This window comes from Pteronotus mesoamericanus, unplaced genomic scaffold (genome assembly GCF_021234165.1).
Source record: "Pteronotus mesoamericanus isolate MK-2021 breed Mesoamerican mustached bat unplaced genomic scaffold, CSHL_Meso_final contig_169, whole genome shotgun sequence".
Taxonomy (NCBI): domain Eukaryota; kingdom Metazoa; phylum Chordata; class Mammalia; order Chiroptera; family Mormoopidae; genus Pteronotus; species Pteronotus mesoamericanus.
Window position 1 is genome coordinate 29,072,167 of NW_026555068.1, and position 249,073 is coordinate 29,321,239.

At 60.5% G+C, this 249,073-nt stretch overlaps 2 protein-coding genes across 3 annotated transcripts; one reads left to right on the forward strand and one right to left on the reverse strand.

Moving 5' to 3' along the window:
• Positions 1-9,653: 9,653 nt before the first annotated feature.
• Positions 9,654-200,377, reverse strand: DLGAP2 (DLG associated protein 2). The gene is made up of 20 exons (XM_054565854.1): positions 200,186-200,377; positions 199,093-199,164; positions 194,811-195,010; positions 192,649-192,744; positions 184,238-184,329; positions 183,185-183,297; positions 174,159-174,213; positions 104,396-104,428; positions 60,784-60,849; positions 53,007-54,061; positions 48,257-48,450; positions 42,553-42,700; positions 41,135-41,354; positions 30,814-31,115; positions 29,965-30,006; positions 24,466-24,551; positions 22,655-23,070; positions 15,828-15,919; positions 12,086-12,238; positions 9,654-9,872 (listed from the first exon to the last, which is right to left on the reverse strand). Exons 1-20 carry the CDS (start codon positions 200,375-200,377, stop codon positions 9,654-9,656), a joined length of 3,846 nt encoding a protein of 1,281 aa, XP_054421829.1.
• A 26,782-nt stretch (positions 200,378-227,159) lies between these two features.
• ERICH1 (glutamate rich 1) lies at positions 227,160-244,684 on the forward strand. 2 transcript variants are annotated; one of them, XM_054566210.1, is made up of 6 exons: positions 227,160-227,254; positions 232,875-233,006; positions 237,911-238,054; positions 242,390-242,836; positions 243,558-243,749; positions 244,306-244,684. In XM_054566210.1, exons 1-6 carry the CDS (start codon positions 227,233-227,235, stop codon positions 244,533-244,535), a joined length of 1,167 nt encoding a protein of 388 aa, XP_054422185.1. In that variant the 5' UTR covers positions 227,160-227,232; the 3' UTR covers positions 244,536-244,684. The 2 variants fall into 2 exon arrangements, with proteins under 2 accessions (XP_054422185.1, XP_054422184.1); XM_054566209.1 differs by lacking the exon at positions 227,160-227,254 and adding an exon at positions 228,121-228,239.
• Positions 244,685-249,073: the final 4,389 nt, after the last annotated feature.

Sequence of the window (249,073 nt, forward strand, 5' to 3'; positions counted from 1 at the left end):
AGCCGGACAGCGGCGGTCTCGACGGACTCCGCTGCTTCAACACTGAGGAGAGACACGCAGGCGCGCCCCCTCCCGAGGGCGGTCCCCACGGCCGCTGCGGCCGAGGCCCCGGGCCCAGAGGACCAGAGACAGCAGAGGACGGGTCTGCGGCAGGTGTCCCCGCGAGGCTGCCGTCGTCGATCGCCAAGCACGCGACGTCCCCGCGCAGTGCGCGCCGCCCGGCGCGTGGCCCTGGCCTCGGGCCTTCTGGTCGCCCGTGGCTGTCGAGGGGCCCGGGCGCGCGGCGCCGGCGGGGACGGCCCCTGGGCCCCGGGCCCCCACGCTCCTCGTCCGCCGTCCAGGCCCGGCCGGCGGATATTTGGCGCACGGGAGACAGCCGGTTAGAGGCACGTTTACTGGCTGCTTTTGCCTGAGGCTCAGAAAGAACAGGCTGTTGCTTCCGAGGCCAGGCCTCCGGCTCCTTCCTGAGTCATTTCCTGCTGGTTCAGAGCAGGATCTCTCATTACACAACCCGTTTTTCATGTTCAGGAGGCAGCTGTAACTCTGTGAGGACTTGCACTGAACTGCTCATTTGTATTTTGAAACATGGTGTCGTTTCTTCCCTCCCTCCCTCCCTGTTGAATCAACCCCTGAGAGCGCAAGGTGCGAGAGACTCCCAGGCTTCCTGGGCGCGGGCGCTGGCGGGCTGCCCCCTGGTGGGAGGCCCGTGCACTGCGGCGCCCTGCGCGTCGCCGCCAGGGGGATCCCATTGCTTTTGCCTGAAGCCTTGTCTCCCCAGGCGACTAGAAGATCTGTTTCCTTTAGACGCAGGCAGGTCCTGCCGCCCCTCGCCCCTGGCAGCCCCTTGTTAATGCAAAAATCCACCAACCGGGTGGGCGCCCGTGGCTTCCTTCACATGAGGGCCCCCTGCCCGCCCCCACGGCGCCCTGGCTCAGCCCGGCCCCTGCGGGCGGTTCACGGAGGCGCCCGCGCCGTGTGAGGCTCCTTGGGAGGCTCATAAAACCGCCTCCTCTGAAGGCGGAGGAACCGCCTCTGGTTAGAGACCCTTCGTGAATTTTGAAAACTGCAGGTCAAACGCCCTGCGTGTGGGCAGATTCCCCACCGAGGCAACAGCAGAGGCTCTGGGGGAGGCAAAGGCTCCCTCGCCTTCGGTCCCCGTGTTCACGAGAAAGCCGCTCGCCGGAGGCAGCCGCTCCGTGCGGGAGCCCCGCTTGTCCTGCAGCGGCGGCCGGCCCTGGGCCAGGGCCCCGAGCAGGCCCTCGAGGGTCCAGCCTCCCTCTGGCAGCCCAGGTCCCTGTGGCCGCAGACTGGACATGGCCGTGCCCCCCGGGGGAACGTGGCTCAGGAATGTGGGGGGCGGGGGGGCGGGGACAGAGAAGCAGAAAGTGACACCAAGTCTGGGGAAAGCTGCCAGAAGGTTCCCACGCAGCAAGGGCACCTGGTCTGCGTTCTGGGCAGAGCGGCCTGCCTGGCGCGTGAGTGTGGGCACCGCGGGCCACCTCCTCCGGCTGGGAGACCTCGGCTGCGTGGTCGGCGGCGGGAAGACCCTCGGCTGGAGGTGGTCGCGGGCTCGGGTCCCGAGGCGTCTCGTGAGTGCTGTGGGCGGCCAGGTCGGGTCGATGCTGTGCGAGCGCAAGGACAGAGGGTCCTGACTTTGCGCCTGTGACCAGGGAGGTGAGAAGCGGAGAGAGGGAAGCGGACACCAGCTGTCCGCGAGGCCGAGCGGTGCCTCAGGGGCCGCCTCGAGGCGGGGAGCCCCGGGAGCCGGCGCTGCAGGCGGGCTCTGTGGTGGGGAGGCCGGCGGGGTGGGTTTCCGGGAGCCCCGAGAAAGGGCAGGGAGGGACTGAGGAGGAGACCCCGAGGGAGGAGACCCGCTAGCAGCCACGCGCCCCCAGGGCTTCTGGGCGCAGGGCTGCGGGTGGGACCGAGGGGACCCTGCCAGGCCGGGGACACGTGCAGAGGGGTGTGCGTGGTCTGAATCGCTGCTTCGCTGTATGAGATCAGGCGTTTCACACTCTGAACTGGGGACGGCCGCGGCCGGGCTGTGGGATCGTCTGGGAGTGGGTTTCCGTCGGCAGCGCCTCCGCTCGCTGGGGGAGATCCGTCTGGTCCAGTGAAACCACGGCAAACGTGCCTGCCGCCTCCCGCGGCCGGGGCCGCCGTTCGGACGGACGGACGGACAGACACCCGAGCTCAAAGCTGGTCTTCTCCACTTTGCTCCTGAGGCCACACTGTGACTCGCTCTTCTCCTTCCTGAAGAAGCAGGTGACCATTCTGTACATACATGACGCTGACTTACACTCACCCATAGAAACCGGAGCGAGCAGAACCTTCCGGCACTAATTCTTAAAAGGGAACTCGTCTAACGTGTCCGTACGTGGAGAGCAAGCGCCCAGCGCCCAAGTTGTTGCTTCTGGCTTTTAAGAAGCGTTGCTTCTTGCTTGGATGCTCTCACTGATTTTAATCCGCCACCTATTTTGGGGGACATTTCGGTTTTCAGGTGGATGGAGAGGTTGGGACGGAGTTCTCACGTCACGTGTTTGTCACCTCTAACAACAGGGGAAACGGGCGCCATCTAACTGTGGACTTGCGCTGACGCCTGCATAAAAGTCCAAAGTTTTCAAGGACATGCCAAGGAATTGAAACCTTTGATTACAGGGCCAAAAAAAGAAAAACATACGTAGCTTTCTTTTTGCTAGTGTTGAGTGCGTTATAGAAAGCAGCGGGGTCTGTGGAAGATTAAAATATTGGCCATGTGTTCCCGACTACTTAGAAGCAGCTTCTCTTACCCGAGCGCCTTGCGAATCCCGCCGTTACCGCGAGTCCGATGGGGAGGGGTCGTAAGTGGGTCCGGCCCCCCCGAGCCGCCCTTACACGGGCGTCCGTGGATCCGGCAGGAATTCTCAGCTGGCTGTGTGCGCCCTGGGGGACCTTAGGCTGGTTGCCTCTTGCACGCTCCCAGCCAGGGACCTCGCCCACAACCCAGGCCTGTGCCCTGACTGGGGTTCGAACTTGCAACCCCTCGGTCCACAGGCCGGCGCTCAATCCACTGAGCCACACCAGCCGGGGCGATTTCACTGGGGACAACTTAGAAAGCAGACCCTCACTAGAGACTTCTTTGCCTCGCGCTCCACCCACGCCCCTCACGGCCTCTCCGGCCAGGGCAGGCGGAGGCAAGCGCAGGGAGCTCGCGCTGCTGGCCGCGGGCAGAGCCGTGACTCCACAGTGTGCTTCTGGGGGACCCCTGTTCCTGCTGCCCCGGGGCTGGAGGGAGGGCTGAGAAGGGAGCCACATACGGTGACAGCGAGGGGACAGGCGGGGAGAAGGCAGTGGAGGATGCGGGAACGCGGGCGTCCCTGCGGAGGCAACGTGGCAACGGGCCGGAGCAGGCCACGCAGACGGGGAGGGGACACAGGCCCGGCCAGGGCCGCGAGCGGCGGCTGGGCCCGCCCCCAGGAGCGACGGCCCGACAGGTGTCTCTTCTCAGGGCGACGCGAGCGAGCCTGGGACAGCCACGAACTAGATACCGGAGTATTTATTAAACTCAGTTTTACCTGACGCTGTTTTCGCACACAGAGGACACTGCAGCCTCAGTAAACGGCCCCTTCCTCTTAGTAGACAGAGGAATCGAGGGTCTCTCCGCAGTGAGGGACACACCCAAGGGAGGGGCAGGGCGCCGCTGTTTTCCGAAAAACACTCTTCGGTCTGTATGGTTTTTATCAGCTCAAAATAACACAAGGATGCACTCCAATAAAAAGTGAACATTAACCTTCTCAAAAAAACTAAACCGCGGGGCTGTGGACAGCAGGTGAGCGCGGCCGCGAGGAATTCGCGGGAGAGGCATCATGGCGGGGGTCATGCCGCCGGCTGGCGGGGAAACAGCCTCGCGCGGCGAGGGGCGAGGGGCGAGGGGCGAAGGGCGAGGGGCTCAGGCGGGCGTCCGGAAGCGGCTCCGCGTCACACGGAGCAGCAGCCGGGTGACGCCGCGGCCCGCAGCGCGTTCAGAGCGCACGCCCCGCTCGCTGTGACAGAATCGTCACAGGAACCATGGACGCGTGAGGAGGAGGACACAGCATAGCTTGACTTTGCGCGGACGGGGAGGATTGGGCACTTTGTTTGCCCGCTTTGTTAATTTTATGTGTGTATTTATTTATTATTTATGCAGCTTTTTACAATGTTAACTCAACAGCCAGTTGCCTGGTTCTAACGTTCCTCGAAGTCCAGAGGAAGCACCTCTCAGTGCTCGGGCCGCGCCCGGGTGCTGTGGCAGCGGACGGGGGCGGGGTCTGAGCTGGTCCCCCTGGGAAGGCTGGGCCGGGGGCAGTGGCTCCGCCTCGGGCAGCCTGAGGTCAGCGGCCGGGACTGCGCGCCCGGGCTTGTGAGGGGCGGGCTTTCCGAGCGCAGCAAACCAGTGGCCGATGCGGCCTGCCCGTGAGCCCTTTGCGAAACGGCCCGAAAACCGAACTGAAGGGGGCTGGGTCGTGGCGTCGGGCGGGGTGAAGGATGGCTGGTGGCCTCGTCAGGCACAGAGCTGCGGCCTCGCGGGTCCCTCCGGGGCGCCGTCCCGTCCGCGGGCTGCGGGCTGCTGGGGGCCCGGCCTTTTCCGCCCCAGGACGGCCCTGCAGCGCAGACGGGAAGCCTGCGCCTGCCTTGGAATCGGCACCCATGAGGAAGGCACAGGAAAGCTCAGAGAGCAGGGAGGCGGAGCCCTGTCGCCTCAGGGCGTGCGGGTACGGAGTCGTTTTCAAAAGCTGAGCGTGGGTCCCAGACGTCCTTTCGTCTGCAAAGAAGTCGTCTGTCGAGTGTTGGGACTAGAGCGTGAAATAATGTCCTTAATCGCTGGATAAAAACGCCAGGGCTGGGACAGCAGTCCACACAGTTGTTGGCGTTTGTCGGGGTCGTCTCCACGGACCCTGCGGTGTGACGTGGGGCGACCGAGGGGCTGGGAGACAGGGCGGACCTCGCGGCCCGAAGCACCTTGGGCCAGCACGTCGCGTTCTGGCCCTCGCGAGGGCTCAGCTTTCTGCTCCAAGTTAACTTTCCTTCATCACTTTGACGGTCAGCTAATAGCCTTCATTTCGCCTCCGATGCAGCTGAGCTCAAGTAGGGGGAAAACATCACCTGATTCCGGTTGGCACCAACTTCTTGTGATGGAAGCATCTAGAAACCCTTGAAATCTAAGCCCAAAGGAACGGAGAAATGGCCCGAGGTTGCCTCTCGGCCCCCATGCCTCCAAGCCCCTCGCCTGCTGCCGGCTGCGGCCGAGACCCCGCTCGGATGAGGGCCCTGCGTCTGCTGGGCCCCGGATTCCGAGGGGCTACGACTGAACTAGACCTTGCACCCCACACCCACGGGAGGGCGGCGTGGGAGAAGGGGGCCACGTCCCCTTGAAGAGCCACCTGCTTCCCAGGCGCTCAAAGGATTTGAGAGCCAGGCGTTACTCATCTGCAGGTTACGCGACCAAAACAAGGGACAGGAGACCTGAGGCACGGAGCTCACTGGCTGGCGGCCGTGTGACTGGGAGCCAGGCCGTGTGGCCGGCCGGGGGCTCCTGGGCGGCCCTGTGCGGCCGGGAGTCTGGCCTGCCGTGGGGAAGGCCACCTTGTCCCTGGGCTTCCGTTCACGGCCTGCAATGCACTGTGACTGCCGGCGGAGCGAGCACGACCAGGCGGGCCCCTGGTGGCGAAGGCGCAGGCAGGCGTGACCCCGGGTGGGAGTCGGAGGGCGGGCGCCGCGTGCTTGTCTCCGGCTCCACCCGCGCGGTGACACGGCCCGCGGGCCAGCAGCGGCCCCTGCGCCTGCGGCCTGCGGCCCCCTTTTCCTGTTCTGGACCCTGCTCTCCGCCACAGCTTTCAAACGCATGCAAACACATGCGCAAAGACGACAGAGGAGCCCTCGGCAAGTGCCACGGGCAGTGTGCGCGGCGTGGGCGCTCGGGAGAGAGGGAGCGAGGGAGGGTCAAGCCTGAAGAGGAGGGAGGGGGGATGAGCATGCGTGGAAAGCACAGGATGGACCCGTGTGGGCCCGTTCCCGGGGCCGAGGCTGCGCGCCTTGGCCGGGGCGCCCGCGTTTCAGGGTCCTTGTGACGTGCGCGCATTCAGGGGCACAGGCCCTGCGGCCCCTGTGAGCCCCCCTGAGGCCTGGGGACCCGCCGGTGCCCGATGGACCGCAGAGCTGGTGCTCGGAGGGTCCGGGTCCTGCCAGAGCTGTGAACGAGGCTGCTGGCCCTTCCGGCCAAGGCCGGCGTCTCCCTGAGGGTGTCCCCGGTCCTCCCCGTCCTGGCCACGGGGCCGGCCGGAGTCACGGCTGCTAGGAATGGACATTCTCCCTCTGCCCCCGCCCCGCTCACCCCCCAAGGGCTGCCCCGGGGTCGCTCTGACCGGAAGTCCCCGCCACAGGCCGTCCCGGAACAGGAGGGGGGCGGGGCCAGGAGCAGACTCCCAGGGACAGCGGCGACCGGGACAGAGGCGGCTCTGCACGGCCCAGAAAGGCTGCCGCTGCGCCGTCGGTGCTGCACGCTGGGGCCGCGGCCGCGGGACCCGGCCCGGAGGCTCCCTCCGCTCTCTGGGTCCCTGGACTTGGGGCTATTTTTTTTCTAAAAGAGGGACGTTGAAGGTGCTGTGTGAATTTTTTCCTAGTAACGGTGGTTCTGTTTAACAGTGCAGGTTTTTAGGATCAATCTTGAGATGCAAGCATTGACCACACTTCCTCTGAAACAAAAACGTGATTTTTTTTTGGTATTTTGTCAACTTTGATTCCTGATCGCCATTCTGGGACCGGTACATAAACCTGGTGAGGAAGAGAAGGGGACGATGTCCGAGGCAGAGACCCTCTCGCGTCAGACACAGGGGAGCAAACGCAGGGGCAGGAGATGAGCTGAGCCGTTCACAAGCCACAGCCTCGGGCGACGGGCCGGCTCGCCTTCCGGATCTTGTTCACCGAACTTGTGTTTTGATGTCGGAGGTTCAGGAAGCCCTCGTGGCCGCGAGGGAAGGGTTTCCGAGGGACACTTGCGTTCCAGCCTCTACTGGCCGTCTCTTCTGGGACCCGGAGCCTTCCTCACGACGTGCACACAGGCACGGTGCGTCCTGGCCGCCGACGCGTTCTCAGGCTTGTACGCGATCTCTAATTAAAACTGTATTTGCGATGTGCTGACGTGACCGCCCCGTGGGCCGGCACTGTGTCTCTGTGAGAAAGAAATGAGCTCGACTGACACGCGTATTCTAAACAGTTTTATTTTTCTTTACATATAAATATGTAAACATGGCTTATCTTTGCATCGGGGATGGGATGCCGCCGCACAGGAGCTGAAGGTAGTGCACCGCGCGCTGGCCCCGGGTCAGGGAGCGCTCTATCGGCCGGCGTCCGCTCCGCCGGTCCGCGACCTTCTTTGGGACTGGTGGGCCAGACGGGTCCCTCCCCGTCCCCCACTTCGCATCAGTGGCTGCTGTCACATTGAGCGGTAGGGCTGGGTTAGGCCAAGACTTTTGGGGATTTTAGGATAAAAATGACTATGCAAAACAAACAAAATCAATCCCAATCCAGTGAATACTTTCATTCAAGTCAGGATGAATCTGGGATCCAAAATAAATAATTATCGTCTAATTTTATAATTTGCTGTCGTATTTTTGCACAGGCAGAAGGATGGGAGAGGAGACCCATCGGCCGTGGGGGGCACACGTGTGGGCCAGTGGGCACCTCGCCCCTCCGCCGGGGATTCACATTGCTGCACACTCCGGGGGTCTTTCTAGAGAGCAGCTCATCTCAAAGGGTCTGTTTTTAAAGTCTTAAATGCCAATACTTGCAAATACACTTGTTTGTACCATAGTATAGCGAGTATAGGAAGAAGCATCATATTGTACACTACCCAGGATTTAGGTATTTATTTAGGTAGAAAAAAATGCTTTCGACACTCTGGGGAAATAGGATTCATTATAGAAGAATATTTCAGGGATACTTTTTTTTTTTTGCATTTTTCAAGGATATACATTCGTACTGATTTTTGCTTCCAAATATATTTTAAGGCTGTTTGGTAAAATATATACTGGATATGAGGTTCAATGTACAGGGTTTTGTTCTTACAGGGAATTCCTAACTACTCAGCTTTAGAAAAGTAAAACTTTGAAGCTAGACATGCTTTAGAGTCCACTGCGCCCGGACGAGCCCCATGCGTGGTGGGATGGAGGGGAGGAGGGACCTGCGGGCCTGCCGAGGGCAGCCGCCCGCCTCGCTGCGCCCGCCAGGTGGCCGGGTGCGGAGAGGGCTGGGCACGGCTTAAAGTGCAAGTCGGGGGGGGGGGCAGGGAACGGGACAAAGTGCTACCGTGGGGGGACCGGGACGGGGCCCTGTGTGACCAAGCCCCGCCCAAAGCAGCGGGGCGGAAGACGTGGCATTGGGCGCAAACATCTGTCTTCAGTGAGGTCCTGCTTTTACCTTGCGTGACAGGGAGGCCTCTGAGTTTGGGATCAAACAGATAAATCGGAGAGGCTCCGCCTCAGAAAGGACGTGGCCACGTCTAGATTTACTGACGCCAACGGAAGCCTTTGCTCTGTCCCTCCTACCGCTCTCAGGTGCCAGTCCGAGTCCCGGAAACCACAGTCTCCGAGCCCAGGGCTGGATGTCACAGTGCGTGACCTTCTCCCCGTCCTTGTCCACAACGGGCCAGACACAGACTCTGGACTCGGCGACACTGCGTAGCGCGAAGGGGTCGGGAGAAGGGCCCATGGGAGCCGCACTTCCTCACCGTTTAAACTGAGAGACGTACCACTCACGTTCAGGTTTCTTCCACTTTTTACATCACAACTGTCGTTTTAAACAAGCAAACTTTTTGTTGTTTTGTGTTTTGAAGGATACCCTGAAAAGTCAACTGACAGAGCCATTTGAGTATATATACATCTACAAAAAAAAAAAATCACACGCAGCGTCTGGGTGGTGAGGCTGGGACGGACGGCGGGGGAGTTACGGCCGGAACGGGCGGCGGCCCCTCCCGGGAGCCCGGACGGCAGCGGCGGGCGCACACCGGCACCCAGGGGCCGGCGTCCCCCGAGACCCCGTCTCGCTCCGTTGGCCCCCGCGCACTCACGGGGAGGAACAGTCACCTACGTTTGGACAGCGCTGGCCGTTCCCCAGGGCTCAGGTCTGGGCCCCCGGGTTATAGAGAAGCAGGTGGTGGGGAACTCGGGGGCCGGACGGATGACTTCTCCTCACCACGAACTTGGCACAAGGAACCTCGTGATGGGTCAGCTGGGATCGGGGAGCCGGCCGGGGCCGGGGCGGGAGTGGGGGGTCGCCCCGCCCTTCGAGCTGCAGCGCCTGCCGCGCGGGGGTCTAACGCTCTAGGGAGTGGGAGATGCACCCGTTTGTACTTGTTATTCTTGCCTCTAATTATCTCACAGGTTATAAAAAATAGAAATAACAAAAGGTGAGCTGGGTCCCATCTCCAGAGGCTGGCCGCTCCCCTGAGCACGGGGCACCTCCGGGGTCGCTGGCCGGCCCCTCGCGGCTGGAGCCCAGTCACACCGTCCGTAAGTAAAAAAGACCAGTCCTTGCGGCGGCGGCGGCACCCGGAACACACGGCGAGGGCGGGGGACGGGCAGACGGCCGCCTGCAGGAGTGGGCGGGAGGCTGGAGAGGGGGCGGGGCCGCGGCGGGGCCTAGAGCCTCGTCTGGGCCTCGGGGATGTAGATCTCGATGCTGTCTGCGTGCTCGCCGGCCGAGTTCTGGCGGAAGGACGCAGCCCGCTTGGCGGCCAGCAGGCGTCTGCGGGCCTCTTGCCGCTGCCTGTCAGGCAGGTCCAAGGACTTCTCTCTTGTGATCGGGAATTTCCCTTTGGGGGGCTTCTTTGGTATCGGCGGGGGGACCTTCCGTTCCTCCTGAAAAACACAAGGAGCACAGGGTTAGGGGTGTCAGGCGGCCCCCCGGGCGGGGAGCTGCGCTGCGTGCCCGTCACCGCCCACTCCAGCCGCTGGCCCCGGCCAAGGCGGCCTCTGCTCTGCTTCCCTCCCGTGGGGGCGGGGGTGCCTCTTGTCACTTCCCTCAAGTGCCCCGAGCACAGAGTTTGCAGACAAAGAAATTCTGCACGTCCTGGGTTCACAGCCGCTCGCGCTCACGTCTGCTCCTTCGGGGGACACTGCCCTTGGCATCCGCCTGCCCTCTCAAGGTCTCCCACACTCGGTGTTTTGGAAGGTGCCACTGGACACCTGTGCCACGTGCCACCACCTTTGGACCGGACTCTGGTTCTAAGGAGCCTCGGAAGTTGTCCTTCTTGGGGGTCTGGGGAAGCCACCGGCCACTGTCTCTGTCACGTGCCTATAACCCCCAACATTAACCATATGTATAATGATTTCTCGTAAAAGATCTCCGACCCCGAGCCCGTTTCCCAGCACGTGCCAGGGAGCTCCACCCTGGGCCCTGCCCGGCGCGGGGAGGGCCCAGGCCCCGCCCAGCTGCTGTGACCCGCCCCGCCCCCTTTCCTGGGGGGGAGGGGACCCTCCTGGCCCCTGCGTCCTCCCCAGGAAACGGTGCCTGGAGGGTATCGGGCTGTGGCGGGTGCGGCCTAGTCCTGTGTTTTTTCCCTTCAGCCTCTTTAGAAACCCAAAGGGGCCAGAGGTGCTTGGGTGCGGGGGACCAGAAGGGGCAGCGCAGCCACCCCGGGTGGGCACCCGCGGAGGGATCCAGGGCTGTGTGGGGCTGCTCTGGGTGCCAGACTTGGCCCCCAGCGCTTGTCTGGATGTGAGCTGGCCCGGAGTGCGACCCCCCCACCCCCGACTCTCTGGCTGCATCACAGCCATGGGGTGACCGGGTCAGCTGTTTCCAGATCTAACCTCTGCGCTAAGCTCTGGCTGCCAGCCCCTCCTCTTTGTGGCCTCCGGAACATGGGACTGGAGAACACAGAGTGGGCAGTCCTGGGGGTCTCCCTGCGGAGGGCTCACGGCCCCGCGGAGCAGGGTCTCGAGAACACGGCTCGGAGCCTCTGCGGTGGCCACCTGCTCACGTCTGGGCAGGGCCGTGTCCTTGGCAAGTAACCGCCCTTGGATGGGCACCGCCCTCCAGGCAAAGCTGAGAGGGGCGGGGTTATATTTGCCATCAGTGACCGAGGACTGGGGACGAGTCTGCGTGTCTTCAGGCTCGTTCCGTGGGCTCTGCTCTTAGCGTCTGACAGACGAGCATTCAGCTCACTACTCAGGTCCCCGGCACATCAGGGTAAACCCTGGGCCACCGGGGCGCCTGACGGCCATTCCTGGCTCCCCGCCGCCCCGGTGCCGCCCCCTGGGGCGGAAGGCAGGCCGGTCGGCGCTGTGGCTCCTGGGTGCCTGGCCTGGCACCACCGAGGCCGGCAGGGCCGCCTTCTGGGGACAGGAGCTGGTGACGACCGAGACGCACGTCCTCAGTTGCGTGTTACCCTGCACTGGCCCAGCGTCTGCCCGGCTGAGTTTCCTTATCCTTTTATTCTAATCACGTCTGGTTAGAAACGTCAGAGCGGGGTAACTCAGAACGTCTCTGAAACGTGGTAGAACGCCGGCGTACTGACGGCTAACCCACCCTTCCCTGGGAGCCCTAGCGAAGAAAGCAGCTTAAGGGAAGAAATAAAATCATGAGGTTCACACTTGATGGGAAACAGCCTGTCTGAAGGGCCGGCGCTGACAGATGAAAGTTCACGGAGTCAGACTGTGCAGCAAGGTTCAAAGTGTCTTCCACAGCGGCCGCCGCGCTAGGCAGCCTGTCTGAAGGGAGACAGGAGGCTGGCGCTGCGACTCCGCAGGGACCTCAGAATGACCCGCAGAGCCTCAGCTCCGAGGACGGACCCTGCCAGGACACAAGACTGGGTGCCGCGCGGCCTTCGTTGGCGTCCTCCCTGTTGGCCATTCCCTAGAGGCTCCTCAGGAAAGAGCGTTGCTGCGCAGGGCCCACACCTCCAACTGCACCCCTGCGTATTCGGATTTGTGCCCAAACACGCGCGCACACACTCGCACCCACGCACCCACGGGCACGCGCTCAGGCCGCCGGGCCCTGGCTCACACGGGAGGCTGGCGGAGCAGCGTCCGGGGACACGGCCGCGGGGGCGGCCGTGGGTTCGGTCCATTACCTTCCTGTCCGGGGACTCTGCCACCTTCCAGTCGTTGAGCTTCAGCTGGTGCAGCTCGTCAAACTTCATGCTGACGTCCTCCACCGAGAGCTGCAGCATGTCCCAGTAGCCGGCCAGGTCCTGGGACGTGGGTCTGGGCATGGCGCTGGGGTCCTGCGGACACACAGCAGCGGGGCTCAGAGCCCACGCGGCGGGGGCGTGGCCGAATTCCGATTCTGACACCCCCCCCCCCCCCGCCAGGGCCCACAGGACCCACAGCAGCTCACACAGCGCTCGCTGACAGTTTAGAACCTGAAGGGGCCGCAGGCTGCGTGAGCCCAACCCTGTGACTCCCTGGCAAAGGTGAAGCCACGGGGATGGTGACCGGTCGGGGGCTGCGGAGGGGGGGGGGGCCCAGAGGACTTGACGGTGATGGTGGGAATCTGCCCGGGGAGATGCTGTGAGGAGGGACACACGCCGTCGGTCATTTGTCCAAACCCACAGAACGTCCAGCACCCAGAGCGACCCTGTTGTCGCCTGCGGACTCAGGTGACGCTGATGTGCCGGGGCAGGGACATCATGTCCTGTCGGGTGGGCGCGCGGATGGTGGGCGGCTGTGGGTTGGGGGGGGCAGGGATGTGGGAAACCTCAGCTCTTTCCTCAGCTCAGCTGCGAACCCGCAACTCCTCTAAAAAATAACGTCTATTAAAGTTACATGCTCGCTCTGTGCGCGTCACTGTTTCATTCTGGCAGCGCCTTCTCAGGACCGGGCGCGGCGGCAGGTGGGAAAGTTTCCCAGGCGCACACCCGCCGGAAGCCGCCGGGCCGCGGTGCGCGCACAGAACGGCGGGGCCTGGCGACCCTGCCTCAAAGCTCGGCGCTGCCGGCAGCCGCGCCCGTGCAGAGCGCGCGCGAGATCCGTAGGCGCAGGACGCTCCCGGGTCGCCGCCCCGCGGGGACCGGCGACGCCTGCCGCAGGTCTGGTCGCCTGGTCGCGCCTCGCCCTCCACTCGCCGCCTGGCGGCATGTTTCGGTCGCGTACCCGGGCCGCCCCGCCCGTCCCGCCGCGCGCAGCGATGCCCAACGGCCCCTGCCTGCGGGCGGTTGCGCTGGTTGGCAGCCCCGCGTCAGGGGTTCGCGCGAGCGGCCCCGCAGTGCGGCGAGGGCCTCTCCCCTCAAACGGAGAACTTTTTCTGGCGGGCGAATATTGATCTGAATCAGCTCAAAGTGCGCGCTTTGCACCTTCCTTGTACCTCGCTCCCATCAAGCGCAACAGGAACTCGGGTCCTTTCAGGTGTCCGCGTCGCCTCCTCCAACCCCCGCGCTCACCTGCGGTCCCGGGTCCTCCTCCTGGCGCACGGAGGCGTTTCCCACGAGCTGTCCCATGGGCGGGAGCGGGAGGGAGCCCTGTGCGGGGCTCCACTCTCGTGACCTGATGACCCCCAGGCCCCCCCTCCTGACTCCACCTCCGGATTCCAACACTTGAATTTGGGGACAGGGACGTTCGGTCAGTAGCAACCTGGCTTTGCGTCCATGCCCAAAGGGTCGCTATTGGACCCCGATGCCTTTCTGTGGAGGCAGCCGGAGGGACGCAGGCAGCCTCGGGGGCGTGGGGGTCGCTGACGGCGAGGCTGCGGGTGCGCGCCGCCCGGGCGACTCTCCGGAACCCGCCCCGCCCCCAGCAGATGCGTGTCCTGAGCGAGGGAGGCTGTTGCAGGGCGCGGCCACGAGGGGGCCCCCGCGGCCCATCACAGCGGAGACGCGGGCCTGCGGAACTCGCGCGCCTCCTTCCCCGGCCCGCCGGCCGCGCGCCTGCTCAGCCTTTGCCTCCAGGGACACGCAGCAGCCCATGCCGACTGGTCCCCACGGCCCCATGTCACCGCCGAGGGCGAGCGGCACCCCAGTCTGACCCCCGGGGCAACGGGCCGCGCGCCCCTCTGAAGCCCCCCAGACGCGAGGACGGCCCACTCTTTGCCGGTTTGGCTGTGGCCGCGCTGCCGGCTGCGTGGCTGCACTCCGGCGCCTGGTCCCGGAGCACGTCCCCCGCGGGCAGACATCAGTCTTCACGGTCACTCCGTGGGGCCGACGAGGCCGTTGTCCCCGATGCTCCCTGTAGCAGAGTTCGAGCTGCGTCGCGTACCCTGCACAGCCAGGACCTGGGAGGTGGCACGGCTGGCCCCCCTGGGCATCCTGGTACCCCGGGTGTCAGGCGCCAGCCACGGCCAGGCCTCCGCACAGCCAAGACGCCCCGGACGTCCTCGTTCGACTGCGGTCACCTTGGCTTCCAATGCAGAGCGAGGCCCAGTGGGTCCGGATGCAGTTCGAGTTCCAACCACAAAGGCGGGGACCCTGAGCCGCGGTCCGAGCAGCCTGCGCTCCAGGGAGAGCGCTTCGCACAGCATACTCCAGCAGGCGACGCTTACCCTACGCGGGTGACAGGGCACAGCTCGACCCCTTCAAAGGTGACAACTAAGCAGAGATGCCCGGGGGCCAGGGCGCCCCGGGGGGAAGTGACAGCGCAAAGTTTCGCCAGCGGCTGGTTTCTCTCCAGGACCCCGCGCTCCGCTTCCCGCTTTGAAACACTGGTCGTGACTTCACGTCAAAGCAAGACTCCGGAAACGCCTCAAGTTGCACGATGAACTTCAACAGGGTTAATTGGGAAATATTAGAGAAAGCGCACCTTTAAACGATCCTAATGAAAAGGGATGGACTGTCAACCCCGAGGCGCTAGGCTCCCTTTGATGCATAAGACCACCCCGTCAATTCACTGTCTCCTTGCAAATTAAAGAGCCGAACCAAACCAAACCTCGACCAAATCACAAATTGTGGAGCAGGCTGCGTCAAGAGGCCTAGCAGAGGCCCATTTGCATTTTAATGGAAATGTTCGGTCTGAAAGAGATCAATGTATGGATTATAAAATGGCCTATGAAGTAATGTGAATGCTGTCATTTCTCCAAATGGTATTTTCTTTAGTCAGATGAGGAAATCTGTACACATACATGTCCTTATACACAGCTATACACCACAAGCACACACATAAACATATATATGGCTAGGCCTCTGAAATGATATGGTTTTTCTTTCCCTGATTTCCAGGAAAATCAGACCGGGTTTGACACTGCCTGTGGTGAATGACCTCGCTCAATGGCACCCTCACGTCACTGCTGACTGCGAACCGGGACGCCCCGATGATTCCCGAAATCTCTTCTTAGTCTCTTTAAATGCGTTTGGTTGTGTTTTTCATTCAAGCCGCCTCATACCGCTGTCTTCGCGTGTGACGGCTGCCGTGACAGCAGTTTCCTTCGTCTCCTTTCCTCGGTCCCCGGTAGCCAGTGCACGGCAGTAGCTCCCACAGAAGCCCGTCTCCCGCAGGCCCCGCCCCCTCCTCCACCAACACCCGGTCCCCTCGCCTCTGAGCCCGGTCGCCTGTTCGAGGCCAGGCGTATCCTATTTCTGTGCTGTCTGCAAACTTACAGGTGTCTTTTTCTTTTTCCTTTTAATATTTTTATTTTATTTATTTTTAGAGAGCTGGGAAGGGAAGGAGAGGGAGAGAAACATCCCTGTGTGGTTGCCTCTCGCGTGCCCTCTGCTGGGGACCTGGCCCGCAACCCGGGCCTGTACCCTGCCTGGGAGTCGTCCTAGGACCCTTGGGTTCGCAGGCGGCGCTCTGAGCTGCACCAGTCGGGCCGCAAAGGCATCTTTAAGGAACGAGGCAGAAGAGGGCACGTGAGGGGGAGGGCAGCGGCTGCCAGGGCTCACTCACCATGTTCTGTTGGCACAACCAGTAAAACTGCTGGAACTTCTGTGACATCAAAAGCTGGGCGCTCCCCACCGCGCTCCGGATTTTACCAAGAACTGTTCAGAAGAAACAAAGAAGCGGGATTAAAGTGTGTTGATGAACAAACAAAAGCTAAAGCCCTGAGCAGGGGAGTCACTGGAGACACACACACTGTCCACCGAACAAGCGCTTTTCAGTCCCCGGTTCAGGGGGACATCCCAGGACGCGCGTGCCACCCTCAGGACGCGGCCCTCCAGTGGCAGAGAGCCAGTCCCTACGGCAGGGGTTCTCCCTCTCGGGGGCCCCAAGACGGTGTTGGAGTCGGTGGTCGGATGAGCGGGAAGGCCAGGGTGGGCACGGAGGGGGCACGGAGGGGGCACGGGGGTCTCTCACTTTCCGGCCCGCCCCCCGTGAGTCTGCTCTCTGCGGCAGCTGATGCTTAGAGAGCCGCTTTCCTGTTATTCCAAGCGACGCGAAGCAGCGACGCCCAGTGCACTGTGGGCAGGACGTCCGAGCAAAGCGGCGCGAGGCCTCGCCCGTGGGGGCCACGCTGGCTCTCACGTTCCCCCGCCCTGCCCCCCACCCGCGGACACCCTCCTGGGGGTCCGCCACATCACCCGCTACCACCACACGCCCCCCCCCCCACCAGGGCTCCCGGGGGGTTCACCAGGCGCTGGGCCCGCGCTGTGTGGCTCAGCAAACCTGCAGGTCACATCTGAGTGGCACGACTTCAGTGAATCAAATGGTAGTTTTTGTAAAAGTGGAACTGAACAGATTAGAGGATCGATGTGGCCACTTTGGGATTTCACTGGCAAATCAAATGCTTTCCGCATGAAAGGGAGGGGACGGCCCCCCGGCCCCCAAGCGCCCCGCCATTCCCTTGCGTCCCCCTTCCCTCGCTCACGCACTGGGTCCTTGGCCTGCTGTGAGCACTCCCAAGATTTTAGAAGCGGCAGCTCCAGTCGACCCTAAGCCGCAGGATTCCCAAAAGCACTCAGGGACTGGCAGAGCCCGGACCCCGCCTCTACAGCGGGTTTCATCCGTCCCCGCCTCCGGAAATTACTCCGCAGCATCTGCCTCCCTGGCAGCCCACCCCACCCACCCGATTTCTCCTTCCCCTCTGCGCGCTCAGGACAGAGCGGCCTGCTGACCGCGCCGGGCCCTGTAAGACTCGGTGGGTCTCTCAGGCGGTCACGGGTGGGGGCTGGGCAGAGGTGGGAGGGGACGGGACGTCCGCCACCAGAGCAGAGCGCCCACCACCACCGATGCGCCAGTCACGTACTTACGGGTCCACATGCTTTGAGACGGGACATCTGTGGACTCGAGGTTTCATCTAGAAAGGACAGCGATGAGAGCTCAGACACCAGAGCCAGAGCCCGAGTGGGCGGGGTCTTGGTCGGAGGCAGCCGGTGACTCCCTGAGGGTCTGGGGTCCTGAGGCTGGGCCTTCGTTACCAGCACCCAGGGGTTCCCATGGGCCCGTGGGGCCACCGACCACCCGGGTCTGAGAGACTGTCTGACGGGGTGGAAATGGGGTCCAGAGAATAAACCTCAATTCCGCTCCTCTCCATTTTCCCAAACATTGGTGATTTGAACAGGGAGTCTCCAAACCAACTACCCGTGAGGCTCCTTCAGCATGGGACTGGCTGTCTCTTGTCCTGGCCTCAGGCGGGGGAGAGGGGATCGTGCAGAGTGGAGGGATCTTCACACGCACACAGCGAGGTCCTGAAGGCCCCGACATAAGCCCACTGACTGGAGGGGCCTGGCCTGTGGGTGTGAGGACCAAGCTCTCAGCTGCGGGTGCCACTGTTTAACAAGCGAGGCTCTGGCCAGTCACGCAGCCTGCTCTTAAAAGCAACTTCCTCCTGGGCACGGGGAACCACAGGCAGTTTGTCTGTATTTCCTTTTTAAAAAAAGATTTTATTTATTTTTAGAGAGAGGAAAAGGGAGGGAGACAGAGAGGGATCGAAACCCGTGTGGTTGCCTCTTGCGCGCCCCCTCCTGGGGACCTGGCCCACCACCCAGGCCTGTGCCCTGCCTGGGAATCAAAACCGCGACCCTTTGGTTTGCAGGCCTGCGCCCAGTCCGCTGAGCCGCCCCAGCAGGGGCTGAACTTCCTTCTATGTCTGTCTTGAACCTAGACTGTTGCTTTCCTGGGTGTTAATATGAAAATTACCCACGTGCAGAAAAAGGAACATGTGAGAGACGCCTTGATGGCCGCCACTCAGAATCCGCCACGTGAGTGCATTTATTTCTGGAGCCTGTCCCCTGTCACCGTGGCACGGCCACCCGTCATTACCATCCCTGAGACCAAGTTCGTCCCCTGACGTCCTCTAAGGCTAGATTGCTTCCGAGATACCAAGAGTTTAAAAAGTGTTACTTTCAGCCCTGGTCCAGTGGCCCGGTTAGTTGGAGCGCCATCCCGTGTGCCAAAAGGCTGCAGGTTCGATTCCCAGTTGGGGCGCATACGGTAAGCAACTGATGGATGTGTCTCCCTTCTCCCTCTTCTAAAACCAATAAATGCGTCCTCGGGTGAGGATTAGAAGAATGTAACTTACAAGAAGCGTGAATGAATCGCATAAGGCTTTTGTCAACAGGAGGGCTGGGCTGCCGCGGGGCTGCTCCGTGTTCAGTTCGCCCCCTCACCCCCTGCTGGATGGCTGGCTGAGGCGCCAGCCTCCCCGCTGCCGTGTGCGGGGACTGGCTTTGGTTTCTAACACGGAATCTCCACGCGTAACCCTCGTGACCCACGTGGTGGACAAAAACATCGAGAGAGACTGGTCTCGACCAACGCGCCGCTGCAGGAATACATGGCAGCAACGAAGAAACGTCCTTCTTCCCGAGCGCAGTCCTCTGCGAATGGAACCCCAACACTTAGCTTGCTGTCACCGAGCATTTTAACCCCCTCTGCTCACGTTCCACCCCAAGTCGAATTCAACAGCAGTAATGACATAAAGCGCTTCAGGTTATTGTCTTCAGCACCGTACGGGCAGACGGGCAATGTCCTGGCACTGATCTGCCGTGGGGCAGCTGCTCACGCAGGGCGTTGCCGGCTGTTGCTGGGGAGAGCATGGCCCTAAAGAGGGCGGCTGAGGGCAGACGGCCTGCTATTGGACGAGTGGGGGCGGTTCTCCAGAACCTACCACGCAAACAGCTTTCTGTAGCTGTTGCGCTTCTGCTGTGAGAATGCAACTCATTCTTTTCCACCGGGCTCCCCAAGTTTTGTCCTCGTTGAGCCACGTCGTCCTTCAAGAGCCACAGGTACAAAGGCTCATCGGCAGGCAGGCAGACCCTGGGGCAGCCCTCGCTGTGGGTGTTCGGGGCCACGCATGAACTTCCTTTGCCCCTTCACTCTGTTCCCACACGTCTCCCACTGCCCTCAGTTCTGAGTGGGCCGTGAAGTTCCAGGACAACATTCACACTGTTCTTTCAGATTTTGATGCGGATTTTTGTCGAATTTGCAGATGGTTTGAAACGGGCTCCTGAGTCCCAACGACCAGATCTCCCTCCATGTCTCACACTTCAGCCTCCTCACGGCCTCGGGCGGCAAGATGCGTGTTCTGGCCGGGAGGCCGGGGGCAGTGGCTGTCCACCCGGCTCAGCTCGGTCCTGAGCAGGGCGGCCAGGGTGGTGCACGAGGCACTGGGCCTGCTCGCAGCCAGCGCCAGCGCTCCTGACTCTTCTCCGGGAGCTGCTCCGCTGCACTGCGACGTGGGGCAAACTGCGGACGCGGGCCCGAGTCCCGCTGGCCCCCGGCCGCCCCAGACTGAGGACGGGCTCTGTGCGTCGCTCAGAGCCCACGTCCTTGTCCTCCCCTGGGGCGACAGCATGGCCTGTGAGCGGGCCCTGCCCCAACCCCAAACTCACGGCCCCTCCACGCCGACTCCGTGTGAACAGGACCGTGAGCCCGGGGCCCCTCACTCACTTCCCTAGAGGAGCCTGTCACAGCGTCTGACCAGGCAGCCTTCCGATCACTGCTATTTGGGGCAGAGTTTTCCGGGGGCGAGAGAACTTCCCGAACTTTCGGAAAGACCCCACTGGTGTGAGTTCCTCGTATAGTTGTGTGCCTCCATGGACCATAAATTTGACCGCTGCTGGTGTGGAGTGGTTTTTTCTAGTTCAGAAAACATCCTGTTTGGGGAGCTTTGCTTTCTGTCATTTGCCCGTTTGGTTTGACATAATAAATGTGAAAATTCCAAAACACAGGGGCAGGGAGGGCTCCCAGCCCCTCTGGGAGTGCCTGCCGCTGCGCTGCGCTGCGCTGGGCGCCTGCGGCCCGGTGGCTCTGCTCCAGCCAGCACTCATCTGGGCTCGCAAACAAGTTTATTAACCATGCGGGACCGAACGAAGCTAAATTCATTCCATCAGTTCAGTGAACTGTGATTATAAAATTACAGTTTGGGAAAAAATTACTCTCTGTAATGCAAATTTCCGTATTCAGAGCTGAGAGTTTTGGTTTAACAAGCCATTTAATTTAATCTTTCCTTTCTGAAACTGCCATGATCTGCAACCCTGTATCTGTTCTTAAAATTACAACGGTGGTCAAAGGTCGTCTTACCTTTGAAAAATTGCTAGGGAACCATCTGAGCGTGATTACTGTGGTGCTAGTTTTATGTGGAAAGTGTACAGACGGGACACATCACGTGTGTGCTTTGTTCATGAGAAGATGGAGGCAGCTGGGCCACTGAAGAAACTGAGAAAGTCTCCACGGGTACCGAGTGGACGTTGCCTCTGTCCTTTGCGCCCGAAGCCCATAGCAACATAGCCTCATGTGCTCTTCAGCCGCAGGGGACGGAGGCACCCGGAAACCGGAATCGCCCAGCGGGTGCCCGCTTCCCCGAGCGCCCGGCTGCGCCCACGCCTGGCTGGGGCCGTGCTCCCAGGTCGGCTGCGTCTATGCGTCTCCCTCCCGCCGCCCCACTCCTGACTCTCAGTGGTGGTGGGACTTCGCACCACACACTGTGCAGGCACTGCTGGCAGACGATGGATCTCTCAGATGTGGTGGCAGCGTCCAGCAGACTAGGGTCTCAAGCAACAGCAGAGGGCTGGGCTTGGGGGACACACAGACCCCCCCCCATCCTTTGAGAAACGCGTGTCCCCAGGGGTGGGCCCATGTCGGTATGGCGTCTTCCCAGAGAGCAGGGGGCTGGGCTCGCCCCGCCTGCCTGTCCTGGCCCAGCCCAGCCCCTCCCCTTTTTGGGCCTAGCACTGAGCCGCCTCCGCCACGGGGCCTTGTTGGAATCTCCGTACTGCTGGCCCTCTTGTGTGTCTGCGATGTTCCAGCACTTTCTGCGGCCATCTTGTTCAGAGTTTCCCCCGCTCGCTGTGAACAGCTTGGCCCTGGGAAGCTATGCGAGGGTAAGTGTGGGCTTGCGTTGCTAGACAAACACAGCGATGAGCAGCGTGCCCACTTCGTCCACTCCTGGGGGGGGCGACTACAGCTTTTGGGGTGAAGCAGCCGTAGAACCGCATCTCATAGGCAGGCCTGGGGCGGGCACCCGCCAATGGCACCTCCCACCGAGCGCCCTTCCGCCTCGGCGGCCTCACAGGTGCCTCGCAGGGGAGCCACAGGGCGTGGCAGGCCTGCCTGAGGGGCGGGGGCGTCCGCGGTCCCATTAGGGGACTCCAGCCTGGAGAGGACTGTTTTATTCCAATTTCCTGTCAGCTTAGGCGACTGTTTTTCCTCTTTCATCTTTGTGACGAAGATCTTCAATTCTGTTTTCCTTGAATGAGCTCGCCGGTTGACGTGCACACATACAGCCGTGCCAAAACGCCCCAGGGGATGAGTGACTTACACCTGCTCTCAGGCGACCAGCTGCGAGGCGATGCCCAATGAACGGCTGGGAAATGTCAGGAAGGAGGCCCCTGACAGGTGATCGGGGACCGCAGGGGCAGGGCACACCGGCACAGCCGCCTGGGAGGGGCAGTGCTTCCCTGGGGTCCTGGCGAGGGTCCCTGAGGCCAACGTGTGTGAGACCGCTCATGGGGGGCAGAGCCTGCGGACACCGCCGCAGCCCTTCTGCCTGGCTGACGCCGTGGCCGCTAAACTCGGATGCACCGGCGAGCTTTCCCGGGCCTCAGGGTTGGGGCCTGTGGGGTCAGTCACGGCGTTTGTCACTGCCTTGTGGGGACGCTTCCCTGTCGGGGCTACCGACACGCTCCATGACGGCAGCCACCGAGAGGCGCAAGGCCGGGGCTGGGTCCCCAGAGACGTCAGCTATGCTCCTGCGCTGCGGCCCTGTGGAGCGATCGAGCGTGGACGAAGGAATCTGTGCAGAGGGACAAGGGACACAGGCAGCAGGTGTGTGCAGACTGCACCCGGCGGCTTGCGGAGGGGCCGCTTTGGGCACCGCAGGCAGGCGGGCGGCAGGCGGAGCGGGGCCTATCCCATCTGCACAGAGGCCGAGGCCACCAGCTGGCAGGGTGAGGAGTGGGTGGAGGTGCCCACCCCGGGGCCGGACCCTGACACTTTGCCGACTGACTGTGGAGTCGTCTTCCCACCTCCCACTTTTGTGTGACATAAAGCCAAACGCGGGACAGAAGCGGCGCTAGGAAACGGTGGAAACGCTCCATGCCGAGCTGCTGCTGTGATCAAGAGCTGGGTCAAGGCCTTTGAGGCCAAGGACGGGACCAGGGATGCTGCCGGCCCCGCCGCCGTGCCGCCAACCGCATGGGACCGCAGGCTCTGCACCTTCCAGCCGCCCCTGCCTGGCCGTCCGCCGGCAGCGCTGCGGGGGCGCCAGCGAGCGACTCCCGCTCCATCTGCCCCGTGCCCGGGGCCCCCGCGGCTCTGCGCACCTGGCCCGCTCTTACTTTCCTCGGCGAGGTCGTTGTCCTCGGCCTCCCGCTCCATCTCCTTGCACCAGCCCTCCATCCTCTGCGTCTCCGTGTGCAGGAGCTTCAGGAACCAGGAGCCGTCCCTGCGGCAGGGAGACACCCTCCCGCCGTCCCCCACGTCCACGGCCGGCTCCAACCAGGGCTCGGGCGCGGGCAGGGTGGCTGTGTCCGCGGGCGCCCGGTAGTCCTCCCGGTAGCTGAAGAGGCCCTGGGTGCGCACTGTCCGCACCGCGCCGTACTGCGTGGGGGTGCTGGGCTCTGAGTGTCGCTGGAAGGACGACCCGAACTGCAGGCCCTTGTCCTCCGTGGGGACGTGTCCCGGGAAGCCCTCCAGCTCCAGGTCCGCCTGCACAGCCGCCGTCACGCTGTTGGAGCGTTTGAACCGCCCGCGCCTGCACGGGAGGGAAGGAGACAAGGAGGCCTTGCTCAGACTCATGCCCCGTTGGACGTGCGCCTGCGCAAGGGCCGGCTCAGCGCGCTCCCGGCCACTAGCACCTGGTGCTTCCCCTGCGAAGAGCGCGGGCCTTCGCAGATGTGCACCGTGCGCATGCGCCCGAGTCTCCGCGTGGAGACAGGCCCAGAGGACGGGTGTTTCCGCGGCGACCAGGGGCTCCGCTGCTCTCCCGTGATCGCGCCCGCAGCCCGCTGAGCCGTGGCCCCTTCACTCCCCGTTCGGGGCCACGGGGGTCCTCTCCTTGCCCCCCCGAACCGCGCAGTGCTCTCCCACTGAGTCCGTTCCTGCAGACTTGGACTTCACGGGGGCGCGTTGGGGTCACAGACCCCGCTAGCGGGTGGCCGGCACGGAGCCCAGGTGCGGCTGGGTGAGGGCTCCATGCATCAGCCTTTCGACGGCGCCCTGGGTGTGTGCCCTGGCTCCCTGCCACCTGCGCGCAGCCGTGCCTGCGGGGGAGGAAGGGAGATGCGCGCCTGGGGCCGAGGGCCCGGGCACCAGCGGCTGCAGGGATGGGAGGCTCAGGCGGGCGGTCCCGGGGGCAAGGGACAATGGCCCTAAGATGCCCGCGGGGGCCTGGGAGGCGTCCGCGTGTGGCTGGGTGTCCTGCAGTCCGAGTCCTCCTAGGCTGGACCCTGAAGCCCCGCACCGCGGGCTCCCTGGACGTGACCCGGGCAGGCCCGGGTGACCCACACGGGGAGTCTGTGAAATTTACAAGATGCACTATTTTAGATATGAAACAGAGCGACACCCCTGCTCTTGCCATAAAACCACCACCAGTGTAGCGGCGGTTTCTGTCTTGCGCGGCTGGAGGCACTGCTCGGCCCCGCCCCCGCCCTCTGCATTCCGCGGCTGCGCTGTTTCTCTTTTTCCTTTGCCCTGGGCGAGAAAACAGGCGTCTGCTGCCCCTCAGCGTATTTTCCCCTTTGGCCAAAGGGCGGAGACACCCAGCTGCCAGCCTCTCTGGTTTCAGAGGCTGCGTCTTCCCTCCCTCTTGCAAGAACAAGACACGGACAGATGTTAATTCACTTCTGAATGGCGCAACTTGAGAGGTTTAAATACGGGGTCCAGCAGAAGCAAGGCCTGGTTGAGTGGGGTTGGCAGGGTAATCGTACGGGTGTAACAATTTATAGTTTTAATTTGCGCGTGTCACGGGAAATGTCACAGGGTGTGCTTGTGTGACACTGTTCTATATGACAGAACCACTTACGATTTTGCAATAAAAAGAGGCGTTACTTGTGCCAGACCCCGTATATGAGCTTCCCTGAGGGCCCGCCCGAGCTGGAGCAGCGGCCAATGCCGCGGGGCGCGTGGGGCCGGGGCGGGGGTGCGTTACCGCTTCTCGTCCTCCACCTGCACGCCGACGGAGTGGTACTCCCGCAGGCCGCGGCTCTCCGTGTCGGAATCCGTCGCGGTTTCCACCTGATTCAACACAGAACATCTTATTTTAGCACTGAGACATGGGACCCGGGCAAGGGACTGTCTTTTCGTGTGTGTTCATGTGCGTAGTTAATGGGGCGTTTGTTTAATTAATGCAGGGATGTGCCTGACCCTGGAAAGTCATGCGGATGGGGAGATGCACCCCTCCTGGCACTTAGGCTGAGCGACCCCGTTCCATCACGTTTTACGTAACTGCTTGAACTTCGCTGTTTTGAACGTTATGCAAGTAAAATTGCTTAGTTCAGCTCGGGCAGAAAATAGGCTTTGTTGGGTGGCATTATCATAGGACTTAGCTCTTCTCACGCCCGACGACGAAGAAAGTGAGTGCAGCATGAACTAGGTAGAGCAAACAACAGGTAAAGCGACTGAACAGGGTCACGCTGCGTCTGCGTCCACACACACACGGAGGATGTCGGGCGGCGGCGAGAACTGCGGAGACAAGTGCGTCTGTCTGTCCTGCATGCGGCTGCGTCCCCATCACCGCAGGACCGTGCCCGGCAGGTGGACGTCAGGACTAGGCAGAATCTGCGTCCGCGCAGCATCCTCGCTGGGGCTGCGTGTGCTGGAGCGTCGCCCCAGACCCACTAAGCGCGTGCACGGCCGCCAGCAGGGGGACCCCGCAGGGGGAGCTGCAGCCCAGCACGTTTCGTCACAACAAGAGGCGCCCTCAGGACTCTCTGCACGAGGGGCCCGCGAGCACGGGCTGGTCTGCCGTGACTGTCGGCCCAGTCCCCCCGCTGCCCGCCGCTGCCCCTGCGGAGGACTCGGGCCCACCCGAAGCCTCGCGGCTAACTTGTAAAACACATCTTTCCTCAAAACTGACGACGACCCTGCCAGCGTAGGGCACAAGCCACTAAGGACTCAGCTGTGACTCTGTCGTCTGTGAGCTATGAGAGAAAAGGGGCACTTATCAGCCGCTGCCAAAACCCCTGATGGCCCAAGGCCACCGAGGGCAGACCCCCCTCTTGGCCCACATGGGTGGGACACCGACGGCTGCTATTTATTTCATGCCAACCACACACCAAGCACCGCACAAAGAGCACGGCAAACACGCAGTCCCCAGGACACCCTGCCGCCACTTCTGCCGTGCTGACCAGCTGAGGGATCGGCGAAGGCGAGGAGCTTGCCCGGGGCGCACAGCTTGTCAGGGGCGCACAGCTTGTCCGGGGCGCCAGGACACAGGCCCGCGCCTTGCTGGCCGTGCAGCCGTGCTCTGTGCTGAGCTGTGGAGGACAGCGGCGTGCCCCTCCTTTCGTGTCGGCACAATTCTGAAAACGTGCGCGGACGTCGCGCCCCGGCGGCGGCGTGTTCCAGCAGCCGGGAGGGGAAGGGAGGACGTCCGGAGGGGAAGCTCTTGTCTGGCCGTTGGTCCCGTTCCTCTTTTTAGTTTAGGGCAGACTGTGGCTTCAGTGGATTTTATTTCTCACCCGTGAGGGATGTGACCCACACATCACCCACAGCATTTTACACAGGCGGACAGCACTGAAACCCCAGTGGTCAGGCTGCTGTCCCAGGCCAGTGTGAACGCAGCTGCCGCAGTGCGTGTGGTTCCCACTCATGGAAAGGACCCGGCGAGGCCCCAGCTGCTGCCGCCGGCTTCCCGCCGCCACACAGCTGCTGCGGCAGGCACACATGTACGAGTGCATGTGCGTGTGTGTATGCAGAGCCTCTGTGAGCACACTCGCAGCTTCAAAGGCTTCCCGTGTTACACTTTGGGTTGATGGTGTCCCATGGAACGGACACACAGCACAGGGGGACTCGGTCCACGCTCCGGCCCTTAAGGAGACGCTGGCAATGGAAGGGATGCTGATTTTCACCAGGAGGGTTCGGAAGATCTGCCTCGCTCGCTCCGCGTTTGGGATCCCAGGCTGAAGAGGTTGCCGCAAATTCTGACCGACGTGCGCAGAAATTCACCGCAGGGTTACTTTCAAGGTGCAGCCTGGGGGTGTCAGGGTCGCAGAGCAGCGCGGAGGAGTGCGCGGTGGGGCCGCGCCAGCTGGGCCGGCAGACAGGACGCGAGGGGCTCCTGGCGCCACGCAGGGCGAATGCCAAAGTCACACAGGACAGACATGCGCACAGGACACCCACACATGCCGTACAAACGTGACCAAAACACAACGGAGGGGCTTCCTCCCTTCGCCCGTCTCTGCGGTTTCTCTCCTGCGACTCCATGGTTTTCACAGCGATGAGGATCGTGCAGCTTCTGGAGCCAGGCAAATGCCGCGACTGCTGGCCGTGCCAATCAGGTAGGGTTTCACTGAGGCTGTTCGCCCTGGTCTCCAAACAAGGGGACGTCGAACTCCACGCTGGAGGGACGTGAAGCCCTGCATAGGAAGCCAGGCTCAAGAGTGCCCACTGCGAGCACCAGCGCCCCATCCTCTGGGCCCCGTGTTTAACATCATCAGCTGTAGCCCCGGCTGGTGCGGCTCAGTGGACGGAGCACTGGCCTGCGAACCAAAGGGTCCTGGTTCAATTCTCAGCCAGGGCACAGGCCTGGGCTGCGGGCCAGGTCCCCAGTTCGGGGCATGCGAAAGGCAGCCGCACATGGATGTTTCTCTCCCTCTCTCTAAATAAATAAAGTAAATAAAATCTAAAAGAAAAAGATCGTCAGCTCTAACAACATGGGCATTAAATTCAGGACACACAGCTTTCCAAGAAAAATAAAGGTGTGTGAAAGGTATGTGGTAAATTGACATGTGGCTAGGATGCGCCAAATATTTACCCATTTCAGAAATCCTGGGAGTAGACAGCTTTACACAGATAGGAAAAAAAGCGAATTTAGGGCAATGGAAAGGAATTACTATTTTGCATGGTGGGGAGGAAATCAAGCAAACTTTTCCAAGAGAAAATTCGGGATGCGAGTGCATGTGAATTTAAGTTTTGAGAAGTACAAGTTATCTTTATTTTTGCAAGCCCCACTGCGCTCCAGACACAGGGAAGGAAGAGGGATCAGCACCCCCTCTGCCTGCTGAGCTGCTGCCCCCGGGCTGTGTGTGTGAGCTCCCTGGTGGGGGGCGGTCTCCAGGGAGTGGGGGCGCCTTTGCGGAGAGTATTCAGGCCCCTGGAGACCCAGGGCTGCCACGCCCGTCTCCCACCCTTGTCACGGGGGCTCCGGAGTGCATGCGGGTGACGGGGAGGAAGGGCTTTCCTGAACGTGAGCTGCTTAGGGAACGGGGGTGCAGTGTGGCGCCGCGTGGCTGCACGGCGCATGTGTGTGCGTGTGCGCGCGCCAGGGGCAGGCCCTCTGCGCCCTGGCCTGGGGCGGCGGGGCGGACAGGCTGCCCCCCCAAGCTCCAGGGACCCCGGTTTCCTAGGGACCTGAGACGGAGCCTGGTGGGACCGGCACCAGCCAGCCTCGCCCGTACCTGGGCGGGTATTGCAGGGACACAGAGGCGCTGTTCGCCCCTCAGGGACCTGCTCCACGTCCCAGCCCCGAGGCCGGGAAGTGCCTGGCCTGCGCACGAGCACTAAGATGACGGTGGCAGTGGACGGGTTGGTTCCAGATTCTTGGGTAAACTGACCTCCTGACACCGAGAAACGACACAGCTCTCCCAGGCCACTGCCCCGCACCCTGTGGGTGTCGCAGCGTGAAGATGGAGACTGAGGCACGTGGCCCCGAAGGGCTCCTGGATGTCAGACCTAGCGTCTCCTAAACACTCACACGTTAAAACTGCAACCACACACAAACCACATATGAAAACGCAAGTGGACACAGAGAAAACCGTTCGCATCACAACTGCCGGTCGGAAGGCGGAGGCCGGGCGGGTGGGGCAGGCGGGCGGCTGCCTCTGGCCGGCTGCGCATCAGGAAGGGCCCCGCAGCCAGGACAGGGCTGGGACCAGCCCTGTGGCCCAAGCGGGAAGCCTGCGATGCCCGGGCCCCAAGCCCGTCCAGGGCCGGGCGCCGCAGGACGGCTCTGCGGGAGGAGGGTCGCCGACCGACGGGAAGGCTCTGCCCCGCGTGTGCGTGGGCACCCCCAGCTCCCGCTCAGCTGCGCCTCAGAAGGCGCGTCTGCGGTCGGGGCTCACGGGCCCGGCGCGGGCCACGCGTGTCACACGCCGGCTGAACGTGTCTTCCAGCAGCGGACAGAGCGATGCTGGCTCGGAGCGCCTGCCCCGGCGCACGGGCGCAGGGCCCCGCACGGCCCTCCTCCCTCATCTCGCCTCTGGGCTGTGGGAGTCCACCCCCCTGGCTCCCAGTGCGGTCTGGACGCCTGTGGCCACGCGCCCAGAGAGGAGCACGTAGCCTGAGCCTCAGCTTCCCCGCGATGAGGCCCGGCTCGCGGGTTACGGAGAGGAGCGGGCCTGCGGTCGGGGCGCAGTGGTGGGTCGTCGCCTGCTGTCTGCACATCAGGGTCACTGCGCGGCCGGCTCGGGCCCTGACAGCGCCGACGACCCTCCTGCGCCTTCTAAGCCCCTCATGCGCCTGCGCTGCCTTTCCCTCCGTTTCCCTGCTCTGTGCCCCCGAGTGGGTCCTACGCCCGCCTGCTTCTCGTCTTGGGCCCCTCCTTTGTCCTAACGGGACCGTGGTTTTCGTCTTGGCTTTGTGACGCGCTTGCGTTTGACCGCAGCTGGGTGACGGGCTCGCCCGGGACGGAGCGCGTTTTCCCCGCCGTGGAGGACAGTCGAGTCGGCCACACGCGTGCGGTCTCGTCGCCCGCCATCGCCGCTGACCCCGCGCCCGCCCACTCACACAGCCGACATTGACCGAGCACTTGCCGCGCGCCAGGCACTGCGCTAGGGCTGGGCTGTCGAGAGGCCATCGCGACCCCGCGGTCGGGGGGACGACGCCCAGAAAGGCTGCTGGGGGAGCGGGCGTGGGAGCGGCGCGGGGGCGGGGGCGGGGGGCTGGGCTGAGGGCGAGGACAAGCGCGGGGCCCCGGGGTGACGGGGGCGGGGGGCGGCCGGACAACCCAACGCCGCGGGTTCCCGAAGTGCGCGTCCGCCTCCTTCCGACCGAGGTGGAGCCGGGGGGCAACGCCCTGCGCGCCTTGGTGGGCGGGGGGCGGGGGGCGGGGCAGGGGCGGGGAGGGTGGCCCGTGAGGAGAGCCAGGGTGCAGGCGCGCCCAGGGATGGGGAGCTGCCTGGTTAACTTGGAGACCTCACGAGCCTCCTCTCAGGATGTGACCTGGAATCAGCGGGACCCCGGACCACCCCGCAGGCTGCGCTGCGGCCGCAGAAAGTTACCGGACTGGGTGAGCCCGCCCGTCCTGCCCTCGTAAATGGGGCCAATGACACACATCGGGGCCGGGTCCCCGGCCCGAGTCGGGCTCCCAGCGCAGTGCCTGGCATCTAGCGTCCGGACAGAGGGGGACAAGAGCGGCGGCGTGGGGGTCCAGGAAAGGAGGTGAAGAAATAAAAGTCATGCGAACTGGGCCGTGAGCGCTTGTACTTACATCTGACCTTGGGTAGGGCGGACGCTCTGGGAACTCAGAGTCCTAAACAAAACAACGAACCACAGTGTGGGGGCCCAGCTCGCAGGACCAGGCCGCGGGGCCTCCCCGGCTGCTCCCCGGGCCCGGCCGCCGAGCTGGGCCCAGCCGCCTGGGGCCACAGCTCCGTGCCCTCCTCCCCAGCGGCAGCGAAGCCCCGGCTGCGAAAACCTCCGCTGGACACTGGCTGATTGGGGAGTGAGGGGGACCCCACCTGCAAAGGGCTCGACGCCACCGCGGGTCCCCACAGCTCGGGGTGCGATAGGGGACAGTCCCCAAGACCGATCAGGGTGGGGCGAGCCTGCCGCCCCCGCCACGGGGCACCTGGCAGATGGGAGGAGGGGGCCGCCAAGGCCCGTGCCTCGGGCAGGCGCTAGGCCCTCGGTGGTTGGAAGCCAAGGACGCGGTGCCGCGACCACGGCCGAAGCTCCAGAGCACCCTGGGTCCGCGTAGAGGCGCCCTGGGCGCGTCGCACGTGGGCGTGGCTGTGAGTGCCGGCCCGGGTGGGGACCGGAGGCCCCGCTTTCTCTCTGCCTGCATGTTCCCAGAGACCCCCCCATGCCGCACGACTGGAAAGCTTTAAAAATCGTATTCACAACGAAGTCCTCCTTCAGCATCAAAATGACTGAATTCCTTGCTCTCTGAGCAGCCTGCGGCCCCTAGGCAACACCCTGGGGTGGGGGGGGGCAGGGAGGGGCCTCTGGGGAGCAGGTCGGGCGCCGCGCAGGGTGGAGGCTCTGCTGTGAGCCGGGCGCCGGCCCAGCAGGGGCGGCTGCGTCTGCCTGCCCGCGTCCCGCGGCCGAGAGAGGCTACCTGGATCCCGACGGAGGAGCACCGGCCCCGGAGGAAGTCCTCGGCCTTGTCGCCGGCGAGGCGCTGGGCGGCGGCCGCCTCCAGGGCCAGGCTCATGGCCTTGGTGCTGTCCAGGCTGTCCGTGGAGTTGTACAGGCCCCGGCCGTCCTGGGCCCACGGGGACGCCCTCTGGGCGCGGCTGTCCTGGTAGGCGTCCTGCGTGGACTCCGTGCTGCTCTGGGCCGTCACCGAGATCAGGGGCTTGGAGGTGGTCCGAGGGGGCACAGGCGGCGGTGTTTTCTTGTAGTTTGTGTACGAGACAGCTGCAGGAGACAGGCAAGTCCCAGGTCAGCACAGGCACGTCCCCCGCCTCCCCACCCCCGCGTGCAAGCTGGTGGACGGCATCTGTGACCCACCGCCGGCCCGGGAAGACGGCGGCAGCGGGGGCGAGGCCGTGCGCTCAGGGACGGTCCTCACGGCTGCGTGTCAACAGCAAAACGTAGTGAACACACCAAGAAACCCTGCAATGGCCACAGCATGAGGTGGCTCCTGAGGCAGAAGGTGGCCACGGGCCCCCTCACACAGGTCACGGCACCACGGGGAAACAGTTGTTTCGCAACGCCACTACAAAGCAGGACACACGGAGTCACTTCTGGACTGAGACGTCGTCGGTGGAGAGCCGGGGCCCCCGGACCCACCCGCCACGGCCATCGCCACGTGGCCGTGTGTGGGGCTGCTTCCTCTTCTCTGTGTGGCCCGAAAATGCTTAGTAAGTAGGTGTTTTTGTGATGGAGAAAATGTGTCATGTCAGAGCCTGTCTGTCCCCACAGGGTACCACGTGGAGGCCACTGGTAAGGACCATGGGGCTCCCCGCCCACCCCACCCGTGAGTCCACGCCTTCCCACCCGCGGGCAGCCTTGCACCTCCAACCCTGCGCCACATGCGTCCACGCACTCTGGCTGTGCGGTGAAGCCACTGGAGGAACAGATACATTTGGAGATGAGAGCTCATTAAAAATCTCGTAGAAGCTCCCCCATTCACTGGAAATAACTGCTGGGCTCGGGCCGTTCTCTGTCTTTACCGCAAGAATGAACTATCCCTAGAACTCTGTTTTGGCACGAGTGGGTGCCCGACTGCGGTTGGTTGTTTTCTTTTCCTGGAAAGGGCGAAGGCACGAAAGCGCCTGGAGGGACCCGGGGGCCTCGTCACAGTGCAGAGCAGGCCGTGCGGTCGGACCTGCATGCGAGCCTGTCCCGAGAGGGACCCACGGAGCAGGCTCCCCCGGAACCTCGGAGGCCGAGAGTCTGCCCCGCCACCGCCCAGCTCCTCTGTTGCCCCACTTCCTGCCTGTGGGGACTGGACCTGCCCCCGGGCCTTCGATTTTTCTCTGATCTGTATGAATAGACGTTCCTGATAAAATCTCAAATAAACTTTGAGAAACAAAACAAAGCAAGTTTGCCACGTCGGGATCATCTGAGCTTCAGGCACAAAAATGAGGCAGGACCGTGGACACGGTGGCACATCTTTAAACGGATGTGGAGGCTCCGTGGGCAGCCACAGGGGCAGGACGGGCCAGGAGAGCAAGTGTTCACTCCGCCCCAGAAAAGCAGCTGAAACCGCCTGTTTTTTAAAAACTTTCTCCTCCGGTGTGATTCAGCCTTGCCAGGGGAACGGCTGGACTGGGGCTGAACGCGAGGCGTTGACCGGGAGTCAGGGAAGCTGGGGGGGCGGGCGTGCCATCTTGGCTGAAGAGCGGTGGCGGGTTGTTGCCACCCTGCTCAGCGGGCCAGCAGGCCGGCCGGCCACCCCACCAAACCAGGACGGGAGGTGGCTGCTGAGCTGCAGCGGCGGGGGCAGCAGGGAAGGCCCGGCTGGGAGAGGACCCGCAAGGTCTCTGGTGCACGGCGTGAGGGGTCCTGATTCACCACGGACAAGGAAAGCACTTCTATTCCTACAGAGCGACCTGGGAAACGGCAGACGTGCACCCGAGCGCCCAGCACGTGCCTTGGCGTTGCTTCTCACGTGGCTCCCGCATCCACCCGCCCAGCCGGCATGGAGGCTGGGCCCTGTCCCGTGACAACGCCGGGCGCGCATCTCTCCGCTCCCCACGCAGGCACCCTCCTGGAGCCTGAGCTCTCTCCCGAAGGCGTGTGGGACGTGAGGCGGGGTGCCCCGGGGCCTGGGTGTCTCCCACCACAGCGTCTGTGCCGCCTCTTGCTGCAGGAAGTGGGGCCTGGAGGGACCTCTGCGAGTCCGAGAACATTCATCCTTGTCCCCGTGACCCTGCCTGTGGTGTAGATTTAATACAGATAAGGGAGGCCCAACACTGGAGCACGATGCGTCTCACAGCAGTTAAAGAAACAGCTCAGGCGCTCACAGCGCCCCCGGGCCCAGGCCCCGGGCCCCGCCGCACCCTGCGACCGCAGCCGACAGGCTCCTCTGGGAAGGCGCGAGCTGGGCGTGCAGCACACGTTCTGCCCGTTGCCACGGTGGCCCTCAGGGGCCTGGCGTGCATGGGAGGCGGTTCCTCACGGGCTCCTGAGTGGGCCTGTTCACAGCGCAGCCATACAGAGCTTATATTCCTGGTTAACTTAGTGTTTTCGAATTTTATAATTAAAAAGTCAGGTCTCAGGTGTCAGTCCTGAGGAAGCAGCAATGGCAGCACATAAAATACCTTAGGAAAAAGAGTAACGTGGAGACAGGGTCTTTTAAAAAGCTGAGGTGTGTCGGTGCCTCATTTGCTCATTCGCAGGCAAACATTTGCTGGCACGCACGATGCGGGCGGAGAGAGCAAAGCGTGTTCCTAAATGGCTGATTATGGTGAGGGTTAGAAGCTGGGAAACACGGTAAAGAAAGAATTTAAAATTTTGATTGTGTTAATATGCTGCCATGGATTAAATAAGCAACTTAAAAAAACCATTTTACACACTGAAGAAAAACATTCGATCATGCGGTTGAACAATTTGGGCAAAAATAATTGCCTGTCTTCTGTGTCTGGGAGTTTGCAGTTTGAAAACACACCTCCAGACTGAACTCACCGATAACCAGCTATGACCCAGCGTTTTCTTCACATGCATGAGCGTGTGTTAAATACAACAGGAAAATCTAAGTGTAACGTAGCAATAGAATTCTACTGATGTGTGCACATCTTGCAAAAGCGGACAAATCAATGGGGAGACATTTCTAAACATGGCGTTAAATGATTACTTCATATCTTCAGGGAGCTGAAGTCCTGACTAGCTTTTTATATTTTTCTTTTTGTTTTTACTTCTGAGCCCAGGTGCGAACACCTCCCTGCCGTGGGTTTCTTCCTGCGGTGGCTTCCCAGGGGCGAGAGGAAAATCCGCCTGTGTTTGCCGATCCAGTGGCTGAGCCAGTTCGGGTTTGGCGTTCATCTCAGACCAGACCATCGGAGGGGGCTGCCCTGGAACGAGGGGCCGAGGGGCGGGGGCGCTCAGAAAGCGCCTCTGCTCCTGGGCACACGGCACTGGCTTGGGCTCCCGAGCCAGCGCGCTGCGTTCCCCGCCCGACACGGGAGGGGCCGTGCGGCGAGCACATTTCAGGGAGGTTTCTGTAGAAACTGTGTTAAACTAAAAATTGAGATGCTGAAAGCACATCTGCTCAGTTGGGTGAGTTCCTCCCTGTGGGATCTGCACAGAGAGGCCTGGATGAGGCGGACCTTTCCTGTGCGTCCGGGACATGCCCGTGCGTTTGGGGCCTCCCAGTGCGTCCGGGATTGAGTTAAAATCACTGGGACCCTTTTGGAGGAAGCTGCTCAAAGCCCTGAGTTGAAAGCGCTGCCAACCAGGAAGGTGGGAGGCGGCGGCGGCTCTACTGGGAGGTGGGGGAGGGCACTGCGCCCACACTCACGGATTTGTCCCCACCACAGGCGCGAAGCCTCGTGCCGGACCACGCTGTCCAACAGCGCAGCAGCCACCAGCCAAATGCCAACGATGCCGACTTCTGAAATAGTCAAGTCCCTGAACCGCCATGAAAAGCCCACCTCCCTGCTCAGTCGCTACGGCTGTGACTGCAGGGGCAGGCGGCTCGTCAGCCCTGCGGTCGCGGCGGAGCCTTCCTACCACGGGACGTCTGCCCGCCCTGCCCGCCTGCGAGACCAGCGGTGACCAGACAAGCCCCAGAGCTGACCCTCAGATGTCCCTTCAGGTCTGCGAGGGGCTGGGCCAACCAGTCTCCTGAGGCGGAATCTGGAGAAACATTCCTTCCTTCCCTGAGATCCGCTACCTTGACTGGGATGGAATAAACCGCTGCCCAGAGGTCACACGTCGACAGGGCTTTGAGCAATTTTGGCTGTGGATGCATCGTTGTTTTAAACACACGCCTAATTACCCACCTACACCTGGACAGCGTTTCTGAATTCAGTCCTTGGAAGTCATTTGCAAGCCAGAAAGGAAATTTAAAAATTAGCCTTCCACCGTATAAAGCACAAATATGTAATCAAGACAAAATGTATTTTGAACGGCAGGCATCGAGTTCTATTTGAATGTATCAGCTACACTTAAACCCAGTGAGCTCTCTTAATTAGGACTTCAAAGATAATGGCATAAAAGGAATTACAGTAATCGGCCCATGGAAGTCTAAACGAGAGACTGGATATTGGAGAAACCTGACTTGGAAGGCAAAAGATTCAGTGTAAAAGATTAAGACTATTTTGACACTTCAATTAACGTTAGTCTCCAAACATAACCGTCAATAAAATGGGACCCAGAAATCGGATCCCATGGCGAGGGTGCAGCAATGCCCCTCAAGTCACAAAGAACGACGTGCGCTGTCCAGGTTCAGCGTCAACGCTGATGGGTGAGCAGCAGCGACATCTGTTTCAAACATGTTCATTAGCAAGAAACGGCGGCGCAGCGAGCATCAGGCACCCTGCCGGCGGACCAGAGCGCTGGCAGCTCCGGTCCTCACGTCACGCAATAAAGCAAGCCCATCACACAACCAGAGCTCGGACGTTCTGCAGAAAAGCCGAGGACGGGCCACCTCCCGGCGACGTGAGGAGGCCTGAGAGCTGCTAAGAGCAGAACGCCCCACGGCCCAGGTGGCAGCTGGGGGCGACCCGCAGAGGGAAGCAGGCCCGCAGCCCCAGCCGGACCACGTCCACAAGGTGACGGGCCGCCGGGAACGCGTGGCTTCACCCCTCCCCGCTCTGCTGCTCACGGGACACAGTGAGGTCCCCGGTCTCTGCATATGGGATGTTTGAAACTTAGACGAACCACACTTTTGGAAAGAATAATTTTTCTCTGGTGGAAACATGGGCAGACCAGTGGCAGTGGCGCATCTGGGTGGCAACTAGGTGACACGGGTTCGTCTGCTCTTGGAGAAGCTGCGAACCACACAGGACACGGCGCTTGCCCTGCGACTCCCACCGAGGTGGGCGTTTCGTTTCCTCTGAGCCGCTTAATGGTGCACGAAGCCTATGTGCAAGTTGTACCGGAATTATGTGTTTAGGTTCACAGAGTAGGGAGGGGCCCCCTGGCCTCTGATGGGGACGGCCCAGCCGCACCCTCGGGTGACCGTGACAGGAAGGAGGACGACGCTGCCCTCGGCCCCCTGAGATGGGGACCGGCGCTCAGACCTCCCCCTCGCGTGCGTCACAGCCAGGGAGCCCTCAGGGCTGCCTTCCGCCGCACCCGGGCAGCCCCGCTGGCTGGGCAGAGCACAGACGGCACCTCGCTGCCTGCAGACAGGGAGCCAGGGAGCCAGAGGCCGCGCGGTGGCGGGGCAGGCGGGGGCGGTCCTGCCTGGGTGCGGGGTGACCCCTGTGGCCACGCCCCTAGGAGGTGGGGGCCTCGGCGCCTGCAACCTCTGCAGAAGGGGTCCGCCCGCTGCCTCCCAGCGAAGCTCAGACCCAGCACGAGGAACCCATGGCCTGCAAACCTGGGCCGTGGGGCGTTCTGCTCTTAGCAACTGCTCTTGGGACCCCTGCTCTGTCCTTGTCACTCAGCAGCGTCGGCCCCAAACCCTTACAGGGAATGGCACCACCCCATGCCCGCGGCCCTCGGCGCCTCTGGGCCACTGCGCCCAGGCGGAGGGAGGCTGGCGCGCCCCGCAGCACAGCCTGGGGCGGAAACGTGGCGAGGACCGAAGTGGCAATTACTGTCCTTTTCAGAGACACTGGGGTTGGCCAGCTGACACCCACTCTTTGCTAACAATGCCCTGAGCCTGGGCTGGCTGGAGAGAGCAGCACAGGAATCCTGCAGGCTGCCCCGGGGGGCGGGTTCAGGGGCTCACGCGCCCCCAAGGGCTCCCCGTGCCCTGCAGCGCGTGGGGAGGGGGGCTGCTGATGTGACTCGACACGCTTTGTCCCCTCCTCTCCACACAGAAAACTTGTCCCAGAAGGACAACAAGCACATCTTCGGGCCGTTGGGAGGGAGAATCCTTTTGATTCAATTGTTCATCTGTTATTGTCGCCATTTACATGCTCAGCAAGGGCTTCTGGAGCGTCTACCACCTGCCAAGCCCCATCCTAGGCGCCGAGGACGCGGCAGGTCCTGGAGCTCCCATTCTCGGGGGTGGGAGTGGGGGGCCACGAGCCACACCTGCTGCTAAGTGTCCATTAGGCCCCAAGAGGACAGACACGCCGGACTCCGGACGGACCCCACACGCGGCTGCGGCCCAACGCTGCGAAGAGAACCGCGGTGCAGACGGCACCCGGCCCGCCCTTCGGCCTGCGCTGCGGGTCCAGCGCGGCAGGCAGGCAGCCCCCAGTCACTTTATAAAACCCCCATGGCCTCTAAATTCCACACCTGCCGGTTAGTGCAGGGAGAGCCAGGGGGAGAGCCAAGCTGGTTCTCAGGAGGGAGGAGGGGGCGTGATCAGGCAAATGAGCTCGCGGCTGCGGCCTCCTCATGGTGGCCCTTCTCAAAACGCTTCTGACGCGAAGTGTAGAGGCTGCGACACCGGCCGAGGGGCCGAGGGGCCGAGGGGCCGGGAGCGTCGGGTGGGTGATCATGTACGTAAGACAGGGCCCCTTCCCCTTCTTTCTAAGCTTTCAGATTTGCGCCTCACGCCCCGACGGAGAGGAGCGCAGAGGGTCTGTGCGCCCCTCGCGCCCAGCAGCCCCCTCGGGGACGCGTCGGCAGGCGGCACTGCCCCGGTCCAGACAGCGAGCGACGGGAGAAGAGGACTAAGCCTTGCCTGCCGTCAAGGCTCCTGGCCGGTGTCTCCAGGGCCCTGGCAAGGGGGCGGGGGGCTCAGAGTCAGGGCCTGGGACACAGGACCAGGTGAGGGTCCTGCCCCGGGGGCCTCGGGTGAGGACCCTCAGGCGACCCTGGAACCTGCAAATGACCACGTGCCCTGCCCGACGGTCACCCAGACCCGGAGCAGCGAGAGGCAGAGGGCCGCCCGGCCGCCCCCCGGCAGGCCTCGCAGCGGCTCCTCTTGGTTTTAAGGGTTTCTCCAGTTGGTGGTGACTTATGCTCAGAAAGTTTCTGGCCCTGAGAAAAATCATTATAATCTAATTTTCTAGCATTTTCCCTCCGTGATATCAATAACACTCCCTCCCTTGAGAAATTGGGTGGCGTGTGTCCTCAGACAAGTAAATCTACCTGACAAGCCGCTCCCCTGGGGAGAGAGAGCCCATGTGTGAAATGAGGATTAGGTGTTTTCAAAACCACTTTGTCTAAAGAGAGGACACTAGTCAATACTAGCGCTTTTCATAATGAAGGGCACAGTGGGGGTGGGTCCCACTGCCGAGCAGTGACCCAGGCCTGGCTGAGTCCCCGCAGACACCGTGAGAAGAGGCTGTTTTGGCTGAGTCACCGCGGCCTTTGGGGGCTGAGCGGCGTCCACCAGAAGCGTCCGTCAGCTGGGGGTGTTCGAAATCCGTGCTTAATGCACATTTCCAAATTCTTAACAAACCGCCCACGCACGTGTTCTAATATCCAACGATCACCGGGTGAATATTAAAATTACATACTTGCATTTTATACAAGGTGAGGCGGCCCAGCAACGCTAACTTATTTCTCCAGCATGAAGAAAGAAATATTTAAATAAATCCCATTTTGAAAATAATCACGAGGAATGCGTTTTGACAACTTCTTGGAGTTATTTTCAAGAGACAGTTTTAGAACCACAAACAAAAGCAATCTGTCAAAATAACCTCTCTCTATGTGGACACAGCGACAAACGATGGCTAGTGAACGGTAGCTGAGCAGCCGACTGCCCGAGTATTTTAACGCGGACTCACGGGAGGTCCGCGCCGGACCGGGAGCTCAGCGGCGGCGCGCCCCTCCACGCCGGGCGTCTCCGCTTTTCCAGGCGGGGGTTTGCTGCTTCTCGGGTGCTTTTCACACTCGTGCTCCCAGACTCTGGCTGTCGCCTGCCACCTCGATTCCACTTAGGGCAGCAGGGTCGCACACGCCTGACAGACGGGGCGGGACAGGGGTTCACGGTGCCCCTGCTGCTGCTAGGTCCTCCCCCCCGCCCCCGGCGGTTCCCCTTCTTCTCTCTACAGACTCTTAGGCCTCTCTTCCTCGAACTCAAACTCAATAGTTTGGAGGGAATTTGGACTCGATAACGAGCCCAACCACCCCCAGCGACGCGGAAGGGAGAGGACTCCTGTCCCGTCTCGGGCGCCACAGTGGGGATGGCACTGGGGGCAAAACGGCCTGTTCACGAATTAGGGTTTCGGTCTCAGTTCTACGCTGCTTCTTGCGGTCTCTCCACGAAATCTGCCCTATTTTTAGTGTCCCTATCATGGCAGCTCCAAAACAAGCAAGTTGTGCCCCACTAGGAGACTGGTGCATCGCGGCATTTCTGACAACCACGACAGGGCTCAGCTGTCCCTTGCTCGCAACTGACACCCAGCAAATGACGGCGAACACACTGGTAACCGCCTCTCGGTGTTTTTTCCTTAACTCAACAATGGGAAAGCTCATCACCTCCCTAAGTTTCTACCTGCTCATTTCTTACCTCTCTTTCCCACAAAGGGCACAGGTGGGAGGAAGCCAGAGGAACGGGGCAGCTTGGGGCAGCAGAGGCTGGGCCCCCCCCCCCCCCCCCCCCCACCCCATGGCCCGGGGTGACCGTCACAGCCCTGCAGACGCCACCGGGCACGGCCCCCCGCACCCCGCTGCGCTGCACTTCGGAGCAGAGCTCCCACCACCAGCGCCTTGCGGCTCCGTGTCAGGGTCTCAGGTCTCCCCTCAGAGCCGAGAACAGAGGACAATCGCCGAGCTCCACGACCTCTTTGGAAACCAGCTGTTAGTCCTCCCTGATGAGTCAGTCACAGCTCCCCCTTCTATTGGACGCCCCAGAAATGCTCACAGGCCAAGACCTCGGAGGCACGCGGTGCCGGGTGGGGTGTGCGCCCCGGCCACTCCACCGCCGGTGGGCGGCCCCCGGGAGCGTCCTCTCAAAGCGCCGGTCGGCGCGGGCTTTCCCGGTGGCACTAGTCCTGCAGTTTGTAATTCCGGGCAACCTCCCCCAGATCTTGCTAACGCCTTTAGTGGGCAAACGAGAAGCCCCATTCCTGCTGCGGGTCTGGCCCTCCTGGGACCTCACCGGGCCCCTTTCCCCACTCCGGCTCCCAGTGCCAGACGCCGCAAACACCGCTCTTCCCTGGGCTCCCCAGCACAGCCCTCAACTCCTTGACCTGCCAGCACAACCCTCGGCACAGCCCACTCCCGGGGGTGCGGCGCAGCTTCGCTGAGTTCTACCGCCCGCTCCACACTCCCTCTCCACGCGCCCAGCAGCGTGCGTCCACTGTGCTACGTAAAAATAAAAGCTGTGCAGAGGGTTCCAGGCCACGCTATTTCACGGGGTGACTTTTCGGTGGGGTGGATGTGGCTTCCACAAACGCCGAAGGAAACGGTGATGCTGAATCTGCAGCCCAAATACGCGCAGAGGACTTACAACCACGATCGACCTGCTCGCAGCGATGCACCACGGTCAGAGCTGCGCCTCCCGAGCGCGCGGGACTCGGCTGGACGCAGCCTGGGAGGCGCTGGGGGGGCTCTGCAAGTGGGCCCTTCCCTGCAGCCGGCTCCCTTGGACGCTCAGAAAGCAGTCGCTTTCCAAACGCCGGCCCCCGCTTTCCCCCACACACCACCAGACAGACAAAAGTCCGACGGGACCGCTTTCCAAAACCTCGCCCGTTACAGATTTCATTTGAAAAGAAGGAAGGTCCTCTGTGAGTGAAGTGTTTCAAAACGCCATTGGCCAACAGGACAACGTGACACGTGCCATTTGGGGAAGTCGCCCAGCACCCAGGGTGCCTGTCGCTTGCCTGCGGTGAAGGCGCGCCACCCGTGCGGGGGGCGGGGAGGGTGCACGCGCACGCGCGTGGTTTCCGCCAGGAGCCGGGGGAAGGGCGCCTCACCTGCAGGGGGTCGGACGGTGGAGGGGACGGCGCAGGGCCTCAGCGCGGGGACGCACTCGTCGTCCTGGGCGTAGCCGGCCTGAATGGCCCGGAGGTAGCTGTGGCTCCGTGTCCGGAAGCACCCGGGTAGGTCCAGGGCGTCCATGGCCTGCGATTCGACTTCTCCGAAGACGGACTCGCACACCGACTCGAACTGCCCGTTGACCTCCGCCTCGCTCATCTGCAACGGGCAACAGCGACGCCAGCGCGGGGTCAGCCCGGCCCTCCAGCCGCGTCAGGGCCCAGCCCACGGGAGCCGGACCCACCCCCGTCTTCCCGTGGCCTTGCGTTTTCGGCTGTTTGACATCACATGGTGACCTGCTGAGCCCGGGAAACAGCTTACTGGGTTATTTCTCACAAGAGAGCCCCAGCCAGTTCTGAGAGGCCACTGGCCTCACGGGGGCCCACAAGGCCCAGCCCAAGGCGGGGCTGATGGCCGCGACGATGACCAACAGAGAGCGTGTTTAAAGGTCTAGCGCAGCACCTGGTGCAGAGGACGCGTGCAGGGCAGGGACGCCTTCGCTCTGCCTCTCCCCGCTGCTGCGCACACTCACCTCCCACTCGGCAACAAGCTCATCCTGGTCCCCAGGAAGGGCAGAGGGTCAGCAGGCCTGCTGCTCTAAGCGTGCGGTGGGGATGTGGAGAACGCGGGCGTTCGTCCAGCTTATGGAGACCCAGCCGCAGCTGTGGCCTTGCGGACGCTGAGCTGTGGGTGCGGCGGGCAGAGCGCACTCAAGGAAAACCCACTGTGCGCTGGGACCCTCTAGGGCTCGTCATTCTGAGATGACGATGACGTTCTGGGTGCTGTTTGACCACCTGAGTGCCCTGAGAAAGGCGGCCGATGGAGAAGGGGCCCTGAGCGCGCCAGACAGAGGACCAGCCGTGTCCAGGACACGAAGCAGCCTCTGATGCGCCTGCCGGTGGTTCCAGGACAGCGGCGGCTGCGGCCTCACTGCACCTGCGGCTGAAGCCCGAGGGGACGAGGGGCCCAGGCGGTTTGGGATCGTCGCAGGCTGACGTGCTTGGGGCGCGGGGACCTCGGCGGGTCTCTGCCCGGAGCCTGCTCCACGGCGCCTCCCCAGTGAGGGGAGACAGCCTGAGAAACTCATGATTTCAAGTGCTATTTTTTTAAAAGACAGTTAAAGTGGGGTAAGACTATGTTTAATTAAAACTTTGGGAATTCAGTGATCATGGAATGTCACAAAGTTCCCAGGCTGGTCATCAGTGAAAGGCAACTGCACGTCTGTCCTGGCCCCACCCCGGACCTGGAGCTTCCATCCCTGTGACTCGCCCCCCCGCCCCCACTGCAGGACAACATCTGGGATAACACAGCTTTGCAGATGAAACCCAGGGGCCAAGGGGCAGAAAGGAGTCCCCACCTGGCTCACACAGCTGGCCTGGCTCAGCGTGCTGACCGCCCTCATGTAGCTCTGGTTCCGGGAGCGGAACTTCGGGGAGCTGTAGTTGGCAGCGAGGTCTAGGCTGTGGCCGGCAGGCCCATCACTGGCAGCGGGCAGGTAGCTCTGGCTGCAAGGACAGAGGTGAGGGGAGAGACGTTCCGTGAGCGGTGCCGGAGGGGGCAGGGGGCCCAGGGATCGTGTGAACGAATGCTGGGAAGCTGCTTCCCATTTCTAGCCTGCGCTCATTTGCGGGCAGACACCTTTGCCTCCCGGAGATGATCCCAAAGGTGACGTTTATGGATGTGAACTTTGTTGGAAACAACAGGGGAGGCTATTAATAAAATCCCTTTGAATCCTGACATTTGATGGAAAGGCAGGAAATTAGGATCCCGCCCACATTTTCAAGAAAGTACCAAAAAAAGAACCGGGCTCTTGAGCTGAAGCCAGAAACCATGGAAATCTTGTAAGAGCAGGTCAGCCTCTGGCAGCTTCACCCTCTCAGAGAAACAGAAGGGCAAGCGGGCGGCCTGCTCCCCCCGCCGTTGCAACTCGGGCGCCGCTGTCCCGGTGAAGCCGTCCGGCCGACGGGCAGGCTGCGAAACCCAACCCACCGCATCACCATTGCCCCGCTCCCTCCCGAACTCCCTTAAAAATTGATTCGCTCTGGCTTCCCGTCGGGCGATTTAGAAAAATGACGAACGTATGGGGAAGCCAGGCAGCTGGAGGGTCAGCTTAGCTTAAACCTTGGGCACGTGGGACCCGTCACGATCCGCACACAATCTTCCTGCAACGGACGCGCTAGGTCAGGTCGCCGTGCAGGCCTGGGAGCAAACAGGCGCGCAGGCCCCACGCTGCAGGGTCGCAGCCCTCAGCTGGCCGCTGGCGTGTCCCGCGCTGCCTCAGCAAACCCTTGATGGAGCTTGTTCCTTCTGTGACTTCTTCAAAAACGGGGCAGCAGAGGAAAACCTGGACTCAATTGCGCGTCCTGAGTAAGTCGAGCCCGGTTGTTACAGATTCGGAGTCACTTATTCCGTGAAAGCTTTCAGTAATGTGTTTTATATATTAACAGAGCGCAGTGTGTAGCATCGCGACAACTTGTGTTAAAGCCGGGCCTCTCACAGAGTCTAGCCACCCACCTTCCCTCCGCGCGGAGAAAAGGGAACGGGGAGGCGGCGGCTTTCAGCCAGCGCCGCCCTGAGAGGCGGGACCGCTCTCTGTGCGCCGTCCTCTGGCTTCAGGTTGGGTCCTGCACCCACACCAGCAGGGGTGGCCGGCCCTCTGCACCTCTGTGGGCCCCGGGGCGGCGGCTGGGGGATGGGGAGCACACGCCCCCGCGTGGCCGCCTGGTTGTCCCACACGGACCGTCCACGGGAGCAGCGCAAAGCCAGGGGTACCCAGGACTCCGCCGCGTGCAGGGCTCTCGGGGACCCTGCGTGTGGCCAGGGCCCCCATCCGCACGTGCCTGTGTGTGCGCCCAATGCGGCGCCGCGTGCAGGGCCCTCCGGCAGCTGTGCAGACTCTGTGACACTCGGCTTGCCTTTGTCTTTGAAAAATGTCACTTTCTGCTTCTCTCCTGTGCTTCTCCTTGGCCTTGAAACCGCTGGTTTCATCCCAAGTGTTTCTGCAAACCAGTTCTGATACCTTGTTTTCCGCCACCCCCCCCCCCCCGTCACGTCCTCGGGTTACCCAAGCCGGGTCCCCCTGCTGGGGTCCCGTGTGCAGCCCGGGCCGGGCCCCGGCGGGGAAAGGGCGGCCTCAGACACAGAGCACAGGACCTCCGGCGGCATTCCCGGGAGACGGAGCACATTTGGGTCCTACGTGTGAGACGCTTATTCGAACTCCCACTCATCCTCTTTATTCCAAAGCCACGCTTGCCACTCACAGGAAAGCTGCTGTTGCAGAGAGGTAATAACATACGCGCTTCTTTTACACACAGACCTCAGTGGGCACTGGGCACACACCACGTCCTGGACGACCTGAGAGAATTCCGCACTGTGCTGACCCATTTGATCTTCATGAGAATCCCACTGGGTGGGGCCATTCACACCCTCGTCGCGCCCACGGGGAGACTGAGGCACGGTTGGCACGACCGTGGCCCAGGCTCACACAGCGCAGTGGCCGTGCGGGGCTGGGGGCCAGGCCAGCTGCCGCTGCCTCAGCCCCAGCCCCAGCCCCTTCGCCCGAGTCCTGAGAACTTAGCTGCTGGGTCCCAGGAGCAGAGCCAAGAGGCCTGGTCCTCTAGTTTCACGCTTGTTACATTTAATAGAATTGTTTTCACTACAGCGGTTTAGCGTTTTATAATGCAGTGACCAAGAAGGCTGGATATCCTGAAAACTCACAGACCTGGGGACAGAGAACCAGACACTGAGACTGGTTGGGGCCACCCCCCCGCCCCCACGCAGCACCTGGCGGGACCCCGTCCAGGGTCCTCCCTGCTGTTCGCTAGAAACCTGCCCGAGGAACCCCTATCATCCTGAAATCCCCTCTAAGCCTCTCGGTCTTCCCCTCGGTTGTCAGGATGAAAATGTATTTTCAGGTACAGACTTGGTGGCAGCTCAGGGAATTTTAAAAGGTGACCCTAACAAGTTCCCTAGAATGACACGAGAACTTTTTTTTTTTTTTTTTAGCATTTTTCCCTTTCACGTGACGCTGCCTTAGAGTCACCGCCTCGATGACGCCAGGCCCTGCCTCGGAAGCGACAGGAGTGGAAAGCGACTGCAGAGAGGAGACAGCCCCCGGGGCCCTGCCTGCACCCCCGTCGGCCGACGGGGCAGAGCTCCGGGCTGGGCCACGGGCTCACAGACCCCCGGCGGCCTCTGCTCCCTGGGAGATCAGACCCACAGAACAGAACACGGGCTACTTCCCAGGAAACACCCGGACACCCAGGCAAACCCGCCGCCCCCTCCGGAGGCGCCACGCGGGCCACACGGGGGAGGACAGGGGACGTTCTCTCTGCACTGACTGTGCGACCACACGCACGGCGTCTGTCTGTCCTCATCAGGCGGACCCGGCGTGACCGGGGGCTGAGTGTCGCTGGGTCCCACGGGGGTGGAATATTCTACACAGAGTGAGGACACACGTGGGGGCACACGCGTGCTGTGTTCCTCTGAGCACACGGGCATCACCCCGATGTCTTCAGCGCATGTTTTACATAAACTCAGATTAATCGCCCGGTTTCAGTGTTTTAGACCAAAGTGTCCTCCCAGCCCTGAGTTCGGGAGACGGAGGCCTGCTTGTCCCGTCTCGTGCTCCAGTGGAAACCCGGTCAACCTCGGACCGCACGGGGGGCACTGTCCGGGGCCCCCATCCCTTCTCGGCCTGTCCCTGAGGCCACGACAGGCTCACGGAGCCTCCTCGCGGCTGCGCCACCTCCCGATGCTCAAGGTGTCCCTGGGACTCCTGCAGCCACTGTGTCCTCAGGGAACCTGCCGGCACTGCCGGCTCTGCCCCAGAGCCTGTGAGCAGCGGGGTGGGGCCGGGGGCCGGCCTTCTAACCGGCCTTCCTTCCAGCACTCACACCGGGAACCGCTGCGTGCAACCGGGAAAAAGGAGGTTGATTTAAACCCTGACATTCAGCATTTCGGATGTTTATTTTTTCCAGGCCATTTGCTAACGTCTTTCCTTATAATTTGTTCTTCCAACGAAGCCAAACGACAGAGGCCACAATAAGGGACTGTACTTAGGGAGAGAGAGGCAGGCAGACCGGCCCCCGCCTGGGCCACAGGGCACACGTGCCCTGGAAGCGCTGCTTTTGGTGCTCGGCGGCCCCCCAAGGGCGCTGACCCAGCAAGGTGGGCTGTTTGTGTTGCAAGTGCCCCCGGGCGCCCAGGACAGGGACAGAGACCGCCCTCGTCCTGACCGGTCACGCTGCGAGGGATGTTAAGTGTTACCAGAACTCGATGTTCTGAAGGATGTAGCGAAAGAGCCAGCGTCTTTCTAAAAATCTTTCTTCTGCCATTCGACTTGCTTCAGAGTTCAGCTTCTGACTGAGTTTTAAGGGAAAGGAGGCGACGTCGTGCAGAACAGCATGAGTTAGAATCCACGTGGAGGAAAGCAAAGTCCGTGGGTGTTGGGGGTGTTTTCGTGCTCTTGGCAGGGATGGGTTTCTGAGCATCAATCTGAACCCCGTCGCCCTGGGCTTGGGGGCGGGAGCCTGGGCCGTCCTGGAGACGAGGCCCAGGCCGGCCTCTCACTGCGAGGAAGGAGGGGACCTCGGTGCTGCGGGCAAGGAGCCCGTGGCGGGCGCGGGGCACGCGCGCTCGCGTCTGGGGGTTGCCAGGCGAGGCAGGAGGACGAGGACCTCGCCAGCGCCGGCCCCTCCCGCACGCCGCCCTCCGCCGGCGTCCTCTGTCTCCTCTGCGGCCGCGGGGGGTCACACACTTCCCGAACGAGAAGGAGGTTCACGCCGACCTGACCACCCGGCCGGAGGCACGGACCCCAGGCCGGCTCGGCCCCACGCGCATCGTGCTGCCGCCCCGTGTCTCAGGTCCCCAAACAGCAGGCGGGCTGATGTCGGGTCCCTCCCCTGACTGCGGGGTGGCGGGGTGGCGGGGTGCCCCACACGCCGTACAGACCCTGATGCAGCCCTGCAGTCGCTGCTCCCAGCGGTCTCCTTGCCCACAGGCTGTGTCCCCACGTCCCCTACATGCGCGCGCGTGTGGGGCGGGGCCTCGGCTCTGTGCCCGTTGCTCCCTGCCCAGCGTCTGGCCCCCGAGCCCGGCACACGCTGCGGAGGGAGACGGGGTGTTGGCCGCACCCCTCCGGTCAGCTGCACAGTCGCTGGGCGGTTGAACGGAGCTCGGTAATAAAGACGCGGTTCACGCCAGTTAAACTCCCAATTTTGACTCTGGTTTCAATTCAAAGTTATTTTTCCTCCCGGAAGCGAATGTCAAATGAGGACTGTGGAAGTCCCACCAACGTTTGGCTCGTTACTCGGTGCCCTGGGCGCGGGGGGGGCGTGTCTCCAAAACAAGGCCTGGACGACCTCCTCCAAGTGTCAGGACGCACAGCTCGGGGGCAGCGTTGGCAAACCCCGGCAGGCTAGCTCGCCCCACCGCTGGCCTTCACTCAGGACGGCTGACCGCCCCGACCGGGCCTGCGCGGTTCTCCCCACGTACCCAAACCACGCTGCCGGGACCGGGCGCACCCCCAGCGTGGCTGCCGAGAGCAAGGGCAGACGCGTCGCTGAACGGTTTTCTCCACTGCGGACACTTATCAATAATGTAATAGCATGTGCAGCAAAACGCCTCCATTTCCTGCCCTCACCCAGTATGAAAGTGGTTGCCTACAAATTCACTTATGAAGTTAGAGTGAAAAAGAAGTCCCCCTGTGATTCTCACACACCCCTTACACCCACGCGTGTGCACACCCACACGTGTGCACACCCACACACTCCCAGGTGAGCTCCTGAGAAAACTACGGGGTCCATCTGAGAAGACCTCGGGGGACCTCGCTGGCTGTGGCAGTTGCTTTCGAGTTAACGTCCGACGCAGACCCCACCCGCGTTAGCTCCTTCGTGAGCGCCCAGCGAACAACCCGAGGCCTGGCTTTTTCTGAAAGGACTTGCACACGGAGGGCCACAGAGCCTAGTGCCTCCACCTCAGAGACCACCTTCAGTGGGGACCGCAGGCCCGGGGGGGCTGAGGCGCGAGGCGCGGGCGGGGCTCGGCGCGGGGGGCCTTACGTGCGCAGGCCTGCCAGCGACGTGAGCAGGGGCTCCGGCCGCAGGGCCGCCGTCGGGGACGTTTTGGGGCTGGAGTCGGACTCCCCGCTGTCCTCGTCGCCCATGGCTTTGATGTAGCTGCCGCTCCGCATCCTCCGGCAGGGGATCTCGTCCTTGCCCCCGACCGGGCACCCTGCCCACGCGTCCTGCGGCACCTGGGAGAGAACGGACACACCGGGTCAGCCTGTCCCCGAGGGCCCTGTCGCGGCTGTTCTGGGGACAAGTCCTCCTTGATCCCGTCGCCACAGCCGGCCCCTGTCCAAGCCCCAAAGCCCAGATGGGGGCCGCGGGCTGCGCTGCCGCGGAGACCCTGCAAGGGCCGGGGTGTGGGGGAAGGGAGAGCAGGTCAGGACTGCGGAACGAGGGGCCCCGTCACCCCAGCCTGACAAGGACATTCACAGCGGTGTCCCTCCGGCGCCATGGGACCGAGACCACGAGAGCGCGGGAGGACAAAAGCGTCGCCCTGTGGAGGGGGAGGAGGAGGGACCAACGCCAGGGGGAGGAAGCGTCCATGTTGCGAGGGTGCCCGGCAGGGAGGAGGTATAAACCCCGACACTTGGTGGTCCCCTGGTGGTCCCCGCGCCAGGTCCCTAAGCCTGAAGGAGGAGGGAGCAGTGTCCCATCCCCTCGCAAGCGGCTCGGTGAACCGAGCCACCGACTGCCGACTGTGCGGGGCCGCGGCCAGGCCACGTCACCCTGCAGGTGTCCCCGGACCCCAGGGTCCGACCGCTGAACGCCGCCTCAGGGCCAGAGGAGGGGGCACTGGCAATGCTCCGCGGGGGGCGGTTTCCAACGTGAACCCCGGCTGCACAGTGGATGCCGTTCCGCCCGGACAGCCATGGTGCCGGAGACACATGTGCAGGGTGGGGGAGCTCACAAGCAGGGGGTGATTTCAGGCCGACAGCACTGGCATTTCTAACACTCAAAAGCAGATCCGGCTGCCCTGTGCACGCGGTGCAGCGGGGAGGCCGTGGGTCAGCAGGAGAGACAGCACCATGGGCCCCGATTATTTCTCTTCCTACGTAACATTTCCTAAATTTTCTACATGGACCATGAATTTGTGATATAAAATAAACACTTCCAATTTAAGAAAGCCCGCCTGCAAGGGCAATCGTTTCAGGAGAGGAGACAGACGTAACACCCAGGGAATTACGGTTTCATCAGCAGAAGCAGGCGGAGCAGGGGGAGGTCCCCGGAAGCTGCAGACAGAAGCCAGTAGCCTGGTGGGGGCTCCTCACAAGTGGGGGCCTGGGGTCCGGACTCATCTGAGTCTGAGCAGCAGGGAGGTGCGGCCGAAGCGGCAACGGCCCCGGCTCTGTCCCTGCGCTGGGAGGAGGCGGCTGGGCATCCCAGGGAGGAAGCGGGGCGGAGGGGCAGGGGGCTGAAGGCCGCCTGCCAGGAGAGAGACGTCCCGCCGGCCACTTGCACAATTTCTGTGAATTAAAAATGTGTTTCCATAAGAAACAAAGTGAGAATGGTTGACCAGCAGCCTGTGTTTTTCTGTGTCTGATTTCAGAAGCCAGTATCGCATCTTCGACAGCAGCAGCGTCGGTACAGAAGGAGTGTCAACCAGAGTTGGGGACAGACTATGGACGCGATTCCAGAGCGCATGCAGGGACTGTCACAGGGCCTGCAGAGGGCCCTGGTGACGCCGAGCGGCCAGCCGGCGATGAGTGGGCAAATCCCCCCAGCGCCCGGTGCAGAGAACACGCTGCGTCCCACGCTAGGGAACGGCCTCGTGACCCCCGGCTGAGTGACAGGGCAGCCACCATTTCTGAGCTGCCGTCTTCCTGAGGCTCACAACGTGCACAGCCGGCGTCTTCTGCTTCTGGCCCCCGGGGCGCCTCGGCTCCGCCCCGTGCGAGATACCTTGCTTTCAAGCAGGTGCACGGGCACCGGGGGGAAGGGCCAGGTCTCCTGGTGACCGAGGGAGACCACCGCCGCCACGCGCTGCGCTTCCCCGAGGAACGGCCCTCCTCACTGGCTCCACGCACTGTTTCACGCGCGCAGCCCGCCACCATCGCCAGGGGACCCCCAGAGCAAGGCGCTGGCCTCTGAGCTGCCCGACCTTACAGGAAACCCCCACGTGCCAGCGGGGACGCCGGGGGGCAGGCCTGGAGCCCCTCTGGGCCAGTCATGGCTGCCACAGGCTGTGCGGACGCAGTGTCCGGCGCCCACGGGACCGGTCTGGGGGAGTCCGAGAAGTTGCGGCACCTGCTCCGTGTGGCGTGGGATTCTGCGTGTTTTCTGTCTGTGCCTGCCTGAGCCTCAGGCCCAACTCTCCTCTATACGTACACCAAGCTGTTGTTCCCCCCTTGGTTTTAATGAACACCGACGTTTCCAGGGAGGCGGCTAACCACGCGGCTCAAGGGCGGGGGGGCTCTGTCTGAGGTAGCGCTTGACTGAGAACAGGTACCGTCTCTGGAGAGCCCACCGCTGAGAACCGGCCACCCCGACGCCTCACCTGCCGAGGGGGCGCCTCACCTGGGGCCAGGCGGCGGACTCCCCGCTCCACGCGCGCCTGCCGCGGTGCCCGGCACCTGTGTGTGAAAGGTCGCGCTCTTAGTCAAAAGCTACGTTCCTCTTGTTTGTCGCACTCAGGCCTGGACACGTCGCGTAAGGAAACGGACATGGCGTGCGGCTCTCCTGCCCGTGCGTTTCGTTTCGACATGATTGAGGAGATGTTTCATGCCTTCGTCACAAGCAGGACGCTCTGGTATGTCTACACGCCAGCCGCCGTATGGGCAGGAACGCTTCATAAGCAACTACACAGACGTGTCAGGAATCCATGGAGCCTGGAGGGCTCCCTGCAAATTCCGTAGGACCTGAGGGGCCTTCTCAGTAGACGATGTTCTCGCCCAGCTCAGCGCACCTGGGCACCGGGCTGTGGGCGGTGGGGGCATAGCACCGGAGAGACGTGAGCACGCTCGGGGGCTCGCGGGCCAGCGGTCATCACGAGGACAGATGTTAGGGCAGAAGCTGCCGAGCCGCACCCAGGGGCAGGCGGCCTCACGCTGACACCGAGGGAGGGAGGGACGTTTTCTGCACACTACTATGGGCGGGCCGAGCATTCTGACGCCTGGGGACGTGTTGGGCAGGGCTGCAGCCCAGCCGGCCCTCTTGCCCGCACCTTGGAGCCCCACCCACCCCTGGCACCTACTGGGGCGGAGGAGGGTGTCCACAAGGCAACACATTTCGTGACCTCACAGCGACCACTGAGAAACCCCGGGCATGGGAGCTGCAGGGCGGGTGATGCTGCGGGGCGGCCAGCGTGGGCGGCACGAGACGCAAGACGCATCGGCGGACTGGCCGGCTCCCAAACGTGGCCTGCGGGTCCGCGGCCCTCAGAGCTGGTGTCCCCTTCAGTGTGTGGTGACGGCGTTACAGGCACGACGCCAGAGGAAGAGCCCTGACCGCCGGGTGGCTCCCGACCGGCAGGCACGGAACAGTCACTGGACTCCATGGGACCTGCCTCAGAGGCCCGGCACAGGCAGGTGTGAGTGTCCCGGAGACGCGGGTGTGGCCACGTGCTGGCAGGTTCTGAAGCTGTGTGCCCAGCACAGGCGGCCCGTGACCTGACAATCTTACCGTTTTTCAGGGTCAGTGTTTTCTCTAATTAAAACGTCAGGAAGGGCGGCTGGAGGGCCAAGGAGAGGGAGTTCCACAGGGAGAGTGGGGAGCAGGCAGAGGGGCTTTTGGTGGGAGGCGGCAGAGCCGCTGCGGCCGGTGGGGATGCCCAGGGCTGCAGCGCCACCTTCACACCTCCAGGGGTCGCTGGAGACTCCCGGTGACAGGCAGAGGAGCCAGAGGTCCGCGCCTCTGACAGGGACCATGAGAAGCCTGGTGTCCTCCCCTGTGGCACGTTCAGGGGGTCCTTTCATGTCTGCACAGGGTCACAGCTTGTCAGCCGCACGCAAAACTCGCCTCTTTTACTCTGCTGTAAAAACGTCACCCCCCACCCGTTTGCCTCTGGAAAACCCTGCCTGCGAACGCAACGCGGCTCTAGCGCCGCCTTTCACACAGGACCAGGGGTCTGGCGGATGGGCCCGGACGGCAGTGGCAGTCGCCGCAGTGCTGGCCCCCGACCCCTGAGGGGCCCGCTCACCAGAGGCCCGGCTGCCGGGACTGCACTCAGGCGGGCGCGCGAGCGCGAGCCACGGAGCGCGAGGAACTCGCGTGTCAGAGACGAACGCCTGGCCCCCCACCCCCGCCCTGCTCCCGGCGCGGCCGCTGGGCCGGGCGCTCCCGGAAGCACCCAGGGGCGCCTCCAGAGGCCACCACGGCCCCTCACGCCCCGGGCTGGCGGGGCTGGAGGCGGGTGAGAGGGCGTCACGGGAAGCAGAGGGCGTCACGGGAAGCAGAGGGCGCCACGGTCCGCCGCCTCTTGCCACTGCGGCCCCCCACCCGCGCTGGCCTCCAGCAGACACACTCAATGTGGGCCCAGAGGGACGGGAGGGGCCCTTCCCGGAATCGCACCCACAACGCTGCCGTCGCGGGGATCCGGGAACTTCCCTGCGCCGCAGGCCCCTTCCCCAGGCTGCGCCGGCCGCCTCTGGACCAGGAAGCGTTGCTGCGGGCGGACCTGACCCGCTGCCGGCTCTGCAGCCCAAGGGCCCTCCAGGGACGGGTCCCCCGTGTGTGTTCGAGGGCGGCCCCCCGAGGGTGCCGCGAAGACCGCCGGGCACGTGGCCCCCGCCCCCGGGCTCCTTACCTGGAGGTAGTGGCACGGCCGCAGGGGCGGCCTGATCTCCGGGGGCGCCGGGGGCTTGTCCAGGTTCAGGGAGCTCTTGCGGTAGGCCTCCTTGGCCTGGCTCACAGTCAGCGTGGACCAGGAGCTGCGCTTCATGTACTTGGCGTCTGGCGTCATGGCCAGGCCCTCGCAGGCGGAGCACTTGACGTCGTTGTTGCTTTTGGACGTCTTCAGGGACAGGTCCCCGAAGGGCCCCGGCAGCGGCTCCGGGTAGCAGTGGGGGGCGTGGTCCGCCAGGTGCCTGTTGACCACGCTGGAGGCCCGGCAGGTGCTGTCGCTGTCCAGGTTGTCGTCGGAGCTCCACCAGCTGCTCAGGCCCGACCTGTGCTTGCTCTCAGGCTTCCGGTCCTTGCTTTTACTCCGCTTGCTGTGCTTGGGGTGGTGGCCGTGGTGGTCCTCGCCCCGGCCGTCGCCCCTCGCCCCGTTGATGTTGCCCTTGGAGGAGCCCTCCAGGGAGTGGGACTTGGTGAAGAGCTTCTGCACTGAGTGCACGAGGTGCCGGATGCGCCCGGGGCTCTCGCCGCGCGGCTCGTTGGCGGAGGAAGTCCTCTGGTACTGCAGCGTGTGGAAGCCGTCCCTGTGCAGCGGCAGCTGCTTCTCAAACTGGTCCAGGAGGTTGGCGGGGATGCGGTTGGCCTTTGCGCTGGCGTGGGCCACAGCGCAGTCGTCCCTGGCGTCGTAGTGGGAGCTGCAGTGCATCCTGGGGAAGGTGCTGCTGGACACGTGGTCGGCCAGCACCAGAGGCAGCACCGCGCACTCGGAGTGCACGGAGCTGCGGGGCGAGCAGCGGCGGCGGTCCAGCGGGCAGCCGTCCGCGGGGCTGAGCAGGTAGGGCTGCCGCACACCCGGCCCGCGGTGCAGGTGCTCGCAGTCCTCGGGGGGCGCCAGGCCGCAGGTGTGGCCCGAGCACAGGGGGGGCGGGTTCCGGCTCCCGGACAGCCCTTTCATGTTCCTGGGGGCAGGGGAGTATCTTTCCTCATTGAAGTGCGGAGCGGGCGGCCACGAATACTGCTGGTCTGCAGAGAGAGCACAGAAATGCCTCATGAGCCCGGGGTGGGGGAGGTTGACGTGTCGGCAAACGGAACCCACGTCAGACACCCACGGCTGAACTGTTCTATCTGGGGGTCAGTGGTCACTTGGTCTGGGCACTTGCGTGGGCAGTGCTTTTTTATACCACGTCGAGTGCTTCAAAGTACAAGAATCTCAAGGAGAATAAACTTCCACGATCCCAATGCTGTTTTACAATAAGTATTTTCTGTACCCTACATTCATCAGGTCCCCTGAGAGCAAGATTTTGTGGTATTAAGCAAATAAACCATTTGAAGGAAAAAAAATACATTTGATTTGAGTATTATATGCATATATAATGGGGTAAGGCATATAATATATAGGAAATATAAGGCTCTATTACAGTACATAACGTGCATATATACTTTGTCTATATTACGCACACATCCATGTATAATATGCATCTAGAGTCTGAACATACGAGGTCTGCCCAGGAGCCCAGCCAGTGTTAATGTGACCTTTGCATGCCATTGATGTGACCTGGCAGCCAAGGAGAGGGGCCTGGAACGCGCACGTGCGGACAGTGACGACGTAACTGTACCGGCCAGTGGGGGCGGTAGGTGCCGCACGCCCGCTGTGTAGCCGCTGCAGTCAAAGGGCCTGAGTGAGCGGAGACACAAATCTGCACCAGATTTCAGGTTACGCTCGAACGCTCCTCCGAGGAGACTACTGGGGTGCTGCAGGAGACTTTCGGGGACGACGCAATGAGCGCAACACAAGTAAAACTGTGGCACATACGCTTCAGAGATGGCTGACAGGCTGCTGAAAGTGACCCCTGTTCCGGGTCCGCCCGCGTAGGGGGTGCTGTCGACAAGCACTCCCGGCCTCCCCAAAGTGAAATCCCCCTGGACAGGAGAGAGACGTCAGACCCTCGGTGAGATTCAGGAAAGTACGACGGGGCAGCTGGGGGCGACGGGGAGACCGGCGCGAGGCCCCGGGGGCCTCCTTTGAAGGGGCCTGAGGCGCAATTGTCCTGTGTACAATGTGTCTTTTGTATCTCGTATCTTTTTCTGTAAATGTCTCTGTTTGACACAGTACATGGCTGCGTACTTTCTGGATAGACCTCCTATAACGTATAGATGCATCTATAATGTGTGTGTATAGCATACAACAGGCCTACCACACAACGTCCACAGGAAGCAGACTAGCACAGCACTTCCCGTGTGCACGCAGTCTGTCCGTGTGGTGCACGTTCGTAATGTGCACCTGTGCCGTGCGAGCATCTCATGTGCCGGTGCCTCTGCACGGGGCACAGGCAGTGGGTACGACGCAGGCAGACCCGCGGGCTAGAGAAGCCAGTTCTGACGAAGAGGCGGAAAGAGTCTGCACGGCCAGGGGCCCAGTGGTGGTCTCGGGGGGAGCCTGCAGGGGGCCCCGCTGCCCAGCTCTGCCGTCCCTCCCAGGGCTGCTCGGCACGGTGGTCTCCGTGGGGAAGGGGAGACCAGCCAGCTCCTGTGGCCCGGGCTAGCTCCTCTCCACAGCCCCCAACGCCCCCCACGAGGACTCGGGGGCGGGGGTGTGGCGCCCCCCTCTCCGGGCCCCGCCCCCGTGCCCTGTCCTGGTCTGCGGGAGCCCGGAGGCTGTGCCCGTGACGCCGCAGGGCCTGTCTCCTGGCACCGGAGTCACGGTGGCCGGGCGCCGTCCTCTGTGCGTCTGTCCCAGGAAGGTGGCCGGGCGCCCAGCCCACGTGGGAGAAGGGGGCCTGTGGCTCTCCCTCTCTGCCCCATCCCCTGCCTTCCTGGGCCCTGCCCTGGCTGAGACCCTCGGTTCTTGCCACGGGGGCCACAGTGACCTCGACGGCCCTTCCTTTGTGCCCCTTCTGCCCTCATCCACCCAAATGTCAGTGGCTGGAGTGTCCCCACTTTCCAGCTTACCCACCCTGTAAGCCCTGGCTCCGCCCCCGCTCCCCAGGCCACCCCCAGGGCCGGCCCAGGATGCCCCAGCCTCACCTGTCCGTGCAGGGAGGCGCGCGGCGCGTTCCTCCCGCCCGAGAGCACTGTTCCTGACTGTTCCTGTTATTCCACGCGCCCCGCACGGCCTGTCCCCGAGGCCGTGCTCAGCACGAGACGTGTGAGCCCCGGGGGCTGGTGGGCAGGGGTGGGGGGCGGTGGACTCTGCTCGGAGGTCCCGTCGGGCCATTTGGCAACACTCACGTCCCCAGCCTGACGCTAAGGCTGGCGTCGCTCCGAGCAGTGAGAGGTTCTGCGGCCGAGCCCGCCAAGCCCCAGAGCCCGTCTGAAGAGCAGGCCCTGCTGGGGTCCCGGCCGCGTCTGCACGGCGAGCGTAGAGCTGAGGGCAGTGCCCAGGGCCCTGCTGTGCTTTCAGTCACTCCGTCTGCCTTTCCCTTTCAGTGACTTAAGTTCCGTCACAAGAGCACGGTCTTGGAGCCGCGCGGTCCCAGCCACGGTCAGCGGCACCGCTGCGCTGTCTGCCGCGGAGTCTGATGTCCTGTCTGAGGCTCACACAGGTCGCCGGAGGGCGGTCACGCACACAGAGCCGCACGCAGACAGCGGTGACAGCTCCCGGTGGGGTGTTGGAACAGCGGCTGACGGCCCACCCGCCAAACCGCGAGGTCAGCCGTTCAAACAGGACGCGTGACGGCCAGGTGGGAGGCCTGCCCAGCAGGTGAGCATGGTGCCAACGGGCAGGTGTGGCCAGGCTCTCCGGGCAAGGGGGGCTCCGGTCGGGGAAGGGGCTCCTTTGGCTGAGCTGTGGCCGCTGCCGCCAGGAGCCTGCCGTGTGGGGAGCAGCTCGTGCAGCAGCAGGTCCACTGGTGACAGAACAAATCCCATCCTCTTTCCTGGGGCGTTGACACCCACACATTCCGAGGAAGGCTTCGTGCAGCAGCAGCAAAGCAGGGACAGCTCAGCGGCTACACGGGACGCCGGTCTGGGGGTGGCAGTCACAGCCGTGGGCCCCCCGCTGCCCGTTGTCCGGAGGCCACCACTCACCTCGGCAAAGGCTCTGGCCCCATAAGCAGCGGCTGGCAGGGCCCTGTCCCCGAGGCCCTGACGTGCCCCCACGGGTCCTACTGGAGGGACACAGGCACCTGCTTTTGCGACCAGAGCAGCTGAATCCAGTGAACCCCTGGGGGACAAACCCGCATGCACAGGCACAGGACTCACACCCTCAGGCTGGAGACGGGACGGACCGCGCGGATGAAGCAGGGCTGCCCCCGAGCCCAGCACAGCCGGGGCGGCCTGCGGGGGCCTGGCTGACTCCGAGGCTGGAAGGGACTGCGCAAGGCCGTCCGAGCGCACGCAGGTGGCGGGGGGGTCACTTCCTGGGCCAGCGATGTCCCCGACAGAGGCCGGGGTCCCCGCCTGGCCTGGGCCTGTCCGGGACACCCCTTTGGGACGTCACGGTGGCCCTCCTTTCCAGACCCCTCGGGGCACAGGCTCCCCCAGAGCAGAGACCGCAAGGCCCCCACGCTGTCTTGTCGCGATGTCTCCCTCCGGCCGTCAGTGCTGTCCGTGAACGGCCCTGTCCCCGCCGATGCGAAGGGCGCGCGTGCCATCCGTCACGCTGATCCAGTCCTGGAGGTTCCCCACTCGGCCTCCTCCTGCCTCCCTGGCCCGCGGCCACGGGCTTCAGGGAGCCTTACGCCGTCTGCGACTCCAACGTACAAAACAGGCTGTGAGGCCATCACTCTGGGGAGCGTCTCCTCCGTCCACGGGGACTTTGCTTCCCCGCGATGGTCGTCCGCTTGGCTCAACAAAATGTGTAGAAATTCTGTGCAGGTCTGGACGTTTCTTACCTTCACAGCCAAAAGGAAGATTCCATCCATTCAAACCACAGTCTTGGCTAACGTTTAGGAATTTATGAACATTTATAGTTTGTTTCATGCTGGATCACGCACACTGCTAATTACACACACACACTCACATCAATAAATGTTTATTGATTTTACAGAGGAAGGAAAAGAGAGAAACCTTGATGTGAGTGAGGAACACGGATCGGCTGCCTCCTGTACAAGCCCGACCAAGAATCAAAACCACAGGCTTCTGGCGCCTGGAAGACGATCCAGCCACCGGAGCCGCCCGGCCAGGGCAGTGGGGATCAGTCCCGTCACCCACCCACTTTCTGTGAATAAACGAGGCATAAAGGCCTCGTGGAAATCAAGCAGCTCACCGGCTGCCCAGGCAGGCGGCGTCCGCGCTAGCGCCTGCCTGGTCGGGGGCACACAGGGCCTCGCCCGAGTCCCACCCCCCGCCTGCGGCTCCCGCGTCTGTCGGGCCCAGAGCACAGTGTGCTTCTCAACACGCACATGCACATGTAGGCAACACTTACTCTTACGTGGGATGTACTTTGATGTTTTCTATTCTATAAATTCTGTACATTCCCGTCCTTTTTCTATTAAAAAAAATTTCTGCTAGTGACTCAGGAACTTGAATTCACAGCTCATTGAGTTGCAATCTGCAGTTTAAAAATCTAGGTCATGTAAATATCAACAATTGGTCTGTTTCTTGCCTGATTGGCAAAAACTACATTTTTGGGCGCGCCACAGAATTTCAGTAACTAGTACAAGTGTGCCACGAGGTGAAAAAGGTCGGCTATCACCGACGCGCGGAGGCAGACTGGGACGAGATCTGTCAGGACGATCGCTTAGTAGGTTGACGCCTCGCCCCTGGGGTGCACCCCTGAAACTACTGCAATAACATATGTCCACTGCCACTGAAAAACAAAAATGATTCACACGTGGAAAAGTGAGTATGTGAAAAACACTTAAACCATCCAGCAATGAGGGAAAACAAAGCCCCCCACGGGAGAGGGGGGTTCGACGAGCTGCACCCCCCGGACCGACCCCGTCCGTCGCCCTCTCCTTCCGCCCTTCCCGAGCCTCCCCGCCCGAGACCACTCCCGTGCGAGAGCCACCATTTCCTTATCTGGGGTGTCGCCAGCCTCCCTCAACTGCTGTCATTAAAGTGTCATTTCAAGAGACCGGCTTTGAAAGGAGAAACAGACTTCACAGGCGGTTGTTCAAGTCTGTGTGTGCGCGTGTGTGTCCACACACACACCTGGAAGCACCTGCTTCCTTCCCACCGAGCCCTCCCCGCCCCTGTGGGGACGCAGCCAGAGGACAGGAAGGGGCAGCTCGGAACCTGACCCTGACCTTGGCCATGTTTCCAGCTTCCAGGCTGTGAGGAATCGACTGCTGCTGTTGATGCGCCGCCCGGACAGAGGAGGGCGGAGCGTGTGCGCGTGGAGGCACCATGGGGCCCGTGAAACTTCATGTCTGAGGCAGCAGCCTGGCCAGGCAGCAGGCCCTGGCGTGCGCCGGGCGGCCGTCCAGCTCAGCGGCTGCAAGCCACTCCGAGGCTGACATTTCGGAGAAAAGGGAGGGAATGCGTTCCAGCCACTTAAACGAAATGCCCCAGTACCCTCACTCAGTAACGGGGGAACCAGCCTTAATGTGTCTGTGTAGAACCAAGGTTTTAACCTGACATGGTTGAAATGAAGTCCACCGTTCAGAACGGTCCCTGGAGTAACAGGCATCTCCCCTCCCCTGCGGCCAGGCCCTCCCCCTCCCCCCCCTCCCCAGCAGCTGCTGCAGGACTTGGAGGTGAAGGGGGAGGGGGAGGTGTTGCGGGTGGGGTGGGGGGGTCGGGGGGTGGCAGGGACAGCAGGGACAGCTCCACTAAGGATTTAGTAAACGAACACATTTTGTTAGTCTCTTGCACCAGGCCACTATTTTTGGAAACTTCTAGAAACTTATGAGTATTAGGAAAATACTCGTAAATTCCTAATCTAGTTACAGTAGACGATACATTGTCCTTTCAGAACCATTCCTGGTGTCCTCATTTTAAATCAAAAAGCAAATTTTTTTGGTTTCTCATTTTCTCTAAAAGAAATTACAGCTTTGTACAAATGGACTCCTTCAATTTCCAACACTTTTAAGTCAATCCAACGGGCAACAGGTTGATTGGAGAAAAATCTGAAGTAAATTTTAAAAAATTCAAATTTAAACATAAACTGACTTGCACGGTGCAGCCCTGAGCCTGGTGGGGCCCCAGAGCCCAGTGCCACCCACAGCAACCTTCGCGCTTGCTCTCTGATGTGTTCACCCAGCACTTGACATTTCTAACAGATTTTCGCCTTTTTATGCAAACACACTTCCATGTCAGACAACAGCCAACTCCAGCCCCAGCTTCCCGGTGTGGCACAGCACCACAATTTCCACGTGACCTTCTCTGGCTCAGGCAACACCCACGGCGACAGGGGCAGTGCCGGTCAGCCTCTGCCCACAGCGCCCCGAGTCTGCCCAGAGAAATCGGCCCTTTGACGGTCAAGGCACAGAGCTGCTTGGAAAAAAACGCAAAGAACTTTCATGTCCTGCGGTTCACTCGGGAGCAAGAGTTCACCTCGAAGCATACGAGGAGAGAGGTGGTGTTCACATGTGCAGACCTGCATTAGTAATGTTAGTAATCTGCCTAAATAACTAGTAACAATAATCTGCTTTAGTGATTAATACATGCCGTGTTCCTGCCTAAAATTCCAGAATGTCTGTAAACTACCATTTCGTAAAACCTCCCATTTCACTCAGGTCTCTGAAGTCAGACACATGCTCAAACACGTTAGTAGAAAGGTTCACGTGTACAGAGGGGCAGGCGGTCCTGCCCGAGAGTCTGCGATGGCCGCCGCGCGCCCAGGGCTGGTCCCGGAGCCCTACCTAGGTCCTCTTCCACCGGCCCCGGGAAGCTGATGCCCGGCTGGACCAGGTCCCCGCCTTCTTCCTCTGCAAAGAAAGAAACAGAGCCACAGTTCAGTGTCTGGCGCGACCTGAGTCACACAGCACATCTGCAACGCGCCTCCCCTCGGACGCCCCAACCCGGAGACGCGGCCATGTCTGTCCCGGTGCCCCGCTCGGAGCCGCATCTTGTGCCGAAGCCTGGGAAGGGCCGCCTCCCTTGGGAGCGCAGTGCCGCGGTCACCTCACCTCCGCTCTGCGTGGCGCCAGGCTCCGCACACTTCGAGGGCGTGGGGGCGGAGCTCGCCGTGGGGGCGGAGCTCGCTGTGGCCAGGTGGCCACTTGGCAGGGACCCTTGTGCTGGGGGGCTCCTCCCCAACAACAGTGCCTGCCTGCCTGGTGTTATCACTTCACATCAGATCAGGCAGGTCAGTTCTGTCCAAAACACAAGCCTCCTTTCCTCCAGCAGGGAGAGCGGGCTGGGCCACCAGAGACATCGAACCACCACGGTCTGGCACTCTGGGCCTCGCATGGGCTCGATGCGAGACACACAGGCCGCCCGCCCCCCACGTGGAGGTGGGGTCTCACGCCCCGTGTGCCACGCATCCCCAATGTGCCACGAACGCCGTCGACGAAATTCTGACGCCACCTTCTGACGGGCGCTCGTACTGCGCCCCACCCCCGAGCGCAGACTTGGAGGCCACCGCTCCAGGCTGACCCCCACCAGTGACACCCGGACAGTGGGCTGTGGCACTGAGAGCCCGCCAGCGCCCACTGCCGTCACCCGCCACTCCCCGCGAGTTTACAAAAAGCGAGGATGCCACCGGCGGTCACGCCTGGGGCCGGGTTGTGGCTGAATTCCACCTTGGGGGCTCTCTCAGTCGCTGCCTAAAATGAAGCACAAATGCTATGTGTTTTAAATACATACACGTTACGCGCTCATATACATGTAACCAGTGTCTGAACTGGGTCAAGCGCGTCGCTGGGTGAAGAAAGGTCTGGGGGACCGGGGGTGTGCGGGTCGGTGACAGGCTCACCCCGCACAATGCGAAACCGGAGCGGCTGGGCTGCTGTCTGCTGCAGATGCAAGGAAACGCTACGGTAGCCCTAAAAAATGTGGTTGCCATGGAGCCTGTGGGCCCTCCCCGGGGACTCGCCGGAAGTGCCCTCCCTCGAGGGCTGGGACAGAGTCAGGAGCAGGCGACGCGGAGCCCGCACGGCCCGGCCCGCGTGCACAGAGCGCGGGGAGAGCAGGGCACAGGACCGCAGGCCACGCGGGCATGGGTGCGGCTGCCGGACACGCAGCCAGGGCTGCAGAGGCGGCGGGGGCTGGGTCTGTGTGCCAGGCGCGTCCGAAGACACGGCGCTGGGCCCTCGTCGCCGGGCCCTCGTCGCCCCCTGCCTGGCCTTGGTGTGGCGACGGCGTCCGCCTCCACCGCGGCCGAGGGCTCCCCCACAGGAGGTGGCGATGTGCCCTCCGGGGTGCGGCCCCCGCATTGGGGGCGCTGCCCCTGCCCCCTCCTGTCCCCACGTGGCTCACGGGACTGGCTGGGGCCACGGCTGCCCCTCCACCCTGGAGAGCCCTGCTGGCCGGAAGACGCGTGATGTGGACGGCAGGTGGGGCCCCTCTTCCGACGTCTGTGCACCCGCGCCCCCTTGTGGCCACGCTCTCCGCGGCTCCGGCAGGCGGCCATCGCCGGCATGCGGGGCAGAAGAGGGGCCTGGACGGTGGGCGGTGGTCCAGTTCCTTTCACCCGTCTGTTTGGAGGTATCACCAGTGAATGACCCTTTGTCTCCTGGTGACCTGGCTGCTGGACGCCCCTCAGGGTCCGCAAAGAAGCAGCGGCCGCGCCGGCGGCCGAGCTCCCGGCTTTCAGACGTGCTTACACACCAGCACCGAGCCGAAGCGCGTGTATCCAGGCCATGGGGACGGGAAGCGGAAGGGGTGCAGCGACGCGGCGGATGGAAGGAAAAACAACGTCTGTATGTGAAAAGGGAGCCGCTTGTGAGAAGGTGCCGGACCTCTGGGTACGAAGGACACGGTACTGTCACGGTCTCCTGACCAGCAGGAAGCCGAAGACAGGCCCTGTCCCCTGCGCCGGGACCTACGGCCTCACTGCTCGACACGTGTTGTCGCCAGTGGGAGCAGCTGGGTGTCCCCACCTCCCCGTGGGCAGCCGGGGGCCACTGCCCACCTGGGCAGAGACGGCGAGGGGCTGCCGCCCTCCCGTCCGGGGCCCTGCTCCCGCGCCCTGTTCCCGCAGCACCAGCCTCCCTCTCAAACGAGATCCGCGCGGATGCCACGCGGTCGAAAGGCTGGCTCTGAGGGCCCCTGTGCAAGCCCTGGGACAGCAGGCGGGTCGTGGGTCCCCGTCCCTCCCGCCCGGGCCCCTGGGTGCTTCTCGGCAGAGCCCAGAGCCTGCAGAGCGCTGGTCGGGGGAGAAGCAGGAGTGACCAGAGGCTCCCGCCTCCGGGTTGTGAGCGGGATGTCCCCTTGTTTTATTGGCGGGACCACGCGCTCGGTCACGGGAGCAGGGCGTGAAGCCTCTGCTACAGTCAGGCTTTCAGACGTGGCCGACGCGACACAGGGGACCCATCTTCACTCTCCGTTGAGTCCAGGTGCACCCTGGGCTCCCTGGGCCCCATCCCACCAGCCACCGCCCAGTCCTCCCCACTCGGGCCCCGGGGCTCACCCCGGCCTGCAGAGCGGACCCCAGGCTGCTGGGCATCCCCGCTTCACCCCGCCATCGGGTCTACCCGCGCCCCGGCCGGTCACGCACGCACACCTGCGCTCCCCGAGATCGGCCTCAACCGCCCCTCACGGTCCAGCCCCTGCGGCCGGGTCCCTGCGGAGCCGCCGCCCTTCCACCCGGCGCCGTCTCCTGTCGGGGGAGGACGGTCCGTTCCCACCCGTGACCTGCCTGAGGGTGGAGACGGCCGTGGAGGAGGGGCCAGGTGGCACATGTTACATATGAAAATGTGTCCCCACCGTGTGATGGTGGCCGGAGACTGCTCCTTGTGGACACGAAGGGCACGGGCCACGGAGCTGCTGGGATTCCGGGGGCGGGGGGAGCGGGGGCGGCCGGAGCGGGGGGCGGGGGGCACTGACGGCAGCCCCTTCAGGGACACGCGCAAGGGACGCTCAGCAAATTCAGCACCCGAGCGCCGAGTGCACCGGGGGGCGATGCAACAGTGCCCAGCTTCCCGAGTCTCCTCGCCCGCTCGGCGCACTGCTGACGAGCGCACCTGACGGCCGCGCCCGAGTGGCTCCAGTTAGGGGCCCGCTGCGCGCGGTGGGACAAAGGCTCTGACTAGCGCGCGGGCTGGCTTCCCTGCCTCCCCGGCGCCGGCGCCTCCTGGCTCCCCTCGGACGGCCCTGGCCGTGTGCCCAGTGTCACTTGGGAGCAACAGTCACGTCTCAGCAGACACTGCCCCTCGACCCGCAGAATTTTCACTGCCGTGTAAATGCCACGTCAGTCAGTCAAAGGGAAAAACTCGGAGTCCCTGACGAGGTGACTCTGCTCCAACAGGAAAGACAAAGGGCCCTCGCAACAGGTGGCAGCCCCGTTGCAGACGGCGGGCGTGACGCTCGCTCACCCGGGACAGGGGCCGGTGACCCCGCATCTCCCATATCCAAGCTTGGGGGCCTGGTCTCCCTAACGGCTGACGAACGCGCATTCAAGTGAGTCACAAAATCACCTTCCCAAGGAACCCAGTTCTAGGAGCAACAGGCGCTTCATTTCAAACTTCTCTGGACTCCAAAACAACAAAACTGCTGAAGTAAAACGCGGCCCGATTCTCACCTAAGTATCTGAAAGCTTCCCGGTGAAACTGTGTCTGTCTGCTGTCAGACCTGACAGGCTGCACCTCAAAAGTGACATTAATTATATTTTACATAAGATGTTTTGAATCTAGATTCCAAACGAGGGCAGCGTTCAATCTGTGCCAATGCCGTCTGCACTTAATAAGGTTCTGCACCACTTTCGTCGAAGGTGCAGCCATCATGTTTCAGCTGGAAGTGCTATTTTTAAGGCAGAGGGAAGGGCTCTTTGCAGAGCTCAGAACCACCAGACCTTCGCGTCTGGCGTTGCGGCTGCCACGCCTGTGCCACACACCTACGAGTGCGTCCAGAGCGCACAGCACAGAAACCAGCGTGTCCGTGTGCCTGACTCCCGTGCTCCCTGCCCCCAGAGTCCCGCCCGACCACAGGCTGTCCCCTCTTACACCTGACGTTCAGCTAAGCGAAGGGTGATTTTTCATGTGCCCCACGCAATATCCACAGTTTATCTGAGCTTCGGTTAGAAGAACAGTCCCCACGCACAGGAACCCTGACTCTGTAGGGGACCCGCCGTGTCGCTAGGGCCTCGGCCTCCACCTCCCCCGCTTACTCCACCTGCTTCCCGGACAGGAGCGCTCCAGGCATGTCGCCACAGACGCACACGCTCAACGCTGGCCGTAAACGCTCTGAAATCCCTTCCTTGACACGTGGCCTCAATTTCCCACACTTGGTGGGTTTTTGGCGTCTGGCGCTGCCCCCTCGTTCCCCCCAGGACGGCCCCCTCCCGCGTGATTTGTGGCTGGCCGTTTCAGACCTCGAATCTCTGTAAACACCCACTTTCAGTCCTGTTCAGCCATAAAACTGAATTTTGATCTATGTCCCTAGGCCTCGCTGTGACTTACGTTCACCACCCTGGATATTGATAAGAGTGAACAACGTTTGTTAAAAATGACAGAGGAACCTGGCGGGCTATTATTCACCAATGAGCCCCGCCTGAGGCATCCGTCTTCTTGTACAAACACTGCGCCCCAAGTGTGCTCACAGGCATGGCTCCGGGCAGCACCGGCCCGGTCTGGTTTCAGGCCCTGGGATTCCGGTCGCTTTCCTGGGACGGCTGCAAGGTCCTGGACCTGAAGCCAGGCCCGGGGAGGACTGGGGCGCTGGGTCAGCCCAGTGGCGCTGGTGTTGTCTCGACCCACCCAAATGGCTGGTGTGGGCCACCTCGCAACGCTGGGGCACGGGGCCTGACACATAAGCTGGGATGTCCCAGTTTTCCCTCCTTAGAGCATCATGGGGTCAGTGGCTGCACCAATGCCGGTTGGACCACACGTCGGTGGCACAAGAAAAACAACAGAAAACAGAAAGGAACCACAGAAAACATTTTTCTTTTTATTGAAGAAAAGGCACTGCTGAGATTTCCTAGAGATTAAAAAAAAGGAGCCTGAAAACTGGATCCTCCCACTTGGTCGGCAGGAGGAAAAGCCCATAAACCGAACTCTAGAAATGCTGTCCCACTGTCCCCGAGCGCCTCCCTGACTTGCTGTCCTGGCCCAGGGGCCTGCGGGGCGCTGGGGGAAGCCAGCGCTGGGAGGGCCCGGGCGGTGCCGCAGCGCAGTGCGTGTGCGCGGGGGGGGCGCTTAGTCCCGCCCCCACCCCTCTGCCTAACACCCAGCCATGAGTGGATGGCTCCTCCAAACCGCAACGCTGGGCCCCCGGGGCCACTGCGACCGTCGCTGCGTGTACTCGGGACACAGATGGGACAGGCAAGCATTAGGTTGCTTCGTGTCACCTCTCCACAGAGGCCGTGGGGACGGCAGCGGAAACCTGCTTCCTTCGTCAAAGGCCCCGCCCCCTGGAAAGCATCGTGTATGGAAACCAAGTGAGGGTGAGGGGCGAGGGGGCCGGTGAGTGACCTGGCCAGGCTGGCACCCCAGGAGCAGAGACCAAACCGAGCGATAAGTCACAGCTGTGAGAATGGAAATGCTACCGAGAAAGGAACGGTGGCAGGTCCCCAAGGGAAAAGGGCTGACTGGCTTCACACACCGGCACAAGTTTTGACAAAACTCAGCGAATGAATGAGGCTCTTTGGACTTGTGTGGATACAGGCGTGAGCTCATTTGCGTAACAGTGGTTCAAACGCTGCACCAAGGACTCCCCGCCATGGGCTCGGCCGCCCGCCTGGCCCCCCAAGGGCCGTCCATGTCCGTTTCCCAGCTGTACCCAGGGACCCGTCGATGCCTTGTCCGGTTCTGCGGTCGGCGCCCGGAGCTATCTTTGAAGGAACGGCGCAGAGCAGGACAGGACAGGACAGGACAGGACGTCCAGGATGGGAGAGGACAGACGAGGACAGACAAGGTCAGAACGTATCTCACACGCTGAAGTTGACTGTTTTGGGGGACACGGTCCCTGTGTGCGCACCGGTGTTGGGGTCCCAGGTCAAATGCCTTTCTTACGATGGGCTGCAGCCAGAGTGTTTTAAAGCTGTTGGTCCTGGTGGCCAACTGGACTCAACTGAAAACAAAACAGAACCCAAGCAGAGCCCAGCAGCCTCCCCTGCCCCGGGGCCTCTCACACTGGCCGCCCTCCCGGGAGCCCCCGCCCTAGGCGCCCACCCGCTGACCCAGCCCTTGGGGGGCAGCTCCCGGGATCCTGTTTCAACCAGTAGGACTGAGGTTTTCCCCATCCAATCAGAGCGGTGCAGCTTTGACCAATCAGAGTGGCCCCATCCCGCCCAAGCAGGACAGTGGCCTTCTGGACCAATCAAACTGCAAGGATTTAATCCTTATTTGCATGAGGGTGAACCAATCAGGGGCCGGGACGGGGACTTCTGTCCCTATAAGCCGGCTCCCCTTGGCTCTCAGGGCCACTGTGTCCCCACTGAGGACGGGGGTCCCTGGCTGAGACGGACACCGACACTGTCCTGCAGGACAGGCCCGGCCGCAGGGCCCGACAGCCGAGCTGCAGGAGTCCTGCTGGTGAATTGTCACCGAGGACCATCCCTTGGCATGTGAGAGAAGATAAAAAAGTCCTAGCAAATGTCTGGATAAATATTTTTTGAAGCATTTAATTTAAAAATTTAGAACTGCGTTAATATTTGTTTAAAAGATCAGAACTGAGGGTCTGGTTTCTTTACGGCGAAATAAAAACAGTCATGAGACACAGTTCCATAAGAAGCCACTTGGAGACGGGGGAATAGGTAACAGCGTGTCTGATTAACTGGCCTCAATTATAAAGCAACTTAAGATTGACCCCGAATTCTCAAGCTTATGTTATTCCATGTTTCAAAGGAAAAAGATGGGGGAGGACAGACCCCGGGAACTGAGGAACTATTCTAGGGAACGTATCCCTGTGGTGCATGTTCCTGCTATTGGGGAGTTGCCACCAGAGTCACCCCATCAACCCCAGGAAACGAAAGTGCTTGTTAATGTCCTTCTAGCCAACGCACACGAGTCTCAGCGCCCGCGGCTCCCACAGAGGCACCGCAGAGCCTGACACGCCCGGAGGGGCGCCCAGTGGAAGTGACGGACGCTCGCAGTTAACGCGCCCCCACAATTAATCAACTTTACAAATACATGCGGCGCTGCGGCTAATTGGAAGAAGAAATGAGTCCAAGCTCATTCGAAGTTTCTCTGGCAGTGATAAACGGGCGTACTTGAGCAGACATCTTTCTAGGATTCCTCCGCTGCAGCATTAATTATGGATGATGAAGATCATGGCTTCAGACAGGAACAAGACGCATGTGACAAGCAACCACCCCTCCCCGCGGCACTTTGGACGTCGGGTGCTGGGAGGGACCCCAGGCCCGCCTGCGCGTACCGTCTGCACCACGGCCGCTTCCCTGCCCAGCACCGGGGTCGCCGGGCCCCGACGGCACAGCACGGGGGGGGGAGCGCTCAGTGACGGGGCAGGCCCCCGCCCCTCCTTGGGCACCAGGCCCTTGGCACCCTCCCCATTGCTCTGTGTGCCTCTGGGTGCTGGACACCCTCTGTGTCCCCTTGGGCCACAGCGCCGCTGCCTCCGCAGGGCACCCGCTGTGATCTGAGCCCCGAGCCACCGGACCACCTGCTCAGGTGCACCCGGTCTGCTTTCAGGCTGGCAAAAAGCCACGGGCCCATCACATGCCGCCTGGAAGAAATTTTTAGGGTTTCGTGAACCACAAGGCCAGCGAACACCCTCATCTCAATACATTAGAGGGAACCGCAGGGAACGGACATTTCTGAAGGTCAAAGACACCGAAACACCAGTCAGCTCGTCAGGCTGAACATGTAAGAAGGAAGATGTGGTAGAATAACTTCACAAAAATCGTAATAACAGAGGAAAAGCTTTTATCCTGACTGTGGGGACGTGCCCCGTCAGTCAGGACGCTCGCCTGACCTGCACGACAAAGTGACTAAAAGCTCAGAAGCAGTGCGTCTCCGTGACGCTGCGGGAGCGAACGCGGGGCTCGCGAGGGCAGAGCCGGTTCCGGTTCCGTTCACAGCGGCGGCCCGTCAGCACCGCCCTGCATCACAGGTCACAGCGGTTCCGCGGACCACGGAATTTCACGCGCCCCTGGCGGAGGGTTAACGGAGGCCAAACACCGAGGAGGCGGCCGCAGTCCTGTCGACTCGGGAGAAGAGAAGGTCGCTTGGGATGAAGCGGTGGGTGAGGGGCACGGGTGGCCACGCTGGGCTTTTCCCTCAGGAAGCTACCTACACTGTGTGTCTGGGGGGAGGAGAAGTACAACAAGTAACCGAAAACGAAGCGTGAGCACCGGGAAGGAAGATGCCACTTCCAGTAAAAACCAGCTACAGTTTATTCCAAAAGGAAGCCGGCTGCAGCCATGTTTGCGAGGACCCTTCCATCTCACCAAATCTGCAGCTTGGATCTGGCGCCGCGGACCGGTCCCATGGGCATGCAAGATGAAGCTCCACGCTGCCGATCAGGGGAGCAGCCTGTGCTTCCAGTGACGGGGCACAGACGGGCAGGCCGGCACACTCCCTGCCCACGTTTCTGCTTCCCTGTGGTCTTCAGGCCCCCTGAGAAGCCCCAGTTCCTCTTTGGAACAAGAGCAACGGAGACATCCAACCCTGGCGTCTCCCCAAGACTATTGCTGTGTTTGCCCAACGAGGACCATTTTTATGGATTGAGACTATAACTTCGCTACTTAAAAAAACTGTAACTAAGCAAAACAATGTGGAGTGATGAAAAATACGAATGCCCCACCTAACGTATGTAACCTGCTTCAACAGGCTTACGAAAGCCGTGCCTGAGGCGCGGAGGGGAAAGACCCCTGTTGACATGAAGTCTGAGGGCCGGCCTCAGAGCAGAGCCGCGCTCAGGGCGCGCGGCGGGGCGGGCACCGCCGCATGCTGGTCACCGGCCGCGTGCTCCCGGGCTTCTCGGGTCCGCCTGTGGGACGCCGGGCCCGCCGGCTCCCCGCAGAGATCCTTCTGAAAACGGTTCTCGAACGTGCAGACTGCTCAGTTCAATTACAGAGACACTATTTGGCAATTATTAAATGCATAAGCGTTGGGTACAGTCATCAACAATCTGTTTCATATTTTTTCCTTTAATGAATGTGGTTTGTGTTTCTTTGATAATCCTTTTTTTAATTAAAAAGCTGAGTCTGCTGTGCAAGGTGATGCTTCTGGTGGTAATTTTCACAAACCAGCTTTTACCCTTCAGCGGGCCGTTGGCGGGCCTGCACGGCAGCCGCCCCAGGAGCCCCCGGGGGTGAGCGGCAGGGCGGCACAGAGTCCCAGGGGAACGGCGGGTGGCTGCCTCGCCAACACCATGCTGGGGCTGCCGCCTGCTAAGGCTGATGGACTTGGCATCTTATTTAAAGGGCAAAGTTGACGGGAGCGGCGCTGGTCGCTGGAAGAAGCCGCGTCACCGTCTACGATCAGGAGACACATCCTCTGGGCTGAGTGGGCGCCTTGCCTTGCACGTGCGTTTCCTCCAGGAGATGGGGACGCGTCCCACGTGCAGGGCCCGGCCCAGGGACGGCTCTGTCAGGCAAGTGGTCCTTCTCAACGCTGTCCAGCTCGCTGCCGCACAAAATGCAGGCGGCAGAGGGAAGGAAAACAGCCTGCTGGCCGGCAGCGGGCTCCGCAGGGCGGAATCGCAGTGGACGTGGGGGTGACCGTCCACCAACGAGGTCCTCCAGTGGGCTGGCCAGTGACGGAGGGGCATGACGTCCCTCCCAACTCCTCAGCCCCTGCGCTGATCTCGGGCCACGTCAGTGCTGGAGGGGGAACGAGACAGGCCCACTACCTGCCTGCTGGACGGTGGCCTCCCTGGGGTGCCTGTGCGGAAGACGACCGAGCGCCGACCCGCCAGGTCTCCCTGAAGGACAGCATAGTGCATTTTGGACACTGCTTCAGCCGGCTGTCAGCTTAGGCTCAGGGTCAAGACGTGTTTCCCTGAGGTGATATTTAACCCAGAAGGAACAGTTTCTGTGCTGCAGGGGGATTGGGTAGCCCACAAGAGGCCCTGGGGACCAGGCGTGGGGTCAACAGAGTGGCCCGGGGGGAAGGAGAAGGCCCTGAACAGCAGAGTCCCAGCACCGCACGCCTCTGTCCCAGGCCCAGGCGAGAGCAGCATCCACACACTCGCTGGTCCCTCGTTCCAGCCCTGCCTCCACACCTGGTCCTGTAGATGAGGCCGGGTGGGGCCGTGGAGACACCACTGGGTCTTCATGTCCACGGCTCCTCCGTCGCCTGCGGGGCTGGGCCCAGCACAGGCAGCTGAAGCCGGCCCTGCGCTCTCCCGGCTCCAGGCGCTTCTTGCCCAGCAGGACACGAAACAGTCATCTGCTCAGACCAGACACCAGGCAGATCGTGGGCGCGGCGACGGAGCACTCGCAGCCGGGCCCAGACCGTGTTCAGGCCGCCCCTCTGTGGGCTCCGGACCAGGGGGGACACACTCACACACATGCGCACACACAGACACACACACACTGACCCTACCCCCTCCCGGACAGTATGTGGCAGGACTGTCTGTTTTTATGAGGTGTCTGAGGCTTTTTCATTCCTCAGTTTCACCTGTGAGCCTTCCCTTCCGCAGTGGCCACTCAGGCACTGAGGTTTGGACGGGTGTCACTGCCCAGCGAGGGACCCCTCTCTGCCTGTCTTGCAGGCAGGGCACTGCGTCTGGCTTTCTGTCTGTGTGCACATCCAGATTCCAAGGCACGCAGAACTCCAAAGGCAGGAATATCTTAACCATCTGAGCATCCAGTTTCCATGGAGACTGAAATCAGAGGGAACTAATGAGAGAGTTGCTTTTTTCCCATAATTGCCGCCTGATGCTTTATAGATTTGGGGTGCGGTGAATTGCCCGTGAACGGTCTTTATCCCAGACACGTGTCGCTAAGACGGGAGTTGTGGCCAGAAGCTCCTGGTCACGGCCTGGCCGCTGGCCCTCTCAGCCGGGCTGGCCACGCAGCGAGGCTGGGGCTCTGGGCTGCGGGCTCTGGGGGCACTTTGCTCCCTCTCGGGTCCGGCTCTGGTGTTAACCCAGCTGGACGTGGGACCCACAGCACAGGTTCAATGATTCTTGCTGCTTTCAAGAGACCCCGAGAGGTGTGTCTCACGACATCACCCAATTCCAAATTCAGTTTACAAATGATCACATTCCAGAACAAGCCAGTGAATTTCTGGGTCTTTCCTCAGAACACACAATGATTTTCACAACAATCTCTCTCTCTCTCTTTCACACACACACACACAGAGGCATCTGCTCAGTTGGACCACTCAGGTTACGGGGATGGGGGATCAGACCGGCCCCGCCAACGACCCGGTCGGAAGCCCACAGGGGGTGGCCTTTCCCACGCAGGTAACGGGGACGGAGCGGGAAGGCCTCCTGCGCGGCTGGTCCCCCACCTGCCTCTCAGCTTCCCGGCCTCCCTGACCGGAGCCTGTTGCACACGATGTCGCTTCTCTCTTGGACCTGTGGCATCGAACCCAGCTTGTCCTGTGACCCGTCCCAGCAACTCCATCGCCACACACTGACAGTCTGCTAGGGAAGCTAAACACGATGCCCTTCAGGTGGTTTGGAGGAGCTCCCCCGTTCACACGGAGAGGACCTCCCGAGGGGAACGCGGCCGACCCGCCGATCGGTGTGACGCACCCTCTAGCGGCAAAGATGAGCCCGAGCCTCTGCTCAGAGCAGCGGGTCCCTGCGAAACAGACCCCTCCTCAGGAGTGCTGGTTCTGGGTCTGTCCGAAAAACGTTGACTTGCGGGGATGGGTGGGCTCAGTAGCACCCCGTTTCCTTCTCTCCCTCCAGTAATGTTTACAGAAGGACCCTTGGCTGGCGCTTCCCAGGGCCGTGCTCTTCCCCCCGCCTGGGAGAGTGCGGTGGCAGTGCCGGGGAGGTGGGGAACGCGTGCCATACTGGACCCCACGTGCAAGTGGGGATGTGACAACAAACGCACAGATGCTGGCAGACGTTGATGAGATCCCGCCCCCGCCCGGCTCTCTGCCATCCGAAGATGCGCAGCCCAGCGCAAAGCCGGCGGGATGGTCCGTTCTTACCTTTGGTATCCAGCCCAGTTCTCGGCACCTACGGGCAACTCAGTGGTTTGCTGAACCTACGTTTGTGGTCCCTGACAGTGGACCCGTTGCCATGGTTCTTGCGACTGAGCTTCCTGGGCTTACAGACCTCCCTGGGCCAGCTCAGGAAACAGGGGTGCAACTCGTCCACCCAGCAACCCAGCCGCGTGGCCCGGACGACCCCCCAGGCCCGCCCTGAGCTTCGGCAGACACGCTTCCACCACGCGGCTTCAGGCTGGGCCTCGGCGTCAGCGGTGCCCCCCTGGAGGGCCCTGCGCGCCGAGACCCCCTTCCTGCTTCTGCAGGGGCCTGCGGGCCGGGTGGGCAAGAAGCGACTCCGACACACAGCGAGGCCTCGGGCAGGCTCCGTGCCTTCGACGGCCCGCTCTCAGGGCGAGCTCCATGCAGGGTTTCCGGTGAGCAGGCCCGGCAAAGGCCCCAGGGAGACGCGAGCCTGTGCCTTTGCTCCCCCCATGCCGGCCTCCACCCGCAGTGTCACCATGGAGCCCCGGACCCCACGGCACCCTCCGGGGCGCTATGAGGCCCCTTTCACTAAGGCTTGCCCGAACTGATCAAGAAGGGACGACGGCTCTGGGGTCACCGACACGGAGGGTCCGGGAGGTGCAGCTGCCTGCGGTCACGCGAGGCTGGGACGGGGCCCTCGCCCCCGGGAAGCCGCGGCGAGTTTCTGCCCGTGCTCGTGTCCCCACGCCGGAAACCTCTCCCCTTGCGTTGGGTCTCCCCTACGCACCACCTCCCAGCATCTGCGGAATTCATGCTTCAGGACCCTGAGGCCCAGGGTCTCCACCCTGCACGGGACCTGGCAACCACGCTGAACGCAGGCCCCCAAGAGGGGAATTCACCGTGTTCTCCAGGCCACCAGGCCGTGGACGAGCCACTGCCGCCCGGCATTTTACCTCCAAAAGCCCACACCCGCCAAACAGCAGGTGCAGAGAAAGTAGCCTGGAGGAAGGGCTTGGAATGTGAACACTTCAAATGTGCTTTTACTAGTAACAAAGAACAGCCCCGGCTTCCTAGAAGCAAAAATGAAAGGAGATAAAGTTCCATAAACTCAGCGCCCGGCGCCCTGCCTCCCAACACTGTCTTAGTCCCCTCCCCGTAGCTGACACCTTCAGTGGCCGTTTAAGGAGAGCAGGACCCGGGACTCTTTGTGGGACAATTAAAACAGACGATCGGACCGCACTGCGGTTTCCCTGATTGGACGGGTCTCTGGACTCTCCCTCCTTCCAGTTAAGTCAACGCTTTACCATCCCCCCCCCCTCCTCCAAGGCACGCGGCCTGTGCTCAGCGGGGAGGCAGTGTCTCAGACTGGATTCGGCAGCTGCTTTTGTAGAGCAGCGAAGCATGCCAGTGAAAAGTCTGTAAAAGCTGTGTTCCTGGTCTTGGCCACCAGCCTTGACACGCTGCCTCTGCCGGTGGGACCTGGTGGGAAAGCCGTGGCAAGAGAAACCGCCATCCCCCTAACGGGCGCCGGGTGAAGACAGTGCCCGACAGCGCCCATCCAGGTGGCCAGCCAACCTGCCCCCTGTCCCGGGTGTCGTGACGCCTTGGAGCAGTGACGGCGGTATGTCCGTGACCCCGTTTCATAGGTGGAAACAGTGTGTGAAAAGGGCAGGCGCAGTAGTTGACCAGGGCGCCCAGCCCCAAGGGAGTGAGCCGGGAGTCAAGACTCGCTTGGGCTTCCAGGCTCAAGTCTGCACCCTGGGCTCTCGGCTCCGTTTCACCCACATTGACTTGCGCAGCTGGACCACGAGGCCCCTGACCCGCCCTCACCTCTGCTGTCGGGGGCCAGGGTTCCAACAGCAAGAGGCCGCAGCCTCGGCTTCTCCTCCTGCTGCTCCCGCTTTCCAGGGGCCCCTGGCAGGTCCACCTCTCACCCACGCAGCCGACAGAGAAATATGTACGGCTCTCGCTCTGCTGACGGCTAAAAGTTACAGTCAGTGATTTTCAGCCTTTGAAAAATCCAAATGCACTGAATGGGGCTCAGGCACAATGATCCTGATCCCACGTTGGGTTGACACGAGATGCCGTTTTCAGGAACAGCCAGAACGTGCACAAATCCATCTGGGGGCAGCAATCTGTGCTCCAGCAGCAAGTGCTTGTCCCCAGGCACCGTGAGGTGAACTCCAGTAGCTGTGACCACGCCTGCTCCAGGGCCCGGGTCGGTGAGCCCGCGGGCGGCCAGCAGGCTGGGACTGGCAGCCAGCTCAGCGCACACGCATCCACTGCTTCTTCAGACCGATGTTTAACAGCAACCGTTCCATTCTTGGTTGAATATGTCGACTTTTTTTTTTTTTTTTTAATAAAACCAATAAACAGCCTTTTAATAACCATTAAGTTCTTTCTTTTTTTGATGTTGCCATTTAAAGCTATTTCTGCATGGAACACTGTGACAGAGAACACAGACCACAGTTGCCTCATGTTCTGATTCACGAACCTCGGATCAGATGCCTTTTCTGATACTCAACCATCTTTTCATTCCTAAGATGCACCTTCCTTGGCCAAGAGCAGTCGCTGTGTTAAAATTAAGGCTGTGAGCCCATTTACTGTATTTACATATTTATTACATAACCCTTGATGTTCTCACGTTTGATTTGCTGTTTTCCATCTGGGGACGCAGATAAAACCATCTTTTAAGTTCTCCTTCCCTGCCCAGTCCCTGACCTGTTTGGGGACCAAGGAAGCACTGTTCACAATACAGGATGTGTGTTTCTTCCTTTCCTGTGATCTCGGTGACATCCCTTCAGCCTTGCCTCCTGTTCTGTTTACAACATTCCCTCCCTCCCCCTTGTAGGGGAAGCGCTGGGCACCTCTGGGGTGCTCTGGGATCAAGTGGGAAATGGATTGGACCTGACCCTCCGTATCTGGCCTGTAGCTGATGTCCTGCAATTGTCCGCTGTTACGACTGCTAACATGTTTACAAGCCACTTGGTACTTGGACTAACATACATGCTTGATTCTTGATTGTCCATAATCTCTGTTCTGGCTTTTTGCAGCCTTTGGTTTCTTCAATATATGGAAATACACTTTGCATCCTCTTCCAAGCTTGAATAAAGGAGCTAAGCTCTTCCCTCCCCCGTGGAGTGTCCCGGTGTCAGGCAGCGGAAGACGAGGCATGAACGGCTCCCGTGTCCTCAGGCTCAGGAGGACTGCGCTCTGTGGGGGGTTCAGGTGTCCGCGCTCTAGGAGCCGCGGGACATGGTGTTGATTGATGGGCTGCAGTCAAAACCTTATGCAAAGCACAGCTGGCGGCGCCTGATGCATTCACAACACGTACATGGATTTTTTTGGTTTAAAAAGTGCTGGATACAGCATTCAGAGAAGAGTAAGGTCGTCCTCGCTCCTGCCACAGAGAGGGGGACAGCTCGACGCTAAAGCCACCCCAGGCCTCCTGCGCACACACTGCGAATTGCGAATGCCTGAAATGCACACTTCAGACAATTTATTTTCTCTTCATCACTTTCTGCAGTGGCTTGAATTTCCTCCTGTATACAATCCCATGTTGCAAAGGTGATCAGACAGCTCCTGCCCTCCCCGGGGGATTGGAACCCCTAGGAGCAGGCCTCCCTGCGGAAGCTTACACTTGGGGCCATAATGCTGCCGCTGGACGGACAGGGCCTGAGAGGAGTGAACACTGGAGGTCACAGGCGGTCAGTCTTGGTGGACGGATGTGGCTGGGCATTCGGCAGGGAAGGAATGTTGTCAGAAGGACAGGCTGGGCCCAGGTTGTGTGGGGCCCTGACTTGCAGACTAAATCCTTTTATGTATTCAGGTCATGCTCTGGGTATGTCAAGCATTTCTGAGTAGGGAAGAGGCATGTATGAAGCTGCACGTCAGGAATTTTACATGGAAATTCAACACAGCAAGAGGAACTGGGACCCAACACAGTGCTGGTGAGGAGAGAAGACTTAAAATGCTGCTAGAAACGTATTTTTCAGGTTCCCGTGCCCAGGGCCCAGTGGGAGTAGACTTGACTCATTGGGCTTGGAGCTTAAGACAGAGGAGAGAGTGAACGTGAAGATGGCAGGGTGACCCCATTCGCTGGATTTTCTCACACGACCTGAGGACTTACTGCCGAGTTCAACAGTTTCTCGGCTCAGACCACTTAAAGCGAGGCCACGTGCTTTAACAGATGACTGAGTCGCAAGACACGACACCGCTGCAGAGACACTGAGCCCTCGGGGCGGAAGGATGGACGACGTGGAGATGAAGAGGCACCGCCCTGGTTTCTCTGTCGCCCCAGAGGCAGCCTGGCAAGGGGCCTGCGCTGGGCGGGCTCCGGGCGCTCAGTGAGGGCAGGGCGCTCCCGCCTTCCTGTCTGGCAGGTGCCGGGTGCCTGCCCACTTCCCTCTTCTGCTGAGTGCGCTGGCGAGGGGTCAGTTCTGCCGCACGAAAGGAAGGTCGCACCCTTCCCCCACCACATGCTGACCCAGCAGCCCCTGGAGCCCGGTGACTTGGGGCTCTCGGGCCAAGAGAACCCATTACTGGAACAAAAGCGCGTTCTTTATACTGTTAGTGAGCACTTACACGACCAGGCTTTATGCAGGGAATGGATTTACGTTCACGCTTTGGAGCCAACGCCTGAAGTGAGACTGGATGAGCAGAGAGGCAGGTGCCCAGGTTTTCGGAACAAACCCAACTCTGTCCCCCGTACGGACACCCAGCTAGGTCCTTCCTCACGTGTGAGCCGCTGGCCCAGGCCCCCCAGGTCTCTGCTCCCGGTGCCCAGACCCTGGGCAGGTCGCTCGGTGACGCTGGAACTCCTGCTCCTCCCCCGCCTGCGGAAGGAACACAGTCTGATTCCACTGCTCGCATTTATGAAACGGTGAAATGGGCCATAGAGCGCGTGCTGAGTCCTGCGCTGAAGATCTTCGAAACCTCACCAATGCAGAAAGCCCGTGCTAACTTAGAACTTCCAATAATCCACTCATCACAGGGTACCATGGAGGTCGCGGGAGTGTCCATGGAGGTCACAGAAGAACGCGGGGAATGTCACACTGGGTCAGGGGAATGTGCACTGGGCATTCACCGTCAGAGACCCTTGGGCACAACCTGGTCGACCCTCAAACAGAGTACAGTCACAACGTCTTGGAAAACAGTGAGAGCCTCTCCCGCTTGCCTTATGAAATGGCCATCAGAGCTCGGTCAGCCAACAGCGTCTCCGGCTCGAAGTCAGTTTTGGTTCTGCCCTTCATTGCCTTTGCGGGGGGAATGGGTTCGATCACCCGTCGCTCTTCCCCCAAATTTATTTTAAAAACTATGTGCTCGGTCACACACTCCCCCTAGGAAACTACAAAGGAAGAGCAGAGAGCCAGGGGGAGGGGACCGGAAGTGAAACCTCAGTATGACGGAGCCGTCGCATGGCTGCCTGGACGGCAGCCAGGCCCGCAGCCTGAGGACGGGGTACAGCCGGGGTCAGGGGGGCCCAGGGGAGCTGGGGGGGAGGGGGGTGGGGGGGTGTGTACACACAAAGGCAAAGGTCGGACACGTGGAATACGGAGATGGAGGCCCTTCACACGGACTTCAAACCTGCTTCCTCCTGCCTCTTACTCCTGACACGCTGAGGGCAAAAGCCACTTGGACTCGGTCAGACACTGAAACCCTGAGAAAGCAGCCAACCTGCAGGACAAGCCCATGCAGCGCCGCCCACCCTCTGGCCACGCCCACCCTCCACCGCGGCCACGCCCCCTGGGGCCCACCCCCGGCTCGGCAGCCCGTCTCCCAGCGCACACCTTGCACCCCAGCGCTCCTCGTTGCCCCGGCTCCCGAGCTCCGGGGCCCTGACCTTCAACTCCAGCTGCTCACGGGCCCCGGGGGACCGTCTGTGCCTGGCCCCTGCTGCGCGGGTCCCCGAGCCCCTGCAATGCTGAGCGTTGAGAGCGGACCCGCCTGCACCGGCCCAGGACACGGCTCCGCACACGGCCCGCGCTGCTGCCGCACTGTTCTCCCCGCTTCCCCTCATTTCCTGGGACCCGGGTTCCCCAGGCGGGCCGGCTTCCTCAGCTGCCTCTCCACAGACCCCGAACACTCTCCAGCCCTCCACGGCCCGCGTGCCGGCTCTGAAGGTCCCATCTTTCCCAGCCCGGACGGGGGCAATGGTTTCAGACGTGTCGCCAAGGCCTTCCCACAGGCCCTATGGACCCCACTAACCGCCCCAAGGCTCAGTGTCCCTCTGATTGGTGTCAACTGTGTGTGAGTGTGAGGTCCCCCTGGACACAATGACAAAAAGGAGCTCGGAGCTGAGTAAGTTCACAGCCGACACACCTGAAGCGCATTTCCGTGGGGAGGCCCACGCCCGCGGCCTCGCGAGGCTCCAGCACAGGGCCCCCGTCCCCCCGTCCCCCCGTCCCCGCTCCGTCCCAGCGCCTGCGGACCGGAGGCTGCGCCGAGGGCCCTTCTCACGCGAGCGCACACAAGGTGACCAGGGAACCCGTGGGTGGGCCGCCGATGACCGTGGGTTCCGTTCCTTTCCTAAACCCTCCCCGCCCAGACGGCGGCCTTCCCACGCCGGGGCTGTCTTCTGAGACGACGCCTGTGTCGTTCCCCCACCGGAGCCGGCCCCGCTGTCCCCGGCTGCTCCCCCTGCCCGGCCCCTGCCCCCTCAATCACTGTTGCTGTTCTGACTCTAGACAATATTTTTCTGTGATAAACATTTTTTTCCATTTCCATGTTACTGTTTTTAACAGATTTAGTGCAAAAGAGTCAAAAGCTTTTTGAAAATCTGCATAAAAAATGCACACTGATTTTTTTGCCTGTTCCTAAGTTTACGTGACTCATTTTTTAAAAAAAAACCTTTTTAAGCTATTCCAGCAGCAAATCTTTATTTCCCCTCCTGAAACAGGGTGAGCACACGTGCAGTCCAGTGACTGTCACGCCTGTCATCTGCCCCCGCCCACCCGCCCATCCCTCTTCACATTCCGTCCGACGCTGGGAGTGGGGAGCCGCGGCGGTGCCGTGCCCAGCAAGGGGCTCTGGGGGAGGAGGGGCCGCGCGGTCCCACGGAGAGGCAGACCGGCCGTGGCGCCCACGCTGTGGGCGCTCAGAGGTGTGCGGGAGGCAGCAGGAGCCAAGGGGACGGCACGTGGTAGGAACGCGGGAGCTTGAGGTGACATCAGCTGCGGCTGCCACGCCGCCTCCAGGAGACAGCGCTCCCGGCCCGCACCCCGCGTTTCACTCGCATGGGGCGACAGAGCGTCTCCTGCCGGTGTGGTGCCCTGTCACCTGCTGCTCCCTGCCCAGCCATCCCCTGTCCCCAGCAGAAGGTGCCCCGCGACCCCTGCGGGTTCGCTGCCTCCAGGGCAGGCCCCTCCCGGCGAAGGCCCATGGACACGCTGTCACCAGGGGTAGCAGCGCCCAGTCTGAGTGTCGGTGGCTGGGGGCGCACCGCTGAGGTTGCCACACTCGCAGCGACCGCTGTGACGTGTCCGTTCTCACAAAGATGGGCTTGGAGCGCTCACTCGGTGCCCTCTGACCCGGCACCTCGGCCGCTGAGACGTACACTGCAGCGTCTTCGCCACCTGAAAAGGCTGCTGAAAAATACCACCCCCTGCAGGCAGATTCCCGCGCTGCATCACTTGCTGGGGCCACTGAGTTCCCAGGGTGAGCGTCCCTGCATGGACACACCGCGTCCGCCGAGACCGGGGGGGGGGGGGGGGCGCGGGCGCCCTTCCGCCTGCCGGACCCACTGCCCACCAGAGGCCCCGGGCTCTGCTGCCGGTCAGGGAGAGTGGACGCGTTCACCTCCTGATTCAGCAGGGCCCTGCCGTGGCCACCTGACCGGGGTGAAGCCCGACTCCTGTCCCCCTGCCGCTCCCGTGGGCCCTGAGGTGGCCACGCAGAGGCTGAGCCTCTGTCCCCACCCTCGATGAGGGAGACACAAGAGGACGGGGCTCCAGGGAGGCCCGTGGCCGTTCCTACTTAGTGGCTTACACTTATTCATGATCCATTTTGAACAAAAATTATTAAAAATGCCACTCGCCTGAAGTACTTAGGACCAACACCGAGTGAGCTGTTTCAGGTGAAACAATATGACTGGCCTGCAGAAATGGGGGGCCAGGGGACACAGCTTGCTGGCTGCAGCACCAGGCCCCCAGCCCCTGGCCCGTGCCGGCCACGTGGCCTGGGCCGTCCCCTCCCCAGCGGGCGTCAACAGCGGGTGCTGCCCCACGCTTCCTTGCGGCACCAACATGCCATCTGCTGGGGGACATTCTTCCCTCTTCGCCCTGCGCCTGTTTCGGAGCTAAGGGGTCTGTTCAGAAGAGCACCCGCTCTCCCCCGCGTCTCTGTGGTGCCCCCATCAGAACTGGGGGGCCATGTAAAGCCCCCCTTCCGGGGTTCATGTGACAGTTTTACGATCCAAAATAAACCACTGAAAGTGCAAACATGTGCGAATCTCCACTCCTCCTTCCTCACCTGGCCAGGACAGGTGAGCTGAACTCTCCCAGTCACAGGGCTGTTCTTCCCACGTGCGGCCTCAAGGCACCCTGCTCCCAGTGATCTATTCACCTCAAATTCCAGCGTCCAGTTTCATGACCATCAATCATAAGGAAACACAAAAGTTCCTTGAATTCCCCCTTTTCCAATCAAGCCATGGTAAGCAAGAAAGTAAAGAATACAGCTATACGGACTTTCAGTGATGGAAGCCACCAGCCACGGCTGAATGTTAATCCCAAGGCAGCCTGGCCACGGAAATTCTGGGCAGAACCCCAGCCCAAACCACTTTCCCCGTGACGGTCATTGTTCTTGTCCCAAGTCCAGAAATCACGCTTGACTTTTGAGAAGCTGACATATCAAGACACAAACTGGACAGCCAGGCCCCAGCCAGCACTGAACGTCCATGGCTGGAAGCCGACAGGTGGCCACCAACATCGGCTCCCTGACAGGTTGAGCACCCGACAAAGAAGAACATTTCATCATCGCCGCACATGGAAGCAGCCCAAGCGCCCCCCAGTGGACGAGTGGATGAAACAGCCGTGGCGCATCCGCACGATGGAACACGACTCGGCCATGAAAAGGAAGGAAATCTCACCCTTTGCGACAGCGTGGACGGACCGGGAGGGTGTTGTGCTGAGTGAAGTAAGTCAGGCAGGGAAGACAAACACCGTACGATTTTGTGGGATCTGACATGTGAAATCTAAAAAGTGCAATAAACTAACAAACAAAATAGAAAGAGACTCACAGAGAGAGCAGACTGATGGGTGCCCGAGGGGCGGGGGCGTGGGGGACTGGGTGAAGGGGGTGAAGGGACCGAGGACGGCGGATCAGCAGTCACGGAACAGCCACAGGGATGTAAATACCGCACAGAGAACACAGTTGGCAACACTGTGGTCACTACGGGGCACAACAGTTATCCAGGCGGGTGCTGGAAATATTGGGGGTCACACTATAAAGTGGATGTTGTCCGACCACTAGGTTGTACACCCCAAATCAATACAAAATAATCCTGAAGGCCAACTGGAATTGAAAACAAATTTTAAAGGCAGTGTTCAATGGAGCCCACATTGAATCATCCTAGTTGCCAGACACGGTGGTAGCACCATGAAGCACAAGCAACCAAAACCGCCCTCCAAGATGGCTCCTGGTAGCTGTGTGAGCTCTGCCTCCGCAGCCCGTAGGAGCGCGAGGGCGAGGGCGAGGGAAAGGGCAGCCCTCAGGGGAGGCCTGGGGGCCCCCCGCCCCGGCTCCGTGGGTGGGTCCTCAGCCTTGCCCTCTCTCCAGGGGGCTCCGGAGGCGTGACCCGACTTGGTGAGCTCCCCAGCCTGGGATTCCCCCAGGGAGGCAACCCAGTCGCCCCGATTCCTACAGAGGGCTGGGATCCAAGGAAGAGTCTTAGCCTTCAGCGCTGGGGGGGGGGGCGTTCCAAGTTCACGTCTGCCTGTGAGTCTTGCGGACGGTAACGGAGAGTTCAATGAGAGCCCCATGTTTTGGGTCAATGACCACCCCTCACCGCTTCAAGAAACGGCTGCTGAAAATGTGATTTGCAGCCAATGTCCCATCGGTAAGTGGCTCCCATGTCAGGTACATGTGCGCTCATGCGTTCGGGGGCAGGGGGATTAAATTATTCACTACGGGGAACATCCTATTTCTCAACAAATCCCTCAACGCAGGCTCGTTGTCCTCATTATTCTGAGAAAATACGCCGTGGGAACACAGTAGAGCGCGGGCCTCACAGGGGGAACGTCTGCCCCCGGCCCCCAGGGGCTGGGCCGCTCCCCGCCCCATTTCCCCGCACCCCCTGCACTCGGTCCAGCCTGCTGCTCGGCGCCCTGGCTCTGCACCGGACTCGGCCTGGAGCCTCTCTGCCCCCCACTTCTGCCCTTTCCACTGGCCCACCCTTTCTTCCCGAGGCCGCCACCAGGCACCCCCTCCTCCAGGAAGCGCTTCCTGACTGCCGCTCCTCAGGCCCAACACCCGACCCCGCTCCCTGCAGCGGGCCAAGGACGCTGCCACCCCAGTGCATCTCTGTAAGTTGACGACCAGGCGCCGGGCACGTGGCCCGTCGCGCTGAGCTTCTTGAGGGTGGGATGTACAGCTTATTTCTCTGAATCCTCAGCCCTCGCCATGGGACCTGGCACGTGTTAGGTGGCAGCTGTCGATGTTATGAAGAAATAAGCACACCGCCACCGATGACTTAGAAATGACTCACTGGACCCCCCGTGCACAGCGGGGCAGAAGGAGGGAAGAGGAGATGGGCAGCACCCCCGCCCCGTAGCCACGTGCGTTCCCAGCGTGGGCCCTGGCGGTCTGGGCGCACCGTCACATGAGGAGACGCACCCAGGGCCGGTGCAGATTCATGCAGCTGGCGGCTCGGCAGGCGGCAAGGGCAGGCTCCTCACAAGGACAGATGCTGCTGAGCCTCAGTGCCCGGCACACCGGCAGCTCCGGCTCGGGCTCCCGGGGGAACAGCTATCCTGGGCACTCCAGTTGCACTGGTGCTCCTGCCCTGCAGCTGGGGAAACCGAGTCACGCAGGGTCAGCGGCTGTGTCTGTGGGGACCTGAGGGGGACTCTGTCCATCTCACACGCGGCTCCTCTGGCTAGAAGGCCGGTCGCTGCCGTTCATCGCTGGAGGTCGTGTAGGCAGCAGTTTTTAGCTCAGCGAGTTACGCTATCGGGTGAACAAGCTCCCCAGAGGCCCTGCCTGGGCTCCCCCCGTGTCTGCTCTGCGGCCTGTCCTTCCCCGTTCCCACCAGAGAAGCCTGAGCATCCGGGCGGAGCGCGCCTCGGCCCTGCAGAGACGGGGAGCCACGCGCCCGTCACACCCCCGGGTGAGCCGTCTGCTGCGTCTCGCATCCCCAGACCCCCGCACGGGCGCGTGGTTCAGCCACACCTGTGTCCCCGGCAGGGCCAGCCCCTCAGCACCTGCACCACAGGAGCCGGCCTGGCTGTGGCCCGAGGGCTTCAGACATGGAGACCGGGGACCCCCTGACCAAGCAGCGCTCACACTCCCCCCCGCCCACCTGACAGACGGGCCTCCCTCTGGCTCGGGCCCACTGCCCTGCTCTCGGGCGCGTCCTCTGGGAACCTGTCACGCCTGCCCTTTCCCTGCTGAGACCCGCGGAGCCCAGGTAAACACGGGGAGCAGGTGCCCGTCTGTGAGGACAGGGCACGGCGGGAGACCTCAAACACTGCGATTACGTTTAGCCACAGAAACAAAGAAAACCCCGCACATGTGGATGAAAGAACCCCACGAGCTCAGAAATGCCGCTTGCATCTGTGAGGCTGAGGAACGTGCGCCTCGGACGGGGGTCAAAGGGCACCGACGGCACGGCCCGGGTGCAACCCCGGGACTCGGCGGGCGTCCGTCACCCACGAGCCGGGGAGGGTCCCGGCACGGCACGCCGGCAGGCCCACGTGGCCCCCCCCAGGCTGCCGGCGGCCGCCCCTGTCGCTGTGCACGGCTGCCGGTGGTCGCTGTGCACGGGCAGGCGCAGGCGGATTTTAACCACTCACGTCCCAGGCACCTCCCTCCCGCGCGTCCCCCGATCCTCCGCCAACTCCCAGGCTGGGAAACCGGTCCACTCGAGCACCGAGACGACAGGCAGGACCGCAGCTGAGCACCAGGTCAACCAGGACAGTAAGACGCCTCCTCAGAGGGGCGGCTGCAGTCACCTGCTCCGCCTCACGTGTCCCCAAGGAAAGGGCGCCTTGAGATAACATGCTCTTTTCACTTAAGAATCCCATCAAAGGAAGCAAATCCTGGAGAACATTCGGCCTCACAGTAGATACCTTGTACAAACTCAGTCACCAGCTAATTCATCCGCACAAGCCTGGCCCAGAAGAGATGCATCGACAGGGACTGAGCGTCTAACGTCAGACACAGGTGGGCTCCACGTGGACTGCTGGTTCTATTTAAGCTGTGCATCGAGTCGGGAACATCAAACCAAGTAACTAATTCATTTAATATCATTTACCTAAAACACCACTGACAAAACCACCACCACCACCTGAGTGGTGTTCACACACACACAGCTGCCTGGAACTGTGCATTAAGTTAACCCTGAAAATAACCACATGAGAAAAGAAAGCAATAGGGATACAATTAGTTTTTAAAGGCAACAGTAGACTTCCCTTTGTCTCCATTTTCTGTAAGTTCCGAAGAAAGATAAATCCATGTCCTCTAAGCATTATCGGTGGTGAGAGCTATGGATTAAGGCCATGTCCACGGCACAGCCGGTGCTGGGGAGACCTGGGTCTGGGACAGGCTGTCAGAGGGTGGGCCACCGCATCCGGGACGGTCCTCGCAGCATTTCTGCCTCCCAACAGCCGGGAACGCTGCTGAGGCTATTTCTTCCTGCGTTTTAATGACCAGCTGACTTCACATATAAAGAAATTATTGCCCCTCATAAAGGAGCCTGTTCCGTCTGAAAGCCGTATTTTTCCTCTATTTGATTTAAGGTTATATTTGTTACGGTTGCGAGAGAAAAATAGAATGTCTATAAATATAGCAGGTTCCTAAGAATGTGTCCAGAAACATAAGCAAATGTTCTTCTTGACTATTTGACAAATGGGCGCAGAACATTCCATTTAACTGGTGTACAGACTTTGTGACAGAGCCGCACGGAACCCCGTCTTCCAGGCAAGCGTCCTTCCACGCGTCGGGGGGGGCGCAGTGCCTCCCTCGGGGCACGGAGGCGGCTGGGCTTGCGGTCACCGCTGCGCTCGCCCACTTCAACACTGAGGTTTAATATTCCGTGCCACGGGGACGGCAGCACGCTGTGTCCGCGGGGCGAGCTGGGGCGCCCCGCGCTGACCTCGCAGGAGCCACGCGCCGCCCGGTCCGGTCAGCCACCGTCCACCGTAAATCCCGCGGAGAGAGGGGAGCGCGCTGGGGCTCCGCGTTGGAGAACACCACTGACCCAGGCACCCCGCTGAGGCGTGATTCCAGACACCCCGCAGGGGGACCCACGACCTGCCAAGCACAAGAGGCATGTGGACGTGGAAGCCAACCCTGGGCGCGAAGCGTGGGCACAGAGCCCCGCCGAGTGTGCCAGGCACACGGGACGGTGGGGCTGGGAGAGGCACGGGCTGGCGCCGCTGTCCCGAGGCAGACGTTCTGCGCTGCTGGGGCCCCCACGTTCCCTCCTGCCTCGGCGAGTCACCGGCCGCCCACGCGGAGCTTTCTTCGCGGCCGGCGGCCTGGGCCACAGCGGCCAGCGGCCCACGAGCAGCACGGTTACTTAGCGCGCAGCCACCTCGGCCCATGGCAGACATCCCTGTGCCACCCCCGCCCTCGGCTGAGAGTCCACATCTGAAGCACCTGCGATTCAGAAGCCTGGGCTGGCCCCAGACTGCGGGCTCTCCGTGCGCTGGGGAGGTGGGGACCCCGCTTTCCCTGAACCCCCAGGGATCCCGTGCGCAGATGAGCTATGTCCAGACGGCAGAGACCACGCAATCACCTACACAAAGTGTGATGTTTTTCTGCAGTTTATTGCTCACGGAAACCATGCATTTTTAACCAAATTACTTTGCAGTTTATGGCCTGTATATTTTCTCGCAAGAATTGAGGCGGCTTATCACATTGAAATGTACAACACAGGAGAGCTGGTGTTAAAAAATGCAAGTTAACATCAGAGACTATATTCAAGGAAGGGAGATACTTTTATCTGCAACCCGGGGTGAAATCATTCTTATAATTTTGAAAAACGTTTTATAATCTCTCTAGGTTTTAGCAGCTACAGCAAAGCAGCCGTTCCCATTCACCGCGGGCCTCGACTGTGCGTGAAGAGCAGAGCAGGTTTATCTGGGGACGGAAACAGAGCAGAAAGACACGGACCCGCATCTTCAGGTAAAGGACCGGCGTCGGCACAACCACCTCCTGCCAAGACCGCGGACCCAGGCAAGCCCTGGCCCCACCGGCCTCTGGCCTGCCCGCCCCCTGGGATGGCCGCCCGCAGCGCCCTCTGCGGAGGCTGTGACGGGGCGGCTTGCTTGTTGCAGACCAGTGACGATTTTGCCACTGGCTGGCCTGGCTCTTGAACGGCTGTGAACAGCAAGTGTTGGGGCTCTGGGGAGCTGACTGAAACCAGATTGTTTTTGTGGGACAAGCTGTGTCCCCCGGGGCCCCAGAAAGGGCTGTACTTGCAGATGGGGCCATGTTCCCGGGAGCCCGTCAGGTACCACCTCCTCCACGACGTCTCCCCGGGTTTCCCCAGCGGCAGCAATGCCTCCCTCACCGCGAGACAGCCCGCTTCCCTCGCGACATTTCCGTGGGCTGGTTCCTCTTCTCGGCCCCCGCTCCCCTCAACGGGGCATGGATTTCAGCCCGTTTGCTTTGCCTTTGTTTTGTTTTGATTTCTTAAATCAGACATAATGAAAATACCCACAGATTCCCTCTTTCGGTGCCCAGTTCAAAGTTTTAGTAACATTGTGAGGCTCTGCCAGCAACCCCACCGTGGAAGCCCAGGGCACGTGTGTCCTCAAGCGAAGAAACTCCACTTGGTGTCACTTGCTTCTCATTCTACCCGCCCCCAGGCCCTGGGGACCTCGAGTCTCTGGCCTCTGGGGTCTGCCTGTCCCATCTGGGTGGGGCCCTGCCACACGGGGACTTAGGAGTCCGGCTTCCTCCCTCAGCCTCGTCTGCTCCGGCTCAGCCATGCCGCCCCAGGAACCGGCCCCCCGTCCCCCCCTCACCGTGGCGGGCACCTGGGGTGCCCGCACGTTGGGCCCCCATGCCGCTTGGAACACTGGTGCTCCAGTGCGCGCGTGGGCTTGTACCCGTGTCCAGAAGGGCAGTGCTGGGTCACATAGTGACACCTTGTCTAACGATGGGCCAAACCTCCTCCGAAGGGGCTGCGGCCCTCTGTGGCCCGGCCAGCGCAGACGAAGGTTCCGCGCTCTCTGCCCCCTCAGGACTGGTCGCTGCCGTCTCGACCCCTGCCGTCCGCGCTGGCTGCAAAACTATCCAATCTGGTTTTGACTTGCGTTTCTCTAATAAACAATGACGCTGGGCACATTTTACAGGCTTGTTGGCCATTTGTGTCTCTTTGAAGAAACGCCTGTCCAACCCCTTTGCCCGTCTTAAACTGGGCTGTCTCGTTTGCGATGGAGCTGTCAGAGGTCTTTATCCTGGACACTAGGCTCTTATCAGATGTGTTTTGAGAATAGTCGCATCCTGAAGGAGGGCATGTTGTCCCCATTTTCCAGGTGAAGCGACCTGCCGGGACGCTGGTGGACGTCCGCAGACCTTCAGCGCTGGAACCTGCCCCTCAGCACTCCAGAAACAACGGCAGGGACAACGGACCGGCCTTCTGTCTGGCCCTCGCCACCTCCTTTCAACCCCCGCGTCCCACCGCCAAGGCGCCTGTTGGACGCGACATTCCAGGCGCTGGGGAAACTCGTCCGTCACCGCGACGCGGCTCCAGGGCATCGAGACCCTCCTGTGGTACGGACTAGGCAGCAGAGAGAAACTCAACACCCTTCATTCACACGTCAGGGAGGCTCTGGCCATGCTGTGCCCCAAACCCCCGCAGGCGTGACCAGTCAGAGCCTGGACGCAGCCGGCCCGTCCCATGGGGCCCCGTGCCAGCGGGGAAAGGTGCCCCGCGGACGACAGGGGGCTGGAGGCTGTGGCCCTGGGTGGGACCGGGCAGGGAGGGCGCTGAGAACCGCCCTAGGAGAGGTCCGCCGCGGCTGCCCGGCAGAACGCCCGTGAGTGTGCGGCTTTCACGCCTCTGGGCTGGTGCTGACACCCTCTTGTGTCCACACAGATCCCACGGGACATGCGCAGCATCCATCCTTCCGTCCGTCCGTCCAACAGAAGAACGGGCCGGCTGCCTCCCGCCGCGGAGGGGCTCCCTGCACCCAGCTGGCTGGGGGCGACCTTCCAGAATAGGAAGTGCTAGGGAAGCAGCCTATGCCCCGGCGCGGGATGCCCAGGAAACTGGGGGGAGCCTCGCCCCTGTCCCTTCCCTGGGCTGCACAGGCCCTGGGCTGGGGACAGCCATGACCGTCGGAGCCCAGGATCCCGTCCTGGTTGTGTGCCCCGTGCCCGGCCCCACGATCAGGTGACCACGCGTACGAGCGCGCGAGCAGGCGGGACCTGACGTGCCCCCCGGCCTCTGGGAGAACTGGCCGCACGGACCTCGGTGCCCTCCCCGGTCAGGCGTCTCCATCGGGAGTCAGCGGGGACCCCCCACATCCTGCCGGCAGCCGTGCAGCTGAGCCCCCTTGTCGGAGCTCTGAGGTGACCCCCGTCGTCCGCTGGGCAGAGAGGCCCCTCCCAGCTGCCCCTCAGACCGGCCGGGGTCACCTCCTTTGTGACCGTGGGCTTTCTGTTTGTTTCCAGGCAATTCACCCAGTGCCACCAATTTAGTCAAAAGAATCAAATCCTGACTTTTTCACAAAGTTGATTTTAATGTTTCGTCTTCATTACATGTCCACCCAGCTCACTGCATTCTTTGCTTAAATAGCTCCTTGAGGTTTAACTGATACACTAAAAGCCCATGCGTGTTACATGCGCGCAGTGTGATGAGCTGGAAACACTCGTGCTCCCGCGGCTCCGCATGCCCTTGGCCGAGTGTGCTCAGGGCACCGACTGTGAGCTCGGCCCCAACACGAGGGCGGGGCAGAGCGCGGGCCCCAGAACCACGGGGTCCCGTGGAGGCACCCACGGGCAACGTCCGAGCTCAGACCCGGCCCCGTGGCAGCTCAGCGCTGGCCTGGAGGCAGCGCGAGGGAGGCAGAGGCGGCGGGGCCAGGAGTCCAGACACGCAGGTCAGCGAGGTCGGCTGCTGCGGGGACTCTGCGGCCTGTAAGGGGCACCCTCCCACGCGCCTCACATCGTGTGTCCTCCTGCTCCCCTCCCCGCCCCCTGCTGAGCCTGGGAGAGGCCCCGCCCCTCCGGATCGGACCGGACCCCTCTCCTCTGGCCCCGGGGCCGGGCTCAGCCTCATCACTGCGGCTGCCCCGACGGCCACGGCCCCCCCGGGTCCTCCAGTCCGGGCAGAGCGTGTGCCCGTGGAAACGCGCGCCTGCACTTTACTCGTCACTTTACTCCTGCGATGTATGGACGCCAGGCTGGCTTCCTCTGCCTCCGACCAGGTCCTCCTGGAGCGCGGGGGCTGGGAGCACAGACGAGGGGCCGGGGAGCGGCAGACACGTCGGCCGCAGACGCTGACGACAGGTGACTGACAGGTGAGCAACAGGCCCGCAGCAGACGACGGGGGCCGAGGTGGCAGGCGACAGCGTGTTCCCGGGGTCCCTAGATCCTGATGTGGTTCCGCACCTGCCCCCCCACCTCAGGTCCGTGGCTCTGGCACGAGGGTCTCACCTGGAGTCAGGGCAGGTCAGTTTTTGTCTTCAGGCCCAAACTGGGGGAGGGGGAGGGTGGGCCTGCCTCCGGGCAGGTGAGCTCGCACCTGCACTCCTCACGGCCGTGATAGAGCCCTCCTGGCCAGGGATGAAGACAAGGCCACAGCCAGGAGGTTCCTGGGTCACGGCGGGGCTGGGGGGCTGGGGGGCTGGCCTGAGCCTGCCCACCCTCCCCGCCCCCTCTGCCTAAACTAGCAAACGGGCACTTCCTGCCCGACCTGAACCCTAGATGTGCCGCCTAAATCTCTGAGAAACTGCGGAGGAGATACCGCATCGATTTCCATCTTACAGGAAAGAAAAATCAATGTGCAGTTTTGACTTCATCCTAAAATCTACGGGGACCCACGGAGCCCTTACAAGGAGTAAAAGGACACAATCAATTCCGTGTTTCCGGAAGGTTGCTGCAGCCGCTGTGGGAGAACAATGTGCCGGAGACGCCGGGGGCTGGGACAGCGAGGAGACCGACTGTCAGAAAAACAGCAGGGAAGACGCCCGAGCGGCCGGCCTCGGTCCTGACACACGAGACGCGCCCTGAGCGAGCGCCCAGGGAAGGCGGGCCGTCGTCCGACACACCTGTGCTACGTTTCCGGGGGCCAGTTGTGTAGACGGGCGGGAAGTTGCCACGCGTCATGGAAACTCCCAGGTGAAAACGTCGCCCTGAGACGAGGCAGAGCTCGGGGTGGGATCGTGCTTAGCTGAGCCTAAGACTAAACCCACCAGGCGGAGCTTCAGCCCTGTCTTCTGTTATTTTTTATCAGCCATGTTGTCATACCTCCTTATTTTATACATAGTGTTAAAACTCGGGCAGGTGACTTGGGAAGAAACAGGGTGTGGGGTTACCTGATTAGTGTTCAATCACAGTGACTATATTCTTAGCAACTCTGAGAAAATGGCATCCTCTGCAGGTTATTAAAATTGGAGACCCTTTGTATATGTGCGTGTACATCACTGAATTACGGATTTTGAGAAAAATCGCCTTTCTCGATGGCCAGGCTCAACCAGGTGACGAGCCGGGCTGCTGGCCACCCCATCAGACAGCTGTTCCGGCTGCTCCGTGGCGGGTGGGTCGGTTGTCATCTGTGTGATTAATTCATTTATCCATTTGCCAACTCAGGCAAAAGCCAAGCTAAGTGCGCTGGGTTTTCTTGCACTGAATAAAACAATTAGGAAAATCCTGCTGTTGTTCACAGACCAGAAGGAAAAATCTGTTAAAACAATGGAACTGATTACGAATTTAAGACGGTTCAAGTAATTGTAAAAGATGTCCTGTTAAAAGCCCTCGCGTGAGTTTGCTAGCAGTCGCCGTGACAGACACCCCGACTTTAGAAGCTCGAATGAGAGAAGCCTGTCTTCTGCTCCCTCAGAGCCTGCAGGCGGAGCAGAGGGTGGGCCCGGCCCGGCTCTGGCAGCCGCCACTGCCCGGCCTCCTCCCCACAGGCTGCTCTCCACATGCACCTGCTGCCCCAGGTCCCCTTTTCCTACGGGTCACAGTCCTATAGGGCCAGGGCCACCCTGAGCCCGTGGGACCTCACCCCCAACCCTTCGCTTGCGATGACCCCTCGCCAGATGCGGCCCCTTTCCGAGGTCCTGGGGGTCAGGGCCTCGTCCTAGGAGTTTGCAGGAGGAGCAATTTGATTACAACTGCACTCATCAAAGATGCAGAGCAGTCTCACCTGGTGGTTTGACCACACTACACCTGGAGACCTTCAAAACTCTGGATTCAGAGTGGTCCCCAGAGCCATTCAGGCCGCCCGGTTCCCTCCCCACCGCCCACCCAGTGGCCTTTCCTTCCCCCTCACTTCCGCTGCCCTCAGACACCTGGACGGCCTGTCCCCTCACATTCCAAGCTGCCCAGACGCAGGGCTGGCAGGGCTGGCGGGGCACCGGGCCCCCTCTGCCCCTTCTCTCCGCACCCTGCGCTGGCGGCGGTGACCCTGAGTCCCAGACTCGCAGGAGCCTCAGGGCCCAGTGACAGCAGGAGGGCCGCCCCGCCCGCCCCATTCTCGCGACAGCAGGGTGGGCGTTCAGGGGCACGGAAGCCTCGCAGGTTCTCCAACGCCCCCGCCAACCCCCAGGCCATTTAAACACCGGCGTCCAGGCCCCACACAACACTCAGGGGGTCTCCCGGGCACAGCCCTCTGGCGCAGAGCAGCGTCCCCGCCCTGGGAGGAACCGTGCCCGCTCACGGCCCCCTGGCCACCACCCCCAGCCAGCCTGCCCTCTGTCCGCGGGTTTGCCTCTTCTGGACAGCTCACGGAAGCGGACTCAAACCCTGCGGACCCTTCAGCGACTCCTTCACGCAGTGCGACGTTGTTGCGTCGTGGCATTTTCGTTTTGGTGACAAACGGCACCCACTGTGTGGAGAAACAACATTCCTTTTTTGAAGGTGCTTGCTAGGTGGCAAAGAGTTTTTACTACACGAAAGTCTGATGTTCAGTAAAGTTTCATCAGTATCACTGCTCGTTTTCTGGAGTCAAAAGTAAAGCCCACACAAAGCAAAACTGAACATTAGGGCTGAAATTGATTTTCTCTTGCAGGTGCTACAGTGCGTTCGCCTTTGCAGTACAGCAAAAGGAAAGCATGATTTTATTTTATCTTAAAACACCACGTACTCAGTAAATAAAAACTGAGTGCTGCGTGTGTTCTTCCTCAAGGATCAGGGTTTTTTCTTTGTGGAATGGAAGCCACTGGGGCTGAGACAAACCCGGGGCCGCAGGCTGGGCCCCCGCCTGGCCGTCGCACACGCCTTCGCCCGACGCTCCCGGGGCCCACGGGGGGCGGCGGGGCGGCCAGCCCGCAGTCTCGGCTGCGACCTACCCGGCCGGGCCCCAGGGGCACAAGCTCTGCGGGGCCCATCAGCCCGGTCTGGTATCCATCTCCCTCGGGGATGCTGCACGCCCCGCCCCGCCCCGTTGCGCGTGTGGCCTCGGGCACGTGGTCGCTCCCAGAGGAGGCTGCCGGCCTGGCAGCCGCTCCCTGAGCCGGCGTGGCCCTGGGCGCCCAGCCGGGGGGCGGGGGGGGGGCGGAGCGGGGACGGAGGCACGGCCTCCGGGAAAACCTGCTGCGCACGGAGCCACGAGCCATTCGGAGAGTCAGAAGGCCAAGTGGCTGCGCCGAGGCCGTGACAACAGGACAGCCGTGCTGCAAGCTGCCTTCACAGGGAGCCGGGGCCTGCGGCGCTTGGCTCAAAGCCCCGAGTGGACACTTGGCAGGAGGCGCGTCCCGAGGCTGCTAAGTCAGCACTGCGCTGCCATTTATAGGGTGCGGAGGAGCTCAAGACCCACGAGACAGGTGCGTCGCAGCGGAGCCCTCACCCTGCGCCGGACGTTCCAGCGCGACACCGCACTCATGGCCTCGCGCAACCCTGGTGGCCCCTGAGCTGGGCCCCGCCTCCGTCCACTCACAGAGAGGGCGCAGCGCTGGCTGCAAACCCACCATCCGCCGACAGCTTCCGACGTCGCAGCAACCGGCCTGCTCCTGAGCAGACGCCACGCTGAGGGCCACTTCTGGGGCAGGGGACGTCTGAAAACGGCGGGCACAGAACCTCCGGCCTCATCCCCAAGCACCCGTGTCCCGCTGAAGGACACGCCAGGGCTGTGCCGGAGCCCTTCCTGCCCATGGCGCGTGGCTGGCATGCGTGGCTCCTGTCCCGTCTGCCAATCAGAACTCGCCCGCCCTCCACACCCCACCCGCAGTGTCACCTTCTCTTCCTCCCGCTGGCGAACCCTTTCCTGTCCACCTGCCCGGAGAACACCTGCTTTTCTGACAGAGGGAACCTCAACAGGCGTCTGTCATGAAGTGGACTGAAGGCAACTGCGAGCTGAGCCACGGGGCTGGGAAGGGGCTGGAGAGCCGCAGTCTCCCTGGGGCCTGCCCAGAACCCCCAGCCGAAAGGGTGGAAACCCGCCCGTGACCAGCACCCCGGGGCGAGCGAGGGGCGGCCTGGGCTACGGGGTGTGTCCCAGAGGAGGTTCCCATCAGGGGGACTGCGAGCGGTGGCTCCTCCTGGCCGCTCTGAGCGGAGACCCCCGTGCACAACCGGGGCCCCCATGCCAGGGTCTGCGCCGTGGGAGGGCCCCGCCATGGCCCGGGCCCATGCGCCTTGGGGCTCACCAGCAAGGACAGCGGCCCGGGCCCTGCGGCGGGCTTGTTCGCGGCCGGCGGTCGGGCGCACCCTGCCCCGCACCCTGGCCCAGGGAAGAACCACGCGGCGAGGGAATGCGGGGCCGCGGCGGCCAGTCGGCTGGTGGGCGAGTGCGCAGCCTGGCCCGGCCCCGCCCACGGAAACAGGGGTGTCGCGGGCGTGTCATTTAACCCCTCAGTTTCTGGTAACAGGCTGTGGGGCAAAAACACACCTAGAACTGTTCCCCCTCCCCCCAGAAGCACGTTCCTTTGTTTCCCGCTGCCCTTCTGGCGATGCCTGCTCCCCGCCTCCCAGCCCGAGAAACCCGGTCAGGACCCGCCCGTCTCTCTGGTCACACGCACGAAGCACACAGCCGGTGCCATAAAGTTTCACGGGTTTGAAACTGAGTTGAAGACACTTTCAGCGCGTGCAGTCCACGGGCCGAGGGGCCCGAGGGCCAAGCGATGAGGGGCTCTGAGCCGCTCTGGGGAAGGGCGCGGCAGGACCGCCGCAGGAGCAGCTCCCCGGAGCCTGCGACGAGCCTGCGACGAGCCCTCAGGGAGGCACAGGTAAAGCCAGGGACGGTCACCAAAGCTACCGGTTTCTAGCAGCAAAAAGATTAAGAAAAACACTTAGATTTCCACGTAAAAGGAACTAATCCAATAAATCACAGGGGACGACGCACCGTGTGACCGCGGACGGTGACAGCCGAGACCCGGCCGCCACCCCGGAGCGTGACGGGCAGTGGGGGGAGCACACAGCACGCACACGCCTGCGGCGGGCTCAGGCCCCCAGGCCCACTGCCCCCCGCCGGACTCAGAGGCCGCCCTTCTCCCAGGATGTCGAGGGCCCTGCCCGTGAGGCGGGGGTCCCCCGAAGGCGTGACGGCCACGTGACTGGGCCCGACGCCCAGGCGGCTGACACGCCTCGCACGGGAGGGGCGGGGGCGACCGACGGCCCGGCGAGCCCACCCACAGGAGGTCAGAACCGCCCGGCAGCTCCTCTGAACACGCTCCCGTCGTCCATGGCGCAGGCATTTCAACAACTCATTTTAAAGTGAAACCCATGATGCGTCTTATTGGTCAAAAAAGTCGTGAGGGCCGATCACCGCTCTGTCGGGGGGGTGCCCCCTCCACCCACGCCCCGCATTTCTTGCCACGTCTGGTCTCATAGTAACGCGACCTAACGAACTTCCAGGCCAACCTGGCCCCTGGCCTGTTGCCCGAGTGCCCGGCCCTCGCACCCCGCACCCTGGCCTCCCGGAGCCCAGCTGCACGGTGCCCGCCTTGGTCCCCCGGTCACGGTCCCCAGGAAAGCTCGGTCCTGTGAGGCTGGCGCTGGGGGAAGACACTGGGCCCCCAGTCAGAGAACGAGGAACATCTGTAACGGGGAAACTGTAAGAAAAATGAAGGGAAATGGAGACGTCCATCGTGCACAGTGTGTCCGCGGGAAAGGCCTTTCCTGAAGACTCTCCCAGCCCAGGAAAAAACTGACTTTAAGATTCACTCTTTTTTTTTAAATATTTTTTTTGGCAAAGATTTTCTTTATTATTTTTTTTTTGAGGGGGGCGGGAAGGGAGGGACAAAGGGAGAGAAACACCGTGCGTGGTCACCTCCCGTGCCCCCTGCGGGAGGCCTGGCCCACAACCCACCGAACTGTACCAGCCAGGGACGAGATTCATTTCTTAACTGGAACAACTCTCTCCCTTCCTCTCTATCTAGAATCAATAAACTTAAAACGATTTTAAAAAAATTCTCCACTTCTGCACAAGTTCTCACACGAGCCCCATCCGACAGGGAAAACTGTTCGTTCACTTCCGTCAGGAAAGTGATTCCCCATCCACTTTGCTTTTTGGTCCCTGGACCACGCGTCTGCCCACGCCGCCACCGGACCCCCTTGCCCAGGAGCGCGTGAGCATTCCGCTCCCGGCCGGGCTGCGGGCCCGGTGGCTGCAGGCTGCGGAGGCTGTGGCGGCGGTGCAGGGAGACGTCGCTGCCAAGGACGTTCGGGAGGCACACGCCACAGACACCCCAGTCATTTGTTATCTGCGACACGCTAATGGGACGGAACCATCAGAGAGAAGCACGAGGAGGAACACGTGCCATTAATAACAAGACGCTTCAGCAAGGACGCCTTTTGCTGTCCGCCGCTAAGAGAGACAAATAACGCCTCAAACACAGCCCACGTTTACAAACAAAAGCACCCGAGCGAATGTTCCAGAAAGGCCAGCGCTGTGGCTGTGGGGTCACGCCACCTGCTCTGAGAGCCTGAGACAGAGAGGCCCTTCTCGCGTGTTGTCAGGGCACCGGGCACTCCGGCTGGGCTGGGAGCCTCCAGCTCGCTCTCCTCCCACGCCCAGGACTCCGCGAGCGCTGGCAAAATGCAGCCGCAAAGGCAGCAAACGAAATGGAGGAGAATGTGGGAGGCGGCGACGGCCGTGGGTCAGGAAGGGGACGGGACAGGGAGGGCAGAGGAGCAGCCCGAGGGGCCCAGCCCGGGGCACACTCCAGGCAGGGAGGCCGCTGCCTCCCGGGCCCCGTCTCCTGGCGGCCCCCGGATTTGTCAGGCCACTGGGCAGGGCCTGGGCCCCGGGCGGGGAGGGAGTGAAGGGCGCAGGCTGCCGCTGGACCCAGAACTGCCATGAGGCGGACAGGCCGGAGCCCCAGGCTGGGCCTCTGTCCCTGAAATGCCTGGGGGAACCTCACGCTCACAGTTTACAGCATAAAATATGGCATTAGAAAGTTACAGGAAAACATGTGGTAAATTGTGATAATTTGCCTTCTGCACCGACATTTCATCCTCAGGAAACAGAGGCACTGGACCTTGTGTCCCTGGGGCTGAAGGTGATGGACAGAGTTCTCTTAAGGGCACTGACCTCTCAGCAGGTTAGGCAGGCAATACGCGTTCGGGGCGTTTACGCACCATGTCCCGGAGGGAGTGCCGACATTTCCTTTTAAAACAGAGCTCCTGCTTTCATGGCGGGGACCGCCCAACGTCGAGGACAAACGTCAGGCCCCGTCCTCACGCCACGCTTTTCTCCTTGCCTGTTCTCTCCATGTTGCGGAGGAGCTTCCTGTGCGTCCCCAGGAGGGCCCGTGACAGGGCCTGCCCAGCGCTCGCCCACGGCTCCTCAGCCTACGTCCATCTCCCACATACGCTCCCGAGTGCGGCCGACGGGCCTCGTCAAACGACAAGAAAACAGGCAGGCCCTTATCCAAACCTGCGGACCCTGAAGCCTGGCACTGGCGTTTAAATTCCTCGGTGACCAGAAAAACATTTACTTATTCCGGGAGCAAACTGATAAGGTGAAATTGTTTCAGTGCCAGGCGAATGTCTGAACCTCCCATACTGGAGAGTCTAAGAAAAACAGAAATGGGCCAATGAGGGTCCGTGTGTGCCTCTTCCATCATGCCACATAAACACATGAATGTGACTGAGTCTCAGCAGCAGGCGTTATGCGCGCTCTGTGCCCTGAACCACCCTATTTCGCCCTGTTCCGTGGCTGTGGCTTCGCCCCGGATGCCGGCGATGGTGCGGTCCCCGAGGTGGCTCACGGGGCAGCCGCGCCCCCGCAGGGAGTATCTGCGCAGGAGCCGGGCGGGTACAGGGGCTGCCCGCGCGGGCGAACGCAGAGCCCGACACAATGGGCAGAGGCTCCACCGAGGCGCGGGGTCCCGGCTGCCCTTTCCAGGGCCATTCTGGGAGGACGTGGCGACCAGAGCTCGGACGGTGCCGGTGTCGCGTGAGGCTCGCTGCCGTGCAGCTGCAGGAGTCGGGGAACGAGGGGGACACTGCCGACGGGTGGACGGGCCAGCGCTGGGCGTGGGGGCTGACGTTGGCCGCTGCCCGACAGAGGGACTGTGTGGGGGCTGGGCTCGCTGCGTGTCGGGGACCCCGGAAGGGGACGGGGAGACATGGCCGCCCACATCGCACCCGAGAACGAGGTCCAGCGGATCGCGCTCCTCCCGAAACCGGGAGGGGTCTGGGCCTCCACACGTATTTCCAGCGAAAGCCCTGATAGGCTGGGTGGGCACTTGCTGAAGTGCCACTTAAGCCACCAGCACAAAAGGACAGAGCTCAGGCAGAAATTAAACTTTGTGAGCTGGGCAAGGACCCCTCAGCGGATGCCAGCAGTGTTCCCACGGGACGCCTGAGCCCGCTGGCTCTCGCGACAACACTGGCATGAGGCTCCCAGAACTTGACAGTTCAGTTTCTTCTGTGACCCTCTTCCCCTCCCCTGTTTTTTTTTTTTGGCTTTGAGTATTTTGAATCTATTGGGAAATGGATGACTGAATCGGCTTTGAGGAGCAGTGCCCTCTTATCATTAAATAGTGACTTTAATTACCTTGAAAACGCTTGAGCCATTTCTGCCAGGCATTCTGTTACCTGAGCCCCTCTATCTCCGCGTGTATCTCCCCCCAGCCCACACCACGTGTGGCGTTTTCCTCTCTTTTACTTTTTCTCTTTCAGACCTTCTTCCAAGGCGACAGAGCATCAATTGTGACGACAAGCAGCGTCCTGGAATCTGTCACCCCGTAAGTGATCGGCACGTTCTCTTTGGAGATGCTCACAATGACGTACATCTCCCGCATGCTGAAGCTGCACACCCTAAGATGTGCGTGTGTGTTTGTTTGGTCTCAGTACTGCGGCTCTTTAGGTCAGAGGCTGAAAAAATTTATTCAGTTCCGGAAAAATTGCACCCTTTCTTTCTTTGAGCAAAGCCGCTCCCATTTTCTTCACTCTAATTTCTTGCTGGATTCCCAACGAGCCACCTGCTGTGCTTCTGGATTCTCCTTCCATTCGCCCTGTGTTTCAATGCACGGCTCCGGCCACATCTTCCTCTCCATTTTCTGGTTTGCGCCTTCTCTTGTCTGTTCCATCTGATCCACATTGCAACACGTGGGCACGGCAGTGAGTTTAAGTGACATTTCCTGTTTCTAGATAATCCATTTGTTTTTCGACAGCCCTTTTCTTTTGGAACCTGCTCAGTCATTTCAACATGCCCAGTGCCCATAGCTTGTTATTCCTGGCGCTCTGTCTGCTCCCTTTCCTACCACACCTCCTTGCCCACGCCCTGCGCTCCTTTCCCAGGGCCGTGACACTGTATAGCGACCGGCTGTTCTCGGGCCATCACGGCGGCTGGGCACAGGTTCTGCCATGGCCCTGGGCTCTGGCAGCTGCCCCACGCGCGGCCCCATGGGGTCCGTCCGCAATGCCCCGGCCAGGGGACGCGGGCCTCTCTTCCACGCCAGGGGAGCGGCTCTTGTGCGTAGCTTCGTGTCCACCGGCACCCAGGAAATGGAAGAAGCTTCCAGAGCCTTTCCCGGGCCAGAGATCTCCAGCCCCTTCCTCACGTGGGGCCCATGGTGACTCCGGGTGTCACGCGGGGGCTCCGCCCCGGCGCCTGTGCCCCGCGTCCTCCCACCCGCCGTCCCCTCTGGGCCTTGTTCCCCAGGGGCCCTGGCGGCCGGGACTGACGCTCGGCCTCCAGTGAGACCCGCCTCAGTTCCCGGAACACGGCGGGTGCCCCCTCCTCCCCCACGGAAGCTCAGCAGCACCAAGAGCAGCTCGGACAGGGGTGCACAGCAGTTGGCCTGTTTGCCGTGGGGTGGGGTGGGGTGGAGTCTGCTCGCGGCTCCGCCTTCCCCGTGGTCCCCATCCTCTGGCACCCCTTCTGTCACCCTGGCGAGGCTTTCTTGTGTCCCCAAAACCACCAACCACTCTAATGGCCAGAAGACAGACTGGCTCAGTGGAGTTGTTTTCTCTCAACGGTTCGCTGAGTTCTTTCGTTCCTAAGCAACACCCGTCTTTCCCAGAGAGCCGGGCACCTGTTGAGAACTTCGTAAGCTCCCCTTACGTTCCGCTAGCCACCGTGAACAGTGACCAGGAGAGACCGTATTCACCCAAAGCATACAATTAAAAAGGTACGATCGCCAAACGAGGGGGAAATCAGTTGTGTTGGAAAAGGTGCCTCCCCGACAACATCTCGTGGGACAGAGCCAGGAGGTGGGCGGAGAGACTTCTTTCTAAGCCACTGCCCCCACCCTCCCCCGCGTTAAGGAGACGCCTTCCAGTCTCAGGCTGACACACTCAGCTACACGGCACAGTGTGCGCATTTCCCGTTGTTTGGAGTCTTCTGCAGGGAAAGTCTTCAATATTTGTGTTTAAAAACCAAGAACATAATGTTACAAAACACAAGACAAACATCTCCACTTCCACCCCCCCAAGTGGAGCGGTGGGACAGAGCCTTCCTTTCTGCTGTTTGAGGGGAAAGACGGGCGTCTGCCCGGGACTCCCGGTGCAGGTAGACAGCTCGCGTTTCTAAGTGGCCACGATTAAAAAAATAAAGCACCTTTAGAAAGAAAATCTCTTACCGTAAGCTTTTATTTTTAAAACTGCGTTTTACTTTTGCACTGGACTTTCTACAAACAACCTTTTCCAAGCAACGTCTCCACAATCGGTCCCCTACTTTTAAAGCTAAAATCCTCAGGTCTCTTTCACGGAAACATCCTTCCTGCTAATATCCATCTGAACATTTTGAAGCATAGCTCTTTGTACCAAATGTATATCTTAATGGGTTATTTCTTACTTTTCAATTCGGTTAAACGAGGTGGATCTGTGGCATCGTTACTATGTTGATGTGATTTCAAGTGCGCTCTCCTCGACCCTGCCTGCCCAGCCTCCCATGCCAGAGAGTCTGCCTGCAGGGCAAACCCAACCACGGAGACGTCAGCAGGCAGATAAACCCATGAACTGAGGCCGGTGATCCCACTCGGTGTCCCTCGTCTTCGCTGTGGCCGTGGCACAAAGCAGGTGCCTTGCGGGTCTGTCAGCACAGCCTGAAAAGGGTCACAGCCTCTTAAAATATTTTCCCACATAAAACGACCAGGTAACATCAGACAAACCTTCAGCGGTACCTGCAATGTCAAGATAAAAGGACAGAACGACCTCCTTGCCACATAATATCCAGTTACTGCTGGAATCTAGAAGTACCAGGAACCATCCGGAAAATGACACGAATCAGCACAGCCTTGATAGTATGTTACTGCAGCAAATTATTTTAACAACCAAGATTGGTCCTCGGAAGTGTCACACTCCTTTCCGGAGCAGGCCCCTGGCCAGCCAGGGCGGAGGCCTCTCTCAGCCTCTGGCGGGCGAGTCTGATTGGCCAAGGCGCCACCTCCCTGCTCTTCTCTTTCAAAACCAGGAGTCAAATTCCCTGTATGTTCTGCGTAGGAAGAACGACACGATAAATATAACAATGTCCCATTAAACAATGTGCCTCGTAAGACAGCCATCCGAACTGCAGAAGCCTGGCCATGTGCAAATTGTAGACAATTTGCATTTTGGAACTGTGATCTACATTTTATACACAACTGAAAACTCAAGCTCTCCGGCAAACAGGCCGCACCCGTCACAGGGACGCAGGAAGGCAGAACCCGAGGTCTCTGGCATCCCGTAAACTCCATTCCTAGGCTCCGGCTGGACAGACGTTACCATCTGAGAAGACGCTAATTACCCCATCTGCACCCCCAGAGGTGGCTCTGGCCCAGAACTAATCATTAAAATGCAAATAGGTGTTTCCTTCTTCCCCGGTTTAGGGTGAGACTGCGAACGGCTTCTGACGAGAGAGAAGCCTAGTCAGCCACGCAGCGCAGCCACCCGCCAGGTGTGAGGACGCCCGCGCCCCGGGACGGCGCTGGCGCTGCCGAGAGAAGCGGCCGGAGGGTCCTGGGCCACACGGCTGATTTCGGATCCCTCCCGCTGCGCCCAGCCAGCTCTCACGCAGACGAATTACTTAAGTGACTTGAAAGGGGATGAATATTCACGCCTCGCACCCTTCACCAAGCACAGCCCGGCTGAGGCCCCGCCGCCGCCCGCCTGATCCGGAGCAGCGCCGCCTGCATCCCAGACCCGCGGAGCAGGGGTGAGGCCCACAGGCTCTGGACCTGGGCCAGGGAGGACCCGCCAGTGGCCATCGAGGTCAGCCCAGGCCACTTTCTCTCGACCAACCTGCTACTGTGATGACCTCAGAAACCGGCCACCACCCCTCGCGGACCCCCAGGTGACTCACCTGCCCTGACTCCGCCTCACTGTCACCTCACAGCCTCAGCTGGGCTGATTCTTGGACCAGACCTGCTGATACAACAAATCGCCGAGACCCATGCTGCACACACACCACGCAGAGAACACGACTGCGAACAGCAACAAGCAGATGGAAACCACCACACAGTGAACACGGGCCACCTCGTTGCTAGCGGCACAGCACCCGCGACTGAGCAGAGGCAGAGGGTATGGGGCAGTAAAGGTGTGGCCGTGCGTGTGGCTGTGTGTGAGTGTGCAGAGGGGTGACAGGAAGAACTGAATGGCACACGGGGCAGGATGTGCCCATTCCCCATGTGGCAGCAACAGCGGAAAGTCGCGATGAGGAGAAACGAAGACCCATGGGTCCGGCCGGCACCACGCGGCAGGCGTCTGTCACCATGACGCCTTCGCCCCTGGAAACGCCAGGGGCCCCGCGTCCAGCATTTCGACCAATGGCAAAGCTGAATCCTTGGACACGCAAGGCAAAGACGCGACCGCAGCTGCGTCTGCGTGTTGCATTCTGTGAACGACCTTGAAGAAGGTGAGAGCTCCCACCCAGTCCCTGTGAACCGTGCCGCGGGCAGACAGCACGTGGGGTGGGATTTCCGAATTAACCGCATGCTGAGTGGGCACCAGCTCCATGTCATGGGTGCTCACAAGGGAGCGGCAGGGACGGATGTACCCCGTCCCCAGCACGTGCAGAGTCAGGCTGGCTGTCCTCGGCTCCCTGAGGCTGACAGGTTTTCCAGCCAATTTGCCTCTTTCCTTTATTCTTCACCCTCAAGTCATCACGAACAGGACACAGACCTGGGCTCTAGCTGTTTGGACGTATGAACCAGTAACGTATTCTCAGGAGCTCCACTCTCACAGGTGTTTTAGACAAAGGGAGGTTTGGCTGCGTTCACATCGCAACCCACTGTCGGCAGCGGCAGAGGCAGCCGTGCCCGAGTTTCAGGCCGACCCTACGCATCCTCTGCACGGACAGTAAGGGCGGGTCTGCGAGGCCACCTCCCCTGAGGCTCATTGGCTGATGTGCTTACAGCCAAAAACTGTGTAAGAAACTGACCAAACCTTCTCACACATACAAGAGCCGCAGCTTGGCTGTGAGGCCAGCCGCCCGCCAGCCGCCCGCCAGCCGCCCGCGCGTGCCCCACCCTGCCCCAGGCACTTGCTCGCCCTCCGTGGAACACCGTGCGCAAGCCGCCCCGCCCCTGTGCCCCTGAGGGTCAGGGGCCACACTCACCTTCCGGCTCCCCGCACAGCGTGCACTGCGACTCTGCAGAGAGAGACAGAGAGAAGTGTCACTCAAGGACTCAGCATGATGCTCAGCGCTTGACGGCCACCACGCACACAGCTCCAAGGGGCCCGGAGCTCGGCCATGGGGACAGTGTCTCAGCAACAAACCCAGGCCCCCCCACGCCCAACCTCAGTTCATTTATGAAAGCTACCTGGGCAAACATTTTTGGCTTTATGCGTTCTTAAAATAACAGTCTCTGTCATATCACATGCACACATTTATGCGAGGGGAGAACCCCCCAAAACCGCAGAGTTATCTTCTGGAGGGCGGGCCCCCTTGCAGTACAGGCTTCCTCCACTGGTGAGTGTTCCACGAACCCGTCTGTGTCAGCGAACAGCTGGCTTTGGTGTGAGAGGGTGTGTTCGGCTTCAGTGAATTTTTTGAAGATTTTTTTCAGTGTGTTTGCCCCTTTCACGACGGGCGCTTCACCAGCGCCCCTGCCCCCGCCGGGCTGAGGGGTCAGCAGTTTCTGGCCACAAACGGCATGACCCCGTACCCCACCGCTCCCTGTTCACCTGATCTCACCCTGAGCAACGTGTTCCCCCGGGTGAATAAAGCCCTCACAGGGAAACGTTTTGCTGATGCAGAAGAGGTGAAACAAAAAACAGTGGAAGCATTAAAAAGCATCCAAATTTCCAGTTCAAACACTGTTTTAAGCTGCGGGAAAAACGTCTCGGTAGGTGCTCTGCATCACATGGAGGGTACTTGGAAGGTGACTGACATTTAAACATGTAAGCATACAGTTTTTTAGTAAATAAATTCTTGGATTTTTGGCCCTTCCCCCCGCCTTGTAAATACATTATCATACCTGCATATGGCTCAAGACACAAATTTCTCTGCTGAAATCAGAACGGCCTTTTTTATCACTCAATTTCAACAGGGAGACCTTGCTTAGATTCCAAGCAAGGATTTGTTGTACCTCCTTTCAGGCACAAGTAACAGTAAGCGAAGCATAACTTCACGTTTCAGGACAGACCCTGAAACCAGCCGCGCCGCTCCAGCCCTAAGCAAGCGGCCGAGGACCCGGCACCAGGCCCTGCCACGCAGGCCGACACGCGTCGGGGTCACAGCACCACAGGCGTCACGCCCGAGACGACGCTGCGCCCACGGCGGGTTCACGCCGGAGGAAGGCAGCCCGCGCTGCTCCCAGGCAAGACTGCAGACTGGCCAGTGGGCCGACCCTCCCTGCGTAGCGCTGGGTGAATGGCCGCCCTGGGTGGCTGGCCCTGGCAGACACACCTCGCCCCGGGCAGGCCGAGGGGCGGGGGGCGGGCGCCGCTGGCACGGGACCCGGTGCAGGGCCGGTGGAGGCTGGCCACCCCGCGTCCACAGCGGACGGCCTGCCACGGGCCAGGCTGCAGCCCCCTCCACGCCGAGCTCGCTCACATGGTACAGCGTCTGGAGGCAGACACTGGGCGGCTGACAGAGCTCCGCTTCCCACACAGTTTACCCGGAAAGTAACTGCTCCCCGGGCGTGGGAAGCCCGTCCCTGAGGAGGCAAGGCCCTGGCCACTCAGAGGGCCCCCCGCCCCCCGCCCAGTGGACACGGACGAGCCTCAGTTCCCCTCTCGCCCTTGCCTGGGAGGGGAGCAGAGCTGGCCCTAGGAACGAGCAACAGCCTGTGGGTGTCCCCGTGGATGCGCCCTGTGTGCCCCCAGAGGGCCCTCCATCCTCTGTCCTTGCCGCCTGGCCCCGCTCGCGTGCTGACATTCCCCCCACACCCTGGCAGGACCTGAGCAGCCCCCACAAAACATTCCCAGCGCGGAGAGAACCCAACAGTGGGCCCGTCCCCACTGTCACCGTCCTTGTTGCTGCAGAGCCTCCTGTTATTAATGAGGCGGCGGCCGCGTGGCTCATGCTAACGACCTGGGACAGAGCCATTTCTGGGCGCCACCTCCGTGTGCTCCCCCCAACCAGGTGCTCGTGGCCCAGGGCACCTGTTCGAACCTTCCAGGGAGGAGGGCTGTGGTGCTGGTGTGGCTCCATGGGCCACTCTCCCCACGTCCTGTGCATGCAGGTGAGTGCGTGGCACACGGGGCGTCCCACCTGTGCGCAGTTGGGGCCACACACGGCCCCCCGTCCCTCTCTCCGGCCGGAGCCCCGGCACCTGTGCCCCGCAGGGCGCTGGGGCAGAGCTGATGGCAGAGTGGGAGCGGGTCTCCAGGGGGCCCGCGGGGAGGCGGGCAGGGCTGCCAGGCTCCGGGCACACTCAGCAGGAGGCCGCTTCCCTGAGAGGACCCCTCCCCCTCCCTCCCTCGGGGCTCACACTCGAGGGAGCTAGGTGCCCACTACCCAAGGACTCGCCAGGATAAACACCCATGTCCCCTGTGACCAGGGCCCTGAGGGAAGGCACATGGGGCCGCATGGGAGCAAAGGACCCCGCTCTGAGGCGGGGGTGCTCCTCTGAGGGACCCAGGCTGAGCGACTTGTGGGGAAACAGGGTGGGGTGGGGTTCCAGGGAGAGGGGGCATCTTATAAGGAGCAGGTGACGTGGGCAGGTAGCTACTGTCCCTCTGTACGGACAAGAGACTCACCAGGGCCCCAGCCCATGAGGGCAGACAGGCCACTGCCTGCCTGGGGACTCCAGGTCTCAGCGTCTTCTGCTCCAGGTGCCTTCTGGGTCCAAGGTGGCAGAGGTGACTCTGGGGTCCCCTTCCTGCTCCCTTCCCTGCCCCCTTCCCTGCCACTGTCCAGTGTCCCTGGAAACAGCCCCTTCCCCCCAAGCCCCACCCCCGCCTGGCTCACACACAGCCCAGAGCTCTGCCAGCCAACAGGATAAACTAATGAGTGCTTCTGCGTTAATTAATTTCTGATGTTTGTGTAAGCTCAGGGATTTCTGTTCTTGTGATGGTCCCTTTAGGTGAGCTTATCTAGAACGAAATTAAATCCCGTTTTACCTAATTATTCTGAAATGTCAATCAAAGCAAGTCTTAGACGCATGTCTTTCCCTGCAGGCCCCTCCAAGATAATCTCACCATAAAGAAACACGCAAAATAGAGATAGTGTTCGTAATTGATGTGCATTGTCCTGCCGAAGCTGCAGGAGGATCGCCTGGAACAGCCGCCTGGACGGTGGGCCTCAGCTGGGAGAATTAAGTCCTCACATTTCGGCAGGGGCCCCGCCAAACTTGAAAAGTAAACACGGCCTATCTGAATGCTTCCAGAGTTGATTACTTCCTCAACATTTACATGGAGGTGGGTTTTTTTTCCAAGTTTAAGTCAAAATCACTCGCATTGTGAATTAAAATTACACAAATTCTTCTTTTTCAAAACGATTTGGACTGTTCTGAGTCCCCTGGATTTCCCCATAAATTTTAGGAGCAGCATATCAATTTCTGAAAACAGAAACAGCCGGGACCATGACGTGGATCTGTTAAACCCGCGGACCCCACTGGGGAGCACTGCTGAAGTGCCAGGAGCGAGTTGGGACCTGGTCCGGAAACATGGGGCGTGTTCCATTCATTCTTTCACTTCCTTCAACAGTATTTTACAGTTTCCAGGTTATAAATTTCCACATTTCTTTGGTTACTTTTTTTAATCTTTGGATTGTTCACTGGAAGCACAGTTAAATGCAGTTAATTTCTGTGTATTGATTTTACGTCCTAGGACCTTGCTGAGCTCTGTCACTGTTCTGGTGACTTTTAGTGGATGCCTCAGGGTTTCCCATGCAGTTTCATGCTGCCTGAAAACAGATGCAGTTTTGCCCCGAGTTCTGGCCTGGACGCCCTTTCTTCGCCCCAGGGCCCAGGGGAACCTCGGCGGGCGTGGAGCCGAGGAGGTGCCCGCGCCAGCCTGGGTGGGCCCTGGGGGTCTCCTCAGAGGCCATCAGCAGGCCGAGGATCTCCGTTCCTCATTTGCAGAGGGTCCTTACTCCGAGGGACACTGAACTTGGCCCCATCCTTTTTCGGCCCCTGTGGAGTTGCTCCTGTCATTCTCATCCCTTCATCCTCCTCACCCAGGGCGCTGCCTGAGTTGACTTTCAGAGGCCAGGCCACCCTTGCGTTCCTGGAGGGGTCCCAGCTGACCAGGGCGCGGCCTCTTCTCAGGTGGCGGATCCAGCTCCCTCGTGCTGGGGGTGGGGGGGCTTTGTGGCCACGTCCCTAAGGGGCCCTGGTCTGTACTTCGCTTTCCTGTGACATCGGGGCGACGGGGCTGGGGTCGGAGCAGCCCTGGGCCAGCAGAGGACAGGGCGCTCCCTCCTCCTCTGATTTTGGGACAATTATGTGGAGGACCAGCATTCACTCCTCTTGAAATGTTTGGGAGAGTTCACCATGGAAGCAGCCTGGACCAGAGCTTCCTTTGTGGGTAGTTCCTTTTTTTTCTCCATTAACATAACCTCTTTCCTTCTTATAAACCTATTCAGATTTTCTATTTCTCAGGTTAGTTTTGGCAGGTTTTGTCTATCTAGGAATTTGCCCATGCCAGTTCAGTTGCCTAATGTACTGGCTTGTCATTGTCCATCGCAGTCCCTGTAATTCTTTGCTTGAACTCTCTTTAAAACTGAGGTGACTGTCCTGGCAGGTGCGGCTCCGTGGACTGGGCGCCGGCCTGCAAAGCAAAGGGCCACCGTTTCCATTCCCAGGCAGGGCTCAGACCTGGGCTGCGGACCAGGTCCCCAGTATGGGCGCCTGAGGGGCAACCACACGTGGACGTTTCTCTCCCTCTCTTCCTCCCTCCCTTCCCCTCTCTAAAAATAAATAAAATCTTTAAATAAAGAAAAATCGAGGTGAAATTCACACAACATAGAGGTAACCATTTCAAGGTGAATAAGCCAGATGCACTGAGCCCACTCACAATGCTGTGCAACCACGTCCTCTCTCTGGTTCCGGAAACTGCTGCACGCAAGGAAACCCCCGCCTCTGGGGGCTGCTCCCCACGGCCTCTCCACATTGTCACTGGTAACATCCTCGTCTCCCTGGATTCACCACTTCTGGGACCATGTACATTCCTACAGCCTGTGTCGGCTCTTCATCCCGTCATGGCTGGATAGCGATGTGCCGCATGTGTGCCACAAAGCGCGTTTGTCCATTCGCCTGGTCGTGAGCATCTGGGCTGTTCGTACCTTTAATTCTCACAGGTATATGCAGGAGTGGAATTTCTAAGTCATATGTTAATTTGACTCTTTTGTGGACAGCCAAAGTGTTTTCCATCACAACTACACCCCCATATGGTCCACGCAGCAGTGTAGGAGGATTTTAATTTCCCACCAACACTTCTAAGCCTCTGGGCTTCTGGTTTGTTTCAAACGTAGTCGCCCTGGGGAGTGGGGCGTGCTGGCTTGCTGTGGTGTTGTCTTGCATTTCCCTGATGCCTGATGGCAGCAAACTTCTCACCATGTGCTCATTGGACATCTTGCACCTTCTTTGGAAAAATGTCTGAAGTCCTTTGTCCACTTTTAAGTAAGTTGCAATTTTTGTGGTAGAACTGTAAGAGTTCCTCATATAACCTCAACGCTAACTATAATTCTCTTTATAGCTCTGAGAGTCCAAGTCTCCTATTTCATTCTGAATTTTAGTAAGTGAAGTCTTCTCCCTTCTTTCCTTTATCAGTGAGCTAAAGCCCTGACAGTTTTGATTTTTTTCAAAATATCAGGCTTTGATTTCATTCATTTTTTTTATTTTTATGTTCCACATTTCATTAATTTCTGCTGTATTCATACACCAAGTTGTTGTGAGCATAACATAGAACCCTGAGTGGGTTAGCCCTTTAAAAGTGAACCTGTGAGTGGGGGTTAATTCAGTAACTAACCACGGGCTGTTTTCCACCTGCCAAGCCGGCCCAGCTCCGGGTCCAGGGCACGGCCGGGAAGGCTTGCCCGGGGCCGCGTCCTCACGTGTGCGCTGGCTGTGCAATTTCTCGCAGGGCAAAACAGCGCCTGCGCATCTCGACGCTCCGTCTTCCTGGCCTGTAGTGACCGTTCCGCAAGTGTCAGGTAAACGCAAAGGGAAGAGGAACGTATTTGTATCATCTGTCGTTTTCCTTGCGATTTCTCTCAGGCCGCGGGCGCTCTGAGAGCAGCATCTCTGTCACCCCGCGGTCCAACCTGCCCCCTGCGCTGCCTCCGGGCCCCGTGGGCCCCGAACGCGCCGCTCTGGTTACTGATGAACGTGGACCAGCCTTCATGGCGATTCGCATTTAGGGGACACACACACAAAAGAAGTCACAGCTGATGGGAGATGCCACTGAGGTTGAGAAGCCACCCTGTTTCTGGTGACAGGGACAGTCTCTCCCTGCTGCTTGGCCGTCTCCTGAGCTGCTTGCCAGAGCGTGAAGCCTTCCGCTGGGATCCATGAAGCAGGCCGGTTGATTCCTGTTTTCCCGGCTTTCCAGCAGGTCTCTGTCCTCACTCACGGGGGGAACCTGAACGGCCCCGCAAACCGGCTGCGCCAGCCGCAGGGGTGACCTCACGGGACTCAGGGCGCAGAGCAGCCAGCGCCTGCCCTGTAGGGCCTGCAGGGGCCCCCGCCTCTGCGCCAGGCCCCGCATGGTGTTTAATAAACCCCATCTGCAAATGCTGTCTGCTTGTCAAGACGACAGGCTCTAAACATCACTTTAAGGTGCGTTTCTCCTCTCCAACTGACAAAAAAAGGAAGCAAAACTCAGCAGTTCGGCTTATGCAACACTTTGGTTCAGGCAGCCCTTCTCGTGCAGGGCCTTCTCCTTCCAAGGTTTCAACAGTCCGTCGTCCCGCAGAGGGAGGAGCAACAGCTGTCCGCCCCACGCGCTCCCGTCGCTGTCGTCCTCCCTCCGCGGCGGAGCAGCGTCTCGTCACGTCTCAGCGAGAGGCGCTGCGACGCGCGGAGCCTGTGCCGAGTGCCCCTGCTCGCCTCCACGGCCACGTCGCTCCCTCAGCCAGCGCAGAACAGAACTAGCCCCGCTTTCGCCCCCACTGTGCGCTCCACACCGTGCACTTCACGTCCAGTTCAGGGCGGTGCCAGCTTGGGGGGGGACGTTGTGGGGACGACCTGGTCTGATCGTGAGCTCTTTAAAAAAATGTTCTGGCGGTTCCAAAACAATTCAGACGGAAGCCCAGTTCACTCGACGAGGCTCTTGGGAGGAAGAAACACGGTGGCCAGTGGCCCTGGCGCGGCACCTGGGGAGGTGGACACTGGCCCGTGACACCTGCACACTCATCCAGCGGACTCTGCCCACGTCCGCCCCCTGCTGCTCGCGGACTGAGTGCGGGCTTTAGAAACAGGACGCGGAGGGCACGCCCTCCCGAGGGCGACAGCAACAGGCCGTGGGGCGGAGCCCGGCTGCGGACAGACACGTGGCCCTCTCTGGGGCACCATCGACAGAAGCAGGTTTCCGGGTGACATGCAAGTTGGCTGTTAACAGACCGGTGCCCCTTTCTGTCATCTCTTTGGAGGCCCCGCCTCAGAGGATAGGTCACAGGCACTTGATGTCTTGCCCACAAATTCTTCACCTCAACTCCCAGCTCGATGGTGTGGTTTCCTTTCTTCTTCCCACACTGAGGCAATTAGCGACTTCCCTCCCTTCTCGCTCTTCGCCTGCGCCTGCCTGAGGCCTCCGAGTGCTTCCCTGGCAGTCGCCTTTGCTGGGCCCTGCGGGGCTGAGGGATTTACTCCCCTTTGAATTTTGTGACGATTTCCATGAGACTGAGCGACAAGTGGGCAGCAGCGACAGTAACAGATGGTTTGTAATTCATGAGAGAATATTATTTATAATCCAAGGCTAATTAGGAAATCTTGATAGTAGCAAGAGCAGCAAATGTGTTCGTTCCCTCTTGGGGGCTTAGCGCCGTCACCGCCTGTGCGGGGCGATGACTGGCTTCCCAGCGCCAGATACACGCTGTTCAGCAGGTTCCCGAATTCTCCTCATAGGCAAACAGGAGGATTTAATTAAAAGTATTTCTAGCATAAGAGCAACTATCATGTAATAATGATGAACACACCTAACAGGAAATGGCTACAATCTCCATGAAGAAAACTAAGATTTCACGCTCGTTTCAAATAAGGAGGTGAGTAAATTAAGAGACTTGAGAACTTCGGGAGAAAAGAGTGAATATCATGCATGTGGTCATTCTTCTTAAATGTTATAATGTTTAAGAACCTCAAACAATCAAGTCTCCCATTGCAGGAGGAAGATAGGTCTTGACAAAATGATACTGAAAAAATAAAAAAAGAACGTTTCTTAAAGCAGATGCAATCAGGTGGGACGCCAAGTGCCATCAACTGTCCTTTGAAGCCCAGATCTGGGTCGCTGCCTCCAGGCAGCCCCCCATAGGGCACGCTTACGCCGCCTCACTCCAGGCCATAGGGTATTTAAACGTTGGTCTCCAAACGACCCTGGCAAAGCACCCAGGCGTCACACTGCATCTCTTTGTGGCCAGTGCTCTGTGGCACAAAAAGTCCTGATACAAACTACAGAGACATGACACAAATCTGTTACAGGAAAAAGTTTTAAAACCCTGAAAGGCAGTACTATCTGTGGTACAACCTGGACACACCTCGGGATGCTGCTGGGTCTCAGCCGGCCCAGATGACAGACACGTCCTACCTGCCTTCAGAGACAGAGCGACACCCCCCTGTGCTCTCGCCCATCGGCGCTGGTGCAGCTGAGGTGCCGCCCCTTCTTTGCCTGACGGGCCCACAGTGCCCAGGGGCGGCCGGTTCTCCACAGCTCGCCGCCGCACCACAGCCCTGTGAGTCTGCCGCTCAGCTCACCCCCTGCGCGTCGCTGCCCGGATCTGCCCGCGTGTTCTCTTGGCCGCTGCACACAGCCCTGCCCGTGTTACTGGTGGAGAAAGCGGCTGGGCCGCCCGGGGTCAGCCTCGGGCTGCCATGCAGGCCCCCGCGGCCTGTCTCGTGACTGTGGACTGTCACGCGGTTCCTGCAGTTTTTAAGATACAATATGAACGTTAACCGCGTCCCTGATTTCTGAGCGGCTTTGGACTAACTCAGCTAAGAATAAACGCCGCTGGTTTAAGGGCCACCTATCTAACAGTAGAAATAGGGGCCTCCCTGCACCCGTGATTCCGAAGTCTTTCCTTTAAAACCAACCCAGGCTGGCAGGTGCTCAGACCGCATCTCAGCGTCTGGGGCCGCAGCTCCCAGCCTCCGCCTGCGGCAGCCCCGGCCCATGGCCTGCGGTCCCACCTGGCCTCGCAGAAGCACCTGGTCTGCAGGCCCCAGCTCCCCAGCTCCCCGGCGCCCGACACACGTGCGCTCACTCGGGGCAGGGCGGGGCGGGGAGGGCGGGGCAGATGAGGAGTGCTGTGATGTCCCACCGGGACGGGCTCGCCGGGTCGGCCTGCGGGGGACAGTGGGCCGCGAGCAGCTGCCATCCGCCCCGTCTCCTCCCACGGTCCCATCGGAAGGAACTCGCCCAGAGGGCCGGCGCCCTGTTCAGGATTCATACTCTTGAGGGGCAACAGAGTGGCATCCCCAGGGATTAATGCCAGTGGAGAGGACGCCAGGCCCCAACCCTCTGCCGACAGTGGAGGTGCCTGCCTGGCATAGGCTGTGCCTCGGCACTGGGGCCGCAAATGTCTGGCAGGTAGACGGGCAAGGTGAGGCGATGCGAGGGGCACCCACACCTCCTCTCCAGGGGCCTCGCCGCCCAAGGCCCAGCCCTCACAGCCTCAGCCCGGGTGGCCCCTCCGCACGCCCACAATCCTGCCTCCCAGGAGTCCTCCTGGACTAAGTCGGCAGAAGAGGTGGGTACACTGTGCAAACAAACTTTGGACATCTGACACCGCTTCTCCCTCTGACAAAGCTTGATGACGCTCACCACCAGCAGACCCAAGTCCAAGCACGTTCACACGCACCGGGCCGCCTGCGGCCCACCCTCCACGCCTGCTGACCGCCCTCCGCATCCGTCGGCTCCATCCTCGCCTCCTGGGTCGGTTCTGGTCCCCCTTCATCCGCCACTGTGAACGCTCAGAGGGTGTGAGACGCGGAGAACCCAGGTGACCCTCTCGGCGACACCGGCTGAGACGCGCGCGAGGGTGACAGAGGGAGTGGCTTTCCTCCTGCTCTTCACCACGGGACCGAACGGGGCCCAGCGAGGGCCAGCCAGGCCCCCAGGCATCTCACAGGGGCCCGGCGCCCACGAACCCAGTGGCTGAGGACTCCCGGCTCCCAGGGATGCAGGGCCAAGAATCAGACACACATCGCACCCCCCGAGGGGGTGAGAATGCACAACGGAGGAACCTCCCGCTCGCTCGGCGGGCGGAATGCAGTGGGGGCGGCCGCCCTGAGGACAGCGTGAGGTTTCTTACTAAACCAAACCTGCTCTTAGCCTAGATCAGCAATCACACTATCTGATGTTTACCCAAGGGACTTAAAAAGCACGTCTGCACAAAAACCTGCATGCAGATATTTATAGCAGCTTCATTCAGAATTGCTGAAACTCTGCGGCCAACAAGACGCCCTCAGTGGGTGATGTATAGACTGTGGTCCATCCAGACAGAATGTTATCAGTGCCAAGAACAAACGGGCTCTCGGGCCACGGGAAGACGTGCAGGAGCCCGCAATGCACGTGGCTGAGTGGAGGAGCCGACCCGAGAAGGCCGCACGCTGCGAGTGCCACCCTGTGACGTCCCGGAGAAGGCGAGGCCGTGGGGACGGTGACACGTCAGGGGTGGCCGGGGCAGCGAGGGGCAGGGCTGAGCGGGGGGTCCACAGGGTGTGAGGGCAGGGAATCTGCCCGGGGAGATGCTGTAACCACGGACACACGTCGTCGGGCATTTGTCCAAACCCACAGAACGTCCAGCGCCCAGAGTGACCCTGATGTGAACTGTGGACTCTGGTGACGCTGACGTGTCAATGCGGGCTCATCAGTTGGGACAAATGTCCTGTTGGGTGCGGGTGCTGATGGTGGGGAGGCTGTGGGTGTATCTCTGTACCTTCCTCTCAGTTTTGCTGGGAGCTCAAAACGGCTCTAAAAATAAAAGCTTAACTGTAAAAACACATCACCTTTCTAGGACCAGAAGAGACAGCAGAAACCGTCTCCCCTGCCCCTTCTCTGGAGCCCGTGGGCGGGGGGGACACGCCCCAATCCCTGGGCCCAGGAGGGGCGGAGCTGGCCGACAAGGGCCGGGGAGGGGGCGTGAGTGGGAGGGAGTGGGGGAGGGCCTCCCCGGGGGAGGGCGCCCGGGCTTCGAGAGGGAGCCCCAGCGCCGGCCCTCCTGACGCATCCCCCCCCCGCCCCCGTGACGGGGCCTCGCCCTCGCTCCCACTCACAGTTACCGCTCAACGGGAGGGGAGGCCGGGGACGGGGCTGGCGTTGCTGCATCTACTTGCTGCTCAGAGCCCACAGCCAATTCGTCCTTCAAGGGCAAAAACGCGCACGAGCAGAAAAATAAAGCCACAGCGGCAGCTCTAAGGCGTCCCCAGGCCTCGGCCGCCATGTCGGGAGATGGGCTATAAAAACAACAGCCGTGTCAGTCAGTCTGCGTGCATTGCACTTGCTGATCTCCTGTGTCTTCAGGTGGGACCCAGATCCGAAGGTCACGGAGGGCTCCCCTTCCCGGGGCACATCCAGCCCCAAGGGGCCACGTGCGCGTCCCCGCAGGTGAGGGCTGCGGGCGCTGGCGGCCGCGGGAGGCGGCGGCGGGAGGACCAGGCGAGCGGCCCCAGAGGACGGTCGCACTGTCCCAGCCACACCGTCGCCCAAGGAGCGGGAGTCCGGCGGAGGGTGACTGACGAATAAACGTCCGGTGTGAACGGAAACGCCACGAATCATCGCGAGCGGCTGCAGGGGACCGTCCTTGTGGGAGGCAGAGCAGCGTGTTCCACAAGCACCGAGCTCAGACCCCAAGGGGCGTTCCGCAGCCACGGCTGCCTCAGTGCCCGGAGAACAAACCAAGGCACGTGCACAAGTCACCTGGGCAGGTCCTGGGGCGCAGAGCCAAGGCCACTGTGTCTGCGCACGGCTGCCGACGGCCCCAGACACCCGTGCCGTGGCCTGGACCCCCTCTGCTGCCCGTGGGACGCTCACTCACTAGGTTCCCAGCTCTGATCCCTTCCACCCGCGCCCGGTGTTTCTGTACAGCGGTTACACGTGAACGTGCACCAACAAGACAGAGCACACGGGACCTTCCCGCCACACGGGCCATGCGTCCCAGGACAGGCCCCTCAGCTGCCGCCCAGCAGCTCCCGCCGGGGCTGTCACAGAGCTTCCCAGGCCTCGCTGTTCTCTCTCTGCTCATCCGAATCCGGGAAAAGCTCCCCTTTGCGTGGGCCTTCCCACCAGGGGAGTTTACCCCCGGGGGTCGCAGGGACCACGCTCAGCACGAGCGACCGCGGCAGCCGAGGCTCCCCACAGAGCCCAGGGCTTCTCAGGACACAGGGCGAAGCCACGCTCTGGCCCTAACCTGAGGGAGGCGACCTGGGCTCATTAGTAACATACTGGGTCCTCATTTCCCCCAAGATGGCACTGCTTTTCTGGAGCCGACCGCTGACCCTTCTCCCCGAGGGGCCTGGCCGACAGCTGTGGGTCTGTGGGGACCCCACCTCCTGTGTGCATGCGCGTCTTTACTGAGCCCCTCAACTTTGTCTTACCCCAAATTACAAGGCCCTGTCTGCGGACCTGTAACGTGGGCTCCCTTTCAGGTCCAGAAATCTGTTTTTCTACTGAGTATGAAAAAAGGAAAGTGCTACGTGAAGCATTTGCCAAAGCAGATTACGAGGGAAGATGGTTAAGCTGCTCAAACACTGCAACGCGCTTATTCATTCATTAGAGCAGCTTCCTAAGTGACATCCACTCAGTCACGCTTTTCATTCTCCCCGCTGAGTGGGAGGAAGCGACACTTCCTTTCTGCAGGGCTCCTCAGTGGCCCAGCGTTCCTTCAGTAAGTCAGACCGCCCTGTGCAGAGTGCACGGGGAAACATGCGGTCACATTTCGGATAAACTTCCTCTTTCAGGTGACCCGCAGCCTTTCTACACTGAGTGACTTGAAACATGGCAACCTCGCCTTGATGCTGGAGCTCAGCTGAGGACCAGGCGCCCCGGTCGGGCACAGAGGCTTTGCCAGGACAGGGGGCCCAGAACACCAGTGTCCACGGCTCGCCTTCCTGCCCTTCGCTCCCAGCGAGGCGGCAGAGCTGGGCACAGCCGCCGGGGGCTCGGCACGCTCAGCCGAGCCCGAGGGGCCTTCTCGGTGTCCCCGTGCCCCATAAAGCCCCCTCCGGGGGCCGGCCGTGCCTCCCTCACGTCTCCAGCCCCCTGCCCCTGCCCCCAGACCCCGCAGCAGGCCCACAGGGGGCTCCCAGAGCCCTGGGCCAGGTCTGTGTGCTTTCTGTCCCGAAGGTGCCAGCGAGAGGAGTCCGGCGTTGCGCGTGTGTGGAGTTTCGGGGGTTTCTGCTGACTCCTGAGGAGTGACACGTCAGCGGTCCCTGAGACAGTCCCACCCAGGGCAGTGGCAGGGGCCCCACAAGCCCGCCCGCCGTCTGTCCGGGTGCTGAAGCTTGGACTCTGCACCCCCGATGACCTCTGACGCTTCCAGGGAAGCAGCTGCCTGTGGGACGAGTCACTGCACTGCTCGTGGGAGGGCGTCACGCAAGCTCCCCGTGGCCGCGGTCGGCCCGTGGCTACATCACAGGCACCACGTGGCCTGTGCTACTTCAGTGACACGATGTCGTCTTCAAAGAAAACTGAGCGCAGCCCCCGCAGCCGCCTCTCTGTCGTGCAGCCACCAAGAGTCAGGGACCGCCGGCGACGAATGTCACAGGTCCTCTCCCGTGCGTCCCCAGGGCCGGGAGGGCACGGTGGTCGTCCCTACGCCCCCGGCTGGGGGTGTGCAGGCGTGGGTGGTGTGTCCCGGACCCCAGCAGAGCGGCGACCCACGTGAACGAAGCGGCAACAACTCCCATCCGCACAGCGCACACCGAGAGCACCAAGCGGGAACCCTTCTGATCTGAAGACCCACCCCTGGGCAGGAACCAGCTGTCCGGGAGGGACCCTCGGCCGGCAGGCTGCAGGCTGCACGCTCCCCGGCCGAGAGGAAGAGACGCCCTTCCTTCTCTCCGTCGGCCTCGCTTATCTCGCAGTGTGTGTGTTCAGTGAAAACGGGAATGTCTACCAACTCCTCATGCACAAGAACAGCAGAACCGTGCACGTCCTGGGTGTGCAGGAAGGTCCTGACCCGCCTGCGGCAGGTGCTAGGCAGGGCGGGGCTGCAGGTGGGGCAGGGCCAGCTGCCACGCTGGCCCTCGGGGTCCCTGCTCACAACCTGGGCCTGTCCCCGGGAGCCCCGGGCTGTGTCTCCTCAACACCGTGTCTTCCACGCTCACAGACTGAACAGTGTGATCAAGTTCTCGTTCATCTCTCTGCAGACCCCAGGACACAGTGTGACCCCACGTTCCTACGCTGAATGCCATCGGCTTGATCCACGGTGACAGAACCGAGGCGGCGGCTTGTGCTGGAGGCCGAGGCTGCCCCACAAGGGCCAGGAGGAGTTTCCTGGAGTGTGGACGGCATCCACACCTGGACATGGTGTGTGGGCTGTGCGGGCACATGCACGCCGGCAACCCAGGTGTCACCGGGTCTCAACCCTGCGCCAGGAAGGGACCACCTCTCTAGGGCCATCGAAAGGTTAATCGTGACTTGTATCCTCGTAAGTTTGGGAAAAAGGAAGTTTGTGCTCCTGGGAGGGCGCAGCCGTTGCGATGTATTCGCTCAATGCTGCGCACCCGACAGAAACGTGGCTCACACGCTCTGCGACCGTGCGCCGCGGCATCCGCGTGCAAACGAAAACCAACAAGGTCATGCTTTGGCTCTAACTGGTTCGTAGCGAACTCCAGACGCTCCCGTCGCGCTCCCCCGAGCACCCCGCCCTTCCTCGGATGGGAACGCCTGACTCTCCGCACACTAGTTCTGCTGCTGAGTAACTGTGCGCAGCTAGCTGGGTACGTGGAACGTTTTTTGGGTTTTTTTTGTATTTTTGCCAATCACCAGGAACACATTTAAGGGTATGTTGTACACACAAAAATATTTGTACTGTTTAGTAAAAACAAGAGTATACTAATTTCATAAAAACATTACAAATCTGTGGAAGTGTATATCAACATAGGAACTGAAATTGAACGCATATATTAATTATGACGGCCCCCTGGCCGGGCGGCTCGGCTGGCTGGAGCGTCATCCTGGGCACCCAAGTCGGCGGGTTTGATCCCCGGTCCGGGCACACCCAGAAGGCAGCCGATCCATGTCTGTCCATCCGCCTTTCTCTCCCCCTTTCCTCTCTCTCTAAAATCAATAAACGTATCCTTGGGTAAGGAGTTTAAAAAATTATGATTGCAATGTACAAACAGGCTCACTTAAAACTTCGGTGCATATGAGTTAATTATGCAGGACCGTATTTATTTTACCTTCCCGAATCAAGACAAAGTTAATGTTAATTCTCAGTACTAACAATACTAAGTAAACGTAAATGAAATAAACGGTTAGGGTGGCGTGCGCCCGGCCTCCCGCCTGCCACGCGGTGGCAGGACCCCTGCGTCTCCGCAGGGCCCCGCTGGCGTCTCAGCTGCAGCAACGGGGCCCCTCCACTCCTCTCCTGAAACTACCTACACACGGCGTGGACACGCCGCCCGGGGCACGGCGCCGAGCCCCTCACCCGGCTTCCGCGGAGCTCTCCAGGGTAGTGCGCGATCGGTCCTCTCGAAACACGGCATGGAAACACTGCCTGCCTCTAGCCTTCTCTGGGCACTTGTAGGGATCGAAGACTTTATGCCCGTAAAGCACTCTAGGCTCTGCGGCGTCATGCAAAGGTGCAGAAAACGCCCTTGATGTTTCTTTTAAAAGCCAGCTGAAATGCCTGCGTGCCTTGCGCAGGGGACACTGAGTCCTCGGCCGGGCAGGTGCTCGCTGCAGGTGCAGAGGCTGTGAACGCACCCCACTCAGGGAAACAGGACACTCCTCTGTCAGTCTTGCAGCAGAGAGACAGAAGGTGACGGGTGACAGCGGTCAGCGCTCGGGGGCCCAGGGTGCTTTGGGTCTTCCCCGGATCCTTGGCCAAAGTGGAAGAAACCCACAACCCTGAAGCTGCTAAAACTTTTGCAGTTTGTCCTAAAACTACTCATAGTGGGTTTGAAAGTCATGCTGCATCATCCCTTGGTCAGCCGTGAAATTAAGCAGGGAGCAACGTTACCTAAACGTGCTTTTCTTTAAATCCCAAAAGACACCAAACACTATGCTCACCAACCTCAGCAATTTTGAAACATACACGACCCCGCTGAGAACAAAGCCTGCAAACAGCAGCCACTTCACGAGCGTCACTCATGGATGGAACGGGGGCAGCAGCCATGGGTGGGACGGGAGCAAAGACTCGGGGGCTGCAGGAAGCTGGGGACACATCCTTTTAGGAAAATCCCAATGGTTCTCCCTTCCAGGTGCGGCCAGAGGGGCGGCCTGGCGGAGGAACTCAGCTCCACGCGGGGCTTCCTTCATGCCGCCCGGAGCCCCGCCCAGCTTCCAAGGCCGAGCGGCCTCTGACTCGGGGACTCCGTGTCCCCTGTCACCTCCTCCCGCAGGCACCCCCCCCCTCCGTCTGCTCTGAACCAGGCACGTCAGGTGACAGGCACGAGGCTGAGTGCACAGGCTCCATGTCCCCGCAAGGCTCACGGCGGAGAACAGGACTCAGGAGAGGAAACCGGCGTCCTCCAGGTGGGTGGCAGCTGAGGAAGCTATGCAGGTGCGCCGCAGCGACCGCACCTGGGCCGGAGGGCTGGCTCCCACTCTCCAGCGCTTATGATCTGGCATCAAGCACAGCCATTCCCCAAAACTAAGTTTTATAAACTTACAATCAAATAAGCTACATTAAAAACAGAGGTAGCGCACACTAGAACCCACCGCTTGCATTTACTTCTCCCTGAGCCTGGGGTGTTGGTGTTCGCCGCGCCCTCCCTGCCGCGCACACGGCTCAGGGGCACGGCTCGGTGGCCGCGGAGCCGGGTCTCCAAGCCTGTGCTCCGTGGCTGAGGGCGCGCAGGGAAGCCGGCTGAGCCCGCAAGGGGACCGCCACAGCCTTTCACAGGGGCCCCCGTCTGCGAAGCCCTGACAGACAGGGAAGCGGCAGACGGACGGAGACCCCTGAGTGCACAACAGTGTGTCACGTGCCACTTCTCCAGCCTGGAAATTAATTCCCAGCCGGACTTCCTGCTGTCCTCCCCGCCCTCAGAGCTCCCATGGGGTTTGGGGACAGAGCCAGCCGCCTCCCGGCTCTCGGGTCGGGTCCCCCTCTTACTGCTGCATCTGTCGCAGACGCTCCAACCGCAGCCCCGTGTGTGGTTGCCTAGCAACCTGCCCACACTGCCCCACAGCCCTGCTGCCTCCACGGCCCCCCGCAGCAGCTCCTCGGAAAGCCCCATCCGCTCCTGCTTCCAGGACGAGTGTCCTGAGGCTGCGGAGTGACCGCGGGCACTGGGAGACGGTCGCCCCTCACCCAGCCCGGCCTCCCGGGGGACAGAGAAGCGCAGCTCCCAGAGACCCACCGGCCAAGAGGAAACGCCTGAAGGCGGGGCGATTCATGCCCCAGCTCCCTCACACGCGTGTGGGCCGTTGTTCAGAAACCGTCTGGCAGGCGAGCGGTGCCGGCCGGATGGGGACACACTGGCACCGTGGGGACTCAGCAGGGCAGCCTCGGGACGGCCCCAGGGAGTTGGACCTGTGCTGCAGCTGGGTGTCCAGGGTGAGCAAGGTGGGGGGGGGGGTGTCACCAAGGCTCCGAGGGGCGGGGGTCCTGAGCACTAAAAGGTGGGAGAGATCGGGGTCATGCCAACGCCCCGAATGTTCCCCAAAGATCAGGAGAGGCCATCAAAGTGTTTAAAACTGAGGACTCGCGAGGCCTGCATCTACGAGAAAACCTACTGGTCTCCTTTCTCCTTAAACATTACAAAAAATAATAATGAAGTCACTTGGATGACTTTGGTAGGTTGGCCAGTTTCCCCTAAACGTAGTGAACACACCTTCCCTCCGCCGTCCCTGTCGCACACACAGAGACGGACTCCTCGAGCCGTGACGGGGAGAAATGAATGCCACGCCGCTGTTGCCGCTGTTGTCACAGGTGTTCGGCGCACCCTCCCCTCCAGCTCACACCTGAGCTGTGAGGGGTGTCCCCGCCCCAGGCTCCGGGACAGAGCAGCCGCACAGCATCTCCAGGGTGGGCTTTCCCGGCAGGGGAACACATGGCACATTGGGGGTGTCACCCGCTAAAGAGCCTCATGAAATAAAGCAAGTTTAAAGAAAACTGATAGGAAATAAAGGAAAGACTGAGCCAGGGAGACGGGAATGAGGTCCAAACCCACAGCAAGTAACGTGTTCAAATGGGGAAGTCACCACCCTGTTTACTGAGGGCTCTGAGTTCAAACCAAATAAACAACGAACACAGCAGAAAGTCAGACTCCGGCAGCACGGCTCCCAGGCCAACGAACCGTGGCGGCAGCGGACACGACCCCGCAGCGCAGCAGGCGGCTGTGCCCGCCACCCCAGGACGACAGGCGCCCAAGGCGGGCAGGACAGGCAGTCGGGGCCGGTGCCTCTATCGCCCTTCGCAGGGGCCCGAGTCAGCCGCCAGCCAGCTTCAGGTTCCCTCACGTGCAGAGCAGCCTTCACTCAAACCTGAAATACTGCGGTCGCGGCGTCAGGGCTGAAGGTGAGGCCTCGGCTCGGCTGCACGTTTCCAAATACCACCACCGCCAAATACGATTCCAAGACTCCCGACCCCCAAGGCCGACACACAACGTGTTACTTTCCACTGAAGAGAGAGAATCGATCCCAAAAAAGACAAAAAGAACCCGCCGCCGCCCACCCCACGCACCCACCCACGGGCCCCAGGATGTGGCCCTGCACTGGCCCTGGCGACGGCACAGGGCAGAGTCCAAGGGCGCGGCGTCGGAAACCGCAGTCGCTCAGGCGGCCTGTGACCGGCACGGCCAAGGGAACGGCAAAGAGGGCGGCACCAAAGCCGCTCCCTCCGTCGGGCGCGCAGGCCGTTGACGGCGCCCCACCGGAGACGGCTGGTCGGCGCCTGCCACGGAGCTGTCTGCCCCAAGACCACGCCACCGAAGCGTCCTTCACCTTCGCGGTTTGTCCTTCTGCTCTGACTGATTAAAGCAGTGGGTGTGACGCCCTTTTAATGTAAGTTACTTGCATTATTCCAAGAGAAGGCAAAGAAAATTCATCAGGAAAAAAGACTAAAATACTCAGTGAAGCACTTTTTTTCTTTCTTCTCTTTTTTGATCTCGTTTGTTCCTTTCCCTCTTTCCTTTTCTTCTTCTTCCGTTTTTTTCCGAAATGTATTTTTAAAAACTAAAACACAGGACGGAAGGCGCCACAGGGTCGCTGCGCTGCGTGAGGCCGCAGGCGCTGTCGGGAGGAAGGAACGCGATGGGGCCGCCGACGCGGGTGTGAGCAGGCCCTGCAGCGGTTGCCGCACGACGCTCCGTGAGTCGGACCAGCACCCGCTGCCCCTCATGCCACACACGGTTCCGTGCCAACCCCGCCTCCATGAAGCCAGAGGGGACGGAGGATGGGCCCCCATGAAGGCCCGATTAGCTCGGCGCCAGGAGGAGCCAGTCCAGCGCCCACCGAACACACTCATGTGGGAGCCACGTTTGCCGGGGAAAGGCCTAGGGACTCTGCCACTGGGACGGGCCTGAAACATGTCGCGCTGCTGCTTGACAGGGACGGCCACAGACGTGCACGCCTGGGCAGAGCGGCGGCACGGAGACAGTGCCGACAGCCTGGCCACACCAGACCGCCCTCGTCTTGTTGGCTCACATGACTAAATGCCTGGTTTTTGACTTCCACTTAGTGCTGCTTGATTGTTTCGCTCTGAAGCAGGGAAGGAAAAGCAAAGAAAACCAGGTGAGTCGGCTCCACGAGGAGGAGGCCCGGCAGCGGCCACGGTAGTGGCCACGGCAGCGGCGCACTGGACTCTGCGGCGGCAGGGAGGGCCTGGGCCGCAGCGCACGCCCGCGAGAGGGCAGCGGCCAACACCCGCGCTCCCGAGCCGCGACAGGAGGACCCGGGGGGCGCCCCGGAGGCGGACGCGCGCTGACCCCGACGCACCCACGCCACCGGCCTGTCTCCCTTTGGAAGAACGTGCCGGTTCTCTGGGTGCGCTCTGAATGAGGGCCCCCGCTTCCACGGAGGGGGCCGCCGTCCTGCCCGCACCACCACACGGAGCCTGACGCGGAGGGTCCCTTCCCGCAGAAGCTGGGGCAGCAGCGTGGAAACCGCACAGAGGGAGACAGGGTTCCCCGCACGCAACACTCTCCACAACAAAACATCCCCTTTCTCTTAAAGCCGCTTAAGAATGAGTCAAGGAGGCACATTTCCTGTTGAGCTCCTTCAGAAGGGCTTGAGTGTTGGTAAAAGCCAAACACATCGCCAAGAAAAGCGTCTGAGTGGGCAGGTTTCCACACTTTGCGACAAGTTGACCGGCGGGAGCTGTCCTCTCTAGAGCAAGGGGAGAGCAGGGGGCGGGGGCGTGGCCAGAGCCGGCAGAGCCCGCAGGACAAGGCCCTGCTCCGCCCGCTCGCCGGGAGGGGCTCTGTCACGGCCACGCAGCAGAGCTCCGCAGAGGCGGTGGGTCTCTGCCCCGGGGCTTCAGACGGGACCACCGCCGGCCCAGGCCCCTGGCCGAGCTCTGCCCGGTGGGAGACGCCTACGCCCCCCTGCCGCCCCCGCAGGCGTTGCCGGATCTGCGGCCGCCCCCGCACAGCTCGGCGTCTCTCAAGTCACTGAAACAACGGTCTCTGGGGCTGAGCGGCCCCGGGGCGCCACCCCACGTGGAACCGCTCTGGCCTGGGAGGCAGCGGAGGGTGAGCGCCCGCGGCCCCTCCGTGCCTGAACGCAGGGACCCCAAAGGGAGGCAGTGGCCGCCGTGGCCCCAGCCCACGAGGAGGGCGGATGCCCGACCACCCCAGGCTGCCCGTGCGCAGCCTACAGATGTGAGACCGCACTTACACACCGGAAGGGCCTCAGTCCAACTGGAAGCCTGTTTCGAAAACACCAAAAATGCCAATGTTAACAGTATACGAAGACTTCTTAGTAAACAAAGTCACTAACGCTCCCTTAGCAAAGTAAACAGATGTCTGCAAATAAAGTGAACGGAAGCACTGTCAATAGCCAGGAAATCTCTGAACACACATGGCACCTCTCCAGGAAACAAAGGCTTGCAAATTAAAACAAGATACAATTGCGGCCTTCTAATTTGGGAAAGATTAAAAAGTAACTAACAATGCCACTGAGATTGGGTGACTCAAACATCTTGTGGCAACCAAAATTTGACCTATCAGAAACGTAATTTGCCTTTACTTACCATGACCCTTAAAATTTTGTAGTATTTGATTTACCTTACTTCTAATCACTTATTCTAACGAAATACAAAATAACCAGAAATGAAGTCAAAAGATCTGTATGAAAAGAGGCATACGGCCGGGGCACCAATGGCAGTTTCTGAAACCTAGAGCCACCTGACCTGGCCAGGTGGTTCAGTGAGCTGGGTGTCCTCCTGCAAACCAAAAGGCTGCAGGTTCAATTCCGGGTCAGGGCACCTGCCTGGGGAGTGGATTTGGTTTCCAGTCAGGGCACGTATGGAAGACAACCAACTGATGTCTCTCTCTAAAAAGCAACGAAGAAAATTTAAAAATAAAAACTAAAACAACCTAAGTATTTGATCATAGGGACAGAGTTAAATAAAAATCCTTATATAGTGTGATATAAGTCTCTTCCTATGATGACTTGAGAAATGTTAAAGAGACACAAAAACGTTAACTGTATGGTGTTGGATGCAAGAAGCAGAACACCAGGTCAGACAGAGGACGTACCACCCACTGCAGGTGGGTACGCGGGCATGTGTGTTACATGTGTGCAGACACGGAAGACAGGAGGAACTATGTCAGATCGATGAATGATTATCTCAGAAAGTAACATTACCTATGTTTTTTATTTCCTTTTCTTTTGTATCTTATTTAATCTTCACTGTCTTTTTTTTTACATTACCTTTTAGTCCCCTTACCTATATTTTTCACATTTGTATTATTTTTAAACTCTGAAAAGTGGGGTGTTAAACAGCACGTTTACAGTAACACTCTGTCAGATCGTCACATAACCCCCTAGCCCGTCACCCTGATCCACGCTGTCCCTCCGTTTCTGAGGAAGCGCCACATTCACAACTCCACTGTCCTTTCCCCAACACCCAGGACACGGCCCTGGGCTACCCCTGGCTTGGGTTTTCAGAAGGGCGGTCCGCCCCCCGCCGCCTCCTGGGGCAAATGGAGCTTGAGCCATACAAGACACAGTGCCCCCCAACCTGGGGCCACGGGAGCCACGTTCTCCAGTGGGGCATCGGGGCCACAGAGAAGAGGGACAGCAAGGCAGGCCCGTGACAGCCTGGCACAGAGCGACGCTGGAGGCTGGACACAGCGGCGAGGTGGCGAGGTGGCCGCGCTGGCCTCCCCATGAAGCCCCGGCAGCAAAGGGCCCAGAATGACAGCACTGGAGGCCGGGGAAACCGCTCGCCTCCCAGCCCCTGGCCCGAGAGAACGTCCCCGAGAAAGGAAGGGACACAACACTTCTGGGCACACAGAGCGTGTTGCCAACAGGTGTATAGGGAAGCCAAAGTCCCCAAATACAGAGACTCCTTCAGGGAGGAAGGAAAGGCTCGCAGTCAAATACAGGAAACACAATGCACGAGTGAGGAGCTAAGAAAGGAGCGCATGAGGGTGGAGAAATGTAAGTCCATAGCGGCCGCACAAAACAAAGAGAAACACAGGTGGAATCTGAAGCCGTGAATAAACTGCATAAGCAGGAGACGCGTGTAAGGCCGCGGCACATTCTGCAAAAGACCAGAATACTCTGTTTACATGAGTGACTGTGATGATCCTTGGAAGCTGCCGGAACGGCCACAGGATGTGTGGTAAGTCGAGCGGAGAGGATGGACAATAAGACTGAACGGTGACTGACAGAGAAGAAGACAAAAGAGGAGGAAAGACAGCAGGGAAGAGACGCTGCAGCCGCAGGCAGACCAGGACGAGGGGGGCGGCCGAGTCGGGCGGGCAGGGTCGGGGGGCGCCCCCCACAGGCACTCTGGCCAGAATGAACGCCAGCACACGTGCGTGACGGGCGCAGCTCAGGGGTCAGGGCGCGGGGGGGCCCAAGCAGACGGCGGGAAGAGAGGCTCTGCACCGGGATCTCGAAGGAAGCCGACGGAGTCGGCCGTCAGACAACGTGGGCCTCAAAGCTGAAAATCAGGGCAGGGCCAATCTCACAACGAGGGAAGATGCCTCTTCCCCGCACACAGAAGAATCTGCATTTGTACATCTTATCACTTCAGGATTTAAGAAGCAAAAAAGGACAAATCTCTAGGAAAAAACAGATAAATCTAGATAAATTTGACAGGTTAGTCAGAAACTAGCAGCAAGGATTGGAAAGATATGAACAAGAAGATCAATAGCCTTGAGCTATTGATTTGTGCAGAACCCAGAATCCAAGAGCCAAGCAGCTCCACTCCCCCAATCGCCCACGGAACAGCCGCCCAAGCCGGGCACCAGCCGCAATGGGGAGCGAGCGCCCACGAGCACCCGATGGCGGAGCTCGCGTCCAAAGGTGCCCCCCCCGCCCCGTCCAAAGGTGCCCCCGACCACATGGGGCGGGGCCTGAACACAGGAAGAAAACCAGTGCCCAGAAAATGGCCGACTAATCCAGAACTAAATGCTTCCAAAAATTCTTTGTCAAAGGAGAAATTAAATGAAAAGAAGTTATTTTGAAACGGAAGTTCATGAAAGCATTACCAAGATGACACATGAGAAAGATTTGCTGCCTAAAACACATGAGATAAAAGAGCAATGATTTAACTTCCCATCACAAAAGGTGAGAATAAAACAGAAAATAGAAACCAAATGAAAAATAATGAAGATAAAAGCAAAAATTAAACAAAAAAAAGTTGATGAAAATCAAAAAATTGTTGTTTTTACAGACTAATGACATTCATAAACCCCTAGTGACTTTAAGAAATGATATAAAAGGCAGCTTAGAGCAACCACATCAGCAATGGAAAATGAAAAATCATTGCTCTATAGACATTAACAGATTTTGAAGGATTTGGGAAACAACTTTATGTCACCAATTTTCAAGTTAATTGAAATGGAAAAGTTTCTTGAAAAATACAACTTATAATTGCTACAAGAAAAAATAAAAATGATCAACAATCCTATTATCCAGGAGAAATGAAATCTGGGATTATAAATCTCCTAAAAGAATCACAAAAGGTAGACGGCTTCCCCAGAAATATTTCCAATGTTTTAGAAACTTAAGTAATACCAATTACAGAAATGCTTAAGAGTAGAGGGGAAAAAAAAATACTCCTTGATTTGTTTTGAGGTCAGATTAACATTAATTCCAAACCAAAAGGATTAAAAAAGAAATGAGGTAATCTATCATAAACATATATGCAAAAGTACTAAACAAAGTATTAGCAAATACAATATTTCAAAAAGATAAAAAGCACAAAAATACCGTGTTTATTTCAGGAATGCAGGTGTGGTTTATCATTCAAAATCTAACATACACCAGATGAAAGAATACAGAAAAGTCATATAACTATTTTTATAATGAAAATGCATTTGATAAGATTCAGTTTATAGAACAAATTTTAAGCACATGAGTCCTAGAAAGAACTTACCGTAAGCTGGTAAGGTACGCACACACAGAGCTACTTTTATTTGGTGTGTTGCTTATACAAAAAGATCGATTCTCTCAGTACGTTTCAAGCAGTGTTACTAACTGTGGTCCACGCTGTGCGTCAGATCCCGAGAATTTACCTGTCCTTTAACCGGAAAGGTGTCCCCTTTGACCAACATCTCCGCATCCCCCTCCCCTGCCCCTGGCAACCGCACGCCACCTTCGGCTCCGATGAGGGTGGCCTGTTGAGACCCCACGGATAACGGGGAGCTAACGCAGTTTCCTTCCTCTGGCCAATGTCCTGCACGCGAGAGGGCTCCACATCTACCCACGCTGTCCTCTTTCTTAGGGCTGAACAACATTCCTTTGCGCATCTATTCCCCAGGCCTACGCTTTAATTTCCCGTGGCCAACAGCAAGGCTAGACCTGCCCAAGGAAGCCAGGAAAGCTTCACGTTGGAAGGCACTCAAGTCCTTGGGGAGGAAATTTTTTAATGGCTGCATTGGAGAGAATGGGAAGGTCCCATCAAATTAAAGGGAAGAGTAATAGAGTCATTTTACCAGAAGCCTCTTTGGTCATAAAAATCATAATCAAAGTTTAATCACACAGAATCTTTCCAGTCATTTGATTCAAACCCTGTTTTAGATCACTTGCTCTGAATTACCCTGCTCACTTCCGCGTGGTTAGTGTGGGCGGGACTTTCTCACACTGAAGTGGAGTCGGGTGTGGGGACGGAAGCGATTACAAGCCGACCACGCAACCCGGGGTCGGGGGCTGGACCCAGGCCCCTCTCAACCCACGATCAGCGTTGCGAGCTCAGCGAGACAGGACCGCACCAGAAACCAGTTTCTGGTCAACTTCGACTTAACTTTTCCAGCAACTGAATATCTATTATGGGTCATGCAAAATCCCACTTCAAGATTAAAAAAATTACTTGGGGCATTACCTATGAATATACGTTTCTCATACTCACTTCTTCTACCAGCACGTATAGTTATGATCACCTGGTTCAGCTTCCTGGTTCACAGGAAAATCACCTTTATACCCCTCCAGGCACATTGTTCTGCAGTAAATAAGCGTGTTGCCAAGAACAACGGCCGAGTCGGCACCGATGGCCGAAGCCCTGCTGCTCAGCTGCCTGGGTGGCACTGGCCCGGCCTTTCACGTGCGGGACAGCGGCGTGACGCGTGACGCGTGACACGGCTCCGCACGGCCCTCGGGCCCCACCAGGGCGCCCACACAGCGGGTCGGGGCCCGTGTTTAGTGTTGGCTCTAAAGCAAGCTGACGTCTGAGCGACTTTTTGATGACAACTGCCAACAGCATAGGAAAGACAAAGGAATTTAAAGTCGGTTGCCAGAAATCGCTTTCTGCTTCTGCAATTCCTCTGTTTTAGATGTTGCAGCCGCCGACAGCGTTGACGCGTGTGGATTTCGCAGTAAACACTGGAAAAGCCCTTCCCTGTCGTGGGCCCCGGCCCCGGCCCCTCCCTGCGTTCTCGACCGCGGCGACAGGGAAGCGCGGCCCACGCTGGGCCACGCGGGCCAAGCTCGACGTGCGGCAGGTGCGCTCCGCTGCACAGCCGCCTGCGTTCCGGGCACCTGCGCAGGGAGTCTCACTGGAACGCCGGTCCGTCACAGGCAGCAGGGTGTGCGTGTCCGTCCTGGTCAAGAGGGCTCCCCGCAGCGTACCTGCGTGACTGTGTGTGGAAAATCCAACGGTGTAATCGATAAAGCCAGGGGGAACGCCTCCTTATCATGGCTGCCCCCCAAGAAGCATAAAATTTATAACATCCTGTTGATTTAAAAAAAAAACCCTACACAACCTAGAAGTCAGAAAAATGTCTCACACGTCAGGCTACCTTACCAGAGCCGCACAGCAAAGGGTCGCATTCAACGTCAAACACCGCAGAATGGGGAAGTCACTTCCCTCGAAACACACGTGCTCCCCCCGAGTCAGAGCAAGGCTGCCGGGGGTCGCCGGGGCCCAGGGATGGCTTGGGGCTCGCCCCCACTCACTGAGCTCAGGCGCCGCGCCCACACACACCAGCCTGGGGGGGGGTCGCTGTCGCCTCATCTTTCAAACGCGGGGTCAGCGGCTCAGAGCGCTCACGGCCAGGTGACGCCAAGCGCACTTTCAGCCAAACACCCAGGCGTTGGCGCCCTGTGAAGGGCGCTGACGGCACGACAGCACGTCCATCCTGTTGGGAGTGGCCGCACAACGGCAGTCACGTGAAGGGCACGCGTGCGCACGGGGAACACGGAGCGTGCCCAGAGTCAAAGCTCCCAGCCTGCGCGCCCAGTCACAAGCACGGCCGCCCAGCTGATGCGAGAAAACGCCGACGTGAATCCCCGGGGCAGGCGTCTACCCGCCGGGGGCGTCGGTCACGCCTTCGGGGGCGGGGGGCGGGGGCGCCGCACGGCCATGGGCCTCCCTGGGGGCGGCACGGTCACTGCACACCTGCCTATTTCATAGTTTCATCAGAATTACAGCTTTAATGTCAGTGACGGGACTTCCCTCAGTTCTAAAAAAACATAAAACTACCTTTGATGTTTAATCAATTTTACTTTTTTAAAAACTGTCCTAAGCATAGAGCTCCACGTTCCCTGTTGGTGCGCGAGGGCGGTCGGGCCAGAGGTGCAGCCCCCAGCTTGTTCTGGTCCCATCGCTCCGCTGCCCGAGCACCTCACAGCCGCGTGGGGTGTCGGCCTTGCTGGGTCCACCCACACGCACGCGTGCACAGCAGCCCGACTCACTCACCCTCGTTTCCGTACAAATGCAACCTGTACGGGGTGTGTTCCCGAAACTGACCGACCAAACCCTAGTAAAGAGTAGCTGTCCGACCCCAGAAACAAGTGGACCCCAACGCCCTCTCCTCAGAGGACGAGCTGGACGCAGCGAGGGTGCTGGACCTCCGGGAGAAGTTACCATCCTAGTCATTCGAGATTTCCACACGTGGTCCAGGGAGTATAAAGCTGTGAGGAGTGAAGCACTAAGTTTGGCTACTCCTTTTTAAGTAGGCAAAAAATATCAAAGTAAAGAAACTTTTCAACGGGGGAATGATGACATTTGAGGTATGGAATGGTGTCCCCCAAGAGGCCCGGGGGGGATGGGTGGGATGCACCTGAGATGTGTGACCCCCCCCCCAACCGCTGCCGCAGCCCACGACCCGCTGGCTGCACAACCTGTGCACCCCGCCACGCCCCCCACGTGTGAGCAGACGAGACCAGTTTGCTGATTTCAGGACTTATCAGTAGGAAAGGGAAGAAACGCGTGGACACCCCGGGAAGAAAGCAGCCCCCTGGTCCACCTGGGCTGAGCCAGCCCTGCCCGTGGTCCATGGACCAGGGGTGTCTTCCGCGTCCGGTCACCGCAGACTCTGGGACAGAGAGTGCATTTAGAAACAGGCGCACAGTCCTCAACGGTGGTAAGTTCCCCAGCCAAGTCCGCCCTCGGCTGGTGACCCCGGTGCTATGCAGAGCTGAGATTCAGCCCCCGTCTGCACCGCCGAAGACCGAATTCACCCACTCAACGGGGACGAGTGGATCAAAACCAGGAACGCACTCTGATTTCAACAGGTCTGCCCCACCTGGAAAAGGGTTTGCCCTCCCCAACCCCAACTTTTATTTTAAAGTGTTTTTTTCCACATTTGCGGGATGGATGTGTGTATGTGCTTTCCTGAAAAGTGATCTGCAAACCTAACTCGGCCAACGTGGCCGCTGGGGCCGCCGGGAGGCACCAAGGATGCTCAGTGACGGCTGGGCACCTGCCCCTGCAGGTGGCCCACGGGGGACATCTCCTGACCCTGGCCCTGCTCACCCCCAATGCCCCACCGTCGCCCCGGCAACCATGCTGGTGGGCGGAGGTCAAAGTCCTCTCAGGGAGGCTCAGCCCGTGTGCCACCCGCCCCTTCACCCACTCGCTCTGGACTCTGACCAGCTCCCCACACAGGAGTCCGCCCTGCTTTTCTCAGGGCCTGAACCTGAAGACCCACGGTTTGGCCCACGTTCTGACCTCTGACGTCCTCACAGGGGCCTCTGGAGGGGCTGGTCTCATCTGCGCACGAGTGACGTGCAGATTCCGGAGAGGGGACCGTGGCCGCCGGCCCTCTGCTCAGAGACGGTGCTGCTGGGCAAGCCCCCCGCTGGTGGGGGGCTGCCAGAGCCTGTGAGCCTCCCAGATCCGGGGGGGGAAGCACGGGGCCCTCCTGAGGACCAGGAGGCACGGCTCGTTTTCAGCTTCCTCCTGGCAGACAGGCCAGGGCTTTCCTGTTCATGGTTAAGCCAAGAGCTGTCAGTTTCGGGCAGGCTTTTGCTTTGGTTTCCTGCCTCCCTCACCCACTGTGTTCAGATTCAAATTCAATTAATATTTGCTCCGTTCCTACCAGGTCCCAGATGTTGTTGGGGGGTGTCGTCAAACTCGGGAGCCATCCCATCCCCACCACGGGGTGTGCACCTGCGGTCGCCCCCCTTCCAGGGAAGGAAATGGGACAAGGGAGGGAACAGCCAGTCCTCATGAATGAGAGCCCCCGGGCGCGTGGGGGCAGTGGAAGGGGTTCCTGACTGCTGACGAAGCTCTTGCTGGCCCGCTGCTGGGTTCACTCCAGACCCCACCTGTCCACTTGAGGACAGGAGGTGGCACAGGGCGCCTCCGCCTGGGAGGTCAGCTCAGGGGTCGAGCTCTCAGAAACCACACCGCAGCCGTGCCCGTTCAGCTGGAGAGTCACGACAAACTGCCACACCAGAGACGTGCCCACAGGATGAGAATCCACTGCCACTGAAACGACAGTTTTAACTGCATGTCGGTGCGGGTTGAGTTTTCCAAGTTTAAGTGCATTGTCTTCGAAGCCCCAAAGGCCGGGCCAACACACAGGGCCCAACCGCAGACAGCCTGCTTGCGTGGGCTTGGTGGGGGACTAGCATGCGTGTGATGCTTCAGTTTTAACTTGCACACGTCACCTAACATGTCACAGGGCGGGCTTGAGTGTGAGGTTGCTATGCTACAGAGCTGCATGCTGACGGCTCTGCAATGAAAGATTTGTGATAAGCACGGGCATAATCTGAGCCGGACCCCGTGCGTCCCTGGACGCTGCTTCTCAGGGCTCGGATGTCGGTGCTCCCGGCGAGCGAGCCGGCTGACGCCAGAGACGCCGGGGCTCGGTTACCGTGGACGGCCTGGCGCAGGCACGCCGCCAGCCCTGGAGCATGCCTCCCAGGTCCACGGGGAGATGCCTGCACAGCGCGGACCGCGCCTGAGGGGGCAGCCCTCCACAGGGACAAGGCCACGCGTGCGTGGCCAGGGGCTGTGCACTTCCTGAGGGTCCATCGGCGGGGACGCTGCTGCCCGAGTCGCCTCTAGCCCAGCCCTGGGCACATGTCCGGCTTCAGAAACAGTAAAACCCTCCCGCCTGCCCACTGGGATCTGCACACAGTCACCGGCCACTGCTTGTTTTCCCTTCGTTGCTGTGGGACTTTCCAAGCTGCTAACAGAAAACATGAATTCCCAGAAGCATTCTGGAAGAATTCGTAGCAGTCACTACAAATTCTAAAAGGAAAGATCAAATCCAAAGAAAATTGCAAGGCATAGAAGAGGTTTAGCAAGCTAAACGCCAGGATGTTAGTGACGCTGAGAACTTGGGTTATTACTTCCTTCTTGCCATCGAAGAGCCTCTTTAAAATGTCATAACAGTAGTGTTTTCTAAAACACACACCAGCCCCGGAGGAGCTGGCCGTGAAACGTCCATCCTGGACAAACTGGCTGCCGGTCGGCATGCACGCCTGTCTCCTGGGAGGCAGCCCAGCCTTGAGACAGGTCCTGCCGCAACCCCAGTGAGAGAGACCCACGGGCAGAGCCAGGCCAGCACCCAGCTCTCCACGAGGCACACACCTGCTGCTCTGCAGTACCCGCACCCGGTCACACTCTCTCAGACGAGGCAGTGAAGCCACGTCACATGAGATGCCCTCTGAGGCGGCGACACCAGCACCACGTGAAGGCTGAGCGCAGAGCTCGGGCATGTGGCTGCTCCCGGGAGACCTCGGCTCTGGGCAGCGCAGGGAACGCGACCCCGGAAATGGTGAGGGGGCACAGGGTGCAGAGGCCCGGGGTTGGGTCCCAGCACCGAGGTGACGTGGTGGCAGATGCTAGCGCATGTCCCCGCGGGTCTGCGGGCTCCCCAGCAAGCCGGTCCCCGGCACCGGGCGCCCGCGCTGAGAGCCCACCGCACCACTGTGTCGGCGCATCCGCTCGGCTCTCCGTCCTCCTGGGCCAGCGCTCGTCATGCAAGGGGCAAACCAGAAACCAACACGAAGCAGCGACGGACACCAAGAGCCACGCTCACCGACGGGCCAGAGCGCTCGGCTGGGTGGCTGACGTGCAGAGCCGTGTCTGCGCCAGGAGGCGGCCCTGTCCTGGCTGGCGAGCCACTGGCATGGGCCACGCCAGGGTGCCGGTGCCTACCACGCACGCGGGAGCACACAGAGCACGGCGTGTTCGGAGGCTTTGGATTAGCCTGGTGGAGCCCTAGGGGGAGATGAGCCGCGGACCCCAGCTGCCATTCACAGGGGTCACCACGGAGACGAGCGTCTGGAAGATAGGATCGTGTCACAGGGCTGAACGATTTAAGCCTCAGTAGAAAAGAAGAGAAACTCACCTGAAGGATTTATTTTAATCCAGAAAAAAACACAATTATTTATCCTCTGCAACGGCAGCGTACGGTTTCACCATAAACAGTTCGCTCTCTGTGCCAGGGATCCCTGTGGACCCGCTGCACCACGTTTGCTGGTTTGGGGGGGGGCGGTGGGTGCAGGGCACGGTGTGGGAAGGAGCACAAGGTTAAAATGCCTGCAATCACTCAGCCTTCGGCTGTGCACAGCCTGGCTCACAGGGGACATGCTCGCCCTCCCCCCCGAGGCCCAGCAGGCTAGGACCGCCTCCCCCGGGGGTCTCTGGGCCGGGAGAGTGCCTGTCCTCAGGCTGGCGCGTGCGCGGCCCCCGTGCGTGGAGAAGAATGGACACGCCTCCCTGTGCTGGTCCGCTGGTCCCCGGCCCCCCGCCCCCGCCGAGCCCCCTGGCCGTCCAGGCCCAGCCCCGCGCCCGGTGTCCAACTGTGAGAGCCAGCGGGTGCCGCCGGGTCGCTGGGGGGCCAGGCCCCGCCCCCCGGTGTTTGGTCCACACCAATCTGCCCGTCGCTGGGATGGTGCTTTTAAAAACGGGACCTCGACCCTGCCTGGTGTGGCTCAGTGGGTTGAACCGAAGGGTCGCTGGTTCGATTCCCAGTCGGGGCACAGGCCTGGGTGGCGGGTCAGGCCCCTAGTGGGGGGCATGCGAGAGGCAACCACACAGGGAGGTTTCCCTCCCTCTGAAAATAAATAAAACCTTTAAAATGGGACTTCAGGTAAACCAGGTGACCAAGTGGGGGTGGGCCTCATCCGATCCGGTGAAGGACTTGCTAGAAAGAGACGAAGGCCCCCGAGCGGGTAGGCGTTCTGCCCGTGGGCCGTCTCCGCACCCGCGCGCCCCCGGGCCCCCAGCCTGGCAGTCAGGGTCGGGGCTGCCCGCCCCACGGTTCTGCGAATCTAACCTCTGCCTCCGTCTCCACGCCGGGAGCCGCGTGCACCCCCACCCTGCACGCCCCTGCTCGGTTCTGGGCCCCGCACTGCACATGGGGGCTCATGAAATGCACACCAAGAGACGCCCACACCCACGCTCCTTCTCTCTCCAAAACTGTGTCGCTGAGGCCGGAGGCGTCCACGTGTGCCAGGGCTGGGCGCAGACAGACGCTGTACAACCGCAGGGCTGGCGCGCCCCTCCCGCCCCCCCGCCACGTGGGGCGCCCCTGGGACCCCCAGCTGTGCGGCGCCCTGCCGCCTGCGGCCTCCCCAAGGGCCGGGGCTCCTCCCGCCCATCTGGGCCCCACATCGGCGGGCGGGCCACTCTCCAAGCCCTTTCTGACTCTGCAGGACAATCTTTTCATCACCACGGCAACCGGTGAAACCCCAAACGGCACAGGCCTGCTCCTCCTGGGGCCTGTCTACTCCCGCTCACTGGATTAAGTAATTCGGTGTAATAAGAACAGCACTCCTTGGCCTGGAAATCAGCGCAGATCTATCATTTCTCAGCACATTTACAAAACACCTGCTTCCACCCCACACAGCGCGCAGAGGCCGCGGGAAAGCGCCAATGCCCTGGCAGCAGCATGGCAGGACCACGCGCAGATGTGGGTCAGCAAGGGCATGGGAGGCATCCGCTTTCATAACGAGCCCCCGTCCCGAGCCCCCGTCCCGAGCCCCCGCAGACGCGCCTGCAGTGGAGCACGGAGCCGCGTGCACAGGCGGTGGGACAGTCTCGGGGAAGCCGGGCTTCCTGCTCAGCCTGTGGAGAGGAGGGGCTGGGTGGCCTGAACTGGTCATGATGCCCATTTGCCCCTTAAGACCAGGAAAAGGCAGAGACTGAACCCTGTGGTCCCGGCAGCGCCCCAGGTGAGAGGTCAGCCTTGCAACAATGGGGGAGGGGGGCAGCAGGGGACACGAAAGAGGAGGAGGAAGCCGGCTCCCAGGTCGGGTTTAGAAGGACAACGGGGCCCAGCCACGGCTATGGCTGCCACCCTGAACCCTGCCCTCCAGGAGGCAGGCAGGTGGGTGCAGAGCGACCCCCGCTCAGATGTAAGGGCATCGATGAAATGGCACGGAGCTTGGGCAGCACACGGTGACTGTGGGCGGACCCAGGGCGGCTCGGCCAGTTCACACCGGCTCCTGTGTCTCACGGGCGGCAGGACCCGGGGCCCCGTGGGCGGGGCCTCCACGCCAGGGCAGAGGAGGACTAGGCAGCACCCCGGGGCCCTGTCCGGGTGCGGCGGCCGGGCTGTGGGCAGACAGAGGACGGCGCCGGAGGAACTTACAGAGACACAGAGGCGGCGGGGACACGGGGATGCAGCGGGAACCACTGGGGCTCTGAACCTGGGGGTCTGAGGCACAGGGGCCTCAAGGAGACAGCGCAGAGGGCAGAGGGGGGCGGAGGCGGGTCGCGGGGTCGGCTGTGAAGACACCGGTCTGTGCGACAAGAGGGCCTCGGGCAGCAGGTCCCGGAGACCGTGGAGCGAGCCTCCGGCGCTGGTGGGGCCAGCGATGCTGACGGGAGGCGCGCGGACCGAGGGAGAAGGGCCGGCGGCCTGCACCTCGAATAGAGACGGGAAGGGGTACCGCTCGCATGTGCGATGGAGCCAGAGCCGCAGGGAGTGCCCAAGGCGCCCCGGCGACCCCAACGCGAGCGGCCTGCCTGCCGGGGGACGCGTGGAGCAGGAGGGTGGGACGGACGGCACTCGCAGCCTGGCTTCCTGAACACTGAAGCCGCTGTCCAACCTCCTGCTCGGGAAGGCCCTTTCGGAGCATCCCCGCCCACGGGCAGGCCCTGGCCACCCCGGAGCACAGGGGAGTGGACCCCGGGGTGAATGGGGTCCCGCATCTCCGAGCACAGCATCCAGCCTGCAGCCTGCAGGTCAAGGGGTAATTTCAACTTCCAGGTCTCACTGTGCAAGAAATACACTCTGTGAGGCCACGGCTGCCGCGGCGCGCGACCCCTGTGTCGGCCTGGGCCGAGCTCGGGGAAGGCCTTCCGAAGGGGCTCGTGGTTTCAGACACCAGTAGGAACACCTGTGACTCCTGAGAGCGGGTCCAAGCATCTGCATGAGTGGAGACTGGAAGAAGCTGAGCCCGTCGCGCGTGGACGACCTCGAGGGGTCAAGAGGAGGAAGGAGAAGCAGACGCGGTGGGAGTGGTGAGGGCCCAGGGTCGGAGTGGGCCTGAAGGCGGGGCCGTGCCGCCGCGGCCCCCGGGGCCAGCCTGACTGGGCCAGCAGCTGCTTCCGGAGGAGCAGCAACAGGTTTGTGGGTGGGCCTCGGCCCCAGGTTCAGAAGCTGTGCAGATGCTGAAATGACAACAACGCGCTCCAAACACCCCGTAAACTTAGCGGGCAGAGTGTGAGGGGCTGGGCCCGACTGGAAGGAAGTGCCGTGGGTAAAATACTATTAAACAGCCTCGCACGGCACAAGGCCATTGGCCATGAAAGGAAGAGTCGATCAATGTGGCCAACGAAATCATCGTCATCTTTAAAACACCGGCCCAGCCGCCCCAGCCGGCAGCAGCTGCCAGCATCCGGGGCCACGCTCCACCGGCAGGAGGGACTCGCTGGGGCTCCGAGGACGGTCAGCATTTTCAAGCAACGGAGGCTTTCCCATGAAGGCACGCATGTCGCTTTCTCAGACGCAGTGCTGTAGCCCAGTTAGCGCAGCGCTGGAGTGCAGCCTCACCTTCACGTGTGCGGGGGGACCGGCGCCGCCGCGGCACACGTGACAGCAGGGGCTGCGGCACCCCCGGGCACGTGTGGGATCTGCACGCATCCCTCACCCTGAGAGACCGCGTGTGGCCTGCAGGGGAGCACAGGGTTTGAGTAGGCCCTCGAGTCCTTGCGGACACAGAGGCCCCTGTGAATGGGGACGTGGGGCTGCTGTGCCGAGGAGGCGCTGCCACCGTGAGCCCCCGCCCCAGCCACGCCGGAAGCGCCGCAAGGCGCGCAATGTCATGACTCGGCATTTCCCGGGAGCACAGCCCCCGCCTGACACACAGGCCCGTGAGTCACTTTCTATATTCGGGGGAGATTCATTGTGGTGCAAAGTAGGGCTTTATTGTTTTCATTACGGTGCATTCACAGTTCTCTCCTCTGACTCTTCGGACTCCGGGTAATTGCTGAGCCGTGCACTGGTGCGTGCTCACCAAATTAAGGCTCTTAAATGCTCTTCAATGATCTCCTCACAAACACGTGCCCAAACAAAAGACTGACAGACGTCACAAATTGCCCCAGTCAATTAACCACCGAGTTCTGAGACCCAACAGTTCACCACGTCAGCCAGTGTAACTAGGAGGAAAACAGCTATTTCTAGACTCCTGGTTAAGATACTCACAGAACCTCAAAACACGAACACTTTACAGAATGAACGATCTCAATTCAAAACAGAGCATACATTTGGGTAATGACGTGAATACAAACTTAAACTTCACAGAAAAGCTAAACGACTTCACGTTCCCCAAAACGCCTGGTGTCCCAGAAAGTCGAGCAGAGGAGGGTCAGAAATAAAGAGATGGCAGCTGTCCCGGGGAAGGAAGCCTGCGGGGGGGGCGGGGGCGGGGGCGGCCAGGACAGCCCCCGCTGTCCCCCGTACCCCTACATAGGACCCTCTGCCAGAAATGCCTTCTAAAACATGGCGTACTCCACCAGAAATGGAACTCCTTTTGAGAAAGAAATCATCACACAATTGGCCACATCTCCTTGCCTTGACTAGTAAATAGGAGTGAGATTTAACTGCGGGTTTACTAAGTAACTGTGGTTGATACATATTTTCTTTAACAGTTTTGACATACAGTTTAGTATTCCAATATAACTCAGTGTACGTCTATAGCAGACCCTTCTAAAAAAGGTTTATATAAATTTTGTGTTTTAAGTGAAGACAACGACCAGGAACTAATACTTGAACCCTGCCTGGTCCTCGTTTTAAATGGTTCCAGGAACAGTCTATCTCGAATTCTACTTTTCCCAAATCAAATTAGTCACCACCGATTTTCTCCACAAAGAGGCATTTTGTTCTGACCAGGTTTTTTAATCCCGGCAAAATTTCACAGCAAGGGATGGGGCGCACGCCCTCCCCCTCAGGGCACGCAGCCCGGGCGCCCCAGCCTACAGATGGACGCGGCGTGGAGCCGCCCGGCCCACGGCTGCCAAGTGCGCGTTCTTTGGCAAGTGCGCTCAGGGAGCGGGCACGTCTCCTTTCCAGCCTAATTGTCCATCAGGACGCCATCAGTCCCCTGCGAGGACCCAGCGTCGCTCGACGGAGGATTAATTTTTCCTCCACGGGCGTCGCAGACTCACCGCCCCGCCCTCGCCCCGTCCAGACGGCACTACTGCTCCCCCTGAGGACCTTTTAGGAGAGAGAGAGAGAATGTAGGAAGGGGAAGACCAAGAAGAGTCAAAGGAGAAAAAGAAAAAATCTGACAGCATGTTTTCCTTGTTTTTGCCAAAAGTCCAAGGAAGTGTGTCTGAATTATGAGCGTGGCACACGCCAAGGATGGTTCCTGCGCGAGTCCCGCCTCCCAGAGGCAGGAAGGAAAGGGGCTGGAAGGCGTCTGTGGGCGCCGCTCACGCCCCCTCCCCCAGCAGAGGGCTCTGCCCGGCCTGGGCCGTAGGGCCTGCCCTTGCCCGGGGGGCGGTCAGGGGTCCCCACATCTCCCTTTCTTCAGGGTGAATCCATCTGGAGGTCAGGGGGCCTTTCCCTGCCCCCAGCCGGGCCTTCGCAGACCAGGGGAAGACCCACAGCAGCCGTGGGGTCCACGTGATGCCGCAGGAAGCTCAGCACTTTGGCTCAATCCTCTCTCTCTCTGACGCTGTGGACGACGCTGAGTTTAGGACATGAAGCAATTTTTCAATTTAACATCTCCCCAGTTCAGGGGGCAACCTGGACGTAGCACGGACGCGACAAACCACGAGTGAACGGGGACGGGGCCGGTGGGAGCAGCAGCACTGGGGATAATTTCCTCTTAAAATGTTTAGCGTTTCCACGGTTAGTAATCCGAACTTAGGGGCGTGACAGCAATGGCTGAGGGCGGCCACGCGGCTTCTCTCCACAAGGGGACCTGGGGGCACACACGTGGGGTTGCTCTTCTGCAGCCGTACCGGGTAGGTGCCTTGTCACTCTTACTACTGGGACTTAAGGACCTGGCACCCATTGGAGAAATACAGCCAGTTCAACCCTCACTATTCCCATTGCAGGGACGCAGACCTGCACAGCAATGCAAATTTAATTAGGTTTTGTAATCATCCCCTCCGCAAAGCCTTAAATTTTAATATGCCAAACGTAACACCTGCGTATGCAAATGAAGTAACATGCATATACCCACCTATCGTTAAACCGCCACTGAAGAGTTCCAGGCAGCACTCGCTCCCTCAAAGCAACGTTTAACACCATAAATGTCCAGCACAATAAACTGGACAGCTCTTCAGGGTGCCGTGTAAGGAAATTGGACCCAGTATAAATTCTCCACCTGAGGGTCATTTTTTAAAGTTGGGAGCGTTAGTATCTACGGAGTCACGCTGGAACTGAGCAAACTGGGGATCCCACGTGCGTGCCGGGCTGCCGGCCTCAGCCCTCCGGGTTCAGCACCAGGGACAGAGCTCACGGTGCCCCTTCTGCCCTGGCCTTCGGGACACCAGGTGGGCCTCCCGCTTCCCTGATGCTGACCTCGCCCCCGTCACTCGAGGGCAGATGGTGATTCCCAGGTGGGACTAGTTCACACGAGTTTCCAGGGCCGAGGACGGAGCCCGAGCGTGCGCCTGTCCCAGCTGAGAGACCCGGTGGCCACTGTGCCTGAGAGCAAGCGTGGCAACTTGTGGAAGACAAAGCTGCAGAAACTTCTAGAGTGCAAGTCCCCGCAGATCCACGCTCAGGCATTCACCACGCGCTCAAGCCCAAACACACGTCCCCCCGCCCCCACTTACGCCCACGCACAACCAGAGCACCATGGCCACGACAGCAGTGACGAGAACAAGGACACTGATGTCTGAGGTCAGAGAGGGTGTGCGCTCGAGCCTTCATCACTCGGCCGCCTCCCGGCTCCTCCGGACACGGAGCCGCTCCCGAGCACGCGCCCCATCGCCCTCTCGACAGCTGCTCGCAAGTCTGTGCAGAAGTGCCAGCTCGTGTCCAAGCCCGAGGGGAGGTGACGCCCCGTGTGGAACGGCCGCTGGGCCTTCCAACCTAAACTGACTGACTTCGTGCCCCGTGTCCCTGCCGCTTAGGACGGCGACCTCGCTGGCCGCAGACCTCCGCGGCTCCTTCCAGACTCTCCCCCCGACTGGGGTACGGCTCACGGGACACACGGATCCTGTTTTGACTGCCTGCTTCTCCAGCACCCAGGAGAGCTCTGTGCGCCGCTCACGGTCAAGAGATGTCCCTGAGATAAACGCTGACCAGCGGAATGTGCATCCCTGCCGGGAAACCTGCCTCCGCGCATAAAACCACGAGAAACAGGACAGGTAGCGCACGAAGGCCAAAGCAGCGCTCAGCATGCCCTCAGTGACTCCCTCCACAGGCAAGCGGAGCTACTGCTAACCTGGTTTTAAGGGTTTTTTTTTGAAACACAGTTTCAACAAAATAATCCAGCAGAAGGCGCCACTTATATGTATTTACAGACGTATTTTAAAGTAGTGCTTAAGAAAATAAAAAGACAAGTCCTAGCCTGAGGGAAAAATATTTGCAGACATGTATCTGGGATCCAAAAAATTCTTATCATCATCAAGAAACAAATAACCCAATTTAAGAATCTGCAAGACACCTGAACGTGCACCGGTGATCAGTAGGCACATAAAAAGCTGCCAACGTCATGCACCCAGCTCCTCGGGGGGACATCTGGCAAAGCCAGACACATTCTGGTCATGGGACCCAGTAGTCACACTCCTTGGTATTTACCCAAACGAGTTAAAAACAGATGTCCACACAAAAATCTGCTCACAAGTGTCTGTAGCAGGTCCATTCACAATGGGCAAAGCCCAGATGCAGCCAAGACGCCCTTCAGCAGGCACAGAATAAACCACCCGTGGTCCCTCCAGAGGGAGGATGTTACTCAGCTAAAAAGAGATGCGTTTTTGCGCCACAAAAAGATGCGGACAGAACAGGTGCACACAACTTAAGTCACCGGAGCCGGTCTGAAGAGGCCGCTCGCTGTGCGTGTGCAACCCCGTGACCTCCCGGGAAAGGCGAGACTATGAAGCCGGTGACAGGTCCGAGGTTGCCGGGGGCGGGGGGGGGGGTGGTGAATGGAGGAGCCCGGGGGTGCTCTCCTCTGTGACACCTGATGTCCGGGGCATGACGCTGGGGGAGGGTCCCCGCCCCCAGGACGCGTAGCACCGAGCCTGGGCCTGATCCAGTGGCCCCGGGGACCAGCAGAACCGCGACGTGACTCACGTGGGAAGCAGAGGCCCTAACAGCACCACCATCCCCGTTTCCAAAATCACGCGGTGACGTGTGGCTGTGTCCCAGGGCCAGTTACTGCGAAGTATCCCCCAAATTCATAGGCTGGAGCCCCCACCACCAGGACCTCAAAATGGGACCTTACATAAAGTCCGGCCCTGCAAACGCCCCGAGCTGAGATGAAGTCACAGCAGGGCAGAGTGGCCCTGGTCACACAAGGTGACCCGATAAAGGGGACTCTGGACTCGCAGGGAAGGCAGTGTGGAGACGGGGGTGCAGACAGGCGGTGCCGCCGTCCGCCGAGGACGTCCGGAGCCCAGAAGCTGAGAGGGGCCGGGCCGGGACGGGCCCCCAGGGCCCCGAGGCGGCGCCCACTCTGCTCAGGGACCCCAGTCCTCCAGGTTAATGGCCTTCACGTGGCGGGGGAGCCTCTTCCTTTCCCCAAACCCGCACGCTGCTAGGACTGAGACGACGGCAGCAAAGCACCTGACACCCTCCACCGGCCAAGGCCGAGGCCTGTGCGGCGCAGGGTCAGCACCGGGAGGCTGTCCCGGGCAGGCGCGGACGGCCCAGTGCCTGCTGTCTGCGGAAGGGCCCGTGGACCCAAGCTGGTCACCCCACTGCTGGTGCTCGAGGGGACCCCAGAATCAGACACCCCCGTGTTTTGCTATTTGCAGGGCCTTTCTGCTTGGGAGTCACGCCTCGGACCTGTCCTCAGCCACCCGGCCTTCGACAACCCCGCACCATAATCATGGTTAGGACCTGGGGACCCTCATCCCCGGCTCCTTCAACAAGGACACCTGTCCCCAACATGAAGGCAAGATGCAGGTACTGCAGGGCCAGGACCCAGCCTCGTCCCCACGGTCCCTGGACACCCCTCCTTGTGCACTTGGGAGTAAAGACAAGCGTGAGTGTTGGGTACAGGGACGTCACGAAGCCTCCAGTCCCCCGTCGCAGCCACACTGCCCTGGACTCCACTGGCCAGGGGGTTCCGCCCACACCCCTGGGGAGATGAAAAGGTGATCACAGAGAGCGTCTGGGACAGGGACGGGGGAGGAGAGAGGGCCCGGAGGGGGCTGCGTGCCCCTCGCTGGAGAGGAAGCAGCGCTGGAGGATTGTCCGCCACCCCTGCCAGCTCGGAGCTCACACATCACCTCCTCTCCCCGACACTCCCCCCCTCCCGGGCCCAGCCCCCACAAGAACTTCCCATCACGGATGGTCGTCCTCCGCGAGGCAGCTTGACTGCTGAGCAGACAGAAAATGCCCCGGAGCTCTGCCTGGCCCCCCCCATTGGAAAAGGAACTTTCCGCTTTGCCCAAATGGAACAATCTCTGGCGATTAAAAAAAAAAAAAACTGAGAAAGGGGGAAGAGGAGACGGAAGCGAGAAGGGGGACGCTGGAAGGGGGGGAAGGGGGGAAGGGGGGTCGTCACACTGATCCCTGCAGCGTCCCAAGGCGCTGGCCTGTTTGCCCTCCCCAGCTGGGTTGTGCGGCCTCTGGGGAAACCAGCCCTTGCTGCACCCTGCTCTTACCACGTGGCCCCCTTCGCGGGCTGGGGGCGGGGGCAGCATTCGCCGGACACGGCCGCAGGGGCGCGCAGGGCTCCGCGGTCGCCGCTGTCCAGCTGCAGCGTCACACCCTGGGCGCCTGGAGACCAAGCAGAGTCCTGCCAGCCCCGTCCACTCAGGGTCCCGCTGGTGACCGAAGGCCCAAGCGGGGGTGAGGCCGCAGTCCCTTTGCCAAACGTGCTTTCCTTGGCTGCTGCTGCAGCGGGGATGTATGACCCCCAGAACAAAACCGGGGCCGTCCTCCAGCCTCACACCCAAGGCCTTCGCCATCTGCTTATGAGACAGACGGATAGCGATTGGACCCATGGACAGACAGACAGACAGGGTAGGGCAGCCCTCCCCCTCCCCCCAGCTCACCCACAGGTCCCGCGCCGCAGCTCCAGAGAGAACTCTCAGAAGCTGCGGCCCGGTGGGAAGAGGGCAGATTAGGGCCAGGGTGCCATGGCTGGGGCGGCGGGAGTCCCCCACGAAAGGCATCTGTGCTCCTCCTGGGGCTCAGCAGACGGGCGCAGGCCAGGCGTGAACGGGCCGCCGCCTGAACCTCTGAGCGCCCTCTGTCCTGGTCAGCCCTGCCCGTGCGCCCAGGCAGTCGGTCTCACTCTGAAGGGTCAGCAGGCGAAAAAGCGAGCGCTTCCTCCGCGGGACTCCACCACGCACGGGAGCGGGGGCATGGGACAGGACAGAGCCGCAGGGCCGTGGAGCTCCGGCGCCGGCGCCACGCGTCAGAGGACGCCTTCCACCAAGGCGCGCTCCTGCGGCCCCCGTGCCCCCGCGCTGGGCCCAAGCGCACCCCTCCTACGAGGGCGTCACGCACGAAGGCGGCGCCTCGTGCACGGGAGCGGGGGCGGGTGCTTCGCTTGGGTCCATTCGTCATTCTGCTCGACGAGGGCCACGTGAGCTGCCGTCCACTGCTCTCTGGGGGCGCGTCCCCGTCCGTGTCTTTAACACCAACACACGTTAGCACGGACATTTCTGTAGACAAAGGTGCTTAGAGGGACTGCCTCTCCCCAGCTGCCTGCACAACGTCGCAGCCCAGTGGTTTAATGAACAGGAGGTTCGGCTGTTTCACTACATCCATCGGGCTTAGTGTGTCTGGTACATAAATGGATACACCGTGAAGGCAGGAGAGAAAACCACCTCAGACAAAACCCTAGGCTTCTATCCGGGGATCGTCATGGATGGTACAAACCCCACCGTGCTGGGCCAGAACCAGAACCCACTGTGTGAGCGGCTCTGACCGTGAAGCGCCCGCGGCAGCGTCCGGGTGACGCAAGCGGGGAGTGACGCTGGCTGGCACGGCCTTGGCTCGGTGCGTCGCGCCGCCGCCCCCCTGCACGAGCCCGGCCCCCGCAGCCGCTCCTCCCTGGGACGCCGGCGCAGTTCGGTCGGCAGGGAACCCCGACAGGGTGCAGCCTGCTCCTCCCGCACCTCCCAGCCAGGGGCCCGCGTGCGGGGCCCGCACTCAGACACGCCTTCTTAGGCCCCGCACGCACCGCGCCAGTCCCCAAACAGTGTGACATCAGCAACCACAACCCTGTTCTGGGCAGGGCCTGCCGTGCAGACAGTGTGTGTTCCGGGGTGTTTTCAACAAGAATCCCGTCCCCTCGAAGGCAGCACGTTGGGGGCGGGGTGGGGGGGAACGTCGGTTCAATGTGACCCATTCCCAAGAGGAACGGCAGGCAGCACCCCCCTGATACGTCCCCTCACAGGCAGAGTGCTTGGCTCAGGGACAGCACACAGCCGAGGACAGCAACGAGGACTCTGAAGTCCGAGTTTCCGAGAAGGCCTCACCTCTCAGGACACAGGCTCTGGTAAGTCACCTGGGCACGCGGACCCCTGTCTGGGCGCTCGCAGTGACAGAGGAGGAACCAATGGGAGGGAAGCTGCTTCCTCGCAAAGGTGATGCCGGACCCTCCCACAGTCCTGAAGGGAGTGGAGCAGGGGAGCAGGGGCCAAGGTGACCTCCCATCCGAATGCCACGACCGCATCTCTGTCGGGGACGCCGGGCTGTGCAGGCTGCCTCTCCACACCGACGGTGCCCGGGGACACGAGGGACCGGGGCGGGGCCGAGCCCCCACGGCCCAAGGCCCCGTGCTGGGAAGACACGAGGGGGCCCAGGTCCCAAGGCCAGGACACCTCCCTGCGGGTGCACGTCTGTGCCTGCCGCATGCACGGCTCCTCCGGTGGTCTGTCAGGAAGCTCGGCGCTTTGGTGGGTGGGCAGTTAGGGGGCCGCTGGGCTGGCAGAACACACAGGGGCGGGGGCAGAAGCAGGTTTCCAGCCATTCGTGTGGACACGGTGCCGTAAGTAACAAATACCAACACAAGAACACACTCTGTGTGGTCCCCTCTATCAACCTGCTCCTGTTCCCCTGTATGTTATCGTCAGCCACGTGCGTGTGGAAAGTAAATCACGTCAGCATCTGAATCTCACACGCACCTGGCACAGGGCAACGGGCAGACCCAGGTCCCTGAGCGACACAGCATCACGTGCTCCAGCTGCACGCACACCCGGGCGAGGCCTCAGGCAGCGGCCACGCTGCCCCCCACGGGCCGCGCAGGCGCCCGCCCTCTGCGGCTCCCAGAACCCCAGGGCGGCTCTCCGGGGGACTTGGGAGCCCAGCGTTCCGACGGACGGCCCTGCGAGGCTACAGGAGACTTGGATAATCACCGCCCTGTCTCTGAACAGTCACGTAACTAAACAAGGGCAGCCCAGAGCCCCGGCGGGGAGCAGCCGGTCCTGCGGAGGGGCCCGCGCCCCGCGCTCACAGGACCCTGCCTGCCAGGGGCACATGTGCCTGGCTGCGCAGTCCTGGGCTGACCAGGCGCCTCCTCGCACGTGGGACCCTGAGTGTCAGGATCTCTGCTCCCCCGACTCTCAGCAGCGAAGCGCCTCCTGTGGCGTGAGCTGCGCCCCAGGAATGGAAGACTCCAGCCCCGTGAGGCTGCTTCCAGCCCTTCTGGGTGGGGTGCGCCGTCAACCACTGCACGCGGACGGAACCGGTGTCACAGCAACTGCTCTCTAAATAGAACGGCTGCGACGTCTCTCTTGATGTGAAAAATGCTAGTTTTACCCCCAGTTATTAGCCTGAAATAATTGTGAATAAAACAAGAACCCGGGGCTCAAGTTCCTGGCGACGGCTCCGCTGTGGAACAACTCCCTGGGTCGGAGCCTCGGCACGGCCTCTGTGCCGCAGGCTGCTGTGCAGACGCCGCAGAGCAGCAGCTGTGTGTCCGAAACGCGGAGTGGACAGAGGAGGTCCCCACTCGCGTGTGGAGGTGTGTTTCCTTGGGAGGCCCTGCACGTGGCGCCGTCTGGATGAGAAGCACACGCCAGGAACACAGGGACAGCACTGACCTGGGGTGTCTCCCGTGCCTCCCAGCGGGGGCAGGGCTGCCCCACGGCCACACCACCCGGAGCCTTGAAGGTGGGAGACGGGCGTGGGTGCGCCTGCGTGCACGGATACAGGATGGGGCAGCATGTGCATGCGTGTGCCCATGCGCAGGACAGGATGGTGCACGCCTCCTCTCGTGACCACACTGCCCTCCTAACGAGCATGTTGGCCATCGTGGTGAACGTGGGCCACTGGACAGAAAACCCTGCCCCGGTGCCTCGCGCAGCCGGTGCCTCGCGGGCCTCCGTGCGCTGGGGGGGCGGGGCACCCAGGGCAGCCCTGCTGACGCTGTGCGTTTCAGAGAAAGACCCCTGAACGCACGAATGGGGACCCGCTTGTTTGAGAGACAGGAACTGCCGTGCTGAATGCGGTGTGAACCTGCACGGCTGCTTCCTGAAGCTCTGGGCAGTCGTCCGTGGTTTAGGCCGGTCCGCGGGCCGCCACCAAGCTGCCGGGGCCCCAGCCTGTCACCGTCGCATCCGCCGGCTGCGCGCCTCCTGTGGCCACGCGCCCCAATACTCACACAGCCACTACCCTTCCCGGCTCCTCACCGGTTTATCAATGAACTGAAGTGACATGAAAAACGTGCAGTGCCTGTCACGCGAGCAAGGGGCACGGATTGAGGGAGAGAACAGCTCCGTCACAGCTCTGCCCACCCCTGGGTGAGGCGTCGGCTGGTCCCTAGGACCCCGAGCTGTCCCGCACGCAGACTCTGCGTGGACCCCTCTGCCGTGGAACGCCCCGGAAAGGCCCTGTTTCCTGACTGCGCCCCCTGCCCCTGCCCCTGCCCCCGCCCCCGGGGGAGGTCTGTCCAGTGAAGGACACTGGAGGTGACAGGTCGTGTGAGCACTTGTTGCTGAGTAGAAACGAGGTCCGTGAGGCCAGAAGAGCCACGGGCCGCGGGCGGCCACGGGATTGGCATGGACAGCAGCCTCCCAGCACCGGAGCTTTGGGGACAAAACCATGAATGAAACGGCCGACGCTCACCTCAACACGGACACACCGAGAGCCCTGCTCCGGGCCGCGTAGAGCGGCACCACTGCACGCAGGGCGTCGCGTCCCTCACAACAGCCAGCCCTCGCCTGGACACCGAGCGCCTGACGTCCCTTTGCCAACATCCCTTTCATCACAAAGAGGCTCCCACCACGACCAGGGAGAGCGCAGCAGAGGGGAGGAAATGCCGGCACAGCACACACGCGAGCCGGCCTCCTCCCCCTTCCATCCACGCCAGCCCCTGGCTGGCCCAGCTCCCTGCGGACAGAGCCCTGGAGGGTCGGCCCCCGCTCCAGGCCCGGGGCCCCTTGGCAGAGCCTGTGGGCCCCGGAGCACGCTCACCTCAGCACCCGCGCCGCACCTCAAAGACGGCAGGTCGCCTCCGACAAGCAGAGGGCAGCTTGCTTCTGGGGAGCTTTTCTGTTTCCACAGCAGGAAAGCACGGCCGCACTTCCCAGCACCTCAGTCCCAGGTCTTCCCTTCCCTTTCATCCTGCTCAGCGCTTGGCAGGCGGCAGGGAGGCCCTGACCTCGGACCCGGGCACCACACAGGGAGCTGTCCCCGGCCTGGCCGCGCGGCCGCTGCTCACAGATGAAACGCAGGCTTCACAGCAGCGGAGCCGGGCGCTCGCTGGCTCCCCAGGGACAATGCCCAGCGCCCAGCCCTGCATCTCGCGGCAGCCAGAGCCCAAAAGCCCTCGCCGGGCGAGCTGCTCTGGTTCTTCAGACCTCACTGGAAAACCGGTTCACGGGAGAGTGAACTTGCCTTCCTGGAATCGCGGTGGAGCAGCTCCAGACACTGTGCGAGACCACCCCCCAAAATCCTCCATGGCAACCAGAAGGCTCCCTGGAGGCCGGTAATTCCGCCCCCCCCGCCTCCTGCCCCCCGCCACTGCTAGGACATCTGCGGGGAGCTGAGCATGTCACTGATGAGGGCAGAGGCACCTCTGGCTCCCGGGGAGGACGGTGGAGCCCCTGGTGGTGCCCAGTCCGGGGCTGCTGCCTGGAGGTCAGCGCTCAGTGCCGCCCGCCCACCGCCTACCTGATGCCCGAGTCCGGGAGGCGCCCGGGGAGGAAAGTGAAGATGAGTCATCGCACTTACCCAGGCAGCGGCCCCGGGCACGGCTCGCAGCGGCCCCACGCCCGGAGGCAGCCCTGCTTCTCAGCAGACTGGGCGCCGGGGGCCCGGCGGGGGGTGAGGAGTCAGGGCAGGAGGCGGCTGCCGGCGGCAGCGCCGTGAGCATGCAGGGAGCGGGTCGGCCGGCGTGGACACGTCGGCACGGGGCTGTGCCGCCCAGGGACTGCAGCGCGCGGCATCGGCTTGCGATGCATGTCCCATATATCCCAGCACCACAGAAAACATGGATCTGGAGCCCGGTCTGGGTGGACGCGGGGCCGCTCCTAAGCCTCCGCCACGGAGCGAGGCCCTGCCCTCCTCAGGGGACCGGCCATGGAGAGGGAGCCTGGGTGGCCCGCAGCGCCGTCCCAGACGTCAATCACGGAAAGCAGCTGCCTGCTCCTGTTTTTTCAGAAAAACGCCTGTAATCTCATTTCACAAACGATCCCTATTCAGGCAGCAGCCGCCTGTTGTGATGATATCATTTGCTCCAGCACCATAAATGGGCAACTTCCTGGGCAGCGTCACCACACTGACGACTCGGGCCGCGTGAGGCCCGGGCGCTCCAGGACTGTGCACCCGCCGCGCCCCCTCCGCCGGCCCAGGGCTTCCCACGCCGGAGAAGTTGCCGCCCCAGAGGCCAGCTCTCCGTGGAGGGCCCGCCCGCCCAGCCCCTCCCTGGGAGCTGGCAGGCCGCACCTGTCCCGGGACCCCACACCTGCCGCTGGCGGAGGATGCCAGGGGTGCCCTCTGCCGACAGCGAGGCGGGGGCCTCGCTGACCTGGACCCCAGCCCTCTCCCATCCACCCATCTCAGTCTCCAAGACACTCGTTGGAGGGAGAAGTCCAATGCAGGACAGACGGCAGGTGGTGAGGGAGGCTGAGACCCTCCTGGCTCTGGAGCCGCAGGCTGTCCTCAAACCTTGATGCCCCCGGGGCACATGTGGAAGCACCAAGGACCGGGGTCTCTTCACAGACTCTTAGCTTCGCATCCGTGGTGCCACAGAGGAAGACACCCAAAGCTGAGCCTCCATGTGGAGGCAGGAAGGGGTTTGGAGCCAGATTTCCCAGCACAGTCGTCCAGGGCCACCCCACAGGTCACCAAGCCCTTCCCTCTGCAAGGGTGGCACCGACAGGCTCACCCTGGGGGCGTGGCTGGCGCATGCGCGTTCACTGCCTCTCCCAGTCCACCGCAGGGACGCGTGCCCGTGGGCCCATCCTGGATGCTCGGAGGGGTCGCGATGCCAGCAGGCCCCCCACCAACACTCCCACTGCAGACAGGCTGGGGGTGGCCTTGCCCGTCTCCCGGGAGGGGCCCAGCTCAGGGCAGCCCCCAGGAACTGAAACCGAGGCACAGCCCACAGACCCCGAGCTGCCCTCCGTCGCGAGGGGCGTCGCAGGGGGCCTACCCCGTCCGAGTCGGTGCCAAGGAGCCACCTCGGGCCTGGGCTTGTGGCCGTGGGGACGTCCGGGGCTGTAGCCCCCGGGCCCAGCGCGGAGGACGGGGGAGGCCTGCCTGCCCTGCTTTGCTGGCACGCAGGCCCTTAGCTGCACGGGGACATCACCAGTAACCCCAGACCTGACCGGACCGTGTCCGCCAAGTGTGTGCCCACTGGGACCTCAGAGCGTCACCTGACCTGGAATCGGGGCCTCTGCAGATGTACTTAAGGGCCCTGAGAGGCCATCGTGGCGGGGGGGGACGGCGGGGGGTCCCCCAAAGCAACATGTTTTTATCCTTGGGGATGCCTCAGGCACGCGCGCGCGCACACACACACACGGAGATCACACAGTGCCATCCGATCCCTGCAGTGACAGGTCCCAGGACTGAGGAGCAGCCAGGAAGCGGCTGCTGCAGAGGCTCCCCTGGCATTAGTTTCTTCAAGGACGACACAGGTGGGCACCGTCACCAAGGGACACTAGGGTGCAGAGCGGTCCAGTCACCTGACAGCCATGCCGGACGCGCCTCCCACCGCGGCCCGGGCTCCGGGGAGCAGCCCCTCCGCAGCCGGCACAGCCAGCACCAGCACGTCAGCTGCAACCACAGGGCGTCTCTCTCAGGAACCACAGGTGATGGGCCAAAGACCCGCCCCCGGGCGGGGACCACCACAGCGCAGGTGCTCTCCCCCATTGGCCAGCGCCTCGCCCCAGCTTCCCCTCCTTCCTCCGCACCAACACGGGCCCATCTTTGCGGAGATGCCTGCCACCCTCCGGCTGGTCGCGAGGCCCCCCTAGGTGTGCGCAGGGCTGCGCAGGGGACCAAGGAGGCGCCCCAATGTCCATCACAGGGTCCAGCACCCACCCAGGTTCTCGAGACACAGGACCCGCAGGGACGCAGACGACGGAGATTCACTGCAGGAGCCGGCTCGCCTGACTGGGGGCCACGGGGTCGCCGAGATGCTGTCTGTAGGCGGGAGACCCCGCAGCGCAGGTGCTGGGGGCTGACTCCCCGAGAACAGGAGCGGCCAAGTGCGAGGGCTGGGGGGGCTGGGGGCCCGCGGGTCCCGGCCCAGGCCAAGGGCACACCTGCTTTGTCTGCCCTTCCTCCTCCCAGCGCTCCAGAGGGGTCGGGAGACGCCACCCTCTGCCCAGGCCAGCGGTGTGAACATGAACCCCTTCTGGAAGCCCCGCTGGCACCCCCAGAAATAACATTTTGCCAGCTCTCCTGCCTCCCAGTCGAATGGACACAAATTAACTGCTGGACAAGCCTTTTCTCAGGGCACAAAGTGTCAGCAACCAGCTCATGAAGCAATGTCTCGGCCCCAAAAGGGGGACTTTCAGCCAAGGGGCAAAAATAAGCCGCGTGCCCAGAGTGCGGCCACCCCAGCCTGACGCCCCGCACAGCCTGCCTGTGGGGCCGCTGCCCCAACACCTGTCTTCTCAGGTGCACCGCGGTCACCTGCCAGGTGTCCCCAATCACAGATCCAGGCAGAGCCGCAAATGAAAGAAAACAAGTTTTCATGTTCTGTGCAGCTGGGTCTTCACCCGGTGAAGGCTTTGAGAATTGCTGAATAAGGGGCTGGTGGCCCAACCCGTTTTTGTTTTGTTTTGTTTTTTATTTTTTATTTCTCCAGCTTTTCTCTTCAGAGTCTAACAGGGACTCTGTTTTGCTCCATTAACGAAGTTTTCCTGCTTCTTGTTTTCTCGGTAGCAGCCCCAGGGCCGGTGCCACGAACACAGTCGCAGTTCGTACAGATGGGAGGCTACAGGCTCCCCGCAGACAAGCATCACCCGAGAACACAGCCCAGGCGCGCGCCTGTGTGCTGGGGCCCTGTTCGTCACCCCCAGGAGCAGTTTTCTGGGGGTCAGAATGGGGAATCCTAATCTCCTCTCCGAGGCAGACAGGAAATGAAGGCACAGTCCAGCTTGTGAGTGGCAGGGCAAGACCACCTCGACCTACAGAAGCACGGGCTGCTCCGTCAATGACCGATTTATCCCTATTTACACAAACTGAAAATCAGAGGCACCTGAACCTCTGGACTGACTTGTGCTGTGGGCACTGGCATGTATGTTAATTTACTCACGTGGCTGAATGACCCACAGTAATGCCAGCTGCTCCCTTCAGTTTACCCGACGTGCGTGTATCGAATGCAGACGCTGGGAGGCCTGGCGCCAGAACCACTCTCAGGCTGGAGACGCACACGGCCTCTGAAGAGGAGGGTTTGTGGGGTGGTCTCACGCTCACAGACACGTCAGCAGGGAAGCACGGTGCTGCCCGCACGGGTGGTGCCACGGCCTCCACGGTCTGTGCTCACGGAGCTGCACACCAGGCACCTTTCCAATCCCATGGCACAGCTGCATCTACCGTGTATTTGCCGTGCATAACACGCACCCACGTTTCTGTGTGCATTAGACACGGGATTACTATGCCCATGGTGTGGAATCCTTACACCCATGCATAGTGTGCATCCGTATTTTTCCCTCAAAAAATCTGGGCAAAAAACTGCGCGTTATACACAGCAAACTACGGTGCTCACCACAGCCGGCCTGCGGCCGCCACAGCAGTACTTCCCATCTACAACTAACGAGACGGAAGCCCATCAAAATTAAGTCACCTCCAGAGCCGCCGCGGGGCTGGTCAAACCCAGTCCCACCTGTGTGACGCCGAAGGCAAGGCGGGCCGGCCCAGCGCCGAGGGGCCCGGCCACACCCCCACTGCCCGGGCCCGGCACCCCGCGTCACACTCGCCACACAGGGGCTGGGACCCGGGATGGGGTCCCGCTGGCTCAGGGGACGGTGCTGCCGCCACGGCAAACACGAGGACAAAGGTAAGTCCTTTGCTCCACGTCCAAAACACAGAAAACACCTAGAATTAAAACAAAACACAAATACACAACGGAAAAGACACGAAAATAATGGTAGAAAGCGAAGGTGCAGAGAAGAGAGGGCCACGTGAACCCCAGGACCCAGTCTGTCCCCCCAGTGCACAGGGTATTGAGTGAAATGCTAACAAGACGCAGACTAGAGAGCCACACACGCGTGGCAGATCCCACGGGGTCACGAGCAGGCTGCCCCGTGTGGCGGGCCTCGTGTAGGACACCTGGCTGAGGCCCTTTACCCTGAAGCGCTGCTGGGGGGGGCGGGGCTTCCTGGGAGACGAACGTCATGCAGCACAAGGAGGGGACACGGCCGGAGTTGGCCTGAGCCTCTGTGCCCCGCTGCTCCTGCCCAGCGCCCCGCGGTCTTGTCCCCCAACCCCGAGACCACTCCCCAAACCCCACCCCAACGCCGAGCCCACCCTGCGGTCTCTCCCCCCAATGACGACTCTGTCCTCAAGGTGGACTTGTCACTGTTTCTACTTAAATTACGAGACGACGAGGACGGACAATTAGGCCTGACTCCTTGGAGTCACAAGACTGTGAGCCTGGTGACGCCTCCGCAAGGACAGGCGCAGAGGCCGGACGGTCAACAGTGGCCCCTGCAGGGCAACAGCCTGGACCGTCCGGTGTCGTGGGAGGGGGCTTGGCGTGGAGAGAGGAGGGCACAGGCCTCAGGGTCCCTGCCAAAGCGCCTGCTGCCCCGAGCGCGGCCGGGTCCCCACGCCAGTGCCGAGTTTCAGCGGAGACTGGGTCGCCTGATCAGGGCGCCAAACCAGAGGAAGCCCAGCGTGCCCGTGGCAGAGGCCAGGGTCCTTGGTCGCGTTCACACACAGAGCAGGAGAACACCCCCCAAGTCTGCGTGACCCTCAATCACTGTCCCGAGGGTTTAAAATGGGAAACAGAAGTCCATTTGGGCAGGAGGTATCGGAGCTAAGACCTTAATGAACGCACCTTCTCTTTGCCTAAAATTGAGCTCACCCGTCCCCAAGCGCTGGCCACGCCGCGGGGGGGCGACCGCGGGCACTGCACACCCGTCTCCACACGCGGAGGGAGGCTAACCGTGCCATTGTGTGTTTTACTTACTTAGCCCCTCCATGCCACCTCCTACTGAACGTCGTGGACTGATAAAGCCTGTGCCTGTGCTCTGAAGCGGTATCGATACCCCGCTGTGTGGCCTGGGGCGTTTGGTTGCTTTACGTCTGAGCACAAAAGAACTGTGTTCCCAGAAGAGGCAGCCGTGTGCCCTCGAGGCCGAGCACCACTAGAGAACCGTCTCCACACAGCGGAGGGACGGGGCCCCTGGGCGGGAAGTGGGCCTCCACCGGGGCAACGGCCGGGTGTGCGGCCGCGGGCTCTCCCGCCTGAGTCCCCTGGGGGGTGGCTGCTCCCCTGCCCAGGCCAGCTTCTGGCAGACGTCGCTGGTGGCTCCCAGATGCGACATGGAGTCCACGTCCCTGAGGAGCTGCCTTTCGGCAAGATGCCGAGCAAACAGGAACCTCTCGACGACAGGCACACAACTTTGTCAGCCTCCTAGGAAGCCCGTTCTGGACGTGCGCTTATCTACGGCCGTCGCTGAAACACTGAGTTCCAGTTGTGACTCAAACAGCAGCATCGCTGACGTTTTCTTCCCTCTCATCGGTTCCTGTTACTTTGGTCCAGTTGTGACGATCACTCACGCACGTCTGTAGGCACGTCAAGTTCCGACACGAGGGAGCACCTGCAAGACGGCCTGACTCAAGCTGCTGTTTCACAGAGAAGACACAGGAGAGGCCACGCGGGGAAGGAGTTTGCCCAGCGTTGCCGGCCTCGGCGGGAGAGCCCTGGAAGGGCCTGTGCGCCCGGCGCCCAGCTGGTCCCGGACCCCACGGCACCTCCTGTTGCACGACCATGTCCCCGGACTCCAGGTCCAAACACGCTGCTAGTACCGAACTTAATGCAAATTAAACAGCACAAGTAAATCAACAAAACATCCGTCATTGTTCTCTGCAGCTTAGAAACTGCTTCAAGCCTCCCTAGCCGTGTGGCTCAGTTGGTAGGAGCGTCATCCAATACCAAAAGGTGGCAGGTTGGGGCTGTGCTGAGGTTGCGGGCTCCATCCCCCACTGGGGCACATGGGGGAGGGGAACCACCGGTGTTTCCTCTCTCTCCTCCTCCCCCCCCCTCCGGTCAATGAAAGCACGCCCTCGGGTGGAGACAGAGAAGAGCCCCCAAACCAGCAGTCACGACAACCAGGGAGGCCCGTGTGGAGCACGAATGATGCTTTGTGGTCCACGAGGGCTGAGGTCCAGTCCCACCTTCTTCACCCACGTCCTGCAGATCCAGGGCAGCGACTTGACGTCCGGGACCCCGGGGTGTCCTCTGCAACGTGGACACAGTGAGCCCATGTGATGGGGGGGGGCCAAGGAGCCCCCACACAGCGACTGTGGGCCATCTGGGTGCATCACACACGCGTTCCCGCCCGAGCACCGCCGAGTGCCAGCGAGCAGGTTCTGCGGTGCAGGCGAAGGGCCTGAGGCTGAAGCAGCTGAGCCACCTCCTGATGCCAAGCCGTTTCCAGTGGAAACTCTGACCCAGACAGGGGCCATGGACCCCGTACTGTTCTCTGAGAGTGCGTGGGGTCCATCAGCCCACCTGCCTTACTGTCCTAAAACTGCCAGGCACACGGGCGGATGGCGTTACATCCCCTTATCCAGGACGCGTGTGTAAACCCATGGGATAAAGCGACAGCCCAAAAGCCATTAACCGTGATTTTCAACAAGAAGCCAAGACAAGGCAGTGGGGAAACAAATTTTTTTAAACAAAAGGTGCTGGGACAACTGGATTTCCACGTGCAAAAATTAAAATGAAGTTATGTCCCTACCTCACACTGCACCTAGAAATTAATCCTGAACAGGCTGTAGCTGTACCAAGAGCTGCAGCTACAACACAGAGAAAAGCTGTCAGCCCTCCTGGCCCTGCGCCCAAGAGAACGGAGCTCATCTGTCCACAGCCACATCGTCCACGGCACAGCGTCCAAAACCCCAGGGAATCGGAACCACCGGCAGTGTCCACCGGCGGATGGAGCATAAAGAGAGCACACTGCGCCCGTGACACCGAGAAGCAGCTGGCAGTAGAACGTCCCAGTGCATCCTGGGAACAGACAAGCCATGCAATCCTGCCCACCGGGGGGCGCTGCCCCACGCGGTCTGCCGTCTCTTCCACACGGAAGGCCCTGAGTGCGGATTTGCGGGCAGAGGGCAGGTGGGGGTGGCCTGGGATGGACGTGACAGTGTGCGTGCACGGCCTTCTTTTGTGGAGAGAACGTTCTGGCATCAGAAAGAGAGTGAGGGTTGCCAAGTCTGTGGACGCGCACAAGCGCACTGCCCTGTGTGTTTGAAGGGCGGGACTTACGGTGTGTGAATGTGTCTCAGGGCAGCGTTTTAAAAAATTACACGTTGCTTTAAGGAATCAAAAAAGTGGGTACAAGTGAGGCCTCCAGGCCTCCCTGTGTCTTCTCAACATGCTGTGGACCAGTCCCTGAGCAGACGGCTGGGTCAGCGGAAACTAATGGGGGTTTTAGGTGAACCAGAACCTCCTCAGGTGGTTTCACAAGCCACAGGCCCACGCGCACAAGCACAGTGTTCACGGAGCTGCGTGGGGAGTGCGTCACACCCGCTGCGCTCGTGGTGTCTCTTCAGGCCGAGTGGGAGGGGCCGTGGGTGAAGAGCAAGCCCCTGAGGGCAGCGGCCACGGCTGCGCACGGGCTCCAGGCCCCGAACAGCAACAGGCACACGCTCGAGCGACTGAGAAAGCTGCAGGGGCGGTCGGGCGTCCGCAGCTGCGGAGCCGGCGGGGGAGGCGGGGGAGGCGGCAGAGGGTGCGTGCGGGGGGGAGGGGGGGGCGGCGTCGGAGCCTGAGGACTGGGTGGGGAATGCGGATCAGGAATCCAAGTCCACGGACAGCAGGTGTCGGCCTGCAGGCGAAGCGGAACATCCTAACGCACACTTTGACATTCTGGCTGGAAACGAGCAGAGCCAACGTCTGCGAAACTCAGATTCCACTCTCCCACGTGGGGGCCGCATGGGGGCCGCGTGGAAGCCGTGAAACCAAGGCGATGAACCATGTTACGCCTCAAAGTCCACATTCATGCTGGTCAGGGCCTGGCTCCATCCCATCAGCACGGATTTACTGGTAAGGGGACAGCTTCCACATCGCTGGCCTGCTTTTCGTTATTTTGAACAAAAAAACTTAATAAAATTGAACAGCAAATTTCTCACGTTCTCTCACCCGCTCCAGGCTTCCTCCACACCCGTTCACTGTGAGACACTGACAGAGACCCAGCCCACGGCCCCAGCAGCAGGTGGGGAGAGACCGCCCCCCTCCGCGGACGGAGTCCCCACACCTCTCCCATCAGCGAATGCTTCCCATGTGCACAGAAAAGGGAACAAAACACAAAAAACCGCCCCACAAACCAACATTCTATAGTGGAAGAAGCCACGAGCAAACACGTGTCCTGTCTGGTGGGCGAGCGAGAACGATGCCAGCGCCGGGCTTTCGGCACAAAGCACGTCGGGGGCAATCACACCCAAGGGACGTGGGACGGGGCGGCAGGCGGGGACGGGGCCTGTGCTCCCCGCAACCTGAGCACCCCAAGGAACTCAGCCTCCTGCGTCCCCTCAGCCTGACCTGGGGTCCCACTCGAAAGTGGCCTGTGAACCTCCTGGCTGTCTCCTCTGCCACTTCGCCTGCACAACAGGAGTTCTCTGAGGTTCGCTTTTACAAGGTGACGAGCACTTCCACGGGGACCCCGGGTCACAGGTTAGTCCCGCCCCCTCCCGAGTCCTAGGGAGCCTTCCCTAACCCTGCAAGGAGCCCGGCAGACACCAGCTCCCGGTCGGAGGCAGCTTCTGGTTCCCGGCCCCAGGCCTCATCGCAAACCCACAGGGACGCTGTGGCCCAGGACACCCTGCTGGGGCCCAGGGCCGGAACCGTGCCCTGGCCGGAGGAGTGGCCCGACTAGGCGGTCACCCCTGAGTGGGCGGCAGGTTCCTCCAGGAAAGGGGATGGGACCAGCTGCTCTGGGTGGTGACGCAAAGTGGCGACCATGGGGCCCCCACAGCGTCAGCACAGGTGTGCGGCGCCCCTTCTGCAGGCTGAGGACCCCGGGCCCTCAGAGACCGGCCTGACGCTCTGGGCCCACGGGCCCGGCCGGGAGGCGGACGGCGCCATCTAGGGGCCGCCCGGACACCGCAGCGGCCTGAACGCAGAGAGCCCTCCTGAGAATGGCGGCTTCCTCATTTCCCTGTGGCTGCACCTGATCTCAGGGGACCCCCACCCCAGGAGCACACAGTGGCGGAACCCAGGGGTGGGGCTGGGAGGTGGAGGGACAGGGGCGTGTGAGGACGGTCCTGGCGGAGACCCCTCCACAGAGTGGCCTGAGCGCCGAACGGCAGCCTCAGAGGCGGCTCAGACAGGCCTCCGCCACCCAGAACTCCCAGAACGGAACCGGCACGGCGGCTTCTGACCGGGGATGGTCCAGGGTGGGACAGCCTGCGCCCCGCCCTCCTCAGGGGCCTGGGCAAGCGAAGCGCGAGCCCCGCCCCTGCGCCCCGCCCCCAAGGGTGACGGCGCCCCCAGCGACCCGCTGCACCTGGCTTCACTCTCAGGCTAAAGGGTCACCTTGGGGGCTGGGGCAGAGCCCTCCCCAGGGGACCGGAACGAGAGTTCGAGCCTGGAGTCAGAGACAAATGCCGTGTTGTCAGGGACCGACGGGCTCGGCTCCGGCGGGAGCCGCGTTCCACGGCCCTGGGAACGGCCCCAAATGTGCACAAGGCTCCCAAGCCAAACCCGCCGCCTTCCCACGTGGCTCGCCCCCCGGGGCCCCACCCAAACGGCATCCTGCGGGGCCTGTGTCTGTTTCGTAAGCGAGGAAATTGGGGCTGAAACAATTTCTGAAAAGTCCCAAGTTACCGCCAGACTGCGGCCCTGAGAGGCCTGAGAACGTAAGCCATGGACAAACGCGACCCACTCAGGGGGACAGGGCCTGAGAAACGTGCACGTGTCGATGCCACGTGACACGGGGGCTCGGGGAGCTCTCCTGACAGTCGGGGGCTCTGGCCAGGGACCCCTGCAGTCCCACAGAACAGATGCAAGGCCACGTCACGCCCCCGCCCCCCCCCAATGTCTCGTTACGGCTCTGCGCCTCTCCCCAAGGCCCCGGCTTCACGCGCTCTTTTGGAGACAGAGCCCCCGGGAAGGACGCCATGACATGAAGCCACTAACCAGAGAGGGCTTTTAATTTCTCCAAATGAGCAAACCCGTAACAGGGTTGCTTCCGGAGAATTACTGCTAAACCTCAATATTTGTTATTGTGAATAAAACAGAATTTAAGAACTACCTCATCCTGCCACTTGACTTGCAGTAGAAGCTCCAGGGATGCGACAACGTCCATGTCTCGGGGGCGGCAGGCGCTCCTGGTTTCTGCTTCTCAGTGCGGGAGGGGCCGTCGGTGGCACCTGACGCTCCCTGGCCGACCAGGGCCTGCGGGCCCTGCTGAACAGAGCTCCCCAGAACCGGGCCCAACAGCACATCAGGGGGAAGAATTACCCGGCATAATTGCCCAAACAGCCATAATCCCACCCAAGAACGCTCACCTGGCCCCCAGCGGGCGTTCAGAGCCCCCTCCACAGCAGCCAGACGTGGCGGCGTCGGGGGCGGCGGTTGCTGGGCCGTGGCCTGGTCTGCGACCTGCCTGGTGGACTCCGTCAGCCCCAGCCGGCAAGAGGCCCGGCCACGGTGAGGTCACAGCGGCCTGAGATGGGGGCACTGACACAGAGAGCAGGGCGCACCGTGTGCCCCAGCCCTTCCAGCACACACCGCCGCCTGCTCTGGTGACGGCCCCCAGCCGCTGTCACACGACGGTGACAAGACACCCCGACGCCCGCTCCAGGGAGCGCCTCCCACAGCTGTGTCCCCCCACCCCACCCAGCCTGGGAGGGCGGCGTGGTGCATCTGCCCAGCTCCTCAGGAGGCCCCGCCATGCGCGGTGGAGTCGGGGTCGGGGGCCAGGCCGGCCCGGGGACAGAGTCTGCTCCCCCAGCTGCCACGCTCCCGGCCCAGACGTGCGTCCGCGCCTGAGCGCACACGGGCTCGGGCAGCGCCGAGGCCCCTATCGCAGCTCACGTGCAGCGCGGCACGGCACCCGCACACCTCGCCCTGGGGGAGGACGGGCTGGCCTGCGTCTCCTGGCACACACGCCCCCCACCCCTACCACACCCCCGCCGTCTCGCTGCTGCCTTGGCGTCCTTCCTCGTCCCCTCCAGCAACTGGATCAGGAATGGGAGGCGCCCAGCAGCTGTCGGACTCAGGCTCGGGCCGCCCCGAGCTCAAAGCCAGCAGCTCTGCGGACCACGGCCGCACCCCGTGCCCGGGAGGCACAGCACACACACCGCCTGCAGGTCCCTCGGCACCCGCTCGGGGCCTTGGGTGCCTGACACTGAGCCGCGGGGAACGGCCTCTCACAGGAGGGTCACCGACTGAAGCCCGCTCTTCATTTGCCATTTAACTTTTACGACCAGCCACTTACTCACCTCTCGTAATTTTCTCAGCATGGGTTCAGTAAAATGTGTTAACTGCTACTGTTTCAAAAAGACCTCCTTCCCCTTCGTTATAGCGGGAGGCCACACGACCCGCGGGAGGCCACACGACCCGCGGAAGGGCTGGCAACGTTCTTCGGAAACCAGCAGAAAACCCCACCTGTGAAGCTCTTTGTGCAAATGCCACGACCAGCAGCAGGGCTGGGGCCCGGCTCCCAGGGTCAGACACCGGCCGGTCCCTCCATCGCGGGGCGGCTCAAGCAGCCTGCGCGGCTGGACGCTCCCTGGGAAGACGGGGAGGCAGCTGGACGACGTGAGCAGACCGAGAAAACCTGCACGAGGACCCGGCGCCGTCCCCGGACCCCCAGCAGATGCCGCCGCCAGGGCCATGCAGGAGAAGGCGCCATGCGCTTGGAGTCAAGTCGTGTCCCTGCTTTGCGCAGCCGTCTTCCTTCTCCCGTTTTCACAGTCGCCTTCCACGCCCAGCTCAGGCTGAGCCAGGGCCGCCCACTGGGCTGCCCGGCCCCTCGGGTCAGCCATCAGGGTCCGCACCACGGACGTCCTCCGTGGAAGCTGGGGGAGACTGGGACTTGGACACACGCCAGAGACGACCAACCGCTTGCTGCCAAACCCGTAAGGCTTGTTCACTTTTAGAGCTTCGGCACTATTTCGGAAACTAGTGGCCAGGATTCCACCCCAGGTGCGCAAACTCACCTCCAAAGGCAGGGGTGCACCTGCTGTACACGGGAATGGAGCACAGGGTTCGATCGAACCAGGGAAGTTTCACAGGATCATATCCTTGAGGAGCTCAGTCCTTCAGGAGGCTCCCTGAGACTCAACACCATCAAACACACCCTACGCTACAGGGAGGGTTAACTCCAAAGGGTTTCTACTGCCTTTCAAACATCAGCAATAGCATTGGCCGTGGACACGCTGGCTTGGCGGTGACTTCCTGTCAAAGCCGCCAGCCTCCCGCAAACCGCCGGCTGCCCCAGGCCCTATGTCACGAGGAGAGGCACAGGCACGGGCGGCCCGTGCTCGCCAAGCGGAGCCGACTCCAGCCTCACATCACAGAAGAGGGGCCACGCCACACAGCTCGGCTGTCGGGGCCATGGGACCCACGCAGCCTACGGGAGAGCCGGGTCGGCCAAGGCGCCAGGCAGGCCCTCGCACCGAAGCCAGCAAAGGAAAGGGCTGGGCCGCTGTGTCTGGCCCGGTGTCTGATGTCCCGTGTTCGGAGAGTCGCTTCACCGGCTGTGGCTGCACTGAGGCGGACGCACCCCTGAGAGGCTGGTGAGAGTCGGGCCGCAGCCTCCAGGAGCGAGTGCCAGGAATGGCGATGAACAGGAAAGAGCCCCGGCTGGGTGGCTCAGCAGCCTAGGGCGCCGCCCCTACACCAAGAGACTGTGGGTTCCGCACCCAGCTGCGGTGGGTGCAAGAGGCGACCAATCGCTCTGCCTCCCCCCGCCCCAAACCAATAAACACACCCTCCAGTGAGGATTAAAACATAAAAATAAAAAGTCTATTCCAGTGGTAGCCGCTGCGACAGCCGAGCTGGGGGCAGGGTATGAACGGAGGCCCCTGCAGCCCCACAGGAAGATGCCCACTGGGGCAGCAGAGGCACGCGGGGATGGGCAGAGGTGGGACCCTCGGGGCGGTGGGCGTTCGGATGCTCCGAGACAAACAAGCTCCAGGGGACAAGTCTGGAGGACGTGGGGGAGGGGCGGGGACGCCCGTGCACGGGGAGGCTGTGCGCACCAGCCCCCCACCGTGGGTTCCCAGGAGCCCAGCCCAGCACCCAGGAGGGCAAGGCCGATGTGAGGTCCAAATGCTGGGGAGCGGGGGGGGGGGAGGCGCACAGTGTGACAGCCAGAACGAGGAGGGCAGAGCCTGAGGGTCTGGAGGGGAGGGATGGGGGTGGGGTGGCCTGAGGCCTCCTGCCGGGAGCACCGCAGGGCGTCCAGCCAGGTCAGGGCTGAAAGCGACGGGCCTGTGGGGAGTTTCTTTCTTTCACTGAATTTATCGGGGTGACACGGGCTAACAAGATTATGCAGGTTTCAGGCACACGATTCCATAATACATCACCTGTGTGTTGTATGGTGTTCGCCGCCCCAGCGCGAGAAATTTCTTGGCGATCTAGCGTGTTGCCAAAGAAATCTTAAATTAAGAAGAAATCACATTTCTTGTCCTTCACGTAAAATGAATAGCGAAGGAAACTCAGTTAGGCAGGTAATAAAAGGATTTCAGGCTGAGCGTTAGCCAAAGCTTTGGAGGAAAGAATGAGAAATTGCATTTTTCCGGGAGACTCATGGGGCCGTGGCGTGTGGATATGGATGTTTCTAGGTCTCACAGCGCCCCAAAGCTAAAACCGGTATTATTTTCAAATACACACAGTTATAAAATTTTATTATGCATTTGAGGGTGATTTGGTGCCTACTTGTTAGTCTGAATACCAAAGGGCACTAAATAGACAAGAACACTGAGGGACAGAAAATACTCCTCGTGTAAAAACATACAAGCGAGCTCCAGCCTGTGAGTCTGGGAGGGGGGCGCGGCCTTGGACGCCCGGGGCTTTGCGCTCCAGCCCAGCAGCTGTGCGCCACTCAGCGTGGAAGCCCGTGGTTCCAGCGGCCGGATCAGGACCGCAGGGCTCCGAGGACTCCCAGGGCAGTGCCAGCCAAGTGTCAACTCCTTTGACGTGCACTGCACATTTGTGGACCGTGCACGTAACACACAGACTCGCAGGTGAACGGGACCTCGGCCCCTAAACACGGGAGACCTGCTCACCCTTTCCTGACCAGGTCCTTGAAACCAACCTGCAAAGTCAGACGCAAAACTGGTGAAAACGGCACCTGAGTCTGCAGATGTAAACGGGTCTGTCACGAGCGTGGCCTGGTCTCTGAGTCCGAGCAGAGACGCTGAGGGCAGCCTGATGGAGACAGACGGGGGCTCTGCCTTGGCCGTCCACTGGCTGCGTTTCCAGGGTGACCGCACACGCCACCATTCAACAAAACGCTGCGGATCGGTCAGCGCGCAGCGGCCAGGGCAGCTGGTGGGCAGACGGCAGGTTGCTGTTTGCTGCATGGTCATCATGATTTGCAACCTCGAGGCACCTGCGGGTGGGTGGTGGGAACACAGCTCCTACGAGCGCCCTGCAGGTTTGTGGACCTGCCGCCCGCGCTTCCCAGTCCCCTAGAAAACGCTTGGGAACAGGGGGCACTTCCCTGTGCCCTGCACACAGGACGTGTGGGGAGCCACCTGCCAGGGAGACGCAGGGCCCCACCAGCCCAGCCGGGAGGCGTGGAGGATTCGGAAGAACTGGGACAGCCCCAGCAAGGCCGCGAAAACGACGTGTCAGGCAAACAGGAGAGGAAGATCAGAGTTTGACTCGATTTCACCAGGTGTCTGCTCGTGACGGCGAACCCCCATCGGGGAAGTGGCGGTGTCTGACTGAGGGGGGGCCACGGGGGCCTGCCCCTCCTCGGCCCCTGAGCTCCCGGGCTGCTGGGACGGAGCCTCCCTCCATCTCCAGGCATTTGGCGGAGGCTCCAGCTGCAGGTTTTCCTCTAGGTGAGCAGCTACCTTTGCTGCAGCATGTGAGTAACAGCCAGGAAACCCCCTGAACTAAGGAACCGAACAGCTGACGTGAACCTCAGGTCACGTGACCAGGAGCCAGGACACCGGGCTCTCGAGCCCAGCGCGCCCATCCTGCCCCACAGTGCCCGCCCTGAGGGTGCTCCGGACACCCCAAGTCCCAGGACCCAGCTTCAGGAGGATTTTAATGACATCGAGCCCCCCCCACCTTAAAATCTCCCCAATGCGTCTCATCGGTGCTGTTAACACCCCCGCCGCCCGAGCCCGGCTCAGCGGCCATGCAGCCGCGCTCGCTCCTTCACCGAGTCCCATCAGCGTCTGTGGCGCCTGAGGAGGTTCCCTAGTCACAGTGAGAATCGGCCTCCTCTCCCAGGATGAACAAAAATATCTGCCCAATTGCCTGCAATCACAATACCACCAGAATGTTAAGATAAATTCCTTCTTTCACGTTCCCTGTAAAGCTGAAACCATCCAAAGTTCCAGCGTCCATGGGACCGTCCGCACGCCCCGCAGGTGGCGCGGCAGCGGCTCAGCCCACCTTGCCCCCGCGGGGCCGCTGGAAGCCACAGGTGCTGACCGGGACGGAGTCCTCCAGGGCGGTCAATATCCGAAGTACCACAAGTGCTCTCACGCTCTGAAACTGAAACTCTCTACCTGCCCACGATCTGTCCTAAAGCAGGAAAAGGGGGAAGGGAGGCGCCGGGACTGAGGGTGCTGGAGCAGGACCAGCCCCAGCACGGAGCCGCCTGCTGCTCTGCCGCCCGTGCCCACCAGGTGGCGCTGCAGCTCAGCCCTTTGGGCGGACCAGCCTCCACCTTCACCGGCCAGGGCACCAAGTAGGGACAGAGCCTCCCGACCTGAGGGGCCGTCCTCTGGGATGGTGGCTACCGGGAAAGGGGCTCAGACCCACACGGAGCTGCCGACACGGGGAACCTTGTGTCATCCCCACGAGCTGTGACTTCCCCCCCAGGGACAGGCCCAGCAGTGCTTGCGGAGGTGGGGACAACTGCTGGGGGAGGTGGGGGACAGAAACGCAGAGTCGCAATGACCCACCCGTGCGGCCTCCCTCGGTGACTCCCTGCGCCCCTCGCTGTCCCCACGCTCCTGTCCTGTCCCGCTTTGCACGTCCAGTTTCAGGCTCCCTCCTCGGCGTGGGGACACGTGACAGAGTGAGGACATTCTGACAGGTATGACGGGGAGAGAGCAGGGTGCCCAGGGCGGCTGAACACCCCGCGTAACAGAGCGCGAGGCGGCCGGCAGCCCAGGGAACCCCGGCCCGGGCTGACAGGCGTCGCTCCAGAACCACCCGTTCCCGCCCCTTTCTCATTTATCTGAGGGTTACACTGACGAGCACGCATGAGCCATTTAGGAAACTGCAGGCCGCACGTCAGCCATTCCTGGCCACGGAGCGTCTAAGGTCTTGTGTTTCTCTGTCTCACTGAGACCAAGCCCCTGTGACAGCCAGGGCACAGGAGCCCGGGGAGTGGCCCGGAGCCACCGCGGCCTCCGCCTGCCACCAGGACAGGACGTGGCCCACAAAGGGGCCGCCCTCCCACTGCCTGTCTTTCTACAACCGCCATGTTTAAATTCCACTTTTCAACCCAGAAATGAAAACAGAGAGGAATCCACATAGCTGTTCGCTGTCCGGCACACAGTGGGAGCGCGAGAACGTGCGTTGTTCTGAGACGTGCTGACTTCCTCAGGCAAAGCCCAGGGAGCGCGTCAGGGGACCGGGCGCCTGCAGCTCAGTCACAGGCTCGGCCAGAGGGGGCGTCGGCAGGCCTGCCCTGCGGGCGCTCGGGCACCGACCCCAAGTCCCAGAAGGCTGTGCCAGGAGCCAGCGCCTGGGCTGACCAGGCCAGCAGCCACGGGGCAGGGGTGCGGGGTGGGAGGCTGGGCCTCGCTGTTCCCAGGAGCGTGCACCCTGGGCCCACCCTGAGGCTCCATTCGATACCCTGACCCAGGCCCGTTCAGAGGCCACCCGACACCAGCGCCCCCAGCCGACCTCTGGCTGTCCACGCCCCGGGGCTAACAGGGGTGTGTCTCCTGAGGGCTCCGTCTGCACTGGGCCAGAGCAGGGCTGGCATGGGACGGGACCAGGTGGATCAATGCCGGGTTCGGCTGTGAAGCCTCCCCTGGAGAGAAGCTTCCAGAACGCGTCCGGCCCTGAGCCACAGACCTGCTGTGTGGCCCCATTACACTGGCGGCAGGCCCTGCGCCTCAGCGAGCGGGCGGTCCCGCCCCCCCCCGTCTTCCCCCCAGGGGGGCCACGCGCTTCCTCCGGGCACAGGGGCCGCCCAGGCCGGAAGCAGCCCGAGGTTACAAGTGAGCCGCAAGGATCCTGCGGTTTCAGCCTTAAAACTATGGATCCACCACCTTTCATCCAGGCAGTAATTTCCTGGCAGTAATTACACAGCATGACTGGTTTTCTAATGAAGCCCCTTGCGGCACCCGAGGCTTATTTCTCTGCCTTTGGCTGACAGGAAGGGAGGGGGCAGCAAGGACCGAGTGACGCGGCCGGCTCATCCCCAGCAGCTGCGGCCGCCAGGACGCGGGCGCAGGACAAGGCACAGCGGGGGCGCTAGCGTTTGCCCTCCCTGCCTCCTTCCAGGCAGTGCTGCCTTCTTCTTAGTTTATGAATCATAACACATGGCATCCTGTTTGCACAACCTCAATTCTTCTTGGAAATAAAGAAAAGGGCATTAAGAATAATTTCAGTATCTGGATGGAGAGCTGACCGGGAGTACACCTGGGTCTTTCAGAGAACCAGCACTTCGTCGCTGACCTGGCAGGTTAGAACGCGGCTCACCTGGCGCTGTGGAAAGAAGCGTCGCATAAGCGTGTTTTCTACATAGTTGAACACTTTGTAGCAACAAACCCATGCGACACGCTCGCCCACGCGTGCCTTGATGCCCCAGAGCCCTGCTGCTCTGTCTGTCCCGTGGGGACCTCTCGTCTCTACCGTGCTGTCCTGTCCCTCATTTGACAGGACGTCACACCTGGACAAGGGCCGATGGAAGACCGTACACCAGCATGGGATGACTTGGAGGGAACCTGCGCGCAGGTCCTGGCGGACTGCTCAGCAGCTGTGTGGCGTGGAAGGCCCCGTGCACCCTCGGCCCTCTGCCTCCGCCACCTCGCGTAGTGTCATGGAAGCAGCCAGAGTTCACGCGGACACACTGCGGGCCTCATGCCCTCAGGACGCCTCTGTGTCCTCTGGAGTCACGGGCAAGTAGGGTGTGAACTTAGCGAAACAGTTTTACTTCCACGTGGATGCCTACGGCCAAAGGGGCCGTGACACTGGATATTGGGAACCCCTCCTCCTTTACATGGCTCCGTGGCAGCGAAGACAGAAACCATCCTCCTCGATTTGCCCCGCTCACTCATCGTGAAGCGAAAAGCTCGAAAGGGACCCCAGCTGGGGCCACCCAGCACAGCCGCCCCACTGTCCCCGCCCCGAGGCCCGCGGTGGCTCGACCCCAACGTGCTGAGCTGGCCCGCACGCAGCGCTCTGCGCACCGGGCAGCTGGAGCACAGCTGGCCTGAATCCCCTGCCAGCTTCCAAAGCCTCACAGCCAATGGCCACACACAGCAGCAAAGACATTTGCTCAGCCTGTGCAGGGTAAACCCGAGCCCCCTGCTGCAAACAGTGCATTTGAGCCACCATGAGGACCCCCCCAGATCACGGCCCACAGCCCCCCAAGTGAACACCACCGGTGTGCACGGGGGAGCCAGGCGTGCAGTCCAGCTCACAGCTGCGGAACGCGGACGGTGGCAGGCACCCGGGCCACACGCAGCGAATTCAGGGTGCGAGCACCCACCCCGTGGTGGCTGCAAACACCACCCACAGACCCTCAGCCAGCCGCTGTCAGCAGGCTCAGGAAAGCCAATGTCGCCGGTCAGAACTCAAGACAAGAGTCAGAAATACACAGGAATGTGGTAACTGTCATGGCATGCATTTGCAAATACACAAAAGTGAGTCCCACAAGACACAGGAAAAACAAAATCTTTCTACCCTAATTCTCACACACACAAATTACTTCACAATTACTTTGCTTTCACCATCAAGGAGGAATAGAGCTTATCTCAAAAAATCCACCACCACCACATGCTTTGCCTGCTTGCCGGCTCGTTACTTCACTGTTATACGAGTCTGCACAGGTAAGCCCTGCGACGTCACTGCGGAATCAGTTCTTCCTGAAACTTCCAGTTGTCCCGCACAGTCGCGTGGCCGCCTCCCCGGAGACCAGAGATGCCGAGGGAAAGCGCAGGGTGGACGCAGAGGCTCAGCTGAAGTCAGAGTTTATGAAGCCCAGTCGCCTCAGCTTTGTCCCCCCAAACAACATCACCACTGAAAATCAGGACAGGCCAGCAGCCTCAAGGACCACACAGCTCCCAGCTGCCCCCTGGCTCAGCCTCCCCCCTCGCCAGGAAATAACATTCGTCACCTGCACTTCCTTTATGGAAGCTCCTCTCTGATGTCCCAGCCCACGCTGGTGATGCAGAAATGCTCACAGATCTCGGGACACATCACTTGTGCTGTGTGACATTTTACACCCAGGAATCCGGATCCCCACCCACCAACTTAATAGAGAAAAACCATCAAAGAGATCTCCGTGGCTTAGAGGAAATAACACCTAAAAAACCTTAACGACCAGCTAATTTTAGTCCTGAAAAGAGCCAATCGTAATAAAACGTCTGTGCAGAAGCCACTGCCCAAAAGGTTTCTAAACCACATGACAGGAGCCCCGTCCAGGGCCGTAGGTGCACAGCATCCTCGCGTCCCAACCCAGACTGGCCACAGCCAGTTCAGACGCCACCATGCCAGTTTCCACAGAGGCCAGGCTACCAATGGTCAAGGAACCTCTCGGGGGCGGGTGTGGGGCGGGGAGTACCAGCAGGCCATCTCAGCAGCCGACCAAGGCTGTGCTGGATTCACCAGAGACCCCATGCCTGTCCCCAAGTCCTCCCGCACGGGGTCCCTGTGGCCCTGCTCACCCGCCAGCGGCCCCTTGGCGGCCCTCCCGGGAGGAGACGGCCAAGGGCAGGCGCAGGTCCTGCCTGCAGCTCCCGAATGAGAGCAGGGAGAGGGCTGGGGGCAGGGCTGAGAGATGTGTGCACACGCTGGTGTTCCCATCTGCATGGACCCCTCCTGGGCTGTGCCCCTCCGCCACAAAGACACGCTTCACCTGCCCGGCACTCGGCTCTCCTGTGAGAAACATGAAAAACACAGCGGCCTGCAGCGCCGACCACGGAGTCCGCCCCAGCTCTGCGTGGCACCCGCCAAAGTCACCACAGGAGAAGGGCAGGCATGACAGCATGCTCGCCGCGGAGGAGGGGCCCCGGCGGACACTGCACCCGGCGCTGGGTCTGCCCCGTGCACGCGCTCTGGAGAGGAAATCATCCGGAAGTGGGTCTTTTTCCAGATATTCAGCTATGAGGTTTAAGTTAACGGCGTATGCAGCAACCCCAAATATTAAAAATCAACGAGCACACCAAACAAAAGCCATGATTCGTCCCAAAGTTGATTTTTTTAATTGTGATGAAATACACACGAGAGTCCCCTACAAAATCAGCAAGTAAAGCCAGATTCCCTTCACATCCATGAGGACCCCACAAACTGATAAAATGCAAGAGCCATAACCGCCCTGTCTGAGCCTGAAGAAACTTTGCACGTTTCCTGAGAAGTTAGGCAGCTCTAGATGTTTTAGATTAAGTTATACAGTAAAAGCTAGAATTCCCTAATCTTTCCATTCTGAACTTACACTTTTAAGTTATAATTTCAGCTAAGTCTTCCTTCTGCACATTTGACTCAATTTCTTCCCTTTTCTGCCTCTAACGTCACAGCCTTAGGTCCCCTAGAACTGCCGTCAAGTGAGACACTCCCAAATGTAAAGCGTGTTTGGGGAAATTGCCTACAAATGTCCTTGATAGTCAAGCCTTAATGGATAAAACACGTTCCTGATTCCAGAAGTTGCCTGCTTGAAGTCTTATGAAAAGCAAATAAAACATTTCAATTTGCCAATATTCCCCATATTAACTTGAAACTTCTTAGAAAAGAAACTGTCTAAAAATAGAGAAGAACTCATTTCAATATTTAAACTCCACTTAGATTCCCAGAGAATAGCACTTAACGTGTAATTAACTTTATCATTATTTCTGGCGCTTCTCAGACTCGGGAGTAATGACTCAGCTGAAAGACGTCAACTAATCTGGGAAGTTCACTCTTTCTGTAAATTGCATTCTACTCCCTGGTGCTGAAGATCTTTGAAGATCTACTCCCGTTTGCAAAGATCTTTGTTTATTCGCATGCGAATTCATTTATTTTCATCACTAATCAAGACTTCCAGAAAATAGAAAGATACTCAGAAACATTAGCCACGTTCTCAACAAACTTCCCTATCAGCAGGGACTATGCTAAAAGTCACAGCTGAGAAATAATTGGGTGAAGAAACAGTTCTGTGAACTTCTTGAAAAGTAATAGGTCAGGGATGTCCTCCATCCATGCTCATAAACGTGGAGGAAAAAAAAAGACGTTATTTCCACCAAACCCTCATGCCTCGCAGGGTATGCACAGCATAAACCACCACCTCGTCCGTCAAGAGCACTCGCCAGGCCAGCCCGGCCCAGGGCGGAGGGGCCGACGAGGACGGTGGAGTGAATCCCAGCGATTCATCCCAATTACCGCAGGCGAGTCCGGGGCGCCCGGTTTAGCGACAGCTGGGAAGCGCCTGCGAGAAGCCGCCGCCTCCGTGCGACGCCCACCAGAGGGCGCTGGTGCCCAGACAACCGGCTCCAGGAACGACAGGCTCCAGCTCCCTCCGGACCTGCTCTGTTTTGGGTGAAAACACAATACATTGGCCACCCACAGGGGAGCACGCTCCGGACTGATTCTTTTTGCTGGTTTCTTAACCTTAAAACAAAGTTCCATGTTTGGTCGTTTTTACTTTTATTCCCTTGGCCAAGTCACGTTATAAGTAGTAAAACCAGGCCACTCACAGCCTCCAGCTGCACACGGTGACCTGTGGCGAGACGTGATGCCAGCACGCGGCCCCCGAGGAGGACGTCGCCCAGATCCCCCGAGATCCTGAGGGTCTGCGACGTGACGCGGGCCGTCCCCGCGCCAACCGCACGGGAAGCCTGGGTTGGCGACATGCTCCGAGTGCGCCCCGGGCTGGCCAACAGGACGCTTCTTAGTAAGTGGGTAAAATCGGCAACAACGAAACACAACTTCAACACCAATGTCTTAAACCTTGTGAGGCAATCAGTTTCCCTTAAAAACCAACGACGACAGGCGTTCGAGTCCATTTCCTTTGCCCAATAAACTTAGGTCTGAGCAGGCCATGGTCTGCTGGTCTCGGTGAGCTACCACCCTGCGCTGAAACCGCGACTCAGAGCCCACGACACCAGCGTCCGTGCCATCAAAGCCCCCCCCCCCCGCCCCCGTCCCCCGTGTGACGCCGCCCTCGCGCCAGCAGAGCGACGCGCACTGACCTGTGTTCCTGTCCGGCGAGATGCAGCAGTGCTTCTGCAGGATGCCCGGCAGGACCTGTTGCGAAACAAAACACGTGTGGTTACCGCTCAGGTGCAGGCGGGCGTCACTAACGTCGCCAAGTCCTCCCGCCCAGAACAGTGCAGCGGACTCGGCAGAGAACCGAAACCCTAGGCGGCTCGCGTTTTCCGTCCGAGGTCAACCGCGCGCGTCACCGACCTGGGAGCCCGGCACTGGTCACGCGGGAGCCTCATGGGCGTGAGCGGCAGGGACCCCCCACCCCCGGCCCCCAGCAAACGGTCACGGCCGGGACGGCTCCTAAGACGCGGCGCGGCGAGACCCGGCTTGCGGCTGCGGGCGCACGAAACGCAGCCTGCGCTCGCACTGCTGTTCGCTGCCCGCCGCGTTCTCCACGGCCCGCGCCCGTCACCGGCCCCGCCCGGGTCCCGGCAGCGCCGCCGCCTCAGGAGAGCACCCGGGGCAAGGCCGTGCTCGGTCCGGCGACAGCAGGTGAAGGGAGGCGGAAACGACGGAGCTCCGCGTCGCGGTCAGCGGCCGCCCGAGGGCCTCCCCTCAGACGGGTGGGGCCTCACCGTCCCGCCCCCCCTCCAGTGAAAACTGCATTTCCGCCGCCTCCCGCGCGCGCGTCCCCCGGGGGAGGGACAGCTCCCGCCCAGCCCTGCTTCGCAAGCAGGACGGCGTCGCGCCGGTCAACGAGAGGCCGAACGAGCCATCAGCCAGCGCCGAGCAGCCCTGGGCGAAGCAGGACCTCGGAGGCGCGAGAGCCTGTTTCTTGCTCGCACGGAGCTGCCCGATTACCCGGGACCCAGAGAACAGGGGGCCGAGCCGGGGCACTGCGCTTCGGGCCGGCGAGGCCCGGCCAGCGGCCGGCTAAGCCTGTGCGCCGGTCACCAGCCCCGAAGCCCCGCGTCGCCGGTCCCTCTGCAGACCACGCGCCCAGCGCAGGACCGGCCCGCCCGCCCGCCGGCCTCTGACCCTCCAGGGCCGAGGTGGACCGTCCGCGACAAGCCCGCGGGCTCCTTCCGACCCGGCGCCTCGAGGCCCCGCTGTGCGGGCGGACGCAGCGGGTGCCGGGAACGAGCGCGTCGGCTCCTGCGACCGCCGAGCCCTGACGCTCACGGGCGTGGCTCCGGTCAGTCTCAGGGCCGACGCTGCCCCACCCGCACGGCACCGAGGGACCTGCCGCCACCTCAGGCCCCCCGTCACCGTGACAGGCTCCTCGCATGGGACCCACACAGGACAACGCAGGGGTCCTGCCGAACTCACAGCCGCCTTCCGAAGGCCAGGCAGACGTCCGCTTGTGCTCCAGGCGGCGCTCGCCTCTGGCCCGGAGAAGGCGAGCGGGCGGAGCCGCGGCCGGGAGGCGCGGGGCGGCATGCGGGGCGCCCACGGGCCTGCTTTCCCCCTCGCGGGTCGGGGGCGGGGTATGGGAAGCGGCAGCGGGGAAGGAGTTCATCTCTCCCGCCACAGGCACTTCGGAGAGCTCTGACCCGCCAGTTCGCCTGCCCTTTGGGAGCATTTGACTGAGACTAACTCCCTGGCACCAGCTGGCAGGGCGCAGAGTCCGCCACACGCCTGTCCACGTGACCACGAGCACGTCCAGGTGAATGTGCGCGGTCATGTGACCACGTGCAGCCTATCACTGTAGCGGGCCCATCTACACGTGGACGCCTGTTGCCACGTGCGCACCCGTCGCCACGTGGCCCCCTGTCGCCACGTGCCCGCCCTTCACTGCAGCACGCCCTTGCCACGTGCACGCCCACGTGGCCACCGGGTTTGTTCCTGGGCGTCATGTGTCCCGCGCTTGTGTGGTGGTGCCGTCCGCCCGCCCACTCACATGAGGTGATTGAGGTAATTCAGAGATCGGGCGCTGTCCACGGACTCCCAGCCCAGCAGCTGATTCTGAGTCTTCCACGCCTGTCGCTCGCTCGCTCAGCCGCAGGGGTCGGGAGTCTGGCCGCAGACGAGCGCTGGGGCCGCACTGCGCCCCTGCCGGCGGCCGGCAGCAGGGGTCGAGCACCGAGCGCTGTTAGAGGGCGGCCCTCGTGCGGACTGTCCTCACCGCAGAGGGGGCCCGAGGGACGCCGGCGGTTGTTGCTCGATAATGGTGACGGCTTCCTGGGATGGCCCATCGCCAAAGTCACCCAGCTGTGCCCATTAAACGCGCCCGGTTCTGCGCACCAGCGACACCTCAGTAAAGCTGTTGGAAAACTTCCGCTTGTGCCTTTGCACCCCCTCATCTGCGCCCGCCGCGAGCCCCCACGACGCCGGGGCTGCCTGGCCAGGAGAACGCGGGGCAGAGGCTCCCCGCTCCCGCCGCCACGCCGCCACCAGGGTTGCAGTTGGCAGAGCAGCTGCGCGACCGCACGTGCTGGCGCCGGCGGCCGCGGTTTCGCCCTATTTCCGAGGACAAGGTGCAGGCTCGGGGCTCGCCTAACAGGGCCGAACCCCGGGTCGTCCCGGGAGCGTGTCCACGCGAGGCCCCTGGGTGCCGGCGGGACGGGCTCGGGGCTGGACGCCCGGGTTCCCCCGGCAGGGTGGTGAGGCAGCGGCTGCAACTCTGCGCCTAGCGGGCCGGTCCCTGTCCCCACGCGGCCCAGCCACCACCACGCAACAGCAAAGGAGGAGGAAACAGAGAGGAGCCCTGGGGCAGGGGGCGGAGCAGGACAGCAGCGAAACCCGCAGGCTGCACACCAGGCAGCGCGGCCTCCCAGGGCCTCCCAGCCCCGCCCAGGCCGTGCAGCCGGCCTCCACGCGCCCCACCCCAAACAGCAGTGGGTGATTGACTCGGCCAGAGAAACCACCGCCCGCGAAAGAGGCCTCCCCGTTGACTCTGTGGGGCGGGCTCCCGCGCCTGTGACCCCGTTCCTTTGCCGCAGAAACTGCGCATGCGTTTTTAATGTCGCGCTCATGCGGGACTTAACGGCTGAGGACGGTCAGAGTTAGAGACACCCCCACAGCCTGAGACACCCAAGCAGACAGGGAAACGAAAGGAGAGGAAACAGGAGCATTACGGGAAATGAAAACATTTTGAAAGGAGGACAGGATTTCAGAGAGAGCTGGTATTTTATCCACGGCTCAAGAAAAGGATGTTACGGTTAGAAAAGGAAAATTCACAGAACAAGAAACTGGGAAATTACTCACAGGAGAACAAAATTTTTAAAAAATAAAGAATGAAAATGAATTCAAGGAAATATCCCAGAAAGCAGATTTAAAAAATAAGACTGGGGGGGGGCGGGGGAACATATTATTTGGTCTTTCCTGGGTTGTTCTCTGTGGCCCATGGAGAGTCAGGATAAAATATCCACAACAGAAGGGGCACAGTGTCAGACAAAGACGGAGTCCTCGTATCTGGGGCCGGGAGTTTCTGCTGCGATTGGCTCACTGAGCAGCCAGCGCAATCAACACAAAGGGACCAGCCTACCATGTGTGATTCTGAAAATTCAGGCTAAGAAAAGGGTTTTGGATGCAACCAAAAGACAACACACTGGAGGCTAAGAAATTCAGGAACACCACTTTGGAAATTCTGAGGAAAAAAAACAAAACAAAACGACTCCCAACATCAGCCATCCATTAAAGAAAACAGCATCGGACGAGCCCAGAGCAGAACCCGAGACCCCCCAGGAGCGCCCGCCCCCACAGGGCTCAGGCACTGTCCCTGAGGAGAAACCCAGAGGCTGGAGTGGCAGGACCTCCTGGGGAGGCGACAGTGCTGGGGCGGCTGGCAGGGTCCCAGCCCAGCGCCTGGGGCGTCAGCCTACAGATGAAGGATGGAGAGCGAGGAGGGGCATGTCCCCAGGGCAGAAGGACCAGCGCTGACCACACAGGACAGAGCGTGAGACGTGACCTGGGCACTGAGGGCTCATCCAGGCTTATTTTTTGAAAAAGCAATTAACGATGAGCAGTTACACTGCAGAGGTCTAAGCCCTGTAACGGTTGACTTTCCCAACGCAGGATGTGTCCATGTTGAGCGAATGGGGGGCGGGGAGGGCAGGTAGAGGACGGGAGGGGGTTCTCTGAGCAGCAGGGTGGGCTGGAGGCCAAGTGCTGACTCTGCTCTTCATCAAAGCTCCTTAAAACCACTTCCTTTTTTATAGCATGTACATGTATAGATGAAACAAAATTAAAATTGACTCATAAAATAATGTATGGCATGTCTGCACAACGATCTTTACAGCTACGGGGAAGCAGCACTGAAACGTGCCAAGAATATTTAAAATGGTCAGGACGCCCGTCTGGAATGAAAGCGTCTCTGCTGGACGTTTTTAGTCTCTCATTACAAGGCAGACACGTCTAGGAACTCACAGCCTTGGCCCCTTTATTCTAAGGGCACATCCAGTGAACACTGCCTCTGGGCTAAGAGCCACACCACCATCCAGAGGCCCTCAGGATAAAATGTTCGTAAAGGCACAAACAGAGATGAGCCAGAGGCTCATATTTAAATTGCAGCCAACGGAGGCAGGGTGGAACCGGTGAGAAGACAGCAAACAGATCAATGAGCAGATTAGTAACCCCAGGAACACACCCACATGAACATGGTCAGCTGGCCATTGGCCACGGAGCAAAGGCAAGGCCTTGGAGAAAGGACAGTCTCTTCAACACACGGTGCTGGGACCACTGGACGGCCCCGAGCAAGACTGTGAACCGTACACTCTGGCCTTGCACTCTGCACAAAAGTAACTCCAAGTGGATTACAGACCTAAGGGTAAAATTCAAAATACTATCACACCCCTGTAAGGTAACACAGGAGGAAACCTATACGGCCTTGGGTATGGCGATGACATTGTAGGTACAACAGCAAAGATGGCATCCATGACAGAAATTGATAAGCTGGACTTCACTAAAATTAAAGTTGTCTGCACCACAAAAGGCACCGTCAAGAGGATGAGAAGACGAGACACAGCCTGGAAGGAATTTACAAAAGACACGTGATCAAGGACTGGCATCCAAAATACAGAAAGAACTCTTAAGCCTCAACAATTTTTTAAAAAGTAACTAGTTTAATTAAAAAATGGGCCAAAGACGGGACCAGACACTTCACCAAAGAAGAGGGAAGCACATGAATAGAGACCCCATGCCGTCTGTCACCAGGAAAGCGCACTGAAGCCACAACAAGACCACTGCATGCCCGTCAGAGGGACAACGTCCGGGCACTGACCACGCCTGGTGCTGCGAGGACGTGGGCGGCAGGCGGGGTCTCACGCAGTCCTTGGGAGCACAGGCAGAGCAGCTGGCAAGGAAGACACGTGGGGGTTTTTCACAAATTAAGCCCAGTCTCACCACAGGGTCCGGCAACGACGCTCTGTGGGAAACAAGGTGGAAACTTGTGTCCACACAAAATCCCTGCACATGGATGTGCAGCAGCTTTGCCCAGAACGGCCACAACTCGGAAGTAACCGCGGCATCCTTCAGTGGGTGGCGGGTCAACCGCAGTGCATCCAGACAGTGGGATGGCATCAGCACTAAGGAGAAATGGGCTCTCGGGCCATGGGAAGACGTGGAGGAGCCTGTGAAATGCATGTGACTGAGGGAAGGAGCCAACCTGAAGAGGCCGCAGGCTGTGAGTGCCACCCTGTGACATCCCGGAGAAGGCAAGGCCACGGGCACGGTGACAGGTCAGGGGTTGTCAGGGCTGGGGGGAAGGATGAACAGTCTAGTTTATAGTGTCCAGTGTGTAGTAGAATATCGGTCTGATACTACAAGGATAGACACATGTCATCATGCATTTGTCCAAACCCAGAGAATGCGCAGCACCCAGAGTGACCCTGCTATCACCTGTAGACCCCGGCGACACTGACATGCTGGCGGGAGCTGGTCAGTGAGCCTGACCTTCAGCATGCCAGGTCTCCCAGAGGAGTTGCACGCGGTGTCTGAGCATGGAAGCGGACCCCTGCCGCGCCCGCTGGCTGCACTGGGACGGCACGCACAGGGCGCTCCAACACACCCTTGTCCCGAATATTATCCCGTCACAAATGGATCATGATGAGAAAAGTTACAAATGCAGGCATCCTTACAAAAGGACCATGTACATTAATTTTTCAGAACACTGACCAGAGCTTAGAAGCAGCGAACCTTGGCGCACAGAGGCTTTAGATGGGCTGCTCACGTGAGCCCACGGAAATGTCTCTACAGCTCTGCCACGTCAGCTTGGGCGAGGCGGCCAAGCCCCGCGTCCAGACACGCTGAAGCCGGGAAGGCACCCTGCCTCCCCAAGACGGGGCTGATGCTCCCACTGCCATGTCATTGACATGGAGCACGCGGCCGCTCCTGTGACAGGAAGTGCAACCACTGTGAATGTGTGTGTGCGCCTGCGTGTGTTTGTGTGGGTGTGTGTTGGGGCGACAAGAATCACACTGACCCCCAGCTACTCGGCCACTCAAGCGCCTCCATGCGCTGAGCGCCAGCACCGGGATGGACAGGTCAGGGTCTTCCTCGGGCTGGTCGGTTGCCATGGAAACCACCGGCGTTCCAAGAGGGGCAGCCGTCCCCTCCCGAGTCCCAGCGCGGGCCGGCGCCTCGCACAGACCTGGGGCTCTGCAGACGCTTTTCCGGGAGAGCAGATGGGTAATTGTGTCACAGGCAGGTGCACAGACGGAGGGCGGGGGGGGGGGGCTCCACTGTGAAAGGGTGGCGTCCCCTGCAGGGACTGACCTCCTGGGAAGACGCCTGGCAGCGCCGGCCCAAGGGGCCATCTCCGCCCAGGCCCCGGGGCCTCCATTTCCAACTGCAGACAAGGCTGCACAGCGGTGCCATCTAGTTGATTAAATCTAATTAAATGCATCTGCGGTGCGAGAACGTTGGCGAGCCCAGGCCGTGTGCAACTGAGATGAATCACAAGCCCACGTCCATTTCCTCGGTCATTTGGCCCGGCGACAGGCACGAAAGACGCTTCCTGATCATTCTCCTTTCTACTGCTTGGAGAAAAGGTTAGGGTTCTCCGGAGATGGAGCATGAGCGAGTGTGCGTGAGTGGAGAGCGTGTGTGAGCGTGTGCCAGAGTCCCCTTTGAATGCGGCTCTTCCACCTGAGCACCCTTCCTTCCCAGCCCCCCAACCCACGATGTGCCCCCTGACCAGCTCTCCTGTGGCCGCCCTTCTGCTCAGACACAGGAGTCCCATGCGGCCCCCGCAGGTAAGGTCTTCCATCCCCACGGCCCCCGCCGGCCAGCATCGGGCTGACAGGAGACTCCTGCAGTCACGCTTCCTTCGCCAAGGGTCGCCTGTGGCCAGATCCTCCCCCCAGCAGCTGGACACGGCTGGCCTCGGGGCCTCTGTCCCCTGCACCTGATGGATGGTGTGCATCACACCTGACCTTTCAGACGTCTGCCATCCCTGAACCCAGTGACCTTTCTTCCTCTTTCTGCCATCTGAAAGTGTGAGCGTTTTTCTAAATTGTTCTTAAATAAAGTCCCTCCTGGGCTCTTTCATGCCATGCGGGTCTGGGTCACCCCAAACTGTGCCCCTAACTGGGATGCGGCCCTTCTCTGCCCGTACCGCTCGCAACGTGCACCACCACGCTGTCCGTCCCTGAACACGGGATGGGCGACGCAGGCACCCCAGGCCAGCAGACCCCAAACTCGGGCCCAGTCCCAGGAGAGGGCGGGAGGAAACGCCGCCCCCAGGGAGCTGCGCCTGCCTGGCGGGTGAGACAGCCCCCAGAGGCCACCTTGGAGCAGCATGAGTGACAGTTCCCAGGAAGAATGGGGCAGAGCAGTGTACAGGGTCCTGGAGTCTTGACTTGGGGGGTGGGGGATGCAGGTAAGGTAGCAGGTACAGAGAGAGCTTTTTTAATCCTCACCTGAGGGTATGTTTATTAATTTTGGAGGAGGGAGGAGAGAGAAAGAGAAACTTTGATGTGAGAGACAAACATTGATCGGTTGCCTCCCTTACGTGCCCCAGCTGGGGATCGAACCTGCAACCTTTTGGTGCACTGGACAGCACTCCACCCACCTGGGCCCCCTCGGCCAGGGCCAGAGGGAGAGTGTTATCAAGGCAACCGTGTGGTGGATACAAAGCAGTCAAGTGTGTAACAGAGAATGAAAGAAGGGCCCAGGATGTGTCCTTTAGCATGGAATCGCTGTTTGTCAGCCATGCCTCCGCGGACCCCACCGCCGACAGCACCACGTGTGGAGAACACGCCTGCCCCCGCCCGCTGGTCCCCTACAGGCCTGCTGGGCTGCTGTCACGCGTCCTGTGCCCAGAGCATGCGGCCTGGCTTGGGAACCTTCTCTGACCCCCTCGCAGAGTCTGACCCAACAAGGCGCCACGTGCACACTCGCTGTGGGGACAGAGGGCCTCTCGTTCCCCGTGTGATATTGCTTAAGTCCAGCTGCGCCCAGCCCCCAGCCTGGGGATAGGTAGGCAGCCGGCTAATTGAAAAGCCAGGGCTCGGGCTGCGGTTTTGTTTTAATGATTAGCAGTGACCGGCGATCAGCTTCCACAGAACAAAATGAAGAAACGTCCACACTAATGGCCATGCATTCCAGCTCTCAGGGCACAGATGGGCTCGGAATCAGCTTTTGCTACAATGGAAAAGTGTGGCGCTGGCTGGGCAAGAGGAAACGCGGCTGAGAACCCTGAGTAAGAAAACGCAGTCCGTAACCAAGGAGACACGCGGGCCTGTGCGCATCACACGACCCCTCGGCCTCCGTGTCTGGACCATCCGCCCGGCACAGGAGCTCCCCAGGCTCCATCGAGTGTCCGGTCACGTCCCTCCTGATGGCGGTTTCATCTGCTGAAACACCGTCGTCTCATCCCTCCTCCTGTCTGGCGTTCTCTTCATGGGCAGGACCTTCTGTAAGACAGCGCGTTGTTCTGTGTCCCTGCAATGCCTTCAAGCAGGAATCTACCTGCTGGGGATCCACCATCAGCTGAGGACATACGTCTGACACAGAAAAGTTTGTGGAGCAAATGAGGAACACATGAGTGAATGCTCATTGTGTTTACATTTTCGCAAAGAAATAAGAGAGAAAAATGGCACAAACACGGGGGGTAGGTGAAGGGTCAGACTGAGACGAAGGAGTTGTTGACCGCCATGAGATCGCTGTGCAGGCGCGTGGCCCAGGGCGCCCTGAGACCCTCGATCTCGCCAGGCTCCCACGGGCCCAGGAAGCCAGTCCAGTCTGGGGACAGGAGAGCCAAGGCCATACTGTCGTGGACAGAGGGTCCTGGGCACCTCTTGGAAGGGTGGCTGCCTTTCGTTTAAGCCCCGGCTCACAGGCCATTGACGAGGTCGGCAGAGTTGGTGACAGCCGCAAGCCGCTAGTCATTAAAGGAGATTTTTCTGGGACATTACCCCAGAACTGTCCCCTAATTGCTAACAAGGGGATTTGGACATTCACATGATAAAGGTCACTCTTGAAATACCGTGGCTGGCGCTGCCGGCTTCTCTCGAAGCCTTGCAAAGACCCAGAGCCAGGAAGCGTGCGTCCTTCCCCACTCGTTTCTTTAATTGGGGAACAAAGATCTAAGACAAAAACCTAATTTAGTCAGTAAAGAAATCATGTTGGCTAACTATGATTTGAATCTATTTTTTATCACAATGAACAGTAAAAAGCCATTTAAAAAAAAGCGAAATGGCACTATTAGAAATTCCATGTGCGCCTGTGGCGGCCGGTCTCTCCTGGGCGCGCGGCGCCCTCACACGGCGCCCAGGAGCCCCGAGCTCCCGGGCTGACGAGACTCTGGACTTGGTCAGACGCGCTTTCCAGGACTACCCGTGTGACCCCGAGACTTGTCTTTCTTTGGCCTGCTGCGGGCACGGACTTCGTTGACTGATTTCCGAGGGCTGAAAATTAATTCTTGAAGACCCGCCTCCCGTTCCTGGGATAAAACCTCAGCACTCAGCCACCTGCGTCCTCACTCCACAGCGCCCTTTCCGTCCCCAAACAGACAGAACCCGGCGCCCTTCCCAGGACCCTGAGGCTCACCCGCGACCCCATGGGGCTAAGGTGACACACGTTTCATGACCCTCCTTGACAAGCCCCTGTGACTGTCCTCGCCGGCCCCCTCTGTGGGAGTGCCCGGCCCCTCAGTCTCCCTGGTCAGCCCCTGGTCACTCACGTTCAGCCAGCGTTTCCAGATTCTGGGCCAGACGTCGGCCCAGCGTCTGGTGCTGGGTGTACAGGACACACACAGCTGTTGGGACCCACATCCTGGGGGACCAAGAAGAGAAGACAGCATTGCGGGCTGAATGGCGCCCCCGCAGGCCGAAACCCTAACCACAACACTTCAGAGTGTGGCCTTATTTGGAGATCGGCCTTCACAGAGGTCATCGAGTTAAAATGAGGTCATGTATGGTGAGCCCACCAATCCTGACGGCCGTCCGGATAAAAAGGGGAGGCCCGGACACAGACAACCACAGAGGCCACACGGTGCCAGAGACACAGCGAGGACGGCCCTGTCCACATGGAGGGGGGAGCCCGCCCTGCTGGTGCGCCAGCTGTGGCTGTCCAGCCGCAGAGCAGGGGGACAGCGATCCAGTGGACCAAGGCCGCCTGGTGCGGGCCAGGGGCTCAAGAGCCCCAGCAAACAGAGACATGTGGCCCAAGGCACTGCGGGCAGAGAGGCCAGAGCAGGCCCGCCGTCCTGGAGACACCAGCGGCCACCCGGATGGGGAGGAGCCGGACCCTCCCACTTGCACCGTGACCGCCCAGGGGGCCAGTGGCCTGTTGCCGTGAATGCTGAGCACAACAGGGGACCGCGGCCCTGACGTCCAAGCATCCGCGGGCGTCTGCGCTGCTTGCAGGCCACGGAAACACTCCGCCGTGAGGGGAAGGCACCGCGTCCCCACGGTGGCCGGCCTCTGCGCTGCCAGCTCTGCCTGGTTTGTCGCCCACGTCACCTGTGAAAGGAGACGCCACACTCCAGCCGGGACCTGCTGGAAACCAAGATGGCTTCCCAGCCGGCTTGGCGGGAGAAGTGTTGCCTGCTCACCCTGCGGGCCCTGAGGCAGGTCAGTCAGAGTCGCGAGGAGGCCCAGGCAGGGCAGGGGCGCAGTGAACAAGAGTCTCCCTCTGTGAGACCCGGGTTAAAGAGCAGGGCGCACGGCGGGCACTGCGCGACGTCACTCACAGGCGTTGTAACCAGGGCACATGGTCCCCCACCTGCCCCTTTGGGCCCCATTTTAGAACATGAGCCGAATTATTGGGATGACGTGCACCCCGAACAGCGATGTGAGGCCAGGATAAGGTTCCAATAACGTGCCTTGTAAAACCCCCAAGCCATACTGTCCCCCAAAGACACAGAGCTGTGAGCTCAGGTCTCTTAGAAAGGTTTTTTGTACGAAAGCAGACAAGCGAAAATATCAGTTCCCGGGCTCGCAAAACTAACGGTTCTTGCACAATAAAACAGAATTTCATTAAAATCTAGACACAGCTAGAGCCCCTGAAATTTAGTCATAAACAAGGAAGGGGCATCCCTTTGAAAAAAGTCATCACCTATCCTACTAACTGCCACCAATGAACATCACAGGCAGCCAGGGCACCGGAGACGAATTGCAGCCACCTGGTCCGCAAAACCCTGGGTGACCTGCTTCCAGCTTCGCTGGGGGGCCTGGCAGAGAAGGACACGCCCAGCTCAGGCAGGACGGCAGCCCTGCCTCAGACACGCGGTGTGTGCCGTTCCTCACGGAAGCTGCCATTCTAGACGCTTCTCCCTCACGGGGCAGCGTCCAGCATCCTGTGCTGCCAAGGCCCGTGACGAGAGAACCTGACGCAAGAATCATGGTGTGGGGGCAGGTCAGAGGCCACAGGCGACCCTTGGCGGTCAGCTCTGTCCTGCTGTGAACTTAACGTGCAGCTTGGCAGAGCCTCCGGGGTATTTACCACATGTGCCCTTGCCCGGGGGGCGCTGGCGACACCCCTTCCTGGAGTCACTATCACTGAGGAGGGCCAAGGGCTCAGAAAGAGCAATACGCCCGAGTCCCAGACACGTGTCCTGAGAACCCGGCGCGGACGGGGGTGTAATAAACTCAAGCACGGAAATAAAAAGGAAGCCGTCCAGCCTGGAACGCGTTTAAGAGTTTCCTCACTAATCTCCCATCGTGTGCAGGCAGGCGCCGCCCAAAGAGACAGAGAACCCACTCTTCCCAAGTCCGGCTTTGAGGGAGAAAGGCCTCCTGGGGCCCAGAAACAGCGCCTCTCGCCATCGGCTCTGAAAACGGTCACAGGGCTGTGCCAGTGGCCGGTCCTGTTCCTCCAAGGGTGGGAACGGTGTGAGAGGCGGCGCTGGGTGAGGGAAACTGTCACTAAGTTCATGGGCTTGTCTCTGAATTCTGTAAAGTGAAAGAAAGGCATTTTTGTTAGAAGAGTAGTTTTTCTTTAAAGATTTTATTTATTTATCTTTAGAGAGAGGGAAGGGAGGGAGAAAGAGAAGGAGAGAAACATCCCTGTGTGGTTGCCTCTCGTGAGCCCCCAGCTGGGGCCTGGCCTGCAACCCAGGCCTGTGCCCTGCCTGGGAACCCAATCAGTGACCCTTTGGTTTGCAGGCCGGCGCTCAGTCCGCTGAGCCACGCCAGCTGGGGCAAGAAAGCCATTTTTAACTGTCATGTTAGCATCACTGGGACAAGTGTGCTGACCATCAATCACACCATTACAGCCCAGGGTCTCTCTTTGGTGTCTGTTCAGCGGTGGTTGGAGGGCTTCATGGTCTTTTACTTTTCATGCTGCTATAAAATGATTATAAAATATGCAAAGCCCAGTGATGTACACAACAGTCTCTTTGGAATCTAATATTATTACTAAGGCAATAAAACATGCCAACACATACCTGCTGACACAAACAACACATGTATTTCACACACACATCCAGGTACATGCATGTACATACTATGTCAGATTGTTAAAACATTAGCTATCCTGTTCTAAATATCCTTATTAAATGTTTATCCTAAGCTTTCAATGAAACAGTAAAAACTGTGAAAAGTATTTTTTTTCCTAAAAAATATTGTCTCTTGGAAAATAAAATTTTGTCACAGGCGAGGCGATTCTTCCAAGGTGGCGGAGGCAACAGTCTCCTCCTCCTACTGACGGCAACCGAAGGTTCAGAACGTGGCCCCCCAACGCTTTGTCCCCGGCCGCAGCCCTGAGGCGGCCGAGGGCAGGCACGTCACAGCGACAGGCGCATCCCTCGAGCTCAGACACCGGCAAGAGCCGCTGCCCTGACTAACCATGGTCATTGTGGGCATCGCGGCCGCGCAGGGCTGGTCCCTGCCGCCGCCGCCCTCCGGCCCTCACACGTCCTTTCCCAGTAGAGCCCCTTGGGAGACAGCAATTTTGCGTCCTGAGACAAGAAAAAATCTGGGTGCACACAGAACACCCTGCTGTTGCCCAGAACCGAGAACAGCCCCAAGGGTGCTGGGCACCAAGAGCAGAGGCGGAGGGACCCTCAGTGGGCATTGGGACCACCCGCGCAGCAAGGCTATCGCCCAGCGTCATGACAGCAACGCGAGGTACAGGCCTGAGTTCATAAAGACGCGCAGGGAGAGAAATCGATACGAAGTGCCTTAAGAAGAACACAACTGAAATACCAAGAAAAATATAACTGGGTAAGTACTTGTTGATTTTCATACAGCGAAACAACAGGTATGTGGTAATGTTTTGTTGCTTCTGGTGAGCACTAATCTGTTCAGAAAGTATAATTATGTTTTTTATTTTATCTTCCAAAGCACAGCAGCAGCCGGAAGTCTGAGTGCGGCGAGCAGACTCCGGGAAGGCGGGACAGCGCAGGAACAGGGAGGGCCTCGCACAATCAGCTGAGAGGGGGGCCTGCGGCCAGGCAGGCGCCCATCGTCCCAGCAGGACGCTGACTCCGGACGACACATCAGCCAGGTCTCCTAAAGGAAGAGCTGGCCCCTGTCTCCTAGGAGACAGACCTCTAAACAGCCCTCCTGTTCGCCAAGGCCGTTTTTAAAGGAACACGTACATTTTTACAATAATAACAGACCAGGTCAATGTGCCACAGAAACACAGGATGTACAGACCTTGTTAAAAGAATACCACATCCCGGGAAATAACACCAAGTCTTCAAAATTCTAAACCCACATGAAAATAGGGGCCTGAAGGCCCAGCGACATACAACTGGCAGCCTGACCCTCCGGAGGGGAGCCGGCTGGGCCGCGACAGCGCGTGTCTGAACCACCGTGGCCGACGGAAGCAGCTGAGCTGGACCCGGGGCCGCCACCCCAGCCCCGTGGGGCATGCGCCGATCCTGACACCTGAACACTGGGAAAGGCGGAGGAGCGTAAACCCCAAAGTTACAGCAACTGACAAAACTGGAGAACTCGGAGGGAGGAGGAGAACACAGAGCAGGAGGGAAGCAGTTCACGGGTGTCCGCAGGGAAAGCCGTGCAATCGCTATGAACAGCAGCACAAGAGTGATATCTGTTTCACCCACTCACAGCTGTCAGCCTGCTTTTGCCCAACCGTTCATTCTTTAAACGTTTAATTAAAAGAATAATATTTTACGACATCTTATACTAGCAGGGCTTTGACCAGGATTGTAATCATTGTGGCAATTTTGCCTGTTTCTGTCAATAAGTTCACAACGCAGTGTCTAAGAAAACCTACTATGTGAACACAGTGAATTAAATTAAGTACTTATAAACTGCTGAACACTTTTTAAATTGGTACTTAAGTGCTTAGAAAATTTTTGGTTGTTAAACCCGTAATGCATTAGTTAGCCATGAATATAGAGTGCAGATATGTGGGGAAAGGTTAACTGTTAAATGCTAGAATAAAGCTGAATCACGCCATAAAGGCACAGCCTTAGTCGGGGGTCAAACAAAAGGCGCACAGAGGAAAGGGACCTGCCACAAACAAAACGAGGATCCGCGGAGTGACCCTGGGGCCGCGCTGCCCTGCCCGCCGCCTGCGCCCCAGGTCGCGAGGGCCTGGTCCCCCGCACCGGCACACCAGGACTGGCCCAGGCAGGCCCTTCAAAGCGGGGACTCCCAAGAGCGTGAGCGTTGAGATGCCGAGTCTCAGCAGGGCAGGCAGGAGGCCTTCTCACTCCAGCGGACAACCGCGCGTGCCCAGAGAGCAGCGTGGGGGAAGCTCGAGGGGCCACGGTTCAGCCGGAAACGGCGCTGAGTGCAGCACCCACCGGCCGGGCCCACACTGTGCACTGCGCGTCTTTCCCATGAGCACCTGGAGGGCAGACGCATCCAAGTTCGAGACCAGAGGAAACGTTCTCCAGAACCTCACAGCGGTCTGTTGCTGTTCTGTTTTGTCCTTACAGAATGTTTAAAATCTAGGTGTTTATTCTGTTATAAGGCTAGATCGGGGCAGGCACCCTTTACAGGAAGGAAACGTGGTCAGACCCAAAATAAAAGGCCTCAAATGCAGTGGAAAAAGTCTGCGTTTACTACACTCAAGTCACACATGCATACATGTTCAAGTTAGGACCATGAACGAGCCCAGTGCAATGTATGAAAAGCCAACAGATGAACAACTGGCCAAGAGAGGGAGAACAGTTTAAACCAGTGCACGTAAAACGAAAGCCGCACTCATAAACATACTTGCTCTCTTAGCTCTCTCTAATTCGTTCAAGACTGCGCAGAGTCACAGCGCCAAGTTCCCTGGCAGCAAACCCAGGGTCCGTGGGAACCTGCTCCAAGTGCAGCTAAAAATCTTGCACGTTCGCCTGAGATGAGTACAAAATAATACTGAATATAAACTGTAATTGAAAATAATAATAAAAAATAAAATGTGAAAGAGGCTCATACATGAGGACCCCCAAGACACGGCCGGGTGCATCTTCAGCTGGGTCCGTGGGCAAACTGGCCAGACACAGGACCAGGGAGGCCGGGGCCTCCAAACCGCCGCAGAACCACTCAAGTTTCCAGACGCCGTCCCTTAGAGAGAAGGAGAGCATGCGGCCAGGCCGCCCGGGCCGCCTGAGAACTGGGAGGCTGCACTGGAGGGGCCTGCCTGTGGTGGCCTTTCAACGGTGATGTGATGTTTAAATTCACATCTCTGAGAACATTTCAAACCCCAGACACTGGCCTGCTGGGCTGGAGAAGCGAGGCTCGGTCGGGGCGGCAGTGGATTCGGTCCCTGCAGCCCGGGCGGCACCGCCACCTGGGACACCCCCTGGGATTCCCGGGGTCCCGGCCCCATGACCTGAGTCACAGCGACCAACACACGACCCCCTGCCCACGGAAGCCACCCCGAGTGCTCCCCACCGCGCTTCACGCTGCGGTCACGGGCTCCCCCAGCGCGGCGACCCCCGCGACCCCCGCAGGAACAGCCTACCTGAGCGGTCCCCATGCTGCTGAGGGGCGCGGGCCAAGGGCCGCAGGCCGGGGATAGTCACTGGCAGCCGCTGGGTCACGGGCAGCTACGGCCACGCCTCAGACCGTGGGAAGGCCTAGGATGGGGAATAAACAGAAATGCCGAAAAGATGATTAAAAAAGGATCAACAATCTCCCGCATTGGGAAACATGCACAGGCATCAAAAACATGACTCTGGGCAACGATTAAATCCATCAAGAGCAGGGATAACAAATAACATACGCATCGTGAAAAATACCTCAAAGTAGACATCCTGACTTCAAATGTTCAATCCAATAGAAACAATAAAACTGTCCTCAAATCAAGGCTGATGATTCCTTGTGCACCTTGGTAGGTCCAAACATGCAAACGGAGACTCGTTTCGCAAGGGACCCCGCAGGGCCCAAGGCACAGCCGCGCAGACCCAGGGTTAACCCAGGGTTAACCCCGACGGAGGCCACGCCCAGAGAAAGCTGGGTGTGGCTTTAAAAAAACAAAGAGGCGGCAGTCCAGACACTTTGATAAATTATGAAATTCTCAGCCCCTTTTGTTCACTGCCTGTTAATGCCAGAAATCACCACCGCCCTCCCGCCCGCCTCCCGGGAGGAGAGAGAGGAACCAGGAACGGGAGGTTTTGGAGACACTTGTTTGCGACATCACGCTGGGAATGCATACCACCCTTTCCTTCTCGCTGAGCTACAACACCCTAAAACACACACTTCCCGCACCCCCCCAAAGCTACAGTCTGGCTATGCTAATTTTCACGAAGGGTGGAAGAGGGGCGCGTTGCGTGCCATGTTCTGAAAGCCTTGTTTTGTCGCCGAAGTCTCTGACCGAGCACCTGTGCGACCCCATGTCACTAAGTGCCACCTACTTATTTTCCAACGTGCCTCCTAGAAAGGTAAGAAATCACCTGGGTTTTGTTTGCACAAGCTCTGTCAGCAAATGTGGATTATAAGGTGGATCCACGGACTGGAGAGCAAGCTTGGTTTCCAGGGACCAGCGAGCACACAGCTGTGTGACGGCCCCTCCAATCGGGTGTCTGTCACGGCCCACACGCCCGCCCCGGACAGCGGCTCTGCTGCCACCCGCACGAAGCGTGCTGAGGACTCCCCCCACCCCCGCACAGAGAGAGCTCTGCCTTGGACCCCGGAAGCGTGCTGAGGACTCTCCCCACCCCCGCAGAGAGAGAGCTCTGCCTTGGACCCCGTCGTCAGCCCTGCAAACCCCCCACTGTCAGGCACTTATTTGGGCTTTTCCCAGCTTCTCCGACTCCTGGCCGTTCTGCACCCATCCTACATGCCTCCCAGCGACTCTGCAGACAGGCCTCTGAGATCGGAATCGCTGGGTCACAGGATACACATGTTCTTGGCCCAAAAGGCTGCCAAAACATTCTGCCCATTGATGCGTCCCGTGTTACCAAATGTTTGTGCTGAAAAGCAGTTCTCAGTGTGTTCATGAAGTTTAAGGGTCTTTTAATATGAATCTTAGTTAAACGTATTTGTGTCAATTGCCTGTTCCACACATTGGCTTTTTGGGGGATAAATTTTAAATTGCTCGCTGGTACCTCTTTCTATGTTCTGGACCACGTGTCCACTGCACACGTGTTTTCTTTATTTGTCAGGCACATGCTGACTTCACCGCAGTGGTTTTTCAACAGCTTAGGTGGGTTTACTCTCGTGTGTGTGTCCAAGCTGATCCCTTCCTTCCTGGCTTCCATGAGCGCCATTGTCTGAACCACGAGCCACTGAGTTCAGACAATGGCATCTTCTGGCACGGCTCCTGGCCCACGGACGTGTCTGCCAACACACCACAAGGCCTCATCATTGGGTCTTAAATAGCCATTTTACTACAGGTACGAAGCACATTCACTAACGCACCTTAAATTCAGTGTTTTCCCAGCCTCCAAGGCCAAATGCCACCCCTTCAGCCTGGTTTCTCAGGGAGTCAGTCCATGGGTCCACGTGTCTTCCATTGGATGACCTACTGCCCCGTCTTCTTCAGTGCCAGAGGCTGACGGGAACTCCGCAGGGCCACACACGAGGGCGTGCAGCTGATTCGATTCCATCTGGTTCTGTCGGGTTCCTTTGTGACGTTCACTCCATAATTACTGACTCCTTTGTAACTCATCACTCCATCATTATCGATGTAATGAAAGCATCACAGGCATCTCATGATCAGCCGCAGAAATCAGCCTCTGACCCGCCTTCTCCAGTGGCGCTGCCCTGTGTCTCCTGCACCTGGGGGTCCTGGGGCCGCTCAGCCGCCTTCTCCCGGGCCAGGCGATGGCTATGAAGCCTGCGGGCCAGGCCGGAATGAGGCAGGAAGGGGTGAGAATGGGGGATCTCACCCACCGGCCTTCGCAGTCGGTTGTCAACGTCTGATGACGCACACAAGACTAGCGTAGACACCACCTCGTGGCCCAGTCATGTTCGAAATGCCGATGACTTGCCTGAGCTCCACACCTCCCCTGCGCCCTGTGACCACAGCTCCTTCAGAGCCAACGGCACTCCAGGAGGGGAGGAGGGCCACCCATCCCCCTAGAGAGGTCTTATCCCTTCTGGGGAGACGGTGTGACTTCCAGATGCTGCCGCAGAAGAGAAGGGAAATGTTGTTCTCTCAGGCTCCCTTCGTTTTCAAAGGCTTGAGTCAGGTCAGTGCACAGCAGGAACGCGAAGCCATGGCGCTAGCTTCCCCCGAAGTCCCGGCTGCCTGGGACGCAGGGACGGGAGGTGGTAGCGATGGGGACGCTCCGGTCGGAATCAGCGTCCTCACCCACAAAACAGAGGTGCGAGTTGGGGCGGCAACCAAGCTCAGCACCCCGGGTCCGCCCCACTGCGTGCGCCCAGCGTCAGAGCGGGAGGCCTGGTTTGACAGCCACGTCCAGATGCTGTTGTCAGCCGAAGATGCCCGTCAGCGTTTGCTCTTCCATCTGCACACGCGTCCCCAAGTAACAGAGGTGCGTCCCTGAGCCCGGGAGACGGTCCGGGCGGGAGCTGAGCTGGGCCACGTTCAGCGAGGCAGCCCACAGCCGGCGAGGCTCAGACACCAGCCCACAGTCACGTCCGCGGTGTCAAAAATCATTAATAAAGAAACTGAACAAGAAAACTCATTATACCTTTTTAGAGTGGATGGTCATGTTGAAAACAGTAACAAATGTATTTTGTAAACAGAGGTTTTGGAAAATTGTGATGTGGTGTAGGATGTAAGACAGATTCCAGAAAAACAACTGACAGTGTGACCAAGTTTCACTGAGAGAATGCACTTTAAAACCAACAGGTGGCGACGGGCTGTGTGCAAAACCCAATTATCAGCATCAGGCACTTACAGCTTCATATCCGAATTGTTTCATAATCACTATATTGCCGTGAACCTGCAATGTGTAATAGTGTGCACCAGATAAGTTACTCCATATTTTGCTTAACATTTTAATTAATGACTAAAAAGATAATAAACAGCACTTCGGTACTACGTGCATTTTGAACAATATTAAACTATCCAGTGTTGTAAGAATCACTGAAATTGGGTGAATTGAAGGGCCAGTCTCAGAGCACGAACAGACGCGTTTGAAAGGGGTGAGGGTGGGCCGCGCAGGACACCCCGCTCTGCAGGAGGACGGGCCTCCGTCCAGAGGGGTCCCGTCCCGCCCCAGCGGGCCCGCCCCGCGCCGGACAAACGGCACGAGGACACACTACCCTTTCTGGAAAGTCAGGTATACAACAGCCCTTCCCGTGACGTCTGTCACAGAACAGATGTGGCACGCGCGTGGGGACCGCGGCACTTCTGCCCCCCGCTGCGACGCCGGCTCCTGCCGGACAGCCACGCGGCCATTCCACCCCCACGGAGACTCCTCTGGTTTCAATGAAGTCAACGCATATTATTAGACGCGCCCTAACTTACACCAAAAAGAAATTTTATCTGCAATCCTCCCATCTTTTTTCCAATGTGGTATCACCAAATCACCACTTTAAACTAGACAGGGTGGTGCTGCCGAAGAAGGGAAGAAAGTGCCCAAAATACGGAAACGGCAGGAAGTAAGCCACACACACAGGCCCGTGCACGAGAGACGGACACACACAGACGGACACAAGGGACACACAGAGACACACAGACGACACGCACAAGAGACACACAGAAATACGCAGACAGGCACACAGTCACACACAGACACGCGCGAAACCCCCGCCCCCCGTGAAAGAGGCCGTGCGCGCCGACTCTCAGCCAGTTACTGGAGCCAGGTATTTCCTCAGCAGGAAGAACTTAGACCAAATACAGGGCATAAAAAACAAGGCTGGAGATTAGGGGGCGCGGTTTGGAATGGGGAGGAAGAGCCCTCCGGGAACACGGCTGTGCGCAGTGATTACAGGGGTTTCCGTAGCAACGTGTGACCGCGGGCCACGTGCTGCCGCAGACGCCACGCGCGGAACAGGAGGAGGAAACCTGATTGGATTCGAAAGGCCCCCAGCAGCTCGGCGTCGGCACGAACGGCGTCCGCGGGCGAATCAGGTGTTTCCCTCCGAGGCGCCACGGCTGCGCTGTGCACGCCGGAGGGTCGGCCGCGGACCTGGAGCAGACGGCGGGGCGGGTCCGGCCGGCAGGCCGCCCCCCGGGGCCCAGAGGCACCGCCCCCCGCCGTCCTGACGCTCCGCAGGGGGCGGGCGGGCCCTTTCCCGCCGCGAGGCCCTCCCCAGGGGCGGCGCCCTCCCCGAGCCGCCGCCTGGCAGAGCGCGGCCCGCCCGGTCCCGGCGTCGGCAGCCGCTGTCGGACGGTGAAGTCGGACGTGCGCTCAGGATTTGCCCCCCGGACTGAACCACCGGCGCCCGGGGTGGGGAGGCAGCTCAGGGGCCCCATCCGCAAACGCCGCCCAAGACGGGTGCCGAGAGCTGTCCCCACACGGGAGGCCACCGGCACACACCGGTGCCGCCGATTTAAAGTCACTTAAACTGCTCGCGACAGGTCGTTGTGGTGTCGTCAGAAACCACACCCGCACCAGGCCAGGATCTCAGAGACGGACGGGTGACCGGCGGTCCTTTGGCACTTGCGGAAGTCACGGTCAAGCAACGCGACAGACACAGCACTCGTCACACCAGGGTGGTCGTGGGAGGGCCCGGAACGGCCGTCCTCACGCCCGCGACAGGGGGGGAAACAGCGGCGTGCGAAGCGGGCGCGCGTGGACGAGGGTGGGGGCCACGCTGACGCCGGGCGGGGGCGCCAGACGCGCGGGAGTCCGTGAGGAGGCCGCGCAGGACGCAGGGATGCGACAGGCAGGGACGTCCGGGGGCCGGACGGCGTCCGGTGTCTTTCTGACAGGCTCTTAGAAGGAAAACCAGACGGAATTGAGGGAGGAAGAAAGAACCGACGGAAGAAAAATTCCCAAAGCTAAAGGCAGAGAAGCAGCGGGAGCTTGGAGGGGCCCGGGGAGGACGCGGGGGCGTGGGCGGGGGAGGCAGGCCAGCCCCCCGCCCCCGCCGTCCCTGCACTGAGCCGCGGCGCGCGCCGGGGGCGGGAGACGGAGCCCCGAGGGAAGACCGGCGGCGGGAGAGACTCCGTTACCTGCGCCGAGCGGTTCTGAGGGGAAAGGACTGGGAACGTAGGTTCCAGTGCTCAGTAAAATTGGATTTTATGTGGGAATAAGCATATTTTTAGCCACCCAAGGAGGCTAAAAGCTTTCCCACTCGCAGATGTTAACAAAGACACTCTTTAGAAGACAGGCAGCAGCGAGAGGAACGTGAACGCGAAGGGGCCACGGGGGAGCCCGTGGCAAACAAGGGCGGGGGTGGGGTGGGTGGTGAGCTCCGTGCGGGGGGCCGCTGCGGGCCCCGGTTACACAGATGACCCTCTGGGACTGAAGGGCATGGCGTGTCCCCGCGGGAGGACCGCGGGATCCTCGTCGTGGAGGAAGAGGAACCAAGGGAGGGAAACGCTCCACCACAGCAATGAAAACGCAGAAATTCCCGACAGACAACGAGCAAACGGAATCGAGCGGCGTATGAAAACAATACAAAACTCTGAACCGAAATGGTTCAATATCAGGGTATCTATTATTTTTTTCAAGAGGTTTTAAAGAAGGGGAAGAAATGTATTTATACAGGTGCTGAATAAGTATTTAACCAACTTCTTGTAGCTCTATGGCAAACAATCATGCTGTGATTGAAGTCATTTTTATTAGAGTCAAAAATAAGACAAGGAAGGGGAGAAAGAAAGGAGGGAAATGGGGGACATATGTAATAGTGTCGACAAAAAATTTTTAAATAAAATATCAGTATGACACAATGCCAAAAAATAAAACAAGGACATTCATGATATTTTAGTACTGAACAGCCTGCTAGTGATCCTAAACCATGCAATAAGACCAAAAATACAAATAAAAGTATTGGAAAGGAAAAATAAAATCAGAACTGACTGATACATTATCTAATTAGAAAATCCAAAGGAATTGGTAGACAGCCATTTAGCGAGCCTTTAATATGAAAAGGATTAGAACAGCACAACCCAGCCCTGGTTGGTGTGGCTCAGCGGACTGCACCCTGCCCTGCGAACCAAAGGGTTTCTGGTTCGATTCCCAGTCAGGGCATGTGCCTGGGTTGCCGGCCAAGTTCCCAGTAGGGGGCGCAGGAGAGGCAGCCACACTTCCCCGTTTCCCTCCCTCTCTCTCTGTCCCTTCCCCTGTGTCTACAAATAAATAAATAAAGCCTTTTAAAAAAAAAGAACAGGACAACTTTGAAAATGGGGAAATAATAGGAAAGGGTGATTTCAGAAATAATACGTGATCATCATGCAAGCACTGGTATTTAATAAGATGATGTGAGAGTGTTCAACCTCACCGTCATCTTGGAGTTTTAACAGAAACAGTGGGAACCTCAAAAATTGTAGAAGTCTGAGTTCGTAAACGGCATCTGTCAGAGTCACACCCGAGGACTCATCGTAAGCAGCTGCCTGTATTCAAAACGACAAGCTTGCCAGGCTGACTGTTGCTATCGTGGTTATTGCAGAAAGAACAAAGCCACTTGTGTCCGTGGTGGGGGAGGGTTACACGGCACAATGTGTCCACACTGAAATGCATTACGAGAGTAAAAGTGGTCACATGACCGAACTATAGGACATGGCAACGAGGTGCAATGTCTGGCCCTGAACTGCAGTCTGTGCGCTAAAAGGGAAAAATGCATAAAAGACATTTTGGGTCAACTGCCGAAACTGGACTGTGCATAGTGAACACATTATCGATGTTAAATCTAAAGGCGGTGCCTGTCCTGTGAATATGAAGGGACTGTCCACATTCTTAGGGAAAACACGGAAGAATGCTGAGATAAAGCACAACGATCTATGCAACTTGGTGTCACAGTGCACAAAAAACAGACCACACGCGGAGAGGGAGGGCACAAACGGGGCCGGGGTGGGGGGACAAAGCGGGACAAAGCCTTGATGGGCCAGCCTGGCTGAGGGGACCAGTGCTCTCGCTACACTTTTGTCTTAAAATGTCCTTACGTCTGAAATTATTTCCAAATAAAAATGTGTTAAAAAGGAATAAAGTAGACTTTTATGAGGTTCACTAAAATAGATCTTTTTGACAATGCAATGGAAACACTCGTTGGAGACCAGTGTGCCCCACTCGCCCTCATTAATGTTAGAAATCTGCGAAGGGGCACTTACACGCGCATCCGGTTCACACATGTGCATTTATCCACATAAATGCACAGAAACACCAGGTCCCGGCAGCGTGTAGGGAGGCTGAGATGCAGAGGGTTAGAAGCAGACAGCCTCAATGCCCCTGGCTTGTCAGCGTCACCAGGAATGAGGAGCGGGAGCGGCCGCCACCCAGCACCCAGGACAGAACCAGCAGGGGCCCCCCCAGGTGTCAGGGCCACTGCGGGTCAGCCCCTCCTTCCTCTCACTTCCCAGCTCCCCCATCTTCTGCGCGATGACCACACCCCTTTAAAAACTAAAAAGTTACCAAAGGAAACAATGCCATTACAGTACAAATCTAGTGTCAACGACAATAAAGAATGGTTCAAAAGCATGTCAAATAAAGGCAGGGCAGTGGGGGACGAAATGCTGCGCCATCTCTCCGAGCCGGCCCGCCTGCCCCCGGGGTGACCATCCACACAGGTGCCCACACACTCGCTCCTTCATAGAGTGCTTCTGCAGGTGAAACCGTGGGGAGCAGGAGGGCTGCGGGATGGGGACACGTCTGAGCGGCTCGTGTCCCCTGCTCCGTCGCTCTGACTTAATCCTCCATCTTCTCCCTGAGCTCCATGCCTGCAGGGTCCCAGCCTCCAGGGCCGCCCTGTCCGTTGGGACCAGCCCCACCCAACCCAACCCGTGAAGTTACGTGATCTTCACCACTGTCCTCAGGAGGCAGCTGTCACCTCCCCGTTTCCCACGTGAGAAAACAGCGCTTCTGCGGTGGAACCGGGAGTGTGGTCTGCAGCCCCAGGTTTGTGTTCATGTTACACACAGGGACATCAGCCATTCAGAGAGGCACCCAGTACCCTCTCGACGGCCACTCCTGCCGGCTGGGCCTGGGTCCCGCAAACTTCTGCACCCAACACACCGCCTCCCGAAGGCTGCAACGCACACTAGAGTCACTCTGAGTGTCCACCGACCAAGGTGACATTGCCCGCTTTGGGGGACGTCTAAAATCCCTACCGGAACGTCTCCCAGAAAAGGATGAGCATGATCTAAGATGTCGGCCATGGAAGTCGGCTTCTGCAAGGGCGACTGTGGGGGAGCGAAGGACAAGCCGCAGGCGGGGGCACATTTGCAGTCACTTGTCCGTCAAGGCTTTATGCGCCCAGAATCTATAAAGATCCCTCAAAACTCAGCGGGAGGAAAACAGGCAGGCTGAGGTGTAAGCACGGAGAGACGTCACCTCGCCAGAGGGCGAATGGGGGCGGGAGGGTCCGTCTGCCCGGCCAGCGTGACAGCACGGAGCCCGGAGGCTGCAGCCCTTCCAGGGGGCCAGAGCGACCCATGTGCTACCTGAGGCCCAAGGGCGTCTGCCAGGGAAAACCTCGCAGAAAACACAGCAAACACTTGGCAGAAAACGTCTCAAAGACAAATGAGACTGGATCAGGTTGGACAGAGCCTGCCATTACTGGGTGCAAATAGGTGACTTCTGGTGTGTTTCTTTATTGCCAGTGTTCAACTACACTTACAGGAATTTCTGATCGAAACCCTGCCTCCCTCCAGCTCTCACTCAGCGTCCAGCCGCACTGACCGCGCTGCGCCGTGTGGCTGCTCCTTAGGAGAAGCCGCAGGCGACACAGGACATTGATTTCATCAAAGCTGTGGGTGTCTGTGAACAGCCCTTGTCTGCTGCACAAGATAAAAATGTCAACATGAGCTGCCTGACAGCACCCGGAACAGCACGAAACTCCCAGGGAAGCCGCGGAGGCTGCCAGTGGCCAGGCCACAGGAAGACTGACCCCCGACCCCCAGCGACCCCCACTTCTCTGCAGAGTAGCATCCAAGAGCTGTCGCGGGGAAAGCACAGGGTTCGAGTCAAGATGCGGGTGATGCCAAGCGTCCCCGTCTGCCTGGCGTGACTGCCTCTCCTGCCCCAGAGTGGGGAGCAGGTGGGCGGGACCCAGTCCCAGCCCAGGCTGGCCTCCTGGTGACCGCATTAAAAAAATTAATGTGAGTTTCATGATCCTTCAAAACTATTCAATTTTTCAAAAGTTCAAGTCATGCATCATCCGCTCGGAATAAGCCGATGACAGGAGGGCTCCCCGGCCCTGACCTTCAGCTCAGGGCGCAAGGCAGGCCTGTGTGCCACGCCCGCCAGGTCCTGCGAACAGTCCTGTGTGTCTGTCTTTTTCTGAATGGTGCACACATGGGGGATCAGGCTGTTTACTGTCCTCACACCGATGTGGGCACAAGAAAAAGCTTCAAAAGCTGCCATGGTTTCTAAATCTACGCTGTCTCCCTCCATGGTCGTTCTGTCAAGGCTCGATGAAGACTGACTCGACACAGAGCAACACATGCATGGCTGTGCCACATGCGTGGCCTGGCTCCGAGGGTGTGGGCCAGATCTGCCATGTTCGCTGAGCATGTGGTGTCCACACTCTGGGCTCATTTCACATGACTGACCTGAAATCACAAATGTCGATGTGGGGAGACACCCCCCAAAGCCCCCAGCCCCCCGCCACCCTGGGCTCCTGTGAGAATGTCCCAGGCCCTGCAGGGCCTAGGGACAACATGCCAACAAGGAGATGCTGTAGAAACTAGACCCAGACGTGAGTGCCCAGTGCGATGGCTGCTAGCCCTGCGCTGTGCCTCCCAGACAGGCCTGGCCTGAGCTGGGGAAGCAGGCGGGTGGGCTTGGCCTGGCCAGGGCCAGCGGAACCCTCTGTCCTGAGAGGCAGGAGGCTGCCCGCCCGGGCCCCACCTTCCAGCTCTTTCCTCCCAGGCTCACACCGTCCTTGCTGACCCAGGCAGACAGCGTTCATTTTTGTCCTTCAAGTCTTAACTTCTGTTCCTCTTTCCTCCACAGAATTGGACCTGTCACTACGTTTAGGTTTAAAAGATTCCTCTCTTTCTCCGCATCTACACATTCATACATATGCATGCATACATGTGTATACAATCCAGATGTATTTTTTAAATTTCGTGACATAAAAATTCTAAATGATAAACAAATTTCTACTTGACTCAATTATCATTACCCTTAGAGGTGCATAATTGACTCTAAAATATAAATGTATTATATATTGATGAATGAACATAAACATTAAAATTGAATTGGAAATGTATCTCTTAATGAGATAGAGATTTTTTCCAATGTATTAATGTCCTGCTGGATAACTGTTACTCCTTGGTGAGGAAAACAGTTCAGCATGTGTCCTGTTTAGTAGCGTGCCCAGCGCCGCGGAGCAAGATCTCATCACAAGGCGGCGACAACCCAGTGTCCTGTGCAGCGGTGACCTTCATTCCCGGAGGCCCGTCAGACACCGCTGAGCACCCCCGTCCAGAACCACTTTACTGATTAGGTGGGAACGCTCTGATATCCCCTTCCATTCCTGCTGGAATCAGGAAACTGGGCATTAAAAGTTAACCTTTACCCGCTCGCTGCCGTCATCACGTGGGCCCATGGGGGCCGACTCCCCGTTCTCCCCAGGCCACGTGCCAGGCTCACAGAGCTGGAGGGGGCGAGCATGAGAACGGGGGAGAAAAAGCTGTGGGAGCACAACTCAAGCACCTTCCCAGGGCGATCTACTTTGAAAAAGCACGTAGGAACCTTAGTAACAGAAAATTAACTTCTTTAAAATGCTCCTGTGTCGCTCTCCCCATGAAAATCCGTGATGCACGTAGGAGCGCGCGTCTCAGGTCCGTGAAAGCGAATAAAGGATCCACAGCCCTGACTTCGGCCACCTGCAGGGGGCGCCCTCGGCCCCAGAGCGCTGTGTTCCTCACTCCGACTTGAGGAGTGGCCAATGCACCGCCTACAGGCGGAGGGAAGCTTTTCTCCTATCCAAGCAACAAACCCAGCCATTGGCACGCTGCAGCTCAGCCAATGAGAGGACTCCTACTATTCTCCAATGAGGATTCAGCTTTCTGCTGCTGTGACTTCCTGTCCCGCCTCCTTCCTATAAAGGCGTTTCCCTGCGCGCTTGCTCCGCCGGCTGAATGGGAGGTGCCAGTCGTTAAGTAAGCCGATTGGCCCTTCTTCAGGTTTGCCGTTACATTCTGCTTACTAGCAGTTCAAGGATTGCTGTGGTAAAATTAATAAACAAGCTCCCTTTCATATTCAAAATGTCAAGAAACTCGGTGCTTTGCACCCACCTTTTGAAACTCAGAAAAGTCATAAGGGATATTAACTATTTTCCCATGTATACAATGTCACAGGATCATTTTAAAAGTATGAAAATAAAAGACTGAACCAGGGTCAATGAAAGAAATGTTGGCACGCATTTCGATTCCCTGCAGAGCGGCCTCCCGCCGGTTTCCAGGGGACGGCGTGGAAGCGAACCCCAGTCTGCGACGTTTCCCGCAACTGGGAGTTGGTTCGATTGTAAGAATCCCCAGCAGCAGAGGCTCCGTTACCAATATAACAAAAATCTGACCCAAATTTGTTTCTCAATTTTATCATGAGTTTAAATATTAAAATGAAGTAGTGCAGAGAGACTAATAATTGAGGATGGTTAACCCTAAAATATTTATTCACATGAACTATCTTAACATTACAATGTTTTAGGTATTTATAAATAAGTGACAGGCTGGTGACACACAATAGTTATTAGTTGTCATCGACTCCCAGCACAGGCTGGAGCCTTGCACGGTATAAAAGAATAATTCAAGCAAGAAGTTCATCGAGATATCAGCTTTTAAAAGTTAATTGTGGTATTCCAACGAGCAGAAACCGGTGCGTTGCTATCTTTTGAACGATAGTATTATCTCCTAAATGTATTCAACGTTTTGTTTTAAACAAAGGAACAAAATTATACCACAAAAATCAGGGTAAATGAATTTTGCTGCAGAAAAGTCTAACATATGTCAAGAAATGAGACTGTAGTTCCCATAGCAACAATTACACAGGCCTGTCCACCAATGCTGGGCATGTGTTTTGTATGGCTCCACCAAGTAACTTAATTTCTCACCTGTTGTGTAACAATTCAACCCAAACAGTGCGTCCCGTGAACTCCTCCCCCCTTTTCCCTAACTCCTCTCAGAGCCCATCTCCGAACGTGGCGCTTTGGCAGCGCTTCCGTTTTAAGAGGGCTCTGAACACTGCAAAATTAATTACATTACTTCATCACACTTGGAGTGTGCGTCAAATGCCTTCATATCTTCACACAGAGTTTGCATTTGTAAGCTCCTTACTAAAAAAAGAGTTAAGTAGTATCCATTATTTTCTTGGATGTTCTTTACACTTCTATAAGTATCTTTAGAAATCAAACTTCTTTATTAACCAAAGTCAAGAAATAACCAAAACAACATTAACAGCACTTAAACAATAGAGGAAATACAAGCAAAAACGTTTTAACACAAAATTTTAATATCTAATTAATTTAATGCGTTTCTACATCTGACTCTATTTGGTGTCCTGTGCCAAGCAGTACAACACTTATTAGTCACCAACAGGAAGCATTTTTTTTTACCCTCACCTGAGGACATGCTTCTGGATTTTTATTTTATTTTATTTTTTTAGAAAGAGGGGAAGGGAGGAAGAGAGAGGGGGAGAGAAACAGCGATGTGAGAGAGAAACACTGATTGGTGGCCTTCCATAGGCACACCCACCAGGGACCAAACCTGCAGCCCAGGCATGTGCCCTGACCAGGAATCGAACTTGCGGCCTTTGGTTCTGTGGGACCACACTCAACTCACTGAGCCACACTGACCAGGGCAACATGAAGTGTTAATGCAAAGAAAGTTAACAGATGTATGGCTTATTCTTAAGTAAATGAAGACATATGCACATGTTGTCACACCTGGGTTGAAACAAAGCGGGAAGGTGCTTTCAAGGTCACAAAGCACCCATGATCACCGGGGGGCGGCTGTAATTGCTCTGGAAGGGCTAGTCCCCAACACAGAACCCTAACGCCGGTGAGTCCCTGGCAGTGCACCTTTGGACATCTTCAACGATGTCCACACAGGGATGGGGCAGATGCCTTGCCACCTTTGGGCTGTGATGCGCAGGTTGAAAAAGAACGTAGATTTGCTCCTGCCCCAGTTCCCTTGGGATTTCTGAGAATGATGTGTCCCCTTCCAACAGCCCCTGAGTTTATGCTAATGAGGTGACTTGGAGGGCGGGGCTGGTGGCAGGGAAACCAACCACGTGACTGGGTAGATGGAACTTTCGCCCCCCCCCTCACCTCCAGGGAGGGGAGAGGGGACTTCAGGAGATTCTTCTGGTGATCATTATTCATTTGCCCTAACAGGCTGTTGTCCTGATGTCCTTTCCCAGGGGGTACGGCTGATATGTAGCAGCTGGTGACCAGGATTTCCTGACGGTTCACGATGCGCCAGCAGCCGCCCTTCGCCACCCACGCACTGCGTCCCTTTGCTGATCAGAACCGTCCCTCAACATCACCCGCAATTACAAACAGGGAGCGTCACCTGAGGGAGATCAAGTGACATGCACACGCCACGTGCCAGGCAGATTCCCATGTCGCACCTGACCTCATGAGGCCAACGTCCTTTGGCCCCACACAGACCGACCCCTCGCACCCTACACACAACATAATAAAACAAAAGATCAATACCAGACGCGTCATGGCTTTACACAGTGAAGGCACCCAAATCGAAGCCTGAAGGGTCCGAGAGGCCACGTCACTGCTGAGCGGTGCTGGTCTTCGCAGGGGAGTGAGGGCTTAACCGCCATTCACCCGGCTCCGTGACCAAGCACTGCACACCCACGAAGCAAAGCAGAGACGCCAAAAACAACCAATAATCCGAACGACAGCCCCTCGCGGGGGTGAGGGCCACAGCCACCGTCCACAGTGAAGGCTGAGAGGTAAGGCGCCCGGGGGACGGGGCGGGGCTCCCCGCAAGTCCAGCGCTGCTGCTGAACAGAAGGCAGGTGGGGGGCAGTGTTTTTATTTAGAGAATCTGCGTAACGTGCTCTTCTATAAAAGCCACGCGTCTCATTAAGGAAAAGTAGCCTCCGACACTCGCCCTCCCGGGAAACCCACGGCAGCAGCACGGCACCCTGCTTGACAGAGAGGGACCCTGGGCTCTGCAGCGACGTCAGCGCTGTCCTGCAAAGCTGCGTCCCCGGGCCCCAGGCAGGGAGGAGACCCTCAGAGTCTGAGGGCGGAGGGAGGCCGGAGGGAGGAGGCCGAGCCCTGCCCCCGATCAGCCCAGGCCTGGCTGCTCACTCAGCTCCGGGGGCAGAGAACGGTGCGCGAGGGCCAGGCGGCCCCGGGGCCCAGCGGCCGTGGGGCTCTGAGTGCCAGCAAGGCCGCGGGAGGCCACGCAGGGCTGAGCCGCCTCGACGCCCACCCAGGTCGCCCAAATGCCCCTCGGAGGCCTGCGTGCTGGCAGCACCGGCTCCGGCTCACCCCACACCCTCCCAGCGAGCGGGAGGGAATCCACGGAACAGGAACCAGGGGGAGGCAGCCGACCGAGCTTACTTCCAAGGGCTAATTACAACCCAAATTTTAGACAGAGCTTGGCTGCACAAAAGGCGAGCCTGGGGACCACTGGTGACACCGAGTCGCAGGGTCATTCACGGCAGGGCTGCCAGGCCCCCCTCCGGCAAGGGCCGCAGGGCGGCCGGGCCGGCTGCACAGGACGTGGCCCCGCGGGGGACCTCACGCCCGGCCCGTGGGAAGGAATCCCGCTGTGGCTACTCACCAGTCCCACCCCGAGTACTCCATCCACGGCAGCAGAGGAAGCCTGGGTCCTGACGCTCATCCGGCCGCGGTCCCGGGAGGCCGACCGCCCTCCGGTCCGCATGGCAGCCTCGGGGATGCGGGCAGGGCCACGCGAGGGTGGCTCCGCGGAGCCCGAGCAGGAGAGCCCACGAGGCAGCCGCTCCCTGTGACTCAGCCCAGCGAGGCTCCTTCCCCGCGAGGGGACCACAAATATAGAAAATGAAAGGGCGGCGGCAGATGGGAGGAAGTGGACGGGAGCGGAGCGCTGGGCGGCGGCCGTGGGTGCTCCCGGGGCTGGGCCACCAGATGCGCAGAAAGGAAGCCGGGCGGTCGCCACAGCAACCCGGGCCCCCGGCGGGGCAGCAGCACGCAGGGCCGCTCGGCGCCAGAGGGCCGCTCCCTGGGAGGGCGGCTGCGGGCTGCGCGCTGCCCCGAGCTCCCCGCGGGGCCGAAGCGAGGGCTTCCCCAGGGGCACGTGCGCCCTGCGGCCCTGAACCCCAGGCAGGGGCGGGGGGACGGACCGGACCCGCCCGGGGCAGAGGCTGCAGGGACATCCTCAGGGTCCGCGGTCTTGCCAGCGCCGCGTGTATCTTAAAGGCTCACGCAGGCTTTGCCCTTTACCCCAAAGTATTTGAATGCTCGCCTCAGTTAAGAAGGATTAAGTGGTGTGTTTTGTGTGTGTGTTTATATCTCGTTTCAAATTTCTACTGCGAGGATGACAGAGAACTACAGGATGTTTCAAGCTGAAAAGCTGCGGTCAATAAAAGGGTTCACGTCCACTTCGAGGGGGTCCAAGGCCCCTGTATTTATCTCCTCTCCCCTCTGTGTCCCTGTTACGTGGCAGCAAAGGAGACTAACAAGAAAGAAACACACAAAGGTGAACAGGTGGGTGGGGGACCAGCCCACGGGGCCACCCCAGTAAGCGTACAGGGGCGGGAGGAGGCGGCCGGCGGCCGAGTGGAGGAGACAAAACCAGCAGGAGCCACGGGCAGGCCCGGCCGCCGCTGAGAGCCCAGACGCCCGGACCCACCCGGTCACCAGGGCAGAGAGGCACCTGGGAGGAACCGTGCGCACGCACGGCCCAGGGCGCCCAGCGGGCATTCCCGGAACTCCACACGTCCCGCCCCACAGCCCTGCCAGCCCAGCGCCATCGCCTCCCGTAAAACCAGACCCATCTTCCTGCCGTGACCAAGGCGAATCGGCTCGGGATGAAGACCTGTGTCGGGGACCTGGGGGCCCCCAAGTCAGGGCCACGGTCTGCCCAGCGCCCTGGGGAGCCCGGCCCGCTAGCACAGAGCGCTGCCAGGATGGGTGGAGCAGGTGCCCCTGAGCCGAAGCCATGTCGCAGGGCGACAACAGATTTTTCATCCAAAAAGGGTGAATTAGCCCCACAGAGAAATCTCAGAAGATGTTGGGCCATAAAAAAGGAGACAGGACTGAAGAGGTCTTGGAGATTAAAAATAAAATGGTTGCAATGAAAGCTTCAATGGAAGTATGAGAAGATAATACTGAGAAAGTTTGCCCAAAAGGGACGGGCAAGTCTCCAGTGGGCAAGACACCTGATGCTGAGAGCCAGGCTGGACGGAGTCTGCCCCCTCCCCGGCCCTCCCCCCAGCAGCGACAGTTTCAGAAGGAAAGGAAGAGAAGAGGATAAGGGAACAGCGGGAGAAACCGAAAAGCTGAGGAGGGAGGACCAGAGGAATGCGGCCTGAGGGTTCACGAAAGCAAAGGGCACATCGTCCCGACCGGGCGCGTCCACGCGGCCGAGCGTCCTGGCCGCCAGGGAGGAACCCGCCCCCCGAGGGACCCGGCTGCCACCTGTGGGCCCTGGGGCGTGCTGACGTGCCTTTTAACTCTAACGTATAATACCAACATACAACGCAGTTCATTTTTTTAATCAACACAAATAAAAGAGCCTGTGCCTCATACAGACTGCCGGATTTAAATGCAGAACAGTTGGAAGAAATGATTAAAACTGCCATAAAAATGGGATACATACTAGTACCTTGTAAACAGAGTTCTTTCTATGGTGAAAGAATGCTTACAACATGTGTGCAAACTGAACTCGCCTCGCAGGGCTGTGCTGAGGCGCAGAGCAGGTCTCGGGGGACAGGGCTGCCCGGCGGAGGGGACCCGGGTGGCCCCGGCTCCCGTCGCCTGGTGTCCTGTCCCTTCAGCCTCGGTGGCGTCCACTCCCTCTGGTCTTCACAGACGTGCGGGAGGTGAGGGGTCGCCGGCACCCCCCACGTCCCAGGGGAGTGGAGCCCGGAGAGAGCCCATGTCAGGGTCAAGCACACTCCGCCCGCGCCTGCCCTCGAACGCCCGCTGTCGCCCGGCGGAGGCACCAACCGCCGAAACGCCGGAGCGGAGCCGCCGGGAGGACACGGCTGGGAAAACCTGGTCAGGTCAGGGGGACGTCCAGGCCGAGCACCGGGGGCCACAGAGAGCCTCCCTCCAACTGCCACGCCCTGTAGATTCTGCTAAGAGCCTGGATCTGAAATGGGAAATCAGACGCATGCCACCTTTTCAACTGAAGGCTTCGGGGCTTCCACACACGATGTCTGACTGCAAACCCCACTGGGCCGCTCCACCTGGAACCAGCTCCGTCTCCAGCCAATGGGTCCAAAACCGCGAAGACGTCGCCCTGGGCGCCTGCGCCGCATCCTACCAGCCAGCGCCACGGGGCACCACTCCGCTTCCAGAGCAACGTGCTTAGACCCCGGCGGGAATAAGCCCGGACTCACCTAAGCGCGCCTGGCGTCGCAGGCGGCCGGTGCAGACAGACACGGTTTGAAGGGGCGCCCACCGTGGGTGCGCCCTCGTGTACTTTCACTGGTCTAACCAATCATTATGTAAGCTGGACTCAGGTCTCTCACGTAAGACGTCTTCCATGCGTTAGAAGCTGGATACCTAACTCGTGGCTGAAGGGACGGTGAGTGCTGGGGAGGGGATGTTTCTGGGAGCCGGTTGCAGCAGGAAAGGGGTTTCTGAGTCAGGCAGGACAGGGAAACGGAGACCGGCTGGGCACAGGTGGGTAAAGAGTGTGCCAGCGGGTGGCCTGGCACGTGCAAAGGCCCGGTGAGAGGGCAGGGGTGCCGGGCCTGCGCTGTGACCGGCCCAGCCGGGAGAGTGGGCGTTTTGCAGCGATGCGCAGAGAGCGAGGCGGAGGGTCGGGTCTGACGCCGGGCGGCAGTGCACAGCCCGCAGGGAAGTGAAGGAGGGAGACTCTCCCGGCAGCTGCGTGTGCGAAGGCTTCAAGCCAAGAGACTGGAGGCAGGAGGCCCAGCCACACGCCTGCTCCTCTAATTCCAGCGCCCGAGAGGGTGTGGCCGGGGCAGGGCGCACGCCCCGGGGTGCGGGGAGGGCTGGGGCCCTGCCGCGAGCCCCAGCCGCGGCCTGCGGGGCCTGGGCCGGCGACACGCGGGCTCTCCTGGGCCCGCTGGCCTCTGTGTTTGGCGCCCCGCGACGGCAGGGGAGCCCCGAGCTGCGTGCGGACCCGGACCCGGGGGGACGGCCGCCGGCGATCGCACCCCGCACTCCGGAGCCGCAGGCCGGGCCGGGCGAGCGGTGGGTCACACGGGCTTTCATCGTGTCTGTAAGTTCTCTCCGTGTAAGGCATCGCATCCTCGCTGGCCGATACCAGACATGGGGATGCGCCCGAACCGCGTCCAACCGATTCCCAGCCGAGCAAGGCCCCAGAGGCTCCCACGCCGCGCTCCTGGGCCCGAGGCCGCCGCCCTGCCCCCCAGCCCGCCCCCGCCCTCCCACAGGCCGCCCTCGGCCATCCCCGCTCAAGTATAAGGGTCACTTTAAGATTTTACCCACAATTGCTTCCGCGCTGGTTTAACAGGAACCTCCCTCCACAGCCTCACCGCAACCCGAGCGGTGCCGGGGTAGCACCGGGACCCCCCGCCCCGGATGACGGCCCTGGCTTCTGAACAGTGGTGTTTGCGGAGTAGTCACTCTGGTCAGGCAAAGCCAGGCGGGACGAAACCTCAGTGAGGTTGGGACCGTCCTGCGGGCGGAGTGGCCCCCTGGCTGGGAGGTGGGCGCCACGCGGGGTCGGGCAGGGCCCCGGCTGGCCCGAAACGCCCCGCGGGACACACGCACCCACAGGCGCGCCTCTCGTGCCCTCGCCCGGAACCCTTCACGCCTCGCCCAGTGCGCCTTTCCAGGGCCGCTGAATCTGGGCGGCACGTCTAACCTGCGACGCACAGAAACGCCCTGCTCTTCCTGCGTGAGCAAGCAGACGCGGTTACCGGCCGCGCTTCACCGTCTCGGGTGCCCTCGGAGGAGGACTTGCAAACCTGTTTAAGGAACAGACAAGGCTCCATCCGAGGTGCTGACCAATGCTCTATCCCGATGGCACGGAATGAGAGCAAAGCGCCCGGTGCCGACTGTCCCGGACGCTCCCTCGCTCCTCGCGGGGGGCGCCCCGCCCTCCCAGCACCCCTGCCCCCGGCTCTGCCCGCTCGGCCACAGGCCAGCACTGCACCTCCTTCCGCGCAGAAACTCCCCGGCCCTCGGCCCTCACGCCTGGAGGGAGCGTTTGCTGAGCGTGTTATCGTCTCAGGCACTTTTTCCTCCCTGTGCGTGGACCTCCTGTTTCCCTGCAGATGAAGCTCAGGGGCAAATAAATGCACGTTAGCCCAGGAAGATGCTAACGACGCCCCAGCGTGCCCCGGCGCCTGGGTCCCCCGAAGATGCCCGGTGACAGCCGCGTCCCAGGACACAGGGCAGCACAGTCTCTCTGGCCCAGCTGCCTGGCACAGCCGCGACCTCAGGCCGGCCCCCCCGTCGGGGCCCCTGGCAGCCCAGGCCTGCGCATCACGCCTGCGTGACGGAGGGGCTCACCCCGACCCAGACTCCTCGCCGCCGATGCCATGTGCCTGGTGCCGAATCCACGGGCCGGAGCCCGAATCCAGGACGGTGGCCGGGAGGCTGCCCCCTCCGCCGCCACAGGCGCCCATCCCCGAGCTCCTGGACCGCGGGTCCCGCACACCCAGACAGATGCAGACGCCGGGCCCCGCTCTGGGCGAGCGCTGCGGGGCAGCCCGGTCCCCGCCTGCCTCCCTGCTGTCCCGCGTCCCCGTCCGGGCTTGTCGGTGGCCTGTGACCCTCCTCGCGAGGGCAAGGGCCGCGTCTCGCTCACCGTCCTGGCCGCCCGCCGTGACCTGGCGCAGGGAACGGAGTGTGGAGACCGGCCCCGGCCGGCCGGCCCCTCGGCTGCAGCAGACGCCCCTGTGCCACCGCGGCCCCGGCCACGTAGCAGGTACCACGCCGGAAGGGTATGTCGACGCTGACCTCACACCTGCGCAACGAGACGCCAAAGTGACGGTGGCGGTGCCCGCGCTGTGGGCGGGGCGGGGGGCCCTGACTGAGGCCCTGCCGCCCACGGGCAGCAGGGACGACGCGGGCGGGCTCACCGCATGGGTCACACCGGTGAACAGGCGGCCGCCCTAGGCTAACGGCTGGGCTGTGCCTCTAGGAGAAAACAATCAACTTGAAGAAATGTCAGATAAAGCAGAAATGTAAAAATTAGGAAAGGCACAGGAAAACCAGAAAAAGACTTCCATTTTTAGCCTCATGAGTCATCTTTTTTAATGTCTTGAAAGGGAAAACAATGAGACTGACAGGGGACCTGGGAGGTGGCCGCGCTGAAGAATGAAGGGGCGGAGGTGACGGCCGGGCAGAGGCGTGTCCCCGCGGCCCTGAGGGCTGAGGTGCGCAGAGGGACAGCAGACCCACGGGGCCGCCGCTGTCGGCGGACGGAAGCGCCAGCGGGGAGAACGCGCGGCCTCGCCGGCGGGGCTGGCTCACCGGGTCGGGGCAACGGCCGGGCGGCGCGCAGGGCAGGTCAGCTGCCGAGCTGGACATTCTTCAGACACTAAATGGAGCTCGAATGCCTTCTCTAAAATGAGCTGCCGTTAAACCTGTGGAAACAGGAAACCTGCATTTCACGGCGGGGTCAGAGCCGCGTCCTCGGCTCGGCGGTGGCTGGAGGAGAAGGCGCCCGGGTCTGGGCGGCCCAGCGAATCGCCAGCGCGAGGGGCCGGGGCGGCGGGGGCGGCGGGCAGGCGCGGGCGGCTCCAGCCGCCTGGAAAACCCGGCGCTGCGCGTGTGTGCGCCGTAGTCATTTTTAGAAGAACAACTCGCTCCATAGGTTTTGTAAAGGGGGGTTTTAATTGGCTTTTGCTGCCATTCACGAGGGAGCCCGGCCACTCTTGGGGCGTCCAGACTGCGACACAGCCTCCGCTGTCGCCTCCTGTTTATCGCGCCGGCCGCTGTACGCGCGGGCGGAAAGCCTCCTCGGGCAGAGCGGCCACCTCTGGAAAACAAGGGCAGACGCGCCCCCAGGCTCGCCACGCGTCCCCCCCGCCGCCTCGAGTGGCCCGGGGGCCTTCTGTGTGGCCTGTCACACCGGCCGGTCCTGCCGTTGGCCGCTTTCTGTTCCAGTCTTGGTGGCTCTGACCCCCTCGCCGCCCCCTCCCTGGAAAACGCGGAGGACACGCCCGTGGCCCACGCTGGCGGGGGCGCCTCCGAAGGCCGCAGGGAGCCCTTTCAGGAGAATCTTGGCCCCCACGGACCCCCGGAGCTGTGGCCGTGACCTCGTCTGGGAAAGTGCCCTTTGAAGGTGTGATTAAACTCAGGGTCTTGGGAGGAGGGGGACCCTGGAACCTCTGGGTGGGTCCTAGATCCAGTGACAAGACTCCTTGGAAGGGACAGGTTCAAGGGGGGAGAGGACACGGATGAGGGAGAAGCCAGGGGAGGACGGGGGCAGAGGCGGGGGTGACGGTCTTGTGTCACCAGCCGAGGACACCATGCCAAGCCCTAGAAGGGGTGCAAGGTGGGAGAGCTCCGCCCGGGCCCCCTGGATCTCGACTGCTGGCCTCTACATCCACTAGCCCCGTGGTTCTCTGTGCAGGGATTTACTGGAGAAAGTCACGGAGGTGTTTTTTAAATATAAAAAAATGTTAATCACAGAATCATGGCCGAAAATGTTTGTAAGGAACTTAGATGCTGAATGACAGGGCGTGGTTGGGTAACCACTGGGATTTGACACCTCAATTGAATCAAATTTTCAAAGAGTATTTTGAAAATATGGGCACCTTTTCAGACAAAAAAAACGGAAAAAGCAGGATCGTTCCAAATTCTGGTTTAAAAAATAAGATGGAAAAGAAGCATACAAGACAGCAATATAATTATGTGTAGGTCATGAAATTACCGGGGACTTCAAGTCATTGATTGGTGCTTCTCTGTGACATCTGAATATTCAGCGGGTTAGGTGACCAGGGGAAAACAGCCCGTGAAGTAGCCCAACCAGCCTCCAATGTCACCACCAGCCACAGGGGAGGACACACGGCACCCTGGGAGCCAAGGGCTTCAAGGGGAGTAACGGCTGGACAACCGGGAGCAGCGAGGAGACGCCTGGGAGCCAAGGAGACGGGTCACCGCGCTCGACAACAAAGCAGCAGCCTCGGGGCGGGCGCACGCCCGTCCCCCGGGAACACTGAGCGCCTCAGGCACGACTGTGGCGGAGGACAGTGCTGCAGGGGTGGGACCGAGGCCCCAGGCAGGGCCTGAGCGCGCCGGGCGCTGCTCGGCGGCCACCAGCGCCTCCGGCCGCCTCGGTGCCGCCGCTCAGGTCACTCGCTGCGACCCGGATCTGGACGGTAGGAGGGGCCGAGTCACCTGGGTGATTTGACGTTTTGCCAAAAACCTCTGCAGGAGACGTGATGCCTGAGCGGCCGCGTTGTCGTAACAAAGCTGCCGGTCACCAGCTGCCCACGGCCGCGGCCTCCTGAGTCCTCCGAACAGTTTCCGCCGAGGAACGTTCGAGCGTAACACGAAACAGGGGCAGATTCGTTGCTCTGCTCCCTCAGTCATTTCAAAGGTGACAGCCACCCAGTGCACACGCTCACTCATTGGCGTCTGTCACCCGCACTGACTAGGACAATGAGGTTGTCATTGTTCACACTTGCACATTCCAGGCCCCTCTCCTTGGCTGCCAGGTCACATCGATGTCACACAAACCATTCTCGTTATAGTAAAAACGAGATGGATTTTTTCCGGACAGGCTCGTACTCTGACTGGACATAAGGCAGAAAGGCCCACACGCTATGAGGGCCTTCGCCCCGGCAGCCAGCAGGCCCGGCCTGGGGAGCGGGTCCTCTTCTTCCCCGGCGGCTGTCACAGCTCTGAGTGACATGCACGGTGACGGCCGTCTGCAACACGAGGCTTTCAGGCAGCGCAGCGAAGGCCAGGGAGCCCTTTGGAGGCAAAAGCCAGGCCCCCTGACGACGTTGAGCCACGATCCTTCGCTCCACGGGCTCACGGGCTGTCCCGTCTCAGTCACTTGCGGGGGACTTTCCATGGCTGAGGCTAAGTGCGTCCAGTGCAAGGAGAGAAACACAAAAATGAACACCGACGTGCCTGTCCTTCTCAGCATCCGCGGAAGAACGCTGACAACAGCCAGGCTACGGTGGCCCGCTCCACACCTGCTGACCCGACACATGGACCCGCCCGCAGCTTAGAAGCTGGGGACACCGCGGCAACCTCACAGAGCGGATACCCCAGCGAGCGGCGCCGGGCCAGCGGCTACAAACCTAGGCTCGATCAGACCCCGTGTGTGTCCTGAAACATGCGGCCTATCCTCACTTCCTCGCTCACGGCAAGCGCACGTGGTTAGTGCCGGGAGGGGGGCAGACATTAAAACACCCAGACGTACATCACGGGGTGCATCAGAAGGTCCCTGGGGAGACGGGGGTGTCGGAGGATGGAAGGGGCTCCCTGACAAAGCGCTGTGTGTGGGGAAGGCAGGGGCCGCGACCCGCATACATGGGGGGCGGGGGCACACGCAGGCGGCAGCCCCGACCCCAGGCAGCCCTCAGGCAACGCAGCCCAGAGGAACTCCAACAGCGGCTGGGCCGGGCGGTGCCTCGACGGGTGGCCAGGTGGAGGTGCCAGCAGGTTAAACAGGCCCCTCCCTCAGGCGGGGCATCGGTCTGGTCTTCTCTCTGTGCCCCCACTCAGCAGCTTCAGGGAGAGGGGACCACACTGGGCACACTGTCCCGTGACCGGCTTCCTTCACTGAGCATAATCTGAACAGCTCTTTGCGGTATTAAACGTTCAACACGCGCCTGCTTAATGGATGTGCATTGTTTATAACGTGGCCATATCGCGATGAATCTTTCCAGTCTCCTGTTATTGCTACTTTCCAATGTTTTACTACGAAACAAAGCTGGAGTGAACATCTGTTTAGCTGATTTCCTGTAAATTCATGATTACTTCCTTAAGACAGCTTCCCAGAAGTGCAATCGCTGGCACTAGTTATATGCAGCAGGTATCATATTTCTTTTATTATTGAGTGACATGACTCTTAAAAACTACGACCGAGGAACAAGCACGTGGACGAACTGAACCCTGACATGAACTGGGTGGTTAGTTGAAAGAGCTGTGACGCCCGTCTTTCAGAGCAGAAGCAGGACCTTGAGTGCGGCTACAGCGCTGGCCCGGACACGTGCTGCCGGCCGGGGCCGCAGGCCGGCTCCGGAAGGGCCGCGGCTCAAGCCTGAAGACCCAGCGTCCGGCTGCTCGGGGGCCTTTCTGACTTGTCATTGTGCAGATTCTACTGAGTTTTTTCATCAAGTCAGAAGACAGGTTTTCAGAAATGTTTGGAAGCTGTCAAAACATTACAAAGAACATTGGAAACAATGGAAATTATTTTTAAAGAGCCAAAAGTGTCACCTTCCAGACAAATAAACCAGGCACAGAGCCCTGTCTCCGTCCCCTCACACGGGACTCGGCAGGGGAAGCTCCGAGCGAGGGCCCGTGCGGGGGCCCCGGACGGCAGGCAGGGCGCCGTCTCGTCTGCCCTGGGCACCGTCCGTCCTCCGCTCCAGGACAGCGCCTGGCACCCGCCGGGGCCCCGAGCCGGACAGCCGTCCCCGCCAGAGGCACAGGAGCCCTGGGACGAGGCGGGCGGGGAGACAGCCACCGCGGAGCCACGGACGTGACGCACAGGGACGAGGGACCAGCAGCACCTCTGGGGCAGTGCACGCCTGCCTCACGCTGGCTTCCTCGGAGTCGAGCGCCGGGCTCCACCCTCGGACACCCTCTGGGCCAGGGCTGCCGTGCACCGCGCTGGGACCCCAGGGCGTCCGCCCTGGGGGCACCCTCCCAAGAAAACAAGCACGCAGCGTCCACCCCAACCAAGCACCCAGCAGGGGCCATGCGTTTTGGTTTTTGTTGGCTTAGCTTCCAGGAAACTCAGGCGCAAATTTAATGCCCAAAGGGTTATGGTAACCCTGGTGGCTGTCATACGTGTTCGCTCTAATTGTCTATTTCTTTTTTAAAGATTTTATTTATTTACTTTTAGAGAGGAAAAGGGAGGGAGAAAGAGCGGGAGAGAAGCACCCACGTGCGGTTGCTCTCGGGAGCGTCCTCCTGGGGACCTGGCCCCCAACCCAGGCCTGTGCGCTGCCTGGGAATCCAGCCGGCGACCCTTGGGTTCCCAGGCCAGCGCTCAACCCGCTGAGCCGCGCCAACCTATTTTTTATTAACATTGCTGTCATTGTCTTTTTGTGGTTATGTTGGGTCAAAGCTTTTTGGAAAGAGGTAGCAACGCAGACATAGAAGGAAAGACCAGAAACGAGAAACAAGCACGGTCAGCGAGACCTCAGGGGATGATGGCGCGGTTACCCCCAGCGCCGTGCTCTTTCCCCAGGATAGGAGTTGCCGACACCTACGGAGCATTTACCTCAGACACGGGGCGGCTCCCCAGCACCCGCTCATTTAAGCCGCCGGGCAGCCCCAGGAGTCGATGCCGCCCCCCACCCCCTCGCAGCGAGGAGGGCACTGACCTCCCCCGCGGCCCGGTCGGCCAGACTCCGGGCGCACACGCCGCGTCTGCACTGCCTGTATGAGAAGCGGCTGGTTGGTGTCGTGCAAAAAATAGTAGGAGAGATTTTAATTACGCCCAATAGGATAATTTTCTATTGCCTGGCTTAAAGCATACACTTTGTGGCCTGGGAGGTCATTGTTGCAATATTTTTTTCTTCTGCGTACAGTATGGCACATAGTTTTAAAGACAATGACCGATTAGATTTACGAAGTTCACCTTTTTAGTTTGCGCCACAATTTTACGCACGGGCCGGTTGCAGCTGTTCATTCCTTTTTCACAACATTTAATTTTACTTTTTCTTTTTCCCCTGTGGCTACACACAAAAAGGTATAGCGCACAGAGGTATCACATGAAGCTGCACAGACCTTGCGCCACATCCAGAGCCTGGAGTGTAAGTTTTTAGAGAAACTAAACGCCCTTCTGTCTGTCCGGTTGTCAGGGACAGAAAACTCACACCAAAGGGAGGAGTTTCTCGGGTCCCGTGAGGGGCCATCGGGCCGCGATGCCGGTGTCAGGCACAGCCTGACTCGGGGCTTCAGCCTGGGCCAGCCCCGCGGGCCAGGGCCGCGGGCCGGGGCCGCGACCCCAGACAGGCCGCCCCTCTGCCCTGCTCCCCGAAGCTCGCCCCCTTCCCAGGCGCCTGCGGCTCTTGGCGACTAGAAGTGTCGCGTCCTTCGCCGACACAGTTACTCTGAAAGTAACTGTGGTTCCGTGAGACGCCCTAAACATGGCCAGGCCCTGAACACGGGCAGGGCTGGCTCCCCAGGGGCCTCGGCGCTCGGCCGCCCTGGAAGGGCGCATGCGGGAGACAGCAAACACGGCAGACGCCAGAGAAGCTGGCCCGTGAAGATCCACCAGGGAAGACAGATGGCCCGGGAACAAACCTGAGTCCCGGCCTGGAAAACTCCCGGCAGCCGCCCGGGGAGGCTGTTCACTTCAGGGTGACTGCCAGGCAGCCTCCGCGGGAAGCACCAGCCGCCGGGGAGCCCAGGCCAGTGCGCCCAGCAGCCGGGCGGGAGGAAGGGAGGCTGGGTTTTCTGCACAGACTCCAGCGGCCCCGTGGAGCCCCCCCCTAGCCCCCCTGGTGCGGACGGCACGCCCGGTATGTGGCGGCACGACTGCAAAGGTGAGCGACCTCCCAGCAGCAGACGCGGGAGTCCCACCTGCTGTGATCCGCCCCCCCTCCCCCCAGCCGCCCCCCTCCCCCGGCGTCACCTAAGCCTGAATGCTCATCCACACAAAGGGCCACGCTCCCTCGGCACACACGCTGGCGCCGGGGAGACAGCAGAACCTGCTTCAAACGGTGGGGTCCGCTCGGCGTGTGCTTATATGATAAAGATAACACGTACATAAAACTGGTTGATTAAGAATAATTTTTCACTGCATAGGATGCTTTGCCCACTCACTTCCTGTGTGGAAGCCTATAATTCTTCCACAGCAACATGCTGCCAGGGTGGAGACCGCACTCCCATCTGGCCGGACGACGGCTCACAGTTATTCCGCCGCATCCGGTGAGTGACCACGACAGAGCCGCTCTAGAGGCCGACAGACGGAGCATTCAGGACGCCCCGCTTTCAGACGCATAGTCAGTGTGTCATCATTCCGGGCCTGGGGAGCCGAGAAACGGTGACGCTTTCCTGGAAGGCGGTCGCAGAGGGTGGCAGCCTGTCCTCCCTGGCGTCTCGCGGGCGCACGAGGAAGGCACCCCGTCAGGAAGGGGCAGCACAGGTCGTCTGGCAATCTTAAAGGCACCTGAACCCTTGAGGCTCATAACAGCCTGGGTTCTGGGTGTGCGGACCCCAACAGGACCCCAACAGGGCTCCAACGGGACTCTCCTTTTGCAAAGTGCTCTTTGCTTTTAATGTTTCATTTGGAATTGCTACAATTTCAAAAACGATATAGACAGAAATAGGAGAAGCGCTAGATTGCCAGACGGTGGCATATTTATCTCCCCGGAAGAAATAATGTAAATTCTGTTTTTAAAAATATGTTAATGCAACTCACATCAGGCCTCGCAAAATACTGTGAAAATACAGGGAGAGGCAAAAGCAGGTTTACAGTTGTTCATGTGGAAAACAGTACAGTAGTGAGTGACAGTGCAAGACGCAACTGCGTTTTGCATACTCGCAACTGAAAACAGTTAAAATAACTAAATATTTAAAACAATACACATATCTTAGTAAGTAAATACAGAGTTACTTCTGTCTCAGGCTAAGCCACTTTGGAGAATCACACTGTCGGTGCCACGTTCTTTGGAAGGAAAGGTAATATCATAAACAGTGTGAAAACTTGACAGCCTTTCCGAAAAGCATCTTTGTGGCGAGAAAACTTTCACTTTAATGACTTCACCACCTGGGATCTACCGAGTGTTCGCTTGGCTCACTAAGTACGTCCTGCACCCTGAAATGTGAAATGCAAAGGGAACATGCTAGAGCTCACTGACTTCCTAACACAGGACATTTTGCAGGATGAGGGGCAGAAGTGGCTTCACTGGGGATGAACCCCACATTGCGGGCGCTCCTGCCCGGGGCGCGGTGTCTGAAGTGGCGATGGAAAGGGGGTGTCTCCGGGGCAGGGTGGGGGCAGCAGCCCGCAGCGCTCCCAGCCCCCACATCCCTGGCAGGCAGCCCTCCGGGGCCGCTGGCCGGGTTGCCAGATGTGGCACGTGAGATACCCTCGCCCGTCCTCTTCCGAGCAATGAGAAAGTCATGCCACCCAAAGGGAAGGGACGCACATGCTGCCAAACCTGTGCGTCACCCAGCTGCCTGCACAAGACAATTCGCGACTGGAAAATCCTGATTAATGGCATTTTTTTAAACACCAGAGTAACAACGTGACCTGCCAAAAATCACCACTTTTTTATCGTTTCATCATTTTTCTCCTTAATTACCTATTACCTTTCGCCAAGAATATGAAGTAAAATGGAAAAGGTGTGACGCACATTAACCTGGAGTCTACTGTTCCTTCCAGGTGCGGGGGAGGGGTCGGCTGGGAGACTGAGGGGCGGCCCCTTCGGATGTGGTGCGCGGACACCCCAAGGCCACGCTGAGACGCAGGGCGATTTCCTAACAACTGGTACCACTGAGTCACCGCCTGCAAACAAGTCCTCGCGCCAGATCGCCGGCCAGGCTCTGCTCCGAGCTGCGCACGCAGCCACCGCGGGACCCCAGGAGGAAGCCCGCGGGGCAGCGCTGTCCGAGGCGGCTCCCTGCGCCCTGCGGCCTCCCCGCCCCTCGGAGGGGACAGTCCCAGCTCTCACACGACCCGCGGCCCGCGCCGGCGGAATGAAAAGAGGAAGAGCTCGCTGCGAACGCTTTATTCGTAGTCCAGACAGGCGGCTCCACGTCCCGCATTCCGAATCCGAGCCCTGGCCATTCACCTGGAGAAGCGACGCGCGGCGGCCGGAGTCACCGACGCTGAGAAGTGAGAGAGGAACGCGAGGACCGGCAGGAGCTTCGGAGTTTCCTGCGCGAGTCTCCGCCGCCGCGCGTCCCCTGCGCCTGCCGCTCCTTCTGCCTCCGAGGGTCTCGGCCAGCCGCCCCTCCGCCGCCTCTCACTCTGCGCCTTGCCCGCCCCGTCCCTGTCCGCCTGCTCCGCGCCACGCACACGCGGCCACCCCCCACCCCCCGCCACCTGGCCCGTCGGCCCCCGCCCGCGCCGCGCGGCTGCGACAGTCACATCCCGTTATTTCTGCGCGATCGTTAGCGAGCGAGCCGAGAGCAGCAACAGCCGCTGCCGGGGGAGGCTTGGTGACAAAATCCTGCGCCGCCAGCGCCTCGCTTAGCAACCGCCCGAAAAAGCCCCCGAGCTCGCGCTCACACGCGGAGAGCAGGCGGCGGCCACCCCCTCGCGGCGCGCTCCGCCGGCCCCGCCCGCGCCGCAGCCACCCGCCGGCACTGCGAGCCCCGGACCCGCGACCCCCGCGACCCTCGCAATCCCCGCGCTCAGTCCCGGCCGCCGCACGCCGTCCCCTTCCCGGAGCGGTCCGCTCCCACCTGCCGCCCCCACCCTGCGCGCTGCCCCCTCCCCGGGTCCCCGCCCGGCCGAGCGCATAATGTCACAGCTCGGCGTCCGCGCCTCCGGGAGCCCAGGGTCTGGGCAGGCCGCTGCCCAGCCCGGGACCCCGCGCCCCCGACGGCACCCGAGCCCCGTCCCCGCACCCGGTCCTCACGCGGTGCTCCGCGGCCCCGGCGGTTCGCACCTTCCTCAGCGCAGACATCCTCAGCGCTTCTGGGTCAGCAGGTGCGGGGACACATGGCGAGCGGGCCCCTCCGGCGGGACGGCGGCTCGCGGGTCGGCGCGTCTGTCACCCGGTCCGTCCGTCCACCAGCCCGCCCGCGGGTCCGTGCTCCCCTGCCGCCGCCGCCGCCGCGCGCTCCGACCGCGCTCGAGCCCGGCGCACGGTCTGGCCTCCCGGCGGCGCCTGCGCACTGGGCGCCCGGGGAGGCCCCGCGCACTGGGGGGCGGCCGGCGCGCGGCGGCACCTGGGGAACAGCCGGCCGCGCGGGGGCGGCGCGGGGCCTCGGGCGGCGACCCCGGCCGCCCTTCCCTCCGGGCGGGCCCGGCAAGTGCGCACACTGCGCGGCCCGCCAACTGTTGCGCGGAGAGCAGCTGGTCACGCGGGGACAGTGGGGACACGAGACGCCCCTAGCACGCCCGGCGGTCCGCCCGCGGCCCCAGCGCTTCCCCGGAGCAGATGCGAAAGTGCCGGGAAGTTCCTGCGGTGCCACGCGCACCTGAACACCTGTGCAGGTGCAGCCCTCTGGGGACGCGGAGAGTGACACACGGGCGCACGCGTGTGTGTGTGTGAGGGGTTCGTGGGCGAGGTAAAGGCTCCGCATGCAAAGGCTCCCGCGGCGGGAGGACCGTCCATCCCGATGTGGGTGCCCCAAACCCAGCCTTCCGCGCGTCCGCCGCGCGCACTTCCCTGCCTTCGCGGCAAAGGGGGTCCCCGCCATGACCCCAGCGGCACCGAGCATCCCGGGCGGCCAGGCGCCTGCGTCAGCCCGCTGCCAGGAACGTGGAGACCACACAGCCAGGGACTAGGTAGGGGAATTAATTCAGTGAGGCTGTGCTGACAACCCGCCGCGATCCGGAAACGTTAGCGATGCTGGCCAGGTTTCATGGCCTGTAATTAAATTTGCTGGGATGCCCTTCCAAGATGGGAAGCCGGGCGGGAAGGGGAGTCCTGCGGCCACGCGGCACGGGAGCCGAGACCGCGTGTATTCCCGCTGCCCAGTGCGGGGACTGACCTTGAGCGGGGCGCGGGGGCAGCACCGCTTTTAATCCTTGTGCGGTAAAGGGCTTTTCCGCGTCCCTAACTGGGCTGTGGAGAGATTTAAATGAGATAAAAGACACAGAAGCTGATAGAAGAAAAAGACGAAATGTTTCGGGAAAACAAATAGGGATTCGAACAGGGAGAGAATCTGGAGATCAAAGTACGTGCGATGCAACACAGAAGTTCTTTCCCACGTTCCAGGATCTTTCATCAAAAGCGTGTCTCCAGGAGACTTCTCCAAATAATCGGTTGCTCCGTATTAATAAGTTTCCATTTATTTCCCCAGGAAAGTTCTAAGCGCTGAGGCAACTGGACGCAGGATGAAGCGAAGAACTTGCCACAGTCGAACCTTTTTGTTTTAAGGGCTCAGCTGTGTTGTCTCCGTGGTCAAAACCAGTCGCTCGTGTGTGCCAGACCACACTCCAGAGTCAAGACTCTAGATCAATTTTCTTTTATTTTAAAACTTACTTTCCATTACTTCTCCCCTCCCCGCATTGGTCCCCTCCTTTCATCTTTATCAGGGCCCCTCACTCGCCCATTCGTGCCCCAGCACAAGTTGCGAGGACACAGGGCGCCTGTCACGTGCTCTGCTGTGTGAGCCGGAGCCGCGGGCAGACAGCCCCTGGCCCTCGGGGCCTTCTGTCCAGGGAGGGAGTCACTTTTCAAAATAACCAGTGGCATGTACTATAATCACGAAGTGTAACCGCCTCCCTGAGGAAGAGACCGGGCATCCTGCCGGTCTCCGAAGGGCGGAAGGCGGGCGTTTAGGTCTGTCTGCTGACCCCCAGTGACTGACTGGCCGTTGCGTTCCCACTGACCCACTGCGGTGTCCTCTGGTCGACCAGCAGGGCTTCAGGTACCAGCGGAGACGGCCGGGGGGAGGGGGGCGCTGTACGGCAGAACCAGAGCGAGGTCAGACGGCCACCTCGGCCGGGGCAGGAGTGGGGTCCAGGCAGGGGAGGGCACTGGGCAGAACAGCAGGCTGAAGACCCGGGGGGAGAACGGAAGGACTTGGTGAGGAGCTGGGGTAACCAGGGGAGCGTGAGCCAGGGGATCGTTGCGGGAACGTGTCCGCAGTGTGTGTCAGGGGCTTCGAGGGCGCGGAAGGGCTCCGACTCAGCCCGGACGCCGTGGAACGCGGTGCCGGGTTTGAGCGGGAACTGAGATGTTCTGCACAGATAATCGTGTCATTTGTGGGCACAGTTTCATTTCTCCCTTCCCAACCTATATGCCTTTTCTTGCTTTTTCTGGCCATTCTGCACTAGCGAAGACTTCCAGTCTGATGTGGCAAAGGAGCGGTGGTGGCCGCAAGGAAGTGTCCGGTTTCTCCTCAGTAAGAGGGATGTTGCTGCAGGGGTTTTATACATGGTGTTTATCAAGTTGAAGAAGTTCCCCCTTCTTCTTAGTTGGTGGGTGTTTTTTATCTGAACTTTGGATTTTGTTGAATTATGTCAAATTGATATAACTGACATGATTGATTGATATGATCACATCATGTGATCAATTGTTAGCTATTGATATGGTCACGTGACTTTGTTTAGCTTGTGAATCAGACTGCGTTCAGAGACTTTTGAGCGGCAACGAGAGGCGTAGCAGGTCACCGTGGCTGCTCTGAGGAGCAGAGGTGGGGGTGGCTGGGAGTGGGGACGCAGGAGAGGCTTTGGGGGATCAACCGCGAAACACCTGGGGGGCTCCTGGGGAGCAACCACGAAGACGTGAGCAGGCGGCGGGGGCGGGAGGGGTCGCAGGTGGAATACCGGGGTGGTATTTTTCCAGAGCGGTGGGGGGTGGGGTGTGCAGGGTCCCAGATCTGACTCTGCAGCCGGGCCGGGGGTGCTCCCAGTGGACCCCAGGGCAGGCCTGAATGCTGGCTGGGATGGGCGTGGGGACCGGTGACGCCCGCGGGAGCCGTCACCGCGCCGTGGGTGTGGAGCGCGCACAGGGCAGCAGAGCCGACCGAAGGTGACAAAGGGGAGGCTGACTTTGTCGTCAACTCTTTTGGGAAGTTTGGCCGTGAAAAAGGTTAAAGAAACGGGGCTGGAAGAAACGAGGTGCGTTCTGGGAAGATCTTGTTGTCAGGCCCAAAAGCCCAGAGCAGGCTTGACGGCTGGTGGGGACTTGGAAGGAGAGAGAACAGCAGGTTCACGTGCAGCCTCACCCACGACATCACCCAGCATGGAGTCACCTCTTCTGCTCCGCTCACTTGTTAAAATACTTTGTATTTTAGAGCAGTTCTTGGTTCGCAGCAAAATTGAGAGGAAGGCACGGAGATTTCCCATATTCCCCTGCCCCCACCCAAAACCCACAGCCTTCCCATTGTCAACACCCCCAGCAGACGGGACATTTGTCACAACTGATGAAACCACTCCCATGTTGTCACCAGAGTCCACTGTTGACATCAGGGTCACTCTGGGTGTTGTGCAGCGGGTTTGGACAAATGTACGGTGACATGTGTCCATCCTTACAGCACCGTACACAGTAGAGCCACGGCCCTTGACCCTCCGGGGCCCCCGTCCATCCCTCCCCGCACCCTGATCTGTCCCTGTCTCTATCACTTTGTCTTTTCCAGAATGTCACAGAGTTGGCATCACAGGGTGCAGGCTTTTCAGACCAGCTTCGTTCACTTAATAACGCACATTTAAGGTGCCTCCACACCTTCCCATGACTGGAGAGCTCCTTTCCTCACAGCTGAACAACATCCCATGTCTGGTTTCCCCACAGTCGGCCCCTGGCCCAGTGAAGGACATGTCTCGTTTGCTCCCGGGTTTGGGCAATTGTGAAGAAAGCTGTTGTTAAACAACGTGTGCAGATTTTTCTGTGCACATAAGTTTTCACCTCATTTTGGTAAATACCAAGGAGTATAATCGCAGGTTACATGGTAAGAGCCTGTTTAGTTTTACAGGAAACCCTCCAGCCTTGGCTAGTGTGGCTCCGTGGATTAAGTGCTGGCCTGTGAACTGAAAGGTCCCCGCGCGCTTGCCAGGCAGGCCTGGGTTGCAGGCCAGGTCCACAGCGAAGGGTGCACAAAAGGCAACCAACGGACATTTCTCTTGCATGTTGATGTTTCTCTCCTTTTCTCCCTCCCTTCCCCTCTCTCTAAAAATGGATAAAATGTTGAAAAAAGAAAAAACGAAAAGAAACCACCCCACCGTCTTCCTAAGTGGCTGCCCATCTGCATCCCCACCAGCAGGGAGCAAGGTGCCTGCGGCTCCACGCCCTCCTAGCGTTGGGCATTGTCCGCGCTCTGGATTTTGGTCGTCCCAGTAGGTCTGTAGGGGTCTCGTTGGGTTTAATCTGCATTCGCCTGATGACAGGACGTGGAGCACCCTGTCATGTGCCTGTTCACCATCTGTACATCCTCTTCGTGTGTTAGGCGTTCGGCCCATTTTTTAATCATGTCATTTGTGTTCCATTACTCATTTCTCAATCTCAAGTTGATCAGGCACTTCGGCACATAAATGGGCTGTGTGTGTTCTGCTTTTTGGTTTGTGTTCTTTATTTTTTATTTTTAAGACCCTCTGTTGGCCACATGAGCATGTGTAGCGTGGGTTGTCCTTAAAAACCCTCCAGCCACTGCCCCATGCCCCTGGCCCCAACAGAGCGTGACCGACCTTCCCTGTCCTAGTGCCCCCCCGCCGCCCCCACCCTGTGGTTCTGCTGGACGCCCACCAAGACGAGGCCTCCCGGGCCGACGAAATCACTGGAATCGGGCCGCTAACAACCTGCACTTGGCAAATCCGGTGTCTGTGACCTTAACCCCTCACCTTAACCCCTCACCACCCCTCGAGACAGACGGGGACTTCGAGGACTTGGCTTCAGGACAGCTCCCTGCCCACTCACCCCCTCATTGCTGCAGCTGGGACCTCCTCGCCTCCCCTTCCCGAAAGCCAGAGCACCTCAGAGCTCAGTCCTCGGGCCCCTTCTCTGTCCACGCGCAGCCCTTCTGGCTCGAAAGGCCACCTCAGTGCAGACAAGCTCAGTTCTCTCTATTCTGGGCCTTTCTCCCGAACCCCAGAATAGGATTCAACTGCTTCGGTGAGGTCTCACGGGACCTCACAGGTAGCACAGCTAACACAGCACACCTCCCCGGTGATGACCCCCCCACCCCCCACCCCGGCTCTGCTATCCCCGGTGAGACACCAGCCCACAAGCCCAGGGCCGCTGCACAGGACTCCTCTGCCGCAGCCCATGCTTGGTCAATCCGGAATCTCTTCTGCTTCCTCTTCAAACACAAACAGAGTCCAGCCACCGCTTCCCGCAGCTGCCCACCAAGGTCCTTCTACCGGCAGCGGACCCAGCGGGTCTCCACGCGTCCACCACCAGAACCTGCTCTCGGCCGGGTGGCGCCTTTCAGACGGCAGGAAGTTCCGCTTACTTCAAAGCCAGCCCGACTCCCATCTCGCCCACTGGAAAACATAAAGCTGACCACTGCCCCAGGGACCGGCCCCCACACTCAGGTCTGCTTCCGGCCTGACTGCGTCTGTCACTGTCCCCTTGCCCGTCACTGTGCTGCACTCCCACTGGCCCCGACGCTGCTCCCCGGACACCACCCGCCAGGGGTCTGGGGATACTGGCTGTCCCCTGCTTGCAGCCTGGCTCGGAGTCCCCTCTCTAAGGCTTCCTGGCCACCCCATCGCACCACCTGGGCCCCCGTTCCCCCAAGCTCCCATCTCCCTGCGACATGCCGTCCACCACACCGCGTATGGCCACCCCGCGCGCGCGGAGGCCCCCAGCATTCCAACACAGGCGCTCCAAACGCGCTTCCCAAGACGTGGGCCCGGGGGACGGGGCAATCGGGAGCCCCGGCCAGAGAGGGCGGCGGGGCGGCAGGGCGGCCGGAGCGCAGGCGGCGCGCCCGCGGGACGACGACCTGGCGCGGACGCCCGCTCCTGCCGGTCCCCTTTGCCCCACGGCCCGCGCAGCCTTCGGGCGCACGGCCGGGTCGACGCCGAGCAGACCCCGCCCATGGCCCCCGCCCCACTCGCCTACCCGGCGCCCCGCTGATGACCCCCTCGGATGACCCCTCTTGTCCCTGACCCCCCCGTAGCCCCGCGGCAGCCCACCGGGGCTTCAGGCACTTCCCTCTGAGCACGCGCGGAGCAAACACGCCCGAAGGCCACGCCCACAGGCCCCGCCAGAGCCAATCCGAAACCGGAGCGCTGCTGATGGGCATCAGCGGCAGAGACCCTGGATCCGGATTGGGCACGTCTGCTGGGCGGGCCTACAGGGGCGGTTGCGGAAGCGGCGCGCGGAACTCGGCCCCGGCTGGGGTCGGGGGTCGTGGCGCCCGCATGGCCGCGGCGCGGAGACACGGTAGGCGGGACGGGGCCGCGGGCGGCTCGGGGTGGCGCGGGAGACCGGGAGGCCGCCCGCTCGGACACAGCTCTCGGCGCAAGTCCCCGCCGGGACCCCCGGCCGCGGGCAGAGCGAAGGCGCCTCTGGTCGCTCGGTACGTCCGGGGCCCGGAGGCCGCGCCCGGGGTGTCTGGGGGGCTTGGGCGGGGGCTCAGGACGGTGGGACCCCCGGCCCGACGAGCCGCTTCGGAGGAAATGCGGGGTGTGCAGACGCTGCCGACGGCCGTGCGGGGACCTGCAGCGGGTGACTGACGACTCGCCTGCTCACCTCAAACGGAGCCGCCGCTGGCTGCGCCTCGGCGTCTCCTCGGCGCCCTGGCGCCGGTGCTGTTGACCGGCAGCTTTGTCCATCGCGGGGCGCTCGCGGTGTGTGTGAAACGGCAGTGCCTTTGACCACGACCCAAGGCAGGGCGTCGCGCGCGGCATCGGTTCACCTGGCGGCGCCTCGAAATCGAGGGTCAGATGCGGGCAGCGCGGAGGCTGCGGAGAGCCCGTTCACGTGCTCCGTGGTTGTAGCCTTCGCGGCGAGGACGGAAGGCGTAGTTTGTTTCCAGCTTCCTGAGACGGGCGTCGCCTGCAGCCCCGGGGAAGGGTCGGGTCACAGCACAGTGACATCCGTGGGCTCGCCCTGCCACCCGTGTCGCGGATCCTGCGCCCCTCGGCGCTGGCAAACGCCGGTCTCTTCTCTGTCCCTATCAGCTTAGTGTTTTTGTTTTGTTTTCAGATCCCGCAGGCAGGTGAGTTCCTGTGGCGTTTGTCTTTCCCTGACTTACTCAGCACGAGGCTCTCTAGGTCCCTCCCCGTCGTCTCAAAGAGTACGATTTCCTTTTTTATGGCTGAGTAACAGTCCACGGTGTGTACATGCCACGTTTTCTTCATCTGTGTGTCCATCGATGGGCGCCTTGGCTGTTGTATGCAACGCTGCAGCGACCCTGGGCCCGCAGGTATCTTCCTGGGAGGGGTTTTCGTTCCCCAGCTGTGGGATTGCGGGGTGACACGGGAGTCCTGCTTCTAACACTGGGAGGAAGCTGGGCCCTGCTTTCCACGGGGGCTGCACCGGCCTGCGTCCCCCCCCCCCCACGGGGCACAGGGCGCCCTTTTCCCTGCGTCCTCGGCGGCAGCGCCGGTGGTGTCCTGTCCTTTTGGCGACGGCCGTCCTGAGGGGCGCGAGGCGACTTCTCGCTGTGGGTTTCTGTGCGCTGTCCTGACGCTGAGTGTTGGGAGCGTCTTTCACGCACCCGTTGGCCATCGGGGCGTTTTCTTTGGGGAAATGTCTGTTGAGACCCTCTCTCCGTTTTTTAATTGGATTGTCTGTTTTTTCGCTGTTGAATTGTATGAGTTCTTAGCAGATACACAGTTTGCAAATGTTGTCTTATATTGGATGGGTCGCTTTTTCATCTTGTCGATGGTTCCTCTGCCGCGTAGAGGCTTTCAGTTTCATGTGGTCCCACTGGCTTATTTTTCCTTCTGTTGCTTATGCCTTAGGAGTCAAGTCCAAAAAATTATTGTCAAGACCAACATCAAGGAGCTTTTCTGTGTGTTTTCTCCTAGTTTTATGGTGTCAGGTATGTTTCTCATGTTTCTTGGAATAGTTCAGGCCGTGATATTTTTTCCTTCTCCACCTTTAAAACAGAGGGTTGCGGTTTTACTTGCTGAAATGAAAAGCCAAGTGGCAACTATAGTTAATAAGCATTTGCTTAACATAAGACAAGGAGACCAGTTTGTCGGCAGGATGGAATATGGGGAGAGCGAGCACAGCCCCCGCCGCCGCGGCTCCCTTCCCGGGGAAGCGCCCGGCTGGGGCGTCCGGCCACCGGGGTGTCACTGGGGCCTGGCTGCTGCTGCCCGGCCGGCGTCAGGCCCCAGGGCGGCCACCACAGATGCCAGTGACCCCACGTACCTGCCTGTCCCCTGCCAGCCATTGACAGGCCGCCACGGGGTCCTGGTGCCGCCGGATGCGCCCCCGTCTGCCCTCCTGCGTTGGGATGGGGCCCTTCCGCGTGGCGCTGGGCTTTCCGGTTTCTGTAGCGCCGCCCTTGGCGCCGACACCAGCGCTCGCCCGGAGCGGGCGGTGACCGTGCCGCCGGGAACAGATGACAGTCTGCTTTGCAAACCCTTTCTCAGCCCCTGAACAAAGGGGCCCGAAACCTTACCCTTGCCGGCGCGGCCGGGACGCCCCTTCCCGGGAAGCTGTTTCTGTTGGAAGTGGGACAGCGGGGAGCCCGGCGGCGGCCTGGGGACGTGTCATTTGGGGGCGTCATAATCTTGAAAGCGTCGGGTGTAGGAGGGCGTAGATAATTAGTGTGGTGTGTCCTCCCGTTATTGACGAGAGCCCCGCAGAGCCCTCTGCGGGGACCCGGAGCTCGGAGCCCCACTCACGGCGTGGGGGTGGGGAGGCTCTGGCCCTGAGGCCTGAGGCCTGAGCGGGACGCAGGAGCCCCGGCTCGCGCTCTCACAGCGCGGTGACGTGGGGCGAGCGCCGCGGTCAGGGCGCGCCGGGCAGTGGCGGGGACGGCGGCCTGGTGCCTGCCTCCCTCCTCCTCGCCATCTGGCTGCTGTCCGGACCCGGGGCCCCAGGACGCCGGAGACCCCGGCCTCTGTGTGTCTGTGGAAGGGAAACGAGCGCGAGGGGACACACACACAGCTGGGCGCCCGGCTGTTCCCCTGGGCCGAGCCGTGGGTGCGCCTCAGGAGCGGCTTGTTTGCTTTTGGAAGAAGACAGGCTCAGCTGGGCCGGTGGCCCGTCCGAACGCGCGTGGCTTGCAGGGACGGACAGACGGCAGTCAGTCCCCTGTGACGGCCTGTGACGCAGCTCCTCGGGGGGGGGGGGGGGGGCTGACTTTGCGGCCACTCTCCCTGGATAAGAAGTGAATTTTTTTTTTTTTTGAAATGTGCTCTATTTCATGTTGAAAAGTGTATCGCTGGTTCTGGAGGATGTGCGTTGGGCCAGAGCTCGGGAGCCAGTGAAGGGACCCTGGGGGGCCCCGTCCTCGGGGGGAGTTCAGCGGCTCCCTCCCACTCAGTCGGCGGACACCGGGGCGCTGGGGGCAGCCGGCGGACACTGGCGCGGAGTCAGGGAGGCCCTCGGCAGGCCGCGGCTCGGAGCCGGCAGGGATGATGCCGGGGTGGGGAAGGGTGCCCGTGGGCACGGGCTCCTCCTGCGTCGTGTCAGGTCCCCTCCCTCAACGCGGTGGCCCCGCGACCCAGCACAGCGTTCTGCCGCCTCCTCACGGCCCGTCCTCTGCGGGCCCCCGCCAGCGGAGCTCGTCCGTCTGGAGAACGCCTGCCTGTTCCCTTGTACTGGGCACAGCTTGGCCGCTCGGAGGTCCTCAGAGCCTGATGGCAGCTCCCTCTGTCCCCTCCCTGCTCCCTGCTTCTGCAGACGTGTGTCCAGCCTCCTGTCTCAGAAGGCTGCGGGGTCACTCAGGAGACGGGCAGGACTGGAGTCCTGGGGGCGCTCGGGGGACACCCCCCTGCAGTGGGCCCTGGGGCGGCTGCGCGCTGCACTCGTGAGGGCGCCGGGTCGCTGCTCCAGCTCCGTTATCGCTGCCGGGGTTGGAGTGGGGGAGGGTCGGGCGTGGACTCCAGCCCCGCGTGCCCCCTTCGGGCCGATCACGTGTCCTCCTTTTAATTGTAACATTTGTCACTGAGAGGGAGATGGTGACCAGCCTGCAGACCAGGGTGACGAGCCCCCAACCCGTCTGCCCCGGGCACGGCGCATGCTGGGGAATACGTGCTGTGCGGACGGGCCGTTTGCCTTTGAACAGTTTGCGCCTGCAGCGGCCAGGCTGGGCCTTCCCAGGGCCCCCGTCCCAGGAGCCCTGGGTGGCAGCGAGGAGAGGGCAGCTGAGCCGTCCGGCCTGCGAGGGGCCCTCGGTTGGGCTCGGACGCTCAGCGGGCCTCCATTCCAGCCGCCTGTCCGTCATCCTCCAGACCCAGCGCTACAGGGAGGGCCGGGGGTCTCGCCGCGGGCTCTCGGTGGCTGGCCGCCGGCGCCCGTGCCCCCGGAGCCGCGGCAGTGGGACGGGACTCGGCGTGTCTGCACGTGCGTGTGTCTCAGTGGTGGATGTGTGTGTGTGAGAGACAGAGGGAGAGAGAGACAAGCTGGTGACACAGGACACCCACAAGGAAAAGTTCTGGACAAAGTTCAGGGTATTTTTTCATGTTGACGCTTGGGAGGAAAGCGAGTGTCGGTGCGTCGCCCCTTTCGCCGGGGACCGCGCGTCGAGCGGGCTGTGGTGCGGGACACTACTTATGTCCTGTGTGAGCAGCATTTTCCTTTTAGTGACTCTTTCAGAAAGTTGGCCAACTGTTGCTTAAACCTCAGCTAATTATTTTTCCATTTATAATTCTATTCTGAAGCCCATTAGGAGGCTATCATTACTGAATTACGTGCTGTTCTCATCTCCATTTTCGTGAACCGGTGCTGTGCCATTAGCTCCGTTTACTCCTCTGTTGCAGGCGGAGGTTCAGTGCTGTGCCTCGTTAAAGGGATAAAATGAAAACCGCGCGTTGAACATTGTTTCTCAGGAGGCTGTGCAGGGGTTGGCGGGCATTCAGCAGGCATTTAAACATGGAAAGAGAAAATTCAGAATGTCAGACTAAGAAGTACAGTAACCCTAAGAAAATAGGAATTTAAAGGGGCTGTTAAAACAAGACACAGAGCCCTGACCGGTGTGGCCCAGTGGGTGGGGGTTTGTCCCCAGCCAGTGTGCGAAGGAGAGGCAGCCGACCGGTGTGGCTCTACTCCTCTCCTCCCTCCCTTCTCCTCGCTCTAAAAATAAATGTACTTTAAAACAAACAAACCGACAGGCCGGGACCTCGGTGGGGAGCGCGGGCCCAGCGCCGGCTGAGCCGGGCTTCTCCGTCGTCTTTAAAACTGCGGGTGTTTGTGTGTGTGGCGGGGGGTGGGGGCGGGGGGGCGGGTGTTCAGTGGTAGGTTTTGGAAGATTTCTCTCATTTACACCATGAAATTGGCTATCGTTGAAGTTTGTGTTAACATCCTTTTCTGGTCTTGGTTTTTTTTTTTGTTTGTTTGTTTGTTTTTTTTAGAGAGGGGAAGGGAGGGAGAGAGAGGAGAGGAACATTGATCAGTCGCCTCTTGCACATGCCCCAACCAGGACCAAACCCGCAACCCAGGCATTTGTGCCCTGACTGGGAATCGAACCGCAACCTTTGCTTTGCGGGACGACGCCCAGCCCGCTGAGCGACACCGGCCAGGGCGAAATCACACTCTCTTTGAACAGACTCCGTGCTTCCGGGAGCGCGTGCTGCTTCCAGAGCCGGCGGGCTGGCCGGGCCGGTTTCCTGCGGGAGAGTTTGGGGCACCTGAGGGCTAGAGCCTCCCCAGAGGCCACGTCAGGGCTGGGAGCCCGGCTGCCAGGCTGGCTCCACCGCTGTGCGCAGCGGGGTTCCCGGGGCCTCTGGGGAGGGCCTCGGGGGTCCTGTCAGGACCGTTGCTTTGCTTTCTGGTGTTGATATTAGGATAGGTCTTTTAAAAAATAAACTGTATATGTGGTTTAAATAAAACTGCTTGAAGTAATTCCTTCTCTGTTTTTTGTCAACTGGTTGCATCTTAGTGTTTGTTGAAAAAGTGCTGAAGAGACTTTTCCCTTGTGATCCACACGGCCAGGAAAAGAAGGCACCACCGCCCGCGGCCCCCGAAACCCCTCCTGAGAAAGCGAGGTGCAGACGCGTCCCCCCAGCAGCAGGTAAGACCGTGGGTAACGGGAGTGAGGGCCTCACAGCGGGTCCCGTCACCTCTGCGTGCCCGCAGCCCGGCCGGGCAAAGCAGGGCGCCTGGGCCAGCCCTGGGGGGCAGCGTGGCTGCTGTCGGCTGTGCCCGTATTTTCCAGAGGACATGCCTGTCCGGGGCTGACGTGTCCCCAGAGTCTGGCTGTCAGAGGCCTGGCCCCGAGCCTCTGTGGGAGCCTGTGTTGAGAGGCGGGGCCTGCAGAGGAGGTGGAAGGTTAAGGGGCATCAGGTGGGTCCTCATCCAGCAGGAGTGATGTCCCTGTAAGAAGGGGGCTCGCGGCACGGACAGACACACACACAGTGGGCCGGCCCCGGGAGCACACGCGGAGGTCGCCACCGTCTGGCCGTTCGGGTGGCGGGGGCCGGCGGGGGCGGCAGTCCATCCCAGAAGCAGCCCGTTCCCGAGGTGCCGGCTGTTCTCGGAATTTTACTGAACCCTCATTCCTGACCGTTTTGGACATTTTGTGTTTAGGGTGAGTTTGCATTTTCTTCTCTCTTCCAACTCAGCAGCTTCAGTCAACCCCACGGCTGGTGGGTGAGGAGATGGTGGGACATTGAGCCTTCTGCACGATGGTCCTCGCTCGGCCCGAGGCCTGTGACCACAGGCTCCAGGCCAGGCCCCTCCTGGAGGATAAGGAGCCGATCGCCATCCTTCCGTGAGGACACAGGCAGTCCCTCTGTCCCGCGCGGTCTCTTGCCTGCAGTGGTGGACTTTCCACCTTTTCCGTCGCTGTTTAAAAGTGAACGCTTGCTTCTCCTCCTGAGCGTGGCTGCGGGGCCGCGCTTGGCACCGCCGCCCCCGGGCACACGGTGAGCTCTGTCCATGCGCCGGTGGTTAGCGGGGAGTGTCGGGTCAGGGTTGGAAGATGTTCCTTTTTAAATGACCGAGTCCATTCTGGGTCTTACAAACCACTGATGTTTCTTTAAGCTTGTCCCTGGTCCCCTGGGTGTTCTTCAGCAGGCCTTTGTAGGGCACTGTGTTTTCTGTGAAGATACGGAGTTAAAAATCAAAGCGCTGACGTGATGTTGGTTTCAGGGTGGGCTCGCAAGATTCAGAGTGGGTGGGACTGGGGAGACGCCGGGCGTGAGGGAGCGAGGGGCACCTCATGCTCTGTGTCCGGGGCTGGGGGCGCCCGCGGGCTTCCCTGCCAGCCTGGGTTGTGGCCACAGTGAGGGACTGTGTGACCGGCCGGAGCCGCGTGCTCTTGGGCAAAAGGCTTGCAGTTGGTTTTGCAGAGCGGTTGGAACGTGGTACAGAAGGAGTGCCATTGTCCAGCGAGCGGTCCCAGCGGCAAGGTGAGAAGAGTACAGGCGCCTGGGAAGAAGTTGGGGGGCACTGCAGCCCCAGGATGGGGGGCGATGCCCCAGGAGGCCAGGCGCAGGGCGCGGCCGCTGGCCGCTTCCTCAGCGTTCGGTCCCGGACGCAGCGTCGGACTCCACACTGGTCTGCAGGCCGTGGGCCCCGGCGGTGTAGGCCCCGCGCACGCGCAGCTGGGACCAGACGGAGTTGAGCGCGGAGGCTGAGGGACGCGTACCACGGCAGCGCGGCGTCGCAGCTCCCGCCCCTCGGCCCAGAGGGCTGCCGGGAGCCTGTTCCTGTGTGTCCCGCGTCCTTCCTGAAGTGCCCTGCTTCTGAGAGGTGCCTGTGTGTCGCGTGTCGTTGGGACCCTGGTCAGAAGTCACCCGGCTGCTGCACCCAGACCCTGAGGGCTGCTAGGGAACTGCGAGGTGGTGACAATTACTGGTTCAGGCGTGGGGAACGTGACTGGGACGGCCACGTGGGACGGCCCCCCAGCACCGGGCTCCAGTTTCCGTGTGGCCCCGCAGCCCCACTCCCAGGCGTCCGGTCGCGGAGACACGAGTCGACAGAACTTCCGCACCCGTGCTCCCGGCAGCGTCTCGTGTAGCGGACAGAAGATGAGAACCAGCCACATGTCCGTGCGGACACGCAGACAACGGCCCGGGCCTGGCCCGTGCGCTGGGGCGCGGAGGCGTGTTGCTGCGTGCAACGACCGTAGTCGGCGGCGAGGACTGGACCTTGTGGCTGCGTCTGTGTCGATGCCGGTACCGTCTGCGCAGCTCTGCGAACACACACAGCGGCCGTGGGTCGCCCACTTTCCAGGTGCAAGCTCATGCGCGGGACTTACATCTCAGTAAAGGAGTTAAAAGAGAAAAACCATTTGGCCGCGGACACTGCTGGACTCTCGTTCTCGCCCACTGACCTGTGCGTCCTTCGGCCCCATCGTTCTGACGCAGCGTCAGACGCAATTCTGACCTCGGGAGCGCGAGCCTCCCCACTCGGTTCTTTTTCCAGGCTGCTCTGGCCCTCAGGGCCCCGTGCCATGGCGTGGGAGTTCTAAGGCCAGGCTGTGCATTTCCGCAGGAACGGATGGATGAGTGAGGGAGGCGGGTGGCGTTCTGGCATGGCTTGCGTTGAACCTGCGGGTCACCCAGGAGCGTTGCCGTCCTAGCGGCCCTGAGTTGTCCCGTCCGTGAGGTGAGGACATCTTTCATTTGTCATGTGCAGTTTCTTTCAATAGCGTGTTACGGTTTTGAGGCTATGAGTTTTACACTTATAAGTATTTTATTCTGTTAAGAGCTGCTGGAATGGCATTGCTTTTGTGTGTGTGCTGTGTTTCCAGGGTGCTTGCCACTGGTGTGCGGAAGCGCAAGGAGACCCTTTGACTGTGGAGAAGGCAGTGGCTTCTGAAACACGGAATAAGGATTTCTTTTATTGGCCTGTGTCCTGCAACTTGGCTCCCATTAGCTCTAAAGGTTTTTTGTGGATCTTCCAGGGTTTCCCATGTATGAGATCCTGCCCGTGAGTAGCACAGGTGTTTTGCTCCTTCCTGTCTGATCAGGGTGCCCTTCTGCCTCGTTTTCCTTGACGAACAGCCCCAGCTGGAGCCCCCAGTGTGATGGGGGCGCCTGGTCTCGTTGCTCGTTGTAGGGGGAGCGTCCGGCCTTGCCCACTGAACGCAGAGCCGGCTCTGGGCTGTCGTGCATGCCCCTCCTCACGCTGAGCTTCCTTTGGCTTGTGTTTTTCTTCATGGAGGAGCGACATGCCTGGGAAATTTGAAGGAAAAACATTGTAACTTATTTGCAGCTGAAAAACAGATACCTGAGGTAGAAGCAAAGCAAGGAGATCACAACTGAATAGACAGTAGAAACCGTGGGAAGCCGTGGTGCCCGTGGCTGCTGCTGCTCGGCCACCGGAGCCGGAACAGGTGCGCCTTGGGAAGGTGGGGCTCGCGCGAGGCCCACTGAGGGAGGGGGCCGTCACAGCCTCAGGGCTCGGCGTGCGGCTCCCTAGTAGGTGACGCTGTTTTCCCAGCGGATGGCAGGGCGAGCGTCTGCTCGCGCGAGACTCGTCACTGCTGCCCTTCCGCGCTGGCCCTGAGCTTGTCCTGGGAGCCGAGGGAAGAGGACATCTCCAAGTTCTGCGTAGCTTTCTTGCTAAGGAAAATTAATCTGATTAGAAGCTTCCAAACATATTGTGTGAACAATGATCAAATGCTGATGCTCCCTCACAGGGGAGGTCTGTGTGGGGCCTGTCTCCCCCCCACCCCGCCACTGCAGCAGGGAGGCTATAATTAGCCACCTGCGGGAGATCAGACTGAGTGGAGAACTAGACCACGTGCACCTTAGCTTCAAAAAGGGAACTACGTTCAGTTTTCCAGTTGCGGCTCACCTTCAGTGTTCCGCATCAGTTCCAGTTGTACAGCATCGCGGTCAGACAGCCACACACTCCGTGAAGTGCCCCTCGAGAGTCCCCGCGCCCGCGTGACACTGCCTGTAGGCATCACAGCCTCGCTGGCGAGACCCCGTGCGGCACGGACACCCCCGTGACTGTGTTGTGACAAAGGTGAACTGTATCGATGGCAGAGGAACTTGAAAACAGTTCAAGGTTTTTACATTCAAATGTCTTGGAACCAAATGTCTGTACAGGAGTTGCTGATGTCGTTCAGTCCTTGTTTTTTTAAGACCTCGTTTTCCTGTGAAAGACTGACCAGGGTGTCCACCGGGGCTGGCCACGTGCAAGGCTTGCTTTGCCGTGTTGAACGAACCTGAAGCCTGAAGGGGCGTCCTGCGCGGCTCCCAGGAGCGGCCGAGTGCGCGAGTGCGTGGCGGCCCCGCACCGCAGTCTCAGCAGCTGCTGCTCACGTGAACATTTAGACTCGGCCACCGTGTGCAAACTTCAGGAAGGTGGTAAAGTTATTATTTGCCAATTACATGGATGATTATGTAGCCATTAAAAGACCGTGGCCCTGGCTGGGTGGCTCAGTTGGTCGGAGCGTCGTCCTGGAGACTGAAAAGTCGCTGCGAGATCCTCAGACACAGCGCAAACGCGGGGCAGCGGATCTGCGTTCCTCTCGCACATCGACGTTCCCCTGTCTCCCTTCCTCTCTCCCTAAAATTAATAAACACATCCTCGGGTGAAAATTAAAAAAAGATTAGGTTTAAGTGTGTCTTAATATTTTATGAAAAATTCACATTTGAATGCTATTACATGTGTAATACACAAATGTGTAATATATAAACATTTTATATTAAACTGTGAGCAGGATCCACTCAGACACATGCGAGCGCAGCGCCCTTAGGCTGCGGGGAGGGGAAGGCCCAGGACCCGCTGGCCGCACGCCGGGCGGGTGCGCCCGCGGAGTGTTTTGATTTTCTGCCGCTTGCTCACTGATTAGCTGTGTTCTCATTCTCTGTTGTAACAGCCTGGCCATCTGCGCGCAGAGTCATTGATATGAATCAACCTCCGCGACCTTGCCCCGTCCTGCCCGGTGCCTGCGGCGCAGATGGGGCCCCATGACCCGGCGCTGACCGCTCCCTGTTGCGCCCCTTTCCTCCGCAGGTGCCGGCACCGAGGTCCTGCCCGGCCGGCGGCTCTACACCGTGGCCCTGCCGCCCGAGGGCTACGTCCCTGCGCCCGCCCCCCGGCCCCCTGGCGGGGACACAGGCTCTGAGAGCGGCTCCAGCAGCAGCGAGGACGCGGGAGGTAGGAAAGCCCGGTTCGGTGCTGTGCGTGCCCCTTGCCGACCACAGCTGGGGCCGAGCGGCCAGCCTCACGTGGGCAGGTGGCCTGCGACCCATCGAATGATGCGGGGGGCGGGGGGGAGGGATGTGATGTCGGCTGCACAGGGGGCTGGGGCTAAAGGCGCCCAGTGTCAGCAGCACTTGTCTTGGCTTAGGAGAACCTTTCCCTTGGTTTTCTAATGTTTTCAAAATTTCTGGAATGGTGTATCAATTTTGTAATCGTGGAAGTAACTTACTTTGTGTCTCTTTCGCAGAAAAATGAAATCATTGTATTTGCTTTCTGTCCGGTGCTTCGGTCACATGTTAAGTTTCTACCTTGAAAAGCCAGATGGTAGTAAATTTGCTTTAATTCATTATTTTAAAATTTCCTGTAGAGGAATATGAATTTTCAAGTAAAAATTAACCCAGATGATTTTTTACCAAGTATGAACTGAAAGACTCTATATTCTAAACCTTCATTAATTTGAGTATTAAGAAAATGTGGTTTTCTAGCACATTGATCTTTCCGAGTTCCTAATTAAAGGGTCAGAAACTATAAAACTGAAAATGGCATAGTATGGAGCGATGCGGGAAATCTCGAGAACATGATTACCAGATAAATAGATGATATGACACAAGATTGAACTGACTTTGCAAGGGCCGGTCACAGGGGTGACACGCTCCCCGGCGCTCACACAGGCAGCGGAACGTGCCAGGCGCACCCCGGCGCCGCACCCGGGGCGGGCCTGCGGGGGCCGCCGCTGAGAGGATGTCCGTCTCTCCGTCCGTCCCGAGGCCATGTGCCACGTCCGGGCCTGCTCTGTGGGGACCGCGCTACAGGGCCGTCCTCGTGGGAAGTGGGACGAGGCCAGGGCCAGCGGACAAAGGTCTCCCTTATGGACAGCGGAGCTGTCCTGTCCCTGGGCCCGGTCTCGCCTCCCCCAGGAGGGCGGCGGGGAGGGGCCTGGTGTGTGGCAGAGCAGGGAGATTTCTCTAAAAAGCAGCGAAAAGGGAATTGAATAATTAGGATCCATTCCATTTAAATTGCCATGGTAACCTGGCAGAGTTAGGGGTAACTTTTATTTATAACTTTGACTATACAGCATTATTACAAGTTACATTTTTATAAGCTGTTAGTTAAACAAAACCTTTCCATTAATGCACTTCTTCCTCGGTTGCCACGCCGGTGGGAGCAGCCGGGCTGGGAGCCTTGGGCGCAGCGCCTTCCCTCCCAGGGGCCCTGCTCGGGGAGGGGTGGTGGCGCATGGGGGGGGGGGGGGGTTCGGGTTTGGGTTCGGGTTCAGGTTCGGGTTCGGGTTAGGGTTAGTGCAGCAGCAGGTGGCTGCTCTGCCTCCCAAGCTCCAGGCAGCACACCCGGGCCAGCGCCTCAGCCCGGCGCTCTCTGGATGGCGCTGAGGGGCCACACACGCGGGCGGGGCCCGCGCAGGCTTGCGGTGGTTTGGTGGTTCGTGGGGACAGCAATGCCACGATTAATACACGGCCCTGCAGGCCTCAAGCCTGAGCTTCACGTACTCACCGCTGTGGGCCCAGGCTTGCCCAGCCTGCTCTCGGTGTCGCTTGGACTTAAAAGCTACATTGTGTCCTGGCACTGAAGCGAAGTGCTGGGGCCCCGGCGGCCGTGTCCGGCTGTCGCAGCCCTGCCCCTCGCGCCCTCGGGACGTCACTGCGCGACGTCATCAGGAGAGAGGGGCCCGTTTTTTGAAGGCAGAGCCCCCTCGCTCCACGCTTGGCCACTGCTGCCAGGCTCTTCGTGACAGGGCCCTGCCCCGGCGCCAGCCGCCTGCTCCCACGCAGGGGTCTTGGTCTGCGCTTCCCCTTCGAGGCCAAGCCGAGCCCACTGTCCCTCCTCCCTCCCAGGCGCGGCTCCCCGCCGGCCGCCCGATGCCTGGACGGCCGTGCTTCTGTTGACAGACCCTCATCTCGGGCGTGTGTCTGTGAGGCTGCAGGTTTCACTTTGCTAAATGCACATCGTTGGTGTGTGTCCGTTTGGAATGTCCTGAATTTTAGGGAGACGGTACCAGGGGTGTCCAGCCTTTGGGCGTCTCTGGGCCACACTGGAAGAAGAAGGGTTGTCTTGGGCCACACAGTAAATACCTTGAGACATGTAATCACAAAGAAATGTCATCATGTTTTAAGTAGATCTACAATTTTGTGTTGGGCCGCGATCGCCGCCATCCAGGGCCACAAGTGGCCTGTGGCTACGGGTTGGACACCCAGGCTGTTAAAATAACCTGAAGCATCTGATGTTATTTTAATTCCTGGCCTCATACACATGGTCTAGGTCAAGGTTAAACGCAAGCGACTCCCTTATATTCAGCCCCTGAAGCTCGTAGGCACTGAGGCTGGGCATCTCGTGCCTTTGCAGCCTCAGCCTTGAATCCAGAAGAAAACCGTCATCCCTTTAAGACACTCCACTCGCCTCCGGGGATGTGGCACGGCCGCGAGGGCTGGGACGGGCTGGAGACCGAGGCTATTCTGGTGTCTCCACTCCTGCGTCTCATTAGGACGTGGGTGCCAAACAGCGGCGGAGAGGATTTTGACAAACGGTGGTTATTTTTAAAATTGGCATGTGTGAAAGGAAAGGTATGTTTGGGGATGGCAGCTTCTCAGATTATAAATAGTCCTCCGATCCCCCAGCCTAAACGTTCTGCAGCTTTTCTCACGCTCGAGGGGCTGAAGCCAGTGGTGGGCCGGGGGCACCGCCCGTGCCCTGGGCCCAGCCGCGGACAGGGAGTCATGGAGGGTGAGCACGCGGGCCTTTCGCCCGGGAAGAGCTGTGTGTCTGAGGGCCAGGGGCCTTTCAAGAACAGGAAGGGGTAAGGAACTGAAGATTTCAGAGGGGTGTCCACGAAGCTCTGCGCTTTCCTCTGGGCCGGCCGGGCTGAGCCGCGCGGGGCTCACGTGCTTCACTCCGGGCCACGGAGCGGCGGCCACCAAGCTGCTGCACCCCACCAGGAGCGGTCCGCCTGCGAGCCGTCATGTTGGTGATGTCCCTCTCTCAGCGCCGGCCTGAGTCTAACGACGGGACTCGGAGGCCCCAGGCGGGGCCTCGATGGCTGGCATGGGAGTGGGGACACCCAGACGTCCCCTTTGCGTCAAGGGTGGCAGCTGCGCCCTGCCACCACGGGTCAGGCCAAGTGACAGGTGTGGGGGACAGGGCGCCAGCCTCGTCACAGCACAGCGGCTGCGGCCAGCTCAGCTCCAGGCTGTGGGCTCGAGGGGCCAGGCTCGGGGGAGCGGAGACCCCCGCTCGCTGCCGAGCCTGCGCGTCTCACCCAGGCTGCAGGTGAGGGAGGCGGCGCCGCCTCCGCGCAGGGGACGAGGCTGGCACTCAGAGCGGCCGCATCTGCTGGTGTCACAGCCGCCTGTCCATGGGGCGGGGGGGCAGCCACAGTAATGAAATTTTACTCCCAAAGAATCTGCAGCAAGTTCTGTGTCCTCAAAACCACACTGTCCGCCATGATGGTCGCACTGTCTGTCTTGTCAGCCGATGGTCGATAGTCGTTAGCGCCCGCTCATCACCGACAGGAGTCCCCCCCTGGGGTACGGGCGGAAGGAAGCTTTATTCAGTGCAGGCAGCTCAGCAGGGATGCAGCCCGGCGGGAGGGCTTCTGCCAGGGAGACGCACCCTTCCGGGCGGAGAGCGGCTCCCGCGGGTTCCTCTGGACAGAAGTCCCCGCCCCGGCCCCTGATTGGTTCACCCTCATGCAAATGAGGGCTCCAAATCCTTGCAGTTTGATTGGCCCAGAAGGCCACTGTCCTGCTTGGGCGGGATGGGGCCACTCTGATTGGCCAAAGCTGCACCGCTCTGATTGGATGGGGAAAACCTCAGTCCTACTGGTTGAAACAGGATCCCGGGAGCTGCCCCCCAAGGGCTGGGTCAGCGGGTGGGCGCCTAGGGCGGGGGCTCCCGGAGGGCGGCCAGTGTGAGAGGCCCCGGGGCAGGGGAGGCTGCTGGGCTCTGCTTGTTTTTGACTTTGGTTTTGTGGTTTTTTTGTTTCTGTTTTTCTTAGTTTGAGCCCAGGCAGCCACCAGGAGCCCTTCTAAGTAGGTCTGTCTGTACATGTCTTTTTTTTTTTTAAGAAGCAGCAAGCTGTAAATTTCATTGTGAGTCTCAGATCCTTGGTTGTGTAATCACTTGAGATGCAGTGAGGATCACTATATTCCTTTTTAAATATTTGAAATACCTTTTCTACTAAAATTATAAGATCCAAAAGGAAAATTGCATTTATGTTAATATGTTTGTCATGGTTCCATTATACAGAAAACTGTTGTATTTGCATTTCTATTATTATAGATCAGGATCTTCGTGATCAACCAAAGAGAAGAAGAATTAGAAAGCACAAATCAAAGAAAAAGTTAAAAAATCTCAACAGCGTTCACGGAGAACAAGCAGAACTAAGGAAACAGACGCTCTTAGCAGAAGAGTTGCAGCCAGAGCACACGGACGGCCCCCCAATTAGCAAAAACAAGAAGAGGAAACTGAAAAAGAAACAGCAAATGAGAAGGAAGCGGGCAGCCGGCCTACTGCCGAGGGCCACCGGCGTCAGCTTCCTGTACGCGCCCAGCGAGGGCGGCTGCGAGCACAGCGACGGCAGCGAGGGCGCCGGGGCCCGAGAGGACGCGGGGGACGCGGGGGACGCGGGGGACGCGGGGGACGGGGAAGCCGACGCGGGCGCCCAGGACGAGGCGGACGGCATCCTCGACTTTCTGAAGTCCACGCAGGAAATGTACTTCTATGACGGTATGCTTTCTGCTGTTTCTCTTTTGAACACTGGCATCTAGTTCTTTGGCAAAAGAAGCAAATGCAATATAACATTTAAATGTTTAAACTACAAAACATTAAAATATTCATTATTCAACGTAAACCGTTAGTTTTAAGGCAGAAATCGGTGTTCAGTGTCTTCTCACCAGGCTCTGACCGGCACCAGCTCAGGGCGCCCCCGCACTCCCCATCCATCGCCCCCTGGACTGTGGAGAAGTTGGGGCCGCCCGTGTTTCTAAGGAAAAGGTGGATGCTAACCGGGGCCTGTGCCGGCCCGTCCACGCTCATCCGCTGCCCCCATAGGCCGCGCGACAGGACGGCGCTGATGTAGAGCGTCGGCGGCCTCCGAGCGGGGGCGGGGTGGGGGGGGGAGCAGATCCACCTGCGCGGCGCTTCACTTGCAGCCGAGGGTCAGGAGCTCAGCGCCCAGGGCACCGGTGATCCACCGCCTGCCGGTGTCCTTGCTGCCGAGAGGGGAGCCCCGTCCATAGAGCCCTGTGCCCCTGTCCTGTGTGTCCGCCGGGGGCATCCTGCCACGTGGGCAGACACCGGCTTTCCGTCCTTCAAGAGCAGAGCTGAGTTCCGATTGCCTCCCGCGGAGGCTTCTTGGGTCCCACACAGCGCGTCCAAGCAGCGCCAGGCCGGCCCTCTGTCTCTCAGAACAAATATAAGCCGTGTCTGCACGGTCCTGTCTCTGCAGGTGCCTCCCTGGACCCGGGCCCAGCCTTCCTGGGGGCTGCCGAGGAGCTCTTCACGTGCCTGCGGGCTGGCAGCCTGTCCCCCTCAGACATGCGGGCCCTGGAGCACCTCAAGGCGCTGCTGCCCCTGCACGACCCCGAGAGGCTGCAGCACGCCCTGCAGGCGTTCGCTGAGCACTGCGCCATGCCGCCAGGTAGGTGCCGCCGGGTGCCTGGGCGTGAGCGGCACCCGCTGTGGAACAGGCCACGGCAGGTGTGCGGGGACGTGCGCGTCCGATGCTGCAGACTGGGCGCTGCCGCCTCTTAGGGCCAAATGTCCTGCGTTGGAAGGGAAATTCCCGGCGGCCTTGCCTCCCGGGACGTTTGAGAGCCGCGCTGCCCCGGGGCCGGCCCTTGATTGAGAACTCTGCCCCGCTTCCTGCCAGCCTGCTCCTCGCTGACGTTCATTTTGGCCTGCGTGTGGCTTTCTTGGGCTCAGACGTTATTAACTCGGCCCGTTGTGCTGTGACCCCGAGCTTGTGCGGCTCACCCCCGAGTGCGACGCAGCCGAGGGAGCCCGGCTGTCCTTCCCCCGCACCTGTCGAGTGGCGCTTGCTCCCCGGCGCGGAGGTCCCCTCAGCGCCGCCGCCTTCACGCGTGCGCTGCATCTTACTCAGCGTTCGGTTGTCTCAGACGGGCCTTCGGGCCCAGGCGTAGCGGCCACAGGCGAGCACTCACGGTTTTCCATTTCTGCTTTGTCTTGCTCTGCAGACCAGGCCAGCGTGGTCTCCACCCTCTTCCGTTACTGGGCCACGCACGTGCTTCCCGGGGGCAGCTGCTCTGGGGATCGGGGCGGCGGCCTGAGGACAGCGGGGGGCTCGGCCAGTCACCGCGAGGACGGCGCGCCCGGAACTGTCTCTGTGCCCCGCGCGGCGCCTGGACAGGACGCATCGGCCCTGTCAGCCATTCCCACGCCTGCCCGTGAGGACGAGGTTGGCTGAGACGTCGCATGACAAGTTGGGATAAAATGGCTTATCCCTTAAAAACTGCCTATGTCGTGAATTACTACCCAGTGATTCTGTTTTTCTAATTTCTGTAACAATCGAGAATGCACAGTCTATTACGCTGAGTAAACTGTATAGATTGAAGCTGTTCCACATTTTTATAAAGTTTGGAAACACCTTGTATCTGAAAGTCTGCTTTGAGGAGGCCTGGTGGGTGTCAGAGCTCTGGACGCAGTCCTTGGAATCCAGGTCTGTTCCCCCTTCCCTCCTGCCCTGGCGCGTCCAGGGACATGTGGCCGCCACAAGCCTGGCCCGGGGCGCTTGTGTGGAGGCAGCGGGGACCCGGCGGCAGGGGCGGCCGGTGCCGGCACCAGGCCCATGCACAGCGATGGTGCGGCGAGTGGGCACAAAGCTGGATTCCATTAAAAAGTGACAAACAGCGGGGAGAACCAAGCTCGAATGCAGTAACAATGAGGGCCAGAGCCAGAGCCGCGGGGGTGGCCGAGAGCTGGCCGTCCCGCCGGGGCGATGGGCGCGTGGCCCTCACGTTCCTGCGTCCCCTGTGTTCATTCTGCCACTTCGGGCAGAGACAGTGGAGCCGTGAGCGCAGGACTCCAGCCAGCACTGCCCTGAGGGCTACGCGGGTCCCCCACACCCTGCTCTGGCTCCGAGACCACTCGGGGCCGGAGGGGCCCTGCGAACCTCCCGGAAAGGCCTGTCAGCTTTGGGCCTGGAGACTCCGGGGTCTTCCTTCCCTTCCAGAGACTCCCGTGGGCGTGTCAAGGATGTAAGCCTGGGGCCCCCGGTCTGTCTGCAGTTGCAGGATGCGGGGGCGGAGGCGGTTTCTCCCCCATGCACCCTGGTGGTGTGGGCAGGAAGGGCCAGGCTGCCCCTCGCGCTGTGGGGTGGGGCGGACCAGGCGTCCCGGCCCCGGGCAGCTGTTAACCAACAGGGTTAAACGGGGGCTGTTTCCACCAACAGGGTCGGGTCAGCTGTGGGCTGTCCCCCTGCACAGCCGCCTCACAGAGGCGTCCCTGCCGCCGCCATGGGCTGCCCACCCAGGTCCTGGGCGTCTGGCACCCCAGCCCTCGGGCCTGCAGGTCGGCAGAGCTCGTTGGTGCCCTCGGACCGGCCACCTGCGCACAGGCGAGACGGCTGATGAGAGGCGGTGCTTCGCGGAAGCTGTCGCGGGAGACGCGGGAACTGGGACGCGCTCAGGGCAGGGGCCACACTGGGCCACGTCCTGTCACAGGCCCTGCTCGGCTTCTCTGACTGAGACGCTTGCCCCCGGGCACGGCCTCCTCTCCAGGGACGTCTCGGAGCCCCTGCTCCACGGAGACGCCCAGGCAGGACTCCCTGCTTCCCACCAGCGCGTGCCCCACCCAGACAGCCGCACCCGGCGCTGGCCTCGCGGGGCGCCCCCAAAGGGCGCTTTCTAAGTCCACACCCCTCCTCGTGCGTGCTCACCAGAGGTCAGATCATCGCTACGAGCTTTTGTGTTTTCATTTCATTCGGAATTTGCAACGTGAACGCGGCCTCACATAGTGAGTGGTTGCAGGTTGAGGATCCGGCGTGGAGAAACCGGGGGTGGCGGTGGTGGGGGGCTACACTCTCTGTGACAGCAGGAACCCGGGAAAGCTTCCCAGAGGCGGTGGCGTTTGGGACGGGCCTGGGGAGGCGAGGCGGCCGTCCTGGGGAGACGGCAGGAACACAAGCGTGGATGGTTCGATTACATTAGAACCCGGACAATCTTTGAGAGCCGGCCTTGTAGATGTGGAACAGAGACCTGCTAAGAGACGCTTTGGGGTGCAAGCTGTTAACCTTTTCCACGCTAATTAACGCTGGCAGAGTTACAAACAGATGTAAATGTAACTGCTTTGCATCAAGTTCCTCCAAGATTACTGCTTTTGGGAGTTTTTTTTTTTTTCATTTCTCATTTTGAAAACGCTGCCCTCTTAACACTATATTTAGCCACTAAGGGGCTTCTTAAACAGCTGTTTTCATGCATAAAGATTGTTTCTTGTGACATTAACTGCAAACAGGCCCAGGCCCCCCCCTCCGACCCCCCCCCGGATGGCCGAGGTCAAGGTGGCAGAGCAACACCGTGTGTTGCTGGGCAGGCGGCAGCGAGCTGGGGCCTCGGGACGCCTGGCCAGTCCAGGGCTGATGCCACAGGAGGGCGGCACCCCAGACCACAGGAGCCCCAGAGCTGGGCCCCTCCTGGCCGCGCCCCCCGGAGCTTCAGCTCCGCACGGGGACACAGCGGGACCTGTGACTTAGGTGCCTGGCGCCTTTCTCCTTAGATCACCAAGTCTTAATCCAAGCTCTTCTTTCCCTAAACCTCTGCTCTTGTCTTCAGCCACTTTTCACCAACCCTGGGCCTGGGCTTCAAAGCCTGAGGTCACTCAGGAACCGGAGAGGGGGAGGGGCCGTGACTAGGACCAGCCCCTCTGCCCCTCTGGACAAGGAAACAGGGCCTGAGCAGGCCCTGCGCCCTGGTTCTGCGTAGGGCCCCCTCGAACGCTGCCCTTCCGGCCCATTCGCATCTGTGCACAGAAAGAATTCGTCTGGGGAACCTCAGCATCAGAGATTTTAGTAATAACTGCACTTCCTCCAACTGGAAGCTTCGTCTCTCTCCCCTCCCCAGACCAAAACATCTCAACTCACTGAGGAAGGAAGGAAAAGGCTCAGGAAAGACCAGGCACAATGGCGTTGGTGCGGCCGGATGTCCGCCGAGCCCAGAAACGCTGCAGCGCCCACCACTGGCTCCGCTGGGCCCAGTGGCTTTGCTGTGCTCGGGATTTCTCGGGATTTTCTATGTCCTGCCACTTGCCTGCTGGATGCGTGTGAACTCTTCCTTATTGTTTTTCTAAGTAGCTTCCAATTTTGCCAGTTTGGGAGCAACCTGACTGGGGAACACAACGACTTTTTAAAAGGCAGAAGAAAGAGGGAACAGAAACATTCTTACCCATGAACAGATCCAGAAGGGGCTGCTCCCAAGGCAGCAAACGTCGCCGCTGTGGATGAGCTTCCTGCGGCCGCGAGGACACAGGCCCCAAACCTGGAGACTTAAACAGCGCAAATGATCTTCCGGCTCGGGAGTCGGGTCTGGAGTGGGTCCTGGGGCCCGATGTCGGGGTGCTGGCCGGGCCCTGCTGCAGGTGCGAGGGCTGAGCCTCTCCTGCCTGTTTGGGCACCCGGGCCCCTGTCCGCTTCTCTCGGTCCCGGCTGATCTCCCGGCCCCCTTCCCAGCTAAGAGGCCCCCCTTAACCCCGCGCAGTCTCTGTACCTTGAGCTCTGCGTTCACAAACAATGTCGCCTGCAGCCTTTCCCCATTTTGCCCATCACCCCACACGCTTGCTGGTTCTGGGGGTCAGGAGGTGGGCAGCTTCGGGGGGCCCCTGTGCATGCGGAAGAGGGGCTTATATTAGTGTTACTTTAGCGCCTTTTCTGTATTTTTCTCTAAATGAATGTATGTAATTTTTAGAATAAAAATGTCTTCCTTTCCTCAATGTTTGGAAGAACTTCCAAGAAGCTGAACGTGAACGTCTACATCACGTTTCGACCTACAGATGGCGCCCCTGCGGGTTCTTACGAAGGGCGCTCACCGTCCCTGCCGTCAGCGTCCTGGCGAAGGGCCTGCGTCTCCGGTCTCGCCTGGGGCCTTCCTCAGCTGGCCACCTCTCACCCCTGCGGGGGCACCTTGTCGCCGTGGACAGCTCGGCCAGCTCCCGTGGGCCTGCGGACCCCGCCCAACATCCTGGTGCACCCCCGTCTACTGTCGCTGGACGGCGGTGGCTTCCTCGGTCCCCGCTCTCAAGGACCGGGCGTGGGGCTGCAGCACCCTGCGGACCCGGAGGGTCCCGGCCGCGCGGCGCACACAGCGGAATCTGGCACAGACGTCCCCCTGCTGCCCCCGGTCCCCAGCTGCCCTCCGCCGCCTCCCACGGGACGCCGGCGGACAGGGCCGCGGCCCCCGCGTCCGCCCCCGAGCCCCTGGATGCCAGGCCTGCGAGTGTCCACTGAGGGGGCGGGCTGCGCCCCCAGAACGCCCCACGTGGGGGCTCTGACCGCCTAGAGCTGAAGCGTCTGAGAAGTGCGGATCGTGAAATCTCCGTGAGCAAAGCCGGTGCCCGGACGGACCCTGGCCCCACAGGCCGCTGCCCCCGCCCCCGCCCGGCCCCTCGGTGCCCGAGGACACATCCCCCTGTGTTACTGGAGTCCGCGGACGGGTCCGCGCTGCCTCTCGGGGTCCCGCTTGCTGCTGTGCGCACACGAAGATGTTGGGGTGGCCAAAATGCCTGCATTTTTTTTTCCATAAAATAAAAAACACATTTCTTTTTCGCCAATAACTTTATTGATGGGGCTATTTTGAGTGTGTCGGCTGTCTCCCGCTGTTGGCTTCCAGGGGGCAGAGGCCAGGGGCGCTGCTAAACACCTTCCCGTGCCCCACAACGAAGAGTTGTTTGGTCAAACTATCAATAGGTCCAAGAAGCTTCGCGAGCCACTTCTGACACATTCAATCAGTCCTAGCA

Bases quoted from the DNA above. Each gene is read 5' to 3' on its own strand.
- ERICH1 (XM_054566209.1), top strand. From the start codon at position 228,209: ATGCAACGCTGCAGCGACCCTGGGCCCGCAG. The intron at 228,240-232,874 runs GTATCTTCCTGG...GTTGCATCTTAG, and splicing joins CAGCGACCCTGGGCCCGCAG to TGTTTGTTGAAAAAGTGCTG. The intron at 238,055-242,389 runs GTAGGAAAGCCC...CTATTATTATAG, and splicing joins CAGCAGCGAGGACGCGGGAG to ATCAGGATCTTCGTGATCAA.
- DLGAP2 (XM_054565854.1), bottom strand. From the start codon at position 200,377: ATGGAGGGAGACAGCGTAGATTTAGAAACCATGGCAGCTTTTGAAGCT. The intron at 41,355-42,552 runs GTGGGGACTCCT...TGCCCGTTGCAG, and splicing joins AGGCCAGCTGTGTGAGCCAG to ATGAGCGAGGCGGAGGTCAA. The intron at 24,552-29,964 runs GTAAGTACAAGC...GTGTTGAATCAG, and splicing joins CGCCCTACCCAAGGTCAGAT to GTGGAAACCGCGACGGATTC.